This window comes from Sphaeramia orbicularis, chromosome 11 (genome assembly GCF_902148855.1).
Source record: "Sphaeramia orbicularis chromosome 11, fSphaOr1.1, whole genome shotgun sequence".
NCBI lineage: Eukaryota > Metazoa > Chordata > Actinopteri > Kurtiformes > Apogonidae > Sphaeramia > Sphaeramia orbicularis.
Window position 1 is genome coordinate 49,095,705 of NC_043967.1, and position 276,918 is coordinate 49,372,622.

Below are 276,918 nucleotides of genomic sequence, written 5' to 3' on the forward strand. Positions count from 1 at the left end.
GAAAATATTCCAAGAACAGAACATTAACAGGTCAAGTCAAAGGCTTTTATATTGGATTTCTGCAGAAATCACAAACAGACTAATTATTTCCAAAGCTGTAAATATCAATAACCATTCTGTAAAAGAAAGAAACAAAGCTCATTAGTTGGTTCGTTAAAGTTTCAAGACAAAGCAGGAAAACAACAGAGAAATTAAACACAATTAACAGCAGAGTTTAGAGCAGGGATGTCAAACATACAAAGGGTTCAATCCAGCCCATGGCAGGAATATGTGAAAACCTGTTAATGCTTCTCAAGTTTTGTTTTGTTTTCATTTTTGTGCATGTTTTCTTTTGTTTTTGGTTATTTTATTTGTCACACTGTTCATTTTGTTCAAATCTAGAATGAAAAAAAAAAATTAACAAAACAGTAAAAAAGAAGTTAAAGGAGTAAATAATTTAAAACAGAAACAAAAAACAAGTAAACAAAGTGAAGCAAGAAATTAAAGTGAAAAAAATTAATAAGGAAAATGAACAAAATTTTAACAGAAAAAAAATAACAGACTTTAAAAGAAAATAAACAAAAAAGGAACATAATTAATCCATTTATGATTCAAGGTGAAAAAAAAAAATCAAGAAAATGAACAAAACAATCACAAAAGGAACTGGAATGAATGATTTAAAAAAAGAAAGGAAATTAACAAAAAGAAAATAAACATTTTTTAAAAATTCACAAAAATGAGCACAACTAACCCAGGTATGACTACTGAAATGTGCGACCCAAAATCAAGGTTCTGTGACCCCTTCAGGGCCGCGACCCTACGTTTGGAAAACTGGAATAAACCTTAGCTCATTAGATTTCTGTGGATTTCGTCACAGAGTGAGACATCCTCTCTATACAGGATCTCTGCTCAGGGCCGGTGCCGGCGGTCGGAGCCGGAGCCGGAGCTCGATCTGCGGCTGCTGCCTCCGGTTCGACCCCGCTCTCTGCTGGAGCGTCACGCGCGTCTGTGGAGACGCGTCACGACCGTGGGTGACGGGACAAGCCTCCACTCAACACCCCCACGGATGAAGGTGTTTCATCTGTTCTATTATTATTATTATTATTATTATTATTATTATTATTATTATTATTATTATTATTATTATTACTAGCAGTAGTAGTAGTAGTTGTATAAAGTGAACAAGAAAGAACAAAATAATCAAAAAAATAAAAAAACAACAACAATATTTTCAAGAAACTTAACAAAAAGGAGAACAAATAAATAACCCATACATGAATGAATAAATAAATAAATAAATAAATAAAGAGAAGAAAGAACTTAAAGGAACAAACTAGGTTTTTCATCTGTTGTATTATTATTATTATTATTATTATTATTATTATTATTATTATTATTATTATTATTATTATTATTATTATTATTATTATTGCCCTGCGATGAACTGGCGACTTGTCCAGGGTGTACCTTGCCTTCACCCCTATGTAGCTAGGATAGGCTCCAAGCGACCCCCGTGACCCTAGTGAGGATAAAGCGGGTTCAGATAATGAATGAATGAATGAATTATTCTTATTCTTATTCTTATTCTTATTCTTATTCTTATTCTTATTCTTATTCTTATTCTTATTCTTATTCTTACTACTACTGGTAGTTGTATTAAGTGAACAAGAAAGAACAAAATAATCAAGAAAAGAAAAAAAATTTTTCAAGAAACTTAACAAAAAGGAGAATAAATAACCCATACATGACAAAAAAAAAAAGAAAAGAAAAAAAAACTTAAAGGAACAAACTAGGTTTTTCATCTGCATTATTATTATTATTATTATTATTATTATTATTATTATTATTACTACTACTACTACTACTACTACTACTACTACAAGCAGTAGTAGTAGTAGTAGTAGTAGTTGTATTCAGTGAACAAGAAAGAACAAAATAATCAAGAAAATTAAAAAAAAACAACAAAAAAAAACCAACAACAATATTTTCAAGAAACTTAAGAAAAAGGAGAATAAATAACCCATACATTGTATAAAAAAATAAAATAAAAAATAAAAAATGAACTTAAAGGAACAAACTAATAATAAAATTGAGAAAATGAACAAAATGGAGCAAAACAAAACTGAACAAAACAATCAAGAAAATGAGCAAAAAGCAAGTAGATCACCAAGAAAATGAACAAAACTGAAAAAAATCGAACAAAAAGAAACAAAATAATCAAGAAACTGAACAAAACAGCCACATAAAAGAAACTAATAAAAAAAATTTAATAAAAATGAGAAAATGAACAAAACTCTAAATTGTAAAAATCTGAGATTTACATGAGCTGTGGACTGTAGACCATCAGCATTATGGGTAAACCACACACACACACACACACACACACACACACACACACACACACACACACACACACACACACACACACACAGGCTTTTCTCTTTCCTCCCACAGCCTTCCTTTCTTTCTTTTCTTTCTTTCTTCCTCTTTAATGAAGGGTCCTTCAGCTCTTACATCAGCTCCGAGGAGGCAGAGACGGAGGTGAAAGAAAGGAGCAGTAATTACTCAAGAGTCTGAATGGAGCAGCGAACGGACCGAGGTGCAGATGAAGTGCAGACAGAACCCACCCGGCGTGGATCTTCCACTCCGTTCCCTTCCGTCCAATCAGTCATGGCTGCGTTTCTTCCTCCATCCTCCTCCATCCACCGTCCTCCTCTGCTCTGCTCATTTACTCTGAGTGGCACCGAGTGGGAAGTGAAGGCCAGTCTGTGGGTGAAGCATTTCATACAACTGTCACACTGTCACCACACACACACGCACACACACACACACACACACACACACACACACACACACACACACACACACACACACACACACACACACAAAGAAACAATAACAACACAACAGAAAACATCTGGTCTCTGCTGTCACACGAGTCCTTCGCCTGTCACTTCGCCTCCTCCTGAGCTGACTGTTGTTTTACTTTTCAGACGTCTTCTGATGATCCTCAGCTTCCTCTTGTTCTGTCTCAGATGCTTCTTTACACTTCCACCACAAAACTTGTGCAATCCAAAATTAGAAGGAAAAAAAAGTTGAAACTGTTCAGAAAATGTGAATAAAAACAGAAAGCAGAAGACGACGAGGTAGAAAATAAAGAAAACTGAGCCACATATGCAAGGAAATTAACAAAGAGGATGAAAACTCAGCGAGAAAATGATTAAAACTGAACAAAATGATCAAGAAAATAAAAAAAAAACAGCAAAATGATCAAGAAAATAAATAAAGCTTAAGTAAATGAATAAAAAAGGAACAAAAATCACTCAGAAAATGTTTAAACTCAACAAAACAATAAAAAAACTGAACAAAATGAATAAATGATCAAGAAATATTCAAGAAAATGAAGGAAAGGGAGCAAAATTATCAAGAAAATGAAGAAAATGGAGCAAAATATTCAAGAAAATACACAAAAAAGAAGAAAATATCAAAAAATTAGTCAAAAGGAGAAAAAATAACCCAGAAAATGATTAAAACTTAACAAAATGATCAAGAAAATGAACAAACAAACAACAAAAATGATCAAGAAAATAAATAAAACTTAACCAAATATTTAAGTATATGAATAAAAAAGGAACAAAAATCACCCAAAAAATGATTGAACTCAACAAAACAACAAAAAAACTGACCAAAAAGAATAAATAATCAAGAAATATTCAAGAAAATGAAGGAAAGGGAGCGAAATCATCGAGAAAATTAAGAAAAAGGAGCAAAATATTCAAGAAAATACACAAAAAAGAAGAAAATGATCCAGAAAATTAACAAAAAGGAGCAAAAATAACCCAGAACATGATTAAAACTGAACAAAATGATCAGGAAAATGAACAAACAACAAAATGATCAAGAAAATAAATAAAACTTAACCAAATATTCAAGTATATGAATAAAAAGGGAGCAAAAATAACCCAGAAAATGATTAAAACTGAACAAAATGATCAAGAAGATTAACAAAAAAACAGCAAAAAGATCAAGAAAATAAATAAAACTTAACCAAATATTTAAGTATATGAATAAGAAAGGAACAAAAATCACCTAGAAAATGATTGAACTCAACAAAACAACAAAAAACTGACCAAAAAAAAACCAACAAAAAAACAATCAAGATGTATTAAAAAAAAAAAGAAGGAAAAGGAGCAAAATCATCAAGAAAACGAAGAAAAAGGAGCAAAACATTCAAGAAAACACACAAAAAAGAAGAAAATTATCAAACAAATTAACAAAAGGAGCAAAAATAACCCAGAAAATGATTAAAACTGAACAAAATGTACAAAAAAGAGTAAAGCTATTATAAAATGTTGAACCGAAAAAAAAAAAACCCAATACTGACCGAAAAGGCACCAAAATAATTGTGAAAACAGGAAAAAAAAAAAAAAAATCAAGAAAATGAACTACAACATGCAGAATAATCAAGAAAATAAACAAAAAAAGAACAAAATTATCAAGAAAATTCACAAAAAAAGAACAAAATGATCAAGAAAATTAACAAAAAGGAGCAAAAACAACCCAGAAAAGGATTAAAACTGAACAAAATGATCAAGAAAATCAAGAAAAAAAGGACTTAAGGAATTATAAAATGAATGAAGTTGAACCAAAAAAAGAAAACTGACCAAAAAAGACTGAAATAGTTGTAAAAATGAACAAAAACAATCAAGAATTTGAACAATAACAACCAAAAAAAAAAAATAAAAAATCGAGAAAATAAACAAAAAACCCCCACAAAATCATCAAGAAAATGAACCAAACTGAGCCAAATATTTCAGAAAATGAGCAAAACATAAATAAGAAATGAACTGAAATGAGTAAATAATCTGGAAGAATGAATGAATGGATGAAAAACCAGTTCAGATCCAACATAAAAACCCACTGTTGACCGAGTTAAACTTAAAAACCCCCTTCAGTGAACATCATGTGACTGCAGACCTGGACTGGTTCCAGTATAGACCAGGGTGTCAAACATAAGGCTTGTGGACCAAAACTGGCCCGCCAAAAGGTCCAATCTGGACCGAGGGATGAATTTGTAAAATGCAAAAATTACATTGAAAATATTAACAGTAAGGATGTTAAAATCATTTCAGTTCAGGTTCCAAACACAGAATATGATCACAAGTGATCAGTAAAATACAACCTGTAAATATGGAAAACTCCACATTTTCCTCTTTGTTTCAGTGTAAAATGTAAATATGTACAAACTGTCCTTCCACAAAAAATGTGAAGAACTTGAACAAATATGAACAACATGAAACGTGTTAAAGTAACTGCAAATTTAAAATTATTAGATACATTATGAATATTAACAATTGTATTAAAAAATAGATTTAACACATTTTTTAACCTGTTTAAAACCAGGTGTTTTTTATTTATATATTTATTTTTATTTTAATTAAAAACATTTTTTATGATGTCCTGGTACGTAAAACCATAAAATTGACATGACTGTATGATATAGGACAAAATTATCTTTAATAATAATAATAATAATAATAATAATAATAATAATAATAATAATAATAATAATAATAATAATAATAACTTGTTTATTAGTTCCTTTTATTTGACTGTTTCATTCAGTTTCTTGATTATTTTGTTTCTTTTTGTTACATTTTTTTCAGTTTTGTTAATTTTCTTGGTGATCTACTTGCTTTTTGTTCATTTTCTTGTTTTGTTCAGTTTTGTTTTGCTCCATTTTATACATTCTCTCAATTTTTCATTAGTTTGTTCCTTTAAGTTCATTTATATATATATATATATATATATATATACACACACACACACACACACACACACACACATACACACACACACACACACACACATATATATATATATACACACATATAGTTTTGTTATAGTAATAATAATAATAATAATAATAATAATAATAATAATAATAATAATAATAATAATAATAATAATAATACAGATGAAAAAAAACTAGTTTGTTCCTTTAAGTTCTTTTTTTTTGTCATGAATGGGTTATTTATTCTCTTTTTTGTTAAGTTTGTTGAAAAAATTGTTTTTTTTTTTTTTTTTAATTTTCTTGATTATTTTGCTCTTTCTTGTTCACTTAACACAACAACTACTACCACTACTACTTGTAATAATAATAATAATAATAATAATAATAATAATAATAATAATAATAATAAAAATCTGTATTTTCACATTATGTTACTGTTGTTTCTGCTGAAGGTGACGCTACTTTAAATATTTTATGTCTTGTTTTATGAACAGACGTCACATAATTCAGAATTCTCCATTTCATTACCACGTTCTACAATAAACCTTTTGTCAATACAGACATGATACCTGTTAGAAAGCCTGGATAATCTTATTTTATTTTACAACATCCCTGAGCACAAAAACATAATTGTAAGAATAAGAATCAACAGGATAGTGATTAGAACTAATGGGACTTCATACCTGTTCAGTGTAATGAGGTCACATGACCGGTCCAGTCCATCAATAGTTCTATACTTGTTCAAAGAAAAAATAGTTTCAGCTAAATTTAACCTGATGTAATTCGGGATGTATTTTAGTCACATAATAATAATTAAAAAAAGACATTAACTAGAGGTTATTATCTTACAAATGAGGGTCAATGATTCTTTTTATCCTCATGGTTCTTCAATTATAAGCTCTGGAACTTGATAAGTGAAAATTAACACAAATTAGTTGAGGATTTTTATTTTCATGTCTAATTTCGATGAGATGCTTAATTTCACCATTTATCAAAATAAAACAAGCAGTTCAGATGGAAAAACTGCTCTTAGTCGGTTCTGTTGAAACATGAAACCATCGAATCACTGCTTTGTGTAAGACGTCAGAGGATAAAAACACTGAAAATTACCGGTTTAACATTAACACATTAAACACATCTGTTTTATTCTGTGTAAAATTAAACTTAAAGCATATGGAGTTCAGTTAAAGTGCAGTATTCTGTCTTTTTTTTTTGTTGTTGTTTAATTATTCATGCCTGATGAGTGTCATACCCACTAATATCATTGCCGATACAGTTTTATTTATTTATTTATTATTTATTTATTTATTTATTTATTTATTTATTTATTTATTTATTCTATCTTAGATGAGGATGCATTGCCTGGGACTCTGTAGGGTGGGGGGAGGGATGGGGTGGGTATTGTGTATTTTGTTATGTAGAAAATCTAAAAGTGTTGTCTTTTTTTCTTGTATGATTGCCACTTTGGTACGCCTTGACTTCAATAAAAAAGAATGTTGAAAAAAAAAAGTGCAGTATTTAGCTCTGAAGTGTAATGGAATAGATGAATAAAACAGTATTAAATGGAAGGTAACAGTAGCTCATGTTTACGTCCAGTAGTAAAAGTGCTTGAGTCCTCGGCCTGACCCCTGCAGGGGGGTGAAGGGGGTGAGGGGGTGAGGGGGGTGAGGGGGGTGAGGCATGTGTGGAGGGGTGTGGGGGGTGTTACCTCTGCATGTGAAAACCTCTGCAACAAAAGCCCAGCAGGACCAGTGAGGGCCGCATACGTGTGAACTGGACTAATTGCTGACCAGAGTCAGAGTCACCATCAGTTCATTACTGAGGTGGTAATGACCCCCGACAGGTAAACAGAAGCAGCCAATCAGAGCGCAGGAAAGAGCCAGGAGATCTGGAATCAGAAGTTGAATCTGCACTGTAAAAAATGACTGTAGAATTAACACCAAAAAGTTGTAAAATTACAACATAAAAAAACTGTCAGTGACAATACAATGCAAAGTTGTTTATTTGAAAAGATTTTTGCGTTAACGGTTAAATCAAATATAGCTGTAGTTTTTACAGGAAGAGTATGTGAACAAAACCAGATTTGTATGTAGAAATTATGTATTTCGATTGTTTTTAGAAAATAAAACTGTAAATTGAAAAACAACAGGGTGCCATTTAAATTGCAAAGACCATAGTGTTGAAATCATGGTGTATTTGCTTTTTTTTTTTTTCAATGAAAAAGTGATAAAAAAGTAAACATTTACAATTTAACATTTTAAACTTGTACATTAATGGGTTGGTAGAGTTGGTAGAGCGGCTCGTCCAATAACCAAGGGGTTGGTGGTTTGAATCCTGGCTCTGACTGTCCATATGTCCATGGAAGACACTGAACCCTAAATTGCTCCCAGTAGGGCCTGGTGGATTTGGAAAGAGCTTTGGGCACCATGAGGGTGTAGAAAATGCACTAAATAAATGCAGTCCATTTACCAGTTAAATCCAATGTTAATTCCACATGTTACTCTGTAAATATGTTTACAGTTGGATGTATTTTTTACAGTATTGCTCTGGTAACCACAGCTGCTAGTTTTTTTCCATAAAAACAACAGGATTTTTTTTTTACAGCGTGTTATTAATCCCAGGTGTTACAGTTGCTCCATTCTAATGTAATGAAAAGTAGCAGTAAAGAAATTATCAATACAACGGAAAAAGGAAAAATATAAATATCTATATCATAATACTGGAAGGTCTAAGAGCATCTGTGTGTGTGTGTGTGTGTGTGTGTGTATCTGTGTAGTTCTGAGAAATGTAGATGTTTTTTACTGGGTAACTTGGTACCTATAGCTGAGAAATAGTCTCATCTCCACATTAAATATATTTTTTCTTTAAAATTCCCTCTTTTAAAGTCAGGAGGGACTGATTTAATTCACATTGCATCATGTCTCTGCCAACGCATTTGGGTCAGTTTGTCCAAGTAGAGTTAGCGTCCTGCTTGCACAAATACACAGGTGATCCAGTAGTGACAGGCAGCAGAACCAGCCCATAAAGACGGAAGACACTAAACAGCATGTTAGACCTCTGGATGGGAAAATGAGGACAAAAAACCCCCTAGATCACAGGTGTCAAGCATGTGGCCCGGGGGCAAAATCTGGCCCGCCAACGGTTCTAATCCGGCCCGCGGCATGATTTTACGGACTGCAAAAACTACAGGGTGGGGAAGCAAAATTTACAATGAACATTTAGTTGTTTTTTCTCAGCAGGCACTACGTCAATTGTTTTGAAACCAAACATATATTGATGTCATAATCATACCTAACACTATTATCCATACCTTTTCAGACACTTTTGCTCATATGAGTAATCAGGAAAGCAAACGTCAAAGAGTGTGTGATTTGTTGAATGCACTCGTCACACCAAAGGAGATTTCAAAAATAGTTGGAGTGTCCATAAAGACTGTTTATAATGGAAAGAAGAGAATGACTATGAGCAAAACTATTACGAGAAAGTCTGGAAGATACTATTAAAGAAGAATGGGAGAAGTTATCACCCCAGTATTTGAGGAACACTTGCGGAAGTTTCAGGAAGCGTGTGAAGGCAGTTATTGAGAAAGAAGGAGGACACATAGAATAAAAACATTTTCTATTATGTACATTTTCTTGTGGCAAATAAATTCTCATGATTTTCAATAAACTAATTGGTCATACACTGTCTTTCAATCCCTGCCTCAAAATATTGTAAATTTTGCTTCCCCACCCTGTACACTGAAGATATTAACAGTCAAAGGTGTTGAACTGGTTTTAGCCCAATGTGATCTGAAGTAAAATAACAGTCTAATAACCCTTACAATAAAATGTGAACAACCTGAAAATTAAGAACAATTTTAACAATATTCTGTCTGTTACTAAATGTTTTGTGGATTTGTAGATCCGATTTGTAAGTTGTTTTTATTGAGTTGACACATAATATTGTAGACATTCTTATTTTAGTTACACATTCCAAACTTCAAAATTTCAACAATATTATGTTTGTGTAACATTGTGTGTAATGCACATGTACACGTGATAAGTTGAGGCATAATATTGTTAAAATTTAGCTTATTTTTCTTAAGAAATTACTTTTTTTTTCTGGTTATTCACATCTTTTTGTGAAAAGATAGTGTGTGAATGTAAATATTTTCATAATTTAATGTTTTTTATTGCACTAAAATGAAGAGTTGTCATTATTTATAGGTTTTTATGCTATAATTTTAATGGTTTTGTCCTCTTGAAATCAAATTGGGCTGAATGTGGCCCCTGAACTAAAATGAGTTTGACACGCCTGCCCTAGACAGAACAGTCACCCAACATCAAGTATTAAACACACTCTGCAGGAAGGAGTTTTGTTTACATCAAAGCACTTCCATCTTAAAATACTACATTAACACTAAGCTTTTTATTTATTTTATGAAATTATATTGTTTTATTGCACCCATTTTATGTACTGCACTTTGGGATTTTTATCTGTGAACAAGCACTTCATAAACAAACTTTACTATCTTACTTACTTACATACGTTAGTCTGGGATTCTGCTGGTTTACTATAATACTGGAAGGTCTCAGAGCATCTGTCTGTGGGTGTATCTGTGTGGTTCTGACAAATTGAGTCATTTTTAACTGGCCATTGAATAAAATCTCCAAATCTACTGCATTTTGTTCCAATTAGGGAAAAGTCTTCTGGGATAAATTTGGGGGAAGATTAATAATTCAGGATATTTTTCAGATCTTAGTGTATTCAAGTTTCTATAGGGAAATGTTTCCAAAGCAAGATGGATATATAGAATAGAACAGAATAGAATAGAATAGACTTTATTTGCCATTTGCACAGATACATCGCAGTATAGGTACAATGGAATTCTTGTGCGTTTCCCTGAGTCACGGAGTTAGAAAAAGACATGAATAAAAACAGAAACAAAACATAAACACGGTGAAAACATATAAAACAGTTATTGCACAAAGACAAATACAGTACACATTTGTAAAATAGAGTACTGATCAGAAAAAAAAACTAATAATAATAATAATCCTACTATAATGGATGTTCTGTGTCCGACGTGTGTCCGATCGATGTGATGAAGGTGTTGCAGCGCGGGAGGGTGTACGGGTGCAATGCCGCATCACAGGAAGGTGCTATCGTACAATGGCACCACAGGTAAAATACTGTTAGTATAATTATAATAATAAGAGTACTGGAAGGTAAAAACAAGTTATTGCACATTTGAATTAAAAGTACTGGGAGGTAGAGCAGGTTATTGCACATTCAGTTAAGAGCACAGTATTAAGTATCTGTGAGAGTGTGTATATGTACCAAGATGAAAGTAGGTGTTTTAGTAGGTGATTTTTGAACCAGATTTAGTTGTTATTTACGATAAAACATCCATCTTGACATATATTTGACCACAGTACACAAACAAGCTAACACAACCAGAGACAATGACACAAATGCGAACCTGTTGTCAGTCAAATATCGCTGATACTTACCCACTGAATCTGAGAGATAGTTTCTTGGTAGCGTTGCCAGCTCTTTTTCACACGCTTCAGACAGGTTGATCGGTTGATTTATTGCTTAGAGTTGCTGAACGGTGACGTGATGTCTGTCGATGCTTGTGTCGGAGTCGTTTGTCTGCGTCCGTGACAACATGTTGTAAATGTGACTTATACGTACAGTTGGTTCTGATGCTTCATCCTGATTCGACCATCTGTTAACTGTCATCAGTGAGTACCTGTCCTGTTGGATTACAAAACAATGGCATTTATCGTATCATAAGAAACATGCGTTAGTAAAGTTTGACGTTAAATGGCTTTCACTAACACACAGGTGTCAAACATGCGGCCCGGGGGCCAAAACCAGCCCGGCAAAGATTCCAATCCGGCCCGCGAGATGATGTTACAAAGTGCAAGTTAGGGCATCAAACTCAAAATAATATCATAATAACCTATAAAGGATGACAACGCCAATTTTTTCTCTTTGATTTAGTGCAAAAAACATTAAATTAAGAAAATGTTGACATTAACAAACTATCCTTTAACAGTAAAATGTGAATAACCTGAACAAATATGAACAACCTGAGATGTCTAAAGAAAATTAAGTGCAATTTTGACAATATTCTGCCTGTTAATAAAGTGTCTGCAGATCTGATCTGTAATGCATATGTGTAAATGATAAGTTGAGGCATAATATTGATAAAATTGTACCTATATTTCTTTACAAATTTAATTTTTTTCAGGTTATTCACATCTTTTTTGTTTGGATAGTTTGTAAATGTAAAAATTCAATGGCTTTTACAATTCAAAATCTGATGACACAGATTTACTTCCATACATTTATTCGCAGTTGCTTTCAATGATCTTGTATTTGTGCACTGATTTATTTATGTTTGTAACATTGCACTTTGGATGTGGGCTGATATCTGTGGTAAGCTGCAAATTAACTGTCAGTATGGGATAAATAAAGTTTCCTGAATCCAAATGTGAATCTTTTCAGGGGTGTTTTTTATGCAGCTAGGCTATTTTGACCAAGTAGTTCCCCTTGTGGATCTATAAAGTTTGTCAAAGTCTAAGAATCGTTGCTTGACTAAAACACAGGTGTCAAACATGCGGCCCTGGGGCCACAACTGGCCCACCAAAGGGTCCAATCCGGCCCCTGGGATGAATTTGTGAAATGCAAAAGTTACACTGAAATTACACTGAAGATATTAAAAATCAAGGAAATTTAAATAATTGCAGGTCAGTTCAATCTAAAGTGGGTCAGACCAGTAAAATATGATCATAACAGCCTGTAAATAAAGAAAACTGCAAATTTTTCTCTTTGTTTTAGTTTTTAAAAAATCAGCCCTTTCATGCATAAATTGTGAGAACCTTAGCCAAGATTTTGTTGTTGAGTGTTGTTATTCCTCATTAGGCATGAAAAAAACAATGCGATCAAGTTTTTTTTTTTTCTGTGGAGTTACAAAAATATCCACGCATTTAATTTTTGAAGTAAAGAAACTTGTTTAAAACCCAATATCCGAAAGTGATATGAAAACAATGAAATAAAAACATTTTTAATGCTGCCATGCTTCTCACATTTATCATATTCAAATGCTAGTAATTACTCACTTCATGGAGATAACATGCAAAAAAAAGCCTTCTTGTCTAACAAATAACAATTGATTTACACTAAAACATGTTACTGCAGATCAGGTTTATCAAGAACAGCAAAGTTAAAGTAATGGTATGAATGTGAGGGTATGAGATGGTGCGTAAGTGTCCGCTGTGTTGGCTGATATGGAACTAAAACAACAAAACCCAATAATATACAAGAGAACAGCTGGAGAATAAGTGTCCTCTGTAGTGACCACTATACATGAAAGGGTTAAAATTACACAAAAATATTTACATTTACAGACTAGCCTTTAAAAAAAATAGTGAACAACCTGAAATGTCTTAACAGTACTCTAATTTTACCAATATTCTGCCTCTTAATGTTTTGTGCATTTGTAGATCCACTGTGATCTGTAAGTTAGGATGCACATGTAAAAATTATAAACTAAGTCGTAATATTGTTGAAATTGCACTTATTTTTCTTAAGAATTTTCAGGTTCATATTTGATCATGTTATGTCGAAGTACTGTTCATAGATGTACACACTTTCATTATGGAATTTGACTTTTTTTCACTCAAAAACATAGAAAAAACTTTGGAGTTGACATTATTCATAAGTTGTTGTCTTATTATTTATATTATTTTACTGGTCCGGTCCACTTTATAAAATATTAAGCTGTATGAGGGCCCTGAACTGAAATGAGTTTGACAGCCCTGGACTAAAGTGTCTTTCCTTCTTGTGGCTTTGGGCTGATTTTAAATATTTTAGTGGACTTTTAGGTACTTGTTTTGGTCACTCTGAACTCTGGGTGATTCAGGACCGGTTGCCTGGACGTCGGGGAGGCGATGACGACGGCGTCCAGACGGTGCAGACAGACCCAATGTGGCTCCTGAAGAGTTCAAGCGCCAAGAAAATAAACAAGCCTTTTGATCACAAAGAGGCCATTCACTGCCTCTTACTCTCCCTCACTCTTTCTGTCTGTCTGTCTTTCTTTCTGTCTTTCACCCCCCCCCTCCCCCTTCTGCTTATCCCTCTCCTCTCCCGACCTCTGTCTTTTCGGTCTTTTTCACCTCCTTGTCTCGTCCGTCCATTTCCAACCCGTCTCACATCCGCGATTTTTGTTCTGTTTTGGCTGAAAGACACAGGCCGTGCAGACAAACAGCCGTCATGTGACCAGCCAGAGGGCAGACAGACAGACACACAGACAGACAGAAACATAGACAAGGGCCTCCTTATTCCACAAACATACGGTCATGGTGCGACACGACATGGAAAATGTCTTCCTCAGAAAACACGAGCAGAGACGGAGGCGAACTTTCCCCCCTCAGCCGCTCAAATGTTCACAGTAAAACAGTCAGGAGCGTCGGCCGCTTTCCACCGCGTGTCTGTGTTTTCTTATGCATACAGATGGGCCGGTGTGAAAAGGGCCTCTCCCGTTACAGTTTTGTTGTGGAGTGGAGTGTGAGGGCTGCTCATTCTGGGTGTGGCTCGGTTACCATTTGCCCCCTCAGGCCTAGTTTCCATTTTAACAACACGCCAGGTTTCCTCAGATAGAAAACACTTTGTAAAAATAACAAACAGAGTCGGCTCACAGCTCACTTTGGAGGGATACGCTGATGAGGCAAGACTTTAAATAGAACAGAAAGTACCCTCGTTTTTTTTGTTTTGTTTTTTTTTAGGCTGTACATTAAAGTTTTCCAGCTGGATTTTCATTATACGAGTCATTGTATTAAAACTCCTTAAAGCGGGGTTAAATGAGCTCTCCTGTTGGTTTTGTTGGACAAACTTGTCCCATTTCCACACTGACAAAAGCATGATGATCCTGTTTACCAGGCTTTTAAGGAATAAAATGTGTCCCTGTCTTCAGTGGCATGAACAGAAACTCAATGAATCATGAATCAAACTGTTCACTTGTCTAGTAACCCCCCCCCCTTTTACCCCCGGGGAGGCAAGGGGTCTTGTTTTTGGTTCTGTTTGTTTGTTTCTTTGTTTGTTAACAGTCTAGCAGCATAACTACTGGTTGAATTCATACCAAAGTTGGTTTACAGATTACCAGTGACCCAGAATAGATTTGATTAAATTTTGGTAACAGTAGATAAAAGTTCAAATTTTTTATGAATTTTTAAAATCTTTTTTTTTTTCCCATTTACTTATAATGGGCGAAATTTCAAATGTCTGTAGCAGCAAAACTATTGGTTGAATTCATATCAAATTTGGTTTATAGATTGCCATTTACCCAGAATAGATGTGATTACATTTTGGGAACAGTAGGTCAAAGTTCAAATGTTTTATGAATTTCACATATCTATAAAAAGATCCTTTTTAAAAAAAAAAAAAAAAAAATTATATTATTATAACCTTTATTTAACAAGGAAAAAAGGTCATTGAGATTAAAATTCTGTTTTTCAAGAGTTTCCTGGACAAAACAGCAGCAGCGGAAGTTACACAAAATGGAAATCACAGCCATACATCCACACTAATATAAACACAATGAGAGTCAGTACTAAAAACAAACTTAAAACTGATACAAACATACATATAGAACATCATCATTATTTAAAGAAAAAATAGTTTCAACTTACTTCAAACTTGGCACATATATAGAGGTTAGATCCATATGTTAGATATGCTGACATCAGCACATGCATAGACATGATGACATCAGCTGGATCAATGTCAGAATAAGCTACAATACATGCAAGGGGCGGGGTTTGTTGTGTCTGGAACCACTTGTTATTGATTTGTTTCATTTTATATTCCTTTATTTAACCAGGAAGTCCCATTGAGATTAGAAATCTGTTTTGCAAGGGAGACCTGGCCGAGGTGGTAACCATACCAAGTCAAAACTATATAAAACACATACATGAAACACAATGAACAATAAAACAGAATAACAATTATTCAACCATGATGGCGTCAAGAAAAACATCTTCACTGCATTTTCCATCTTCTTGATTCCCTGTGCACCAGACTTTTACAACCGAACTGACAACGGCTGATCCTTGCACACTGAATATCAGCTTTGTTTGCTTTTTTTGTGATAATTTAACAATATTGGCTCCACATCTAATCATGCAATACCCTGAAAAACCCACTACTCAGCTATTGTCATATACTGTTAACAATAGTTCTATTAGATCTGTCATATTAACTCTACTATCACATCCATTTGAACTGTGATCGTAATATTTTAGATCCTGTGCTTGCATTTTATATACATATACACTGCTTTGGACGGAACACATTATAGGATCTATATACAGTATTTCTACTTTCAAATATTAAAAATTATCCTCTAATTTTTTTTTTCCAGTATTGTAGTGTTTGTCTTTATAAATAAAGTGCTGTGAAGTTCAGCCAAAGATGCAAATGTATTGGATTGTACAGAAATGAATTAAATCTATGTCCAGCGACAGGCCAGGGGATTTATGGGATGTTATTATCACTGCAAAGTTGCCGTTTGTTTAATCCACAGTTCAGGCTAAACTGTGACAGTTCTGTGCTTGTTTTTTGGATTCAAACAGATCTTTAGTTCAGCTACTGACGACACAAACCGAACAGAAAACAGAGATTAGTGGTTTTACTGTGGCTGTTTTCAGTCTAAAAACAGAGCTAAGCTAACAGAGCTAAGCTAACAGAGCTAAGCTAACAGAGCTAAGATAACAGAGCTAGGCTAACAGAGCTAAGCTAACAGAGCTAAGATAACAGAGCTAGGTTAACAGAGCTAAGCTAACAGAGCTAAGATAACAGAGCTAGGCTAACAGAGCTAACCTAACAGAGCTAAGCTAACAGAGCTATAATGTAAACTATCAGCTGATGCAGCACCTGAAGATTATAAGACACAGTGTTATTTTGACTTAAAATAAATATTTGAGTTATAGTTTGAAGAAGAAAACTTAATACCATAATACAGATGTGTGTAAACAATGAGCTTTATATTTTATTCAGTGACTGGTACAGTCTGTGGATACATAGAGTTGAGTCATTGGTGGTTTTGATCCTAAGTGTGTTCTTGTACCAGACTGCCCCCTGCTGAGAGTTTGGAATATTAATATGACACAGAACTACTTTAATTTAACTAGAGGCTCTAAATCAGATGTGAGAAGTGACAAATGAATGATGTTCTACTATTAAATAATGTTTAATCACACTATATTAGAGTACTTCTTAAATAAACAGGTGCAGATATACCCAATTAAAGAATTTATTGATAATATAAAGATAGACAACATTACTATTAATCTGTGGTAGTTTGTGGTGATAAAAATGCTCAGATGTATATGATAATAATCAGATGAAAGAGGTGTTACATGAAATCAAGCTTTAATTTTAACCAAACTGTATTAAAGTACTTATTGCATACCTGTAAAGAGTCGCAAACATACATATTCAAACTAAAATACAATTTATTTCAGTATCTATTCATTGAAATTCGCTTCAGACAGTGTGTTTGACTCAGCGTCTGGAAAATCTGAAAGAACACTAAACTGACGTAAATACAGAGGCACTAAAATCCTATGTAAAAGGTGTGAAATGAATGAATTCTACTTTTAAATGAGTTTTAATGGCACTGTATCAGATCATGTCTTGAATAAGCAGGTGTAAACAGGAATACTTTTCCTCCTTTTTTTTTCTTTTTTTTTCTCCAGTTCTGCATCCTGTCGACATCATACATCCACACCCACACACCTACATCACCATCACATACATGTTTTCATACAACATACCATTATTCTATAATATACCGCCCTCTGTACGGTGTTAGACTTGTTGTAATACTCCATACTTTGCTCTTCAACCCTTTCATGCACAGTGGTCACTACAGTGGACAGTTATTCTACAGCTGTTCTCTTGTATATTCATGGATTTAAAAAACAAAACAAAACAAAAAAAACATTTCTTTATTAAAGTTTTAACACATTCCATATCTTCTCTGACATAAATTAGTAACATTGTGTAGCTCTCGCCTGAGCATAAACCCCCAGAATCACAACCCACCCCATAGTTTTGACACAATTTATCAGTAAATACATGTTTCTTTGCCTCAAAAATTAAAAGCATGGTGTCCATCTGAGTGGACATTTTTGCAACTTCATGAAAAAAAGGTTAATAAGAACATTATTATTATTATTATTATTATTATTATTATTATTATTATTATTATTATTAAAATTATCATTATTATTAGTATTATGTTTTGTTCTGTTTAACTTTATATATATTTGTTTTTAATTTTTAAAAAAATATTAATTGTTTATTATTCATTTTTTCATTATAAAATTTTCAATCCCATTGTTTTTTCATGCCTAAAGAGGAATAAAAACACTCAGGAAAAAAATCTTGATTAAGGTTCTCATAATTCATGCATGAAAGGGTTAACGTATATTTTCCGTATTTATTTATTATTACCGCTTCTACTGGGTCCTACTTTATATAGTCTCATGATATTTTATTTAACACTGATAAGTCAAAGATGATGTTGTTTGACACAAATAGTTACAATGTAAAAACTGAACTTGAGTTGAATAACCTTCCATTAGAATACGTCAAAACCTACAAGTACCTTGGACGTGTTGTATCTGATAATCTTAGTGATGATAATGACATTCAAACTAAGGTTAGGAGTCTTTATGGCAGGAGTAATTTTATCTCTCACAGGTTTTAATTTTGTTCCACTACTGTTAAGAATAAACTGTTCATATCCTTTTGCTTGAATATTTATCTCTGTTAGTTATGGGTTAATTTTAAACGTTGTGCTGCTCACTCAGTCAGAGTTGCTTTTAACAGTGCATTCCGTATTATACACGTTTTTTATCGTAGCTGTAGTGCTAGTGGTATGTTCTGTTTTAATAATGTTCGCTCTTATTATGAGCAATTTTGAATTTTATACTGCGTTGAAGTCATTCTAGAAATGTTGTGATTTTTACAATTGTTAACTCGGACTTTTATACTGATTCTACACTTGTTAAATACTGGCACCGGCATCTTTATACTTGTTATTGAAGATAGGGTGTGTGCACGCGTGCCGTTTTTACATTTATAACCCTTTATTAGGGACCGAGCCGAAAGGTAAGGCCCTCTCACACAGTGAGAGGCCTTGCCTGCAAGCAAGGCCCTATTGTTATTCGTTCGTTTTTATATTATTATTATTCACACACCACTTTGACCTGGATTTTGACCCCCTGAACATGCACGAAAACTCACCAAATTTGGCACACATGTCAGGCCTGGCGAAAAATTTGATAAAATGTAAAAATTAACCCCATAGGTGCCCAAATGGCCTCTCTAGCGCCACCTATGTGAAAAAACACCATAAAAGCCGTAGTGGCCAGTAGGAATGTCGTAGAGACATGAAACATACACCAAAATGTTGGTTGGAACATGCTCTAAAAATGTTACGCTGACACTTATGACCTATCTGCAACAGGAAGTTCGCAATGTGCCTTTCAAAATAAAATTTTTAAAACTAACTCCGATGACACCGTTTGTCGTATTGACTTCTAAATAGCGCCAAAAGATAGAGTCAACCCTCCCCAAAAAAGTGATCTCATACTTTTTCCAGAACTGTCTTAGTTTTTTTTTTACAAGCCCGCAAAGTTGCGATGTTTGGAACTAATTTTTCACTTTGGAGTTTTCCCTCCACATGTGACATATCTACGCGTTCACGGGACTCAGCACAACGCTCCCATGCAAAAAATTTTTGAGATACGATCTACGATTATTGATTTATAACAATTTGTTTATTTTCATACTTATTTTATTTTAGACTGCCGTTTGACCCCCTTAACATGCTCCAAAACTCACCAAATTTGCCATGTATGTCATGGCTGGTGAACACTTTGAGTCAATATCAAAATTAACCCCTTGGGTGCCAAAATGGACTCTGTAGCGCCACCTATGTACTAAAAAACACACAAAATCTGCCCTAGCGGCCAGTAGGAATGTCACAGAAACATGAAACAAATGCCAAAATGTTGGTCTGATTGAGCCCGACAAATCATACACTGACACTCATGAGCTAACTCCAACAGGAAGTTGGCAATCTGCCTTTGAAAGTTATTCTACGTTTGTGCAATTACTGCTTATTCATTTCAGACTTTTGGCCAAAAAGTTATATCTCATTAAATTCCCACAAGTCTGCAGAATCCAAAAGTGAAAGAATTTTTCAGATATGACCTACGGTTATGGAATTATGGCGATTTTTTGAAGACTGTTTACTTTCACTTTTCATAATGACAAAGTCCCTATAAAAGTCTTCCTGGTGCACACTGATAAATGTCTGTCTGTAGTGCAGTGGTTCATGTAGCTACCTATGGAACAAGAGGACCTGGGTTCAAACCCTAGGCAATCCAGACTTTTTTTTTTTTTTCTTTCTCCATTTTAAAACAGATTTTACTGCATTGTATTTTGGATATTGGAAATTTTGCACACATTCAAAAGTACACGGAGTACATTTTTTCTAAATAAAACCCCAATTACCAATAATACAAAATTTCTATTACATAACTTCTTTTCATTTTTATGATCAAACGCTCAACTGTTTGTACAATGTTTCTTCATTCAAAAGTACTCTTTCTCACAGACACACATGCTCACACAATAGGGTTTTTCCAAAATAAAAGCCTTAAATGTGGTAAATCATCACTTTAATGCTCAATTATTCATACAATTTCAATTCATGTTTCTAACTGATTCTTTCTCTCACATACAAAACAAATGCACATACACACAGTAGGGTTTCCAAAATAAAAGTCTCATTTTAAAGGTGATGGTGGTTTCAGCAGAGGGTCGCTGGTGTTCTGTACAGATGTAAGGAGGACAGACACTAAAGGGTGGGAACTGGTATGGGGACGGAGAGGTGTGAGTGGAGCTGAGGTGTGGACGGTCACGGGAGGCGGATCGCGGGGGAGGCGGATCGCCCGGTGCGAGGTCCCGCCCAATGCTGCTTGCAGCTTTAGTTATTATTATTATTATTATTTATTTTAATGCTCATTATACTCTATGGACTGTAAATACTCATGTCTGATACAAATAAATAAATCAAATAAATAAATAATTAAAAAAAAAAAAAAGATTATTTACTTTTATGTTTCTCACAATCACTATGCTTCGTAACACTGCAAATATTCCTGTTGTGGGATTAAGAAAACATTATCTTATCTTGTATTGTCATTTTGTCTTGAATGTATGATTAAAAATTATTATTATTATTATTATTATTATTATTATTGTTATTATTATTATTATTATTATTTATTTATTTATTTTAATGCTCATTATACTGTATGGACTGTAAATACTCATGTCTGATACAAATAAATAAATCAAATAAATAAATAATTTTTTTTAAAAATATAGATTTTTTTACTTTTATGTTTCTCACAATCACTATGCTTCGTAACACTGCAAATATTCCTGTTGTGGGATTAAGAAAGCATTATCTTATCTTATCTTGTCTTGTAATTTTGTCTTGAATTTATGATTAAAAATTATTATTATTATTATTATTATTATTATTATTATTATTATTGTTATTATTATTATTATTATTATTATTATTATTATTTATTTATTTATTTATTTTAATGCTCATTATACTCTATGGACTGTAACTACTCATGTCTGATACAAATAAATAAATAAATAAATAAAATTTTTAATGTATATTTTTCTACTTTTTATGTTTCTCACAATCACTATGCTTCCTAACACTGCAAATATTCCTGTTGTGGGATTAAGAAAGCATTATCTTATCTTATCTTATCTTGTCATTTTGTCTTGAATTTATGATTGGAAATTATTATCATTATTATTATTATTATTATTATTATTATTATTATTACTATTAATGCACATTATATTCTATGGACTGTAACTACTCACGTCTGATACAAATAAATAAATAAATAAAATTTTTAATGTATATTTTTCTACTTTTTATGTTTCTCACAATCACTATGCTTCGTAACACTGCAAATATTCCTGTTGTGGGATTAAGAAAACATTATCTTATCTTGTATTGTCATTTTGTCTTGAATTTATGATTAAAATTATTATTATTATTATTATTATTATTATTATTATTATTATTGTTATTATTATTATTATTATTATTATTATTATTATTATTATTATTATTATTATTTATTTATTTATTTATTTTAATGCTCATTATACTGTATGGACTGTAAATACTCATGTCTGATACAAATAAATAAATCAAATAAATAAATAATTTTTTTTAAAATATAGATTTTTTTACTTTTATGTTTCTCACAATCACTATGCTTCGTAACACTGCAAATATTCCTGTTGTGGGATTAAGAAAGCATTATCTTATCTTATCTTGTCTTGTAATTTTGTCTTGAATTTATGATTAAAAATTATTATTATTATTATTATTATTATTATTATTATTATTATTATTATTTATTTATTTATTTATTTATTTATTTATTTATTTTAATGCTCATTATACTCTATGGACTGTAACTACTCATGTCTGATACAAATAAATAAATAAATAAAATTTTTAATGTATACTTTTCTACTTTTTATGTTTCTCACAATCACTATGCTTCCTAACACTGCAAATATTCCTGTTGTGGGATTAAGAAAGCATTATCTTATCTTATCATTTTGTCTTGAATTTATGATTGGAAATTATTATTATTATTATTATTATTATTATTATTATTATTATTATTATTATTATTATTATTATTATTATTACTATTAATGCACATTATATTCTATGGACTGTAACTACTCACGTCTGATACAAATAAATAAATCAATAAATAAATAGATAAATAAATAAATAATTTTTTAAAAATATATATTTTTCTACTTCTTATGTTTCTCACAATCACTATGCTTCGTAACACTGCAAATATTCCTGTTGTGGGATTAATAAAAAGCATTATCTTATCTTATTTTATCTTGTCATTTTGTCTTGAATTTATGATTAAAAATTCTGAAATGGGCTCCATTTTTTATCTGTTATGATAAATTCTTCTGTGTTTCACAGAAGTTGTCAACTGGAAACTCCTTTGCATGACAACATGTTAGTAGACTTTACATTTTTTAATCAGCATCTGGAAAATCTCACGGTGAAGGAAGCAGAAATAATGCACTAAAATCAGACGTGAAAGGTGTTAAGTAAGTAATTATCTACTTTTTAATTAAGTCTAACTGCGCTGTATTACGGTACAACTTCATTATAAGTGGGGAGGTGTTAAAAAAAAAGCTTCCCATCTGTCTAAAAAACACTTGACTTGAGTGAAAACATAACTTTGTCAGCGTTCTGCAGGTTTGTGAACGTCCTCGTCTGCGTCACAGTCACTGGAAACTGAGAACTCCTCCATAACACCACGTTAAGACTCAGATGAAGTGCATTACATGAGGGGATTTTACATGAGGCAGTTGTAAAGCATGTAGTCACTCACACTTTGGACACAAACCCTCTCTGTTCCCGTTCCCCCCCTGTCCCCCGGCCTTGGCGTGTCACCCCCCACCTCCCCCTCGGCCTCCCTCTCTCCTCCAGCTGGTATTCACACATGTGTAATGGGATTAACACGCTGCCTCGCCGGGGGAGAAGAGGACCGAAATGGAGGAAAGAGGAGGATGATGAGGCCATGGAAGAAATGGGGGAGGAGAGAGGGGGCTAAAAGGGGAAGGTTGAGGGTTGAGGGGGAGGAGAGAGTCGGGTCCCTGAAAAGGAAAACAAATGTATAGAGGAAAGAAAAAGGGGTGGCGGAGCTCTTTCCATTAGCTTGTTATGAGGCTACAGGAGGTCAGGGGGGACATTTGAGCTCATTTACATATGGGAGACGACACCCCCCCCCCCAACCCCCACCCCCCTCGGAGATCAATCTGCATACAGTCAGACCGAGAGGAGGATGAGGAGTAACGCTCAAATCTCACATCATGAAGAAGAACAAAAACACCAAAACTTAACCCTTTATCGGGCAAGTGACTATTTTTGATCATTTCCACAAACATTAAAGACAGTGACATCATCATTTACAGTGAGGTCCGACTCAGGTCCAATTAGGTCTACAGGGTCTGTAAGGTCCAATGTGGTCTTCTGGATCTGTAAGGTCCAATGTGTTCTACAGGGTCTGTAAGGTCCAATGTGGTCTCCAGGGTATGGAAGGTCCAATGTGGTCTACAGGGTATGGAAGGTCCAATGTGGTCTACAGGGTCTGTAAGGTCCAATGTGGTCTAGAGGGTTTGTAAGGTTCAATGTGGTCTACTGGATCTGTAAGGTCCAATGTGTTCTACAGGGTCTGTAAGGTCCAATGTGGTCTCCAGGGTATGGAAGGTCCAATGTGGTCTACAGGGTCTGTAAGGTCCAACGTGGTTTACAGGGTTTTCATGGTCTTCAGTTGGGACCTGTTTGAAAGTTCAGAGGTTCTGTAGCTACCGTGGAAACACCGTCATCTTCTACAACATTAATTCCCCAGTCAAACCAGTGCAGTTGGATGAATGACAGTGGATGGACACACTGGGTTTATGTTCAGTTAATGATAGATTTTACTGAAAAAGTCACTTTCTCTTCACTTTTCACTGTTTCTGATAGAATATCCCTGAACTTTAATCTGAGCTTTTATCTACATCTACATGATCAGTGAATTAAAATGAGGAAAATGCCTGATTTACACTGGAAAAACAGAGAATACAGAAGATAATTTTACAATAAATGGTGCTAAATCACTTAAGGAAGGTTAAATATAGAGGAAAATGTATTTGGAAAGTGCCAGAAAAGAAACACCGGGTCCTTATGGGTTAAGCAAAAAAAATCTGCCAATGGAACAAGTGAAAAGTATCTTTTTTTTCTCCAAGATTTATTGTCTGAAAATCAGTTCTTATATCTCACTGAAAAGTTACTCTTTAGGTGATTATGTCTTATGTTTTGTGTGATGAGATATTTTGACTAGAAATGAGAAAAATACACTTGGTTAGATTTAGATTTTTTTTTATTGTAGAGTTAAAAAGTTGGTGGAAAAGGGCTAATTTATAGAGCTAAGGCTGGTGGAATCAGTGTCATCTTCTAAGTCACTTCTTAAAACACATTTTTATAGACTTGCCTTCATGTGATGTTGTCTCTTTTGAATGGTTTTAATGTTGAATATTTAATTTTACCCTGTTCTGGTTATTCATTGATATTGACATACATGATGCTGTTTCATTCCACTCCTTCATTTTGCATTTGACAGCATCATGTTCTGTTATTTCTGCCCTCTCCACTATGATACATTCATTTCGTGTTTGCTGGACTTATCTCTTTTATTGTGTTGTTTGCTATGTTTTTTTTCTGCTGTTATGCACTTTTGCTTTGTCTGTCCAAGCACTTTGTAAACTCAGTGTTTAACCCTCTGGTATCCTGTCCAGCAAGGCCCTTACTAAGCACCAAGTGTGCCATTTTGGCACACTTGTGGAATAATGTAAAAAAAAAAAAAAAAAGTTCATACAGTTTATTTTTAATTCTTTTACACTTTTTTCTATTTCATCAACTTGAGCCATAAATAAAAATACCAAATACTCAGTACTTGTCACATTTTTTAACCCTGTTTGTAATGTAAACAAACCATTTTTTTTAATGCAAAAAACACACAAAATATTTTTTTTTCAATATACTACATAAAAAGTGGATCACATATTATTTGATTTTTTCATCCTGGCATATGTCAATGATTAACTCCAACATTGGTTAATTTGTATTATTATTTTTGGTGCTAGGTCAAATGTTCGAAAATACTAGCGTCTGTCACTAAGTGTGCGTAAAATGCACAGCTATAAATCAAACTATTGAATATTATATATTGATTTATTTTTCTGCTCTAATTTGATTTTATTTTTGTAAATCCAGGTCAGCTCTAATCATACAGATCAAATGGAAGACATAGTGTGGTTTAGGCACACTTGGGAGACAGATGCTAGTCTGGTAATTTTCTTTTGTTTACAATGTGCACATTTTAGTTGGTGGCCAGAATTTTAAAGATCATGCAAAAATGAACAACTTCTGAATTCTAACCGCATTTAAATTGTGAAAAATAATATGAAGTTTTTTAAACGAAGTGCAAAGTGTGCCTAAAAGGCACACCTGGATACCGGAGGGTTAAAGGTGCCATATAAATAAAGTTATTATTATTATTTTAGAATTTTCTGTGATATATTTAATAAAAGCATGTGATAACACACACACACACACACACACACACACACACACAGGCCACTGCAGAGGAGCAGGAATGTGCCAGTTCTATTTGACCTATTTGCAGCTCTGTGCCAAGTCTGTAAAGCAGAGAGAGGAGAAGAACATGAGTAAGGGAAACCTGAGCGGCGGCAGAGCAGACGAGGGGAAGAAGCGACTGAAGGGGAGAAGTGTGAGTTGGCAGCAGACGCAGAGCTGAGGGGTTGAGGGTGAAGAGCCCAGTCACAGGCAGAGGCATGTGTGGAACTGTGTCAGTCTATATAGAGCTGAGTGTGGATGTGTGAACAGTCCTCTGTCTATCTGTGGAGGAACTCCCTCTTCCTATTCCTATTGGCACCGCGCTCTGCTTCCTCCAATAATACACTCCCAAAATACCCAGACTACTCCGTCAACTCTGCCAATATAGAAACACACCGGCCGGATCTTAAAGGAGAAACGGCAAACTTGTGTACGATCGAAGGATGCACGTAATCAGTCCCAGTCCTGCTGTGTGCTGTGGACAGATCTGAGCAGGGTTCCACTACAGGGAACATGGGGAAAGCATGGAAACGCTCAACTGGTTTGTTTTATCAGATCATTTAGGGCACAGGTGTCAAACATGTGGCCCGGGGGCCAAAAGCGGCCCACCACAGGGTCCAAACTGGCCTGTGGGATGAATTTGTGAAATGCAAAAATTACACTCAAGATATTAACAGTCAATCCTTTAACTTTAGGGCCCACATAAAGCCTTAGGACCATACCATACTGTAATGTAGCAAGTCCATTACAGAATAAGAAGACACGCACATTGTTTTAAAGTGTTTATTGTTTGTTGTGTCACTCTTGGTGGCGGTATGTTCTGTAAATGGAGGAAAAAAGAGTTGGTAAATTTGCAGATGGATGGAGTAATTGTGTAAACTGACTTACCTGTGTCTTTTGTGTCTGGTCCAAGGTGTTCCAGCAAAAAGAGTCCCCAGGGAGCCGGAACACCTTTAAGGGTCCGGGAGGGACCATTGGTTCTGGATTTGCAGGGGTGTTTAAATTGAAGGATTTCTTAAAACTATCTTATAGATATTTTAAAAGTGTTCATTGTTGATTTAATAAAGTATATATTTATATGTTGTTAGTGTTGTAAATGGGGGAACTGTTGGGGAATTTTTAATTCTCAAATAATTAATTGGGGGATGAGAAACCTACCTGTAGTGTTAGGATAGGATAGGCTAGGGCAGGGGTGTCAAACTCATTTTAGTTCAGGGGCCACATTCAGCTAAATTTGATCTGAAGTGGTCTGGACCAGTGAAATAATAATATACAAATAATGTCAACTCCAAACTTTTCTCCATGTTTTACAGTGAAAAAAGTAAAATTACATCATGAAAATGTTTACATCCACAAACTATCCTTTCAAACAATATGAATAACATGAACAAACTGAAAAAAAAAAAAATGTAATTCTAACACTATTGTGCTTTAGTTTATCATTTCCACATGTACATTATAACTTACAGATCACAGTGGATCTACAGATAAACAAAATATTTAGTAATCGGTGGAATGTTATTAAAATTGCACTGCTCTAAAGACTTTTCAGGTTGTTCATATTTGTTCTGGTTATTCAGATTTTTGGCGAAATTATGCTTTGTTATAGTGTAAATACATGAAAAACATTTACATTTACGAAGAGAAAAACTTGGAGCTGTGAGTATTTATAGGTTATTATGAGACTGAATTGGTTTGAATGTGGAACATGAACTAAAAGGATTGTTAATATCTTAGTGTATTTCACACAGTCATCCCAGGGGCCACACTAGACCCTTTGATGGGCCGGATTTGGCCCCCGGGCCGCATGTTTGACACCTGTGGGCTAGGGGATAGGGCAGCCCATAAAAGGCTGCTCTTTTTCATTGTGTGGGGAATGCTGCCTGGACTGGACGTGGAGGACGCTGTACACTGAGAGCATATTTGAACTTTTTACCAGTGTCTTTTTTTGTAAATGTTTTTTCCCTGCATGTTGGGTGAAAAACAAATAAAAGAAACTTTGGTTTGCACCTGGACATGTTGCCTCAGCTCTGCTCTGTCCCTCCGTGCCACTAGCCAATAGGCCTACTGACAACACATACCATACCAACTTTATTTCTAATGCATTTTAAGAACTTTACAGCTGGCCAAAGTGCCGTACACCAAACATAAAACAAGGGATTGAATAAGTAAATAAGTGAGTAAAACTAGTGATAACACAGGGTGTAAAGTGGGCTAAGAACAACAAAATACAACCATCATAAAAACAAAGACAAATTAAAATCTGATAAAAACAGCATAAAAAAAACAGACATGTCATTCACTGATTAAAGGCCAATGAGAAAAAGTGTGTTTTTAGACGTGATTTAAAGACAGGTAAAGACTGAGCCTGTCGAACAACTAAGGGCAACTGGTTCCACAACTTTGGGGCGACAACAGAAAAGGCAGGCCCCGCCCCCTTCAGGTTGTTGGCTGTGCTGCTCTGTCCCGTTCAGCCAACAACTGAACATTTAAGATAACACTGGGTTACAAAAAATTTTTTTTGCAAGTCGTCTAGGTTTTTTCAACTGAAGTAGGACCATTTTGCACCGCTAAATCCAAAAATGACATCTGTTTTTCTCAATCAGGTCAGGTTTTTTTGCTAATTTGATTTTGAAAAATTTGATCTTCTCACGAAATTTATTACATTTTTGTGACTTTATCAGTTGACTTTTTATACAGTTCTCACCCAAAATAGGTTTATGAAACTTTATGAAACTTGTGACTTGATTCCTGTTAGGTACAATGGTGTATTCATCGCAGATGTAGCAGAATACGTCAGGCTTATTTTTGCAAGATCTTCTAGTGGAAGCCATTTCATTCACCTGTAATATTAAAAAAAACATTAATCATAAATTGGGAAAAGTAAAATCTTCAGAACTCGTTTATTGCAAGAAATATGAAAGAATTTTGTATCATGATGTGAAAATGCCCATAAATGTAAGCAAAAATGTTCAAAAGCCAATATGTAGCATAGTTCAGAAAGTTGACCTGATTGAGCAAAATGAATGTGATTTTTGGATTCAGCACACCAAAATTATCCTAAATCAGCTCAAAAAACTTAAACAATAAATTTGTTGTTGACCAGTGTAATCGACTCCAAGTTTGGACATATTTTCAGTTTTTACTACAACCGCTGCTACTGATAAACAACTATGTCGTACTCGGAGAAATGTTTGTCGACTGCTTGACCTTATATGTGCAAATGTTGTGACATAACTAGTTATAGACGTAACAAATTAAGCAGGAATTAAAACCGTTTTTTTTAGAAATCCACTCGATTTTTGCCGGAATGAATACAAAGATAGCTTTGCAGCACCTGGAGGGTTCAAATTCAAACTGGATGAACTATTAGGGTCCAAATACACAAATAAATGAACCAAAGACTAATAAAAGTGGGTTTAGTTCAGACCAAGGTGAGAATAAAATGAAGTAAATTGAGGTGTTCCATGTTGGTAAGAGTATCAAATCAGTGAATTGCCGTGGGTGAACTGTCTTGTGGTCATGCATTAGTGGTAACTCATGGCTATGCATTTTTTTTTGTCCTCACATGTCACCAAAGGGGCTCCGTATAAACATGTTAGTGTGACTGAAATAGAAGTTTTACTCGTCGGACAAGCCCACCCAGATAATACAATTGAAAGAACCGGAACAGGACCAGGTGTTCTGATCCAAATCCTGACCTTCGTGCATCTCATCTGCACAAAAAGTAGAGCAGACCGAAAGGATGTTATGTACACATTTGCAAAATTGTCATAATTTGTCACAAATTGACATAAAACAATAGACACACAATGTAACAAGAAAAAAATAATGTAACAAAATCAAAATTATGTAAAAGACCAAAGATGAAAATGGCTCAAATGATGCAACAACAGTAAAATGACCAAACAAAAACTAAAAGGATACAAGGATATAAGAAGATGCAACAAGATAAAACATGAAAATGACAATAAAAAAAGAAAATCCACCGAACTTGAAATGGAATAAAAGCTGCAACTAAAAGATTAAAACAATGTGAATGATGAAGTAAAATGAAAACAACATCAAAAATGTAACAAAAATGTAACAATAACAGCGGACAGAAAGAATGTTATGCACAAATTGACTAAATTGTCCGATATTTTTCCAGTTGACCTCTGGGTTTAGGACTTAGTAAATTGCTGTGGTCTGTGACGGTGTAGGTTAATGGGCTAAAGGGTGAACATATCGTAGTGGAGGAGACATGACGTCAATAGTAAATCGGTTACACTCCTGTGCATGTAGACTGGGACAAAGACCACAGTCCAGTTCAGTGGTTTAGTCGTACCTCAGCAGTAACTGTGAATGTAAACGTACTGAATGACACAGACTGACTCCTTACATAATGTGAGTTTTATATGCAAATAAAAGCATATGGACTGGATAAAACACTGAACTGTTCAGTCGTATACCACAGAAATACATAGACAAAAATCTTTAAGAAAGCATCACATGGCATAAACCCTGTACCACTTGGATTTTCATGGAAAATTTGACCCTAACTCTCAGAATGTTGTAGACAGGAAATGGAAGACCGGGGTCTATTTTTACCCCGACCCCTGAAAGGGAGGCAAGGGGGATTGTTTTTGGTTTGGTTTGTTCCTTTCTTTGTTTGTTAATACTTTAGCAGCAAAACTATCGGTTCAATTCAGACCAAATTGGGTTTATAGATTGCCAGTGACCCAGAATAGATGTCTTTACATTTTGGGAAAAGTAGGTCAAAGTTCATGATTTTAATGATTTTTTTTCAAATCTTCTCATTTACTTATAATGGGTAAAATACATGCAAGGGGTGGGGTTTGTTGTGCCTGGCACTACTTTTTTTTTTTTGACATTTGACCTTTTTAGAAAAACAAAACAATAATACATACAAGGATTCTGTCCATTTCTCTGTATTCTAGTCTTATCTGTCATATAATCTACCCTTTTGTGTTCACTTTCTGTTCCCATCTCGTATGTTAACGGGTCAGTTTTGACCCATGTCTTAAATCAGCTGTAAAATACACTAAAAACAATTATCGATCATCCAATTTGTGTCTTATCTCTTGGTTACCTTGTTAGTCTTCCTTATCCATGAATATATTGGTTTTAATATTTCTAATGTGAGCCTCTGGGCCCTTTTTTGTCAGTAAACCCCTCCATGTACACTCTGTGAGTCACCACCTGTAAACTGAACTGACCTCATGTGTGGACATGCCTGTTTTTGCTTGTTTTGTTTTTGTGCAGGTATACTGGATAACAAGACAAAATGAGAATCCCCAAAAGCTCAGATGATTGTTAGAGGAGCTGTCTGTCAGTGTGTTGGCTGACAGTGCACTTACGGTTTCAGTTTCAGCTCTAAGTATTACTTTATAATCATATTTTTATAACTGGGTCAAAACTGACCCTAAAAACACAAAGGCCATGATTTCAACCAGAGCATTTTATAATTCAGTGGAAAAAAAACTTTTGAATTATTTTGTTGAAATCGAGGTTCCTGACAAATTCAAAAAGCCTTGATGCAATAAACAAATTTTATGTGGTTCATTTATGCATTTAAAACCTAAAATGGGTCGGTGCCGACCCTACCACAACAGGCAAGGCAGGTTTATTTACAAAGCACATTTCATGTACAAGACCAGTCAAAGTGCTTTACATAAAATATTAAAAGCATTACACACTGTAAAAAACAAACGTAAAAAAACCGGTAATAATCCGGCAGCAGGGGTGCTGAACAAATACTGTTAAATAACAGAAAATAACCATCTCATAAAAATACGGTAATTTTCCATAATTTAAATACAGTTTTTTGCCCTAACTTTACATGAGATTTTGCTTTTTTTTTTTTTTTTGACTTTTTAATGTTTAATAAAGAATATTTTCATTTATTAAAACAATCAAATTACATATATATATATATATATATATATATAAATATATATGAAATTTCCAATGAGACTAAGTTGTATAATCCACTGATAAAAACTGTATTTGGACAGTTTATCAGTGCTTATACATGTTATACATTCACAAAAATACATTTATTCAACATTTTTGTTGTGAAACCTCCTGTAATTACACAAGATATTTGTCAATCAACAAACAAGTCTTGTTAAACTTACAGAACAAATACTTCTTTTATGGTTAATTGTCAGTAATTTTATCTTGTTTTATTATTATTTTTACAGTATTAAACTTTAAATTTAAGTTTAATCTCATAAATAAAAAAGAAATATTTGTGAAATTATGACACATTTGCAAATGCATTTTAACTGTATTTTTCTGTGAAAAAAGAAAAAAATTCTTTAAAAAAAATTCTAATTTTTTTGGTTATTCAGTTAGTTTTTTCATGTTATTTTACATTTGACATGTAAAATCACAGCCTATTTTTGTCATTTCATTGATATTTCCCTGTATCTTAAAAATATAGGAAAAATCTGTAAAATAAACAGTGAAAATTCTGTTAAATTACAGATTTTTTTTTTTTTACAGTGCAGCAGGGAAGCAATAAAAAGTATAGACATGAGAAAACAAAAAACAAAAAAAAACAGATAAACAGATAAAAACTTTAAGCTTAAAAGAAACAGCGCAGATCTGACGTGATGAATAAACAGAGGAAGGCTAATGTAATCAGAGGTGTTTTCAGACAGGAAGGGGTTAAATATGATGGACAGATTCAGTCAGATGTGACTCGACTCCATGTGGAAGTTTGGAAAAGTGTCTTATCTTTTCTGCAGAAATGTAAAATAAAATCAAGGTCATCACCAACATAAAACCCTATAATCTGGACCAAGAGGAGACAGCTGCAGAATGAAGGGGAGGATTTTCATTTTCTGATTTTCTGACCCTTGCTTTCGGCTCCTGCAGCTTTAATTTTACTGAACGTTTAATCAATGGGTCTATTATTCTACTGTTGTTGTGCCGCTGTAAATGCCAGTCCAGTGTGAAGCTCTAAAACAGTCGTCTTCTTTTTGTTGTACTTTAATAAACAGTTCCCAGAATGGCCTGCAGCAGTTCAGAGGGAACACTTCACGGCTCTTAGCGCTGACTAAGAAAAGCACTGGTGAACTCTTTGTACAAGTGAATGTTTTTTGACGGATCTGCTCCTTGAGGATGTATGATGATTTAACGCTGATAGTGACGCTGATGATAGGCTCTTTTCTGCTCAGATCCTCACAGAGCTTCATTCATAGGCTTTTAATGTCTGTTGAAAGCAGAGGCAGAGGTATGTAGAAGTGGACGGCGTGAACATGTTGACAGGCCAATGAAAATACTAACTAGGTGCTCGGATTCGGCTTCAGTGTTGATCTAAACGTCTGTGGCTTGGACGTGAAGCTGCAGGAGTTTGGAACTAATGGACGGTTTTCTGTATCAAACCTTTCTATTTTAGTTTTTTAACTTTCTATTTAAGGAGAGTTTACTCTTTTCCAGCACAAATCAAATTTACAAGCATTTATTCCTCATAGCGTCTGTCTGTAGTGGCTTTTCCATTGGACATCTGCGCAAAACTTTACCAATATTTGCTAAAATGTTGAAAAAACAGAAGCGCGTAATGTCGTTTTTTCCATTAAATCACAAATGCGATGATTTGTTTATTTATTATCGCGAGATGTCATTCGATAAACATGACGACGAACATAAATATCTGTTATTTTGAATCAGAATGCTCGTTACCCCTCTGTTCCGTATTCATTCAAAAATCATTTGGTTTCCTCATGTGTCCACCAATACCATACCCTGTTTCCTTTAAAACTCTTCTTCTTCTTCGCTTGTTGTAATGTCCGTCAACATCCATTTTTTTAAATTCAAGTGACTCTAGTTGCGCAAAAAGGGCTTTCTATTGCTGTTTTGCATGATATACCAATTTTGTTACCCCCGAAATACCACCTCATGCAATCGGAAAAACTTTTAATTGAAAAATGAGAGTTCTGTAACTTTGTAACATGTTCTAAAAAGTGCTATATTAAAATTATAATTAAACAGTTTCAAAGTTGTTCCATACAGCAGAAAAAGTTGCAGCTTGGTACCAGTCATGTGTACAGGGTGGGGAAGCAAAATTTACAATGAACATTTAGTTGTTTTTTCTCAGCAGGCACTACGTCAATTGTTTTGAAACCAAACACATATTGATGTCATAATCATACCTAACACTATTATCCATACCTTTTCAGAAACTTTTGCCCATATGAGTAATCAGGAAAGCAAACGTCAAAGAGTGTGTGATTTGCTGAATGCACTCGTCACACCAAAGGAGATTTCAAAAATAGTTGGAGTGTCCATAAAGACTGTTTAGAATGGAAAGAAGAGAATGACTATGAGCAAAACTATTACCAGAAAGTCTGGAAGATACTATTAAAGAAGAATGGGAGAAGTTGTCACCCCAGTATTTGAGGAACACTTGCGGAAGTTTCAGGAAGCGTGTGAAGGCAGTTATTGAGAAAGAAGGAGGACACATAGAATAAAAACATTTTCTATTATGTACATTTTCTTGTGGCAAATAAATTCTCATGACTTTCAATAAACTAATTGGTCATACACTGTCTTTCAATCCCTGCCTCAAAATATTGTAAATTTTGCTTCCCCACCCTGTATGTCAAATTATATTAAATTCCAATCAATATTTGTTGAGTTATACTGAAAAATGTGTGGTAAATGGGATTTTCAATGTTAAATGTAAATGTCCACAGAGTCCACATTCCACAGTGGATGTGGACAATTTAGTGCCACATACAAGATATTGTTCTAAGCTACAGGTGGGTCAAATTGGAGGCTAATTGGAGTCGTTTTGAATTTTTTATGAATTTTCCAAAATTGCTCAATGATGAGATATAGGAAAATTGTAGATGTTGTGACCTTGCTGTGACCTTGAACTTTGGCCTACTTGGCCCAAAATGTAATGGGTTGGTCCCAGGGCCGAGGCCTACACTGGTCTACAAGGAAAATGCTTCCAGAATAAAAGTAATGAAATTTTACCACATGAGAGTCACTGATAAAGAAAAATCAAGTAAAAAATGCTGGTTGGCTGAATTTTCCAAGACACAGCCTTGGGTCAAAATGTGAAATTCAAGAATTAACGAGAGAATGGGTTTGACTCAAAAGGAATATTTGTCTCAGAGCTACAAGATCTACTACAAAACACTGTCTGCACATTAGAATACATTCACTTTACAGGTTCTATTTAGTGGAAGATTTATAAAACTATTATATAAATGTACATAAACTAATATATATATGTGTAACTAGAAGCACTCGGAGAGCGCAGACCTCCGCCAAGGCTGATCAGTGGCCCCCACCCCCGATCACCACCAAAATTTAATCATTTCTTCCTTATCCCATTTCCAACAAACCCTGAAAATTTCATCCAAATCTGTCCATAACTTTTTGAGTTATGTTGCACACTAACGGACAGACAAACAGACAGACAGACAGACAAACAAACAAACAAACCCTGGCAAAACATAACCTCCTTGGCGGAGGTAATAACACTTAATCATATACCTTGAAAACATCAGCAAACCGGCACTTTTGTCATTTATTTTCCAATTAATCTTATTAAAATACATAACATTTAGCACATTTAATCTCTGAAGCAAATCATTTCTAAAAAATTGTAGACCAGTGTTACCTGTGGGTACAATTTGGTAAAGATGGTTGGAATAGTTTTCCTGTAAAGTTGCAAACAAACAAACAAACAAACAAACAAACAAACAAACAAACAAAGTAAAGCGATCACAATACCTCCTGGCAAAGGGAAACATCTGAATTTTTCAAAACTGTGGACAAATTTGTAGACACTGTCTTCAGGAAGCAACATATAAAGTTTGAAATGAATCAAATCAGTAGTTTCATTGGAGAAGATGTAAAAGAAGAAACGATGTAAAAGACGCAGCAACATGAAAATGACACAAAACAATAAAAGACGTAACAAGACGAAAAACCAACATGTGTTTTCCTTCCTTTTCTCTTTTTGTTATCTCCTATTCTTCTTCTGCTGTTTTTCTCTCTTTCATTTCCTTTCTGACAGTGATGCTGATCCTCTGCAGCAGCCTTCATTCCTTCCCATTTTCCTCTTTTTCCATCCATTCTTCTGTCTCCACTGTTTGTGTAGAATGTATATATACGGTGACATGTATAGTCTGCTGTCCACAGTTTCAGGCCTGGAGCATCTGTGGAACTTCAACACCCGTCTGTACCTGTTCCTCAGTCTGACGTTAAGTAGCCATTCCTTTATTTTTTCACCTTCTTTTGTGGTGGAATAAAAATCGTTGCACACACACACACACACACACACACACACACACACACACACACACACATATATATATATATATATATATATATATATATATATATATATATATATATATATATATATACACGATCATATGGATTAAAAATGTAGCGATAAAGTTTGGCCGACAAACGTACACAGATGTAGTTGAGGTGATGTAAAAGGAGCAGAGTTGTGTTGATAATACTGAAGGTTGTGTTTTAGATCCACTCTGACGGAGGTTAATGACGGTGTGTTTTATTTGCATCCTCACTCATGCATCTTGGACTTAGATTTACTCTGTTACATCATTATTTTTTAGCTTGATATACCCTGACTGAAAAGAAAAAAGGTGATTTTAAAGGAGTAAAAGTAAATTAAAAACAGTTAAAACGCCTGTAGTTTCAATTTTGTTTTGTATAAATACTGTAAATGAGAGGGTGTGTTTGGTCCCCATTACAATCTATTATTATAAAAGGGAAGTGGACTCAGTGTGTGTGTCTCGGGTATCACACAAAATCTGGAAATAGCTGACCACTGCAGTTTGGCATAGTTACGTATTTTTGGTTAAGGAACAGACTAACAAAAATGGTAAGTTGATAGGACCAACATTTTGGGAGATATTAGTAATTTTGAATACAATAGCCTTACAATCATGTTGCTATGCCCAGAATCACATGAACGCTTTGGCTTTGGCGGTGACTGCTGGACAAATGTGGTATAGCATACATGAATACACAACAAATATCCATGCTGGGGGGCCGGGATGCTGCCCTTCAGGGTCGGGATGTGGATTTTAAAAACAGCCCCACTTTTTCACATCCCACCCTCAGTATCGACAATACTGAAGTCCAGGATCTAGAACCCGAGGTCCCCCAAGGGTCAACGCGCTAGTTAACGCATAATATTCCAGAATCGGCTAAATTTGCCACAAACATTCACTTGGACGTAAGAACTGTGATGATTTTTGGTGGACAAAAGGTCAAAGGTCAAAGGTCAGGGTGATCTCCGTCCATTCTTCTGTCAGGAGGACCTTGAGGAAATTTGTTGTAATTTGTTGTAATAAACTTTCATTTGAAGATAAACTGGTTAAATTTTCGCAGTCAAAGGTCAAAGGTCAAGGTTATTGTGACCCCACAATGTGGCTGTGGATACAAATGTAGTTTACCAACAACAACTGCACATGGGAAAGTACAGTAGAAACATGTGGAAAAGTACTACTACTAACAACAACAATAATGATAATAAGTAGCTCATTATGTTATATATAGTATATATAACATGTATATGTATATCTAAATATCATACATTGGACCTTTAGTGGGATTTTCTTCACACTGACACTTAATGGAACTAAATCCCTCCGTTCATCTCCAAAGTCAGCACATCTGGAAGTAGTTTTTCACAAGACGAGAAAAGGTTAAGGATCTGTGATGTCAAAACTAAAGCTATGAGTCAAATGTACTCGGTAAAAATACTCCATTACATTCCACTAGTGAATAATTACAGTGTGTACATCTACATTCATGGGTATATTTATAATTCATGGGTTTGGCACTTTGTTGGCGCCTTCATTTGATGGAACTAACACTGAGCGGTTTGTGGTTTGGTGTGCGGCTACAGCGCTCTGACAGCCGACTGACAGACAAATTGGTTTTCGATATGATCAAGTCTCCGACCCTTCAGTCTCAGACCCTCCCTCTACCCACGGGCCCATCCTGCCACTTCCACTTAGGCAGACTTCTTCCACTGTTTGCACATGTTGCGAGTGGCTGTGGAGCAGAGCGTTGGCCAAATGCAGTCCAAGGTATAAAATATCTCATGTTGGGTTGGAGCAGGGTGGGGTGCGGTGGGCTTGGCTGCACACAGTTGCGCTTGGATGGCTTTGGAATGGGCCGTGTTTGTCTGAGTCGGGTTGAGATTGGCTGGGGCTGTGTTTGTGTAGGTTTGGCTGGGTCGGAGGGTTTGGCCTATAGGTCCGACAGTTTCGCTCCAAGATGGCAGCAGACATCACACCGAGGCCGCGGCGACGGGCCAGATCCACGACGCGCCGACCGACCGCGAGCAGGCGGCCACCCTGAACGCACAGTTTGGTTTCTATAGCAACCGTGCGTCTGTGTACATCACCGCGGTTACCAGGGGGACGTCGCGTCTGGAGGATGGAACCTCGGCGAGACAGTCAAACGTCAGAAGCAGATGCGGAGGCGTGTGTTTACGTTTGAGGCGTGCAGTCATGTGACGTGACGAATTCATCCACGCCGACAGTCAGGAGGGAAAACTAGGCCACACAGACGACAAAACACCAGACGTTCTGACGTTTTAACCACACACACTGCTCACAGCGGTGGTTCCAGAGGTTTAAGGGTGTACGGTGACGAAAACCACACATCTGAGGAATCAGAAAATACAGCTGGACCAAGAATTTCACCTGTGGGGACATGTGTAGACCCAGACTGAGAAGGAAATACACCTGAACCCTTTATCGGGCAAGTGACTATATTTGGTAATTTCTATATATATTAGAAGACAGTGACAGCAACAGTTACAGTGAGTCAGCAATCTCAGGTCCAATGTGGTCTACAGGGTCTGTCAGGTCCAATGTGGGCTACAGGGTTGGTAAGGTCCAATGTGGTCTCCAGGGTCTGAAAGGTCCAATGTGGGCTACAGGGTCTGTCAGGCCCAATGTGGTCTACAGGGTCTGTAAGGTCCAATGTGGTCTACAGGGTCTGTAAGGTCCAATGTGGTCTCCAGGGTCTGTAAGGTCCAATGTGGTCTACAGGGTCTGTCAGGTCCAATGTGGTCTGAAAGGTCTGAAAGGTCCAATGTGGTCTGAAAGGTCTGAAAGGTCCAATGTGGGCTACAGGGTCTGTAAGGTCCAATGTGGGCTACAGGGTCTGTCAGGTCCAATGTGGTCTACAGGGTCTGTAAGGTCCAATGTGGTCTTCAGGGTCTGAAAGGTCCAATGTGGGCTACAGGGTCTGTAAGGTCCAATGTGGGCTACAGGGTCTGTCAGGTCCAATGTGGTCTACAGGGTCTGTAAGGTCCAATGTGGGCTACAGGGTCTGAAAGGTCCAATGTGGGCTACAGGGTCTGTCAGGTCCAATGTTGTCTACAGGGTCTGTCAGGTCCAATGTGGTCTACAGGGTCTGTCAGGTCCAATGTGGTCTCCAGGGTCTGTCAGGTCCAATGTTGTCTACAGGGTCTGTAAGGTCCAATGTGGTCTACAGGGTCTGTAAGGTCCAATGTGGTCTCCAGGGTCTGAAAGGTCCAATGTGGTCTACAGGGCCTATCAGGTCCAATGTGGGCTACATGGTCAGTAAGGTCCAATGTGGGGTACAGGGTCTGTAAGGTCCAATGTGGTCTACAGGGTCTGTAAGGTCCAATGTGGTCTACAGGGTCTATAACATCCAATGTGGTCTCCAGGGTCTGTAAGGTCCAATGTGGTCTCCAGGGTCTGTAAGGTCCAATGTGGTCTACAGGGTCTGTAAGGTCCAATGTGGTCTACAGGGTCTATAACATCCAATGTGGTCTCCAGGGTCTGTAAGGTCCAATGTGGTCTACAGGGTCTGTAAGGTCCAATGTGGTCTACAGGGTCAATAACATCCAATGTGGTCTCCAGGGTCTGTAAGGTCCAATGTGGTCTCCAGGGTCTGTAAGGTCCAATGTGGTCTACAGGGTCAATAACATCCAATGTGGTCTCCAGGGTCTGTAAGGTCCAATGTGGTCTCCAGGGTCTGTAAGGTCCAATGTAGTCTACAGGGTCTGTAAGGTCCAATGTAGACTACAGGGTCTGTAAGGTCCAATGTGGTCTCCAGGGTCTGTCAGGTCCACCTCTGCATGAACAGTGAGTGGACCTGCTTGGTTCGGTACCATGCAGTAATGGTACTAATGTCAGGAATGATGTTCAAAGGGGTCATGTGGATGTGGTCAGGGGTCTGGATCAGCGCTGATGTGGGTCTAATGTTCTAAAGTACATGCTCTTATGACCTTACATGAGTTGTTGTTGTATTTTATGCTGGGGCACCGCTACCAGTTGTGGATCCCATGGAAGGTAAATGTTATGGGCCCTTCAGAAAATAAATGATCTATAAATGTATTGTTGGTGTGTGTGTGTGTGTGTGTGTGTGTGTGGGGGGGGGGGGGGGGGGGGGGGGGTGTACGTTGTGTAGGGACTGGGGGTACAGGGGTGTGTTTCATAAGTGCTGTAACAACTGCAACTGGTGTGAAACCGAAACTAACTTTAGACGTCTGACCCCTGGCTTCTCCGCCTCTCTTTTAACCCTTTCATGCACAGTGGTCACTCCAGTGGACAGTTATTCTACAGCTGTTCGTTTGTATATTTATGGATTTTGTTGTTTTAGTTCCATATCAGTTAACACAGTGGACACTTATGCATCATCCCAAACACTGTAATTCAGACCATTACTGTAAATTTGCTGTTCTCGATAAACCTGATCTGCACTAACATGTTTGAGTGTAAAAAAAAAAGGTGAATTGTTAGACATTTTTTTTTTTTTTTTTTTGCATATTATATCCATGCAGGTATGTTAAAATTTGAGAAAACATCAGATTATCAGCATTTATTTCGTAGTTTTCTCACAGTATATCAGTAAATATGTTTCTTTACTTCTAACATTAAATGCATGGTGTTCAGCTGAGTGGACATTTTGGTAACTCCATGAAAAATAGGATCATAAAAAATCAATCGCATAGTTTTTTGTTTTGTTTTTTTTCATGCCTAAAAAAAAAAAAAAACAGAAAAAAAAGAAAAGCAAACTGTTATTAAATTGTCATTAACAGTTTTGTTTTTTTTTGTTTGCATATAATCTCCATGCAGGTATTGTTGAAATGTGAGAAAACAAATTAGCAGCATTAAAAATATTTTTATCTCCTAGTTTTCAAACAGTATATTGTAAAGCGTCTTTGAGTACTTAGAAAAGTGCTATATAAAACCAATGTATTATTATTATTATTATTATTATTATTATTATTATTATTATTATTATATCAGTAGATACATGTTTCTTTGCTTCCAAAATTAAATGCATGATTTTGTAACTCCATGTAAAATCGGCTCATAAAAAAAAAAAAAAAAAAAAAAAAAAAAAAAAAAATTCAATCACATTGGGGTTTTTTTCATGCCTAAAGAGGAATAAAAACACTTTGGAAAAAAAATGTTCTCATAATTCATGCATGAAAGGGTTCATCTGGAGTTTACACAAAATTTTCACGACTTCTAACCTATATCCACTGGGCCCCCTGGAAATGCTGGACCCCATAAATGTGTCATGTTTACCCCCCTTTATGGCGCCCCAGATTTTATACATATATATATATATATATATATATATATATATATATATATATATATATATATATATATATATATATGTTTAAAATAAACATATTTTCATCAAATATGGCAACTTCATTGACCTTGACTTTCTACATGACAGTACAAATTTTGAAAAATTTCACAAAAGTAATAAAGTCTTATGTCCTCCAATAACACATTAAGGTTGAAAGTTTGAATTTCAGAGTATATCTATGAGTGCCCTATAAAGGGTTAACTTTTATTATCAAGTTTAAATTATTTTCATTCAAACATTGAACACACAGTGTTATCTTTGGTTGAATATGTCACTAAAACTGATACTGGCCAGTTTATTAGGTACACCTGTTCTGCTGCAGATATCTAATAAACCAATTAAATGGGAGTAACCCAGTGCATTTACACATGGAAATATGGTCAAGATGATCTGCTGAAGATACAATTAAGCATCAGACCGAGGCTGTACGCTGAGTTAAAAACACTCATCTGAGGAATCCGAAAATGCAGCTGGATGCAGAATTTCACCTGTGAGAACATGTGTGACTCAGACTGAGAAGGAAATATACTTTAACTTTTACTTTCAACTTTTTTTATTCAAACATCAAATACAATGTTATCTTTGGTTGAATATGTCACTAAACTGATACTGGCCAGTTTATTAGGTACACCTGTTCAACTGCATGTTCTATCAGACATCTCAAAACTCACCTTTTCAGAATAGCCCACCCCCCATAAGCTCTACTCTCCATTCTACAACTTCATTTCTATATATAGTAATGATTTGTTTTAATCTGTTTATTTCTTTGTATTTTATGGATTGTTTGTTTTATCTTGTTGTACAGTGTCCTTGGGTGTCTATAAATAAAATGTATTATTATTATTATTATATCTAAAAAATCATAAATATGGGAGTAAGTCAGTGCATTTAGACGTGTAAGTATGGTCAGTGTGATCTGTTGAAGATAAAATTAAGCATCAGGATGAGGAAGAAAAGGGATTTAAGTGACTGTGGTCTGAGTTTTCCACAAACTGCTGATTTACCAGGATTTTTATACACAACCAACCACAAGAAAATATCCAGTGAGTGTCTGTTCTCGGGGTGAAAATGCCTGTCAGAGGTGACAGGAGACTGGGCAGACTGGTTAGAACTGATGGAAAGACAACAGTAACTCAGACACACACTGGTGGTATGAAGGGGAGCATCTCTGAACACATGTCGAGCCTTGAAGCTGATTGGTTACAGCAGCAACAAATACACTCACCGGCCACTTTATTAGGTACACTGGGTACAAGCAAGGTGTACCTAATAAAGTGGCCATGGCATATGATACATTTTATGTCAGTGAATGTGTTAAACTATTATCATACTTACTAGATAGTAATATTAACTGTAGTTATTTGACAATTAATCATCAACTCTATTGTAGAATTCTCATTCTATTACTTATACATTATGATGGATCCAGACGTGTTTACCGTACGTATTTAACATTCCCAAGATTAAAACAAAGCAGCTTTTGGTTTCTAAGCTTCACACCTGTAGAAGAAGCTTCATGAACACCTGAAGCTGGATAAAACTCTTTTAATTCATGGCTGGATTGTTTACTATATTGTTTACTGCAGCAACTCCAAAAAAAATTGATGTGTCTTGAAATATTTACCTACTTTCTGATGTTTTCATTATTCTTACATTTGTTGTTCATTTGCTTTTATTATTTTCAAATGCAATTTTAATGTTTTTCTTAATTCACTATGTTTTATTGTTATCTTGTTTATGCATTTTGGATTTACTTTATTATGATGAATTTCAGTTAGTGTTGGACTGATATTGATTGACAAACGGTGATATTAACCTCTGATTTTATTACACTAATATTTTATGTATTTAACATTCTACCTTTGTCAGTTTTGCGATGTTAAATTTTATCTTTTTATTCTACATTGTCAGGTGCTAATTCTTTTTGTCTTACATCTCATATTGCTGGTTTGATCCTTATTATACGACTTTTATCTACTTTCAGTGCTGTTTAATAATTTAGCTTGATATAATTTCATCATTTAATGACTAATTCAATATTTGGCCGAGAGACAACACTTAAAAACACAAGTAAATGTATAGTTATGCTGATTAATGTGCTTTGTCGATGGAGAAAAAAACAAATAAAATAATTAAATAATAAAAGATGATACATATCTGCATTTATCAGAAGTCTGAGGAACAAACCCATCCTTCAGGCAGGTCCTCAGGAGACCATAAAATAATTGGATCAGGTATAAGTGCTCACACATCAGATGAAGCAGAAATAATTTGAGGGTTACCTTGAATAAACATCATTAAATAAACAAATATAAAACCAGCGGTTCAGTTATGAGTGCACGCACTGATCTGTTTGCCCAGTGATTTTAATATTTATTCAAAATAACTCAAACCAGCGTGACATGTTTACGCCAGTTTGGCCGCTCAGACGGTTTAACTGTTGGGAAAGAATTTACATGAAAAATGAAGGAAAACATGCTTTAGAATCGCGCTACAATTCCTGTATTGTTGACGGTGGAAGTAGACGAGAAACACCGTGCTTTGACTTTATCTGTTACATTTGAAGAGAAAACTGGACCGACAGTGAAATAAAAACAAAATGGAGGTTTTATGCAGGATTTACCTGATGCTTTTAATTGGAGAAAATGAAGGAAATTAAGATTTATTTCCCTGAAACTAAATAAACCATCAGAAAGAAGGTTAAATGTTGGCACTTCTGACTATATTTATTGAAAGGTGCGGGAGACTTTCATGACCAGTTTTTCATCAGATCTGTCAAACCTCAGTCATATCCTCAGTATCATGAATCTGTCAGTGTGTCTGTCATTACTCACCTGAATCTCTTGCATTACGCTGAACAGTTTCTTAGTGCCATCCACCAGAAACAAAACCATTTGTTTACAAACAGAGCCGGGAGGTCACTCGGGCATCTTCGGAATGTTGTCACGACGTGCATTGTGGGAAGTGAAGGCTTACACAGCCGCGACGCAGAAACGGCAGGAGCTCTCTTCCCTCTATGCATACTCCTCCAGCCATTTCTGCGTTTCAGCCGTGTCTGCGTTTGTTTCATCCACATACCATATGGTTGTGCTGTGGCTGCGTGAACCTCCCTTTCCCGCAATGCACGTTGTGACAAAATTCTGAAGATGCCCAAGTGACCTCCCGGCTCAGTTTGTAAACACATGGTTTGTTTCTGGTGGATGGTACTTTGAAATTGTTCACTGTAATGCAAGAGATTCAGGTGAGTAATCACAGACAGACTTACAGATTCATGATACTGAGGATATGACTGAGGTTTGACAGATCTGATGAAAAATTGGTTATGAAAGTCCCCAGCACCTTTAAGAAGGACATGATTTAGATGAACTCAATGTGTTTTTAAGGTAAAAATGGTTCATTTGCATGGCTAACAATAAAAGAGATACCGTTAGCCTCATAGCATTCCTGCCTAAGTCATATTTTTGACCAAACTGAGATATCTGTGTAACTCTATTCTCTTAACACTGCTGCTTCATTTTGCATCACTGGCTCTGAACTGAAAAAAAAAGAAGACTTTTTCCAATTATGCTATGAGGCTAACGATATGTAAGGTGAAATAAAGAAGAAACTACTGACTATATACAGGGTGTCCCATAAGTCTCCATACATAGGAAAAATAAACGTTTCTTGACATAAACCATTTTTATTTATATAATATGCTCTATGTGACTGCCATTTTGTCGGGAATACATTTCAATGTGTGTCCTCCACTGCTGAAGAACTATAAAGAAGAAATATAAAGAAATACACGTTAGAACCATATGTCTTATGTCTCCTATGTATGGAGACTTATGGGACACCCTGTTTAATTAATTGTCTTGAAGTCATTAGTTTGTGATTTGGCTGTTGCCATATTGGCTTTTTGGAGCCCGAGGTGACCATATTTGGACAAAAAGGGTGGAGTTACAGAAGCCTGATAGGTCAGAGGTGAGCTAATGCTAACTGCTAGTTTGTGACTTGGTAAAATAGTCAACGTCATCAGGCATTGTGTAACAGTTACAACATTTACAGTCTTAATGGTGGAATCCATGAACCAAAACAATGGCGAGAAAATGTAGTTAACTAAGTTAAATTAAATTAAACTGTCAGACAGACCTGTCAATCAAAGTTTGACAGAACAGATATCACAGTTTCTATGGAGACCCAAAGTCCCGCCCCCTCTGCTCTGTTTCCTTTTCCTACTCTTTGGTTTTGGATTCAGTTCAGTGGTTTCAGTATACCAACTCTAAATAACATGGCGAGAGATGGCTTGTATGTACATGCCTTTATTTATTTATTTATTCATTCATTCATTCATCCTTTATTTAGCCAGGTAAGTTAGCTGACAATTTATTCTCAGTTTCATTTTAGTGTCAATATTCTACTTCTATGTGATACTGATATAAAGTTTGTGATGATACCACCTGTATCTGACCTACTGGGAAACAGTTGATTGAAAATTTAATAACGAGATTCTGAAATTAAACAAACTGCTATAATTCAGAATAACCTGTTACTACAGTATCAGCAGAGTACTGTGATTTAGATCAATAGATATCGGTATCTTTCTCCAGAATATTAAAGGATATTAATGAAGCTGTAGCACCACGAGAAATACAGTCACTACAAGAGAATAAAGATTTAGGTGGTTTAAATAAATAAATAAATAAACACTGTAAAAAGAAAACGTTTGGAGCAACTAAGAACCTACTGAGACACATGACTGATCTGAAATGAACTTCAGTCCTGGTAGTTTTATAGTTAAGGGCTGCCATCTTGTGGTGATTAAGAGAACTGCAACTGGAGGCAAAAGCAAAGTTAAACTGGGGAAATTCAGGCAAACAATAGAAGGCCTTAAAAATCAAATGTATGTGACAGATTTTGACAACATATAATTAAAATAATCCAAAAGAACTGCATAAAAAACAGACGTAATAGAGGTTTCAGAGGGGAAAAGCTCCATATGTTTTAAAGTATATAACATTTTATGGGTGATTTAAGCATAGGATTCAGTTTTAGGAGAAAAGATGAAGAAGATGGGAATGAAAAAGCACGTAGGAAATTTTAAATTGGATATTCAATAGCGCCATCATGTGGAGTAAGATAATAATAATAAAACTTGTCATCTGCGACTGGAGGAAAAACATCTGATATTGATCAAATCAGGCTGATAATCTGACACCAGAACGTATCCAGCATGTTGGTATTTTGAGAAATGTGAACATGTTATCAGTATTTGAACATTCTTACACCAACGCCTTTTACTGTGCATTTACTGAAGATAATCTGTGCAAAAATAATTACATTTACTTAAAGATTTGAACATGAGGCTCAATAAAGAATAAACCTAAGTAAAATAAATAAATAAACCTAAGTGTTAAGTGGATCTAAATTGTTCCAAAATGAATAACCTAATGTCTTTTGTTCCTGTGGTTGTTCCGTTTCCTGCTGTTGAACCAACATTAGTCACCATCATGTTTGGGTTGAAGTCTCTTGGACCCCAGTTTACATTTCAGGAATATCTGGATGAAATCATTCACCATGTTCATCATTTACATCCCCCTAACCTGAGGATAAAAAACCACCAGGTGTAAATGGAGGAAATTAACTCTGACATTCTGCCGTCCATCTGTTCATCTACTTTTATTATGTCCTCAGCTAGTTGATCCTAGTTTGTTTCTCTGTGGTTGAACAGGAAATGTTGCACAAATAAATCCTCTGGTCTGAGTTGAATACAGGATCATCTATAAGTTTGATAATCTGGGTCAAATGTAAACTCTAGATCTCAGTTTTGCATCATTTTAGACTGAACCACATTTTTCTTTCAGATATAGAAAGCATCTGATTTTTGATCCTTTCAAAAGAACTAAATCTGTGTGTCCATAAAGTTGGACTAAAATACTTCTACGTCTTCTCATGAAATGATTATGATCATGTGATTTGTTCTTGATAGATAAAGTGTATCTGAAACTCAGGATGTAATTATTGTACCTGGTCAAAGCTGATTATTTAGGAATAAAAAGAAGGATTAAATTGTGGTACAACAGGTGACCATACACACGTATTTTGGGACTGTCCGAGCTTGTTTATATACTGGAAAAACATCAAAGAAGAAATTGAAAGAATTGTAAAAAGAGAAGTCCCTTCAAATGTTTGGTTCTATTTACTTGGAGTCATACCGGTCAATGATTTTAATGCAGAGCAGAGATATATTTTACATATTTTACGATTGATTGCTAAAAAACAATAGTAACAGTAAATTGGAAGAGTGTCAAATCACCAACAGTAATAGAATGGAAACAAAGACTGAAACAAGTGTACGCTATGGAGAGAACGACCACATCATTACAAATGAAAATGGATCTTTTTAAGCGGAGATTAATGGTCGAAGATTATTTGTATAATTAAACTTTTTGGGTTGTTGACGAGAATTGCTCTTATAAGCCCTGACATGAGGTGTTTTGTATTTATATAGATGTGTGCATATGTACACAAATATATGAATATTTCGATATTTGGCAATGTATCTATAGATGTAGTATAATATTTGTAACAATAATAATACTATGTGGCGTAATTTTTTTTTTTTTTATTTATGTCTTGTCTCAGATGTTTTGTTCTGTTTTATATTGTGCAAAAATCTAAATAAAAAGTTCAAAAAAAAAAAAAAAAAAAAAAAGAAGGATTGTATCTGGAAAGGAAATTATTCCAGTACATATTGACTTATACAAAACTCAAAATGCTGGAGAACTTTGGATTTCAGATTTGGAATCAGCGTACCTGATTTATATAGAAGCATAAAATATTACACAGTAGAAAGACACTTCCTCCTCTGATTTATGTCAAATTAGGTATTTTTCTTCTAAAAGCAAAGTTATTGTTGACCAGCGCTATCATAGCAACATAGAAAATCTAAAAAAATTACAAACATTTCACACTCTTTAAATCTGGTTTCTGGTCCTTTGGGCAGAGCCCTCAGGAAACTGAGGTTCCAAAAACAGCACAACATCGAATATACGCACAAGAAATACCACAAGAATAAAGCAAAACGATAGCTGCAAAAACAATAGTGAAAACATGCAAATGCACCTAGGAAAGTACTAAAAACAAGTGGCAAAGTAGTAATAATGATAAGTGTCTTATTATGTTACAGTATTATATTATCATAGTATGCACATTATGTATAGTATTAGCGCTGTTAAAGGATACAATTTTTTTAACCAGATTAATCACAGGGTTGCTGTGGATTAATTTCAATTAAATATCATTCATTTTTAATCTATATTAAGCGCGTTTCATTTTGCATGAGCAAACACACTTAAGAAGAAGGGGCTACAGGGTGGGGAAGCAAAATTTACAATATTTTGAGGCAGGGATTGAAAGACAGTGTATGACCAATTAGTTTATTGAAAGTCATGAGAATTTATTTGCCACAAGAAAATGTACATAATAGAAAATGTTTTTATTCTATGTGTCCTCCTTCTTTCTCAATAACTGCCTTCACACGCTTCCTGAAACTTGTGCAAGTGTTCCTCAAATATTTGGGTGACAACTTCTCCCATTCTTCTTTAATAGTATCTTCCAGACTTTCTCGTAATAGTTTTGCTCATAGTCATTCTCTTCTTTCCATTATAAACAGTCTTTATGGACACTCCAACTATTTTTGAAATCTCCTTTGGTGTGACGAGTGCATTCAGCAAATCACACACTTTTTGACGTTTGCTTTCCTGATTACTCATATGGGCAAAAGTTTCTGAAAAGGTATGGATAATAGTGTTAGGTATGATTATGACATCAATATATGTTTGGTTTCAAAACAATTGACGTAGTGCCTGCTGAGAAAAAACAACTAAATGTTCATTGTAAATTTTGCTTCCCCACCCTGTATATCTGCACTTAATGTGTTTATTAAACACCTTCAACAGTTTCAACAAAACGACTGTAAACAACTGTTCCATCTTGGTTTTTTTGTCCTCATATTTCCATCCAGAGGGCCAACGTACTGTTTAGTGTCTTCCATCTTTAGGGGTTGGTTCTGCTGCCTGTCACTACCAGATCAACTGCCCATTTGTTCATGTGTGTCGCTAACCCTACTTGAACAAACTGACCCAAATACATTGGCAGAGATGTTCAGAGTCATTCTGCTGCAGATGGGTTAAAATTTTTAATCAGATTAATCATGATGATGGATTAATCTGCATTAACGTGTTAATTTTGACAGCCCTAACATATTTTATATATATATATATATATATATATATATATATATATATATATATATAGTTTAATAATCACAGAATAAAAGTACTAGTAGAAACAAATGGCAAAGTAGTAAATAACAACTAGAACACCCTGATCCCCCACCCCCCCATCACCACCAAAATGTAAACAATTTCATCATTTGCTTCTTGTGCCAGTATCCACATTTCCTGAAATTTCATCAAAGTCCGTCCATAACTTTTTGACTTGAGGACAGGTTTCCTCCTTATTCACTATAAAATATTCAGTTTTTTTCTCTCCTATTAAAAGAAGATAAGAATTGACATACTGTGTTCAACTGCAATGAAAAAAAAAAAAAACAGCTGTAAACATTGATGCAGAAATGTTTCTCTGCAGCCATGATATGATAACACTGGGTTACAAAAAAATATTTTTTGCAAGTTGTCTAGGTTTTTTCAACTGAATTAGGACCATTTTGCACCGCTAAATCCAAAAATGACATCTGTTTTTCTCAATCAGGTCAGGTTTTTTTGCTAATTTGATTTTGAAAAATTTGATCTTCTCACAAAATATAATAATTAATACCAAAATAAGATTGGTAAGCACACTTTATGGAAGCACACTTCCTGTTAGGTACAATGGTGTATTCACCGCAGATGTAGCAGAATACGTCAGGCTTATTTTTGCAAGATCTTCTAGTCGAAGCCATTTCATTCACCTGTAATATTAAAAAAAACATTAATCATAAATTGGCAAAAGTAAAATCTTCAGAACTCGTTTATTGCAAGAAATATGAAAGAATTTTGTATCATATGATGTGAAAATGCCCATAAATATAAGCAAAAATGTTAAAAAGCCAATATGTAGTATAGTTCAGAAAGTTGACCTGATTGAGCAAAATGAATGTGATTTTTGGACTCAGCACACCAAAATTATCCTAAATCAGCTCCAAAAACTTCAACAATAAATTTGTTGTTGACCAGTGTTATTGAAGGGTTTGGTATTAAAATGGTTTATAAGTTATAAGTGTTTCTATTCTCAGAAAACAAAAATGACGTGTTATGTAAAGATCAGAGCACAGATTTGGACGTTTCCTCCACAGTCGGTGCAGTGTACGGCATCGGTCAGAGCGACGCTGTGGATTTCACGGCTGCTTCACACCTGGTATTTCATCTCGGTTTCTAAATATTTGGCCCGTTCACATCTGGCCTGCAGAGAGTGTGAAGGTGCAGACACAGAGGTCCATTCATGGTTCCAGAGCAAAGGCCCCGTTAACAGTACGAGTGTGTTAAAGACAGGAAAACACAGACAGAACTATGTTGTCTTTCTTACGGTGAAGTGGCTCCTTGGGGATCTGTGGGTTACAACATGTTAGTTCCCCGAAGGCGGACTGAGACTGACTGGAAACACACACGGTGGGCCACCCAGATCCGAACCACCCAGGACCCAGAGCGGCATCATTACTGCAGCAGAAGGCTTCATCAGGGAGGCGGCCGTATGTCACAACTCCACATAATCAGTTTCACACAGAAGCCTCGCATCGGCCTTTTATTTCACCGCATAGGGCTGGCAGCAGACGGCACAAAAGGTTTCATAAGACTGAGACTAAAAAGTCAAATGAAATCCAGAAACACGTCTGAGGTTTAAGGTCTCCTGCAGAAACTCCTCATCTAACCGAGACTCGCAGTTTTATATCTGAGGCCGTATTGATTTTATTTGAAGAATAATATACAATGCAAGAGCAGACAGTGGAAAAGCTGCTCTTACAGAACACACACATCAAGATAAACTAGTGTTTGAGGACAGATTGTTTCTATTAGGACTGAGTTTAGCTGCGAAAACCAAGTAAGAACTCAGGATATAAGTCACTTTGGTATTCCAGATAATGTTAATTTTTCAACATTAACACATTTACTTTCTAAGAATTAACAAATAAGGTTAAGCTTAACTTGCTTTATTATCCCTGTTGGAAAATTCACTCATTGCGTGTGTGCATTTAACTCATTCCAATACGCACACAGTACCTAGTGTTAGCATTAGCATCATTAGCATTACACTGGTCAACAACAAATTTATTGTTTAAGTTTTTGGAACTGATTTAGGATAATTTTGGTGTGCTGAATCCAAAAATCACATTCATTTTGCTCAATCAGGTCAACTTTCTGAACTATGCTACATATTGGCTTTTGAACATTTTTGCTTACATTTATGGGCATTTTCACATCATATGATACAAAATTCTATCATATTTCTTGCAATAAACGAGTTCTGAAGATTTTACTTTTGCCAATTTATGATTAATGGTTTTTTGAATATTACAGATGAATGAAATGGCTTCGACTAGAAGATCTTGCAAAAATAAGCCTGACGTATTCTGCTACATCTGCGGTGAATACATAATAAATAATAAATACATCCTGTTAGAAAATGATTTTTTTTCTCTTAAAACCTATTTTGGGTGAGAACTATATAAAAAAATCAACTGATAAAGTCACAAAAATGTAATCAATTTTGTGAGAAGATCAAATTTTTCAAAATCAAATTAGCAAAAAAACCTGACCTGATTGAGAAAAACAGATGTCATTTTTGGATTTAGCGGTGCAAAATGGTCCTAATTCAGTTGAAAAAACCTACAGTAGACAACTTGCAAAAAACATTTTTTTTGTAACCCAGTGTTATCCCTGTAGGAAAATTCACTCATTGCGCATGTGCATTTAACTCATTCCAATACACACACTACCTAGTATTAGCATTAGCATCATTAGCATTAGCACATGAAGGTCAAGTTTATTTATATAGCACATTTAAAATAATGCAAAGTGCTCAAACTGGTGTACAAAGCTGCAGATATACAACATGATATCATGAATTGCGTACAGATAAAACGCCATTTTTAATTTGCGTGTTATCGGTACGCATTATAAGCTTTCTGCATGTATGTTCACGCCAAGGTTATTATCGTTAACGAAATGACAAAAACTAGAATTGTAAAAACATTTTCATCAACTGAATTAAATAAAAACTATAATTGAAAGAAAAAAACGATAACTGAAACTGCATTGTGTGCTTACAAAACTAAAACCTATAAAAAATATGGATAAAATTCCCTTTGTTTTCATCTTTGTCAATGTCAGATTGATATGAAATTGATTTATTTCTCTCAAGCAATTTTAGCTGCTGACACCATATGATATTTAACGGTCCGTCACTTGTCGTCACTTGTCGTTTAGTCGTCTTCTGGTCCCCACTCTACCTGGAAACATGGAGACTAAAGTTGGGAGAAAGCCGCAGAGTCCTGTCTGGGATTTATGTGAATATGACGGTGAAGAAGATAAAAGACATAAAAAAAGAAACCTAAAACTGAACAAAAACTAAGCATTTAAAAAATAACAAAAACTAATCAAAACTAGCAAACCTGCTCTAAAAACGAATTAAAACTAACTGAATTAGAGAAAAAAAAGTCAAAACTAAATAAAACTAAACTGTAATGAAAAATCCAAAACTATTAGAACCTTGGTTCATGCTGTGTAAAATACCACATGATTAGCAGTTAGGTTTAGGGTTAGGGGTTACAGATGCGAAAGGATGAAAATGTGTACATATAGCACGCCAAATGCCATAAGAACTGGTGTGACATACAACGCGATTTCATGAGATCAGTCTGAGATGTAAGTACAATGCATGTGTATAAGTGACAAGTCAAGGGATAATGTTGATAAGATTGTACTTATATTTCTTTCATCTTTATTCACTGGCTCAGAGACGTCCTATATTTTCTCAAATTAGAAAAAATTAGAATGACAGTTTATGCCTCTGCTGATAAATTTTCACAAATCTGGAATCCTTTGTTTCAACTCGTCAGGAAAACACATTTCCCCTTTGTTCCAGAATGACCTTTATGGGGATTTTTCCACCTGGTCCTCTTTTTTGTTTTTTCTATTCAGTAACGCACCTTGTGTAACACATATCGCGTCGATATTCTAAATATGAACCTTTCAAGACCATTTTTAAAAAATTTATTTTATTTTTTAATTTATTTTAATTAATTTATTTTTTGTTTGTTGTTTTTGTTTTGTGTGTTTTTGTTAATGGAGAAGGTTAGTGTACTTGTGTACTTGTCCTTGTTCTTGGGTTTGTTTGCATGTGAAAAAAAAAGGAAATTGTGCAACAGTTTATTTTCAGCTGATGTCACATATGATACAATGTTTGTATTGCCCAATTTCTATAAAACTCCAAATAAACAAAGGTTGGAAAAAAAAAAAAGACTGTACTTATATTTCTTAACAAATTTAATTTTTTTCAGGTTATTCACATCCTCTCTGTTTGGATAGTTTCTAAACGTAAATAATGGCATGACTGAATGTCATTTTGTGGCACTAAAACAATTTGGAGTTGTCATTATTTATCGGCTATCATGCTATTATTGTACTGGTCCGGCCCACTTCAGATTAAATTGGGCTGAATGTGGCCCCCAGAAGAAACTGACTTTGACCCCCCAGATCTAATTCTTTGCATATCTCACTTTTGTAAATAAAAAGGATGCAAAACTTCCATCCCAGCTCAGATAGAAACAGTGGATCTGAGCCCACAATCCCAGATCTTAGTCATTTGCATAAGTGTTTAAAGCAGAAAATGTGGTTGTGATGTTTCGCTGCAGCTGTTTGTATTCAGGGCTGATGTGATGCTGTGATTTACTGGTGATGGGCGGAGCTGTGTGGGTCCTGCTTTGGCTCATCTGTGACATTAGAAAACTGTGTACAACTCCACCGATACACAAAGACACAAACAGAAGCTGGCTCCAGAATCCAGGTTTTTGGAAAGAAAACAAGTTCGATTTTCTGCCCTTAAACAACAGCGCACTTTTAAGCATCAGCTGCAGCCAGTGGAGGCTGGACGGTGCTGGGACCGCTGGGCAGAGAAGATGTGAATGTACTGGGACGCAGCTGCGAGTCTCAGCCCCTCACACCTCCGACGCACCACCAACACATTAAATATCTATAGTAGCTGGGAGGCTGCGGGGCCGGGGTCCTGCTCGGGGCCCACTGAATGATTCAGGGGCCTCCCTGGCTCACAGCACAGCCAACATGTGGACCACAACAAGGAACCGCTAAATGTGAGCACGAGCGCTAGAAAAACCTCCTGTGTCAGCAGCTGCAAACAAACTCAAACAGCATCTGAGAGGAGATGCAAACCCTGCACCGGACCAAAGACCGGACCCAGCGTGGTCAGAGCCACATGAGCCCACATGAACCCAGTCTGTAAAGCTCCAGGTTGTTCTAACGGATTTAACCAATAAAAGCAGTTATTGGTCCGAGCAGGGCTGTCAAAGTCATTTTAGTTCAACATGATCTCAAATGGACCAGTAAAATAATAACAGTGAAAATATAGTAAAAGTACATGATGAAAATGTCAATAACATGAACAACCTCAAATCTGTGAAGAAAAATACGTGCAATTTTAACAATTTTATACCTCAGCTTCTCATTTACATTAACTCACAGACCACAGTGGATCTACAAATACACCAAACATTTAACAACAGGTATGATACTGTTAAAATTACACTTACTTCTCTAAAGACGTTTAATGTTCATATTTGTTCATGTTATTTGTATTTTTTGTGAAAGGATAGTTTGTAAATGTAAACATTTTCATGTAATTTTACTTTTTTACTCTAAAACAGGGGTTCCCAAAGTGGGGTAGGCGTACCCCCAGAGATACTTGGAAGAAGCCCAGGGGGTAATTAAAAAAAAAAAAACAACATTAAATAAGTCATCATGTACCAAATACCAAATAAATAATGAAAATTAATACTGAAATATAAAACACAATAAATACATTCCTATAATAGTTTTATTGTCAATTGTCTTGTTTAAGCTTTGGTAACATTTGAAGAACATTTCTACTTATATTATTCAAAATGAGTTTATTTGAGTAGCTAAATAATTATTTTTTGTTGATGACAGGAAATGAAATTAATTTTTTTTCTTATCAATGAAAGAGGGCACTTTACAGTTTATGTTTTGCACACAAAATTTACTTTAAGAAATGTGCTATTTTTTATATATTACAGTTAAATATATGTTGTTTGTTTATAAAGTTCTGAAAATATAAACAGACACCTTTAGCACAGGAAAAAATCTTGCCAAATTTTTTACAATCAAAAACGCTGAAGCGAGAGTTGGGGGTACTTGGCTAAAAAAGTATATTTCTGGGGATACTCCACTGTAAAAAGTTTGAGAACCACTGCTTTAAAACAAAGAAAAATCTGTAGTTATCACTATTTATAGGCACAGTACAAATATCTGGAATGCCTGCACAAAGGTACAATAATTTGTAAACATTTTAATTTAAAAAAAGAAGCACAATAATTCAAAGCTTTCATGTATTTTATTGACAACAGAGTCCGTCCATAGTCTGGGCTACTCAAGGTTTTCCTGTAAATTCTGCCTCATTTTGCACCTGTTCTATTCAATCCAATATTTTAGGTTTGATCCTTATTATTATTTATTTCCAGCGCTATATTGAATGTTCCGTAGCGGTTTATCATCTTAGATCCTAACCTGACTGTTTGGGGTGAACATGTACCTAACACAGCCATCACAGTGGTTCATTAGATGGGACACACTCCAGATGTTTACTCTTCTGTCTCGGTCATTTTGGCCAAAGACGACAAAGCGGTGAAGAAGTTGGCTGGTTCTTCAGACTGGTCCAGTGCAGACCTGGCGCATATGAACGGAGGGATGAAGCTCATGGGGTCGGTGGTTCCAAGAACCCAGTTGAAGGTGCTGAAACAGAAACAGAAAGGCCCATGTTGGAGAAAATGAACAGACTGGAAGTGGATACATGGAAATATGGACAAAAGTATGTGGACACGTTGAATTCAGGTGTTTCTTTTCTGACAGGGGTCTGAGATATGAAACAATAATGAAAAATTTAATCTAGTTTTATATTGGGATAAATATCATTTCATTGCATTGGTTAGTTTGGTTTAAATTGTTGTGTTTGTTTCCAAAATGCCTCAGAGATGGTTTTTACTTAATTTCTTTCAACACTGATTTTTTTTTTATTTTTTTTTATCCATGACTATGATTTTAAATGTTCTACCTCTAAATTTCATCAATATTTTTCATGCTTTGACTGCAAATAATTTTCTACCACAACTAACCATCTACTTGAAGAAAAATCTACCAATAAACTTCAAGAAAATATTGATGTTTTTATCTCAAATTAGCCAAATGTAGCCATAATATGTCCCAATATTTTTGTCCATATAGTTTATAAACATCAATATTTCCTTAAAGTTCAATGTTAAAGACAAAATAATCAACGTTGAAAGAAATTAAGTAAAAACCATCTCATTTACAGTCAGGGCATGAAAATTATTTTTGAAATTTACAAGTAAAACATTTAAAATCATAGTCATGGAAAAAAGAACAAAATCAATGTTGAGAGAATGAAGTAAAAACTATCTCTGAGGCATTCTGGAAGCAAAGATAACAATTTAAACCAAACTAACCAATGAAAAGAAATGAAATTTATCCCAATATTAAACTATATTGTTTTGTATCTCAGACACCTGTTAGAAAAGAAACGCCTGAAGTCAGCGTGTCCCAATACCTTTGTCCATACAGGTAATTAAAACAGCAGTTATCAGGGATGTAAATCAGAGGAAAAAACACCCTCATTTCCTTCTGCTTTCTCCTCTCTGTCCTATGAATAAACTGATACAGATGAAGTAAAATGCAGTTCAGTCGTGTGATGAAGCATGTGCGTCCACGTTTGTACCTGATGAAGTTGAACCCTGATGGGCCGTAGCCCATGTACGTCATAGGGATGCATCCGACCTCCGTGAACACAGCGTTGTAGTAACCTGAAAACACGTCCACACTGTGATGAGAAACAACAACTCCATCCTGACGCCAACACCAGAAGGCCAGGTTTCACCTGTTATTATGTTTTCTTTTAAAATTTTTTTTTTTTCTTTTTAATAATTATCCCACCCTCTGAAGGGGAGGTAAGGGGTATTGCTTTCGGTTCGGTTTGTTTGTTTCTTTGTTAACACTTTAGCAGCAAAACTACTGGTTAAATTCATATCTAATTTGGTTTATATATTGCAAGTGACCCAGAATAGATCTCATTAAATTTTTGGTAAAGTAAGTCAAAGTTCAAATTTTTTATGAATTTTTAACTCTTTAAAACCTGTCGTGTCATCGCTGACACACCCTGTGCATATGCAGTTTGGATGGACGTAACTTTTTCACTGTTTGTGCAATTGGAACAATTCCAATGGTTTCTGAAACCTGAGATGTTGTGCTTTATAAGTTTTACTGGATCATTACGGTAACTTCCATCATGCCTGTACTAGAAGCTGGAGAAGAAGCCATTTTAGCAGAAATATAACATGCAGTAAATTGTAAATGACTGTTGGATTTTGAAAGATCTGGGGAAAAAATGTGTTCTGGAAAAATGGGCAAATGCACGGCAAAAATCTAAATCTTACCAAGTGTATTTTCACTTGTTCCAGTGGCAGATGTTTTTGCTTAATTCAAGAATTTTTTGCTTAATCCAAGCAAAAATATCTGCCAAAGGAACAAGTGAAAATTACCCTTTTAAGATTTCTTGAAATAAGATTTTCAACATCCTATTGTCCAAAAATCAGTTCTTATATCTCACTGAAAAGTTACTCTTTAGGTGATTATGTCTTATTTTAAGTGTGATGAAATATTTAGACTACAAATGAGAAAGATACACTTGGTAAGATTTAGATTTGTTCCAGTGCTCACAGCATATTTTCTAACCTTTTAGTTAGTCAAAGATATAAATAAGAATAGATAAAAGAGATAAAAATAAGAGAAGAAGTCCAGGCAGATTATTCTAGGCTCAGGGTTTAAAGGGTTAAAATCTTTTTTCCCCTCATTTACTTATAATGGGTGAAATTTTACAAGTCTATAAAAACATCAATTTTGTTTCAATTTACTTCAGACTTGGCACATATATAGCGGTAATTGATATGCTGACATCAGCACATGCATAGACATGATGACATCAGCTGGATCGATGCCAAAATAAGATACAATATGTGCAAGGGGTGGGGTTTGTTGTGCCTGGAACCACTTGTTATTTATTTATTACTTTTTATAATTTCTCACTGACATGTACATCTTAGGCACATACAGACATGCACATACACACTGTATATTCATTTATATTTACATGTGTACCGTAGGCTCATTTTGTCAAGTCTGTATCTGTAACAATTCAACAGTCAGTGGAAGAAACAATTAAAATAAAGTAATAGAGTTACTGAAAAAACATAATAAATAAATTAATTAATTAATACACAGATCTTGAACAATAAACATTTGGGATTGACAGTGTAGCTGTGATTGTTCATTTATATATGTTTTTTTTTTTTTTTATCTTAACCTGTTGAACCCTGGTCCATTTGTTTCCAGTCGGAATCATTTCAGTGTAACACAAAACAATGGATTAGTCGATAGCAGAAGAAGTTTCATTCCTACAAAACCAAGCTATGATCAGAAAACAGCGAAGGTTTTTTTTCTGTCTAAACTCATCCCATCCTTCGGACACTTTCACAGCTTGGATGTGAATGAATCCTACTCTTTTCTGCTGCTCTTCTGTGTCTCCTTCCTTCATGCATGTACAGTTTGTCAGTGCTGCTGTTCATTTTCCTGCTTTTCCCTCTTTTCTTACCGTTTTGTGGCAGAGTTCCGACCCAGTTGTTGATGAGGACACCCATTCCCCAGCTGGAGGAGGAGCCCATGACCACCTGACCCATCAGCTTGGCGTCAGCGGGGACGTGCATGGGGATGAAGTCGGCGTTCAGGCGCTTCTTCTTGCAGGTCACCTTGGTCCAGTCGATCTCATAGTAGACTTTCTGAAAGGATGAAAACACGACGGGGAAGCTTGAACTTGGCCTGTGTCAGGTGTTTGTCTCCTCCTGTGTGTTGGGTTGTGTGTTGTATTCGGACAGACTTTACCTGTTGGTGTAACAGTAAGTTCTAATCAAGGAAGTGGTCGGAATATAACGCATGTCTTGTGAGGTTATTATCATTAACGAAAACTAACAAAATGACAAAAACTAGAATTGAAAAAACATTTTTGTTTACTGAAATAAATAAAAAGTATAATTAAAAGAAAAAAACGATAACTAACTGAAACTGTATTTTGTGCTTACAAAACTAACTAAAACATATAAAAATTATGGACAAAGTTCCCTTAGTTTTTGTCTTTGTCAATGTTGGATTGATATGAAATCGGTTTATTTCATTTGAGCAATTTTAGCTGGCGGCACCACACGACACTTCACAGTCCGTCACTTCTTGTCGTTTACAGTCGTCTTTTCGTCCCCACTCTACCTGGAAACATGGAGACTAAAGTTGGGAGCAAGCAGCAGAGTCCTGACTGGGATTTATTTAAATACGACGTAGAAGAAGAGAAAAGAAATGAAAAAACTAAAACTAAACTAAAACTAAGCATTTAGAAAATAACGAAAACTAATAAAAACTAGCAAACCTGCTCTAAAAACTAATTAAAACTAACTGAATTAGAGAAAAAAAAAGTCAAAACTAAATAAAATTAAACTATAATGAAAAATCCAAAACTATTACAGGGGGGGAAGCAAAATTTACAATATTTTGAGGCAGGGATTGAAAGACAGTGTATGACCAATTAGTTTATTGAAAGTCATGAGAATTTATTTGCCACAAGAAAATGTACATAATAGAAAATGTTTTTATTCTATGTGTCCTCCTTCTTTCTCAATAACTGCCTTCACACGCTTCCTGAAACTTGCGCAAGTGTTCCTCAAATATTGGGGTGACAACTTCTCCCATTCTTCTTTAATAGTATCTTCCAGACTTTGTCGTAATAGTTTTGCTCATAGTCATTCTCTTCTTTCCATTATAAACAGTCTTTATGGACACTCCAGCTATTTTTGAAATCTCCTTTGGTGTGACGAGTGCATTCAGCAAATCACACACTCTTTGACGTTTGCTTTCCTGATTACTCATATGGGCAAAAGTTTCTGAAAAGGTATGGATAATAGTGTTAGGTATGATTATGACATCAATATATGTTTGGTTTCAAAACAATTGACGTAGTGCCTGCTGAGAAAAAACAACTAAATGTTCATTGTAAATTTTGCTTCCCCACCCTGTAGTAATTACTTCACAAAAAAATAAATACATAAAAGGGATTGAAAGAAAATAAGTGTGAATTCCTGACCACTAAAACACCCTTCAGCTGTTTGATAATCTGTAGTAAAAATGTCAGGATTCACTTTAAAGGGAAGGTAGAGAAAAATTAATTTAATCCCATTGACAGAGCATCTTAAAAACAAATAATAAAATGTATTAAATACCTCTTTGAAAAGCATCAGGAGGTCGATAGCAACAGACCCGTTGGCAGAGATTCCATAGTTTGTGGCACGCACCCTCTGGCCGAAGTTATCAAAGGAAATAGTTCCTGTGCTCATCATTTTTCCATTGTCAGCCATCTGAAAAACAGACAGGAAGAGGGAGAGGTTTACATTTCATACAGTTCTGTCCAAAAGACTGAAGCCTCCATAAGGTTTGTAGTTTTCGCAAGACTATGAACACACATGTGTAGAAATATATGTACAAGTGGAATATACAGCAGATATGTAAACAGGATTAAAGACAAAATACATTAAAAAAAAAAAAAACCATGAAAATGATAGAAGAGGTATGGGGTCATGTGGACGGAGGAAAGGATAAAAGACCATGAAGGCTCTGGGACGTGATGAATGTGTGGAATATAACACAAGTTATTTAAGAAAACATCCAAAAGAGATGAAGTTTAACTGGATCCAAACAGAGCTCACACTGAACATAGACTTCACCTGCAGACGATGTTTGGTTTGATTTATGTGTTTCCTGCATATTCCTTCTTGTACATAAATATCACAACCCTGCAAAAACTAAAACTAAAATGAAAAATGAATAATAAAAAAATGAATGAATAAATAGATGAATGAATGAATAATATAATATAATATAATATAATATAATATAATATAATATAATATAATATAATATAAGTTGTGCGTTGACCTGTGGAGTTCCACAGGTTCTAGATGTGGTAGTTTTTATGCTGTTGTGTATTCGTGCATGCTGTACCGCATTTGTCCAGCAGTCACCGCCAAAGTGTTCTGGCCATAGCAACATGATTGTAAGGCTACTGTATTACAAAATGACTAATATCTCCCAAAATATTAGTCCTATCAACTTGCTGTTTTCACTAGTCTCTTCCTTGACCAAAAATACATAAGTATAACAAACTGCAACAGTCAGCTTTGTACGGCTTTTCTGTGAATCCCTGGACACACACATGCACACACACACGCACACACACACACACACAAAGGCCACTTGGCTTTTATAGACAAGTTTTTTCGGTTGAACCCCAGAGACCACCATGTTTGTTTGTTTATGCATTGTATTTCTGGTTAGCACAGTCAGCACCACATCAGACCACGGATACTGGAAGAGCTCCAAAAATCTCTGATACAACGCTGGATGTTAGAAAACCCAAAAAAGGTTCTGGGACACATTATGCTGTGTACTGTTGCACCAGACACACAAGAGTTTCTCACCCCATGGGCTTGCAGATACAAAAAATAAGCATAGATCAAGGAGCCCAAAATAAATAGCAATATCAACAGCAATATTAAAATAATATAATATAATATAATATAATATATAATATAATATAGACTTACCACAGTCATGCCTCCACTCATCAGTGGTGGAGAATCTGTGAATAGAGTAGAATTTACAAATTACTTTAGTCTTTAAACATATTTCACTGTTTGTTAAATTGTTCATTTAAGTAGAATCCAGAGCTCTGTGTAGACGCCTCAGAATGAAAGAGGCATAAATGACATTTGACTAACTTTAAACAGAAAACAGACACACACAGAGGGGATGTGCCTAAAAAGTCTGAAAAATTACCTCCTATCTACAGTAAGTGAGCAAAAGTTTTTGTTCAACCCATGTGTTTGTGATTTATTACATTAAGAATCACTCTGAAGTCGTTGAACTCTGACCAGTATACTGTAGTTCCATTCTCCAAACCCACATGATCCCTTCTGCACATGCTCAGTTCCATCCAGGTTTCAGCAGATAATGAAACACATCCAGGACATGTCATGTTGAAACTGTCAAGAATTTAGTTAGATTTTTTCTTCAATCAGTCAATCAATGTGTTTGTGACTGGCTTTAGATGCAAATGTATGACTTTATTACATTTTTTATTATTATACTTTTGTGTTGTTAGTATATCTTATCTTCCATATTCATATATTTTATTAGTTTTACTATATTTTTTATTTTTACCTGTATCCTTGTACAGCACTTTGCACATTGTTATAAATGTGCTATGGAAATAAATTTGATATTGACCTTGATGCAGCCACACTTTTTAAATACAAAAACAATTTTTTGAGATTGTGTAAAATTAACACTTTTCCTTGACTTTTATGGAAAACGTCACAGGGTTGAAGAAAAATTAAAAGGAGGGCTGATAAGGACTTAGAAAAAAACAAAACATTGCAGTGCACATTTATTTTTCTTCAAAAGCAATACTGACTTTTCAGACACCCAGGTGACGGTCTGGCCAGTCTAAAATGGACACTACTGTGGACAAATATGTACTACAATAAATCACATGACTTTACATCACAGTTTGTTATAGATACTACAGTATAATTTAGTTTTGTGTGTAAACAATTTCATCTAATGTGATACATGTAATAAAAAAAGTGTCATAATTCAGCTCAAATGCATTAAAACCCTTGTAATGAGGAATGTGTTTTTAGGATGTAAGTAGTAAAAAGTGCTGATATTTGTGCCAAAATGTAGGACGACAAAGGTTTGCAGTAAAAGAAGTTAGACTGGACTAAGGATTTTATCTGTTTACCAGTGACTGTCCTCTGCCCCTCTTTCTTTACGTAAGGTCTGTCTAGTTAATTAATTCATTAATTAGTTGTTACACACATCTGAACACATCTGAAAATATATTAAAAAAAATTTGCTGTAAAATAAACACTGAAGTAAAGCACAAATACATGAAAACACTATTTAAGCACAAGAATATAGTGTTCGTGTACTTTACTTAGTTTACTAAAACCCCCAAATTCACTGAAAAATCACAAAATCTTATTTATTTATTTCGAATATGCAAAGAAACAAAATAAAAACAAAACAAAATCCAGTGACTGTCCTCTGCCCCTCTTTCTTTCTTTAAGTAAGGTCTGGCTAGTTACCTCCGCCAAGGAGGTTATGTTTTTGCCAGGGTTTGTTTGTTTGTTTGTCTGTTTGTTTGTTTGTCCGTTAGTGTGCAACATAACTCAAGAAGTTATGGACAGATTTGGATGAAATTTTCAGGGTTTGTTGGAAATGGGATAAGGAAGAAATTATTAAATTTTGGTGGTGATCGGGGGTGGGGGGGCCAACGGGGGGGCCACTGATCAGCCTTGGCGGAGGTCTGCGCTCTCCGAGTGCTTCTAGTTAGTTAATTAACTAGAAGCACTCGGAGAGCGCAGTTAGTTAATTAATTAACTAGAAGCACTCGGAGAGCGCAGACCTCCACCAAGGCTGATCAGTGGCCCCCCCCGTGGGCCCCCCCCCACGCCAAGGAGGTTATGTTTTTGCCAGGGTTTGTTTGTTTGTCTGTCTGTCTGTTTGTCTGTCTGTTAGTGTGCAACATAACTCAAAAAGTTATGGAGATTTTGATCAAATTTTCAGGGTTTGTTGGAAATGGGGCCCCCCGTGGGCCCCCCCACCCCGATCACCACCAAAATTTAATCATTTCTTCCTTATTCCATTTCCAACAAACCCTGAAAATTTCATCAAAATCTGTCCATAACTTTTTGAGTTATGTTGCACACTAACGGACAGACAAACAAACAGACAGACAGACAGACAGACAAACAAACAAACCCTGGCAAAAACATAACCTCCTTGGCGGAGGTAATTAATTATTTAATTAATTAATTAATTCATTGTTAAACATATCTTAGCCTTTGTTTTTGTGTTTTATCAAAACTGAAAACTGCAAAATAAAATATATAAAAAAAAGTCTGCAGTAAAATAAACAGTGAAGTAAAGCAAAGATACATGAAAACACGATTTAAGTACAAGAGTATAGTGTTTTTGTTCTTTACTTAATTTACTAAAACCCCCAAATTCACTAAAAAACCCCAAAATCTTATTTATTTCGAACATGCAAAGAAACAAAATAAAGACAAAACAAAAGAAAAATAAACATTTAAATGGGCAGAATCTATCTTCAAGTACTTACAAGTCTGAATTTTGCACAGTCGAAAAGGAGTAGGAAGAAGTCTAAACTTATTTAATCCTACCCCTCAGTGTTTTTACACCTTTATCACAAACTTAATACAAAAATCAAACAATACTATTTTTCTCATGTTAGCATCGAACCACAACAAATACATAATGCAGTAACTGAATTATACACAACACAATGTTCATGACAGTACAGTCATACAAACAGACTCAACAATTCAACCATTTTCTTCCATAATTCCAGCAGATTTATCAGTACAACATCATCCATAAACAAACAGGCCTCATTGTCATTGCAAGTCTTGCAGAGGTGTGGACACTTACAGCAGGGTTTGGGGTCCTGGGCAGAAACAGTCGTCAGCAGCAGCAAAGCGAAGAGGGAGACCATTGTGAAGACATTCATGATGAAGTGATTCAGGAGCCAGAGGACGAGAACCTGGGCGCTGGTGTCAGGGGTCCACACACCTGCTTTTATACCTCTGCAACCCGCCCCCCCCCCGGTCCAACCCCCAACCCCAACCCCAACCCCTGGGCCCCCATGGAGGAAAATGTGACCAAATATGAACACAATGCATCACATGGTTGTTCTTATGTTCAGGCTCTGACCTCAAACATGAACATAAAGTCATATCATTAATAATAAAGTTATAGAATTAAACCCTTATTATAGGTGGATGTGCAGGTATTTACTGTGTCTTTATACCTTTTCCAATTCTAGGAGCTTTAATGTAAAATTAAGGTGAAAAATCTGAATATTCTGTTTAACACTGATCTCTCAAAATTGCACTTTTTGGTTTAAGTGTTAAGGAGTTTTCTGTCATTTCCTTAATGTTTGTCCTTAAACACTGCAAAAATAAAAATCTTACATGTGTATTTCTCTCATTTCTAGTCCAAATATCTCATCACACTTAAAATCAGACAATCACCTACAGAGTAACTTTTCTGAGATATAAGAACTTATTTTTAGACAATAGATCTGGAAAATCTAATTTCAAGAAATATTACCAAGATAATTTTCATTTGTTCCATTGGCAGATTTTTTGCTTGAATTAAGCAAAAAAAAAAAAAAAAAAAAAAAATCTGGTGTTGACGTCAGGATGGAGTTGTTGGTTCTCATATTTTTTTTAAACAATATCTTTACTGAACTTCATGTTACAAAATTAACAATATACTCAACATAAAGCAAACAATAAGCAACATATTCCCCCCAAATAAATAAATGAAAGCAAAATAAATGAATAAATAAATTTAAAAAATAATAAAATAAGCTTAAATAAACAGCATACAGCTCCATAAATCAGCACCATTGTCAAAATTAATTGGTCTCAAAAGATCTGAGGAACTCAGTTAAAGTGACCATATTTTCATTACATTTTTTTTTTTTTTTGCTTAATTCAAGATTTTTTTTTTGCCTATTTGCTTATTTGAAGTGTGATGAGATATTTTGAAAAGAAATGAGAAAAATACACTTGGTAAGATTTAGATTTTTTCCAGTGAATCACTAATGACGCTGCAAAAGTTGTGAATTTGAAGTTTTTGGAGGTTTCTTTCTTTTTCCATATGCAGTGCAGCTCCAGTCGTTTATCTGCAGGTGTAAATAATCCTGTCCTACACAGAATAAAGTCAGCTGTCCTTTTCTCAGCCTGTTGGACTGTGGTTATCTGAGGCACCACATGTACATAACGACATCAGAGGACAGGTTTAGTTTCACTGTTTGGGTTATTTTCTGCTTCATTCTCTCAACTTACAGTACATTCTTCATTATCATCATCTTATTATTTTTACTATCGAACGCATGAATTCACTACTTTCTGAAAAAAGTATGATCTGTCGCATTAAAATTGGCAGCGAGGTCCTGTTTACGTCAAGGTTATTATCGTTAAAAAAAACTAACGAAATGATGAAAACTAGAATTGGAAAAACATTTTCGTTAACTGAAATAAATAAAAACTATAATTAAAAGAAAAAAATGATAACTAACTGAAACTGTATTGTGTGCTTAAAAAACTAACTAAAACGTATAAAAATTATGGATAAAATTCCCTTCGTTTTTGCCTTTGTCAATGTCGGATTGATACGAAAGTGATTTATTTCGCTCTAGCAATTTTAGCTAGCGGCACCATACGGTACTTCACTTTCCGCCACTTATCGTTTAGTCGTCTTCTGGTCCCCACTCTACCTGGAAACATGGAGACTAAAGTTGGGAGAAAGCAGCAGAGTCCTGTCTGGGATTTATTTGAAAACGACGGAGAAGAAGAGAAAAGATACGACAAAACTAAAATTAATACTAAAACTAAACTAAAACTAAGCATTTAGGGAAAAAAAATGAAAACTAATAAAAACTAGCAAACCTGCTCTAAAATCTATTTAAAACTAACTGAATTAGAAAAAAAAAAAAAAAAAAACGTCAAAACTAAATAAAACTAAACTATAATGAAAAATCCAAAACTATTATAACCTTGGTTTACGTGCTATTAAATAAAATGACATGATGTGAGGTGGTGCATCATTATCTACAGAGCAGGCCTGGACAGCCATCCATCTGTCTCAATGAGAAAATCTGTCTGGAGTCGCAGGGCTTGAATCCAAATATGAAGGCGGGACTAACATGCGCTGATTAAACCAATCGCCAATTATTCTTGTATTTTTTTAAATTTATTTTTATTCTTTTTTTTTTTTTTTTTTCAATTGTACAGCTGCTTTGTCTTTATTCTTGTATTTGTTTATTTTTATTATTTTTTAATTGTACAGCTGTTCTTATGTCTTCTTGAATCTATTCTTGTATTTTTAGTCTATAATTTTGACTTTTTAATCTCCTGTATGACACTGTTTTTAATTGTACAGCTGCTTTATGTCTTTATTCTTGTATTTGTCTATTTATTTTTATTTAATTTAATTTAATTTATTTATTTATTTGTGGTTTTCCCCTGTACATCACTTTGGAAAAAAGCATCTGCCAAATGCATAAATGTAAATGTAAATTTAGTGTATCACATGCTTTATAAGTGGAAGGCTGTCATTTCCAAATATGGTAAATAGGCACTGAATCTAAAATCGCTCTGTTATTAAAGCTCATTCACAACTTTACAACACTGAAAACGTTGACTTCACAGTTAAAGTAAAAGAAAGAAAAAAAATCCACTTGAAAAGCAAGAAAAGGCACTTTTCTCTAAACCAGTATTTGACCAAAGAAGAAACTCTTTTTCTTCTGGTCAAAGAAAAAAAAAAGTCAGAAGAAAATCAGACAGAAGAAGACGGTCGAACCTGTAAGTGAGTCCGACATCATGCTTCAAACACAGATCAGGTAGAAAACTCAGCTCACTCCCTGGACTTTTATAAAGCCTGTCTCAAACTGCCTCAAGGTGGATTCATTTTTCACTTTCTTGGCTTCTTCTTCTGCATTCTTTTGCATTAAAGTTGAATTTTAGTAAATAAAATATAAGGTGCTATATTTGTTATATATTTGGGTTGAGTTGAATACTGACACTTTTATCCTCAAAACTTCTTAATGTTGAAAGAAAAGTAGAAATTATTCCTGGTCCGTAGTTTCATGGGCTGTTGAAGTTCGACTCATTCCGTCGTTCATTTGTTGAGTGAATGAATCGGTGAATAAAAGAATACAGACTGCAGTCCCCCTAAATATCAAACAGGAACTAAATCAGACGATTTGGTGAAGAGTAATTGCATTGACGCTGTTGTCAAAAGCCAAATTTCAAGTGTCAACCTTGGTTTGACCTTGAAAATCAAAGTCAAGGTTGATGTCCAAAGAAGTTCCCCAAAAGTTTTCCAAGTTGTATCGAAATATCAAAATGAAGATCACATCAGATGATTTGGTAAAGAGTAACTGCATTGACACTGTTGCCAAAAGTCAAAATTCTGGCATCGATCCCAATTTGACCTTGAAAATGGAGGTCAAGGCCATTGTCTGAAGTTGTCCAAAAACTCCCCAAGGTATAGTTAAATACCAAATAATGGAGATTGGATGATTTCGTGAGGAATAATTGTGCTGACACTGTTGCCGAATGCCAAATTCAATACATCGACCCTGATTTGACCTTGAAAATAAAGGTCAAGGTCGTTGTCTGAAGGAGTTGCCCAAAAAGCTTGCAGAATGGCACATAGATATCAAACGTTAAAGAGATTGGGCAATGTAGTGAAGAGTAATCACATTACTTACTATTCCACTGACCCCTAAACTGCGCGAAAATAACTTGCGCATAAAAATTTACTTGGTGGAAAAACAACAATTTCGCCAAAACTCTCAATTTTCAATTAAAAGTTTATGCGCTGGCAAGAGGTGGTTTTTCCGATGTAGCGCAAATGGTATACCACGCAAAACTGCAATGGAAAGACCTTCCCCCCAATTAGAGTCACATGAATAAAAAAAACAGATGTTGACAGACGTTACAACAAGTGAAGAAGAAGAGTTTTAAAAGAAACGTGGTGCAGTATGTGTGGACACACCAGTAAACTGAATTTTTTTTTTTTTAAATTTTGTACAGGATAGAGGGGTCATATATGATAATAATGAATATATCTGTAAATCAACACGATATGTACATTCGTCACCATGTTTACCGCGTTTCGCATTTGTGATTTAATGAAAAAACCAACATTACGCACTTCTGTTTTTTGACATTTAGGAAATATCTGTAAAGTTCTGCGCATATGTCCAATGGAAAAGCTTCTATTGACGCTGACTCCAAACACCAAATTGACCCCAATTTGACCTTAAAAATGAAGGTCAAGGTCGGCACCAAAAGAAGTTGTCTAAAAGCTTCTTACGTTGCACTTAGATATAAAATATGACGGAGATCGGACTGGGTAATTTGTAGTAGTAGTAGTAGTAGTAGTAGTAGTAGTTTATTCAGTCATCAAACAACACCAAATATTGTACACAGTATTGACATTTCACGCAAAAGAAAGAAAAGAATCACAGAATCACAAAATCAAGAATCATGTGTTGAATAATGTGTTGAATAATGACTGATAAGGTATAAGCAGAAGCAGACTGCTTATCAAGGCCTATCCTATATTACAACTTTTTAAGCTACCAACCTCCAAAGAAACAACAACAGATAATTAATCGCATTTATAAGCTTCAAAAATAGCTTTACAAACCATTTTCTTAAAAACCAAAAAAGAATTACATGTTTTTAAATTTATGTTGGCATCATTCCAAAATTTAACTCCAATAATGGACACACATCTCCTTTTCATACCTTTTTTAGCTTTTTGTACAGTAAATTTGCAAACACCTCTGAGATTATATGGAATGTCCTGAATTGAAAAGAACCTCTGTATTGGGTCAGGGAGCATTTTTGATTTTGCTCTGAACATAATTTGCATTATTTTATAATAAAAGAGATCATAAAATTTCATCACATAAGAATTTAGAAAAAGTGGCTCCGTGTGAGCATAACAATCAACCTTATTGATAATACGTATAGCTCGTTTTTGCAGTTTTATTATTGAATTTATGGTGGTTTTGAAGGTGGATCCCCACAATTCCACACAGTAAGTTATATAGGGAACAATCAATGAGTAATAGATTAAATGCAAGGCCTTGGAATTCAATACATTTCTAGATTTATACAGAATTGCAAGTGATTTTGAGATTTTCCCTTTAATGTATTCAATGTGTTGTTTCCATGTTAGCTTTTGATCAACGACAACTCCAAGGAATTTAGTCTCATTTGGTGAAGTGTAGTTGTGTTGACGCCATTGCCAAAGGCCAAATTTGAAGCTCTGACCCTGATTTGACCTTGAAGATGAAGGTCAAAGTTGACATCCAAAGAACTCATTCAAGAGCTTCACGAGTTGCACCTAAAAACCAAACATGATGGAGTTTAGGTGATTTGGTGAGGAATACTCACATTGATGGCCAAATTTGACATTTTGACCCTGATTTGACCTTGAAAATGTCAATAAATGTCAACGTCAGCACCAACTGCGCTTGCAAAGTTGCATCTAAATGCCATATATGAACACCAATCATGCAAACCGTTACATTCTGCTATTTATCTGATTTTTATGCCGGTTTTAGGACATAACAAAACAAACAAATGACAATAAAAAAAATGACACAGGAGGTGACTTTGGTCTAAATTCGCACTTTATTCCTAACACTTACAGGTTTGTTTTGTCCCCGTTTCCCTGGCCCCCAAAACAACAGGCACACAGATAGCGATGAGTTAAGGGACAGCAGAGAACAGTTTCAAACCCAAACGTTTCCAACAGAACCAGGTTATAGAGAGAGCCTCGAGGTCAAAAAACAGCATATCGTAAGCATATCCAAAACAGAAAAGGGTCCAAAAAACAGATACTAAAGCTTACAGAGCGGTGTTTGTTTCATCTTTTTATGTTCATCATCACCATCATCATCATCATCATCATTAGGCTATATTAAAGGATACATTTGGAGTCTTCATAAAAACGTGGGATGCGGAGAAAAACAAAAAAAAAAATCAAACGTGAGAAGATACAGTGGAGCTCTTTGGTTTTCACTATTGAGGTTTTTTTTTTTCTTTAGCAGTAAAATCTATCTTTGCTGTTCTCTTATCAACCTTTGGATTTAAGCTGCATCGTAGAAAAAATAGAAAGGAACGTGTATCTTTTAAATTTCTCCTAAAATAAAATAAAAGAAAATATGGGGCAAAACAATATCGACTTATTTTATTTTTTTTAACTCTATTGTCAGATATTATATTTCGTTTGTGTTCTCAAGGCCAAAAAAAGAGTCTTTTTCTATTTCACGGTGACTTTGGAAAGTTGAGCAGAGTAGTAAAATTAACATTCACAGCCACAGAAGAACTACAGTAGAAAACTGTCAAGGCCTGAAGTGCTCTTATTTCGACAGTGTTTTTATATTGACGACAGGCGCTGGATACCTTTTATTTTAGCAGTTACAGTCCCTAACAAGAATCCTGATGGTTTATATACACATGAAATGACTGTGTGAGTGTGTGTTTGTAGTGTAGTGTCTCCCTGTGGTAGTTTTAACTTTGGTATCATTCTCTGTCCACCACAGTCGAGTCAGACTACACAGGCACACATACAGACCTACACTGCTGTCAGAGCGCCAAACTTTACCTGTTAAAACGGGAATATCTGACGGTTTTTTTTTGCCTTCTGCAAGGGTTTTTTTTTTTAATGCTCAGCAGTGGATTTTTATTGACCCGAGCGTCAGGAAAAACACTAAAAACACTCATTATCCTCATCTCTGACAGCAGTGAGTGAACGCACGCACCTTCCTCTCTACAAAAACACGGCTACATCTTCTGTCTGAGCTCCAGACGGTGGACAGAAGAGGACACGGTGGTGATTCTGTAGGTTAAAGCCATAAGAACAACATCTGCTTTATGAAAATCTTTGTTTTTTTTTTTTCCCTTCACCAAACTAAACTTGCTAGGGCCAGTTTCACATCCCTCACTCCTGAGTTCAGACAAGTCACGTCTTTTTTTTTTTTGTTTTTTTTTTTAGTATTTTTTTTTTGTCATTAAAGCTTGAAAGTCTATTTGGTTTTTTCCATCAGAGTATCGGAGGTATGAGTTTAAAGCCCCTCGACCCCGGAGCGGGACAGAGGAAATCACAAAGCTTTTTAAAGAGTAGAAGAAGAAACGTGAACGGAGGAAAATTCACTCGGATGAGCTGGATAAAAAAACAAGTACAAGAAAAAAAGGTGAAAATTCAGGGTGAAATATCCGATATAGAAAAGTCAGTGTTGTTTACTTTCCGGTTACTGTCAGAATAACAGACAAAGTTTTACACCAACCATATGTTAATCCATCTAAATCATATAAGGACATCTGTGCTGGTAAAGACTTATGTTTGGACAACGATCCCGAACCAGCGACTTGTACATGTGGATTAATAAAAATACAGGATAAAAATCACATACTCACTAAGGAGAAAAAAATCCCTAATTACCACCATTAAAAAATAATGTCAGTAAATGTACCAAACTAATAAACTCATGGTCAACCTGGTTTGTTTACATTAAACATTTTGAGATAAATGGACTGTTGAAATAGTGACAAATCCTAAATAAAAATGACATTTAGCTAAAGGAGCAAATGAGTGAAAACTGAAACTGAAGGCTAAAGGGTAAAGGAGCTAAGGTCAGGCAAGATTAGCTGAACTTGCTAGCATAATGTATAATTCAAGGTCAAAAGACTTAAAGTTATGTTAATTAACAGCAAGAGTAGCTGAACTTGCTAGCATAATGTAATGTATAATTCAAGGTCAAAAGACTTAAAGTCATGCTAGTTAGCAGCAAGATTAGCTCAATTTGCTAGCATAATGTAATGTATAATTCAAGGTCAAAAGACTTAAAGTCATGCTAGTTAGCAGCAAGATTAGCTCAACTTGCTAGCATAATGTAATGTATAATTCAAAGCCAAAAGACTTAAAATCATGCTAGTTAGCAGTAAGATTAGCTCAACTTGCTAGCATAATGTAATGTATAATTCAAGGTCAAAATGCTTAAAATCTTGCTAGTTAGCAGCAAGATTAGCTCAATTTGCTAGCACAATGTAATGTATAATTCAAGGTCAAAATACTCAAACTCTTGCTAGTTAGCAGCAAGATTAGCTCAACTTGCTAGCATAATGTAATGTATAATTCAAGGTCAAAATACTTAAAGTCTTGCTAGTTAGCAGATAGGTTTAAAGAGATAACTAGCTAAAAGTACTGTTAAGTCCTTTGTATGTCAGTAGCTTGTTAAAAGCAGTAAATAGCTCCAAAAAATTGTGGTTTGTTGAAATAGTAGCTAATCTAAGTTAATGCTAGTTTAAATAATTTAGTTAGCCACAGGTATGAATACAGAGCTGAAAGGTAGTTAGCTAAATGGTGACTAAACTGTTAAAATAACAAAAAGTCAGGGATAAAAGGTCAAAAGAGTTAAAGCAATGGATCAATAGTTAAAACATTCAGCTAAATGTATGCTTTAGCGGTTGAAACAGAATAAAAGGTCAAAACACCTGAAGTCGGATCAGTTATCAAATAAACTCAGGTCACATCGTTTATATAAATGTGAATTTAAGTCCTTAGAATCATCAGTAGGTGGTGAAAACAGTAAATAAATCCTGAACACTGAATGAACTGTTGAGACAGTGGTTTAAGTAAAAAAAAGTAATAATTTGGTTTAAGAGTAAGGAAAGTAAATGATAGAACAGACAGGTAGGTGGTGATGAAATGGATAAAAGTCGTGGATAAATGATGAAAAAAATTAAAATCATGGATTAACAACTGAATGAGTGATTGACAGAGTTAAAGAGTTAAATTACTGTACGTTTGGTGTTACTGATCCTATGGCAAAATGAAATACATCAGTTATTGTATATATGGCAGCACAGCATTAAACATCATTAAACACCTGCAGATTCCTTGTAAATGCAGGTATGACACTTAATATTTGATCAGTTTATCACTTTTCAAATGTATCATATACATCTGACACATTTCGTATTAATTAATCTCTATGTTAATATCATTTAAATGATTTTGACCAAATTCCACATTTATATGCTGCACACTCTAACTATTCTTAGTCTGAATTTACAAATTTGTTGGTGCCTGGTCTTTGTATTGATAATGAAAATCTTAGTGAAGGAAAGTAAACATCACTGATCATTCTAAAACAGGTAAAAACACAAAATTAATGTTCTGTGGATTATTAGAACTACGAAACGAATCTCCCCAAGAATAGGATTTTCCTCCGTCACAGTTTCCCTGCTACTTTTTTCTCTCAGTGTCAGGTTACAACAGTCTTTAGGTTTGGTTTTGCTTTAAAACATTCGTTTGGCATCTTCTCTTCTTGTCTTGATCTCAAGAACACCTCTCTGCAGATACAAGCCTCACGACAACCCCTGAAAAACTATTACAAAGATCCGAAAAAGACTTAAATAGATAAATACATAAATAAATCAATAAATAACCAAAGTGAGAGACAAAGAAGTTCATAAAATACAAATGGACCATTTTTCCCCATCCCCCCGAAAAAGCACACACCTCCCTCATACAATAAATACAAATATTTTTACCCAACAAAGAGCCCATGAGAGATAAAGAGTTTTAAAGCTTTTGGTTTTTACATCAAGTTATCGTCTTCGGTCGTCTTCAGCGGTCCCAGCTTTTTTTTTTTTTTTTATACATGAGCAACAAGTAAGAGCAGTTAGATTTGTTTCCCCCTACAAAACCTATCGAAGAGCTAACGGATACATTCCCTCTAAAAGTGGACGTTAACAGCCATCGATCCGTCCCCCCCCCACCCCCACCTTTATCACCTTTATCATTGGTTGCCTTCAGTAGCTGTGTCTGTTTCCATAAAAAACTTAACTCTTGGTTTTCAACCTGGGCCCTGTTTCCCTCAACGCAGTGTTTTTTCATGTTCAGTTATTAAAAAAAAAAGTACTGGTTATCAAAGTAAACAGGTTTTTAGATGTATTCTGAATCATCCAACCAGCCACTGGTTTGCTTTGGAAACAGACGATGGGGTTTTTGTGCTGAATTACCAAGTTTTAAGTGCACAAATGTGACTGAATTAAATCAATAGCTGCTTAAAAAGGAAATAGACACATATAATATTGTGTTACGTTAAAGGTTTTGCTTGAAATAACACCACAGTTATGTATTTTTGCTTGGTTTTAAAGTGAGCACATGAGAATTCATTCGTCAAAGCTCTTGAAACTGACAACTCACTTGCTTTTCCTACAGTTTTTAATTTTTCTGTCATCAATAATTGGTTTTAACCCCTGTTGTGTCTCTTTAAAGAAAAAAATATCATAAAAGACATTCTTGTTCTATTATATTTAGAGAAACTAAACAGGGTCCAGGTTGAAAATGACCACAGTTCTAAGATCAGCAATGACTAATATTATTTTTCTTATGTGATAAAAAAGTTTGTGTGATGGTTTGGTTTGTATGCAAGAGAATCATCTTTATACCGACACATGCTCATCCAAGCGCACACACTCACACATGCACAGACACACACACAGACACACACACACACACAGACACACACAAACTCCAGCCGCTTGAGCCATTCGTTCGACTTGTGCATTGGTTTGGTTGTTCTATTTGGTATGGTTGTACGTCTAAAAAGTTTGCTTTTGGTATTCAGTTTTGGCTTTTTCAAAACATTCTGGATCAACTAAAAACGTTTTTTTTTTTTTTTTACCCCTCTTGGAAGCAACATTTTCACAGTTATTTCCAACCATGTAACGGAAATAAAAAAAAACCCAGAGCACAACCAAAGAGACAACAAGATATGAAAGTAGGCAACACGTCGCCAACGCCTTCCCAAATAGCCCCGCCCCCTTATCGCCCATCCCGCCCACCCCGCCCACCGCCGCCGCATAAAAAGTAGAAAGCAATGAGACAAATCCATACATCATTAACAGACACACTATGGAAAGCAAAAACAAAAATATATATATTCTTAAAGTCAGTTTCTTGAGGTTATTCCATATTTTATCCATCCAGGAAAAGAAACAAAGCCGAGGTCGCCGACAGAGGGAGGGAGGGAGGGAACGACTTCTGTCTGTCGATAGAACAAGAACAGCAATCACAGTTAAAGACGAACAGACAGACAGGGCCTAACTCCCCCCTTTGCTCCCCTCGTCCTCCTCCTCTTTGTTCGTATTTGGTTTCGTTTACGGATCAGTCACTCATACATAAGTAGTAGCAGTAGTAGTAGCTTTTGGTTTGGGTTACTTTTTGGTTTTTTGGTCCGCTGCTTTGAGCGCACCTCCTCCTGCTCCTTCTCCTCCTCTTCTTGCTTTTTCCCCCTGCAGCTTTTTCATACCTCCACTCCTTCCTGACCACTTCTTCTTCTCCTCCTCTTCTTCTTCTTCCTCTTCTTCTTCTTCTTTTGGCCCTTTGATCTGATCTTTGGAGACAAAGGAGAGGGGCAGATGGGAGGGAGGGATGGAGGGCAGGGGTTTGGGGGCAGTAAGGAGAACGCCGGCGCTTCACCGCTTTCTTTTGTTCTTTTTTTGTGGGGTTTTTTTTTGTAGGTTTTTTTTTTTTTTGGTTTGGACTTTCTTAACGCTTGTAGTGTGTGTCTGTGTGTGAAGTTTTTCCCTTTGACACTGCTGAGGTTTTGTCTGGACACTTGTCTCCCGGGCGAATACAGAGACAATGCTGCCAGAGGCGATGCTTTGGTATCCAAGAGTGACTGTCTGGTGTTTAGATGAGCGGTCTGCCACATGACATGGAGATGATATGAGTGTGTATGGGGTGATAATAAATAAAACAAGCCAAATAATGCTGTGAAAACCCCAAGACTGTGTGTGTGTGTCTGCTGTGTAGGCAGTTTTTATACAACTGAGTAAAGCAACAACAGCATCCATACTAATAATGGTGATGACAGCATCCTGATAGCATTTGCTTCTTCCTAAAATGCGACAAAAATGTAAATAATCCCCAAAATTTACCGTGGTTCTCTACCATAAAAGCTAAATACACAAAAACTAGACTTCACCTAAAGGCAAACCTGCTAAAATGGGGTTTTTTCCACCAACTATGTGGACTTTTACAGTGGCAGACAGGTGGATTCTGCCACATTTAGGTATTTAATGAACACAAGAAAAGCATTTGGCATTAGTTTGTATTAATGTCTGTATGACGGAGCATCTTTTAAGGCAGTGCCTCTACAAACTGGATCAAATGAAAACTGCCTGTTATTACAAGTTGTTTGATCACTGTTACGATGTGAATAGAGGTAGTAGATAGCCTGCATTTGGGGTTACCTGTAAAACATTAAACTGTATGTATTTGGCAAGGAACGTCAAAGTACGACACAAAGTAATGTAGAAAAATAGATGATTTAGAGATTACAACTGAAAATGAGTGGAACTGAAATCCTGAGCGAAATGGAAAATGTTTGGCATGAATGGAGCTCTGAACTGATCCTGGACTGATCAGGATGTCAAAGTCTTTTTGAACTAAAGCTTTTCTCTCCGTTTGTTGTTTTTTTGTCTCTTTTTTTGGTTTTCAGTTTTTGGTATTTGGAGATTTTGGTTTTCATCTTTGTAAGTGTGTGTTTCTCTTCTAGCATCTTTAATTTTGGTCGCCACCACTTGATCCTCCGAGCTTGTTAGACAAGTCTCTTCTTTTTGCCTCCCATCGCACACACAGTTTCATTTCTTTTCCCTGCCCTCGTTGAATTCAGATTTTTTTTCTCTCCAGCCGATATAAAGCATGGTGTTTCCGATGCCATGCCAGAACATTCCTCAGTGCCACCTCTCCAGCTGTAGATCATTATTTGGTTTCAAATGTCCCCCCTCCGTTCTGCAGTTCTCTCTATCCTCTCCATCCGGACTCTCTCTTTGCTGCCTCCCCTCGTCGGTCTGTGTATATTTTTGGCTTCAGAAGACTTCAGCGGGGATCGACAGAAAGAAAGAGACAGAATCAGAGATGGATCAGACAGAGAGATGGCTTTGGTTGAAAGGCGAGGTTGTAATTTAATTTTTAAAGCTCCTTTAACGCTCTTCCTTTTCCTCCTCCTCGTCCTCCTCTGATAGGATACTTTGGCTGTCAGTCAGGGATCACTCGGCCATAGCCCCTCCCAGGGGCGGCGGCGAAGCTTCGCTGAAGGAACAGAAAGAGGCGGGACTCGAACAAGGAGACTCCTCAGGGCACGAAGTCGGGCTCATAAGGTCACCGGCGCCAGGGAGCGGCGACTGGGAGAAGGAGGGCCTCAGGACGCCGCCGCCGCCGCTCACCATGCCCATGGCGGGCGTCGACGCCGTGACCATTGAGCCAGTCACCATGGGCAGGAGCGTGGGCCGGTTAAGGAAGAGGGAGGGGCGGAGGGAGGGAGGGACAGCCGGACCCCCAGGTCCACCCAGAAGCATATGACCAGGTCCTGCCTCGAGACTGGAGAGAGGGAGCTGACCGCTGCTGGCCGCCAGCGCTGGTCGCATCAAGACAGGGATGAAGAAAGAGGAAGGAGGAGACATGGAAGGATAGTTAGGAAAGGAAACAACATAAAAGGGGAGGGTCGACAGAAGAAAGAAATAGAAAAAGAGATGAAAAACAAAGGAGGCAAACAGGGAGGCAGAGAAGAGAAACAGTGAACAAGTTGAATTTATCAGTAAAACAGGAGTCATTTAACACGTGGATGTGAGGATGGAACGAGTATGAATCTGATTATGAATGATGACCATGAAAGACCAAAGAGCTAAGCACAAAAAGTGACCACATAAATATTAAAATTACTCACATTAACACAGACCTGATGGTAAAATTACTCCTGAACGTCCATGTCAAAATGGTAAAATCATTACTGCATTAATATTATCTAGTGTGTCAGTACATTACAATTACAGCTATCTTTACATTTTTAAATTTGTGATGTAAGGTATAGGGATTAAAATCTGTTTTTTTTGTTATTATTATTATTTTTTATAGTATATACATTTTTGCTAACATTCCATAAATGGAAGAAAAACAGGTGATTCAGGTTCCAAAATCTGATTCTGCATCACAACTGTCCAATAAATCTGTTCAAGATGATATCTGACACTTTAAAGATGCAACTGACTAGATTCTTCAGATTTGGTTTGGTGGTTGAAAACACTCATTTTTCCAGGTCCAACTCTGAACATGTATTTATCACTGTGTTAATTAGACTTTAATGAACAGCCTGTAAGTGAGGAGATGATAGACCATAGATCAGAACTGAGATGTGGTTATTTGCAACACAACACAAACCTGCAAGCACAAAAACACACAAAGCAGCACAATGAACTGGGATGTGTCGGATGTGATGAAGAGTATGCGCTCAGGACACTAAAACCACTGACTATGTCACAGGTGTCAAACATGCGGCCCGGGGGCCAAATCTGGTCCGCCAAAGGGTCCAGTCTGGCCCTTGGGATGAATTTGTGAAATGCAAAAATTACACTAAGATATTAACAATCCTTTTAGTTCAGGTTCCACATTCAGACCAATTCAAACTCAAGTGGGTCAAACCAGTCAAATACTATTATAATAACATATAAATAATGACAACTCCAAATTTTTCTCTTTGTAAATGTAAATATTTTTGTGTACTTACACTAAAACAAAGTATAATTTTGTGTGAATAACCTAAACAAATATGCACAATCTGAAATGTCATAAGAGAAGTAAGTACAATTTTACCTATATTCTGCCTGTTATTAAATGTTTTGTGTGGTTGTAGATCCACTGTGATCTATAAGTTTTAATGTACATGTGTAAATGATAAACTGAGGCAGAATATTGTTAAAATTACACTTATTTTTTCAGTTTGTCCATGTTATTCACATCTTTTGAAAGGATAGTTTGTAGATGTAAACCTTTTCATAATGCAAATTTACTTTTTTCACTCTAAAATAGAGAAAAGTTTAGAGTTGACATTATTTCTATTTTATTATGTTATTATTTTACTGGTTCGGCCCACTGCAGATCAAATTTAGCTGAATGTGGCCCCTGAACTAAAATGAGTTTGACACTCCTGGACTACGTTAAAACTGTTGGTGTCTTAAAGACTCTATGGACATGTTTGAGTTTTAACAATAAAACAGACGTGCACTGTCATTTTAGCGCTGACATGAGAAACAGCCCCCAAAAAGTTGTATTTTTCTGTCTTACAGCAACAAACTCTGCAGAACAGCCTGTGTGTGAGTTGTCTATTATAGCAGCTTCAGTGTAAACACTCACGGTGTTCGCTGCCCCACAGGGAATCAGACCTGAAATCCTTTTGCGTCAACACTTCACTCCAAACTCCCTCTTTCTTCTCTGCGGAACTCTATCAGTGTTTGTGTTGCCAGAGCTGCAGTTTCCATAACAGACTGTATCCTTCTCATCAACACATGGCCCCGAGGAGGCGGGCTCTGAATGGCGCTGAAAGGGGGCGGGGGGGTGAAGGGAATCCATCGTATAGGGAGATGGAGCACAGAACGGATTCAAAGCTGAGCTGGACAAACCTTATTTGTGATGCTTAATTGATTTTCAGCAGAGCTTCCCTTTCAGAACGGGGGGGAATTTTGAGAGGAAACTAGTTATTTAGCCATCAGGCCTTTTCTTATATTGAGAGGGAGGGGATTGTGCCGGTTCATCTGTTTACTGTAAGCTGACCTGGCCTCCTAAGCTTCGCCATAAGGGGCTCTTGTCACTGTGTGATAATAGCGGGCCATTGTACGCGAATTGAATTGAATCTTTCACCAAAGTGAGCGATTCAGGAAGTTTGAGAGAGCGCGGGCCTCGCTGTCGGCTACTGTCATCTGAGGCTCTGCACGGAAATTCATTTTGGAGAGAATGGGTGAAGGGTGAAATGGGAAATGCTCTTTAGAAATGGAGACTGGTGAAGACTCAGTGGGCCGGAGGGGAGGGTCTGCATGCGCCCCGACCCCATCCCTTGCCGCAGACCCTCATGCACACACACACACACACACACACACACACACACACACACACACACACACACACACACACACACACACACACACACACACACACACACACACACACACACACACACACACACCTTGCATGGTAGCCAGGGGATTGCTGCCAATGAGGGCCTGGTTCATCCCTGTGCTTACTCCCATCATTGTGTTCCTGAAACGTGGATGTGCCGCAAATTCACACACACGCACCGGCATTCGCACATGTAGAGAAACACAGAGCAGGACGGTTAAGAGGTAGAAACCCACAGGTCCAAGCAGAGGAGTCTGTCCGATAGCATGCACTTCACACTTCAAATTAGAGACTTTTAAAAAGCAACTGAAGACCTTCTTGTTTGGACAGATTATAACAGATTCTAACTTTTATGTTTTCATGCCCGTGTCTGTAGCTGTGTTTTGTTTGTTTTTTTGCCTATGTATTTTACTTCTGATTTTATTGTAAAGCACTTTGTGAAATCTTTCTGCAAAAAGTGGTATATAAATAAACTTTATTATTATTATTATTATTATTATTATGATGTGTGGTTGATGGAATTCACAAATTTATATTATAGTTATTCTTGTTGCAAAGTAGATTTTTCATGTTTGTGGTTTTTTTTTTTTTTTGTTTTTTTCACTTTGCTACAACTGAAATGAATACTAGATGATTCTGCTGGTGTCTGTACATTGGCTTTTTGTTAAAATTGATAGACTTCTTTTGCATTTTAATGTCAGTCATTGTCCGTAAGATGTGTATTTTACAGTACAAGGTTCAAAGTTAACATTTTTCATTTGCTTGGTTGAACAATTTCACTGCCCCTATAGAAATTGTTTAATTTATTTGGAACTTAAATAAGAATAAACACTAATTGTCATGCTTTATCTGCATGTGCAAATCTCAGAGATGAGAAGGAAACAAATACGTCACTCCTCAGATCTGGAAAAAAATGATGCAATCATTACTTTTTTTTTTTTTTTACAATTTACTTGGTCAGAAACATTTACTTGTCAAACATGGCGTTTACTTCCCTACAGGCTTTACTGTTGAATCCAGTTATACTTCAAATAAAGCCCCACACCTCAATATATACTCTGAGTTAAAATAAAAGTCTGAATGAATTAATCAGTGGCTCTTCAATATTACAGAATGTTTCTCCAATCTGTTGTATTTTTTATTTTATACTGAAAAAAGAAGCCTTTTCTCCCATTTCTGGACCAAACTCACTCTTCTTTAGATTAACCCTTTCATGTATGAATTGTTGAGAAACAATCGGACATGTCCAGTTGGATTCAGCTCTTATTTTGAGTGTGATGATCAACTGCATATGAATGGTTTGAATGGAGTTTATTGGTAAATGTCATATTTTCAATTCAATTCAATACTTTATTGTCATTGTATAAAAAACGAGATGGTGATTCAAGCATCTTTCAAGAGGGCAAAGCAAAGAAAATACAGTTTTTTTTTCTAAATAATTTTTTTTTCAATTCAATTCAATACTTTTCATTGTCATTATTTTGTATAAACATGTTCATAAACATAGTGGATTCATGCCTCATTAGGCTTGTCAGTAGCAAACATTAATGACTTGATTAAAATTGAATTAAAATGAGAGAGTCATTCATTTTCATGTAAGGTACTGCAGTCCTATACTACCGTTAACACTATTAATTTGGACTAATTATTGCGAACAATGCACAGATTGGATGGCACTTTTAATTTTGTTGTACTTGTTACAATGATAGTAAAGATATCTGATTCTATTCTAAATATTGTGGTTTTAGTTGAAGCTTGAATAACTGTCCAACATGCATGAAAGGGTTTACTGAACGGTAGAACAACTATTGACACTCACCCAGTGTTGAGCCCATGGGCCCCCAAGCTGGGAGGGGCGGGGCTGGCTGTGCTATGAGGGGGCGGAGTCACAGAAGAGGAGGTGGAGCCGACTCCGGCCGAGCTGACAGGAGTCATGGGGCAGGATGCTGAGGGTGATGAGCTGGCGGCTGAGAGCGAAAACACATGAGGGATGTAGCGGCCACAGATGAGTGATCACTAAATAAACATTTTGGTGACAAAGCTCTTCATTAATTGTCAGGATTCAGACCGGACTGAGGAGCCTGCGCCGGGTCGGAGGATGAAGTATAAGCCCAAGACTCGACGGACCAATAAATTTCCCAGCGTGTTTGTTACCTGTCAGGTCATCTGTCATATCTGAGAAGGCTGGGATAACTCAGACTGTAGTCACGTCTATAAATCATGAGGACGAGTCATGAGTCATGGAGGTAAACAACTCAAAATGGGACTAGTGCCTCCATTTTGTTGTCAACAAAACATCATTGTTTTCTATTTCGGGTTTTCTCTCACAGAACTCATTCTTTTCCAAATGACGGCTCCAAACCAGCGAAAGCCTCTGACAACACAGGAGCTTTACATTATTTTCCAAATAGTGTCAGGGCCACTTTAATCCATCTGCAGTTGACCTTTGGGCTCCAAAACCTCAGCCTGAGCCCTTCTCTAACCTTTAATAATTGATTGACACGACTCGACACAAACTATAATTACAGCTCACCTGTTGTGCTGAGGCTGGTGGTGACCTGGGACAGACCCTGACTCGATATCTGAGGAAGGAAACGGACATGAAATCAGGAAACACATTTCTAAAGTGAGAGTCAGAGAGGTCGTTAGTGCATCGGTGGTGAACTAGGAATGGGAACTGATAAGAAGTTCGTGATTCCGGTTCCATTATTGATATCACTCATTGATTAGATTCCTATTGATTCTCGTTGAATTAGGAAATAAACTATAGTACAAATGGCTTTGTTTGCATTGACTCTTTTTATGTCAAATATGCACTAACATTTTGCATTAATTCAAACAAAGCTGCTGAAGGGTTCTAATGGTGTAGTTAAAGGAACATTAGATCTACCTGCTGAGCCTCGTCGTCATGGAGATTATTCATAAACAATAGTAAAGCAGGTTGACACAGTGAAACGACGGTAACATTAACAGTATCAATAGAACCCGGAGGAGTTTAACACTTTCAGTGCCATGGGCCGATTAAATCGGCTTTACGAAAACAACCTGTAAAGTGCCATGGGCCGATCAGATCGGCTTTGGAGAACACGCCATATTTGTGTACAAACAAACCATCCACCCCCATTTCTTTCTCACATTTCGATGACGTTCTTTCTGTGTCCCCCTTTTGAGACCAAGCAGACGGGAATTTGAGGTCACGCGACCGAATAATATTTTTATATCTTTTTAATGTTTCTTATTCTCCGGTGTTTCATCAGAGGGAGCCCTCCATGCCGGGGGGCGGCTGTGGACTCCGGGGGCTGTGGCGCCTTCTCTCACTGGGGTCCGCTCCTTTCTGGTGGGTGGGGGTCCCAGTTGGCCCTCTCCCACTAGTTGGGATGCGGGGCTGTGTTGCTGGTGCCTGGTCGCCGGGGTCGGCGGCTGCCTCCTGGTGCGGATGGCTCCCTGAGACAGCGCCTCCTATATTGATGTTTTACTTTTACTTGTACATTTTTGTTCTGGTCTACCCGTGCTCAGTCAGTCTTCTTAAGTATGTGTGAGCTTGTGGGTTTGCATGTATATGTGTGTGTGTGTGTGTGCGGGTGAGTGGGTGGGTGTGGGTGGGGGGCGGTACTGATTTTTAAACTGATATGTAAAGCACTTTGTGCTACAGTTTGTAATGTATGAAAAGTGCTATATAAATAAAGATTATTATTATTATTATTATAAATTATGCAAATTACGATCAATAATGAATCGGCTGCGTCCGGTGCATTTTGAATCTAATTAGCAATCGGTCGGATGTTACCGAGCGGTTTCCTGCAGGATTCTTCAAATATTATAAAAACGACGCGAAATACTGAAAAACGGCCAAATTCTGTGGCACTTTTAAGGCTTATTAGCCCCTTAACTGTCTGGCACTTAAAGAGTTAATGTTACACTGCAAAAATTTAAATCTTACCAAGTGTATTTTTTTTTCATTTCTAGTCAAAATATCTCATCACACTTAAATACGACATAATCACCTAAAGAGTAACTAACTAAAGAGTAACCAAGATCATTTTCACTTGTTCCATTGGCAGATTTTTTTTTTCCATAATTCAAGATTTTTTTTGGCTTAATTCAATCAAAAAATCTGCCAATAGAACAAGTGAAAATTTTCTTGGTAAGATGTCTTGAAATAAGATTTTCAAGATCTATTGTCTAAAAATAAGCTCTTATATCTCACTGAAAAGTTACTCTATAGGTGATTATGTCTTATTTCAAGTATGATGAGATATTTTGACTAGAAGTGAAAAAAATACACTTGGTAAGATTTTGATTTTTGCAGTGTAGCGGCTGCGATAGAGGATGCCTTACTGTAGGCTCCGCCTCCAGAGTCACCGCCCCCTTTCGCTAAGCAGCCAATCAGCGACGTTCCATTGGTGCAGTTGAATTGGATGCTGTAGTTAAATGTTTGTGCATGTTGGACGTATTTAATCCTTTGTCATAATGGAGGCTCTGCAGCTGTTGTAAATGGACCTAGTGTCGTCTTTTACTGGTGAAATACAACCAGACTTTAGAGGCAACCGAAACAAAATACAGACATGACCTGATGATGCATCTGATGCGATGACATCATGGAACCAATAATTGGAATTGTTAATCAAGCGGACTAACAATTTCAAAGAACTGAGCTACTGAGAACCGGTTCAATACAACAGCCGCTTGTCGATTCCCATCCCTACAGTGGACTGTACCATGTGGGGGCTGTAGCAGGGGGCTTTGTGCGTCACAACAGGGGAGGTCTGGGTGGGCAGGGGAGGGGTGGTGCTGCTCGAGGGGTTGATGCGTTTCTCTTTCTGCCGGCGGTTGCAGAACCAAACACGAATCACCTCCTTCTCCATGTTGAGCTGCTCTGCCATGAGCAGGATCTCCTCCGAGGTAGGCTTCTGGTTCTGAAGAGCAAAAGCAAGAGCATAAATAAATAAGCAGACACCTGATGAAACACCAGAACAATGGAGGCTTCTGTCAGGAAAAGACTTTCACTAGCTGCTTAAAAATATAACAGAGGTTATCTAAAATAGAGCAGACCGTGTTGAAGTTGCGCTCTAGGACTACTCGGACGTTGGTCTCGATGCTGGTGCGTTTCTTTCTGCGTCGGCCCGGTAGACCCTCCATGCCCAACATGGGGGACGAGATGGAGGAGGGACTGGGCAGCATGCTGTCCACAGCCATGGTCTCTGTCACAGAAAAACAGATGAACAGATACATGAACACATGGACGACCAGTGTTGGGGAAAAACATTCATTCATTTACTGTTACCTAGCTACCTACCTACAAATGATGAACAAGATGTAACAAGATGGAACTGTAAAGGATGCAACATGATAAAAAAAAACAAATAAAATGCAAAAAAAAGGCAGAAAGCTCCAAAAACAGAACAGAAAAAACAACAAAAAGAAGATGATGCAATAAGACTAAGTCTAAAAGATGTAAAAAGGCAAGAAGATGCAACAAGACACAATTATAAAAGAAACAAAAGGAAATCTATCTATCTGTCTATCTATCTATCTATCTAGTTGTTTTGTACAGGAATGTTTTCTCATAGACAGCAAGAAAAACAAACGTGGTAGTTGTGGTAGTGTGCAGTGTAACAAATTGAACAAACATAAGCCAAATGAGCCACAAATTGAAAAAAAAAAAAAAAAAAAAAAATCAACGTTAAGCAAAACTTAATAGAAAAACAAACAAGAAAATCAACAAAATAAGCAAAAAAATAAACAAAATGAACAATTAATCATGCAATGAATAAAATAATCAACAGCGAAACAAATAAACCAATTGAACAAAAATGATCAGAATAATCAGGTTTCATTGACCAGCTTCTATAAACTAAAATGGTTGTATTTAGTGTGACCTCCCTTTGCACTGAACATGCCTTTAACCCTTTTGTTCAGACAATATTAGATTTATTGCAGTCATTTTCTGATGTTTTATACTAGGTTTAATTCAACGCGTCAGATTGTTTGTGCTGCTTCTTGTCATGGGGTCAGAGGTCAAACAAAACACTGACTTTAACCTTTACAAACACAGTTCAGTTTAGTTCAGTTTTTTGTGTGTCTTTTAAGGCTGTGCACATATTTCCTGTATTTTATAGCTGTATGTGAAGGAAAGAGACTGAGAAATAAATATGTATGATCATTTAAACCTTGCAGAGATGAAGATAAAGGTGGACTCAGACTTTTACCCGGTACTCTGAGGTTTACAGATACTCTTTAGTGTTCGTTCTCACCTGCATCACTCAGCCACTTCTCGAGCAGAGGTTTGAGTTTGCACATGTTCTTAAAACTCAGGTTGAGAGCTTCGAACCGTGAGATGGTGGTCTGGCTGAAGTCGTTACCGTACAGTTTACCCATCGCCACGCCGACATCTCCCTGCACACACACACATACACAGGTCATTAGTATTCCTTCATACGTGAAATACCATCCAAACAGACATACAACACACACACTGTGTTTACCTGGGTGAAGCCCAGCTTGATGCGTCGCTGTTTGAAGGTGCGGGCGAACTGCTCCAGCTCCTCCAGGTCGCTGGGCTCCTCCCCCATGTGTCCCCCGCTGGTCAAACCGGAGGTCAGTGAGGACGCCATGGAGCTGCTGGGGGCCGAGGAGGCTCCGACCGATGTCACCACACCAACGCTGCTGCCGCCGGAGCCGACTACGGAGCCGCCGCCGCCACCACTGCTGCCGCCGACCACATCGCTCTTCTCCCTCTGGACGGTAAAGAAGGATATGCATGTGTTTGACAGAATATTATAGACTACAGGTTAAGAGTAGGGGTGTGTATTGGCAAGAATCTGGCGATACGATACAAGTCACAATACTAGGATCACGATACAATATATCATGATATATCGCGATACTGTTAAAAAAGCAATTTTTTGTTTGTGTCTTTTTTTTTTAATAATAATTATTTCCCTGAAGAATTAAATTATACCAAAAATAGGCACAAATACTAAACACATTTTTATTTGATCAGAACAGGAGCTAATGCTATATCACAAAATCCTGTGTTAAAACAAATTATGTTTTACAGACATTACAGTTTAAGATCCTGTTCTAATGTTCATATTCTATTAGTTCAGAACTAACATCATAACATTGTTTTTTGTGTAATCCCAACAAAGGAACTAATATTATTTAATAAAAGAGTGTTAAATAATAATAATTAAAATATAAACAAAAGAGAAAAACCAAAAAAACCAAAAATGAACTTCCACAATACCTACATTTGAAAAAATACCTAAAAATATCGATACAGTATTGTGAAATGAAATATCACGATATATTGCAGAACCGATATTTTCTTACACCCCGAGTTAAGAATAATAACACAGTGGATCTGAGATTATGTTCTATCATCAACCCTGGAAAGCTTTCAGAAAAAATAAGCTTTTATCGTTTAGGGAATTAAATCTTCTATTTGATTAAATGATTTCTCAAGTATAAATGAAGGTGTATGATTGATAATTCTCACATTCAAATCACATTTCACTTCTACTCTTGGTTTAAAAGGTTAATGGTTAACTCGCTTTATTATGTCCAGAGGGAACTTTGGTCTCTGAAATTTATCACATCTGAATACATACACAACACCTAGCATTAGCACATATTAGCAGCAGTGATTGATTCATTTGATTTTAAAAGAATTTTATTTTCATCACAGTTGTGCATTTTACTGTTTTTTTCGTATGTTAAACTAAAAATGTCTGACTTTCATCTGAATATATTTGATGAATATGACATAAAGTTTGAATAAAGAATGAATCCTCCAAGGTTTCATAAGCTTTACTTTTATCAATTTTTTTTTCTTATTTACCTAATTAGCTACTAATTTTCTATCAGTCTGCATCAGTTTTCTGATTTAGAAGAACCAGAAGTTTCATCTGGTTCTTTTCAAGCCCAGATTTTACATTTTCTTTATCTGAGAAATTGAAATTAGAACTAAAAATGATGAAAAATGAAATAAAGTCATTATTTTCACCTTTTTTTTCCCCCTTCTACATCTAATTTTTACTAAGTTAAGGCCCATGTTTAATATTGTTGTGAGTGTTTTTTATGGTATTTATGTTTAATTAAATGACCACATATATACATCTAAAAAGAAATACATTACCAGCTAATCTAATGCAAACAATCAAACATGTCTGTAATAAAATCTATGGAGCCGCTGAATGTCCAAAAAAGACAAAAAGCAGAGAAACTCCAGTTATTTTACAGCGACAGATATGTTCAGTCTCGATTTTTGAGGGTTAAACAAAATATATATGTTTCTTTATTTTCCAGTACTAAACTGTTTTGCTTTTCCACCTGAGCCTTTATTTGGTTTATTGGAAGTTTTAGTGTCTGACATGTCATTTGAATAAAAGACATCAAACATAAAGACCGTGAATACAGATGAGGCGATCAGTGTGAAAACGTGCATAAAAAGCAGTGACCTGACCCTGACGCCTTAATGTACGGCACAAAGAACCAGTAAAGAACACTTTAGATTGTATTTTAACCTCAGGAAGCCTCTGAAGGCTCACATCGTGTATCAAAGCTGGAATTTGACCCTGGAGAATCAACTAATTGACCAAACTGCATGCATGATGTCCCATAATTTACATTCGCCGTCTCTGTGCATAAAAGACGTGAACGAAGAGGGTGAAGCCGCTGTTGTGTTTGACATGAGTTGATCAGAGCTTTAACAGAAAATCTATAATGGCCCTCAGGTGTGTGAGGATGCATTCATGCATTACGTTACACCAGATGAAGGCTGGGAACTGAAGGTGAGTTGGTTGTCTTTGCGGTGAGTTTAACGTTAACAGAAACCTGCATCTGTTATGAAAAATACCTGCTATGGAATATATTCACGATTTAGCAGGTGCTGTGAATTTCTTCCTTTATGAAATGGGCAAATCGATGGTTTCAGCAGCAATGGGTAATAGTTTAAGAATGTTTTAGAGCTGCAACCGATTAATCGACTAGGTGCTTGAAGTCAATGCAAAAAGTCCCGATTCGACTAATCGACTCCAATTGATTGAACAGAGATATTCTATTTAGGGCTGAAAGATATATCGTTATCGTATCTATATCTAGATATGAACATTCAAGATATTAATATCGAAAAAGCAACGATATAAATGATATTGATATCCCCCACGCTCGCCCTGCATGTACAGCTCTGGAAGTCACAACAAATTTCATTTTTACAATTGCCCTTGAATGCACCGCTAAGGCCAGCCAACCACAAACCTTATGATGATGACTGGCAGTGAGTTCTTATAAATAAAACTGCACTTTCCCCATTCTTTTGTATTATGATGTTTGTATTTTTCTGAAAAATGCTTGGTTTTCACCGAACCCGTAGTCATATCGTATTGTATCGATATCGAGATATCTGGCATGAATATTGAGATATGAAATTTTGTCCATATCGTTCAGCCCTAATTCTATTGCAGTTTTCCTGAATTGAAGCTTCTTTGTGCATCACAATAAGTGTCCGTGTGAAACAACAGCGGAACCAATGTTTAACAGCAGAGAAATGAAAGAAAACAAAGCTTTCATTCAGGAGAATTGTGGTTGAAGGATTTTTTTGGATCACTTTGAGACGATTAATCGGTTGCAGCTCTATAATTTTTTAACTGATTTAACTTTTAGATATTTTATTTCAGATTTTATTCATTTATCTTTCTCATGCTACAAACACTGAGACCTGAGTAACTACATTTCGTTCTATCATGTACCATTGATCGAATGACATCAAAGTGGAGTCTGAGTCTGACTTTGGAGCCAGCATCTAGTGGTCATTTGTGGTATTACACACTGGTTTCCATTTTTGGTCATGTTTGCCCCATGAGGAAAAGAGACTCTGTTCTCTCTGTCAAAGGTAAAAATAAACATAACGTGTCCACACTTGAAAACCTTTTTTGAACCAAGCCCCACTAATGGCATCATCAGCCCACTGGCACCCCCCCAATGCCTGAAAAAAAAAAAAAATTGTGTGACGGGGAGTGGGGGGGTGTACCTCTACAAGTAACGTGACAGACCTGTATGTAGAGGACGTGGTGGGTTGTATAGTATATACTGAGAAAGTGAACTCCCCTCACCTTATCATTCATCATCGCGCTACACCCCCAAAAACAAATTTGTGAGGGGGGGGGGGGGGGGGGGGGGGATGTGCTGGACACGCACCCACCTGCACTCGGACCTCAATCCGTCCTCAATCCGAATCTCAATACATAATTCTACAAGTTACGCAACAGACCTGTATGTTCCATCGTATGTTCTGTAAAGCTCTGAGAAAGTGAAAGTGAGCTCCCCTCACCTTATCATTGATTATCTGCTGCCCCCCCCCGGTTGAGAACCACTCGTCCACGCCAAAGTTTTTGCACATACGGACAGATGAACAAAGAACTGATGACAACACCCTGCTTCGAGGGCCGAGGGTAAAAACTAAAACCCATTTCTAACCTGTGCTTGAAGTCCCAGACGGGGAGGGGTTGTCAACAGCCCCCCTGGGCTTTGCTGAGGTAGCTGGATCAGATTTGGCGTCGAGAGCAAACCTGTGACACAGAGCAGTTATAGACCAGTGTGAGAACAGTAACCAGAGCTGTGTTTGGTTCATGATTGTTGGATGGCGGTGGGTGGAGCTGAGCTCACCCTGCTGAGGCTGCTGGGCCTGTGCTGGCTGAGACAGGAGGAACTGGGCCGGAGACTGGAGAGGGTGACCGGGCATCAACACCAGCTGCTGGAGCTGCAACAGCTGCTGGATGTCCTGCAAAAACACAACACAAACAGGAATAAATGTACAGAACCAAGCTTAAGAGTCAATGGATCACCTAAAATAAGGAGCTCCTGTTCTGGATTATGGTTATGACTACATTATATCAGTATTACTGCGATAAACGGTTTTAGAATATGAGATTATGTTGTCAATTTTGTCAGGACAGGATAGAGGGAAAAGATAAAAACACGATTAAATTAAAGACAGAGGCACTAAAGAGCTGGAAAAGTAAAGATGTGAAGCCAGGACCTTTACACTATGCATTCACTGTGTTCTGATTTGGTGTGAAAAAAACAAGAGAAGGAAGTGAAACATGTAAGAATTAAAGTATCTGATGGGGCATAAATGTCAACGTTCCCTCTTAATATCAATCATATTACACTGACAATGTGTAATGCAAACATAACTACACACAAGTTCAACAAGTGCACATACAATGGCAATAAATGTTAATATTTATTAACATTTTTAAGCACATTTAATATCACGGAAGACTGATATTGCTTGGTGTTGAGATCATTATTTGCGATGAGTAAATTACTGCAATCTCGCTGCTGTGTTTTTATTTGATGGAATGTTGCCTGATGTACAGTGATGCCAAATGTCACAGCGAGAGGAACTGCTAAAATTTATCTGTTTAATACATCATATGGACAAAAGTATTGGGACATTAAATCCAGGTGTTTTTATAATGACGATGACACTAATGACAGAGACTGTGATCAGTATCGTTGCAAAAAAAACGAAACAAAAGTTTTGTCAGTAGATTTCTGAAATATTTATCATGTTCTGATAAATAATAATAATGATAACAATAATAATAATAATATAATTTTATACCGCATGTAACTGTTCACTCAGGTTCGAAAAATCAGCCTTTAAACTGAAAATAAATTTTGATTTGATGCTTATTGTGACAATTATCGATGACAACCTTTTATTCATGATAATACACAGTTTCAAATATAGTTGTTATCCTTTTTGTTTTCAGACACATTGTTCGTTTTATTTCTGTTTATTCACATCAGTAAACACCTTTGGCCAGGTACAGTGATTACATGCTCAGTCCCAGTTGCACTTTTTCTGTCAAGAATAATTAATTTAATCATTTCATGAGAAGAAATAAACATGTTTTATTCCAACTTCATGTGCAACGGCATATTTCAGAAGTGTTTTATAAAAGTGATAAATGACATGATGTGATTGTAGATCAGCTGAGGGATGTTGAAGCAGAGTGAACGCCCTCATTGGTTTAATAAAAGAAACTTTAAAGACAGTAACTCCAGATGTGAAGCCCTGATGCTGATTGGCTGATCGTACCTGGGCTGTGAGCTGGATCGGCTGTGAAAGGGCGAGCTGAGGCGGCGGGGGCGGAGCTTGGACCGTGGGCTCCTGTTTGTTTGGCTGCTGCTGCTGCTGGGGTTGTGATTGGCTCTGCTGCTGTTGCTGCTGTTGCTGGTTGGCTTGTTGCTGCGCGGCGGCGGCGTGCGCTGCCTGGGCCGCCTGGGCAGCGTGAGCGGCGTGGGCGGCGTTGGACTGCTGGACCGCCGCCGCCAGAAGCTGGGCCTGAGCCTGTTGGAGGAGGAGCTGCTGCTGGGCGGGGAGGAGAGCGGCGAGCTGGGGTAGGGGGGGCGGTAGTAAGAGAGGATAGTGAGGGGAGGGAAAAAGAAAATATGAAAGAATGACAGGATGCAGGAAAATAGAATAAAACAGTAAAGACGTGAAGAAACAAAGCAGAGAATTTCAGGAACAAAAGTGTGGACAAATGTGTTCGCAGACAGTAAAAGCATGCCAGAGCAAGATGAGCATGGGGGGGCCAACCCCTTCACTTTACCCTAAAGAAACTGCAGGTATTTGACTGCAAATCCTGCTGTCTAGAACATTTAACTACAGGTTGTGCAAGTGGTTTCTTGTCTGTCAGAGCAGCTACGCATGTTCACTGAATATTTTCTTGTGCATTCATGCGTGAGCGTTGTCACATTAATAGCCCCAGTGAATAAAAGCTCATTCACTCCCACATGTCTGGAGATATGTGTTCAATAACAAAATATGGAGAGTGAATAGAGACCAGAATCTAAACACTTTTATATTTCGGTTAATTTTTCTCATGTGTTGATAGTTTTCATTTCTGCTTTTAAAGCGCATTTTCTTATTTAGTTTGATTTTTCTTGAAAATGCGGAGTTTTAATAGTCTTTATTAGCCTCAGTGTTACTTTAAGTCTTTTTTTTAAATAATATTTGGGAATTTGTCAAGGGCAAGATTTGTAAAGCACAGAAATATTGAGCCATAAAAACTCAACAAAAGATGGAATATGTGTCAATGAGCCTGTTCACATGACCATAACAGTAATAGGTAATAGTCTTATTGACTTATTTATTGGTGCTGTGCACAGTCCCATGCTTCAGGATGTCATATAAGCGTATGGTTAGTGTTATTTATTATTGTCATGTGTCTGTACTGTGATGTCTTTTTGTTTTGGACGGTATTTTTTGCTCTGTTGCCCACAATGAATTTCCCCCTGGGGACAATAGAGTATATATATATATATATATATATATATATATATATATATATGGGTTTTTTTTGTTTTTTGACAGTTTTTATTAGTTATTTATCATTTTGTCATACAGAACATAAACAACAATCGGCAACAGATAATAGTCACAATCTAATAGTAATGATAATTTAGGTTACAGTTATGAAATAGCAATCAAGTTACCTAATTAATTACATTTTGGACTACGATACAAACCACCTATTAATTGTATTTAAAGAAACTAATCCGTTTGCCCCATCTTATTATGTAAAGTTCAGTTTGCAGCCTCAGCATAAATGTTAATCTCTCCATTTTGTGAATTTTATCAACAATTTTCAACCAGTCCTCCAGCAACGGTGAAATAAGTTGAAGCCATTTATGAGTGATTGATTTTTTTGCTGCAGCACCGAGGATTTTTAGAAAGTATTTATCATTTATTGTCAAATCATCAGGAAGATCTCCTAACAAAAGTAACAAAGTGGGTTGCTGTAATTTAAAGCCCAGAATCTGTTCTATAATAAAGTATATTTTATCTTATATTATAAAAATCCAATAACAGGGAGTAATCAGATAATTGGAATAATCTGAGCTGATGACAAATCTGATAATTGAAAAACCCTGGATGTTTTAGTCCATTATCAGATTTCTATACATGTACATAGTGATGGTAGACTCAAACTTCCTATTATTGTCTTCTGTTCACATTTTAATACATCAGTTCTGTTTTCTATGATTTCTTTCTTTCTCCCTCTTTTTTTTTTTTTACTCCTGTGCAGATGTAAAAGAATGAAATAAATCAGATTAACAGGTATAAAAGCATGAAGACATCGGAGTATTGATTAGAAATCTAGGTGTCTTAATCTGATTTCTCATAATCAGATTACTGCTGTTATCTGATTTACATGATCATTAGAATAATCTGATAACTCCAGAAATCAGACAATGATTGGAATATAAGTGTGAATGTAAACAGGCTCAGTATTTACAAACAATTCAATCACACAAACCCTGGTTCTAGGGTTTTATGTAAAATAAAATGACAAATATGAAAACTGTAGACATTTAGTCCATAATTTTACTGCAGAGTTCAAGTTAGTTATTGTTTTAGGTTTGATTTAGGTAATTCTGACCCCTGTTTTTTTTTTTATTTATTTTTTCATGTGGAAAGATACTTTACAACAGAAAACTAAGCATATTTGTGTATCATGTCTGAAAAACAATGGTAAAGTGTGAAATTTAACATACACATGTTCTGTATAAGTTCTCTGTTTCAAAAAAAACAAACAACAAAAAAAAAAACAAAAAAACAAAGACAACTGTTCTTAAAGTTAGTTTTCCCTTTTGTTGTCATATTTTGTTAAACACACCTTAGAACAAAAAGATGCACCATTTTCCCCACTTATTTTCATTATTCTTATTCCAAAACCCACAGACGTTTCCGCTCCAGTACATTCAACCACTGACCCCTGTGTTATGGTGTTGTGTTCTTACCCCTGCCAGCTGACTGCCAGCCAGCATCAGCTGAGTGTGGTGATGTTGGGTCTGTTGTTGTTGCTGCTGCTGCTGAGATGGAGGAGCAGGAGCGATGCTACGAGTCTCAGAACTCTCCTCAGTCTTTACCTGAAACACATCACAGACACGTACCTTCTATTAATATAATCCACATACAACCTGAAGAAATCTGTCAAACATCCTGCCCTCCTGGAGACCATGCTATTTTCACAGTCTCCCCAAGAAAACACTCAGTAACACTTGTGTTACTCTGTGACACACAAAGTGATGCAAAAACATCATGCAGGTGCAAAAAAAAAAGTGCTTTTATGTCCCCAGAATGATGCATCTCACATGATGAGTAGTGGCGCAAAATCACAAACTACTGATTAATTCAGGTTCAGGGGCCACATTCAGTCCAATTTGATCTCAACCAGGCTGGACCAGTAAAATAATATCATAATAACCTGTAAATAATGTTTGTTTTAGTGCAAAGGCAGTAAAATTACAAAAACTTTAAAAAATGTGAATAACCTGAACAAACATGATCAACCTGAAATTTCTTATTAAGAAAATAAGTGTAATATCAACAATATTACGGCTCAGCTTATCATTTACACATGTACATTATAAATTGTCTTTTTTTTTTTTTTAACTTTTATTTATTTATTTATTTTTTATTCTTTACTGTTTTTAATAATTGATGTGCATATTTTACCTTCAGCACCTTACAGAATATAAAACCAACTTTTGTCGCACTGTACCATGGTATTGGACAATAAAGCTTATTCTATGCTATTCTACTGCAATTATTTGCTGCACAGATATAATGTGCAGTGGAAACAAATGACAAATGACAAACAAAGCTGATTGGATGATGTTTTTGACATGTATGATAAAGTGTTGAACAGATTAATGTCACTTTATGTAATAGTTTTATTAATAGTCTAAATCTTACAGTAGAAAGAACCTGAAAAGTGAATGTATTTTAATATGCATACTCTAATTTAGCTCAGAGACAAACTTTCTTTTTGACTCAATACTGTATGTATGATAGCTACAGGAACTACAGTTATAGACTTTAGAAATTTGGTAAAAATTAACTTTTAGTCTGAAAACATTTTGCTCGTAGATTACAGTAATTTGTCCGTTTCACTACTTTAGTCTAAGTCTGATAATATTCTGAAAATACACGTACAGCTCATGAAGATGAACATGTATTAGCATCAAACACTGGATGTTCATGAGAATAGATGGTCATTGAAACTGAATATTACATATTAAAAGCTTCCAGATAAACAGTTGGGAATGACATGCACATAGTGATCAAAATAAGAGTTTCATCCAGCTGTTTTTTTTTTTTTTTTTTAATAACAGGTGAACGGAGGTGATTCTAAGGATTATGTAACGTTCACAGCCACCTCAAATAATAAACAAACCAGTTCATTACGTAATAAACATGACAAACCAAGTCAGCTGAACATGATGCAACTCAGAGGAAAAGTCAGAAATCTGAGCAACTATAATCTATTTAATCGGAGTAAAATGACCATAATAATAAACACTTTTATCTAATCTATATTATAAAAGCCATGTGGCCTCTGTGTGTATGTGTGTGTGTGTTTGTGTGTCCGGGGATTCACATCAAATCCATACAGAGCTGACTGCTGCAGTTTGGCATACTTATGTATTTTTGGTCAAGGAAGACAGTAGTGAAAACAGGAAGTTGATAGGACCAATATTTTGGGAGATATCAGTAATTTTGGAATACAATAGCCTTACAATCACACTGCTATGGCCAGAATGCTTTGGCGGTGACTGCTGGACAAATGCGGTACAACATGCATGAATACACAACAGCAGAAAAACGACTACATCTAGAACCTGTGGATCCCCACGGGTCAACGTGCTGGTTATCCTAGCCGTGGCCTAGATGTCTGGATAGTCTGGAGAGTTATCTTGTGACTGATGGGTCGCCGGTTCAATTCCCTGGACTGGCGGAGAGTTGTTGTCTGATGTGCCCTTGAGCAAGGCACTTAACCCCCCCAATTTGCTCCCTGGGTTCCTGACACAGCGAGCCCACCACATACTAGGAGTAGGCAGTGTGTCATGATCTAGTGATGGGTTAAAGGCGGTGTGGTGCATGTTTATGTGTGAACCGACTGACAAAATAAAGATTCACCTTCTCTTCTTCTTCTTCTTAACCCTTTCATGCCTAGTGGTCACTACAGTGGACAGTTATTCTCCAGCTGTTCTCTTGTATATTCATGAGTTTTGTTGTTTTAGTTCTATATCAGTCAACACAATGGACGCTTATGTAACATCTCATACACTGCAATTCACACAATCGCTGTAACTTTGCTGTTCTTGATAAACCTGATCTGCAGTAACATGTTTGAATGTAAATGAATTGCTAATTGTTATTAGACTGTAATTAATAGTTTTCTTAAACAAAAAGATTTTTTTTTTGCACATTATCTCCATGAAGTGAGTAATAACTAGTATAAGTGTATGAGAAAATATGAGAAAACATCAGACTAGCTGCATTAAAAATGTTTGTATTCCACAGTTTTCACACAGTATATCACTTGTGTATTGCATTTTATATATATGTTTCTTTGCTTCAAAAATTAAACACATGGGGTCCAGATGAGTGGACATTTTTAAACTCCGTGAAAAAAACGGTTCATTAAAAAAAACATTCGCTTTTTTTTTCATGCCTAAAGAGGAATAAAAAAAATCTTGACTAAGGTTCTTATAACTCATGCATGAAAGGGTTAAAAGGGCATATCATTTCTTCAAAAACAATTCAATAAACTAAAAATTAAGACTCAGTTTTAAGCTGCATTTCCTCCATCCATTCATAACCATTCTGAGGTTAAAGCACTGACAAAGTGGTGCATATTTTATATACATACACATTCTTTTACTTGTCCAGTAGTTTTTATTACTGATCATGGTTTTTGATTTTATCACTGAGCCATAGATTTTTATACTTGATACAGTTTTTATATGCATATTTATTTTATCTTGTCTATTTTATTTACTGCTGCTGCCTCCTGTGCCAACTACAACTAAATTTCATTTTTAGATGTAAATCCGGAATTGACAAATAAAGTCAGTCTTTCTACGTTTAACAAATATTTAACAGATTCCAAAACATGAAGACAAAGATGCAGGTGAAGCAAGAAGGAAAAAACACTCAAGTCTTATCGGTGCATATTTCCACGATGACGACAAACACAATCTGCAGATCCAAATTACTGCGAACGGACTGAAAGTTCTTTTTTTTTTCTGTTTGTTTCTGCGAATTTGAGCTTCTTACCCCTGATTCACGAGTCCCGGTGTGTGTTGGACATCCGTCTAAGAGGAAAAGTCAATCCTGCCGGTGTTCAAGGTGTCAGAAACATTCCATCGCCGTTTGCCCTCTGACCTCTTGCTATCTTTACCTGCTCGTGGCCCTGTCATTACCCATCCATCACTGCTGCATCTTCACGTCTATCACTCACTGTCATCACACATCCACTTCACACATTTTCCCCCCTCTATCTTCTACATTTAGTTTTTTTTTGGAAGCGTACGAGATCGGCTGGTTTGCATATTGGACGCCGTCTATAAGAGTTTTCCCCCCGCAGACATAAAACACAGGTGGATACACACACCCCGCGTTATCCTGCTTAAGCACACACACACACACAGGTGTTTTTTTCAGCCGGCGTTCATGAGAGCAAAGCGGTTGAACTGCCTCGAAAGTGCACGCATCTGCCAGAGCACGAACAGGTTCTAATGTGGGACAAACAGAGCACGTCTCAACTGGCTCACCTTACTGCCAGCCAGTGTGGGAGAGAGGCTGAAGGGGCTGCTTTTCATCGGTTGAACCTGAAGGAAAAAAACAACACACATCACACGCCGTCATGCCACATAACATAACCGACCAGATCCGCACGGCGTTGGATCTCAGTAATGTACGCAGGGCGGGCGTGGGGGTGAGGGGGTTCACATGACCTGACAATCAGGTTATTCAAAACAGAAAGAAATGTTCAAACACGCTCGAAATGTTTAACGGATTCTCCCGGGGCTAATGACAAAAAAAGATTTTAATTAGAGATTATGTAAATACAGGGCGGTGGAATCTAAAAAAGGGAAGGATATTAGATTTGGAAGTAATTCACGTCTTAATCTTAACCCCTTACTGCCTGAATTCATTTATAATTATATGAAACAAAAATGTATTATTTGTGTTGTTGCTGTGATGCAGATGCTAAACTAGAAGCACTCGGAGAGCGCAGACCTCCGCCAAGGCTGATCGGTGGCCCCCCCCCGTGGGCCCCCCCACCCCCGATCACCACCAAAATTTAATCATTTCTTCCTTATCCCATTTCCAACAAACCCTGAAAATTTCATCCAAATCTGTCCATAACTTTTTTGAGTTATGTTGCACACTAACGGACAGACAAACAAACAAACAAACAAACAAACAAACAAACAAACAAACCCTGGCAAAAACATAACCTCCTTGGCGGAGGTAATTAAGTGGAGATTGTTCATTTGAATATAACACCTGCAATAACTATGCAAATTAGTGACATTCAGCATAAATGTCATCGTAGTAATTACATTTTCCTCATGTGTCTCAGGTACATTATATGGACAAAAGTATTGGGACACGTTGAATTCAGGTGTTTCTTCATCTGAATGATCACAAGGAATTTGGATTCATCTGTGAACCAACATGACTGTGTGACATCGACAGTGAAATGCAGTCATACGGAAAAAATTATTAGACCATCAAAAACAATCAAACGCACAAACGCTGCAGTGAGATTATATTAGAACAGACAAATGATCCGATCTGTGGGAAAGTATTCGGACACATTGAATTCACGTGTGTCTTTTTTAAGGAAATGTTAAACATTTTTATTGGGTTTTCTAATAATTACGTAAATTTTGTTTGCAACATACATTGCAGTTGAGCACATATAGTCATGGAAAAAATTATTAGACCATCAAAAGTCATCACAAACAATGGTTGTGCAATCAAGTACTAACTCCTGTGTGTATCAGGTGACTAAAACAGACAGAAAAGAAAACATGGGATGCCTAAAAGCACTTTTTTGTCATTACAATGCCATAGATATTGATGTAAGCGTATGTATGATGTGTGATTTTGGTTATTATCAAGAAAACCGTGGAAAATGGATGGATATCAGCTCTGAAATTAAACTCTTATGAGCTATTTTGTCGTTATCATTATATTTGTCCAAACAAATGTACCTTTAGTTGTACCAGGCATTAAAATGAAGCAGAAATTAATGCAAACAAGGGGTGGTCTAATAATTTTTTTCCCTGACTGCTCCTTTCAGTTGTTTTTAGTTATTTTTATGGTACACATTGTCATAAATGACAAATGTGCATTTAGAAAATAATTTTTTCTTTTTTAATGCCTCATAAAGGAGAAAATTTTGTCATTTAGTTACTACAGCAGTACTACATTTGATATATCTAAATGTATGTAGAGATACTATTACTCTTTTTTTGTCTTTACATTTTTATAACATGGATCTTCTTTTAATGCTGTTAAATTCAACTTGTATCTTATAATAGCTTCATGCATCTGTCATCATCAGTTCAAGAGCAATGAATTACTGAACTCAGTGACTTTCTCTGGACTCGTATTTGCAGTAAAATCACACCTCAGTATCTGAAAAACTAACGAGGCTGTTGAATGGTGTTTACAAGGATAATAATGTTATTTTCTGAAAGTATGACTGACTCTTATTCACTATGATCATCATTAGTGTCAAAGCTGAGAAGAAAAATAAAACCAACCTGGTCATCAGGACTGTTTCTGTCAGAATCTGAAACGAAAAAGGAGAAACATGAAACACTGAGACATTATTTACGACAACACATTTGAATCATGTTAATATTTCAGTCCTACAACCTGCAGCTGTGACTCTCCATAGAGTGTACAGAGTGTAAAGAATAAAAATGTGCAGATAAAATGTGATTTTTTTTTTTTTTTTTTTTATGGAGGTGTATGTGTGAATGTGTACCTGAACTGTCCCCTGGATAATCAGCCCCAGGCTTCTCCTCCTCTGCTGCTTTAGACATCCTGATATCTGCAGGAAACACAACCAGACACATCAGACACATGTAGAAAACACACCATGCACCAATTACATCCACCACCATCGCACAAGGTCAGAGAAAATCACAACAGAAATACCACTGACATCCTGCTTCGCTCACAGTTTTATGTTCTGATTAGAAAATGTGCAGCGTCATTTGATCACACGACAAAAGACGAGTTCGTATTTATTTATCATGTTGAAGATCAGGTCACATTAATACACTTTAGTACTAGAATGGTTATGATTTATGGTTAGAACACTGGAAATGAAATAATTTTTTTTTTCGCTGACAAAAACCCAAGATAAAAATCAGAAACTCATTTCTGTCAAGATAAAACCAAAAATCTTATTCTTCAACCTGAAATGAAAAGGTTTTCCTGCAGTAAATTAAGCCAAATAAATGCTGTAAAAAGCCCAGTTTGGTAATTTTACCGTTTTCATTATATTTCTCCAACAATATTTGTCACATTTTGATCATAAACATTAATTTTATACAAGTAACTGGTCACTCAGCAAGAAAAACAGTATTTAAGCTCAAAATAAACATTGATTTGACATTTTTTGTGACAATTATTTATTTATCAAGCTGAAGCTCAAGTCACATTAATGCACTTTAGTACTAGAACTGTTATGATTTATGGTTAGAATTGTGGAAATGCAATAATATTCTGTCTTGTGCTTTTTTTTTCCGGTGACAAAAATCAAAAATGAATCAGAAATGATGAGTTTTTATTGCTGTAAAAGACATACAACTGCTATAAACGATAATATCACAGTGCTTTGATTGTATTTGTCACGTTCCGATAAAAAAAAAAAAATTTCATATAAGTAATGTGTCACTCAACAACATAAACCAGCATTTAAGCTAAAAATAAACATTGATTTGACATTTTTTTGGTGATAATTATTTATTTATAAAGCCGAAACTCAAATCACATTATTACAATTCAGTACTAGAATGTTTATAATTTATAAATATGAGTAAGATCGTGGTTGGAGCATTGGAAATGAAATAATATTCTGTCTTGTGTTTGTTTGTTTTTTTCACAGACAAAAACCAAAGATAAAAATCAGTAACTCATTAGTCAAGATAAAACCAAAAACGTTATTCTTCGACCTGAAATGATGAGGTTTTATTCCTGTAAAAGTCAAACAACTGCTCTAAAAAGTCCTGTTTAATAATTTCACGCTGTTTTGATTATATTTATCCCATTCTGATCATAAGTAATTATTTTATACCACAGGTAACTGGTCACTCAGCAACAAAAATCAGCATTTCACATAAAAATAAACATTGATTAGCAATTTTTTGTATTAATTATTGACATCTGTTGCAATAATTTATGTATCATGTTGACGATCAGGTCACTTGAGTACTAGAGTGTTAATGATTTATGGTTACAACAATGGAAATGCAATAATATTCAGTCTTTTTTGCTGCTGACAAAAACCTAAGATAACAAGACGAGATAAAACCAAAAATGTTATTCTTTGACCTAAAATGATGACGTTTTATTACTGTAAAAGTCAGATAATTATCATAAAAGGCTATGTTTGATTACTCCACACTGTTTTCATTATATTTATCACATTCTGATCATAAATAATCATTTCATTCCATAGGCAACTGGTCACTCAGCAACAAAAATCAGCATTTCACATAAAAATAAACACTGATTTGGCATTTTTTGAGATAATTATTGACATCTGTTGCCATAATTTATCTATCGTGTTGACGATCGGGTCACTTGAGTACTAGAATGTTAATGATTTATGGTTACAACGATGGCAATGAAATAATATTCTGTCTTTTTTGCTGCTGACAAAAACCTAAGATAAAAATCAGTACTCATCTCTCACAAGATAAAACCAAAAATGTTATCATTTGACCTAAAATGATGACGTTTTATTACCGTAAAAGTCAGATAATTATCATAAAAGGCTATGTTTGATTACTCCACACTGTTTTCATTATATTTATCACATTCTGATCATAAATAATCATTTCATTCCATAGGCAACTGGTCACTCAGCAACAAAAATCAGCATTTCACATAAAAATAAACATTGATTTGCCATTTTTCGTGATAATTATTGACATCTGTTGCAATAATTTATCTATCATGTTGAGGATCAGGTCACTTTAGTACTAGAATGTTAATGATTTATGGTTAGAACGATGGAAATGAAATAATATTCTGTCTTTTTTTTCTGCTGATAAAAACCCAAGATAAAAATCAGAAACTGATCTTTGTCAAGATAAAACCAAAAATGTTATTCTTTGACCTGAAATGATGGGGTTTTATTCCTGTAAAAATCAAACTGCTTCAAAAAGGTCCCATTTGGTAATCCCACCCTGTTTTTATGATATTTCTCCCACAAAAACATCCCACGAAACAACCAACCAACAAAACTGATGATCCCGTGCTCTAATTTAGCTCTTTAAATGTAAACTGTATTGACCCAGTGCGAGGGACTGGGATTACGAATCAGCTTTTCGTGGCAGATATCAACTGCCCCGGCTGCGTGCTGCGTTCGCGGTCACTTCTGGGATTGCACAAGTAATTGGTCGAGGAGGAACAATGCCAGAGGAACTGCTTACTCGAGCACCAGACATTACTCAGCACAACCGCCGCCATCTTGGAAAAAAAAAGCCTCTTTTGCCCCTGGTGCTCGGCCCTCGGCTGCATTTTTCCAACTGATTCTTCTGTTTTTTTTTTTTTGTTTTTTTTTTGGACAAATCTGTTCTCAAAGGGCTCGGCAGAGACACAAAATAGAGTTCTGGATTTATCGGAAGTAAGAAGACACTGAAAATTAAAGGTTATTTGGTGAGATGTTCATAAATCTGACAGGAAGCAGTGACAACAATAATAATAATAATAATAATAATAATAATAATAATAATAATATTAAAGTACACATTTCTTCTGGCTGCAGATTTGACTGTACACCAGCCTTTTATATCCAACAGAGAAAACACTAGACATACAGAACATCTACACTGATTTTTTGAAGTAAAACGTGGAGAGTATATATATTTTTTTTATAGTTCTGGAAAGTATTTGACTTCCAGACGTGGGTCAAAACATCTGGGATGTGATGAAAAGGAAGATAGACTGGATGATAAAATGAAATGAAAAGGTAACAACAACATGAAAGATTCAACAAAACCAGTTTTTTTTTCTGCTAAAGCTCTGCAGGCACAAAAAGGGGAAAACTAAAACTAAATGAATGAAAATAACATAATTCTGGGATAAATTATTACATCAGCAATTTTGCAATCACTCAGTATCAGCCACATTATTTTCTTATTTTATGTTACATTAATCCTAAAAAGTATTATTTTTTAACATGTTTGAGGTCAAGGACGCAACATCATTTTCATATTATATTGTGAATATCTATGATCATTACTTTAATAACTGTGTGTTAATGAGTTTATGGTTTATTTTTGCTTACACTATTGAATAACGCACACAATGTCTTAATGTTTTGCATTTTTACATTCATTTTACATTTTTTGACCGTTTCTTCTCATTTCTGAAACATTCTGACCATAAAAAAAGCTTAAAACCATAAATAAACATCTGGTTTCTTATTTTTAAGCCTGTATGAACATTTTTATCATGATTGGCATGTGTGGTTAGTGAATAAGACTTCATATTTCAATCACTGCTATTAACATGATCTGCTTTTTAATAATAACCATCTTATTTTCTATGTTTTATCCAAAATGTCTCCATACATGTAATGTTTGTTTTATGTTATATGACTTTGTTACATCCTGTATTCACTGTGTATGCTTATTTTCTATATTTGCAGCAGAAAATCCACATTGTTGTTGCTGTTAACATGAATGTAAGTATCTGTATTTAAAGACAGAAGACGAGAAGTGGCATAAAATACACAACAGTGACGTGAAAGACGACGTTAAGACATATGAACGCTGTTATTTCACCAAATATTGATCATTTAAACTCCTCCTAAGTGAAAAAATTACTATTACATGCTGTGGAAATGAATACGAACTTGTTTCATTTCTATTATCTAATATTTCACAACACTTTATTTTGTCCTAATGTCATTCTCTGCAAGTATGAGCTATAGATGACAAGAGAAATTCACATAGAATACATATAAATGTTAATTTCACTCAAATAAATGCATGTAAATAGTAAAATCAGTGGTGTCTTTATGTTTTCCAGACTTGTAGGGTATGTTGAGGTGTGTATTTACTTGTGTGATAAGCTTTAAAGTCAATAAAGTAATTTAAAAATAAAAGAAGAAAAAGATAAATGTGTAGAAAAGGAAAAAAAAAACAGACAGTTTAATAAAAAATGGTTGAAACGCTCCTGAGCTGCCTGTTCGTGTAATGATGCTGCAGTTACAAAAAGCAGCCAGATGGTGGCAGCACCTTCCACAAAATACTCTGTAAATGTGTGTGTAATGAACTAAATACAGGACACAGCAATCAGTCATATGAACACCTTCTGTGGAAAAACATATGTGTATTTAGAATGATACAGTTTTAGTTCATAGTTTTCAGTAAATCATAAATTGGGAAAATGCAAGATTTAGTTGATTTACATTAAAATAGATGAATTTATGATAAAACAGCTACAGCAGAAAATTAACATCTATAGATTTAATTTCAGCCAAAATAATACAAAAGAATCTAAGACAATTTATATATTTTGCAGTTATTGTCCCAGATTGAAGGACATTTGGATGAAGCTTCATTCACGTTGAATCTACAGCAAAGAAACAGGAAAAAAAAAAGCAAAAACAAAATAATGAAACTAAACAATGAAATAATGATGAAATAAAAGCACTGTTAAAAAACAAAAGATGCTACTATATTATTGCTGTTATTTTTTGAATTAATGATGATTTAACTGAACCAATCTATATCATTGCTTTGCCAAAATTACCGATAAAATAAAATCACTAGAAAAAGACGCCATTTCGAATTATTTTCCTACTTGTAACATAAAACCTTACACTGTTCAGACAGACTTTGACCGTGTGAACACGTTTAACAGATTTTTTTTATGCTCATGAGTGAAAATATAATATAAGGGTTAAAACCTAGTGACATGTGCATCTTATTTTACCTGAAATGTTCTTCTAAAAATGACAAAAGCACAAACACCTGCTCCTGAAACTCTCTGAATAATAAATAAATAGTTTAAGGTTAAGCCTCCACGGTCTATGATCCCATGATGTAGCAAAAAATTTTAGTAATCTGAAGTGCTTCAGTCAACTTAACCCAAAAGTACGACAGTAAGTGAAACTCTGTTTTTGTTTGACATTGACAGACCATGTAAAACCCAAGATATGACAATTTTAATTTGGTAGTACGTAAAAATTCAGTTTTATCTTTATTTGTTCTTATTTACAACTAATGTTTTACCTTTTCACATTGCAGAATAGTTCACTGGTGTTTTTTTTATTGAAATAAGTTGTGTATTTTTGAACTTGGATTTGATGATTTTGATGATTTTTGTGTATCTTTAGGCCCAAAATGTTAATAAAGTTAAAGTAAATAGTATACAGAGCTTTCTTGATTCGTCTTTATTTTGATTTTTGCTTTATTTTGATGTTGCACGTTCTTTTGCTCTTATGTGCTTTTGTGCTTTGTTGCTGTACATCTGGAATTCCCCCTTGTGGGACTAAAAAAGGTATATCTTATCTGATCTTATCTTATCTTAAAAAACATACAGAAATATAACAGATCATGTCGGTGAAGTTGTGCTTGCGAACATCCCAAACACAGGTATGTTCAATATTTTTTTATGTGGTATATGAAGGTGAAATTAGAAGTATGAAAAAACAGCTGAAATAAGCTCAGAGCCTCAGTGTTAAAACCCCCCAATAAGGAAGAACAAACTGAACTGGGTTCCACACACATGGAACACACACAGCTGTTATTATTCCAGTCCTCCTTCATCCTCTATATAAAGGGGGACCCCATAAAATCATTTTATCATCCCACCGACCCCCCTCCTCCTCCTCCTGTTCCTTCCATAATGCCTCAACTGCCCCTAACCCCTCTGGCCATGGGGCCTTCTAACCCCCCACCCACTTACCCACCCATCCATGCACGACCACTATATATAGATATATAGATATATATATATGTACATACAAATCAAACACAACCTCTGCTGCACAACTTTTATTCCTGCGTCTGTAAAATTACCTGCTTCTTTTTTCTTTTTTGGTCAATTTTTCTGATTCCTATTCCTTAACAGATGCATTTTGGTGCAAAATTTCTCATCCAAATCAAACACAATCTCTGCTGTACAAGTTTCTGTAAAATTACCCACTTATCTCGGCTTCTTTTTTCCTGATTTTTCCCGATTTCTTTCCCTTAACAGTTTCATTTCGCTGTAAAAATTTCTCTGCAAGGTTACAGTGACCACAGCCTCAAAAGCAGCCGGCCTCATTTCTGTTGCCCCCCTCCGACCCCGGGGCAGTTTGACAGAAGCTGCTGGGATGCAAGGCAGAAGACCCCCCCACACCACCTCCTTTACCCATCCTATCAGTGCTAATAGCATGGAGAAAGAAGAGGGAGAGCGGGGCCGGGGAGGGGAGGTGAGGTGAGGGGAGGGGGCCACTGGGTAGATGATGGATCTGTCTTCTGGGGGTGACATGGCCAGCCTGCCTGCGAGTGTGTTGTAAGTGAGAGAGGGTGGGGGGGGGGGGGGGTGCAGGGTCACTGTCAGGGAATTAGAAAGGGCCGAATAAGTGGGGGACAGAGGGGGGAGGAAAGGATGGCTGCAGGGGTCCTAAACTTGCCCCCCTTGCCCCCCCCCCCCCTTGTTGCCCACCCACCCCGCCTCGGTCACGCCTGTCAGGGGCCGGTGACAGACGGCGCGTGGGTTTATGTGTGTGTATGTATGTTCGGGGGGTGGGGGGGGGGGGGTCGCGGCTCTGTTTGGCGTGTGGATGTCAGAGGTCAGGCACATGGTCTGGGCCACCTCGCGTCTCTCGTACACGCCGCCGCTGCCGCCGCCCGGGTTTTCCACCTGTCCTCTGTCACATCCACCGCCAACAAACACTCGTGACACACAAGTGCACATGCAAACGCACAAACACTGCACTGAGAATGTATTAGAACAGACAAATGATCCCATCTGTGGAAAAGTATTTAGATACGCTGAATTCAGGTCTGTCTTTATCAAGGAAATTTTTGGTTTGTTTGTTTGTTTTAACCATTTTTATTAGGTTTTTATGTACATTTTGTTTGTGAGTCTATACAGTCGCAGAGAAAATTATTAGACCATCAAAAGTCATCAAAAACAATAATTATGCAATCAAGTACTAACTCCTGTGTGTATCATGTGACTAAAAAAGACAGTAAAAAAAACATGGAATGCCTAAAAACACTGTTTTTGTCAGTACAATGCCATAGCTATTGATGTAAGAACTGAAATGATTTTGGTTATTATCAAGAAAACATGGAAAATGGACAGACATCAGCTCTGAAATTACAGTCATATGAGCAGTTTTTGTTGTTATCATTAAATTAGTCCAAACAAATGTACCTTTAGTTGTACCAGGCATTAAAATGAACAAGAAATTAAAGAAAACAAGGAGTGGTCTAAGAATTTTTTCCATGACTGTACAAAGTACAGAAGTTCTTCAAAATTTTTGTTAATAAAGGTTTCCATTCCATTCTCTCCCCATGCCCAGTCCTCAAATCCAGATCTTACATGTGTGGTTGTACAGTGTATGTAGTCGAAATTCAAAAATATTTTGAGGAAATATTAATGTTTATATCTGAAATCAGCATGAACCGGACATCTTACAGCTGTAGACATGATGTGTCCCAATATTTATGTCCATATAGTTTATAAACACCAATATTTCCTTAAGGTTTAAAGGGAGATTTTTCTTCCTAAGTGAGTAGATGGACAGTTGTGGTAGAAAATTATTATTTACAGTCAGAGCGTGAAAAGTAGTTTAGAAATTTAGAGACAGAACATTTAAAATGATAGTCATGGATAAAAAAAAACCCAAAAAACAACAAAATCAATGTTGAGAGAAACTGAGTAAAAACCATCTCTGAGGCATTTTGGAAGCAAAGATAATTTAAACAAAACTAACTGATACAATGCTACTTATTCCAATATAAAACTATATTATATTTGTCATTATTGTTTTGTATCTCAGACCCCTGTTAGAAAAGAAACACCTGAATATTTTGAGGAAATATTAATGTTTATATCTGAAATCAGCATGAACCGGACATCTTACAGCTGTAGACATGATGTGTCCCAATATTTATGTCCATATAGTTTATAAACACCAATATTTCCTTAAGGTTTAATGGGAGATTTTTCTTCCGAAGTAAGTAGATGGACGGTTGTGGTAGAAAATTATTATTTACAGTCAGAGCGTGAAAAATAGTTTAGAAATTTAGAGACAGAACATTTAAAATGATAGTCATGGATAAAAAAAAAAAACCCAACAAAATCAATGTTGAGAGAAACTGAGTAAAAACCATCTCTGAGGCATTTTGGAAGCAAAGATAATTTAAACAAAACTAACCGATACAATGATACTTATTCCAATATAAAACTATATTATGACATTTGTCATTATTGTTTTGTATCTCAGACCCCTATTAGAAAAGAAACACCTGAATTCAACGTGTCTACATACTTTTGTCCATATAGTGTATTATCAATAGGCTATTTTTACCTATACTTGAACTATGACAGAAACATGTCAGTATTTACAATGTCTTCTGATATTGTTGGTTTATGTTTATTTTCTAGGGATGCACCAATATATCGGCTAATATCGGTATCGGATATTCACTGATGGTAGCGGACGATATTTATCTGTTGTCTTCTATTAAAGGTTTATTTAATCTGATACAAATATAAGGCTGAAAGATGTCAAATGGGTAAGTTACAAACAGGATAAATATGAAATGAAAAAATCGGAAGATAATATGCTGAACTGTCGTATAATATCAACATAAAAGAAGAGCAGAAACAATGTCAAAGATGAAAAGAGGAAAATGTAAAAGAAGAAATGTGAGGACAATGATCAAAAAGGAGTGAAATGGGGAAAACAATGTGAGACGCAAAAAAGACGTGAACATAAAATAAAGATGCAACAAAACCTCTTTTTTTTTTTCAATAAAGATTTCCTGAGTACTTTTCTTAATAATCAGTCAAATGCAAGTTCGCAAGATCATTTTTATATTTGAGTTTTGAATTTTCTTTGGAAATAAATGTCTGTGATTATCACTATAATTATTGTACTCTTATAATTTTAGGGTTTTGGTTTTTTTTTTTACATTATTGAAAAATTACTTCACCATTTTGTCATTTTAATGGGTTTAAATGTACCACCTCTTCATTACTGAAACACTCGGACCATAAAAAAGTCCAAAACCATAAAAAACGTCTGGATTCTTACTGTTAAACTTGTTTGAACATTTTATCACGATGATGGCATGTGTAGTTAGTGCAGTGTTTTTCAACCTTGGAATTTTTAGTAATTGATTACAACTACAATTTTTTTTTTAAATGATTCAATATACAGGGTGTCCCATAAGTCTCCATACATAGGAGACATAATACATATGGTTCTAACATGCATTTCTTTATATTTCTTCTTTATAGTTCTTCAGCAGTGGAGGACACGCATTGAAATGTGTTCCCGACAAAATGGCAGTCATATAGCGCATATTATATAAATAAAAATGGTTTATGTCAAGAAACGTTTATTTTTCCTATGTATGGAGACTTATGGGACACCCTGTATATTTCATTATAATTAAAACACCATACAGTTTTCCTAATAAAAATCAAGTTCAAATAAAATGCGGGATATAATGACTGAGAGGGCATATCTTGATAGACCTGATCATGTGGTACTATGCTTCAAACTGCCTGGACACAATCGCAGTCAGAAAACTGGACCGAACAGAGAATGGAAAGATTTCTTCACCTGCCTGGCCCCACGAAGACATCTCCAACAGAAGCTGAGGAGGACTCACTAAAAAAGTGCATTATATACATTATAGTAGGGCTGCACGATATTGGAAAAAAACTGACACTGCAATTTTTTTAACTCTGCGATATATATTGCGATATGAAAAAAAACTCAGGAGGATATAATAGCTGTGTGGCCGACGTACATGGTCAAAAAAATTAGTTGCGTTTCCTCTCGATGTGTCGACAGGTGCATTAAGGCACTGTCGACACAGAACACGTGTTTCAGTATCATCCTTCTTGTAGCTGAAATAATTCCAGATAACTCATGTTGCTTTTCTTTTTGGCAACAAGTCTTCATTTACAGTCATTTTCTCTTGTTCGTTGTTCATTTTTCCATGTTGATTCACTCCAAACTGATTAAGAACAATTGTGATTGTTGGATCGCTGCGTGCAGTGTGTGTCAGGTACCCTTGAAATTAGATGAGAACACATGAGTTGCTTTTCCATTGACCCTCAAATTGCGCAAATATAAGTTGCGCATAAAAATTTACCTAATGGAAAAATGACAATTTCGCCAAAACTCTCATTTTTCAATTAAAAGTTTTTGCGCTGACAAGAGGTGGTTTTTCGGGCAAAGTGCAAATGGTATATCACACAACATTGCAATGGAAAGACCTTTATTCGTAACTTGAGTCAGGTGAATTAAAAAAACAGATGTTGATGTACGTTACAACAGGTGAAGAAGAAGAAGAAGCATGTGGTGGTATGTGTGGACACACCAGGAAACCCAATCATTTTTTAATTTAGTACGAGATAAAGGGGTAATATATAATAATAATGAATATACCTGTTAATCAACACCATATTTACCTTTGTCGCCATGTTTATGGAATGACTTCTCATGATAATAAATAAAAAAATCATCGCATTTGTAATTTAATGGAAAAACCAACATTACGCACTTCTGTTTTTTTGACATTTAGTAAATATTGGTAAAGTTTTGCGCAGACGTCCAATGGAAAAGCAATTACTGAGTTCATTTGCCTCCGACGTTGCGGGACCTGTGATGTAACTATTGCGCAAATATCCATCGTGATGTCGATGCTCAAATGATATATTGTGCAGCTATACATTACATAGCCTAAATGTCGTCTAAAATTAATGCTCGTTTGCAACATTGTAGAGCACACTATTACATGATCAAAAACAAAATTAATTTTAGCAAAAACATTTCTCTGTTTTGAATGTCTGGGGTCACCAGAAATTTGTGATGTTAAAATGGGGTCACGAGTCAAAAAATGTTGGGAACCACTGAGTTAGTGGGTAAAACTTTACTACTAATAATAATTATTGCCTAATGCTTTCATATCTTCATCCTTTTCACTGTAAAACCATCTTATTTTCTATGTTTTTATCCTGTGTGTCTTTATATGTGTGATATCTGCTTTATATTGTATATGATTTGTCATGTTCTGTATTTGTTGTGCATCTATACTTTATATTTGTCACGTCTTGGCTCTGATCACGAACATAAGTATCTGTATTTAAAGACAGAAACTAGAACCAAACTATATTGATTTCTCTTTTCTTTCCAAAGCAAAAAAACAATTTAATTCCTAACCTTCAGCTCTTCCAGACTGAGCAGGTATCATAAAGAGCCGGCGTTGGCTATTACTCCCCTGCTTATGCATGGACACATTTCTTTTTGAGCTGGTTTAAATTCAACATCTGCCTCCCTACAACACATCTAAAAGAAGAGGACAATGTGAGTTTCATTTTAATGACCATCACACCTGCTGAACACAAGCAGAGAACAGAGATGTGTGTCTTTGGCTGCTTTTAATGAGAATGTTCAGCTTTAAACAAGCAGAGAAACGGCCGTAGCGCACTGTATATATCCTACAGCGACACATTAACGCACCTGTGTTATCCATATTGAAACTGAGAAATCACACTCCCACATCACGAGGACACTTTAATGTTTTACATTCCGTTGGAAGAGTTTGCAGTGTGAGCAGATAAATCTACGAATCAGTATTTTCCACATCAGGATGGGCATCGTTACCAAAAAGTAAAACTAGCAGTGAAATAGATCATTTCAGTGACTGGAATTACAATGATAGTAGAAAACTAAGGAAAAGCTGTTACTTGAACTAAAATGTAGTGGAAATGGAGCAGAAATCAGCTGAATTTTTGACTTGATTTGCTTTAATGCTTTGTCTGAATGGAAAGGATAAAATAATGAAGGTGAGACAGTAACAGATGATTACCAGAGGGGGCAGCAGAGCAAACTAGTGGATATAGGCTAACGTAAAACCCAAAAGATGATGATGATGAAGAAAATAAAAAAAGATGAAAAGGAAGATGATGAAAAAGATAATAAGGACAAAGAAGATGAAAAAAATGACAAAGGCACAAATGAAGATGAAAATGATGAAGATGAAATTTAAGATGAAGAGTATGAAGAAAAAGATGAAGACAAAGAAGAAAACGACAGACAAAATGAAGGAGAGGAAGATGAAGATTAAGACAAAAATAAAAAAAAAACACTAAAAAGAAAACATGATACATGATGACAACCGATGAAGAAAATGAAAATGACAACAACCAAACTAAATAACATGAAGAAAAATGGAGAAAAAGAAGAGGAAGAAGACAACAAAGATGAAAATGAAGGAGATGAAAAAGACAAATGAGGGAGAAGATGAAAATGATAAAGATTAAATTATGTAAACGACGCAAAACAAGGCAAAAACACTGTAAAAGATGCAACAAGACGAAGTTACGCAAATTACGGAAAACAAGGCAAAAACACTGTAAAAGATACAATAAGATGAAATCGTAAAGGAAGAAAAACAAGACAAAAACACCATAAAAGATGCAATAAGATGAAATCGTAAAGGAAGAAAAACAAGACAAAAACACTGTAAAAGATGCAATAAATGAAATCGTAAAGGAAGAAAAACAAGGCAAAAACACTGTAAAAGATGCAACAAGACGAAACTGATGTAAATGACGCAAAACAAGAAAAACACTGCAAAAGATGCAATAAGATGAAATCGTACAGGAAGAAAAAAAAGACAAAAACACTGTAAAAGATGCAATAAGATGAAATCGTAAAGGAAGCAAAATGAGACAAAAAAACTGTAAAAGATGCAATAAGACAAAAATGACAAACGACAAAAACACTAAAAGATCCAACAAGATGAAAATGACACAAAGCAAGCCAAAAACACTGTAAAAGATGCATCAGGACTAAAATGACATAGATGATGCAAAACAAGACAAAATGCTGTAAAAAATGCAACAAGAAAAAATGATGTAAACGATGCAAAACAAAACAATAACAGTGTAACAGATGCACCATCACAAAAATAATGTAAATGGCGCAGAACAAGAAAACACTGTAAAAGATGCAACAAGGTGAAAGCGTAAAGGAAGCAACAAATGTAAAAGATGTAAAAAGTATGTAAACAACGCAAAAGAGGACAAACACACTGTAAGAGATGCACCATCACAAAAATGACATAAATGGCGCAAAACAAGACCAAACACTGTAAAAGATGCAACAAGATGAAAGCGTAAAGGAAGCAACAAATGTAAAAGCTGTAAAAAGTCAAAATGATATAGAAGATGTAGCAAGATGAAAATGTAAAGGATAAAGGATGTAAAAAGATAAAAAACATAAATAAAAGACAAAAAAAGGCAGAAAGCAAAATAAAAAGGATGTAAAAGATGTAACGAGATGAAAACAGGAATAAAGCGACAAAGAAAATGATGTGGAGGATGTAAAAGGGTAAGAAAACTGAAAGACGACAATATAAAAGACTAAGACTAAAGGCTGTAAAAGGTGTCGGTCCTGGTCCGGTCCAGTTCGGTCCGGTCCGGTCCGTCCCTCACCTCCCACCTCCCACCTCTCTTTGTCCTCCTTTCAGCTCAGCCCTGATTTATTCCCATCTCTCTCATTTCCTCTCCTCTAATATGAACATCTCACTTGAACTCCTCTCTAACCTTCAACTCCTCCACCCGTTTCCTCCTTCCTTCATTCCTTCCTCTCCCTCTGTCAAACCCCGTCTTTAACATTCAGCTCGTCTTTGTTGACCTCACCTTTCGTCCTCTTCCTTCTCTATGATACGTTGTGGTTTTTTCGCACAAACATTTGCCGATCTGCTCCGACAACAGAAATAAATAAAACGGTGAAGAAGTCAAACCCTGATGCCCAAACAGGTCGGCAGAGGTCAGCGGACGGGCTAATTTTCTTATATCGGGGGGGGGTCAAACATGCGGCCTGTGGGCCAAAACGGGCCCCGCAAAGGTTCCAATCTGGCCTGTGGGATGATATGAACAGTCTGGGGTGTTGAACTGGTTTTAGTTCAGGGGCCACAGACAGACCAGTATGAACTCATATGAAAAAACAAGAGCATAAGAACCTAGAAATAATGACAACTATGAATGTTCCTGTTGGTCTAATGTGAAAAAATAGAATAGAATAGAATAGAATAGAATAGAACAGAATAGAATAGATTAGAACAGAACAGAATAGAATAGAACAGAATGGAATAGAACAGAAGAGAAGAGAACAGAACAGAAGAGAAGAGAACAGAACAGAAGAGAACAGAACAGAACAGAATAGAATAGAACAGAACAGAAAATAATGGAATAGAACAGAATAGAAAAGAATGGAATAGAACAGAATAGAATAGAACAGAACAGAACGGAATAGAACAGAATAGAAGCGAACAGAATAGAACAGAACAGAAGCGAATGGAATAGAACAGAGCAGAATAGAACACAATAGAACAGAGCAGAATAGAATAGAAGCGAACAGAATAGATAGAATAAAGACAGTGTTAAATTTGTCGATCCTAGTGGTTTTTCTAATCCAGACATGAGGGTTTTTCATGAATCTTAGTCTCATTCCAGGTTTCATGTGTAACCCATCGTGTCCACTCGCGTTACATACAGAACCTGCCCATTTAAACACAAATAAACCTCGAGTGATTTTGCAACAGCGGTTACTTTTGTGAAACACTCTGCCTTTCATAATTTGTTTGATTCCCAAAATGTACCTGTGAGAGAATAAAGAGATATTCGAAAAAACAGTTGTACATAATTTTTGTGTCTTTTTTAACGTGTTACATGCAGATTTTTGAATAAAAAAATATAAAAATGTGTTTTATCTGAAAAATAGTTTCTTTTATCTCAGTATTTATTTATAAAATAGACCCAAAGTGCTTCCAAACTATCTTCATAATATTAGTCTACATCTGGTTTGAATTTTTAGCCCCTCTGTCCTGTTTTTAGGACCAGTTTCATAGAAGCACCCATGTACTGTATATGCAGGTATTTTTAAGAAAAACCTCACTCTGGTCTTGACTTAACATCCATCACACTGCCTCCACATTAAGGAAAGATGTTTATTTGATCTGTGGAAAGTTTCAACCCTACTCCACATTCAGGTTTTTCATCTACACATATTCACAATTACTTTGCAAACATTAAATGCCACATAATGCATTTATTAGTCATTATACTACACTTTTAATACCTCATTCTGCAACTACAAGGTCATTTAGTAACAGTTTTCATTTAAAATCCTCTTAATTCCCTCTTTTTATACCTGAACAAGACCTCACTTCAGAACATGAACACATTCTGAGCTTGAAAGACTTAATTTAGAGTAATTCAGATACTATTAACACTTCTGGTTTTATGTTTTGCCACATAAGAATAAACCAAACGTGCATTAAGTGCTACTCAGTGAGAATGAAGGCTTGCAATGAATGTAATTCATGTACAAAAACTCCTTTAACATGATTCCATCCAATATTCCAAAGGTTACTGAGGGAGAACTCACAGCTGCAGAATAAGACATAAATGCATGTTCTATAAAGGCTAATAAAGTGTGGATATAAAGCTAATATGTATAAATGATGGTGAATGTGTTCATGTTAAATGTGTATCGGTTTAATTCAGGCTCCTATGCTTCCATGGTTTTCAGTATTAGTGAAGCTTAACCCATAAAGACCCAGTGCTACTTTTGTGGCAGTTCCTAAATGATTTTTTCTCTATTTTTAACTTTTCTTAAGTGATTTATCACTATTTACTCTAAAATTATGTTCAGTATTTTTGTATTCTTAAGTGAAAATCAGGTATTTTCCTATATTTAATCTACTGATTATGATTGATGTCCATAAAAATTCAAATTAAAGTTAAGAGTTATATCAAAAACAGAGAAAATGTAAGAAAATGCGACTTTTTCAGTAAAATATATGATTAACTGAACAGAAAAACAAGCGTCTTCATCCACTGGGTTTTACTGGTGAATCAATGTTGTAGAAGAGGACTGTGTTTCCATGGTAACTACGGAGCCTCTGAATGTCCAACTGGGTCAAATCTGATGACCATGAAAAGATGACAAACTATATTTCACACCAATTATTTACATGTATTGATAGGATTAATAACTCAATAGTTCTTTAACTTTCTTTTTCATTAAATGATTTCGGTCTCCAGTGTACGTTTGGGTTTTTATGGGTTAAACATAAACACATACAAGATAAAACCCATTTATTCAGTGGGATAATGTAATAGACATGCATTAACAAAATCCTATTAAATAAAATGTACATGTATGTATTGAAACAACTCCCTCTTTTTTCACTGTTGCAGTCAAATATTCATTTTACCAGTTGTGATTCTGCAGTTCCTCTTTAACCCCTTGTACACTACTGTCATGGATTCACCTCAGTATTCCACTGTTTTTGTAATGAGGTGCTGTTCAACACTGTTTGTGAATGTACATATGTTACGTGGTTACTTGTGGTCCCTGAGTGTAATAGTTCGGTTTCAACATCCTGGTTTGGTAACGGGTTTTATCAATTTAATGATATTCTGCAGATTTTTGGATCATTTTTGTGTTGTTTGGATTGCTGACTGAAGCATCAATACAATAATCTACATATCTGAGACTGGAATATTTGTTTAATTACTGTTATATCAGTTACGCCTAATGCCACTAATTTGCGTCATATCTATTGTTTGTGCTATATTTAAATTAATCTGACTTAACTTAGCATTTAGGGGACAGCAAGAACACAAATTATGTATTGTTTTTTAATATAATTGGGACTAAATTTGGGCAGTAAGGGGTTAAACTCCTTCTTCTGACATTTGTTTAAGTCCAACTCCAATCTGCCTCCTCCTCTGTCCTGCTCATGTCTCCATCCCTGCCTCCGTCTCCTTCAGTAGTGGTCAGCTGCAGCGGTCATGGCACCACTGGACAGCACTCTGCTAGCACAGGACACACAGACCGGTTGCCAGGCAACAGCAATGAAAGATCACTGTGTGTGTGTATGTGTGTGTGTCCACATGTGTGCGCACGTATATGTATGTGCACGTCTGCTGCTCATATGTTGGTGTGTGCACCTGTGAGGGTGTTAATCATTAAGAATAAACATGTTTGCCCGCTGTAGCTGAGGCGTCGGTGTGGGGCAAACAAAGTGCTGCATGCTAATGTCTGCACTCGCATTTACACTTTCACTGACTGAATTAAGAGGTTGTAACGGCGTGTTTCAGGTCACATTTAGATGACAGTTGTCTGATGAGAGAACTGTGAACCCCGGATCATTTGTAGATACAGATACAGATCCCTGCCCTGGAAACAGACGTGTTATGGCAGGAGTTTGGTCCTTTCTGCCACAGCATCACTAAACAAAACATCCTGCTAGTTATGCCAGAATACATACGCATAAATGTGTATATGTGCCATGTTTGCATGGTGTATTCATGTCAGACAGTGGCAACACATCTCCTTGAAAAAGGCCTATAATGAAGACATGTTGTTTCATGTTAGTAGGAAAGATATAGTCAGTGTTTTTATAGACAAACAACAAGTAATTTGAGTTGAACAAAAGGCCTAATATGTATACGACATGAACCACATATTGGAAAATGATAAAATTCAGAAAATCCACATATGCTGATAAGGATTTAAAGTCACAGTATAGAGGGAGATATGTCTCCTCTGCATCGTTAAAGAAAAACTATGTATGTATGTATGTATCTATCTGTCTACCTACCTACAAATGAAGATGATGCAACAACTGATGAAACTGTAAAGCATGCAACACAATAAAAAACACAAATAAAATAAAAAAAAAAAAGCAGAAAGCTCCAAAAACAGAACAGAAAAAACCAACAAAAAGAAGATGATGCAATAAAACTAAGACTAAAAGATGTAAAAAGGCAAGAAGAAGATGCAACAAGATGAAAATATAAAAGAAACAAAAGGAAAACTATCTATATATAAAACCTCCCCTGAATAAATAAAGCATATATTTATCTGGTACAATTATAGAGAAGCAGAAGAGAACATTTCAGACCTAGAGCTATTTTTCTGGCCACATCTCACATAAGGACTCATCACACAAACACAAAAGCTGTGTTTGATCATGTACAGCTTAAAAAAACCCAAATATTAGTGTAAAAAAGCCATAATATCTCTATGAAGCATCATGAAACAAAGCCAGGTAGGTGAGTACAATGTGTTGAAAGTACATTGAATTTCACTTAAAGAATTCCTGTTTGTAAGTCATTGTAAAATAACCGATTTCAGGAAACACACCTGACAGAACAGAAGAGAACAGAATAGAAGCGAACGGAATAGAACAGAATAGAATAGAACAGAACAGAATAGAAGCAAACAGAATAGATAGAATAAAGACACTGTGTTAAATTTGTCGATCCAAGTGGTTTTTCTAATCCAGACATGAGGGTTTTTCATGAATCTTAGTCTCATTCCAGGTTTCATGTGTAACCCATCGTGTCCACTCGCGTTACATACAGAACCTGCCCATTTAAACACAAATAAACCTCGAGTGATTTTGCAAATGAATGACCTACAAATGAAGATGATGCAACAACTGATGAAACTGTAAAGCATGCAACACAATTAAAAAAACGAATAAAACACAAAAAAAAGCAGAAAGCTCCAAAAACAGAACAGAAAAAACCAACAAAAAGAAGATGATGCAATAAAACTAAGACTAAAAGATGTAAAAAGGCAAGAAGAAGATGCAACAAGATGAAAATATAAAAGAAACAAAAGGAAAACTATCTATATATAAAACCTCCCCTAAATAAATAAAGCATATATTTATCTGGTACAATTATAGTGAAGCAGAACAGAACATTTCAGACCTAGAACTATTTTTCTGGCCACATCTCACATAAGGACTCATCACACAAACACAAAAACTGTGTTTGATCATGTACAGTTTAAAAAAACAAATATTAGTGTAAAAAAGCCATAATGTCTCTATGACACATCATGAAACAAAGCCAGGTAGGTGAGTATAATGTGTTGAAAGTACATTGAATTTCACTTAAAGAATTCCTGTTTACACACCTGCTTCGATGACGCTCGTGCTTAAGAGTCAATACTTTTCATAAGTGACTTGTTTGGTGCTGTTGGATCCTGAGGAGGCTGCATCACAAACGCCTCTTAGCGGTGAATGACTGAGGCTTGTGCGTAACTCTATGATTTATGTAAGTGTGTCCGTATCAGTTTATGCACAGCTGAAGTACTGTTGTGTCTCTGTGCACCTTATGTGTGTTTAAGTGCTACTCAGTGAGAATGAATGCATGTAATGAATGTAATTCATGTACAAAAACATCTTTATTTACAATGATTCCACACAATAACCCTGAGGTCACCGAGGGGAAATGGGTAGCTGCAGAATAAGACATTAATGCATGTTTTGTAATGGCTATTGAAATGTGAATATGATGCTAACATGCACAAATAGTGGCGTATGTGTCCATGTTAAATGTGTTTTATTATATTGTGTATTGGTTTATGTCGGACTCTTGTGCTTCTATGCTTTTAAGTATGACTGAAGGTTAAACATAGATGTATACTAGATAAAACACATTTATTCAGTGGGATAATGTGATAGATATGTGTTCACAAAATCCTATTTAATAAAAAAGGGAAAACTAGTAGCCGCAGAATAAGACATGAATGCGTGTGTTAAAATGGCTAATAAAGTGCGAATGTGATGAGAACATATACAAATAACAGTGTATGTGGACATTTTTATATTAAGTGTTAAATGTGGTTAAGTATAATGTGTATTGGTTTAATTCACACTTGTGCTTCTATGGTTTTAAGTATCACTGAAGCTTACACATAGAGGTAAACTAGATAAAACATATAATGTAATAGGATTTTCTATTTAATAAAAAAAGGGCAAACTAGCTGCTGCAGAATAGGACATTAATGCATGTTGTATAATGGCGAATAAAGTGTGAATGTGATGACAAAATGTACGAATAATGGTGTATGGGTACATTTCATTAGTAAGTGTTAAATGTGTTATAACCATGAAGGCACAGGAGCCTGAATTAAACCTATGTACATTAGACTTAAAGTATTACTGAAGATTAAACATAAATATAATGTAATAGACAAGTGTTAGCATAATCTTATTTAATAAAAAAAGGGAAAACTAGTCACGACAATTAATGCATGTTTTATAATGGCTAATATAGTGTGGATGTGATGACAATATGTACAAGTAATGGTGTATGTGTACATGTTTAATAATAACTGTTAAACGTGTTTAAGTTTAATGCGCATAGGTTTAATTCAGGCTCCTGTGCCTTTATGGTTATAAGTATTACTGAAGCTTACACAAACATATAAAGTAATAGGTAAGTGTTACCATAATCCTATTTAATAAAAAAAAATGGCAAAATAAGACATAAATGCATGTTTTATAATGGCTAATGAAGTGTGAATGTGATGACAATATGCATAAATAACGGTGTATGTGTACATGTTTAATAATAAGTGTTAAATGTGTTTAAGTATAATGTGCATAGGTTTAATTCAGACTCCTGTGCTTTTATGGTTTTAAGTATTACTGATGCTTAAACGTAGATGCAAACTAGATAAAACATATAATGTAATAGACAAGTGTTACCATAATCCTATTTAATAAAAAAGGGCAAACTAGTAGCTGCAGAATAAGACATTAATGCATGTTTTATAATGGCTAATAAAGTGTGAATATGATGACAATATGCATAAATAACGGTGAATGTGTCCATGTTAAATGTGTTTAAGTATAGTGTGAATCGGTTTAATTCAGGCTCTTGTGCGTCTGTGGTTTTAATTATTGCTGAAGCTTAAACACATATGCATATTAGATAAAACATATAATGTAATAACATGTTTCCATAAACTTATTTAATTTAATGCATGTTTTTTAGTGGCTAATAAAGTGTGAAAGCGCTTCTATGGTTTAAAGTATTACTGAAGCTTACACATACATGCAAACTAGATGAAAAACATAATATAATAGACAAGTGTTACCATAATCCTATTTAATAAAAAAGGGTAAACTAGTAGCTGCAGAATAAGACATTAATGCATGTTTTATAATGGCTAATAAAGTGCGGATATGATGAGAATATGCATAAATAATAGTGAATGTGTCCATGTTAAATGTGTTTAAGTATAGTGTGAATCGGTTTAATTCAGGCTCTTGTGCTTCTACGGTTTTAATTATTGCTGAAGCTTAAACACATATGCATATTAGATAAAACATATAATGTAATAACATGTTTCCATAAACTTATTTAATTTAATGCATGTTTTTTAGTGGCTAATAAAGTGTGAAGCGCTTCTATGGTTTAAAGTATTACTGAAGCTTACACATAGATGCAAACTAGATGAAAAACATAATGTAATAGACAAGTGTTACCATAATCCTATTTAATAAAAAAGGGTAAACTAGTAGCTGCAGAATAAGACATTAATGCATGTTTTATAATGGCTAATAAAGTGCGGATATGATGAGAATATGCATAAATAATAGTGAATGTGTCCATGTTAAATGTGTTTAAGTATAGTGTGAATCGGTTTAATTCAGGCTCTTGTGCGTCTGTGGTTTTAATTATTGCTGAAGCTTAAACACATATGCATATTAGATAAAACATATAATGTAATAACATGTTTCCATAAACTTATTTAATTTAATGCATGTTTTTTAGTGGCTAATAAAGTGTGAAAGCGCTTCTATGGTTTAAAGTATTACTGAAGCTTACACATACATGCAAACTAGATGAAAAACATAATGTAATAGACAAGTGTTACCATAATCCTATTTAATAAAAAAGGGTAAACTAGTAGCTGCAGAATAAGACATTAATGCATGTTTTATAATGGCTAATAAAGTGCGGATATGATGAGAATATGCATAAATAATAGTGAATGTGTCCATGTTAAATGTGTTTAAGTATAGTGTGAATCGGTTTAATTCAGGCTCTTGTGCTTCTACGGTTTTAATTATTGCTGAAGCTTAAACATATATGCATATTAGATAAAACATATAATGTAATAACGTGTTTCCATAAACTTATTTAATTTAATGCATGTTTTTTAGTGGCTAATAAAGTGTGAAGCGCTTCTATGGTTTAAAGTATTACTGAAGCTTACACATAGATGCAAACTAGATGAAAAACATAATGTAATAGACAAGTGTTACCATAATCCTATTTAATAAAAAAGGGCAAACTAGTAGCTGCAGAATAAGACATTAATGCATGTTTTATAATAGCTAATAAAGTGTGAATATGATGACAATATGCATAAATAACGGTGAATGTGTCCATGTTAAATGTGTTTAAGTATAGTGTGAATCAGTTTAACTCAGGCTCTTGTGCTTCTACGGTTTTAATTATTGCTGAAGCTTAAACATATATGCATATTAGATAAAACACATAATGTAATAACATGTTCCCATAAACTTGTTTAATTTAATGCACGTTTTTTAGTGGCTAATAAAGTGTGAAAGCGCTTCTATGGTTTAAAGTATTACTGAAGCTTACACATAGATGCAAACTAGTGAAAACATATTTATTCAGTGTCATAATGTAATAGAAAAGCCATTAAACACAGCAATGTTTGGAAGTATACTGTGTTGAGGATACATTACATATGACTGAAAGAATTTGCACTGTAAAAAAAAACAGCCTTGTAAGTCGTTGTAAAATAACCGATTTCAGGAAACACACTTACTCTGATGACGCTCGTGCTAAAGAGTCAATACTTTTCATAAGTGACTTGTTTGGTGCTGTTGGATCCTGAGGAGGCTGCATCATAAACGCCTCTTAGCGGTGAATGACTGAGGCTTGTGCGTAACTTGTGTATTTGTGTAGGTGTGTCCGTATGAGTTTATGCACAACTGAAGTAGTGTTGCGTCTCTGCGTGCACCTTATGTATGTGTTTATGCGCCTCAGACACATAAGACGGAGAGTGATTACATGAGTGTGTTGCGTTGGTGTGTGTGTGTGTGTGTGCACGTATGCGAACGTGCACGGGCGCAAACGCTTTCCGAATATGTCTCTAGAGTGTTTATTATATCCGATACAGTACCTCTTTCTCGCACCACATATTTCTGTGCCGATCGATTCCTCTGACTCCCGACAAGACAATAATCGCACCACCCTCCTGCTCTCCTTCTCTCCACCATTATTACTGCCCTCCCCAAGGAGCACAACCAAGGGATGGAGGGATGGAAACAGAGAAATAAAGGGAGGGAGGACAAAGGGAAGGAGGAAATGGCCACTGTGTGTTACTTCCTTTTCCAGAATCCCAGTGTTGGGGCGTAAAAGGTGAACACAAAGATGAAACGAATGGGGAGATGGAAGGAAACAAATGTGCAACAAACATGAAAATTTGGGGAATTTGGGGGGGGGGGGGGGGGGGGGGGGGGTAATAGTGGAGGCTGAGAGACATTTCAAAGGAAGAAAACAGAAGCAGAAAATGGCAGCAAGAATGATGGAGAGAATAGGATAGCGATTGGACAGAAGGGAATACACATAATAAAACAAATGAGAAAAGATGATGAAAAAATGGAAACATTAAATTTAAGAACCAGGGGATAATGGCTGAAGGTAGAGAGGGAAAAAAATAACAAGGTGTGGCGAAAAGAGAATTAAAGGCGAAGAAAAAAAAAAAAAAAAAAAAATCGGACCTAAAAATGACAACTGCACATCGAAAGAGCAGGAGTGGGTGAATAGATGAGTGGAGGGATGCTGGGACAGTTAGTGAGGAACAGAGCAGAGCTGGGAAGAAAATAAATGAGCAAAGATAAGAACAAAAAAAAAAAAACAAAAAAAAACAATGAGAAACTTCAAGTCACAATATTTAGAGCGTAGATGATAATGGTGATGAGAGGAAGGGGAGAAAAGAGCTACCTGACAGAGGAAAACAAGAGGAAAAAATACATTTAAAAAAAAGGCGTCTATGGAGCTGAGTGAACTGCAGTGTGACCGAGCGTCCTCACAGGAAATAGCAGGAAGGAAAAGATGGTGACAATTGGACTAACAAAGACACACAGCCTCGCCTTGATGGGGAGTGTGTGAGGGATCGGACGAGGAGAGAAGGGGGCGAAATATGTGCAGCCGAGTCGATGACAAACCCAACAGACAGGTGGACGTGAAGCTGGGGTGGGGTGGGGGGGTGTCGTAGAGGACGGGATGGTCGGATGGAAGGGGGCTTTGAGACACAAAATGTGCATCAGGAAATCCAAAATTTACAAAGTGGACATAAAAATGTGCAGAATATGCTCTTTTTTATTGTATTTTTGCTATTTATAGAATGAAGTTTGATTCCAACGCCTCCCTGATCAGCTTAGTTCACTCTAAGAACAACAATAAAAGATATAATAACTGCTCATTTCATGCCACTTTTAAGCCTAATGAAGAAGAAGGAGACGAAGAAGAAGAGTAATTTATTGGTACTCAGTATTAAAATGATGGAATGTGCATCAGAAAGTGGATGGAACACAACTGACAGAAACATGTGCAGCCTATGCTCGGTTTTCAATTTTTTGTAATATATATAGAATTCATTTAGACTCACCTGCCTCATTGATAACCTTAGTTCACTCTATGAATAATAATAAAACACAATTATTTAATAACTGCTCATGATGGAGGAGGAGGAGGAGGAGGAGAAGGAGAACAAGAAGGAGGAGCAAAGGCAGAAGAAGAAGGAGAAGAAGGAGGAGCAGAAGAAGAAGGACAAGAAAAAGGAGAAGAAGAAGAAGGAGAAGAAGAAGAAGAAGGAGCAGAAGAAGGAGAAGAAGAAGGAGGAGGAGCAAAAGAAGAAGAAGAAAAAGGAGAAGGAGCAGAAGAAGGAGAAAAAGAAGAAGGAGAAGAAGAAGAAGAAAAAGGAGAAAGAGAAGAAGAAGAACAAAAGGAGAAGGAGAAGAAGAAGGAGAAGAAGGAGAAGAAAAAGAAGGAGAAAAAGAAAAAGGAGACGGAGAAGAAGAAGGAGAAGAAGAAGACGGAGAAGGAGAAGAAAAAGGAGAGGAAGGAGAAGAAGAAAAAGGAGGAGAAGAAGGAGGAGAAGAAGAAAAAGGAGAGGAAGGAGAAGGAGAAGAAGAAAAAGAAGGAGAAGGAGGTGAAGAAGATGAAAGAAGGAGAAGAAAGAGAAGGAGAAGAAGGGGAAGGGGAAGGAGAAGAAGGAGGAGAGGAAGAAATAGAAGAATTATCTATTGGTAGTCCAAACTAAAATAATAGAATTTTGCCTCCAATAACCTTAGTTCATGTAAAAACTGCTCATTTGATGCCATTTTTAAACCTAGAAGATGAGCAATCCATTAGTACTACATTAAAAAAAGAATTTCTTCTAAGCTTCATACAACAACAAAAAAAACCCCTGCATATAAAAAAAACTGCACAAGGCAGATTTGACGTCAATAACACAAACATTACTCTTACTGAAATTAGTAGGTAGGTAGGTAAAGAGGTTAAGCACCATGAGATGACATTATATCTTCAATTTTGATGAAATAAGACAATTCTGTACAACTTTATAAGTAAACATTATTCATTCATTGACCCTAGTTTTGGGTTATATGCACTTTGCAGAGTAGAAATAGTCGATTAGTCATAACTTCTTTATAAATACGTGCCTTGAGTATACAATTTAATATCTTAACCCTCAAAGACCTGAACAGAATCATCTGTGACTTTAGATCCACTAATCCTATCAATGGATGTAAATAATTCAGGTAAGATACAGTGTCTCAGCTTTTCACTGACCTCACATATAACGTATTTGGATGTTTAGAGGCTCTGTCATGAAGGTGGAAACACCGTCATCTTCTGCAACACTGATTCACCAGTAAAACCCATAGAGTTTGACAAATGACAGTGGTTGCAGATGCATGTTTTTATGTTCAGTTAATGACATATTTTGCAGAAAACATCAGTTATTCTGCAGTTTTCTCTGTTTTGATGTAATAACCTTTGAATTCACTCTGAGCTTTAATGAACATGTACACGGTCAGTGAATTAAATACAGGAAAATAACAGATTTTTACTGAAAAAGGCAAAATGCAGATGAGAATATTACAATAAATGGTGATAAATAACTTAGTGAAAGTTAGATGTTGAGAAAAAGTCATTTGGAAGTTGCCAGAAAGAATAATTTGAGATTATTTTGCTTACTTCTTATAGACATTTTCACATAAAAACACAAAATAATGCTATACTTCTATATCCATCTGATCAAAGATGCAAAACTTAGCACCACAGACATTAATTCTGTGTCTGTATGAAATAAAACGCAGAAAATGAGTCGATGTTGACTATATTTACTATTTTGACTAATGGATTATTCCTTTTTATTGTTTTATGATCATTTATCTGTTTGTCTTGGACCTGTGTTGACACAAACTACACACAAAGACTCCTCTGGTTTTCTTCTAATTTACAGTTTAAAAAAAAAAAAAAAAAAAAAAAAAAAAAAAAGAAAATCCTGAATCTGAGTCAAAATCCTCTCATCTTGACCACCACGTTTATCCCGTGGAGGCTGAAAGGATCTGATAAGTCCAAAGATGGCAGAATTTTCTCCACCCATAGAAAATCATATTATCCTTCAATTTAGAGTTATGAGGTTGTCATGTGACCGCGGGGATATTTATGTTCAGGCTGTCTGGTTTCAGGGTGAAAATCCTAGTTGTAGTACTAGTCAAGTAGAAAATATAATAACATGAAGACAGGGAATCTGGAAGTATGAAATGAAAGGAAAAGCTGACAGTTTTTTTTAAAAGTTTTAGCCTCATTTTTATTTTTCTCTTCGCTGCATCTATGTAACGACAATGTTAAATCACTCGTTATATGTTTGTTTTGGTTCAATATCAAGGGAAATGCAGCACTAGTCAAGCACTACTAGGAAATGAAAGGATGAAATAAAAAATGCTGTCAGTTTTTTTGCTTTTCTTCCATCTGTTCGCTGTAGTATCGTACGCGCCTTAAAATCACTCATTATGTTTGTTTTTCTTCACTAATGACACAAAAAGAAGAAGATGATCATCCTTGGATGCACGTGTTGGCGATTTCAGATTCCGGACTTGATCTTGAAGGTTTTATTTCCTCCTTTTACAAACCAATGAATGAGTGAGTGAGTGAATGAATGAGGCGTGCCCCTCCGTCCTCCAGCCGTGGTGATCTATGGTTGGCGCTGTGAGCTGTTGGATGTGCAGGTTTACAGGTTGTCTGGTTTCAGGGTGAAAATCCTAGTTGTAGGACTAGTCAAGTAGAAAAGATAACATGAAGACGGTGAATCTGGAAGTATGAAATGAAAGGAAAAGCTGACAGTTTTTTTTAAGTTTTAGCCTCATTTTTATTTTTCTCTTCGCTGCATCTATGTAACTGCAATGTTAAATCACTCATTATATGTTTGTTTTGGTTCAATATCAAGGGAAATGCAGCACTAGTCAAGTGCTACTAGGAAATGAAAGGATGAAATAAAAGAAGCTGTCAGTTTTTTTGCTTTCTTCCGTCCGTTTGCATGCGTACACTCCCTAAAATCACTCATTATGTTTGTTTTTCTTCACCAATGACAAAAAAAAGAAGATTCTCGGAGGCACGTATCGGCGATTCAGATTCAGGACTTGATCTTGAAGGTTTTATTTCCTCCTTTTACAAACCAATGAATGAGTGAGTGAGTGAGTGAGTGAATGAATGAGGCGTGCCCCTCCGTCCTCCAGCCGTGGTGATCTATGGTTGGCGCTGTGAGCTGTTGGATGTGTAGGTTTACAGGTTGTCTGGTTTCAGGGTGAAAATCCTAGTTGTAGGACTAGTCAAGTAGAAAAGATAGAAACATGAAGACGGGGAATCTGGAAGTATGAAATGAAAGGAAAGGCTGACAGTTTTTTTTAAGTTTTAGCCTCATTTTTATTTTTCTCTTCGCTGCATCTATGTAACTGCAATGTTAAATCACTTGTTATATGTTTGTTTTGGTTCAATATCAAGGGAAATGCAGCACTAGTCAAGTACTACTAGGAAATGAGAGGATGAAATAAAAAACACTGTCAGTTTTTTGGTTTTCTTCCATCTGTTCGCATGCGTACACTCCTTCAAATCAGTCATGTTTGTTTTTCTGCACTAATGACAGAAAAAAGAAGATTCTCGGAGGCACGTGTCGGTGATTCAGATTCAGGACTTGATCTTGAAGGTTTTATTTCCTCCTTTTACAAACCAATGAATGAGTGAGTGAGTGAGTGAATGAATGAGGCGTGCCCCTCTGTCCTCCAGCCGTGGTGATCTATGGTTGGCGCTGTGAGCTGTTGGATGTGTAGGTTTACAGGTTGTCTGGTTTCAGGGTGAAAATCCTAGTTGTAGGACTAGTCAAGTAGAAAAGATAGAAACATGAAGACGGGGAATCTGGAAGTATGAAATGAAAGGAAAGGCTGACAGTTTTTTTTAAGTTTTAGCCTCATTTTTATTTTTCTCTTCGCTGCATCTATGTAACTGCAATGTTAAATCACTTGTTATATGTTTGTTTTGGTTCAATATCAAGGGAAATGCAGCACTAGTCAAGTACTACTAGGAAATGAGAGGATGAAATAAAAAACACTGTCAGTTTTTGGTTTTCTTCCATCTGTTCGCATGCGTACACTCCTTCAAATCAGTCATGTTTGTTTTTCTGCACTAATGACAGAAAAAAGAAGATTCTCGGAGGCACGTGTCGGCGATTCAGATTCAGGACTTGATCTTGAAGGTTTTACTTCCTCCTTTTACAAACCAATGAATGAGTGAGTGAGTGAGTGAATGAATGAGGCGTGCCCCTCCGTCCTCCAGCCGTGGTGATCTATGGTTGGCGCTGCGAGCCGTTGGATGTGTAGGTTTACAGGTTTATCGATTGGACCCGACTCAAATTGGCTCCCAATTAAACAGAGCGCTTATTTGACCTCTTTACCCCTTCCTGTCCTCTCTTTTCCTGTCCCGTTAAATACCACCCCCTCTCCCCCCCTTTTTTTTTTTCTTCATGTCCCCTACTATCACCTCTGCATCCCCCCCACCTCCACCTCCACCTCCGCCACCTTTCCATCGATACATCCATCTCCCTCTCGGTGTAATACCTCCACTCCCTTCCCCCCTCTCCATCTAGAGCCATCACCCCATCCCCTAAACCCCCCCACCTCCTCTATTGAAACCCCTTCTCTCTATCATCACACGGCACCGCACTCACTTCCTCTCTCCATCTCCATCACCTTTTTTCTCTCCACATCTGATCTTTGCTCCGTTTTTCTCTCTCTCACACTTTCTCTCGGTCAATCCATCAATCTCTCCTTAAATAACCGCCATGAATTATTAAGCGTATTTATTCAAACAGCATTAATTATAAAATACGGCGGCGGCTTGTCAGGCTGTTCGTATCATCTGAGGCCAAAGAAGAAGAGGAGGAAGAAGAAGGAAGGAGGAAGGAGCTGAAACAGAAAAAAAAGAAAGGTGGTTTGTGGTTGGAAAAGTAGAAGAGAGGAGGTGAAAAAGAGGGAGGTGGGGGGTTAGGAAATTGGTGTGGCTAGCGGAACAGCTCCCCTCCCTCCACAACCACCCCATTCCTCCCCAACACCACCACCACTACCTCCCCAAACCCACCCTCCCCCCTTCACTTCCCCGCTCTGCTTTGTATTCTGCGGAGATGACAGGGGGAAAGCTTTATTGCTCTGAGTTTGTATCGATCGGGGCCCCGTAGAGGGGGTAGCCAAACCCCCGCACACTGGAGGCTCTTTCGCAGAGACCGGTGACTCCTACAGCCCCCCCCCCCCCCACCACCACCACCACCACCACCACCATCCTCCCGATCCCTCCACCTCCACCTGCCAAACACACCCTCCTCTTCTTTTATTCCTCACTTTTAAAATTGCATCTCCGTTTCGAGCAGGTCAAGAGACTGCAGTTTTTTTTTGTTTACCTGCGTGCAACGTCAACGCACCTGAACACAGAAAAAGCCCAGTATTAACGAGCCCGAATGAAAACACCGTCTTCTCCTTTCTCTCGTTCCTCCCTGCTTCGCCGACAGACAGACTTTCCAAACCCCGAACACATAAAATACGCTCATGTGTAACCCACATGAAGAAGCGCACAAACTCACAATCCCAGGCTGCAGGCTGAGCTGCTGTCCTGACCGGAGTTGCATCAGAAATCCCTAATCTAGGAGCGTGACCGTCCTCAGTTCCAGCAGGCGGGGATCAGGACGCTCCGGGCAGATTCCAAATTTAAGGATAAGACGGGATGGGGATGCAGGTTCTGAAATCAGCCCGAGGGACGGAGGGATGGGATGAAGGGAAGGAGGAGGGGTGGGTGAGTGAGTGGGTGAATGAGTGGTGGTGATGGTGGTGGTGGGGTGGTTTAGGCCTGATTCGCCCCAAAGTGCCTGAATACACACTGTGTCTGCACCGAGAGCGAGGCAACTTCCCAGCAAACCTTGGGGCAGACGACATGAGGAGTCCTGATAGTGCTGCTGCTGCTTTTATTCCTAATCACACAGAGGAAAATACCGCTTTCATTTGAAGGTACAGGTCACGTATTTTGTCTCAGTTCTTCCTTCGCTTTCCTGGCGTAGATTTAACACCGTCATGCATTTGGAAAATAAAATATAGGCAACAGTGTTTAGTTATAATCCCATATGTTGTGATGAGTTTGTTTTGGTTCAATATTAAGGGAAATGCAGCACTAGGTGAGAAATATTACAAAATGAGAGGATGAAATAAAAAAAAATCTGTCAGTTTTTTGTTTTTTTTTCCTTCTGTCTGTTCACTGTAGTATTGCATGTGTACGCTCATTAACATCTCTCATTATGTCTTCACTTTCCTCACAAAGAAAATAAAATGTAGTCAGTAATGTTTAGTTATAATGCCATATGTTGTGATCAGTTTGTTTTGGTTCAATATTAAGGGAAATGCAGCACTAGGTGAGAAATATTACAAAATGAGAGGATGAAATAAAAAAAAAATCTGTTTTTTTGTTTTTTTTTTCTGTCTGTTCACTGTAGTATCGCATGTTTACGCTCCTTAAAATCCCTCATTATGTCTTCACTTTCCCCACAAAGAAAATAAAATATGGACAACAGTGTTTAGTTATAATCCCATATGTGGTAATCTGAATTATATGTTTGTTTTGGTTCAATATTAAGGGAAATGCAGCACTTGTCAAGTAATATTACAAAATGAGAGGATAAAATAAAAAAAAAATCTGTCAGTTTTTGTTTTTTTCTGTCTGTTCACTATAGTACTGCATGTGTACGCCCCTTAAAATCCCTCATTATGTCTTCACTTTCCTCACATGGATTTAACACTGTCCTGCATTTAGAAAAACAAAATATGGACAACTGTGTTTATTTATAATCCTATAAATGATAACCTGAATTATATGTTTGTTTTGGTTCAAGATCAAGGTGAACGAGGCACTAGTCAAGTAAAATTACAAAATGAGAGGATGAAATTAAAAAAATCTGTCAGTTTGTTTTTTTTTTTCTGTCTGTTCACTGTAGTACTGCATGTGTAGACTCCTTAAAATCCCTCATTATGTCTTCGCTTTCCTCACATAGATTTAAAACCGTCATGAACTTAGAAAATAAAATACAGGCAACAGTGTTTAGTTATAATCCCATATGTGGTAATCTGAATTATATGTTTGTTTTGGTTCAAGATCAAGGGGAATGAGGCACTAGTCAAGTAAAATTACAAAATGAGAGGATGAAATTAAAAAATCTGTCAGTTTGTTTTTTTTTTTCTGTCTGTTCACTGTAGTACTGCATGTGTAGACTCCTTAAAATCCCTCATTATGTCTTCGCTTTCCTCACATAGATTTAAAACCGTCATGAACTTAGAAAATAAAATACAGGCAACAGTGTTTAGTTATAATCCCATATGTGGTAATCTGAATTATATGTTTGTTTTGGTTCAATATTAAGGGAAATGCAGCACTTGTCAAGTAATATTACAAAATGAGAGGATAAAATAAAAACAAAATCAGTCAGTTTTTTGTTTTTTTCTGTCTGTTCACTATAGTACTGCATGTGTACGCTCCTTAAAATCCCTCATTATGTCTTCACTTTCCTCACATGGATTTAACACTGTCCTGCATTTAGAAAAACAAAATATGGACAACTGTGTTTATTTATAATCCTATAAAAGATAACCTGAATTATATGTTTGTTTTGGTTCAAGATCAAGGGGAATGAGGCACTAGTCAAGTAAAATTACAAAATGAGAGGATGAAATAAAAAAAAAAACTGTTTTTTTTTTTCTGTCTATTCACTGTAGTACTGCATGTGTAGACTCCTTAAAATCCCTCATTACGTCTTCGCTTTCCTCACATAGATTTAAAACTGTCATGCATTCAGAAAATAAAATATAGGCAACAGTGTTTAGTTATAATCCCATATGTGGTAATCTGAATTATATGTTTGTTTTGGTTCAATATTAAGGGAAATGCAGCACTATTTAAGTAATATTATCAAATAAATAATCAATATAACTTCACTTTATTTGTACTTAATCTTAACAGGCGTCGCTAATTTTGTAGATCTGCGCCATGGTTCACTCTTCACATTGAGGTAATTCAACATGTTCCATTCCACAGTAAACATCCTTTTCACTCATTTCACGCTGTGTGAAACATAGAGGGTAAAAAACAACCTTTCCTGGTGGATCGAGGTTAAACCTTTGACCACGAGACTGTAAATTCACACATATTCATCCTTGTTTACCATGTTCTTATTGGAAAATATGGTGGAAAAATAAAGTAAGTCTGGTTTTCGTCCTTTGTCGGACAAAACACGTGGACGCTTTGTGTTTTTCATGTGGTTCTAGCTCTCATCAGTAGACTCATTCAGAGCATCTCCTGGGTTCAGACCACTTTAGGTCACAGTATTATGTGAATTCATTCACCTTGTTCCATGCAGGAAAATGTAAGACAGCTTCAAGTAATGCAAAGAATCACAAAGGGCACGACCTCTAATCGAACACTCTACGACTTAATTTAACTAAATTCTCTTTAAGACTCCAAACTATGGTGATGTTTTTTGCTTTTCTAGGCTGCATTTGTTTCACGTTTTAGTACTTTTATGAACTTTTCTCAGTTTTTTTTTTTATTTCATGTTTTAGTACCTTAAGTCTATTTGGTCTCGTGTGCACATTTTGCAACATTTACAGACCATGTTGTACATTCTTCTATTAATTATAACCTATTGAATCAAAGAAGAGTGGAGGATATGCTGTTTTTTTCCTTTTTTTTCCAATTTCTCTATATTGTAAAATTTGACAAAAGAGAAAACTGTGATATGTGGTTGAAAATCTCAAGAAAAGGTTATAACCTTTGCAATATAATGAAATATACTGCAAAAATGAGGATGTATTTTTGATTTAGAGATGTGGCTTGTCATGTCTGGTTTACCGTATGGATACATATGGTACATAATGAGGTGCTAGTATCTATTTTTAAAGTTTCATTGCTTTTGTTTTTGGGTAAAGTTACATATTGTTAGCTTCATAGCGTAATTTCCTAAGTCATATTTTGGGCCAAATTGTGATATCTTGTTTTATTTATTTGATTTTACTGTTTTATTATTTCTTAATGCTTTGACTTTTTTTTTTTTTACTGTGCTTTTAGTCTTCTGTACAGCACTTTGGTCCACTGTGGTTGTTTTAAAGTGCATTATAAATAAAGTTGGATTGGATATCTGCAGAAAATGAAGCAGTAGTGTTAGATGAATAAAGTTACGCCGATATCACAATTTGGCTAAAAATATGACATAGGTAATTATGCAATGAGACTAATGATATGTTAAGCGTCCAAAAACACCATACAAGATGAACGGCTGCGAGCGAGAGTCTTCTAAATATCCTACGACTATGACTTGTGACTCAAGTCTCCGAACTTTCTCCTGAATCTGTAACCTCTCTGCCACCGCCACCGCCACCACCTTCCACTTAACAAACTCCATTTTGTTGAGGCGGGTTGAACGAATCGGCGAGCCAGCCATGAAGGCAAAGAGAGAGAGAGATATACAGGGGAGTTTATATAGAGAGAGGAAGATGGACGAATGGACGGCTGGAGGGAAGAATGGGCGCTCAAGGCCACCCTGCTCCGACCCCCCCCCCCCCCCCCCCCCCCCCCTCAACTCTTTTCGCTCCAGAGTGGCTGTTATCTCTCTATTTTTACACTCCTTCCATCAACAGACCGCCCCAGACCCACTTATGTTCACTCACCAAATGACACATGGACAGACACACACGTAGAGAAACACGCACAATTACAGATGTAGACAATGACCGCGGCGCTGCTAAGCCACTGTGAGTCATCAACCGAGTGGATTTTTTTTATGTTTTCGCATGTAACCTTTTACAGACACTGCAAATCACCTGCTGCCCCGCTGTTTGACCACAAGTGTGATCAGTTTGAGTGTTTTTCTCCAGCATTAGGATGGTTTAGAAATGTTTGGTCTGAAACGCTTTGCTCCACTTTGTTTTATTCTTTAAGGATGGTTTATACCAGAGTGGGTTTTAGATTTGATTTTTTGCTCGTATTCCTTGAGGAAAAACCACACAAAAACAGAACGGGGATAAAGTCCGGAGAGTGTATCAAGGTTAACTTTTAGAGGATTTTTATCTTTGCATTTCATTCTTTTATAACCAAAAGCATTTTAACTCTTTTATGCATGCATTATTATACATCTGAGTGGGATCATTAGTCCTAAACAGTATTGTTCTTTTTTTTTTTTTTTTTTTAAATGAGTGTCCAAAAGCCTCCCTCCATAAAGATAACATGATTTATTCAGAAAACTTCATCTAAAATGTACCTGTAATGGATGTTACACATAAGTGGTAACAACAATTATCTGATAATGTAGAAAAAAATACTAATTAATCAAACAATCCATGTAGTCACTTTGGTTTTGCAGCTACATTGGAGTAATTATTGCAAACATAGTTTCAACTGAAGCTTGGATGAAAGGGTTAAACAGAAATGTGATCATTTATTTAGATTTGATTTTTGTTTATATTCCTTGAGGAAAAAACACACAAAAATAGAACGAGGATAAAGTCTGGAAAGTGTATCAAGGTCGACTTTTAGAGGATTCTTTCATTCTTTTATAACCAAAAGCATTTTAACTCTTTCATGCATGAATTATTATAAATCTGAGTGAGATCATCACTTCCAAACATTATTATTTGAGTGAGATACATTTATTGTAGTCACAAAAAATACATGTTTTTACCATAGTGCCCAAAAGCCTCCCTCCAAAACATAACAGGATTTATTTAGGAAAACTTCATCTAAAATTTAACTGTAATGGATGTTACACATAAGTGGTAATACAAATGGTCTGTTAATGTAGAAAAAAACATTAATTAATCAAACAATCCATGTAGTCACTTTGGTTTTGCAGCTACAGTGGAGTAATTATTGCAAACATAGTTTCAACTGAAGCTTGGATGAAAGGGTTAAACACAAATGTGACCATTTATTTAGATTTGATTTTTGCTCGTATTCCTTGAGGAAAAAACACACAAAAATTGAACAAGGATAAACTCCAGAGAGTGTAACAAGGTCGACTTTTAGAGGATTCTTTCATAACCAAAAGCATTTTAACTCTTTCACGCATGAATTATTATAAATCTGAGTGGGATCATTAGTCCCAAACATTATTGTTTGAGTGAGATACATTTATTATAGTCACAAAAAACACATTTTTACCATAGTGTCCAAAAGCCTCCCTCCATAAAGATAACAGGATTTATTTAGGAAAACTTCATCTAAAATTTAACTGTAATGGATGTTACACATACAGTAAGTGGTAATACAAATGGTCTGATAATGTAGAAAAAAACATTAATTAATCAAACAATCCATGTAGTCATTTTGGTTTTGCAGCTACATTGGAGTAATTATTGCAAATATTACAGTTTCAACTGAAGCTTGGATGAAAGGGTTAAACACAAATGTGACCATTTATTTAGAGTTGATTTTTGCTCGTATTCCTTGAGGAAAAAACACACAAAAATTGAACGAGGATAAACTCCAGAGAGTGTAACAAGGTCGACTTTTAGAGGATTCTTTCATAACCAAAAGCATTTGAACTCTTTCACGCATGAATTATTATAAATCTGAGTGGGATCATTAGTCCCAAACATTATTGTTTGAGTGAGATACATTTATTATAGTCACAAAAAACACATTTTTACCATAGTGTCCAAAAGCCTCCCTCCACAAAGATAACAGGATTTATTTAGGAAAACTTCATCTAAAATTTAACTGTAATGGATGTTACACATACAGTAAGTGGTAATACAAATGGTCTGATAATGTAGAAAAAAACATTAATTAATCAAACAATCCATGTAGTCATTTTGGTTCTGCCGCTACATTGGAGTAATTATTGCAAATATTACAGTTTCAACTGAAGCTTGGATGAAAGGGTTAAACACAAATGTGACCATTTATTTAGAGTTGATTTTTGCTCGTATTCCTTGAGGAAAAAACACACAAAAATTGAACGAGGATAAACTCCAGAGAGTGTAACAAGGTCGACTTTTAGAGGATTCTTTCATTCTTTCATAACCAAAAGCATTTGAACTCTTTCACGCATGAATTATTATAAATCTGAGTGGGATCATTAGTCCCAAACATTATTGTTTGAGTGAGATACATTTATTATAGTCACAAAAAACACATTTTTACCATAGTGTCCAAAAGCCTCCCTCCATAAAGATAACATGATTTATTTAGGAAAACTTCATCTAAAATTTAACTGTAATGGATGTTACACATACAGTAAGTGGTAATACAAATGGTCTGATAATGTAGAAAAAAACATTAATCAATCAAACAATCCATGCAGTCATTTTGGTTTTGCAGCCACATAGGAGTAATTATTGCAAACAGTATAGTTTTAACTGAAGCTTGGATGAAAGGGTTAAACAGAAATGTGATCATTTGAAATCTAAATAGAACAGAAAAAGCAGTTTATTATTCCATAATGCCGCTGATGATTTTTCTAAAAAAGAAAAAAAAAAATCAAGATAAGGAGGGAGACAAAAAAAAAAAAAAAACGTGCTGTAAAATAATCACATCAGTAGGGTTAAGGTAACAGAAGTCCATTTCACACACAGACACACACACGAATACAAGCACAATTACAGGCTTCCACAGCAGAGATAATTGTAACAACCATAGAGAGAATAGGTATGTGTGTGTGTCATTGTATGGATCAGATCCATAGGGGGTAGACTATACAATAACGACCAATTTAATGGAAAACTCTATCTTTTTTTTTTTTCGTGGGTGGAGTGTGTGTCGACTGTAACACACAACAGGGATACCAGCAGGATGCCATTATACTTTTCACTATAATATTATGCTTTACACCATGTGTCATTATTATTTGTACTATAATCATGTCGACGTGTGTGTGTTTCTGTGTGTTGGTCTGTATTCACTGTAGATAAAAGCACACTGGCAGATGCTGGACCACCACAGTGTTATGTGCAACTAAGACCACTCTGTCTTTAACGCGCACACACACAAAATACAGACGAACGGACGCACACGGACACACACATCGCCGCCTGACTGGGCTGACTGACCTACCGCCATTTCACACTACTGACCAGTACAAATTGGATAAGGGTGCATTCTCTCTGCACCAGCACACTTTCACACGCACACACAACGGCCCCGTGTACATGTACACACAAACACGCACCGCACAACAAGCTCAAAATGGCCGAAATGCCGCGATTAGAGTCAGACTGTCAGCGGCGAGTAAAGTTACAAAGCAGGAAGAGGAGATAAGGAAGGTAAGCCGCTTCTTCTTCTTCTCCGTCGTCGTCTTGGTGTTATACCGTGATTTGGATACGAGTCCTATCAATTCAGCTTATTCACAAAACCATCAACTGATCCGATAACCTGTTTGGATACTTATCTAGTGAAGAAATGCATAAATTAACAGATATTTAGGACTAAAAGAAGCTAAACTGCTATTATATATTGCAGTTTATTTAACATGGATAGATGCGAAATACATAGATAAACTGATGAGGTGTTTATAACAGAGCAAGAGTGGAAAAAGTAAGATGACATTGTACAACACAAAGATGTAGAAAAAGAAAAACTGCAGAGAAATTCCACTTATGAGCCCGAATAGAGCATTGTTTCTGCTTTGTTTTTTTCTGGAAGTAAGGGTTTTATTATCAGCACAGACTGAGCTGTGTACTGTCATCATCAATAAAAAGATTAGTTGTTACTGTTGAGTTTTTATGATAGAATGTTTTGGAAAATTACGTAAAAATGCACAGTGTTTGACATTTGGGGGAAACCCTGACAGTGAGTAGAGTAAAATATTATAAGACTACAGGTAGCAAAATGTGAAGACTTTATATATAAAAGCTCAAAATGTAGGTTTGTTTTACCTGGTCTTAATGTTAGCATTGGATCTGGGTGATCTTGTGATTGATCTTAATTTGTCACATGATCTACTCATGATGATGGAGTGTACAAATCACGCCATCAAAAAGATAAATAACAACAGTCAAACTTTTCCTACTAAGATTAATGTTAAATGGCCGGTTTATGAGTGCAACTATGATATTTTACACAGTGTGTTTGACTAACCTGTGGGGTTTTAGCATTAAGGTTGCTAATGCTAATGGATTTATTTAAGTCTGTTCATACTGATATTATAGCATGTGTTTTCACTACAGTGTTCGGTTTTACTTGCACAAATAACATGTCGTTTTCAAGCACAGGAAGAAATGATGAAGAATTATAAAAAGTCCATCTACAGATCTGTCTGCTGAACTCTGACGTGCATTGAGTCGAAATCAGACTCAATAGGACGCAGATGCAAAAGAAGTGCTAAGGTAGTGAGAGGATGTTTTTGATTGATTAGAAAACTCTGATGTGGTAAATAATGAAACAATCTGGTTCTGTCAACCCGTCAAATCTAGAAATAATCCATAAATAAAGCCTGAAAAACAACAGAGCACAAAATGATGATGAAATAAAATAATATCTAATAAAACCATAAGGATTTTTGTTCAGTTTGTGTTGAAACTGAAAGTAAAAACTGAAACTGCTCCTGGACGATTCTGTTGGGTCTCTGTAAATTGGCTTGAGAGTTTGGTTCTATATGTAAAGTGTCATGAGATAATTTTAGTTATGATTCGACACTATATAAATTAAATTTGATTGGTTGATTGATAAATAATGGAAACGCTCCAGCTGTATGGATGGGTTGTAGATATTGTCAAGATATTTTAATAAATTAATGCATCACATTCATCTAGAAAAAATTAGATATACCATTAGGGGTTCCACTAGAAAATTCTACACCACTTGGCAGCCATTTACCAGCTTTGTAGACAGTATGGTAGCTACCAACATATCTGTGTAACTAATATTTGTGTACCTTTTGGCTTTATTTATTTAATTTTTCAGTTCATTTATTTTTCATCTCCTTTCCCCTTATTTATTTAAGTGTGAACTTACAGATATGCAAGTGTGTATATGTGTAATTATGTGTCTGTACATGTACTTTGTTTGAAGGGGATTTGTGTATTTTTGTATGTAGGTATGTTATGTTTGGCTGTATATGGATTTGGCGAGGGTCCAGCACCTGGGGTGGGTGGGATAGGTGGGAGGGCAGGTGGATAGGAACTGGACACAACTGTTTCATGTTCAAGTTGTATGTTTCTTGTTGTACATTTGAAAACTGAAAATAAAAAAAGACCTTGATCAAAAGATATTGTAACAAATCTGGTCCAAAATGATGCAAAAATACAGAGTTTCAAGTCAAATTCAACAAAAAAGCCCATTACCCACAGCCTAGATCTTCAAGAGACCAGAGAAAAGAAAGGAAAACTTTTATAAAAGGTGAGTAAATTGTTCAGATTTTACCTTAAATTATTGTTATATGCTCTTTTATTCAATCAGCTTCGTCTAATGAAAACTGTTCACTAGAATTTTATTTTTGAACAAAAACAGGAAAAATACTGTACTGTAGTGGAAACATTGGAGGGATAAAAAGAAAAGATGGTCAGTATTTGTTGTTCTGTCATAAAAGCCCTTCTGTGTTGATTCTATACATTATTGTCATTGCTTTACTGACTGCGTTTCATTCTGTCGTGGCCTTGGGTTTTTCTATACCTTCTTTTCCATCTGCATCCCACTTTGTCTTCACTTCTGTTTGAGCCTGAACCTCTGACACAAATTAGTTAGTCATATGTGTGAAGTGTTTATATGTTTTGTTTATCAGTGCTGTGACCTTCTGTACTTCATAAAGTCTTCAAGATACACTTATGCATCTTCTCATTTCTCCATTCACTCGGGTTAAAGTACTATCGATTGTGAGGCAGGTTTTCAATGCGGTGGCTCAGGTCACAATGCAGTGAACGCTACCGTCTGCTTCTGCGTCCCCCTTCCCATCTTACCTTCATACAGAGCCATGTAATTACAGTGTGGCCTTGCTGTACCCCCCTATAGCGTCTAATTGTGTGGATGCCAGGACTGCATGCTGTTAGGGAGCGGCTGCATTGTGTACATCTCAGATGTTTGCCTTCGTGCGCAAGACTTGTGTACAAGTATGAGCAGACGAGTCGAAGGGACAAAGATTCATGTGTCAAGTTGAGATTTTAGGGGAAAATTGTCATGATTTATTGTTCCATACCATAAAATACAGCAACACCAGCACGAGTCAGGCCATTTTTGCAGTATTTTACGTGTTTTCTGAGGTAATGAATGTCTAAAATAAACACTGACCACTCACTTCATTTCTATTCTACTTTGTTTTACACAACATTTAACCTTAATGTATTTCATTCATTTTATTCACTTAACCTTGATCAACACATGCATGACCTTTGTTTTTAATGGTGAGGAGGTAAATAATGTAAAACTACAATTAAATAGCAAAAAGAAGAAGACACAGCCTATATATTTTTTAACATAGGTTAACAATGCAATGAATAATGTATTAAACTGAACATTTTAATTTCTCAGTCTAACACAGATGAATGACGTTACAGGGCCAGAGTCAACTTTGTATTCATGTACAGTATTTAGTCCCTCCTGAGTGTATAAAAGGTGAATTTAATCAATTTAATCAAGGAATGAAAATTATTCTACAAGTTTTAAAAGATGTACTGCTAATATAATGTAAAATACATGTAATATGCCTTAGAACATTGTTGATTTTTGCATAAATAATGCTGTTTAATACACTCTAACACACTGTATTGTCCATTATCTGTAAGTATTTTAACAGCAGTATGTGTATATAACTAGCAAAGAATGAAAACCAAAATTCCCTGTGTTAGGAATGAAAAGAATAATACTTACAGCAGTCTTTTTTTAATGGACCATTTTTCTCTTGCTTCTTGCATGAAAGAGTGGAAAACAGATTATCTACAGAGTGTTTTTGAGGATTCATCTACAGGCAGGATTTCCCAAACCATTATTAGACTAAAGCCCTATTCGCAAGGGATTAGTACAACCTGTAGACCTCCAGCGGGATAGAAATTAACTCCCTATGTCTGTGTTTCAAGCAGCGCATTCGCAGGATGAGTAAATCTGTTTTTACTTGAATATACTGACATGATTTCCTTGTTCGGCTGTCAAGGTTAACAGGAAAATACTCTTCATTGTGTCCTGTCATGAGTCTCGTCTTCTGAGACTTTTTCTGTTCAGAAGTTTGTTCTGTTTTTATTTATGTGGTTGTTTTGTAGAGGGACAAGCATGTAGCATAGATTATAGCCACAGACCAAAGCATTTATAGTTAGTTAATTTGCAATAAGAGTCCCTATGTTGGAATTTGAATCACATAAAACACAACAAAGACTATGCAAACTACATATGCAATCACAACAATACAAAGTAAGCTAAATACTGTTTTACTTTCAGGTTAAAATGATTCCAGACAGAATCCTGTTTGAATTCTGAAGGTAAAGTGAATATTCATGTTATATCGCGATATGAGTTTCTTCAATTTCTACCCAAATAAACTTTGATTTATAATCGCAGACACAGTCTACATGGTTCTTAACCAAGAAATAGGTGGAATAAATGCTTGATGTAAAGAAATAATGTTGTATATCCTGTCGAATCAAAGATGTGGATTCAGTCAGGACCACTGTGTTTGCTGAAATTGGTCATTTGTGGTGGAATGTTTTACTTTACAAATTACAGACATGACAGATTCACAGACATGACAGATTCACATGGGATTAAGATCACGGACGACCTCAGTGATTATTGCACATTAACAGACATCACCAGGTAACACTAGCCCTGCACAAATGGGGCTGAATGAAAGTGAAATGAATGTGTAGAGAAACAAACTAAAAAAAACCCCTCTTTTCTTCCTCAATCTATTTCAGCAAGATTGTTTTGTAACATCGTATTATTACATAACTATTTGCTGCAGGTTTATGACAGTTTTGCATGTCCAAACTGTTCAAATAGTTGGTCAAACCACCTGATAATATTTAGTTTTTGTGGAAAAAATGTAACATTTTCTTCCATGAGGACAGAAAAAACCTTCCAGTATATCTAAGTCTTCCACAAACTATTCAAAAACATCCCAATGAGACCACCTAAACCTTAGGAAAAACCTTGTTTACAGTGAAAGAGAAACAGCTGGATTATTGAGTCTCCTTGTCAACTGTGCGTAGGTGGAATAAATAAAGCGTCGCCAACTATTTAAATGAGGTGCCGCTGTAGAAACACTTTAATGATGCAAACTACATGCAGCACATCAGACACAGGAGAGAATAAAGGCCACATGTGGCTCTAATGTTGTATCTGGTCCCTCCCTCCTGACCTGAGCAGTGTGTTGTTGGAGTACATTTGTGAATCTGAATATTTGTACACTGCCGTGCATTTGTACTCACAGCCGAGCCACGTGGCCCTCTGTGTTTACATTTGTTGACGGGGCCATGCGGGGCGATATCTCACGGTAATCGATGAACAAGGGAACGAAAGAGGGGAGGGATTGGAGGGGAGGAAGGGGGAGGAAAAAAAAAAATCGGTAAGGAAAGCAGGTTATCTCCTGTCATTAACGGGAGGGATTCCCGAGCGGAGGGGAGGAAGGAGGGGCAGGCAGGTTGCGTAGGGGAAAGACCTGGATTCATTGAGAAAAAACACAGCGTGTTTGGCATGAAGAGAAAGCAGACAATTATCTATATTGATTAAAGCCAGCCAGCCAGCACAGGGAAGACAGAAAACTATGGCTGGATCAATAGAGAGGGAGGGAGGAAGGGTGAGAGGGATGTAGGGCAGAGGAAAGAGGGATGGCTGCAGATAGACGAGACAGAGCAGACTTGAGGAGAGACCAGAGTCGACAGATGAAAAAGTGAGTGGAGAGATGAAGGATAAAAATATCAAATGAATTAAAACAAGATGAGGGATGAGGGAGAGGCAGCAAAGAAGAGATGACTGGCAAGAAATCTCACCGCCAGGAAGAAGGAGGAGGTCGATGAACGTAACCGATGATAGTAAAAGTGTTAATGAAAATGACGAGTGAGTATTTGATGACTTAGCAGGTAATATACTCGAAGAGGAGAGTGAGGAGTTCGATAAAAAGACAGAGTCCCCGTATGGACACAGCGGAGACACTGAAGGAGAGGAGGATTAGGAGAAGATGAAGAAGACGAGAAAGAAAAAAAAGAGACAGAGAGCGATGAGCGCCGACATGAAACAAAGACAGGTGTTGGGTTGTTCACCGTAACATCGTGGTCTCTGGGGACGGGAAAGCATCGCTGGGGGAAACAACGCTCCTCGGGGACCGGTGTGTTTATGAATTGCGTGCATGGTGAATTGTTGAACAAGGAAAAATACGTCTGAATGAAAGAGACGCGCAAACACCTGCCTCATACAGGAGTTAGTGTCCATATCAGTGTTAACGGGTGATATACTGTATGTTTGGGACGAATCCAAATGAAGCATCAAGTTCAGCATTTCAACAAGTTAAATTCCAGACTCAAGGATGTTTTAAAGATAATTATGCATGTGATGTATTGACGAAATCTGAAAACAGCACAATGGAAGAGTGATGGAAGGAAGTCTTGTCCTTGCAATACTTGAAGGTTTTAGAAGTCTGCACCATGAGACACAGGTTTAAACACCTAAAAATGTTTCTATTACACATCCAAAAGCAAGACTGAGTAAAAGCAGCTTTCTAAGAGTAACTTCAAGGAACCAGAAATCATACTTAAGTCCTACAATTCCTGGGTTTTAGCTTTTTAACCCTTAAAGACCTAGAACTATTTAGTGGCGACTTCTGCATTTAACTTTCCAAAAGTGATTTATCACCATTTATTATCATATTATCCTCCACATTTATTATTCGTTTATTTGGCAGGGACCATGTACAGAAAAAAGGAAAACACAGAGTGTATATGCTCTGTACCAGATTATAACGTTCTTGTGAATTTCCATCTGTAGTCCCACTTGCAGACAAGAAGGAAATTATAAAGTAATTTCTTATATTTACTTCTCCATCCACTGTCATTTATTAAACTACATGGGTTTACTAGTGAATTAATGTTGTAGAAGAGGACTTCGTTCCCATGTTCACTATGAACGTCCAAATGGGTCATATCTGATGACCATGACAAGATAACAAACTGCATTTTACCCCAATTATTAACGTGTATTGATAGGATTAGTAGTTAAAAAGTTGTATATTTTAGATCAGTAGCTTTTGTCTTTGAGTGTTAAGCACCTGCAAAACCCTCTCTGATTTGGTTAATGTACTATAAATGGAATATTTGTTATATAATAGCTTTAATAATAATAATAATAATAATAATAATAATAATAATAATAATAATAATAATAATAAAAATGATACATTTTATTTGTATAGTGCTTTTCATAGAACTCAAAGACACTTTACATACAGCAGATAAAAACAGAAACCAAACATATTAAAAACAGATAAAAAGCAAACAGATAAAAAGCAATATTATTCTGCATATTATTCTGCTTGTGTTGTCATACAAAGGCCTGCACAACCTTGTTCTTTCTTTCTAACCTTGATCAAACATTTATCCCTTTTTGTCATTTTAAACCCAAGGCTTTAAAACCTGATATTAAAGTCCTAATATTTTTACAAAGAGCTGTTTCACACCTCAAAGTCAGATCTCAGGGTTAGGTCTTTTGTTAACTATAACAGATTTACTTTTGGTTAGTTTTGGTTACACATGAACTCAAAGAATAGCTAATGTTTATGTATGCGAGTTGCTGTTGGTGGATGAGTTCACAATCAAATACCATGACCTCAAAAAGAGGAAATCAGTATTTATTTATGATAGAAATGGATGTTTGTGATGACAATTAGGATGAGCGTATGAGATGATTCAGAGGCAAGATGGTTGAGAACAATTACGGGTGTGAGGTATTTACAGATATATGACAGGAAGGGAAGTGTTTGAGGTGTGGTCCTGCTCCTGAAAGTCATTTAAGAATATCTCCAAAAAGTGGAACCACCAATGTTAAGTTAAGGTCCATTCATGCTCTACGTTAAAGATGCATACATACGGTTATTAGACCATCAAAAGCCATCAAAAACAATGGTTATGCAATCAAGTACTAACTCCTGTGTGTATCGTGACTAAAACAGACAGAAAAGAAAACATGGAATGCCTAAAAGCACTGTTAAATAATTTGGGTACAATCAAGAAAACATGGAAAATGGATAGGTATCAGCTCTGAAATTAAACTCTTATGAGCTATTTTTGTTGTTACCATTATATTTGTCCAAACAAATATACCTTTAGTTGTACCGGGCATTAAAATGAACAAGAAATTGAAGAAAACAAGGATGTCTAATAATTTTTTTTTCTTTTTGCGAGTGTATATGGACGTTCTCTACGTTCAATATGTGTAATTTTTTCCATTCTCTGGGAGGTTGTATATGTGAACCCAAATGGAGAATATGGAGCAGTACTACCAGGAACCATTAGGGGGGGAGGGGGGGGTTGAAGACAATAATTTCCAGAAATGGCAGAACTTTTCAAAGAGCTACTGTGTGAGTTAATGAAAAACTACCAAAGTATTTACGAAAACTACCTTTCTCAATATCAACATGAGTAAAACCTCCTTTGTCGTTGCTGTTTGTTATTTCTTCTCTAAAAACTTTACTCTTCTTCATGGTATTCGTCCAGTATGACAATTAAGAGTGGCGCCCTCTGGGGGATTGATTGTCAAACACTCATTCAAATACAATGGACACATCTAAGTATAAAGGCAGTGACACTTGACACCGTTTGAAATGGACCTATTTACATACATAATGCGAGCATAAATGGGCTTTTAGTCCGAATTTGCTAAATGAATGTTCTTGATGTTTGAGAATTACATTTTTCTCCCAGTTTCCTCCCTTCCTCATGTGCTACTGTAGCTAATTTTCCTCCTTCTTGTGTCCTCCTCATCATTCCTTCACTATTTTCTACCTGTATCTAACTTTGCCCCTCTTTCCTTCAATCCCTATACATCTTCACTCTGCTGCTTTCATTCATAATTTCTCCAATCAGTGTCTCTCGGTGGTGCTGCCTCTCCTCTCATTCCTTCTCTGCCTCTTCACTTCTCCCTGCCTCTATCTCTGCCTTCACAGGGTCATCCTGATGGTCACTGAGGTGCTGTAGTGAGCAGTATGGAGGATTGTAGGTCTGGGGCGAAATGGCCCTTAAATGGCTCTCAAACTCACACCGGCTTTATTGATGCTCTGGCCTTACGCCAGCGGACCTCAACACTGCGTGGGGGGGGTGTCAGGGGGGAGCGGTGCTGATTGCTATGTTGATTATACAGAATAGTCCTACACCTCTGAAAGCTTAACACAGACAGCGTGGAGAGACGAGGCACAAGCAGGTGGAGAGGTTTTACACACTGAGCTGTGATTGGTCAAAACTACAATAACACATAAATAAGAATAATGGGTTATTACCGTTTAAAGCAGGGGTGTCAAACAAACTGGCCTGCAAATGGGTTGTATTTGTGAAATGCAGAAATTACACTGAAGATATTAACAATCAACGATGTCAAAATCATCTTAGTTCAGGAGCCAAATACAGCCAATTCTATTTCAAGTGGGTCGGACTAGTAAAATACTATCATAACAACCTCTAAATAATGGGAGCTCCAAAATGTTCTCTTTGTTTTAGCGTAAAAAAGGAAAATTACATGAAAATATTTATATTCACAAACTATCCTTTTACAAAAATGTGAATAACCTGAACAAATATGAAGAAGATGAAAAGTCTTAAGAGGATTAAGTGCATTAACAATATTCTGCCTGTCACTAAATGTCTTTTTTGCATTTGCAGATCATCTGTGATCTGTAAGTTCTTATGCACATGTGTAAATGATAAGCTGAGGTATAATACTATTAAAATCACATTTACTTTTCTTAAGAAATTCCAGGTTGTTCATGGTGATTGATGTTATTCACATTTTATTTATGGGATAGTAGGTAGATTTAATGTAGATACAATATTTTTTATAATACAATAGGGAAAAGACAAAAATCCAGGCAGTCACTTGGTTGGAAAAATTAGAAATCGTAAGAAGCCTTTATTTCATGAGGGCCTGTAGATTAATTCATTGGGGCTGGAGCTAAAACAAACCAATGTGTGTTCCTTCCTGAAGAAGGCGGATGCCGACACATATTGGTTTGTTTTTTAACTCCAGCCCCAATTAATTAATTTACAGGCCCTCATAAAGTAAAGGCTTCTTACAATTTCTTATTTTTCCAACCAAGTGAGTGCCTGGATTTGTGTCTTTTTCCTATTGTTCATGCCCTCTCCATGAGTTTGTCTAATGCCAGTAGCTCCCTGTGAATTTTTTTTTTATCATGTTCATAATGCAATTTTACTCTTTTCTGTCTAAAACACAGAGAAAAGTTTGGAGTCACATCATTTGTAGGTTATTATTTTATTATTTTACTGGACCGGCCCATTTCAGATCATACTGGACTGTATGTGGCCCCTAAACTAAAATGAGTTGAACATCCCTGATTTAAAGATTCTGATACTAAGATGGACCAGGAAAGGCAGGAGGGGGAGGGTTGAGGGGTTGCGGGGGGGGTCCAGGTTGAACCGAGGCATTAAAGCCTTAATACATGAGCTGCTGTGGTGCACTGATAAGTTAAGACTTATCCGTTACCACTGCCCCCATATGATCCACTGGAAATGTGCTTGTATTGATTCAATATTTGCCTCCTATGGTCACTTAAGTGTGAACTAAATTGGGAACGTTGCACCAGTTGTACCAGATGAAGTTCCCATGTGAATTATGTCAAACCTGATGTAACAGTAATAGTCGGTTCAGATGACGAAAGATGATGTTTCTGTCTGTTGTGGTGGTCACTGTATCAGAGAAGGAGATTATAGAGGCATGAATCCTTTACCAAGACATATGACAGATACTGTGGTCTTTTATGGTGCGCATAATATGACCAGGAAGGAGGTGCCAAAAACTGACTTATGTGAACGAGGACGGTAAAACTACGGGGAAAATTAAAGAAAATGAACTGTGATCCATTGCAGGGATGGCACACAGAGGACAGTATCAGTTCAAAAAGAGAACAGGAGGTAAAAATAAACACAGATTGCAGAAACAGATTGCTCTTTGCTTCTACCAACAACCAATGAGTGATTTCCTGTTTCAGTGTCACATGGTTTCTCCATTGCCCCGCCCACAGCTGCAGACCCGTCCCATTCATTCTGATGGGAGACATGAACGCGATTTACAGATTTTGACTAATTTTTCTGCCCCAAAGTAACTCGAAAAAATACTCAAAACATTCTCCACATTCCACATTCAGTCACAGAAAAAATTATTCCAGCATCAAAAGTCATCAAAAACAATGGTTATGCAATCAAGTACCAACTCCTGCGTGTATCATGTGACTAAAACAGACAGAAAAGAAAACATGGAATGCCTAAAAGCACTGTTTTTGTCAGTACAATGCCATAGCTGTTGATGGAAGCAATTAAGTGATTTTGGTTATTATCAAGAAAACATGGAAAATGGATAAATATCAGCTCTGAAATTTAACTAATATGAGCTATTTTTTTGTCATCATTATATTTGTCCAAACAAATGCACCTTTAGTTGAACCAGGAATTACAATGAACAAAAAACTGAACAAAACAAGGGTGGTCTAATAATTTTTTCTGTGACTGTACCTCCTGAACATCCTAAACACATTAAAACATTTTTAAGTTGCATAACTGAGGAGAAATTGGAGTTTGTTTGAGGCCTGACTTTGTCTCAGCAACAAACTCTCGTGAGATCTCACAACATAAATCTCATCTGGAGGAAGTAAAACTGAGCTGGAAGGATATTATGAAAAAATATTGTTACTTGCTAGTAAATGAACATAATTATGCATTATCATTTCATTTAGACCTTAATAATCTACTTTCATATAACTACACAATGATCCCAACTACTTAGGAGACAGGAAGTTGTAGCAGTTGTATTTTACTGGCAAATCACATTTTTATCATTATATATGAACATGTGCTGCAAACACAGTTACATGTAGGTTCATTTTCCAGACCACAGTGCTGATAAAGGCTGATAAAGATCTGGAGTTGGACCCCCAGCGCCTTTAATGGCGGCTCAGTGCTCCTAATGTGTGCTAAAGACTAATGCTAATGCTAGGTACTGTGTGTGTGTGTATTATTCTGGTAAAATGCAGACTGACTTTCACTACAGGGATAATAAAATGCGTTAAAGGAAAAAAAAACACATGCAGTACTACACAAATTGCAATGAACAGAATTTTTTTTTTTTTTTTTAATTTGTATGCGTAATACAATCACAAACATCAGACGCAGTGTTAGTTAGCATTAGCTCCCTTCTTAATAACTGGAATTAATTTGGCGGTGAGTGCTGTATTAGCTGATTTATTGCAGGTCTAATGACTGTTATTGCAAATAAAATGAACTTTATGGCTCTGGTCAAATTCAAGACTGAACACATAAAGTACAAGGCAAGAAATAACCTCCTTCTGGACAATATCCAAAAAAATGTTTACAGAAAAACAACTGGGGTAGAACTTAAGAGGAGAACTTAATTTAAACAAGTGTTCAAAGAATGCAAACCTCCGCCAAGCACCCCGAACGGTGTGCATGTGTGGATCGACTATTTCTTTTTAAATTAAACAGTTTCAAGGCTGTTCCATCCTGCAGAAAAAGTTGAAGCTTGGTACCAGTCGTGTATGTCCAATTATATTAAATTCCAATCAATATTTGTTGAGTTATAATGAAAAATGTGTTGTAAATGGGATTTTCAGTATTAAATTGAAATGTCCACAGAGTCCACATTCCACAGTGGATGTGGACAATTTTGTGCCACATACAAGATATTGTTATAAGCTATGGGTGTATCAAATTGGAGGCTAATCGGAGTTGTTTTGAATTTTTTATGAATTTTCAAAAATTGCTCAATGATGAGAGATAGGAAAATTGTAGATTTTGTGACCTTGCTGTGACCTTGAACTTTGGCCTACTGGGCCCAAAATTTAATGGGTTCGTCCCTGGGCCTAGGCCTACCTGTAACATTTGGTAAAGATGGTTGGAATAGTTTTCCCGTAAAGTTGCTAACAAACAAACAAAATAAACAAACAAACAAAGCAAAGTGATCACAATACCTCCTGGCGGAGGTAAAAATACTAAAAAGGTACAAACCACAATGAAACAGATCTGCATAGCAATATATGTGGTTGAGTTTGAGGAATGATGTGTGGAACGTGCAAGTGGCTTTTGATGAACAGATATAGGGAAGAGAACTACTAAAATGTTATGTTTGTTTATTATTTACATTTTTTATGTTTATTTTCATCTTTTTTGTTTATTTTTTTTCTATCTAAAGTGATTAGCTGTTAGGTTAAGGTTTTAAAAAATGAGAAATTAAAGAATTGTTAGATTTTTTTTTTTATATAAATGATGAATTGCAGCAGTAAGTGATGACAGATGTATTGAGGTTGATTTCACAATTGTCTTTGAAATTAATACTGTCAATGCACATGTGTTTTGTTAAAGTGGGGCAGAAAATATAAGGTTGCTGTTCTTTCTGCTCCTTTTCATTCATAATTTGGTGAATTTGCTGTTAAGTAAAAGCAGATTTTCTTTTTGTGCATTTCTTTTATCTTATTAAATAAATAAAATTAAATAATGCAGATTTCCCTCACATCGTGCCTATGTCTGCTGGATTAGACTGATATTGCGTAGTCATAATAGGCTTTCAATGAATAACTGTTACAATTACAACATCCTCTATAGTATTTCCAACCAGGATTGGATCAGATATCAGTACACTGGTATGAAAACCTCCTCAGTCCTACTGTGTCTGCCTTATTCCTCTTCCTGGCTTTACTTTCCTCACACACAAACACTCACATCCACATGCTGAGGCTACATATGAGTGGCCTCGGTGAGTCATATACAGTTAGGGGTTTCATCCACATTCTGGCTGAATGTCTGGCTTCTTTTCCTCCAGCTGACGTTGGCATGTTACTGTGGACGTGGATGTTCACACACACTTATACATATACATCGATGCACGTACATGACCCCGGTCCGCTTCTGACTCGTAAACAGAGGTGAGATGTGACGAAAGGGGTCGAAACTAGACTCAGAGAATAAATACTAATATTCATCGCGGTTTATCAATCGGACAAACTTTAAATAAGTGTGGCTTTTTAATACCCCTCCAATATCAACACTATGTAGATGTTATTACCACCTGATATTTTCATTCCTCTGAGCTAAGAGATGAAATATTTTGATATATCATAGTGAGGATGCCTCGGTAAATAGTCTCACTTTCATATTGCACCTGACATGCGTTTGATGAATGACTGGATTTAATAAAATACAATCTACTCTGACAGACTTGATGAAATTTGGAATGCAAACGTATGTTAAAGTATGTTTTCGTTATGGGGAGGGGTGCGTGGGGGTGTATATTTACCCGAGTTATAAGTAGCAGAGGGTTTGTGGGTGATTGGGGCTGGGATGGGGGGGGGGGGTGGGGGTGGGGTCGGGATCACGCTTATGAAAAATAAATTTCAAAAAGCCAGCATTACCTCTGCTCAGGCCCAAGCTCCAGCCTTTGCATTTCAATGTGAGGTGCAGCCTCCATTATTTATGATGCTTTACACCTCAAAACCACGGCCTGCCTCTCTCTACCTCACATACTCTCTCTCCCCTTATCCCCATAGTAACCACTAGCCCTGGGTCTCCAGAAACCCTGTGTTTGTGTCTGTACTGAGGGAAACTGGCGGCGGCCTGCGGGATGAGTGACGACACGCAGGAAGTTCAAAACCAACTCAGATGAATGATATTTGGGTAACGCTTAATAATTAAACATCGGGGATTTCAACGCTCAGATCTGACAGAAACATGCAGCAACGGTAGATACAGATGTTTTCTCGGCATCAGACCTGAATCTATTCCACATCTAAATGTTGACTTTTTATGTGTGCTTTCTGTCTTCCTGACTGTCTGTTCGGCTCATGTGAAACAGAGATTTAAGGTGACGTTCCACATGCAAGTCTACAAGTATATGAGATATTAAAGTATCTCAAATAGACGCCATTACTGAGAAGAACAGGTGAAATAAAGTCAATAAAAAGTGGAATGTCAAGCATTAGAGCTGAGTGGGATGTAATTATACAACATATCATGTTATAACTTTATATTATACAGTAATAATTACATTTTTGAGATATAGTTATATCCTGAAATGTTACTGTGATGCAACTCTTTTTGTATTTCCCGTTTTTTACATTTACATTAATAAACAAACAAAATATTTTGCTGTTTTGCTGAATTTACTCATGCATATTTTGATGTAGATGAATTCTTGTCATTACTTGTAGATTTCTGTCATGTTCTAAGGGCTTTGTCCAGAAAGAACCACCACAGATAACCATCTTTTATGCTGTTTTCATCTCAGAACTCGGATAGCCTTCAGTTTACTTAAATTTAATAAAAGGAAAGGAAAGGAAAATATGACTAAAAGAGTGAACTTAATAAGAACTACACCAGACTTCAGATGTGGTTTTGTGTTGTTTTTCATCTTGTTCAATTTCTTTTACCAATAATTTAATACCAAAAATAACTAAATGGCATCCTCGACTTCCATTGAAGACCATAATTTGACATTTATTCTGATAATAATTGATATGAACATTTATGTACAAATCCTGAACGGAAGTCATTTTTGTTTGACATTTATTTGTAGCTGTTGTTTGGTATGTTCATGTTCAGTATTTTGTTGCACATATCTGTGAAATCCATGTTTCTTGGAGGCAAAAAACTTTGAATAAGAGAATAAAACGTAGAGCAGGGGCGTCAAACTCATTTTAGTTCAGGGGCCACGTTCAGCTAAATTTGATCTGCAGTGGGCCGAACCAGTAAAATAACAACATAATAATATATAAATAATGTCAACTCCAAACTTTTCTCTGTTTTAGAGCAAAAAAAGTTAATTTACATTATGAAAAGGTTTACATCTACAAACTATCCTTTCAAAAGATGTGAATAACATGAACAAACTAAAAAAATAAGTACAATTTTAACAATATTCTGCCTCAGTTTATCATTTACACATGTACATTATAACTTACAGATCATAGTGGATCTACAAACACACAAAACATTATAATAACAGACAGAATACTGTTAAAATTGTACTTACTTCTCTTAATATATTCCCGGTTATTCACATTTTTTGCAAAATTATACTTTGTTTTAGTGTAAATACATGAAAATGTTTATATTTACAAAGAGAAACATTTGAAGTTGTCATTATTTGTATGTTATTGTGGTAGTATTTCACTGGTTTGATCCACTTGAGATTGAATTAGTCTGAATGTGGAACCTGAACTAAAAGGCTGGTTAATATTTTAGTGTAATTTTTGCGTTTTACAAATTCATCCCACGGGCCGGATTGGACCCTTTGGTGGGCCAGATTTGGTCCCTGGGCCACATGTTTGACACCTGTGACGTAGAGGTTTTTGACTGTGGAAGTAAAATACATCGTCTAAAAACAAGTAGACAAGTGAAAATTTTCTATTAGAAGCTCAGATGGATTTTTTTGATGAAAATATGAAGCTTGAGGGAACTTTAATAAATCGCCAAAAGCTTTTATTTGCATGAAATAGCTGATCATCGAATTGTTTTAAATGCTTGAAGATATCACGGCTCTGTATCATTATCTCATCCCTATATTAACTGTTGTTCAGGTTCTTCACCAGCAAACTCTAGCTTCAAATTCACCCCCCGCCAACGTCACCGTCAAACCACAAGACATCAATATTTCCACGAAAAAGGATCACGAATGCGTGTACTTTAACCAGAAACTCAAAAATACCACCTGAGCCAAATAAATCACCTCAGTCACTCTCTGCTTGGACTCTTTTCAGATGGTAAAAGACAGTTTCAGAGACACCAGAGTCTGCTGCATCAGCAACAGTCAGAATTTCCAGCAACTTTTCTGACACTGACTGGATGGTGACAGGTCGGACTTTGAAAACCAAAAACTGCACCAAAACTGGACTGACGAGGAACTGGATGTTTTTATACCGAGCCTTAACGTTTGACGTGTTGAAAAGTTGATTTACTGTGACCTTGGACACATTGAAATACTTTAAATATGGAGCTACTTGCCAGAAATATCAGTAAAAAGAATGTCAAGGCTCCTATTTGATGGAAAAGAAAAGACAGCCGTGGATGTTACTCTACTCTAATACACTGTGTGCATCGTACAACATGCATCATAAAGTCTGAGGTTTATCTTTACTGTGTTTACGGCCGTTTTGGCGCTAAGCTGCTCCACAAACATAACCAAGGATAAAACAGAACATAAAACCTGAATGTATTTGGATAGTCTTAAACATTCACACTCTGGTTCAACTCCAGCTGAACACTGACATGACACCTTCTCCAAAATAATCATCACAATAGGAACTGAGTTGGAATAAAAATACATTATGTAACGATGACTTGAGCGACCAACCTGACCTGACAGAGAGAAATGTTCTTTCAAACAAGTCATGATTACGACCAGAGTGAATTGAATTCAAAACCAAGACTAAAACTTTGGAGGGTCAAGATCAAGTCCTCAAACATTATAGACTGATATGGTTTAAGAGACGAGATGATTATTCTCAGTTGAGCAACTTTGCACCGAATAAATCTTAAAGTGCCAATGAAATTTAGTGATAATCCTGCAGCTGTGGTCAAGAACGTTCATGAAAAAACCAGCGTCTTTTTTATCCAACACCAGGAAAGATTAAGGATTTGAGAGTTCAGAGTTTACTTCTACATGTTGTGATGTTTATTCTTCTTGGAATACCAAACACATTCTAAGTCTGCAAATGGAAATACCATGAGAAATACCTAAAGTGGTCTTCATACCAGGCGGAAGACCAATGTTCTGTCCACACTCACAAGAATATTCCACAAAACAAATATTTTATTCATCTGTCTCTGTCCACACAACAATGCAAAATTGCTGCTAAACTGGTCCACATGCTTAAACACACCATAGTTTTTGTTGTCCAACCTGTGGACAATAGTGGACGTAGAAGAGGCAGAGGCTTTAACCTGTCATGAAGGTGAAGTTCAGCTGTAAATTTGTGTTTCCTTAAGTGTTGGTTGTGGAAGTCTATTCTTTACATGATGTAGATTTGTCCATAACACCTGTCTGGTCTGTCTCCCAAAGGTATCGGTGCTGACCTGGATCTACTGCCGGTCCTACACTGATTTATACACCTGGACTTGATGTTTCAGATGCAGCTTCACTATACAAAGTGGTAATAGACATGAGTAAAATGGGGTGCGACGCGAAAGTTTAACAATCTCTACATTTTCCCTCAACACGTGGACACAGAAACCAGAGTTTAGGACATCTACACTTTGGAAAAGGCTTAAAAAAAATACCTAATTTTGTGACTGAAAACACTGTTAACATGAGGACGAGAGGCCAAAATGAGGAGAAAAATGTGAGTTTTACAAAATATCCGCATCAGTGCAGTCAATCCCAACAGCTCTCTCATTAATTTCAGAGTGGTGTTGCTTTAATATTAACCATGGAAACACTTCATCCAGTAGTCACAGAATAAAACTGTTTTTCTGTACATGTTTGTTACACAGTAGTAACATCAGCTGACATGAGTTTCCAGGAGAGACGGAAACATGGTGACAAAACAAAACAGCCTTCATTGTAGAATGGCAGTGAATAATCAATTAATCCATTAGATGTCAACAGTAATTATCTTGATAACTGTTTAATTGGCCTGGAGCTAAAAGTCCTGCTTCAAAAGTTTGAATATTTCCTGGTCTTTTTCTATGACAATGGCCAAAAAAACAAAACCTCCTATCTGAAAAAAAATCACTTTTTCAGGAAACAAAAAAAAAAAGTTAAGTTTTATTATAGTAAGGTCTGTGTTGTTGTCAGGTGACCTTCATGTCATAAGAAAGGGCGGGATTATCTTGCAGATAGACTGAAAATGTGGAGTCATCCTTGTTCTCACCATTTAATGTGAAAACTCAAAATCTAAAAATTTGCAGATAGGAGGTTTTGTTTTTTGGCCATCGATGAGAGTCTATGAACATATTTGGGTTATAGATCAAACAAAATATTTGTCGATGTTATGATTGACTTTGGGAACAATAGCCGACATTTGCAACAATATTGTGACCAAACAAGTGATTGGTTGAGAAAATAATCATCAGATTAATCAGCAGTGAAAATAATCAGAAGCTGCAGCTTTAGTCAAAATGCTCCACAAAATAAATTGATGGAAAAAAAGTATTAGAAAAGATTTAAAAAAGGTAGAAATCTGTACAAACATCAACAAACATCATCTTTTTAATGGACTGGAATCATCTGTTTTGGTCACTTACAAGCGCTACACATTTATCAATGGCTGCGGTAGTTTTAAACAATATCAAATAAATGGCAGCTCTTATTTCTTGTTTTTACCCCAGTTTCACATTCTTTCCGTTAAAAATCACTAAAATCCAACTGTTTCTTGCTGGAGAGTGTTTACCCACCAGAATAACTGAATATATGGTAGAGTTAGGGTGCACATAGAGGACAGAACAGTAAAAATACACTATATTCAGGGGGGTTTAAGTGATAACTGAAAGCAGACAGAGGAACCAATCTCAGAATCATGGAAAAAAACAAACAAAAAAAAAACATGTTTGTGAATGAGCTCAATGTGTTCCTCTAGTTATTGATGTGTTCATTATGCTGTTAAAAATGGTTGAAAAACACAAACAAGGATTAAAAAAACCTGAATCAGAAAGCCCAGTATGCTAGTTTAAAGTATAAGAATTCGATTAAGTATTCACAAACAGTTCTACAAAATGGTCTTATTTATAAGAAAGTGAAAGAAAGCTTCTTCTGGTACTGTCTATTTCCTGGAGATCAGACACTTAGCATGTGTGTAAACAGTGGAGCTTGAATTTCTAATCACAATGATTTCAATCGGCTTGAAGAAATATCGTCTGTGTAACCGCGGCTAATGTTCAGACTGACATTAGAGTCTCGGTGGCCCAGTGCGCAGCTAAAGTGTAAAATGAAACTAATGTAATAACCGCGGAGTCTTTTCACGACTGAAGATTTATGGTTTTTGAGCAGCAGAAGAATCTCCATTTCCTGAATTAGATGTGAACTGACCCCAGCCCCTGCAACAATAGTTGGCGTGTAGCGTTAGAACATCTGCCAGACATTAGTCAAACACACCATCGGCTAAATGATGAAGCTTCTGAGGGGGTTGTAAATTACAATGGGAAAAGAGGGGGTAATATCCATCAGTCCATCCATCTGTGTGTATATGTGTGTGTATGTGTGTGTGTGTGTCCGGACCCTCGGACAAAAGGCCTGCTGCCGCTATGTAGGAAAGGCTCTGCTGCTGGTCAGACTTAATGAACCTTACCCTACCCCCCGCTCTATCACACAGACACACACAGACACACACTGACACACACTCGCGCTCATCCCCTCCCCCTGGCTCTCTCTCTCTAACTCTACCTTGGCCTGCAGAGGCTGTGTCACTGCTAATATTGACGACACCCCTCTCTCTCTCTCTCTCTCTCTCTCCCCCCTCCCTCCCCTCTGCTTTGGCCGGCAACTGCTGTTGTCCACATCTCACCTCATCCATAGTAGACAGTATTGATTTTCAGCACGGAAAATAAAAAAGGCCATGAATTTTAATGCCTCACTGTCTGTCTGTCTGTCCGTCTGTCTGTCTGTCGCTCGCCCACCCGCCCTCTTTTCTTTCCCTCACTCTCTTAGCTAGTACTCATCTTCGCCTCCTCCCCTTTTATTCTTAGATCCATCTCTCTCTCTCCCTCTCTCTGATGTATCTGTCCATCCTTACCCCCCCCCCACCACCACCACCACCTTCAATTCTCTCTTTCTCTACTTTCTGTTTTTTACCACCAGCATTCTCTCTCCCTCTCACACAATCCACTTTTTCCTCCCCATCTCTCATGTTTTTTCCTGAGGGGAGGATAGATGAGAGGAAAAGGTGGCTGTGGTGGGTGGGTGGGTGGTTAGGTGGGTATTTGGTCATCTGCCATTTCCAAGCTTATACACTACCAACCTTGTTAACTAATCTGTGCATGAGGGGAGGGAGGAGAGTGAAGCAAAAGCTGGGATTTTCAAAGATTTTTTTTTTTTTTTTTGCTACTAGCAGACCTTTCAGTTCTAAAAAGACTCACCACGTCTTTGAAAAACTGCATTAAATCCTCTGAAAACACCTTGTCCCTCTACTATAATACCGTCAATGCTGATTCCTTTTTCTACAAATGTCTATATTATTTACTCTTTGTTCGACATATTCGTAAAATCTTGCCCTTTTTGTCCTCACACATCTTGCTGCATCTTTCTCATCATATCTTGATTCTCTCTGATCCTTTGTATGCAATGTTGCACTTCCCTACAGCAAAAAAAAAAAAAAAAAAAAAAATACAGTATATGATAAAACAAACATGGACAATATGAAAGGGTCAATCTAAACAGTTCTGCTATTAATTGGAGAGTGGAGTTACCAGTTACCACCAGGAAAATATTGTCACTGTCAGGCATAAACCTCATATGCAAAACAGTTATTTTTCAGGAAACTGGAAGAACAATAAATATTCCAAATAAATGGATGGAGTTAAGAGATGTAGTTTCAACACTTTTCATTAGTTAAATATTTCTAAAAATGACAGGTCAACATGAAAACTGACCAATAGAATCATTTTATGAAAAAAAAAAGGACTTACAAGTTTTGCCCCCCAGCAACGATAAACCTTAATAATAACCATGGAAAGACTTAATCCAGTAGTCACAGAATAAAAGTATTTTTAAAGTCAGCTGACATGAGTTTTCGAGAGGCATGCAAACATAGTGATAATACTAAAGTCGGAGGCCTCGAAGCTTCTTGAATTTGAGTATTTCCTGGATTCTTTCCACTTTTATGACAGTGAAATTAACATCTTTGGGTTATGAATGAAACAACACATTTTTGTGGCGATCTTTAAGAACAATCCACATTTTCAACCTTTTCTTAACCAAACAATTGCTTGATTAAAGACTAGAAAGACCAGCACAATTTTGAAAAACTGCATTACATCCTCTGAAAACACCCGGTACCTTTACTATAAAAGCTTCAACGCTGATTCCTCTTTCTACAAATGTCTATATTACTACTTTTTGACCGGCATATTTGTTCATTCTTTCCCTTTCTTCATCCTAACAAATCTTAAAGATGCACATTTTGTTCCTTCTTTCTTGTCATATCTTGAGTCTTTTCCTTTGTATGCAGTTTTGCACTTCATACTGCACTAAATATACATATGATGTGATAAAAAAGCCTAATAACACCTAATACAGTGTCAGATCATGACTGAATCAATGTGAGGAGAAGAACACACTTTCTGTAATACATCCAAGAGGTATTTTTTTCATTTCACGCATATTCAAGAAAATCATGTTTGCAGCGTATGTAATTTTATCATTGTCGGGGTAAGAACACAGCGGCCAATGGTGAAACTGACAGCACTTTAACAAGTTGAAGCATAGTGATTTTACCACTCAAGAGCAGAGGAAAAAAAAGCAGCAATTGGTATCAATGACAGGTTGCATCCACCTGTCAGCGCCAACTGCATATGATAGTTGTCATACAGAAACTGTTTTTGCAAAAAGCACCATTTTCAAGAATCCGTGTCGAGCGTTTCTGAAATTATAATGCATGGGTTCAGCTTTTATCGTTCACGTAACTTAGAACTTAAATAACAAGCTTTCAGCGAGAAGAGGGGAAGAAATTACAAAATTACAAGTTACATGGATTTTCCAGGACAGCAAGGCTATTTTACCAATACAGCAGCTGGATCCTCTGTAACCCCCCTCAGCTTAAAACACAAATGAACGTGAGCTGCATCCATTTTTGATACTGATAATCTACAAACTGACCAAATCTTTGATGCACCAAGTAAGATACTGCAAATTCATACTGTTTCTGGTTGATGAGATGCAAATTTCAGCTTCTGTTACAGCAAATAACTGAATGGATACAGGATTTCAGATGACATTATTAACCCATAAAGACCCAGTGTTACTTTTCCGTCAGTTCCCAAATGATTTTTTCTCTCTATTTAACCTTTCTTAAGCAATTTATCACCAGTTATTATAATATTACCCTTAGTATTTTGTGTTTCTTCAATAAAAATCTGGTATTTTCCCAAATTTAATTGACTGATCATGTAGGTGTTCATAAAAGCTCAGATTAAGGTGAATTGTCATAAAATTAGAAACAGAGAAAAAATGAAGAAAATGTGACTTTTTCAATAAAATAAATCATTAACTGAACATAAACCCTATGTGTCCATCCACCGTCATTGATCCAACTCCATGGGTTTTACTGGTGAAACAATGTTGTAGAAGATGACGGTGTTTCCACGGTAACTACGAAGCCTCTGAACATCCAAATGGGTCATATCTGATGACCATGAAAAGATGACAAATTGTATTTTACACCAATTATTTACATGTATTATCAGGATTAGTGGATCACAAGTTATTAAACATTTTATATTGGTAGATGATTTTGGTCATCAGTGGTTGTTTGGGTCCAATCTAAGACCTATCTGTATAAAAAAAACAACAACTATATGATCCAACCATGACTTGGAACCTTATATCCAGTCATAAAGCACCACAGATGTCACAAATGCACCACACAAGAGCTTTTTGTCCAACATTGTTTTAAGGATATGTATTTCTTGGTTAGAGTTACAAGCACATGAAATTAAATTACAGTCGAAGATGCTGCAGAGCCGGTAAAACCTATATGCTGTGTTATAAAGTAGCACCACTCTCGTCAGACACAATTGTTTTGTGTGTGTGAAGTTGCACTCACATTAATTTCGTAGCCCGAGCAAACAGTAAAAGCTCGTCTTTAAAAACCATTGGAGTGGTAGGAGCAGGACTACATCCATCTCTTCACACCCATTACCACCTGGCTAGTTTAGGCTCTTAGAGGGCAGAAGTCATCCTCCATTTGCTGGATAACCTTCAGGCCAGCTCAATCAACACTCAATTGAGATGCTTTCAAAACTAACTCCAGCCCATTATCAGCAAGAATGCCACAAACACAAACGCTGGGTTAAATGTCAGATGCCTGAAAAAATTGGTTTCCTACGTAACGTATCCTTGGACTCTGCGCCTCCTTGAGGAATGTTAGCTTTTGCTGTTTTGCGAGGCGGGAAAAACAGAAACAAACCAAAAAAAGACAAGATAATTGTGTGTTTTCTGTGGATAATGTGTGTGGAATGTGCGGTGTGCAGATTTTGTTTTTATTATTTTGCAGTGAGTGGGTGTTTGTTCATTTCAGAGTGTCCTCTGCAGGCTCATAGTGAAGCAGTGGGACAATGGAGGTGTTTTTTGGTTTAATGAAAGTGCAGTTATTGTCAGTGGATGCTTCATTCATTGTGTACTGTATATTTACTGCTACGAACTGAAGCAGAGAGTACGTGCAGGGAATGGCGTGTGCGCTCTCCAACACACTTCATTTGTTAATGGATGTATTATAAGAGGTATCTGGCTTCCAATAAAAGCAGAAAATTAGTCTGCTGATGAATAAGAGGCAGGAGAGCATTAACTTTGTGCTCCAAGCTAACAATAGATCTGTTCACCTCCTGCACCCTGAATAAAACTGGATAAGAGTCATAATTAATTTCTAGTGCCCTCAGAACGCACACGAATACGAGGCTTGAACCAGAGGCACCCAAATTCTCAATCTGACGCAACCATCGCCCGCCAAAAAAACCCATCACTTTCAGCCAGTGACAATACGCCCCAACACAAGGCGGATCCTGAATTCTGTTCATCCGCTCGTCCACTCAATGTCAAGTCCACCGTCTGTGCGTCCGTCTGGCTAACTGACCCCGGCCCCTCCTACCTTGACCCTGACCCCGGGACCCTGGGACCACGGCACCAGCCCCCACAGCAGACAGTGAAGGCTGCAGCCGAGACCCGGGAAAACGGACGCTTTCAGACGTTAAAGTCAAATCCTGGTTTTATTGAGTGTTACTGTCCTGTAGAATTAAACCAAGAGAAAAATATATGAATTCAGTGTTTTGCTGTCGTCTTAAAATGTTAAGTGAAGATTGTTTTTGGTCTTGAAATACTTTACTTTAAAAACAATCTTGACATTTTCATTTACATGCCCTAATACTGTGATCATTATCTGATTTCTGGAGTTATCTGATCGTTCAACTGATCATATAAACAGCAAAATGTGATAAAATTTATTAGATAACAGCAGTAGTAATCTGATTATGTGAAATCGGATTAAAACACCTGGATATCTCCCCAATATTCTCATGTCTTCATGCATGTATACAAGTTAATCTTATTTCATTAACATGAGCATGTGTAAAAAAAGAAAAAAAAAAGAAACTAATCATAGAAAACAGAAGTGATGTACTGAGCAAAAAAAACAATAACAGGAAGTCTGATTCTACCGTCACTATGAAAGAAATCCGATGATGCACTGAAACATCTAAACTAGGGTTTTCCGATTATCGTATTTCTGAAATGCATGTAAACGCAACAGATCCAATTATAACAATGATCTGATTATTCCCAGTTATCGGATTTTTATGGTCATGTAAACAGTCTCATTGATCCTATTTGTTATAAGAAGCCTCACTAACATAGCATTTTTTTTATGAATAATGCAATGACAATGTTCCTCCTTTGCAAAAATGTATATGTTATAGGTACATTGTGTGAAATGATACAAATCCTAATCGTTAAACATGATCAAAACTTGTTGGGATATTCTGTGAAATAACATGTATTTATTAAACATGTTATATGAATACTTGGGTTAAAACCAACTACGTTGAAGTGAAACCACCAGTTTTAATCAGTGGATAAGTTTCACTTGTTCTCCAACTAACACGATTTCCAGAATTAATAGCAGATTAAATCACCACTAACAACAGACGAGCTTGTCGGAGCGGGTCTGACCCCAGCGACCCACCCCGGCCCATCCCCGAAACACCGGCCCCACCGTCCCGCCCTGACCCCGTATAAAAAATGAGCAGCCAAACACCGGCCAAGGGCCCACCCCCTTCCCCTCCCCCTCCTGTCCTCACTGCTGGTCTGTTGTGGCCCGGCCTGGCCCCGGACCCCCGGCTCGTCCCGGGACTTGAACTTGAGACATGACACAACAGCCTGGCCAGGCGTGGACAGATGAAAGAGAAGAATAGGAGGTGACGGGTCACTTGCATATGAATTGCCAGGCCAACGGAGAGAGGAGGGGCGGGGTTGGGGGTTAAGGGTAAAGGTCAACCCCCCGCATCCCTGGGTCCCTCGCAGGCCGCTCCCTAACTGACGAGCAGACAAAGGAGATGAGGAGGGGGTTTGGGATGACACGGGGCTCTGGGCGCTCGGACTCCTGCCCCCCCACCGGGAGGAAGGAGGGACGGGAGGGGGCTGGGACGTGAACGCACATAAACACACACACACGCGTGAACACAGCCACACGTGTACACACGGGCAGATGCACTATGCAAACACACTTAAGCTCACATGTGCCACAGCTGAAGGACAAAAACACTGTGACACGCGCACAGACAGACACACACACAATGCATTTCATCTGAAAACACACACATCAATGAGCACCTTCACCACATTCAATATTTTATCAAGTCTAAATTCCATTTCTGACAATGTACAGATCCATTTACCCGATGGTGATATTTAATGGACAATATCATATGGATCAATAATAGACTGTATGTGTTAAAGGTTAAATGTATGCACTCACAGTATTAAAAGAAAGGCTACAAAAAAAAACTGTTTCATTATCAAAGTCCAGTTAGTTTCACTCATAGACAAACCTGTTTCATCTGTCTGTAAAGTCTGCACAGTTCAGGTCTTCATTTATAGATGCATTCACATATTTCTAAATGGTTTGTCTGTTGGTCTGTTCGTATTATGTCTCAGCTATTTCATGAAACTATGCAGGTCAGATGCTATAATTAAGAAGGTGCTGATGCAAAGAGAGAGGATGCATCATTTAATGTACAGTCCAGTAATTTAATTGCATAGACACCATGAACTTTAACCCTGTTTACATTATACTGTTGGAGAATAGAGTCAATAGGCTGAACTGTACCGTATTCATGATACACAAAACAAAACGAACCACAGTCTACAGGCTGGCAATCTTTGTGAAGTATTAAGCAGAAAATCTAAAATGACTGAGAATCTGAAAGAAAACGTATTACTGTGATTTCTTTGACCTCTACAATCTATAGACCCTTTGTTCAACTGAGAAAAAACTGAAATGGACAAAACAAAATCCAAACCTGAGAAGAACTGTAGCATGATGGAGCCCCAGTTTTATTTACCAGATTAATGTGAGTGTGTTTTGGTTCATACATTATCAAAAAATCCCTACACAAATTACTGTCTGAAGATACTTTACTTCAGCCAAATCGCAGGCAAAGACTTAAAAATTACCACAAACTTCACCAAACAAACTAATCTGATCCTTCACTTTAGTTTCTGTTCTGTTTTCCTACAGTGCGTTCACAAACCGTCCTTCCACTGGGTGTTGTGGGATTGATTCCTTCTCTAGGTCAAAGTGCCTTTGGGCAGGATACCAATTCTCTTCATCACCCTGACCCCAATAAATGTTTAATTTTACAGGTGATTAACATTTACACAGGCGTGATATTCCAAGAAAGGACAAAGGACAAATATATCAGTTTAATGGAGATATCATGATGTAATGACTTTTTATTGTCTGCAATTAAGGTTTCAGTGTCGATACACGGCAGACACTACAACTTCAGCTTCTTTGTTAAATCACAGTTTGGCTGTTGTTCTTCAGTGCATTTGTGGATTTGATCCTAACTTCCTTTGGACAGTCCAGCTGCCTGAAAATTTACAGAAACCATAAATATGTATAATCAGGAGGTCTATTGTCACTGAAAGACGTCCTGCTTTTTTGGGTTTTCTCAGTGGACAGGTTGGCCTAAGCACAAAATGCAGGATTTTATTTAGCAATTTATTTAGTTTTTGGCAGTAAAAGCACTTGGGACAGGGTTAAGAAAAGATTGTGGTTTGTTTTAAACATTAATAAATGCATTGCAAGGCAGTTTTGTCAAAGCTTTGCAGATCTTTTCTGTGTTAAATCAACCTAAACAAAGAGCCTAAATCTATCCATGAAATATTTAATAACTGCCAGTGGAAAGCAAATTACATTTTCTAATTGTATTGATGCAAAGCCTTATAATGTATAATGTACACAACAAAAGCTATTTGCAATTTATTTATGAACATGATTTCTGAGGATTATCGTTGTTGTATGTTGAAAACACAGTGATGCATACATGTTCATATCTTTATCAAAGAATATTTATGGTTCTGAAACATCCAGAGTTTGCAGAAATGTATAAAGGAAACATTTTATCGTGGAAATGGGTTGGCAAAGTACATTGTTTTTGTGTACATAGTCCTGCTCTACTACTGTGTCCAACACGGTGCAAATAAACTGTATGCTTTGTCTTTTCCAGTAATGGATGACTGACAGACTGTCTGAGTGAGCTGCCATCCAACCATGTTCTCTGACCTCAACAAGAGCTGGTAACACAAAACAACCGTGTGTGTGTGTGTGTGTGTGTGTGTGTGTGCGTAACAGAACATGACAATGGTCATCGGTGGTCCCTCACTGCCTCAGGCGAACACTAGCTAAATGTACCTCACTCAGTAAGGTAGACACTGACATGGATAGAAGCTCTGCATGTATGTGTATGTGTGTGTACGTGTGCGTAAAAGCCATGCATCCATTCAGATAGCGATAGCCGTGTAGCTGCAGCCACCATGTTTAGGCTGAGCTGCTGTGTTGTGTGCTATCACTGCTGCTGCTGTGGTGCTGAGATAGATAGGAGGATTGGAGCAGGCCGGGGCCCTTTCAAACCCCCAGAGAGCACAGAGGGAGTGAGTACTGGGCCTAAATGCAGAATCTCCTTAGCTTATACCCCCGAGGGACGCAGACACAGGGCCATTTTCCGGGAGAGAATCATGCCGCCAAGCGGACAGCGGATTTACCATATTCATACCACTCTTTAGAGAGGAGGAGGAGGAGGGAGGGAATCTTCACCTGTCCCATTTCGCTGCTACGACTATATGTGGCTGCACCAGCTCGCATGGCCACTAAAACCCCTTGGGGGAACCATTAAGGAGAACCTCACTCACTCCCCTTATTTCTCTCCCTCCCCCTCCCACATCTCCCTGCCTCCCTTTTTCATATGAAGTATGAAGCCTCTCTCAATTATTCGATATCCCCACTAATAAGGCAAGGCGGTTCAGCCAAGGCCAAAGCTAAAATCCCGCAATATCGCCTGTCTCTATGTAGAAGTGGCGGGAATAAAAAGGGGGGTGAAGGCGGCTGTAAACAGCTATTTTCCAGGAACAGGCCCTGATGAAAGATGTGTAGCTGCTAAAAAGTACAGCTGCTATATTGCTGCTGCTGCTGCCAGCGTGCTGAAAACAGCCCAGATTCATATCAATGGCTTTGATTGAAGCACCGGGAGAAACCCGCTGGAGGACGGTTTGTCAGAGATGTCAACATGTGTGTGTGAGTGTGTGTTTGGGCGGATTGTCAAAAGATTTGTTTAGATACCTGTGTGAAATGGAGTGTGTTTGAGTCCAGTGTCTGTGCATGCTTATGATCATCGGTGTGTGCATGTGTGCGTAAATAAGTCTGCCTTTGTGTGTGTGTGTTTGTGTACATGTACTTCCCTGTGTGTGTGTGTGTGTGTGTGTGTGTGTCTGTATGTGTGTGTGAACTATGTGGATTGAGGTGGGGAGTGTCAGGGAGAGGGGCAGGCGGGCTAACAGATTCATATCCAATATGAAGAGGTTAAAGTGACGAGTCCAATCCTCCCCACAGAGCAAAGAGAGAATGAGATTGAGATGCGGGAGAAGAAGGAGGAGGAGGAGGAAGGGAGGAAGAAGGAGAAGAGGAGGAGGAGGATGGAGGAAGGAGGGGTGTAGTACAACAGATTAATTTCATTTCTGGACTGAGCACTCCTCTGTTGAAGGGAGAAAAAAAGCAGAGGATAATAAAAGAGGATAAAAAGAAAAGAGAGGAGGAGGGCAGTGATAAGAAGGAGAGCAGGGTGAAGAGAAAAAAGGCTAAAGAAAAAAACAGTTTTCTCCCTCCTTTATCTGATGGAGTAAATGTGTGTGTACTGTATATGTGGGAGAGATTGGAGCCGTGGGGTGTGAAGACGATTATGTGTTCAAAACTGCTTGTGAGAACGTCTGGCCTCTGTGCATTTAGGGAGAGATGCAACTTCACAAGCCGACTCAAGTACTTTACATCATGTAGAGCGACTGGAAAAAAAAAAAAAAAAAAAAGAACCCAAAAAACCCACTACGGTTCTATTTTAGCAGCAGTACAGTGAACGTTTTGCAGCATCACATTATCTCATTCACTTCTGATTTTTTTTAGTCCTTAAATTTCAACTTCAATTTAAATCAAAGACATACCGAGTCGTGTAGTTTACGAGCTCTGACAGAAGCAGTTTAACGTAAGTCTAATGTCAGCAGCTTACGTTTGACTGGTAACCTTTTGGTTGCTAGGTAACCTTTGTAACCGACCAACCGAAACATCCCTGTTATGCTCTCCATATAATGAAAGTTTAATGATGTTTTGGTGTAAACGTGTGAAAATGTGTTAAATATCAGTGAGCCTGAAATATCAGTGTTTTATGTGAATATTTTCCTGAATCTGCATCTTCTTCCTGTGTTTTTAGAAAGAATTATGTCCACGTGACTTTGCAAAATATCTCTAACGACTATAAATAAGTTCAAAAATATCTGCTCGCTAGTGTTTTGGTAGTTTATTCTTTATATTGTACATGTTTTACCACATCAGTCCACGTCTGGTCGGATCTATCTCTAAATATCCTGGTGCAGATCTCTGTCTTCAGTCCTTCAGCTCATACTACATAAACGTCTGATTTTTCATGTGAGTTCATTATGTAATGCAGCCACAGACATGCACGGATTTGAGTGTGATACCATTATTTTCTAATCTAAACTTCCCACATGGACACACACTAATCAGAGTATTAAAGATCTTTACTGTGGAAGCTAAAATGCTGTTTACGTGTGGATTTCAGACTAGAGTAAAATGTCAGTTTTGCTAAATATCCATATTAGTGTGGATGGGGCATTAGTTTTTAGAGTTACTGCACACAAATATTCCTATTATGAAACTATGTAATGTATTAACTTGCACATACAGACTAATACTAATCCTATTTTTAACTCTGAATGCTATATCGTGTACTTGTCATTTTGTATTATACAGTCACAGAACAACCTATTAGACCACCAAAAGTCATCAGAAACAATGGTTGTGCAATCAAGCACTAACTCCTGTGTGTATCATGTGACTAAAACAGACAGAAAAGAAAACATAGAATGCCTAAAAGCACTGTTTTTGTCAGCACAATGCCATAGATATTGATGTAAGAACCGAAGTGATTTTGTTTATTATCAAGAAAACCATGGAAAATGGATAGATATCAGCTCTGAAATTAAACTACTATGAGCTATTTTTGTTGTTATCATTATATTTGTCCAAACAAATGTACCTTTAGTTGTACCAGGCATTAAAATGAACAAGAAGAAACCAAGGGTGGTCTGATAATTTTTTCCGTGACTGCATATGTTTGACTGCATTTTGTCACTTGTAATCTAAGAATAACAGACATAACCAAGTAATTTTGGTTGTTTCTGTTTTTATTTCTTGCAGATGTTCATCATTTTGCTGTGTCCCTAAAACACATCCAAATTGTTATTAAAAGAATCCCTGTTGGTCAAAATGGAGCTACTAGAAAAGTGGACAGTGTTGAAATGACCAGGTTTCTATATTAAAACCTGTTGTTTGCCATCATTATCAGCTGCTACAGTAATGAATGTATCCAAATCCTGAGGACAGAATCATCTTCTTAAATACATGGTATCAGATGAGCAGGGGAATCCAATCTTCAAATACAGGAAATGACTGTAATTTAATTTACAGATCATTGTTTAGATGAAGTTCTGTTGACATCATGAATAGTGCTTGTTAAAAAGATCCAACTGCATCTTCTTTTGTGCTATGACTAGAGATGCCAGATTAGACTTTTTTGCACCATTATTTCTGAAGATATTCACATTTTCAGACTTATTTGTGAAGAATTTGGGGTATATTTAAGGCTGGGCGATAAAACAATAACAATATATATATATATATATATACAACTTTTCCTCAATAGAAATATGAGACATGCTCGATACAATTTTGATTCATTCGTCCACGTTTTGACAGAAATAAGAACGGCCAATCAAAATTAAGTAGCGCCGCACCGAACCAATCACGTTAGAGTCACGTCAAGTTAGGCCGACGCCCACAGCACAGGTGTAAGAGCAGCTGCAGCACATACACTAATGTTTGGGCTACAGTGGGAGGTAATGAGTGTTCCCCCAGGAGAAAATATGACCGAGAACTTGGGCGACCAGTTTACTGAAAAGTAGGGTGCGAACCATTTTGGTTTCGGCGTACAACAGAGGAATAGAAGCCGGGAATCGGATGGTCATAGCATGTTGTTTCACTTTCGGTTCACGCCAGTTATGGCACAGAGGTACACACGGCTCAACAGACTGGGCGAGTAAAGCGGGGGGAATAATACATAACAGCAAAGGGTGGGATAATTCTGAGAGTGGAGAGAGGGATTTCTCCATAAATACCGCAACATATGTATTTCTTTCTCTATCTCTGATGTCTTCAAAACTAACTTATTAGTAGGGATGTGTATTGGCAAGAATCTGGGGATACGATACAAATCACAATACTAGGATCATGATACGCTATATCATGATACTGTTAAAAAGGCAATTTTTTGTTTGTTTCTTTTTTTAAAATGATTATTTCCTTGAACAATTGAATTACACTAGAAATCTACACAAATACTAAACACATTTTTATTCGATCACAACAGGATCTAATGCTATATCACAAAGTTTTCCTGTGTTCAAACTTAAATTATGTTTTTACAGAAATTACAGTTTAAGATCCTGCTCAAATGTTCACATTCTATTAGTTCATAACATCATAACATTATTTTTGTGCAATCCCAACAAAGGAACTAACATTATTCAATAGAATAGTGTTAAATAAGAATAAACACAATATAAACCAAAAAGAAAAACAAAAATGAACCTCCACAACGTCTGCATTTGAATAAATACCTAAAAATATCGATACAGTACTTTTTAATATCAATACAGTATTGTGAAATTAAATATCCGATATATTGCAGAACTGATATTTTTTTACACCCCTACTTAATAGTAACGGAAAATTTAATCTTGACAAAAAACAGTGATTTGATTTGTATCGTGATACATATCGATATCGTCTGATATGGAAAAAAAATACAAAATTATCGTTATATGATTTTTTTTCCATAGGTATATTCTACAAAAACTCCATTTGGAGAGCATCTCAATACCAAAAATAAACACACCCAACCCTTTGAGGGGGGTGTGAAAGACAAAGAGGAGTAGATGCATTTCTGCCTACATATCCCAGAATTCCACTGACAGCCTCTTCAACTTGCTGGCTGCCCTTTCAGTTTACTGTGAGCTGAAAGAGCCACAAAGCGATACATACAGTGACAGCAAAGTGAGTGTTCTCTGTCAGAACAGCACAACTTATGCAAAAACACCCATACCTTGCCTTGTGACAGGACAAAATGGTGTGTCTTTCCAACTGAGTGGTTCAGATCAAACCCTCATGTTTTACCGTCGACGCTTCAGACAGGTGAGGAATCTTGTGCCATTAGACTCCGGTGCTGCCGCTCGAAATGTCTTAAAGTGACATCGTGCCATTTATATTTGGCCAGTTATCTATGACGAATACGAAAATTACACCTTCAAACAAAATACACCCAGAAATACAGGGTACATAGCCAGCAGCTGTTTTTAGAGCGCTAGTCTAGATGTTTTTTTATTTTTATTTTTTGCTATAACTCACCCATGCACTCAAAAAGCATCCAAACTGGATTCATTGCGAGTATTAGATGCCGCACAGCCCACAGAAGTACTTGTGGGAAATAACTCAGTGTCTAGAATTGCTCTTGGTCTGTTTTTATGCCTGTTGAAATGGCGTTTCTTCTTCTTTTTTTTCCTTTCTGCACTGTGTGTTGACAGTCAACAAGCCCAGAAAAATAAGCTTAAATTAATATCAAAAGACCAAATACTGAAAACTGACCAAACTGAAAAACCATTTGCCAGAAAAACATGTTTCTAGTGTATGCTTATGCAAATAACTCTTTGGATTCTGAACCTATAATATGTTTTATATCAACATTTCTAGCGTCATTGTGTCTTAACCAATCATCGTGTTTTTGGTGTGAAAGAAAATACAAATTGTTCATAGTACTAGACCAAATGTAAACTTTTTAATGGAAAAATCAAAAAATACAGATTCAATCAATGACCATTTGCTTCAATACTTTGACAATAGTAGCCCTAGTACTACGTGATATCATGAAATCGCGTAAATATACACACCACTTTTCATTAGTATGTTATCTGTATGCATTACAAGCTTTCCGTGTGTATGTTCATGCCATGTCAAATACCACGTACTGAGGGTTAGGGTTATATGAACTGGAGAGCTTAGCATAAACTGACACGTGAGCAAATGACGTCAAATAATACGTGAAAGGACAAAAATGCGAACGTATAGCGCTCCAAATGCCATAAGAACTGCTGTGACATACAATGCGATTTCATGATATCATTCTCCCTAGTCAACGCCAAACAAAATTTCAGTCTTAACTTATGTCTTCATTAGTTTTCAGATATCTGCACTTTGAAATTGGGCCGAGATGCTAATTTTACTGTAAAAACAAGCCTAGAAAGAGATGTTAAGTTCAAGAAATCATTACTTTTGAACTATTAATGGCAGACGCATGAAATTTTCAGCAGTTGTGCTAATGTACAAGATGTCTTTAACCTCTGTAAAAGAAGTTCCACAGTTGCATATATGCCAAATTAAAGCTTGGTGAAAACTGTAAAAACTAAGGGTATTTCAGAGCCGTTTTAGCTCAATGTACATCCACATCAAAACACACCAGATCTTCTACATGCTGGTGTTTATTCCTCATTATTGCAGTGGATCAACTTGTTACAACACTAATTATGGATGCAATTATTGTTGAAATCAAACAACCATGAATCAGACTCTAGGTGGAATATCTGCAACCTTGCTGTATCTAATGGGGTTCCTAACAAATTTAACTCAACTAAACCAAGGAGTAAACATTACTTTTTCCTTTTTCATTAGTATGCTTTGCGTCTTCATATATGGAAGGAAACCGTTCCTTTGCTTGTGTTTTTGCTTTACTGCATCATATTTAAGCCATTTGCAGAAGCCATTGCCATATATGTCATACATCATCGGCCTTAAAATATAAAACAGAATTTTTGGTCAATAATTACATGCACTAGTTCCAAGAAAACATTTTTGTTTCCCCCTAAAAAAAAAAAAAAAAAAAAACCAACCCAATTTTCAGTATGTTTCTTAATGGCTGTCTTTAGGCTCTTGTTGCACTTGTTTACAGTGATGGATACTTAACAGGGCTTGGTTTAATACAGAAAAAGAAAAAAAAAAGTCTTAAACCAAAACAAAAATCACCTTGCTTATAATGCTTGTTGCGATGCTCAGTGCATTTTCCCATTTCCCCTGCCAACTAAAGAACAGGAAAAACATACTTAAATGAGAAATTTCACTGAGAATAGACATGTACAGAGGTTGTAGAAACACACAATGGTGAGGTTTATTGTGGCGTATTTTTCATATTTTTGTGCCCAGATTTGGGGGATAGTTCAATTAGGAGCAGCATCAGCTGTACAGTCCACCAAAAACACCTTCTAAAAGCCCTTGAGCTTGTAACATATGTGGGTGAAAATGAGTCACAGAGTAAGTGCATGTATGTATTTGAAAGTGTGTGTCTGTGTGTGTGTGTAATGTGGGTAGGGGGTTAGTTGAGTACAGAAGATTGAAGCACTAACCAGAGCACTCAGATTTATTAAAAAAGGGCCGGACCCAGCGCCTGTCCATCCCCCACCTATTTCTTTTTCCTCTCCCCATCCTCTATTGTTGTCACTTTACTTCTGTTTCTGTGAATACATAAGCAACCCCCCCCCCCCCACACACACACACACACACACACACACAGCCTCCATCCACTCACCCCCCACCCCCTACATCCTGCATGATATTACGTTTTTAGCTAAAAACCCTTAGCAGTCACCAGTGGACCCTTAATAAGACAGGCTGAAGGTAAGCATGGGTGGGGGGAGGAAGCAGAGGAAGGACGTGGCGTTCTGGAGGTAAAATGGGGACCCCTGCCCCTCCTCCCCATCCATCCTTCCTTTTCTTCACACGCCCCCTTCGCTCTCCCAAGTTCATTACCATAACTCCTGTCCGCTAAATTAAATTGGGGGGTCTAAATCTCCCCTGTTCCCCCCCAAAACACCACTGACCACCAGCCGAAGGGGACGGACGGTTGCAGAGAGGAGACAAAAGAGGTGGAATCCAATCAAACTAACCCCACTTTTGTCATCTGACTTTATTAGCTAAATGTATCAGTGGCAGGAAGAGATGCATTGTTGGCTGCAGGGATTCATATTGCTTAGGAACACACACACACATACAGCTTCAGGCATGCAAAAAGGCTGCACAAAAAGGACACAGGACGCTTCTGTGTGCGTGGTTTATTCGATACAAACTACATTGGCGAGCATAAAACGTCCCCATGGCGCTGCAAACAGGAGATTACATTACAGAGGCGCACATAAACATGCAAACACTCGAAGAGGAAATGTACTTGAACAAATACACAGGGACACACACACACACAAGCACGCTGTTCGGCTTTTCAACGGCCCATACAAAGTCACACTTCCATGAAAAGGTTTTGCGTAACATTACACTCCGGCGTCATTATGTCACGCTCATGAGCCTTTCCTAAGCTCTTTTTTTCCCTCTTTATTCAGTCAAGATCACTGCCTTCAGGTTGGCATAAAAGACCAACACTTACGCACTGAAGGAAAATGGCAACTAATCCAGCAGCACACACACCTGCTATAGATCACATGAGCTCAGCTACACCGCAGCCTTCTGTACACCCATGAGTCTGCACACACGGCTCGTTTTGTAGAGCAATATTTGGCCTATATTTTACACATGCAAGAGGAAAATGCTTCTGTTCTTTCATGTTCTGTAAAAACATGATGTTGGAAAATAACTCAAAAGAAGGTCTCCCATCTTGACACCTTCAGTACAAAAGAAATAAAACTAAGCCATGAATATATTTCCTGTTCACTCCCTCCAATAATGTATTTTCTCAGTGTTAAGTTTTTCTATCTCCCTGAGAGTAGAATGCTAAAAGAAAACTTGCACAAAAGATTTGAAGCTAGCAAACAGACATGTCTCGGGTCAAAGATATACAGATTACACAGTGGTGTTGATCTTAATCTGGGATTAACAGCAAAAACATTTCACTTTTTTTTTTAACCCGGAGCGACTGTGAAATTTAGAGGGTTAAATCTGGGATCCTAATCCTGAGGGTATGGAGGTCGAGAAAGCAATTTAGTAGGAAGTTCTAAGATGAGCTGGCTTCAATTTGCCTTTAGTTTCACAGACAGTAAGTGCTCGTGTTGGGATGGATGGTGGATAAAGTTGAAAAATTGATCCTGATGAAATCCGTTTTCAGTTGACATCAATAATTACTGATAAACTTTAGTAAAAATAAACCAGTAGAAAAGAGGCTGAACGTTAACAACCTACTGATTATGAGACAGGAAGGGAACATACTTCAGGTTTGTTCATGCAATAAAACTTTTCATGATGTTTTCAATTTGCAGTGAAGATGCGCTAAGTTATAGGTGTGTTGCTTTTGTTCTGAATTTGACACAGACGAAAATAGGGACTTTATGGTGCATTCAGGTGCACCTTAAACTCAAATCTATACATAAATGGCCACCAAGGTTGACAAAACTGTGTATAGCTATGTATTTTATCTTCCCTTATTTAAATTTGAGAATGAAATATCATGTCAGCCCATAATAATATTTAGAAGTTTAGCTAATAACCACTTTACTCAAAGCTAAGGGTCAAGGCGCCAATATGAAACCAAAGTGTTGGTATCTTAAAGTTGTTATATCACTGCAAGGCCACTAGGCAACTTTCCAAATGAGCTAAAAAGGCAGCCTCTAATATACAATAAATTTCTTTGTAAAAATATTAAGGTTTTTTTTTTTCTCCATGATTTCACCTATGTTTACATTTTTCCTCCATTAACCAGATCTCATGGTAAATAGCAGCTTCAATGTCCACCATGCCAGGTTTTGATTGACAGGTCAATATGACTGCTCACAGATCTGCAGAGTCAGACTTTTATAGTTTCAGTTCATTAAATAAAACACATTTTTCCTGATACACAGTTTCAAATGTAGTTGTGTTAACAGACTACACAAACAAGACCCTAAAATGACTTTGTTTACCGTTTTACCATCAGTATGCTAGTGGTTAGCATTATCTCAACACTAAACCCTCAGCCCTTCTGTAACCCCACCCCTTTTGTCCAAATACAGTCACTTCCGTTTCCACTCCAAACTACTGGCTTCAAAATTGCATTCCGGAAACCTATGGGTGATGTCTGCGCCCACTGATCATAGACAGTCAAAGGATTAGGATTAAGTTAGTATGAGGATATTCTTTAAAAAATCACAACTTTAAAAAAATTATACACTGCGATTCTGACAAATGTGGAAAAAATACTGTGATCATACTTATACCATGTTTATCGTCCAGGCTTATGTTCATATAAAGTAAAAAAAAAAAAAAAAAAAAGAGTATGGGGAAAAAAAAAAATTGCTACACACAAACCCGTTCTCACACACACTATCCCTGTACAGTGTGAAACCTAATTATTCTAGTTAATTGGAAGTGGACCAGCAGCCCTGACCTCATGCCAACCGCTAATCAGCTGAACAGCTTCAAGCCTTTCTTACTTGCTCTCCCCCTTCTGTTCTCTTTCCTTTCCACCTATCCTTCTTCCAGCTGAACACCCCCGGTGGCACGCCAGGCCAAGGCAGGGGAATTAGAGTGATGGAGGGAGAGCAAAGCAGGGATGAGAGGAGTGTGAAGAGAAGGAATGTGAGCTATGAGACGAATGAATAGGCACAAGGTTCTTTATGGCATTTATGTGGGCTGAGGAGAAAGCCTATCGACAGACACCTTGTTGGACAAAGGGCCAGCACATGCTGAGTGCATTCGATTAGGGGTGTGCACTGGTGTTAAACCAGAAAAGGTCCCCCGCTGCGGCCCCGATTCATTATTTAGCGGGGGTGTAAAATGGACATTGGCCTGTATATGAACACATCCGACCAAACACTGAGACCAGCCATCAAGGAAACACCGATTTTAGCGCACACACATCAGAAATAAGTACTCTGAGTACACAGTTAGTCATGTTTACAAGGACAGACAATGTGGAAATGTACTCACAAATGACTGCAAATACACACTTCCATATGATTGGCGATTACGTACCCAAAGAGAGACACACACAGGGCAGTCAAATATAGCCTGAGTACAGCCAATTTAGCCCTTAATGGTCTTTGTGACCATCAAGTGCAAGAAGACTAAGATGACTGTCCAATGGAGGCAGCTTATGTGTGTGTGTGTGTTTGTATTTATGTGTGTGTGTATGGAGGAGGAAAGTCTTTACCTTGATTCCTGTCTTCCTATATGTGTGTCTAATGGCCTATGAATGTTTCCACGGTAACACTGATAGTTTGAGCTGCTTGGATGGACTGACATACGGAGGGGAAGCAGAGTTCAGGTGACCATATTTGGTTCTAAGGGGAGATATTTTTTATCTTCACAGCAGGAAGTGTCCGTGGAATGAAATGAGCTGTTCGTCTCCAAAGACAAAAGGTGCTGGTGTGTGTATTTCATGTTATATACATTGGGTTTGAGATTGTGCTGCTAATTCACAGTACATTTGTGTGAAGGCTGTGTGGAGGACATTTCTGATACATTTACAGTCATGTGTTGTCAAATGAAATACATATAAAGATCTGAAATAAAAATTACGGTTTGATGTGCAAGATGTGATATGCTTTATGTGGGAAAAATAAACAAAATGCAAGACAGATCCAAATGTGACACTATGAAAAAGCAGACTGTTAAACTTCATGATGGTCAAATGGTTTAAATCATCTATTGCAATACTCTCTGGGTGTTTCTTTGCAAAAAAAATATATCAAATATGATTTTCTTATGAGATGTGATTCATCCCCGTTTCTTAAACTTCTATCAGTTTTTGATGTGAATGTTTACAGACTCGTGTCTTCATGTATAACTCATGACCTTCCCACAGCCTTTCAGAATTACTATGAGGTTTCTTCAGACATTCACAATTATTCCATGAAAAGTAATATAAGAACGTTCATCCACCACATTCAACAAAATACTGAGGATCATCTCTTTGGAACACACAATTACCCTTATTTAAACCACTTACTGATTGTGTTGTACTAACTTTTAAGTGTAAGATGTTAACCGTGTAAGATGCACTGTTTTTCCCTTTTTACGCCTTATATCGATGCCAGTCTTCTGATGAGGTTTTCTTTTTTTGTTGTTGAAGTTTAATTTATTTCAAATATGCAACAAGACAAAGTAATCTTACTTAGTCCTTAGAAATGAAACAGGTAATAAGAAGACATGGAAGAAAACAAAAAACACAAAAAGTATACATTTATATGACTTCATTTGCACATTCGAGTTTGACTGTTTGATTTTTTTATATGGGATGTACTTGCAATGTCCGTGTATATAATGCACAAATAACTAACATAAATGTGTTGCTCAAAAGCCAAACAAAACCAGAATCCACCAGACCATAAAATAAACTTCGTCTTCTGTTATACTGTTCAGTAGATTAAGCTCTTTGCAGCAGGGAAAACCAATTTCAACTCATAAAGCCATATAAATGCTCATTTTCTGAGTGTACCATGACTATTCTCTATTAAAGTGTCCCATTTTGGACTTATACGTAATGTCATATGAGTAGAAGATCATATATGAGGGCACACATATACTGCGGTTTAATGTGTAGATGTATTTCTTTCAGATAGTATCTACAGAGCAGATACATCCTCTGATAGTTTGTGTGTCTGTGTGTGTGTGTTCAGAGCTCAGGGTGGGGGTGAGGCAGCTTAACGCAATAAAGCATGTTGTATTGACATCTGTGTTGTGTCTATTGATTCCCCATTATGGAGCTAACAAACCCGCCTGGACGCTTTGTCATTCGCAATCACGTTAGCACCGGGACTCACCAACAGTGCTGCCCCTTTTAAAAATCTGATCCATACACGCACACACACACACACACCAGTGCACAGGTGTCCTCGCCAGCCACATACCTACACATCCACGTCACAACGCACTCCCACACAACTGCAAATTCGCATGCATACGGTCAAACACACGCACAAATGGGTCGGTGGGAGACGAGTCCGTGCTGGCTAATCAATAGCAGTGGAAGGTTAAAACCACTCTCACAATGGGCCGCTATGAGATGCTTGTGGTTTCTAGATTTACCACACATGCCGGACAGATCCATAACTGACCTCAACGTGCAATTATTAAATCATCTGCCTTGCCTACCTGCTGGGGCTGCACAGTATTGGAAAAAATTAGCATTGCACTATATTTTTTCTCTTCTTCTTCTTCGGTTTATGATGTGATGTTAGAAAATAAAGGACTTCTCAGCAGAGGAGTCTATTCATTTATTATTCCATTTATTAACCTTTATTTAAATGGGAGAAAAAAATCGACTTGTTGAGATGAAGCAGTAGCAGGAGTTACTGAAAGTAGGAATTTCAGCCATACATCCACAGTAAAAACCTACAAAAAACACATAGTAAACCTCAGGGCTAAAACCATACATAAAACACCAGACTAAAAACATACACACATAATGTAAAAGGCACTAAAAGGATACATCAATGTTCCTTAAAAGCATCTCAAAGCAGAAGCCGATTCAATCAGTTACAAAAACATCTACATCCACATTGATCCTTCAACTAAAATGACTTTGAATGTATTTAAAGAGACCGGTTCCTTCATTTTTTATCTCCTTCTGTAGGTTGTTTCAGGTAGTAAGAAATCAACTTTTAACACTTTTCTTTCCAAGTTCTGTTCTAACTTTTGGAAACATGTAGATATAACAGATCCCAGAACCAGAGACTATAATTATTGAAGTCATTCCAGTGGAGGTAGACCAATAACTATGAAGGAGGTAGACCTAAAATACATAAATAAGTATATACATGTAAAGAATTCACCAATCTAGAACGATATTGATGACGATTTCTTAAACTTGCTGCACAATTGGCATTGCACACAAAAGCAGGAGAGTGACCTGAAGTATTTTTCAGGCAAATTAGGTCATTTTGTAGCTGAAATAACACAGCTTTAATTTTGGCAACCAAACTCCATTTTTTTCCTCCTATTCCTCGTTGCTCATTTTCGGGTTGTGGTTGTTGCCTTAGTTGACACCATATGCCACCGCGATGTAACCACAGCACATGCACACATTGCAGTGATGATGCCGAAACGATATATTGTGCAGCCGTCGACACACATGTACGGATACACATTAGTCTCACACGGTGTTTCAGACATAAGCTCGCACACATTCAAAAACGCTGCCTCATATATAGCACCTCTACGTATACACACACACACACACAGACACACACACAACGCCACACTGCTCCAGCCCCGACTACATTTCCCTCACACACTCTCGCACTCCAGCTCTTTTCCTCACATACACACAAAGATGCACACAAACGCGCACGCAGCCAATTAATCTAGGCACAGGGGCCTTTGCTCAGGCCCAGTTTGCTGTGGCCCAGACAACACAACCCCCTCCTGGGCACTGCGAGGTTGAGATCCTGGGTGTGAGAGGAGGTAGTTATCGAGCAGCATGGAGCACTTTTATGTGTGTGTATGTGTGGACAAAAGATTTATGCTTTAAACTCTGCACAAGAAAAAAAAAAGTTTCTCTGCAACAATAGAAGAAATAGAATAGAGAATACACTGCTACATGGCCTCATTGTTCACAAAGTTGTTGCTGTGCTAATTAAGATTTAACAAACTGTAGATTTTTCTTTTTTGCTTTCCTTCCTTGCATTTTTAATAAATTATTCACGCATTTTTCTGTTTGATCACGTAGCTTTTCATGCCCTTCACTAGCACGATTTACTTCTGTGTAAAGACTCAACTTGCTTGTTCTTTTCCGACTGCGAGATAACATGAAGACTGAGGTGAATAATTACAAGTCGGATGAGAGGCCTTTCAGAGCAGCCGACATAAATAAACCATCCCTCTCAATCCGGACGCGTGCCTTCTCTGTGTGAATCTGACAGCTCTCAGTATTATATGGGCCACAGCGGCCCTGGAGGATTTTACAGCAGTGTATATAAAATAAAAGAGCATTTAGATAGCCTTTGTTGTGGTGCAGAGCGGCAACAGCAGCCACAGGTCCCTCTCCACCTGGTCTGCCCTCTGAAAACCACCAAACACAAAGACTGTGTGGACAGATCTCCACGCCTCACAAAGAGGAGCTTTTGAGTCCTTGTGGCAAAGATTTGATGCAGAAAAACACAAAAAAAATCAGCCTTAGATTTCTTTTCTATTTGTTGGTTTCTGTCTATAGAGATTTACCCTTAAAGCACCAAAGTCACAATATAATGACAAGCAACATAACTGAATGAAACAGACCAAAGCTCCAGATAGAGTTGACAAATCTTGTTACCACCTCCCACCAACAGATGGCAGACATGTGGCCGTTCAATCGTAACACCATTTCAGGGCATGTTTCTATTCACAGTGAAGAAGAAAATCCAGTTTGAAAGGCGTGGTCCTGAGCTGGTTTAATAATACCACTTTTCCACCAAACTGGACCCAGGGTTGGTTTGGAGTTGGTGCCTGAGTTAGCACCAGTTCTTTGCATTTCCACCGCCCAAGCACAGGCCAAACCGGTTCCAAAGTGGTTCCAAAAAGGTTCCAGACAAGCACCAACTTCTACCCCTTTTCCACCAAAAAGAACCTGGTGCTAGAGCAAGCGCTTAACTGGTTCCAACCTGGTGCCTTCAAAGAACCAGTTTGCTTTTCCATAGGCCAAGAGCTAAGTGGAACCAAGTTAGAGCCACGTCATGATGTCATCGTAAAGCATGATCACATGACTGGGTCTGGTGCAGGAGACGTTCAAGTAAGTTCAGTTTATTAAGTTTTAGTTTGGATGGATAAGGACAGATTTGACTACTCTGCTGCTCAAATAAAAAGCAATTAAAACTTACTGAATTTCAGTTTCTACTATTGTTTAAGTTCATGTATTTTAAGGATAAGATGAAAAAAAAAAAAAAAAAAAAAAAACACAAAGAAAAATTCCATGTAAACAAAAATTCAATTTTACTAAAAGTTACACAAACCAATATGGCCGCTGCTTTGTGACATCACTATATGCAAATTAGATGAGTAAATTTACTCCCATCATAAGCTTTGGGTCATAGCCAACATTTCATAGCCAACATTTTTGTCATTTACAGTATGACTTTATCTCTGACCACTTCCAAGTTACAGCCTTTTGAAATCTTGATATCAAAATGGAATATTATTTGAAAAAAACTCTGGCGCCTAAAGGGTTAAATGACAGGGGACACATTACAGACTGGACTGAAATCAAAGCTTCATATTCACTCACATGATTTGTTCTACTCATATGTGAGTCAGATTTGGGGTTTATTCCAATACCAGTGTGAACAGCACAAATCACATAAACTCTTGTCAATTCTAGTTTGGTCCACTGCTATATCTGGTCCTAAATCAGATTCAGATCCTCAAGATTCAAGTCCTCCGTCTAAATCAGACTTTTACGTCACTTCGGATCAACAAGCATCACCGTTCTGGGCTGGTGGGAGTTGCCGAGTGAATACAAACACAGGAAACAGCTACAATGGAGAGGTCTGGCTCAGGTTCTCCACAGCCTTGTCTCCATTATCATCTGCTCATGGATTCTCTGGTTTCTGCTGCACATCAACTCATAAACCAAGCTGTAAACTTTAGGGTTTCCATGTCTGATTCTGTACAGGAGTTGCTGTTACTTGTCTTTTGTGCCTGCGGATCAGTTCAGAACCATGACCCGTTAAAAAATACTGCGAACAGTTAAAAAAAATCAAAACTGAGCAATAAATCTAAGGCGCCAGTGTGCACTTAGCCTTAGTTAATACAAACAAAAAATCCAGTACTTAACATATGTCTAGCAAAATCACAGAGTGTAAAGTGTTGTGTTAACCCATAAAGACCCAGACAGCCACTGGCAAAATACTGATCTAAAATATTTAATGACTTCTGAACCACTAAACCTATCAATACGCTGAAATAACTGGTATAAAATACAGCTTGTCATCTTTTCATGGTCATCACATATGACCCATTTGGACATTCAGAGGCTCCGTAGTGAACGTGGAAACACTGTCATCTACAACATTGATTCACCAGTAAAACTCATTGAGTTGGATCAATGACAGTGGATGGACACACTTGTTTTATGTTCAGTTATTGATATCTTCCCTGAAAAAGACACTTTCTTCAGTTTTCTCTGTTTCTGATATAATGACCCTCACCTATAATCTGAGCTTTTATGAGTAGCTACACGATCAGCCAATGAAATACAGGAAAATACCTGATTTTCACTGAAAAAACAAACAAACAACAAAACAACGCAAAATATAGAGGATGATATAATAATAAATGGCGATAAATCACATAAGAAAAGTTAAATATAGAGAAAAAAATATTTCGGACCTGCCACAAAAGTAGCACTGGGTCCTTATGAGTTAAAGTTGCTGCTTCCTCTATTAAAACATTATGCTACAACAACTTAAAATGTACAAAATTGTATGTATTTCTTGCTACCATTTAAGTTGTGACTTTAATGGGATCAGATATAAAGATTAAGTAATTATGTGTGTATTCATGCATGTGTTTCACAGTGAAGAGGGTAATACTATGTTGACATGAAGCTGCAGATATTTATTTTAATAGCAGTGGATTCTACATAAAAATATATATGGAGATCCGTAATCCCACCGAATGGAAAAAATGTATTATAAGTAAGTAAAGTAAGTAAATTTTATTTCTAGAGCACTTTTCACAGACAGAGTCACAAAGTGCTTTATCAATTCAAATCAGAATCAAATCAAGTTTACAGAAAACCCAAGAGAATCCTCCAGGAGCAAACACTTGTGATTGGTGACAGTGGTGAGGAAAAACTTCCCTTTAACAGGCAGAAACCTCAAGTATAGTCGATGGCAAGACACTAGTTATGTGAATTATGCATCATTTACACATATGTTTATAGTCAGTTTTGAAGTCTCACATTGTGAAAACGCATAAGGCTACACATGTGAAAGTCATCGTAACTGTGTCTGTCTGTCTGTTCAGAGTCTGAAAGCGTCTCTACAGCTTCAACATGACCAGACTGGAGGGATTTTCACCTCTTTTTATACTTTTTCACTTCTTTCTTGAAATGTGCAAAGGCAGCGGCCATTTTGTTGTTGGTGACATGTATCATGTGTGACTACAGATGCAGTCATTCAGCTGTTAATCACAAAACTAGACGTTTCCTTACCACACATTGACTTTTTTGGGCTCATAAAACGATCTTTTAACTTCACAAACATCACATTTGTAAATTGTGACACAGTTTGAATGGGATAAAAACATTATTTGTCTCTATTCATTAACCACCATTCATATTTTTCCAAAGACTTTCCCATGATGCACAACAGAAGGGGCGGGACTTCAGCTCTATTGGGTTTTGACATTTATTTATTATTATCTGTTTATTATTGATTGAGGATCCCCATTAGCCAGCACACAAACACCAGGCTAGTCTTCCTGGAGTCCTCTTTAAAAAAAAAAAAGTTGACCCCAGGAAGATTAGCCTGGCATTTGTGCGTCGGCTAATGGGGATCCTCAATAAATAATAAACAAATAATAACAAACAAATGTCAAAACCCAGTTGACAATAAACAGAGAGACTGATTGAAGACCAACTGGATACTCAACAAACTAAGTTGGTTAATATCGGTTTTCAAGACCAGACTGACTTTAGAGGAAAATAATGCTCACATATTTATTAAATACTTTGAGTTTGCTGGTCAGTGACACATATTCATTCGTTTAGGAATTTCTAACTTGATGCATGTACAATTAATTTCTAGTCAGAACCTTTTGTGGAAGGGGACAGTTAATCCGTTATCGTCCACTTCCTGTTCCAAAGCCATTGTCCGTCAAAAACCACAATCACCTTCTACTTCAAACCACTACAACTACTGGATTTAATCAATAAAGTGACTTATTTCCTCCACAGAAAACAGGTAAAATGTGCAAATAAAACATCTTCGGATTCTGACCACATTAAACCCAGTGAGTTTTTCGAAGGCGTACGCCACAGTGATGTGTCTTAGGCCCAGCTGAGCTGAGGCCAGCGCTCTCAACGCTGTAGTGTTAAAGAGTCGAGCTGACAAAAAACCCATAAGCCCTCAGTTTAGATCCACAGTAGAGCCGCTGTCTGCTAGCGTATGCTGTTTAGGACGTCTCTTTCCCCCCTCCTCCGCTGAACCTCACTCACCTCATCTTAGACTTCTGACACCCCATCTTTGCTCACACAACACACAACGCTAACACACACACACATATATACACAGGTGCAGGAAATGGCACAAACGCACACCTCGGTCACAAGCACAGATCAGACAGAGAAAGAGAATTGTGGGTAACAGACTTAGCTAAAGTGGCTTATGGGGCCCAGCCATACCACACCGGGCAAATCCAATTCAACAAGCTCTCTGTCCACTGGGAACGAGACAGAGGCAGAAAGAGAGGAGAGTTTGCATTTTACTGAAAAGGCTTCTGAGTCAAGTGAATACTTCATAGAAACGAGAGAAACAGAGGATTCTCGGTCTCTTTCTCTCCAGAGATTAAGAATGAAAGACGAAGGAACGAGGAGGAAAAACAGACGGGGAAGGAGGGATGAGTGTCTGGCCTTTGCTCTCACACACAGTTTATTTCTCTCATGTGTATTGGCTGCTTATCACACCAACATGCTTAAATAAAACCCACACACTTTGACCCTTTATTTCCTCACATGAGGAAACACAGAGACATGAGGCCTGTTAATGAAGCCCTTTCATACTAGGGGTGTAACGGTACAGAAAGATTTTGGTTCGGTACGTTTTTGGTACAGGGGTCTTTGGTTCAATACTTTTTCAAAGACCAATTTCATTAAAAAAAAAAAAAACTTTATTGAAGTAAAAAAAGCTGTTTAAACCTTGCTGGTATCTGTAGTCGGGTTACAGTTTTTCTCTTGGTAGCGGTAATATTAACGGTTGGATGGTGTCCTTTTAAATGTGATATGAAATTTGACGTGTAGCCAGAAATATAACCGATCTTCAAAAACATTACCAGCACACCACTCTTGTTTTGTCGACTTGTCTCTCTCCATTGACGTAACTGACAGGGAATCCGAAATGCTCCCAAATCTGAGACCTTAAAGCAGACGGAGGATCTTCTAACTCTGGCTTTGTACCTGTGACGCTGCTCTGAGATGTCATGCCGGTTCACGTTCAGCGCTTAGGTGTCCCTTTAGGACAGTGTTTTTCAACCTTGGGTCGGGACCCCACCTGGGGTCGCCTGGAATTCAAATGGGGTCACCTGAAATTTTGAGTAATTGATTAAAAAAACCCAACAACTTAATAATAAAAAATATATGGTGAGTTGACAGAGACAATCCCAATCCATAAAAGACAAACTGTGAAGCTGAAACTGAAGCACTGTGGTTCTGTTTATCTGTCAAATGTTCATTGTGGTTGGTTTCAGATGCTGCAGCTCTTTCATAATTCATAGTTTGAGTTCTTGTTTGTTCAGTATTAATTGTCAGCCTTGTAAATCCAAGCTGGACTGACTGTACATATCCTGACCAAGGAAAATCCAATTCTCACTTTGTGCAGTAATCTACACCTGGCTTTTCTGCCTCTGTCCATAATAATATACATTATATAGACTAAATATTGTATAAAATTAACGTTTATTTGCAACATAGTATAACAAACTATTACACAATCAAAAACAAATTAATTTTAGCAACAAAAAAAAAAGTCTCTGTTTTGAATGTCTGGGGTCGCCAGAAATTTGTGATGTTAAAATGGGGTCACGAGCCAAAAAAGGTTGGGAACTATTGGTCTAGGATATCAAATATTACACATGGGGTCTGCATGCGACCACTCTGCTCATACTGCACGCGTTCCGCTTCAAGGTTCATGTGGAAACTTAAGCCGAGTGTTTGCATTCTTCACATAGGCTACATGTGTCGGTTCAGTACACATTCGTATTGTATTGAAGGCCCTGAACCGAAACCGTTCGGTACAAACAAGTGCACCATTACACCCCTATTTCATATACTTAATCAACATTTACTTCGCTGCTATAGCACTCACTCTTTCATTCACTCATTCATTCAATCACATGTTGTGGCATTTATTCAGTTTATTTCACTATACAATAAAAGGTGGTGACCTGTGTGAACTAAATGCTAATCCTCATTTACTGTTTTCAATGCAGTTCTCCATTAACACCTTCACCTGATATTTATTATTAATATATCACTATTATTTACCTACTATCAGTGTTCTGTAATACTCCAAAAGTTTAATTTCTTGTGAAAACTTAATGGATTGATCTGTTAATATGTGACGGTAATATGTTTTACACTTTACAACCAGGCTTCTTCTTGCACATCCTCTGGATGTTCATACAATATAAACAATACTTGCACATTCTGAATATCTTACCATTGTAACAGTATTAATGTAATTTTACATTATTGACTGCACTCTACCATTTTATACATAGTACTAGGTTTATTTTATTTAATTTCTGTGCTCAGAGTTAAATTTGTGCCTTTATTTTAGTCTAGTTTAGCTGTTATTTCAGTTGTGTGAAGGGAAATCGTAAAGTAAGAATTTCATTTCTCAGTGTCACCGTTGTGTTTCTGTTGTGTATATGACAATACACTTCTTGAATCTTGAATATGCTTTTTGACTGTAATAAATGTGTTCAATCCATTAGAAAACGATGCACTGACTGATAAATTGGCACGATAACTTTCTCTAAATTAAAGAAAATCGCTACAGCTTCTTTGTAGCTGTTTATTAGTGACTTAAAAAGTTTTTGCAGCCTCATAGGTTAAATATTAGTGTCATTTATTTATTAATTTATTCAACCACGAAGTCCTATGAGAATAAATCTCCAAGTAAAAAGAATAAATTCATGCATGAACAAGATGTGCAGAATATAACAGATAAGAACAACAGGTAAAAGCAAGAACAAGAGACCTGAAGGAAACATAGGAGACAAAATCCTGCTAAAGAAAGCAATTACACTCTAAAATTCACTCAAAGAGACAAAATCATTTAGTCGTAGAATATTCTGAAGGTTTTTCCACAACCAGAGAATAAAAATAAGACAACGCTGTTCTGCCAAGGTGTGGGTTAATCTAAAAAACTTTACACAGAACCAATCTACATGAAGAAAAGTTATGGATAAGGGACAGAAAATTGTATAAATAAGATGGCATTTCACCCTGTAATGCCTGTAAACTAAAAAAAATAATAATTTTGCTGTAAAATGACAGCAATTAGTCTTTAAAAAAACCAACTATGTGTCAACTGATACTGGAATTTTTAAGGACGATACGATAAAAAGCTGATATCGATCAATCGTCCCTGAAAACCGTGACTTCATTAGATCTCAGTTCGACAGTTTTCCACCTAAACTTAACAACAAACTGGAGCAAATTTTTATTCTTCAAGCCTGATCTGATCGGAAATGACATGATACGATGACCTGTTAAACCTCTTTTCCATCTGTCCCATTATACACGTTTAGATTTTTACACGCTCATTCAGACTCTTTAGCCTTCATTAATTTTGCAGCCATTCACCCCGTTGGTTTACAGCACTTTTATTCATCCATTATTTGTTTTGTCACTGTTTTATTAATTAAGCTCGCCGCCTGTGTGACCAGTTCATTTGTTAACTGACAGGTTCATCTTCTCATTCACTTACTTATTATTCATTTATGCACCGGCTCATACAGTTATTCATTCATTCAATCATCCATTCACGGCCGCACACACCCAGCCTCCGCCTCCCTCTTTTCTTCTCCTCTCATCATGTCTTTTAGTTTAATTTCTTAAAGGACCAACAGGGGTTGACCCCACCCCCAAACAGAAGCCAGCGGTGGTTATATGTCGCCTGTCAAAGCCACCAGAAGCAGCTCTCATTAAAACCTCAACCGTTTTTCTCCTCCTGACACCTACTTAAGGTGATAGCCTGAATTACCCCGGCACGGCTCGGCATACACACTTTACCCCCATCTGTCATCTGGAATTTCCGCCTGGATGGATTAAGGCGGTGAGGACGGGTGGTGGTGGTGGTGTTGGTGGTGGTGGGGGGTGCAGCCGGTGCCATCACCCTCCAAACATCTCCTCTACACACACTTCAACACTGGAAAAGTGACCGGGAGAGTCTGAAATCTCCCACAGGTGGTGAGAATAAAAAGATATCACCCTGCACTTCCAGGTGTTTTAGTCTTTTTTTGCTCACTTTTTGTGTGGAATATGACTTTTTTTGGCTGAGTTTATTCATAAATTCCCTATAATAAAGCACAAATATGACAGTTAAGTAATAAACCCACAGTAGCTGAAGTACAAAAAGGCTCCTATTATTGATCAAGTCACATCAACAATATTATAGTCGTCACGGATTATCAAAACCCATTGTAACAGGATGATACCGTTGCCATAGTAACTACTGATTGACAGGCACCTTCTGATAAATGAGATATTTTGTGTTTTTGAGTAATTACGTCTATTTTTGTTCCTAGAAAGGCGACTCTAATGTAATTTCCCCCTTTTTGGATTCCTCTCCTTTCTAGCCAAACTTTCTCCCTCAGCCAACTTGACTCTTCTCCAGCCCTCCCACCGCGGCCCCCCGGTCAGAGATCAATACCTCCTGATCAATACATGACCATGAATATTCTCCCTAACCTGACCGAGAAAGACCGGAGGAAAGGAGAGGTGATGAGGCGAATGGGATAGAGGCTTAGATGGAGGAGGAAAAGATGATGAGGGATAGGAGTGACGCCTTTGAGAGACCTGATGCTAATGAGACAAAATGTGTTTTGTTTTTTTTGTGGATTCACTGTACATGGAGGTAAGTATTTTAATGAGTTGAGGTTATCATTTCATAGCATTTGAGAGGGAATTTGTGAATGAAAATATGCAGCTACAGGATTAAATATTTAATCTTGAATTTTCTTTGATAATTTCACTTTTTAGGATTTTTTTTTCCCCCCACAGAGAAACAAATAAGAAGGTCACACTTGAGTCGCTGTAATTGAAATGTGAAGTTGAATGAAAACTCTGATGGGATTTTTAGTTAAAGGCTTAAAACACACATGTAAATATAAGACACAAACGGACATGAAATAACTTGAATAATGTTTGCTGAAGTGTATGTTTGTGTCATTACGCACATGGACTTAAATGTATTTTTTTGGAGGTGAAACTCAGTCTGGGTTTTGTGCATAATTGTGTTTTAAATGTAAAGTGGAATTAAGAACTAAAGCTGAGGGGGGAAATAAGGGGCTTGAACTCCTGGTGTGTGTGTGTGTGTGCACAGGGATGAGGCTGGGATCGGCGGTAGGAGAAGGCGTCTTACCGGGGCTGGACCGCGGAGCCAGCGAGGACTTGAGTCTCCAGGCGCTGAAGTCGGACGCTGTTCTCTGAAAGACGAAGGGGACCGGCAGGGGGACAAACATGGTCCTCTGTCGACCTGGTGGCCGTCGTTTATTTTAGTCTCACTTTCTTTTTCTCTTATCCGTCGTCCTTCCTTCGTTCTTTGGCCTTTCTTCGGATTCTTTCCAGGTTTGACCGCCGTTTCCAAAAGACGCTTGGATGGTTTTTTTTTTGGATGGGGGAATGAGACTCAATATTTGGCTTTTTTTTCTTCTGCGGATCGAGCCAATGCCTCAGTTTATTCACATGTCTTGTTTTTTTTTTTTCCTAAATATTTGTGTTGCTTTGGGATGCGGATGGATGTTACTTGTGTCTTCTCGGAGTCAACTGGTCCGGCACACACACACACACGCGTTTCCACACACAGATGTAGATGTGCTGGGCGCGCAGAGAGGAAAAAAGGCAAAAGCTACCAGCGGAAATCCATCCAGACTAAAACAGGCTGCAGGTCTTTGGATAGTGGATTACATGTGTTCTCATGGCATCCATATGAAACTAGTGCTGCTCCTCTTTCAGCTCCTCTCCACTGGATGGAACGCAGACACAATTAGACTCCATTTATTGTGTCCAGACAGCTGTGCGTAAAAGATTGCAGAGGCTCCCTTCTCTCCTCCACGACCGACTTTGCTTTGGTTTAAGATAAAAAATATTTAGATATTTCACCTCCTGCGCTGTCATGAAAAGTCTCAAACACACTGTCCACCGGTGAATCCTCGATATGTGTGTATGTGTGTGTGTGTGTGTGTGTGTGTGTTGAGGGGGGGGTGGGGGTGGGAATGGGAAAGAAAACTGTCCGTATAAGCCTGGAGTTGCTTCTTCTTCTTTTATTTTTTGGTTTTCGTTAAGATTTGGTTAATAGCTGGGCTGGGCTGGAGAAGAATGCGCGCACACAAAGCGTAACAGTAACGGAACGCAAAAGCATTATTTGGTAAAAGACAGAAAATAATCAAATAATAAAGAAAGTATAAGGCTACGCAGGCACCTCCGGTTTGACTTTCGCTCCTCCCTCTCCTCCCCTTCGCTGCTTCTCTCCTCTTTTCTCTTACCGTGGGTCACTAATTAAAGCCAAATCAATGGATAAATAAATGAAGAAATCCATATCAGTCAGTGCACCTGTCCGCTGGTTTCCTCCTGCACCGACGCGCAAGTGAAAACAAGGAAAAAGAGGAAGGCAAAGCGATGCGCCTTTTTCTTTTAGGCTGTAGGATCTTTTCTTTGCTCCGCCATCCGCCGGTGTGTATCAGTCCTTCAGTCCTTGTCTCTGTGTGTGTTATCCGCTCCTTGTATGTATGTGTGTGTGTGCGTGCGTGTGCGTCCCCTCAGTTTATTGTGGGAACCCCAGCCCGGTGCTTTCGGTCCGACACCGCGCAGTCTGAACGCACTCTGGAACGGCGAAGCTCTCCGGCCGGGAGCCAGACAGAACAGATACCCAGCCCCCTTTTTTTGACCCCCCCTCCTCCCCCTTTCTCTTCCCCACTCTCCCGCTATCCCCCCTTTTTCCTCTCTTCCCCCTCACCCCAACACACACACACACACACACGCACACACACACATTCTCCATTCATACGCTCCACTTTCTCCATCCTTTCATTTCCTTTGGTCACTTTTACATTCAACTTTACATTTACACTTATTTTATTTCATATTAAAAAAACACATTGTGGCGGATTAATACCATCATCATAAATAAATCATCAATAATTACTATTTATTCTTAGTTAATTACTAATAGTTCACATTCCATCCTCTGCACCCTGGCTCTCTCCGGCCACCCTGATCCAGAGGACCAGCGCCCATCCAACCAATTGATCTTCTGATTACTTCATTATAATGAAGCCAATAATCACATCATCGGCGGCCTCTGAGAAAATCGATTGGCTCTTCACAATGTGCAGACATGAATTCAAAGGGGGGAAGCTTTGATGTATATTTCAGCAGTTGGATCTCTCTCTCCCTCTCTCTCTCTCTCTCTCCTATAGATTTACGTGGGTCTGGCCTACGCAAGGTCACCTGCAGCACTCAACTAATGTTTTTTTTTTTTTTTTTTTTCCACATAGAGGTGAATAATCAAAGGCTCACAGCCACGGGTGTTAAATTAGTAATTATTTTGTGCTCGGGAAAGAAATGCCTGTGTGCGTAAAATGCGCGTAAAATGTCAGTGGAGCTGAATCTAAATTGCAGGTTTTTTGGTATTAACGCTCACCCAGAGTGTTTTAGTTGCATTATGTGTGTGTCCACCTCTGACAAAAGGCGCCTCCGGGCCATCAACACCTCTCCTCTCCTCTCTACAGTCCACGCACCAACCCGCTGTCGGACGCGCCGCACCCAATCTGCGCTGCGCATTTACACTCAAGATTATCGCCAACATAGATTTTTTTAAATAGAAAAATCCATACGCTAAATATCGCAGTCAATAAAATAAAATCGACCACAACCACACACCTCTTTCTCCCTCTCTGTATACACTCCGAGGTAAGACTGAGCTGTTAATAAGTTATCGATCAATTATGGCCCTCATATGGAAAGGCCTCAGGCTCTTTGCCAATGCTAATGTCTATGCAGGGAGGGATAGAAAATGTTGAATACACACTGCGAGCTCTGATAAATCATCATCACAGGCGACCTGACCCACTGACTTTGCAGCAGCAGCAGCAGCAGCAGAACTAGAATTGTGGTACTATAGGCTGATGCCAGTTTAGTCCAATTACACACACAAATTCATCCAAATATCTACCAGTGCTACAGTACCAACAGCTCTGTAGACACCACTGGTAACCAGAGCAGACCACAGACACACTTACCTGCATATACTGCAAATCAGAGACAGATTAGTCCTATGAACCTCAGTAAAATACCACTAAATCTGGTGTCATTGCAAAGTAACAACACTATGACTGGGCAATATAACTGTCCCATCCATCACTACTATTATGACTCTTAAAGCACAGCCACTGCACCTCTACTGACACACCACTACATCTATTTAGGCTTCAAACACTTAGATTAAAAAGGTGCACAGTAGGTTATTTACATAGAAATTAGCATGTTAGCTCCAAATTAACCAGTAATTAACAGTTGTTCCATCAATAACCTTGTATTCACTGTTCATTAGAGCTGACTGGTATGTACGGAAAGTCAGATTTTCCACAAATGGAGATATTCAGTGGATTACATTTTCTCTGTAAACCAGAAACAAAAAAATAAGACCAATGGCCCTGCAGTCCAACGGCATATTTAAAGACATTAATTGACATTTGTTTGACCTTTCAATGTCACACAAGGTCAAAGGTCATGGAACCAAATGAAAGCCCATATGTGACTTCCTATCTATTGCCAATAATATCTTCAACTGTTTTGAAGTTGTAACACTTTGAAATTTTTCTCATCATAAACCAAAAGGGGTTTTCAAAATTTCAAAAATTCATAAATCAGTGTGTCTCAATTTTTTTGAACAAACTTTGTAGACCTTGCTCCGAGGAACCACTGCTATGAATTTCAATTGATTGTGGCTGAGAGTTTTGGAGAAGAAGTTTCTAGAAATCTGGACATAGATGACCTTTGGTTTAACTTTTCAAGGTCAAAGGTCATGCCACCAAATGAAAGCCCATATGTGACTTCCTATCTATTGCCAGTAGTTATTATATCACTGTCATCAACTGTTTTCAAGTTACAGCACTTTGAAAGGTGTCCCTTTATAAACCAGTGGGGATTTTTTACATTTCAAACATTTATAAAAAATTCAAAAATCAACATTTCCAAATTCTTTGAGCAAACTTGGTAGACCTTACTCCCAAGATGTTCCACAACAAACATCACGTCATTCTGACTCAGAGAAAAAGATTCTTGAAAAATAGTTTACAGATGACAGACAGACGACAACTGATACCAATAGTCCAGGGGTCACAAACCCTGGTCCTCGAGGGCTACTATCCTGCATGTTTTAGATGTATCCCTCTTCCAACACATCTGATTCAAATGATAAGCCAATCATCAAGCTCTGCAGAAGCCTGATAACGACCGTCAGGTGTGCTGGAAGAGGGAAACATCTAAAACATGCAGGATAGTAGCCCTCAAGGACCAGGGTTGGTGACCCCTGCAATAGTCCATCAGACCCTTCCGGGCCGTTGGACTAAAAACTACCTTCCGAATGTCATGTCAACCAAACTCCTGCAGGTTAACGTGGACTAAAAAAAGACCTTTAGTGCTAACAGACTCTAAATAATGGCTACAAACTAGCTAGCCCAGCAATGTTAGTACCACAAATGATCCATGATGCGACTCTCTTTGTGAAATACCACATTTACTCTGGTACTCCATTTAAAATTAATGTGCATTTGTGAAACGGAGAGAGGGAAGTGAAGCAGTAAAAGCCACCAGCTTTAATCAAATTACAACATAATTTACATTTACTGCATCCAATGTAGAACATATTACAGGGCATCATCGAGTATATATGTTATATCAGCCCCAATGTTTTATTCATTGGCATTTACTTCTATTGAATTAGTTATCAGAAAGACTTTGAGCACATTCTGAGTTAGAAAGACACTATTAACCCTCAAAGACCTGAAAAGCTGCCAGCGACCAAAAGCATCTACTGATCTGAAAGGTTTAGGGGTCGATAAGATTGATCCATTAATCCTATCAATACTTGTAAATAACTGGTATAAAATACAGTTTGTCGTCTTTTTATGGTCATCAGATATGACCCATTCGGATGTTCAGAGGCTCTGTAGTGAACAGGGAAACACAGTCATCCTCTACTACAATGATTCACCAGTAAAACCCATGGAGTTGGATCAATGACAGTGGATGGACACACTTATTTTTATGTCCAGTTAATGGTATATTTCACAGCAAAAGTCCCTTTTTCTTCAGTTTTCTCTGTTTTGATTTAATAACCTTTGAATTTACTTCTACATAATCAGTGAATTAAATATTGAAACTACGTGATTTTCAGTGGAAAATGCAAAATGAAGATGATATCAGTATAATAAATGGTGATAAATCACTTAGAAAAGATCAAATGTAGAGAAAAATTAATGATAACCTGATAGTGTTCACACCTGTAGTTTTGGTACAAAGAATAAACTGCAAGTGTTGTAAAAAAAAAAAACAAAACAAAAAAAAAAACATCAATAAGAAGTAATTTGGAGGTTATTGCACTAGCAGGTGTAGAATACAGTCATGCAGGATAATGCATGAATGAGTGCTGTCATAATAACTAATGCATATAAGCAGCTTGTTAACGGTGAATATGTGCTCCTTAATGTAAATCAATACAGCCGACACCACTAACAGTACCACAGCTGTTGCCACTGATGTTGTCAAACCTATTAAAAGCACTTTAACGGCAGTACCGGTCCTTCTTATTTTGCTTTTGTTTCAAAGTATTATCCGTTACCCGATTCCGTTTTTGATGTCATCTATGCATAAACCCACGTCACACCACAAAGGACCCCCTCCCTGCACATAAAAAAGCCCATTCTCCATTGACAGATGACATCCGTGTGTCCGACGACTACGAGAGCGAGGAGAAGAAAAAGCGGGAGGAGGAGGAAGAGGCGAAGGCGGGGGAGAAGCCATATAAAGAAGTGACCGGGTTGTCCCTCAAGAGCCCCCCTCTTCAGATAAGGCCAAGCAGAGAGGAGCCCCGATCCAAACTCCTTCCAGACAAAAGCAATTATTTCTTGTAGAATATAGTGTGTTTTGTGCGTCCATCGCAGGAGGGGAGGGAGGTGTGTGTGGATTTGAAGGAGAGGTGAAGAATATGGTGCACAGCGGGCCTCATCAATAGCAATATGTTCTTTTTACCTTCAGTAATATCTATCCTTTTATAACTACTCCACAACCTGCTGCCGTGGTGGGTTTATAGAATGTACTGGACGCCGATAATTCACACACATCGTTCTTTTAAAACACTATTTCTAACATTAGTCAAATTGATAATGGAAAACCTGCAGAAGTGCACAGTCAAAACAACACCATATAGTCATATACTGAACAATCGCGGAAAAAATTATTAGCCCACCCCTTTTGTTTTCTTCTATTTCTTGTTCATTTTAATGCATGGTACAACTAAAGGTACATTTGTTTGGACACATATAATGATAACAACAAAAATAGCTCATAGTAGTTTAATTTCAGAGCCATTTTCCATGTTTTCTCGATAATAACCAAAATCACTTCTTACATCAATATCTATGGCATTGTACTGACAAAAACAGTGCATTTAAGCATTCTGTTTTCTTTTCTGTCTGTTTTTGTCACATGATACACCCAGGAGTTAGTACTTGATTGCATAACCATTGTTTTTGATTACTTTTAATGGTCTGATATTTTTTTCTGCAGCTGTACAGTATGCCCTTCCCTTGCATGTAAAAGTTCAGATCCGACTTGGCTTCAGACCTTATTGTGCGTTTGCTTCGTCTGCTCTCGTTCGCCTTCGTTCTGCGTTTGTCATTTTCAGTCCCTCCTGGTTTTACCTTGTCATCTTTGTCATGTACCAAGATTTATGCTTTAACTGTCTGCGCTTTCTGTTCACTAGTGTCACAACAATTGCTCGCATCATTTCTTTTTCAAATGAAATGCTACTCTTTTTCATTCCTTCCAGGTTTCATTCCTGTTTTTTGCCTGCTTCCCAAAATGCTGTTGATTTATTGTCATTTTAATGGTTTATTACATCAAAAATTTGTCATTTAACCCTGTCACTACACAATCCTGGCATTAGTACGTTGATGCAATTTCCTATCTTGTGGAATTTAAAGCTGCAGAAGTAAAATCCACACCTTCCACCTGCAGCTGTCTCCTCTCTGTCCAAATGAAACACTAATTATAATGATAGATGATCTGATGTCGTCATTGATCATGTGGTGAGACTCAAAGTAGAACAGTAGGGTCATGTCTGATGGAATCTTACCTGTCTGGAGTCACCTCTGATGAGTCAAAATCCTGATGTGGGTGTTTTACAGCCAGTAAACAGTGTCCAGAGGTGAAGGCATATTATTTTACATAGCTACATATTGTCATTGTCAAGTGGCAGTTGTGGAATTTTTACTCAGTGATGTCAGAAATCTACTGTACATGTTAGATTTCCCAGTCGTTTTTCTGTTTTTCCGCAAATAAAACCTGGGACTCAATTACAAGCCAGATCTCTAATGACGGTTGGTGTTCTGGAAGGTTGACATGAATAAATAAACAAATAAATGCCAGTCCACAATTACAAGCCAGGGAAAATAAATATGGATAAATGACTTGAGTCTGTCATAAGATGTGCTGAAAGCTACATCTACAAGTTTAAATTAAAACATTCAATAATATTACCCAGCTGGTTTCAACACATTGTCACTCTAGATCACTCATCTGGAGTCTTACTGTGTGGTTTTGGCCACTGCAGGTGTGTGTCTTCCTTTTCAGTTAAACAGTTATTTGTTAAAAAAAAAAAAATTGCAATTGTGACGGGATAAATAAAAGAAGAAGCTCTATGAAATAATGAATGGTTCTATTCATTGAAACACTAAATATGACTACCTCTAATACAAACCTCCCATAAATAAAGGCCTGGCACCTTAAAATAAAGGCCTGGGAAGTATAATATGCTATCTTTGGTTTTGACAGTTATGAAGCAGAAGATCAGTGATTTCACTTATTGAGCTACAGACATGTTTTTTTTTAAATTTGTCTGATTTTAATGCAACAAAGGCCTCATTTATGATCAAGCACAGTCGAATCAGGTCACATTACAATAGAATAGCATAGCATGGCATAGCATAGAATAGCATAGCATAGCATAGCATAGCATAGCACAGAATAGAATAGAATAGAATAGAATAGAATAGAATAGAATAGAATGATGTCATTGCAAACCACTAGTACAGTGCAACAAGATTTGGTTTTCAGCTCTATAAAAAAAACAGCTAAACAATATATGGTAATAAATGTACAGTATGGATAGAAATCTGAACTATAAATACAAGTATGAACCTCTCATTAGCTACTGAGCCCACATTAGCTCAGGCCCGATAATAAAATGGGTAAATCGGAATAGGTGGTGGCTTGTTGGTGGCTCATGTTAGCTTCCTTTCTGAGTTTAAGGGAAATGTATTGATCTATTTGCTTCATAAAATGACAATAACATCTTTAAGGGCATTATATTCTATTGTATAACTAGTACAACCAAAGATGATACTATTTCATGTGAATATTGCGTGTTTAGGCAAAAGTGTCAAACAAATGTGGTTTCTGGATGGGGTTAGCGGTGACAGGTCCACTTACTGTGATTCTGACGAGTGTCCATTATATAAAAATGTAAAAATAAACATGGTAGGAGCACAAAATCATGACATTTTCCTGTTGTATTTTTCTCCTCTTTTCCATTTTGTGTAAATGAATATATATATATATATATATATATATATATATATATATATATATGTTTATTTTTCTGGTCTCTATTAACCATTCCAACCCCAGTATCACAGTGAACACATGTCATCACATTCCAGCTCTTCACCGTTCATCTGTTAAATTCGGCGTCGATACTCTCCACTGTTCTGCTAATTCCAAGCGCAGACATAAACCGATAATCTGAACAAATGAACGCGCTGCGGCAGAATTAGATGTTATTGCTTGGTCCTTCCGCCGTTGCGTGTGAGGAAGAGAGAGAGTTCATTGTTAAATGGCAGTGTCATGTTGACAAACGAGTTGGTTGAATTAAATTCTCCCTCATCAATAACAAGGGGAGCCAATCAATACTAGCTTACAATTATATCACCGCCTACCGCTCCGCTTGTGCTGTAACCGCACACACATTATCACGCGTGTACCGACAGATAGCGGGAGAGGAGGGGTAGAATCATTACCAAGATGTAACACGAGGCTTAATGAACCCTATAAAAATATTCACGGACACACTCACACAGAATAAGAGGGAATTATTACTCATAGAAACACACGTAGAAGCAGAATCATTCATGTTCCTCTGACCTGATCAAACACATCCAGATGCTCTACACACTGTCTGACATTATATCTATTTTTCAGTATCCCTCTCTCTTCTCCCCTCTCATTCTGCGTATATGTCTCTCTGCCTTTGCTCGCGCAGCCTGACTAAGTAATCAATGCTGACAGATTGTCAATAGGCCAGTCCGGCCCTGCCAATACTTCTCCTACATATCCATTATTCCTCTTAAGGCCACAGAGGACAAACAGAAAAGAGTAAAACACGATGCTGTCGATACGCCACCTTGATACGATCACTGGAGTCGATCGATGCTATTGCTTACAGCTCATGAGCGAGCCGCGAACCTGGAGTACGCTGGAAATCACAGTTAGCGTGAAAATCGCTTCGTGAATACATATCGTCATAGGCCGGGGATTTGTTTCATGTATATTCTCTTTTATTTCACGCGTAATTTTATTTCGACTTTGAAGATATTTTTCATCCCCTATGTTCTTAGTGTTCATATTTCACACATGTTCTGCATCCCATTTCATCCTGGATTGGTTGTAATGGATTTAAGATGTAAAACGCAGTGTGTTGAAGTGGGAGGGAGGACTGAAGAGGGCTGGGGTGTGTGTGTGTGCACGTGTGTGTATGGGGGGGGGGTTAATATTGACTTTATACATTTTTGCTATCAGGTTCACACACAATCCTATATTCCACATGTACACACTGTGGTTATGTACAAACATGGATTCAATCTCAATATGGGAGCACAAAACAACATGCAACACAAATACACACACTATCCAAAATGCAAACACAACATAAGAAGCGTGAAAACATGTAAAACACATACACACACACATACACACACAGGCTGTAGATCTACTGCTCAGAGAGGCCCAAACAGCTTAGCTTAGCACAAATGCCGCATCAAGGCTCGAGGTAATGCCAATGACATGGATGGAGCTTTTCCAGCCCATGAAGCCTGGAGTGTGTGTGTGTGCATGTGTGTGCATGTGTGTGTGTTCATATGTGTCCATTGCAGATGCAGGGGAGATGAGAGCCCTAAACACTGAGAGGATCAGACCCGGCTCTCGTGGACACCATGGAATACGATCAAACGTATGTCTGAGTGTGTGTGTGTGTGTGTGTGTGTGTGTGTGTGTGAATATGCACATACAAAAGCAAAAACGACAACAAAGAAAGGCAAAAAAAAACGGCACAAGGAGGAACTGAAGTGTTTCAAGTGTTAACATCAGCCATTGTATCTGATTCTTAAAAGTACAGCATCTAAATACTCTGGTACGTAAAAAAAGAAAAAGAAAAGAAAAGAAAAAGAAATACAGAAGCATCAAATTACGCTTTTTAGTCCTGATGTGAAACCAGGGTTTAGTAACAGATTGTCTCATGTTAAACATATAAACGCATATATTTCAATTACACAGTGGAGTTAAATAATTGATTGTGATTGGTCAGTCTCTATGATGTATTACAGTGGTCTGCCAGGAAAGACCCTCCAGAATAAAAGTAGTGAAAATTTACCAAGTTTGATTCAAAAATAAAGAAAAATTAAGTCAAAATGCTGATTGGCTGTAGCTTCCTGGGTCAGAAGGTGACAATTCTGAAAATTAATGAGAGAATGTGGAGAGTTTGTGTCAGAGTTACAGATCTACTCCAAAACACTGTCTGCACATTAGAATATACTCACTTTACAGGTTCTTTATACTGGAACATTTATAAAACTACCCTATAAATGCACATAAACTAAAATATATATTGTCGCTGTCGGGTAGAAACCTCCAAAGTTTATTTTTGGTCTTTTTTTTTTTTTTGTCATAAAATGATTCCATTGGTCAGTCTTTTCATTGGCCTGATGGGTTTTAGAAATATTTAACCAATGAAAAGTGTTGAAAATGCCCTGTGACTACATCTCTGAACTCCATTCATTTATTTAGAATATACATTGCTTTTTCATTCATTCATTCATTTTCTGAACCCGCTTTATCCTCACTACGGTCACGGGGGTTGCTTGGAGCCTATCCTAGCTATTTACGGGCGAAGGTGATTGCTTTTCCAGTTTTCTGGAAAAAAAACCTTTTGGACATAGGAGGTTTCCGCCCAATAGCGACAATACTGTATGTATAAAAACACTTTATTATATACATTGAAAACATCAGCTAAGCAGCACTTTTGTCACCAGTTTTCTAATTTACCTTATTGAAGTATATAAGCTTTAGTGCATTTAATGTCTGAGGAAGACAATTTATTAAAAAAATAATAAAAAATGTAGACCAGTGTTATTTCTGCATAACAAACTGTTATAACATATGCATTTCCAACTGTAGAATCTAAAGGACTTACTTATTACCAGAAAAAGCAACTTGTTAAGTTCGAAAAACGCATAACAATACTTGTGTTGGTATAAAAGTTGGTATGCACATGTATAGCTGCAGACAATTCCACTTTTTAGTCTTGATGTGATACCAGGGTTTAGTTCATTAGTCGAAATATATATTAGTCAAAGTATATTTAACAGTTTTTATTTGGGTTTAGAGGACATAGAGCACAATGAAAACATATCAAATAATACTATTAGTAATTTAAAATGGTGTCAACTGGTGTCAATATTCTCAAAAAAACAATATAGAACATCATAGAAATGAAAGCATTAAATTAAGTTTTGTTAGGTATAAAAACATAAATATGCTCAAAGTTGGAATGTGCATGTATAAGAGATTAGTCCAATAGTCAAAATAATAAGTATATTTAATGTTTTTTCAACAGTTGACTGATTTCTATTTGGATTGAGACATTTATGCCTTTTTATTAGACTTATTGCACTATTTCTGCTCAAGTATAGTCTGGCAAAGTGTTAAATTACTGTTCTACTTATGGATCATCCAGTCGTTGGTTGGTCATTGTTTTATTATCATTTCACTTTGACTGGAGGTCATTTGTTAATATCGACTAATTGACTAATGGACTTAAATTTACTTGATTATTCAACCACAAAAAGCCCCGATTTAGCATCACTTGAGGTTTATTTCATGAAAATTACTGGCTCGCTGTAAATAATCCTTTATTGAAATAATAAACAACTGAGTGCAGCAATTTTATTAAAAACCTAGTTGGTGTAAAAATGTGTAAAATACCTCCAAACTGCTGAGCACGAACATAAGAGGAGATTTATTCTGTAGAACAAGGGAATTTAATTAGTGAATGAGTTACTTATTTTACTTATTGGCTGTCATTATATTTTATGATTTGGAATTTTTTTTTGTTTTTAGATTAGGGAACTAGTAAGTGCACCATTCAGTGACAAAGCTGTAACTGCAGAAACAAGAAATATATATATATGTATGTGCATGTAGACGAATATATAGAATATGACAGAATCTATGATTACACCGTGAAGAAAGCGACTGGTGCCACTATGCACTGATTGGAACCCAACTTTACTTTAACCGGCACAAAAATTACTCACATTGTTGGAATTTTATCATCAAAGAAATGAATGAAGGCTTTTTAACTCCATTGATTTTTTTCCCCTTCCTCTTTGGATGTTTTGCATTCCAAACCAAAGAGCATCTTCAACACACCAGGTTGAATCTCGGAGCTCTCATTTTTCTTTTCATATGACACAGACTTGAGTTGAATAAATCGTCCATATTGTCCGGTTCTTAAAGTGTACCAGCGTCAGAGCGGTGCAGCTTTAGTGGAACCTACTGTGTTGTGTTAGGAAACAGATGTTTGGATGTGGAAGATGGAATCCACCAAATATTCTTTTTTTTCTTTATCTGCCTTCTTTCAAGAACAGGGATTTAACGTGTGAGAAAAGAAAATGGTCTTGAGATCAAGCTGAGTAACACTGTATAAAGATAGACCACACATATTCCAATACAACTAGTCTGCAGCTACTAAGACCAAACATGAAGGAAGAAATAGAACGAAAAGAAAACATATGAAATAATTCTGCAAACCAATTCCACTTTTTATTCTTGACGTGATACTGAATCAAAATAGTACGTATATTTGACACTTTATTTCAACAGTTGCGTGATTTATATTTGGGTTCCGAGGAAACAGAACAAAAAGAAGTTATAGTAAATGAAACTATTAACCCATAAAGACCCAGTGCTACTTTTGTACAATTTCCCATATGAATTTTTCTCTCTATTTAACCTTTCTTAAGCGATGTATCACCATTTATTATAATATTATCCTCCGTATTCTGCATTTCTTCAATAAAAATCAGGTATTTTCCCATATTTCATTTACCGATTATGTAGATGTTTATTAAATCTCACGTTAAAGGTAATTGTCATAATATCAGAAACATTAAAAATTAAAAAAAACTGGACTTTTTCAACAATATTTTTCATTAACTGGACATAAACCAAGTATCTCCATGCACTTTCATTGATCCAACTCCATGGGTTTTACTGGTGAATCAATGTTGTAGAAGATGACTGTGTTTCTACATTCACTAAGGAGCCTCTAAATGTCCAAACGGGTCATATCTGATGACCATAAAAAGATGACAAACTGTATTTCATACGAGTTATTTACATGGATTGATAGGATTAATGGATCAGAAGTTATTAAACATTTTATATTGGTAGATGATTTTGGTCACCAGTGGTTGTTTGGGTCTATTATGGGTTAATTAAAATACTAAAGGTGCAGGAGTTCTAACCGATTAGGTCAGTAACCAGTGTCCATATTCTGAAAAAAAAAAAAAACAACTGGGTAGGTCATGTGTTCCATCATACTTTAATTTCTGCATCCACTGACCAATCATGACTTCATTTAGTTAACACTGATCAATCTTCTTGCAATCATCAACAGAACATTCAATATTGCACTACTAAACAGGTGATGGGGACAGATATCTCATGAATATTCTTTTTCTGTCTGATATACACTATATGGACAAAAGTATTGGGACACACTGAATTCAGATGTTTCTTTTCTAACAGGGGTCTGGGATGCAAAATAATAATGACTAATGTCGGAATATAGTTTTGTATTGGGATAAATATAAAACAACTGCATTGGTTAGTTTTAATTGTTATCTTTGCTTTAAAAATGCCTCAGAGATGTTTTTTTACTTCATTTCTCTCCACATTGATTTTGTTTTTTCATCCATGACTATGATTTTAAATGTTCTTCCTCCGAATTTCTAAAATATTTCTCATGTTCTGACTGTAAATAATAATTTTCTACCACAACTAACCATCTACTTTCTTCAAATCTCACTCGGGAAGAAAAATCTCCCATTAAACTTTAAGGAAATATTGATGTTTTTATCTTAAATCATCATGAACAGGACATCTTACAGCTGTAGACATGATGTGTCCCAATTCTTTTGTCCATATAGTTTATAAACATCCGTATTTCCTTAAAGTTTAACAGGAGATTTTTCTTCCCGAGTGAGATGTGAAGAAAGTAGATGGTTAGTTGTGGTAGAAAATTATTATTTACAGTCAGAGCATGAAAAATATTTTAGAAATTTAGAGGAAGAACAGTTAAAAATCATAGTTTTGGATTTAAAAAAAAAAAAAAATCAATGTTGAGAGAAATTAAGTAAAAAACATCTCTGAGGCATTTTGAAATCAAAGATAACTATTTAAACCAAACTAACCAATGTAATGATATTTACCCCAATATAAAACTATATTATGACATTTCTCATTGTTTTGTATTCCAGACCCCTGTTAGAAAAGAAACGCCTGAATGTCCCAATACTTTTGTCCATATAACGTATCTTAAGAGTATTCTCTTTCTGTCTGACATGCGTCTTTATTATGATGTTGCTCTAAATCACCCAAACCCTATGATTCCTTTTCTTGTCGTACATAAACATCATCGACTCGGCTCTCGTCTCTCCCTCCCTGGTGTCTTTACATCCATATTTACTTTTTACGTGTCTCGCTCTCGGTCCGTCTTCCGCAAACGCACACAGACACACGTGTTCATGCTCGACCTACATGGTGTTCGCCGAGAGAAAGAGAGAGACAGACACAGAGTATGTGTGTGGGTAGATTTAGAAGCGAGGATCAATGAGAAATGTAGAAATCAATGCACTTAGCAGTGGGAAATCAATGGGGCCTAATCGGGATGCCAATGGCACAAGTCAAAACAATTAAGAAGGAAGAAAAATGTTTAACAACCCCCCTCCGCCGCCCACTGCCCCCTCCCCTCCCCACCCCCTCACCCCCCATGCTTACACAGAGACCGAGGAGACATGGAGGAAGCAGAGAGGAAAAGGAGGAGAGAGGAATGAAAGAATAAAAGAGATGCTCGGAACGTCCAGAACAAGATCATATTTAGAGACGAACAAAACTGCATGAATCTACATAAAAACTGCTTTCAAGATCAGTGCTGTCAGTGCAAATCCCTTTGTCTAGAGCTGTTTTTGTGTCCGTTTTCTCTACATTTCACCTTTTTACCGCCGCCAAGGAGGTTATGTTTTTGTCGGCGTTGGCTTGTCTGTCTGCCTGTGTGCAAGATAACTCAAAAAGTTATGGACGGATTTGGATGAAAATTTCAGGAAATGTTGATACTGGCACAAGGAACAAATGATTAAAATTTTGGTGGTGATCGGGGTGGGAGGGCCCACGGGGAGGCCCACTGATCGGCCTTGGTGGAGGTCTGCACTCTCCGAGTGCTTCTAGTCTTATCACTATTCATCACACTTTATCCTCTGCATTTTTCAGCAAAAATCAGGTATTTTTCCCTATTTGTTTTCCTGATCATATAAATGTTCATAGCAGTTCAAAGTAAATTTAAAGGTTATTATATCAAAAAGAGAGAAAAATAAAGAAAAAGTGACTTAATTAAATAATTACACTACAGTGCAAGAGTAGCTTTCTTGTTTCTTTAGGGTTGAAATGATCACACATATTTAATTTTCATTCCCTTTTCTTCAGATACAAGAAAATACAAGAAACATATATGCACAGCAAAATTGAATCAAACATGTTATAAAGGTTTAAGTCACTATTTGATGTGACCTCTGACCCCATGACAAGAAGCAGCACAAACAACTAGAAACATCTGACATGCGTTGAATGAAACCTGGTGTAAAACGTCAGAAAATTGATGTAATAAATCTCATATTGTCTGAACAAAAGGGTTAAAGACAGGTTAAATTCAAAGGGAGGTCACAGTAAATACACTTTGGTTTATCGTGCTGTACATACTTCATATATAAACAGATTGGATCTGAATATACAGGGTTTCTGCAGGTATCAGCAAATCTAATTTAATGTTTTTAATGCCCTTTTTAATGCCACTTTAAACAAATTTAATGCCCATGTCCAACTGCAGATACAGTTTTCTCTCACTCTCTCTCTCGTAAACAATAGCCAATTAAAGGGTTCCGCCTGTCAATCATCATACTATACTTCCAATCAAAATTATTAAATGTTTCTATGATCAAAATAAATTGTGATTAAGAAGACTTTTTCTCCCATCGAGTGTATTTCATTTTTTAATGCCTCTGGACATCAAATTAAATGCATTTTAATGCCATTTAAGGCCGTAAATTTTCACAAAATCTATTTAATGACTTTTAATGCTTTTTAATGACCCTTGGAATCCCTCATATAGAGGCTGACAAATGGATATGAGTGATCATTAGAACTTTACTAAACCAACAAACATAATGTTGTAACAGGACTTTTGTGCAGAACTGAACATCATTAACCGAACATAAAACACGTGTCTTAAAAACATTGTCAATTATTAAACTCCATGGGTTTTACTGGTGAATTAATGTTGTAATAATTGACAGGGTTTCCATGTTCACTACGAAGCGTCTGAACGTCCAAATGGGTCATATCTGATGATCATGAAAAAATGACAAACTGCATATTGTGCCAGTTACTTACATGTATTGATACATATATATATAAGTTATTAGACATTTTAGATCAGTAGATGCTTGTGGTTGCTGTTTAGGTCTTTGAAGGTTAAATTTATTGTATGTTTGATGGTTTATTTGGGTAGACACTTAACCAGATTAAGATTAAATAACCAGATTATCTACTAATTCCAAACACAAACATAATAGAACTGTCATCCATCCATCCTTCCTTCCATCCAGAAAGTGTAGAAAAATACTAAAATAATGAATACTTTGTATGAAATATTCATTGAGACGTCCTCTGATGAAAATGTCTTCAAATGTGAAAACTATTCCTTTGTTCCGCTGTTGTTTCGTCTACACACAATGAAGCCATAGCTCCAAATATCTGAGGTGGCATATCACTTTACACCGACAGATGAAAAGATATGTAATGGCATCTATGAAAAGACTGAGGAAAGTATTTCCAGCAGATTCCTGTGTCAATAAAAATATTTCTCTAAGCTGTAAACATACAACATAACAGCTAATGGCACGCAGTGAGAGCGAGGCGGAGGCAGAGGCAGAGGCGATTGTGTGAAGGTATGGCGAGGCTGCGTGCCGTTGGGCCGTCTGTGGCTGGGTTTGGTGTGAGTGTCTGTGTGCGATGGGGAGGTGGTGCTGAGGTTGATCCGGGGCCAATCAATAGCAGCAGCCTCTCTTACGACCCCTGGGTTCCTCCTGGCTTGGCTGGCAGGCTGGAAATCAATGGCCCAGGCCAATAACTCAGGATGGTGTGTGGATTAGTGAACTGTCAACTAATCAGAGAGTTACTGAATCTGACACCACGGCTATTAACCTATCGATATGACACTTGGCACTGACATACACTCACAAGCATATATATATATATATATATATATATATATATATATATATATATATAAATAAAAGTGTGCGGGTATTGATGAAAGAGACATGGAAATGCGAATGCCTAAAGGTAGCACATGATCTCACATTTACGCAATCATTACACAATCACACTTAACGTGCACATACACACTCTGGTGGATATACTTGTTTTTAATTTTACCTTGGATGTATCCTATATTACCTGAATTTATCCTTTATATGTTGTATATATTTTGTCTATCTGTAGTATACAGTTGGCTTTTTGTATGTTAGTATTTCTTTGTATTTTTGTTTATTTTCAGTACAATGTTTTGTGATATTTTTAGTCTTTCTTGTTGCTCCTAAACAGAAATTGAGCTGCCCAACTGATTTTCATTGCTCCTGTAACAGTAACAATAAAAACCTATTCTATTCTACTCTACAGTATGCATCTGTGTAAAGAAAGACACAAAAACATTGACCAGTTATAGGAAAAAAAAAAAAAAAAAAAAAAAAAAAAAATATATATATATATATATATATATATATATATATATATATATATATATGTATGTGTGTGTGCAAATAAGAGAAATGCATTCTTAGCTGAATGAACTGAAGTTATCCATGTATGTTTCTACAAACCATGAACACATATAATAATAGATACGTACGTCATGACATAAGGATCAATACAGTATTTTAACCAACGCAGTAGGAGAACTCTACTGCCTTTCCTCAATAAAGAGATAGAGGTCAGAAATCCAGGACAGAATTGACATTTTTTAGGTTTTTTTTTTTTTTTTTTTTTTTATTACTTCTATATTTTGGTTAAGGTTAGGAAAAGAATGTGGTTAAATCTTAATGAAAACACTGAGTTAGTCTTTAATCGCATCTGCAGGATTTTTCTGTATTAAACCAAGCCGTGTTGTGTTTCAAAAACCCCAAAATAGCTGTCAGTGTCAAAATTTTACCAAATCTAACAATTATTATTGTCATTATTATTATGACTATGAACCAATCAAGTTGCTGTTTACACTCATGTCCGGGCTCATATAATATATTATTCAGTGATGAGTGGAATGGATTTAATAAAAGGCATTAAGTGTGTTTTTCTAAATGAATGTGATCAGCTTCAACAAATTCTTTAACCCTTTAACTGATGCAGTGAGCAGCTTCTCATTTCTGAAATAATCAGGATCAGATTGTGAAAGACTGGTTCAGGATCATGAGATGACATTTAACACAAGGACTGGACACACAGAGTCCAGACCTGAACAACACTGAGGATCTTTGGGATGTGATGGAGACTACATCAACAATAAAAGATCTGGGACGAATAATAATGCAACTATGGACAGAAATTAATGTTGTGACATTTGCTGTGACACTGCATAAGTGTTATGTCACTGTGAATGTGTTCTGTAATCAGAGCTAAAGGCTTTCCAACAAAGTACTGCACATTGGACTGTTTTTGGCCAGACTGTTTATATTAAGGTAATTCCAGACTGTTCACCATGTTAGTGGTTCTACACTCATCTCACTTTTGAACCCACATTTTTACATTATCAGTGTCATTACATCAAGACCCACTTCCACAGATTTTAATCCAACAAATTCTATACTATATGGACAAAAGTATTGGGACACATTAAATTCAGGTGTTTCTTTGTTAACAGGGTTAGAGATTTACGTTGTTGCATTGGTTAGTTTGCTTTAAATTGTGATCTTTACTTCCGAAACGCCTCAGAGATGGTTTTTACTTAATTTCTCTCAACATTGATTTTGACATTTTTTTTTATCCATGACTATGATTTTAAATGTTCTACCTTTCAATTTCAAAAAATATTTTTCATGCTCTGACTGTAAATAATGATTTTCTACAACAACTTAACATCAACTACATCTCACTTAGGAAGACAAATTTTCTGCTAGACTTTAAGGAAATGTTGACATTTATAAACTATATGGACAAATATATTGGGACACATCATGTCTATAGCTGTAAGATGTCCTGTTTATGCTGATTTAAGACTTAAACATCAATATTTCCCTAAAATTTAGTTGGGGATTTTTCTTATAGTGTATTTTTCCAAAAAGTCTGGTTAGCACATTTATATTGTCATAATGAGATTTTTGTAGAAGGTACATAGTTTGATGCCTTTAGTTTCTCTTGCGTTTCAATCCCCTTTTACCGTTACCATTCTTAACCCACTCAGTCATAAATGTCCATCAGCATCACATACAAAGGTCAACATAAACTTTCATGGTCACCTTTAATGGTCATCAAACACTGCCATTTCTATGACTACACAACGTACTATATATTTTTCACACATTTCAGTCTAAAGATCAGATACATTAGGTTATGAGGCTATTAAAGTCAATTTTTTCAACCTCAGTCTGTGACCCCTTCAGAAAAAGGCCTTCACGTTAGCATTAGATCATTGATATACAGTAAATGTATCTAGAAAAGTTGAAATGAAATGCATTTTTGTTGCAGATGATGAGATGAGACATAATGTGCTTTACAGAAATGCACAAATTTAACTAGTGTCTATCAGATTGTAACATTCCTGGCCAAATAAAGTGACAATATTTAAAATGATATTTTGCTCAAAAGTGAATGTTGATGTGGGTTTCCTTTTCTTTGTTTTGATTTCGTGATTTATCCCCCAATTAAAAATAAATCTTCAGTATAAATATAAAAATAGTCAGTATTTTAAAGTCTTTCAACCCTTTTTCGCTGTCTTCGAATGAACACAGATACAATTATATACATTCAAGAAGAAACTTTAATTAGATGAACACTAAAGATCTGCCACTGCCGTGTGTGAAAAGACAATTTATATGTCTATACCGATATTGGCCGATATCAGCAATCATAAGCTGAAATCGATGTTGCTTCGATATATCAGTGTATGAAAAACTGATGACAGTAACTGATATTTCCTCTGGGGTCACTACATTATGGTTTGGATCCAGAGAGTTCAGAAGGCCTGGTGGGGTCGCCCTTATCGGATGGGTGAAAGGGGAGAAATCAGACAAAGATGCCTCACACAGAAACTTCAGCAAATGTAACTTTGAAAAAAGAAGTAGCCTTGAACCAACCAACATCCACCAATACGACCAAATCTGATCCTTAAAGGGTACCTGTAGGGAATTTTCGTTGCCAGTCATTTCAAAAAATCACATATAATACTAGCAATTTCTTCAGGTAACTTATTTTATAGGCCATTGTCAAGTCTGCACAAGTGATAAGTCACCGCTCTGACAGTCAGGCATGGTCAGCGACCTGTTGCCTCCTTCACGGGATATTCCAGCATCGGCAGTGCTGCAGACTCGCTGTATTGTCTGATGACCTGGGCTGCGACGGACTGGTCACTGACCCTGTGCAGCAGACACCAGTCTAAGATGACACATTATCGCCCAGTGCTGGGTCGCGTCTCTAGGACAACGGTGGAGTGCTAAGCTTACGGCTGCACAAACAACAAGCGCAAACACGTGCTTTCCACTCAATCTTGCTCACTGACTGCTGCTTGTTTACTTGCACTTGATCACCTGGAATCAACGATGGTACGTCACTGGCAATGGCTGCTCCCCATAGGTTCTGCCCCCGCCAGTAATGCATGAAATAAAAAGGTCCAGTGTTGCGCATTTATGGTGATTTTTTACTGAATTTGCGCCTCTCGTGGTTATAAGTTACACACAAAGCACAGTTAAGGTCGTAAGCATGACCGGTATAGATAGGCATTAAAGAGGAAGGCAGGTATTTGTCTGCTGGAGCCAAAACCCAGGATCAACATAAGGATATAGAACAGGGTTGGCCAACCCTGGTCCTGTAGAGCCACTATCCTGCATGTTTTAAATGTTTCCCTCTTCCAGAACACCTGACTGTCATTATCAGGCTTCTACAGAGCTTGATGATAGGCTTATAATTTGAATCAGGTGAGTTGGAAGAGGGATACATCTAAAACATGCAGGATAGTGGCTCTCCAGGACCAGGGTTGGCCATATAGAACATCCTCAAAACGAGACATCAAAATTCACAGATGTCATTAATGAGATGAAAAATCCAGATTTGACAACTTGGGAGTGAGTGTTGATTAACTGGTTCACATCTGGTCGTCCTCTTAGCATGAAGCAAAATCATATTCCTACAGTTGAAATAATGGAAAATGAGGAAACAAGAACATCCAATGTCAACCCACACATGTTAACTCGCTTTATTATCCCTGCAGGGAAATTTGGTTTCTGCATTTTACCCATCCTACTGCACACTACTAAAACCCCCTTTTACACTGGGTGGTGATCGTTGAGAGATTGTTGAGCGATGAAAAAGTGGCCAGATCTCTCAATGATCTTTCAACGATCTTCCAGTGATCTTCCAGTGATCTCCACGGTCGCCATGGTCTCCTCAAGGTTTTGACTGGGTCCAAAACAATCTCTCAACAATCGCCAAGCAACGCGATCTCTCAGTGAATGCTCAACTCGCGCTCAAGGAGCCCTCAGCGATCTCAACAATCTCCCAATATTCTCTCAGCAATCTTCCATTGAACACCAAATTTTTCCACTCCGAAGGTAGAGATGGTTGAGAGATCAATGAGGGAATGGGTACGACTATCTCGATGACCCCCCCGCCTGATCTGACTGTCCAGACAGTTTAAAGTAGGGGGCCGAAGGCACAACGAGCGCACAAGGATCTCCCAAACATTTACACAGAAACAACTTTTTTTGAGGGTGAGGAGATTGTTGAGAGATCAGGCCAATTTTTGATCGCTCAATGGTCACCCAACAATCTCCTGGCTGTGTAAAGGGGCTCTTAGCATTAGCATTAGCAGACAGCATTTGCACATAGCCCATAAGGAAGGCACTTGGGAACTTCAGGGACATCAACAGGAGAATCAGCCTATATGTACTTGTTTGTAATGGTGGAGGAAACCAGAGAAGCTGAACATCACGTAAATAATAAGTAAAGTCGACGCAGAAAGGCTCTGACTGAAAATCAAACCGGGAGCTAGAGGTGGAAATGCTAACACTACGCAACCGCACCACAACTTTGCTGTATTCAAAGTTGTTTTCTGTTTTATCCGATGAAATCTTTCAAATAGTGCACTTATTTTCCATACGTGTGAAGAAACAGGCACAGAAATACATTATTTGGCTATAGAAATTAGAAAACAGAAGTGCAAATTATTACATTCATATCTCATAATCACACTAAAATGCTGTATAAAAACGCTGTAAGAGCTGAAACCCTTCATTTTCATTTACAATATTGTACTATTGAGCATAAACTGATCCACATTTGAGTGTGTGTTTAAAGCGATATAAGCCTTGACATTGCAACTGCTAAAGAAATATTGAATTAACATCTTTTATGAAAAGACTCAAAGGAATCAACTGCAGCAGAGGTGAATGAATTGATGAGAGAGAAGGGGACGATTCTTTTATAGATATAATCATATAACTTTTAGGGTTTGTTCTGCAGAATAACACAACCCACCTGCTACTCAGACAAAAGATAAATAAACATAGGTCTTTGATTCAGAACACACATTAACCTCTCTTTGGTCGTCACTGTGTTTAAGGATGGTGTAAAGTGAAAACTCTGGCCTACATTTATGGTTTGACCTCCAGTTAAACAGAATGTTCGGGCATACAACTGAAGGTTCATTAATACTGAAATCCACTTAAATGGACTTAAAAAGAAACAACCCATGCTGTGACTGAATACTCAATTCTGTGTATTGCCATAGAAGACTTTATTGATGTAACCAATTGATGTTCTGTTATATTAAACTGTACTATTTATGTGAGAGGAATGGAGTGAATAAACTCTATTTTCCGGATAAAAAGCAGAGGGAGCGGAGCATGGGTGGGTTTACTTTCCAGTGTACATGCGGGTGTTATGCATTAAGATAACACTTTTATCCACAATTCACATCCAGATTCCATGGTGCTTTTTAAAATATGTAGACTCTGATCTTTTGATATTCTCGTGTTCCTCTAGTGCGGAACAGGCTTATTCTATGTCAAGGGTGCTGTTTCATTTTACATTATTCTGTTCTATTCTTCTATCCTTTTCTACTTTTTTTTTTTTTTGGAGCAAAAGGAGATTATTTTGGGAGGTAATTCCATTGAAACCGCTCTGAAATAACTTGACTTGGCATGTGCCTATACAAGGCTCCACAAAAGGCTCCAGGAATACTATTCAGTAATGGGGTAAAGCAAGAGGAGAAGCAGGACAAAAAGCCTGTGTGGGTGTGTGTGTTACAAGAGCAGCCGAAATGAAGGAGAGGAGAGAGAACAAAATCACCTGAGAGAAAATAAGACAGCGAGCAGGAGAAAAAGGATGAATGAGGAGCAGCAAAAACTACAGGAAAATAATCAAGGTATTGAAAAAAGAAGACTGTTTGAGTCCAACATTTTTCTTACAAAAGTCTGTGTGTTATTTATTTCTAATTTACTTTCTTTCTTTCGCTTAAAATTAAGGCTGTGCGCTATTGACGAAAAAGTGAGATTTATACCGCGATATGGAACGTTTTCTGGATCCGTTTGTGAATTTGTCGAAAATAGCTGCGAGGGGTGGTTTCTGTGTATCCAACATCCCTTAAATCAGAGGAAATTGTTCTATCATTCTTCAGATTAGTCTGAAAAAATGAGAACTGTGTGAGTTTTCCTGCAAACTGATGGAGAAAGACGTGAGTTAATTTGCCTTGTTTCACATGATACAGCTACGGAAAAAAAAATAACAGACCACTGCAAAATTATCACTTTCTCTGATTTTATCATTTATAGGTATGTGTTTGAGTAAAAATGACCATTTTTGTTTTATTCTCTAAACGACCAACAACTTTTCTCCCAAATAAAAAATATTGTTATTTAAAGCATGTATTTGCAGAACACGACCCATGGTCAAAATGACAAAAAGATGCAGGTGTTTTCAGACCTCAATTAATTCAAATAAAATCAGTTTACAGTCATTTCTAAACAACACAATTCTATTATTGTTACTTGGGAAAAGTTAAAAAAAAAAAAAAAAAAAAAACATTTGGTGGAATAACCCTGATTTCCACGTGTCTTGGCTTTAAACCGTTGCTGTTGGATGACTTTACGCAGCTCCTGGCGGAGAAATTCAAGAAGCTCAACAATGTTCGATGGTTTGTGACCATCTGTCTTCCTCCAGAAGTTTTCAAAGTGGGTTCAGGTCTGGAGATTGGGCTGATCATGACAGGGTCTTCATCTGGTGGTCCGTCATCCACACCTTTATTGACCTAGCGGAGGCCCGGAGCATTGTCCTGATAGAGGAACCAGTCCTCAGAGTTTGGGAACATTGTCAGTGCAGAAGTCCAGTAGTTTTCAATAGTTATTTTTGGATTCCCATTACTTTTGTGGTACTAATAGCACCGTTTTTGCCTATTGTAAGAAGACAATGATGACCACAGTAGAGGTGTTTATACTTCTCCTTCCTAAATAAGACATGGATCAGGTATTTATTCAGTAGAATAAGGTGTTCTTGTTTTGGAATTCAGCAGACATAGGAATGGAATGGCTGTCATACATGCAGACAGGCTGACTTTAGAGAAAATTGCAGTGGTCTCTTCATTTTTCTAGAGCTGTAAAAAGGAATGCACAATAGGCTAGTATATAACAGCAGGTATAAATTGTTAACCCCATCCACAGTACCTAAGTAATTCTGTCCACATGACCTTCGTTTTACAAAGTATCTCAACACAAAAGCGACTCCAAACTGATCCAAACACTCAAACCATAGTCATTGTCCAACCTGTGGACACCATGGACAATACTGGATGTAGCAAACACTAAGGCTTTAATTTATCATGAAGGTGAAGCAGCAACAAGTTCAGTTATAAAGTTACAATTAGTGTTGGTGGTTGTGGAAGTGTATTCTTTACATGATGTGGATTTGTCTGGTCTGTAAGGTATGCTGCAGGTCATGAGTAAAATAGGGTGTGAGGCCATTGTTTTCCCATCTCTATGATTTCCCGGAACACATGGATACACAGAAACTGGAGTTTTTAAACAATCTTCACTCTGGAAAGCCTTCTTAAAAATAAAAATGAAGCCAAAGTGAGGGCAATAGGGACGTGTGATGTCATGTGTTACCCTCACCAGCCAGTGATTGGTCATTAGAGCTGTCAATCACCCACTTTTACAACATCGACTAACTTATTAAAACAAACTGGTCAGGACACTGATCATCTGAACACAAATCAGTTTCATGAAATCAATCAATCTAAGAAGTCCAACATCACCTTTTGGAAAAAAATTACTGGATGTGGACCTTTTTTAATGTTGCCAAAGTCCCACAGATTAACATAGAGGAAGTGGGACCTCTACCACAGTCAGCCACCAGGGGTAGACAGAGATGCATGTTCTCACTGAGTCCATCTTTATATACAGTCGATTAAGATCTTCAAGACTAAAAAATATTGCAACGTACATGTGACATATGATATGAAACTGTGTGCTTCCTGTCTCCTGACTGGGATATATTGAAGTAGATGAATAAGACATAAATATGTTTATAATGTAATAATATCTACATTTTCTTGTGGTAATCATCATTTTATCATAATTTTCACTCAGTTTTTTCCTGGTCATTTTCACTTCTTCCAGATGAAATGTGTGAAGCAAAATCTCACCAGGGTTATTACTGAGACAGAGTCGAGCTTTAAGTGAAGTTCATTTTCTAAGGTATGTGGCTTGTGGAAAATGGGTGCAATATTTACTGAAAGGGCAAAAGAAATGGTTGGAATCTGTATCATTTTAGACGCATGACACTGAAACGGCATTTATTCTTCACTGAACCGTCTTGCACTTATGGGTCTTTGAAAGAAAGAATTAACTCAGCACTTCAATACCATAGTTCAGTTTTACACACATCTTGAGTCCTAACATGTGCACGTTGCAATGTATAGATACAAGTAATGTTACATGTTAAGTCGGTAAATTATATGACGCAGCTGATGTTTGATATAATGTAAAACACAAGCCCAGACAATATACAAGGGGCTGCACAAAGTTCGTGGAAAAAACATAGCTTTGACATGATTTAAATGGCATGGACCTCAGTTTTACACAGATGGGCTTAAAGGCTGGTATTGACCTACACGGAGCATAAGATGAAAAATAAACATCATAACTCAAACTGATTTTTCCAACTGTCCTTTTTCTGTGAACTTTTTGAAGCCCCTTCGTATAACAGCTGTTACATTAACCAATAAAGATGAAGTGCTACTTTTATGTCACTTCCCAAATGAATTTTTCTCTCTATTCAACCATTCTCAAGTGATTTATCATCTCTATCATTGTAACATTATTATATTAGTATTATTATTATATTATTATTATTATAACATTATCTTCTGTATTTTGCATTTTTTCAGTGAAATTCAGGTATTTTCTTGGATTTCATTTACTCATCATATAGATGTTCATAAAAGCTCAGATTAAAGTTGAGGGTTATTATATTAGAAACTAGAAGCACTGGGACAGCGCAGACCTCTGCCAAGGCAGATTAGTGCCCTGGATTTAGATGAAAATTTCAGGAAATGTTGATACTGGCGGAGGTCTGCGCTGTCTTTTCTAGAAAAGCACTCGTAGAGCACAGACCTCCACCAAGGCAGATCAGTGGGCTCCAAAGGCCCCCCCATCCCCGATCACCACCAAAATTTAATTATTTGTTCCTTGTGCCAGTATCAACATTTCCTGAAATTTTCATCCAAATCCGTCCATAACTTTTTGAGTTGCCTTGCACACAGACAGACAGACAAACAAACCAACGCCGACAAAAACATAACCTCCTTGGCGGAGGTAAAAAAAGAAAACTGCAGAAAAAGTGATTTTTTCAGAAAATATATCAATAACTTAATGTAAAAACAAGTGTCTCCATCCAATGTCATTTGTCAAACTCTATTGGTTTCACTGGTGAATCAATGCTGTAGAAGACGATGTTGTTTCCATGGCAACTATTGAGCCTCTGAACGTCCAAATGGGTCATATCTGATGACAATGAAAAGATGAAAAACTGTATTTTACACCAATTATTTACATGGATTGACAGAATTAGTGGTTCAGAAGTTATTAGATATTTTAGATCAGTAGATCAATGGCTGTTTGAGTCTTTATGGGTTAATGTGGAAATGCTGAATACTCTGGGTTTCAGATTTGTCTCAAACTGCACAAAATCCTGATTTTGGTCTTAACCCTTGATAGGGCACACAAGACTTTAAAACTTTTGTGAAATTTTTCAAAATTTTCTATTGTCATGATGAAAATCAAGGGCAATGAAGTTACTGTATTTGGTTTCCTATCCATGTGTGGCAAAAAAAAATGAAATCCAAGAAGTAAATGTAAAAAAATACAAAAAAAAAAGTGTAATGTGAAAGAAACACAAGTTTTAGAACATTAGAACATCACTTTTAGAACATTAGACCCACATCAGTGCTGATCCAGACCCTTGTCCACATCCACATGATCCCTTCGAACATCATTCCTTACATTAGTACCATTACTTCATGATACCGAACAAAGCAGGTACACTCACTGTTCATGCAGAGGTGGACTTTCCAGACCCTGTAGACCACATTGGACCTTCCAGACCCTGTAGACTACACTGGACCTTCCAGACCCTGTAGACCACATTGGACCTTGTCACTTGCCTGATAAAGGGTTAAAGAAACTGTAATGAGCGTCTAAAATGTTTGTTTTTTTATGCCATTATTTGTGTAAAATGGCTGAAAAAGGAAAGTAAATTCCAGCACAGAGATCTGATCTTACTGTGTGAAATGTACTGAACATAGATATTATATTTTTCAGAAGATTTCTAATGTTTTAATAAGTCAACTTCTTTTCGTGTCACAACATATGTTGACCATCGTGTTGCAGTGTTACAGACCCTGTAGACCACATTGGACCTTACAGACCTTGTAGACCACAATTGGACCTGAAATTGTTGCCTCACTGTCTTCAATGTAACTGGTGCTGTCACTGTCTTCTAATGTGTGTGGAAATTACCAAAAATAGTCTCTTGCCTGTTAAAAGGTTACTAAATGGATGCACAAAACTCACACAGTTAAAGTTCCATCACACTTGTTCTACCATTCAACTTTAACTACAGCCTTTAAATAGAAATACTGTGTGGAAACTTGCTTAAAGCTCCTCAAAGGCTCCAGAAATCAGAGAAGCCATCGAGAAGGGGAGGGGAGGGGAGGGGAGGGGGGTGTAGGAGGGGGGGCAGCCCAGTCCACACAGAGAATGTCGTCTCATGATAAGAGCTTTGGGAAAAAAGAGAAAGGGAAAGAGCAGGGTGAAAAGAAAGAAGAACGGAGGTAGGTTGGAGCATTACAGCCACTGAGAGAAAGGCGAGAGCAGGGCTCATGAGTGGGGGGAGAAAGGAGGGGGGCTTTCAGGGCCTCCCACACACTCCGGATTAGGAAACATATGCAGTGGAGTAGCGAGGGATTAGGGGTGAATGAGAGCTCCAAGAGGGGAAAGAATGTTTTTTGGGGAGGAGAGGAGGGGGCGAAGGGGAGGGATGGAAACACTACAAGCGCTCGACCAGGCGTATTTCCACCCTGCTTTCATCCTCCATCTCCTCCTCTGCCTTCATCCTCCTCCTCCTCCTCCTCCTCTCACTCACCTTAATGTCTGAACCTCCAGGATGACGAGATGTGGGAGAGGCTGAGGCCGAATTGTGGCGCCATCCTTTGATTGTAGTTCATCGCTGTAATCACAGAAACGCATTTAAGGAAACATTCTTTTTAGTTTTTATACATTATCAGCATTATACATTACCCATTATCTACTTCAATTTTCTCAAATAAATACTATTTGTCCGTTGGTCTATCAAAAACACACCGACAGATATGGTCAAAATATGCAAATTCATGCTATAATTATGTTGCATCCATATTATTTCCGGTCAAAGGTGAGTTTCTTTGTCTTGCTCTGTATCAGAAGGTATTGAGCCTAAAATAAAACAATAAAAACAGATTTAATACAGCTATAGGAGTTTTAATCAGACAGTGATTTATGGGATAATATTGTCAGTGAAAAGCTTCATGCCATTTAATTCTGTTATGGTGAAAATTCACAAAATGTAGTTGTTGCTTACATGTAAATTCCACGCTTGCATCCCATCATTGTCCAAATGACATAAATGCACTTTAAATTTATGATTTAACAAAAGAACAAATGAAGATACACTGTAGATGTTTTACCATTATTTGCACAATATATGTTTGAGATTCCACTATCATCTTACAAATAAATCCTAAAATACAACTGTTCATTACAGTTAAAATGATCCCCTGAAGCATTTTCTCTTGTACGAGACAATATAATCATGCACACAGATCCTAAAATAATCTGAAAATAAAGTCGGTAAAATTTCTGCACTTTGTTTTATTTGAATCCGACAGTAAAAATCTTCATTACAGTTAAAATTATGCCCTAAAGTAAGTAAAATTTGAGCATTTTCTTTTGTATGAAATGATATAATCCTGCAGATAAATCCTAAAATACAAGTATTCTTGCATCTTAACAAACATATATAGTGCAATGATGGAAAAAACATGTACAGTATAACTTCATATGCTCTTTTTATTGAGCCACAAATTCATTTAAAGCATATTTATAATCATCTGGATGACAACAGGATGGTAGGAAATAAATAATAAATAAAAGCAACACATTGTCACAGGTCAGTCAGATCTACCTTTTATATATCCTATAATACCTGTATATATCCATTATATGTCTTCCATCTACAGTATAAAATTGGATTTTTATATATTTCAGTATTTCTACGTAGTTTAATATATTATCAATATTTTTCGGGTAGTTTTGTTGTTCTGGAAAAAAAAAAAAAATTCACAATCCAGTTCTCACTGTGAAATAAACGACACCAGTTTAATCAGATTTGTCATTCCCTTCAACAATATATTGATAACTCAACCTGAATATAATTAGAATTTATGTGGCCTCCCTTGGTGTGATACGTCATAAGTCCTGGGATGGGGGGTGGGGGGGTGGATGGATGAGGGTTGTTAAAATGTGTGTTTGTTATGTTTGCTTTCCTCTGTTGTACTTTTGGTTTGTTCACTGTGTGTTTACTGTAATAACGGATGTTTTTGTGATTAACTCTTGAATAAAAAAGACTGACAAGAATATTTTTCGGGTATAATTAATGTGATATTTCTATATAGTCTTTTGACACGGTGATAATTTAATACAGGTTTTTTTGTACTTTAAGTGTTTGGTGCTAAAAAGAAACACAGCTGCAAAACTGATTTTCATTGTTCCTATAACAGTGACAATAAAGCTCTATTCTATTCTAAAAGGCAGGAATGTTTTTACCATCTACACAAGAAACAGTGCAGTCGAGTGGTTAAAACAAATCCCAGAATGAGACGATGCACGTTTTACAGATTTTTCCATTTACTTTATTATGTTTTTACCCCGAATTATTTCATATGTGTTGCTTGAAAAAGAAAGGAAAGGATCTGAACAGTCAAACATGAGTAAATGTCCAATATTTGTCGAGTATCGAATGTGAAATGTAGTACTTTCCGGATATTTTGTGACATTTTGGTGGTATCTCTCACGGCTCGTCCAACAGCTGCACACGTGTGAATGTCCACTTAAATGTAGGACTAAGAGTCGACAAGGCAGCGCGAGTGTGTATAAGCTCGTCCTTGTGTGCGTTGTATCCCTGGATGTGTATTTGTTGGGTGTTACAGCAGGTCACGAGTCAAGGTCAGGTGATAATTCGCTGGAGAGCTGCAGAGAGATGAAGGGATGGAGGGACAGTGGAGCAGGAGGAGGAGGGGTGGGGGGTCTGGGGGGGCAGAAGACAAGGATGAAATGATGGCGGAGAAGTGATACCAATAAAGGACGAGAGGCCAATCACTGCCCAGGAAGAAAACCTGCAACTAACTGCAACTATCGCCCCAATCTGTCATTGTTCTTTCAGCCACTTTTCTCTGCCTTGTCTTTTGTTTTGTCTCTGTAATTTTTCTCCCTTTCTTATTTCATTCACTTTTTTTTTTTTTTTTATCTCTGTTTCCCACCTTTACGTTTTTGAAAGCCGTAAGATTAATGGGGCAGGGAACTAATAAAGAGTGTCTTTTTATTTGAAAATACAACCACTTACATTTCAGTTATTTAATTAACTGCCATGAAGATATTCAGTAAATCTGTTAGTATTTCTCTTATGATTAAAGTCAACATTCTCATATTATAGCCGGTTAGAGTAGTATTCTTATGGTTTATTTACGTCTCTGGGTGACCATCTTTGCATTGTGGACCAAACTAGACATTTTAGGGCATGATTTTGTGCTTTAGAAAAACAATGATCAGCTTTTTTCACCATTTTCTGACATTTTCTAGATCAAACAAAAACATCAGGAAAATAGCCATTAGCAAAAACAACACACACACACACACAATAAAACTGTGTGAAAACATACACTATAAAACAACCATTTTTACCTCAGTATTGATTATTTTGTTGAGAAATATTTTAATAATCTATTTTAATAATTCAATGATTTCAGTCACATCTAAATTTGCATAAGGTGTGATTTTATGCTTTAGGAAAAGCAATGATCGGTATTTTTTTCACCATTTTCTGTTGTTTTATACATCAGCCTGAATAATCAGGAAAATAGTCGTTAGTCTTTTCTAAAAACAACACACATACAATATAACATGTGAGACTAAAGCCAAAATTCCTGGATTACAGTTTGTTAAATTAGTATTTTTGTGATTTATTTACTCCTCCAAGTGAATATCTTTGCGTTTTGGACAAAAATAGATATTTTAGGGACATCAAAATGTGCTTTAGAATCACAATAATCAGTATTTTCAGTATTTTCTGAAAGAAACATCAGGAAAAAAGTCAGTCATTTGTAAAAACAACACACACAAAAAACTGTATGAAAAAATACACTATAAAACAAGCATTTTTACTTCTGCATTCATTTTGTTTGTGTTGAAACATTTTAATAATTTGTCATAATTCAATGATTCCAGCCGCATCTACATTTGCATAGGATGTAATTTTAGGCTTTAGGAAAAACATTTTTTCCCCTTTTATACTCAAACACACCAACCCAGCATTCTTTCTGTTGAAATAATAAAATCCTTCCTACTATAGTTGACTTTCTCACCTAATCGTCCACAAAATGTCTCCTTAAACACCTTCCACCTCCTCAGCCTTCGCACACACAAACACAAACACCCGGTCGTGGCCCTCAGAGGTCAATCTTTGGTGGATTAGGTCAGGCGTCTGGGATGAAGTTGACCTCTGACCCTTCGGTCGCGAGTGCCTGCTTGCATCCTAACCAGCTGGACAACGAGTCGTCCGTCTGACCGAAGCCTCTGAAAGCAAAATAAAGACTGTTTACATGTGTAGATGTGTGGGTTAAGGCTATTTTCCTGGTGTTTTTTTGTTAGGTGTGTGTGATTTCAGGTTTGTTGTGATGTATTTTTGTGCGTCCTCTTTGTTTCACACAGACGGGGTCGTGTTGCTTGTTACCGCCGTAGAATAACAGAACAATATTGATCAGACCGGGTCACTCATTGACAAATCCTGTCATTAGTATTTGCTGCTGCACTTATCACTTCCCACCTTCTTCTCCACTCGAGGTTAATATCTCATTAACTGCTATTATCGCCACAACAGTCGCCACAGCAACAGTCATCGGGACATGAAGTGACAACTCCCCTTTGCCTGCGTCGTGAGGATCAGACGGGCAACGACCAGATTATTGGAAATCAATCCAGAGGAGTTACTGTTTCTCTGACCTCCTCGGATTCATTTCCACTATTTATCGAGAAGCTGTGATCAGACGTCGACTATTGTGAGGTTTACACAGATATCAATACTCACAATGATGGGAATCAATATGCAATGAGGATTATGACTGTGGTTTATCATTTTTGGCTCATAAATCTGACATTAGCTGCAAACCATTTGATCTCACATATTATAGATATATTATTTATCTCCTAGGATTGTTGCCTCTTTTTTTTTTCATTTTTGCTCATGGCACTATTTTTAATACAGTAAAGGGTGAGGTAGAAATTAAAAACATACACAGAGAGATGCTATCAGTTAATTTGGAATTAATTCATTGGAGACGACTGAGTTTCACAGACATGACAGTGAACCACAGGGGGTCGAGTAGGTTTATAGTTAAGGGGCTTTTCTTTCTTATCTGCCACTGGACAGTCCTGATCCTTATTTTCCACGGACCGGTACGGAGAAATACAGTATGAACACTGCCCACAGTCTGAGCTCACATTCACACCCAGCAACTTTTCTGTCTGTGTGTTTTCATCTATATACAATTCTTTTACAATTGTCAATTGGACTCTGGACTAAACACCTGCATGAAAAGGCTTTATTTACATTTTCAGGTGAAAATGTTCTTTTCACACAGGCCTAGAGGGTGAACTAAAAACCTTATTTCTTCCAGGTTTAACATTTACACACATAAGAGGACTTGGATTTATATAAGGATGTTTTATTCTTCTCTATATACTATGAATTTATTAACTTTTAGTCAGATCTCTATTCAAATTAGTTTACATTAGAAACAAGTACAGAGCATTAGGCAGGACCAAAATCACAATTCTTAATATTAAAGTAGGAGCCTATTTATTGTATTTTTAATAATCTAGGCCTGGTTTTATCCTTATAGAGCAAAGGAAATAACATTTATAAAACATATATAACTTCCGTTTCTGATTTCCTGAAGGATTGTGGACATTTTAAACCGGAAGTTAACACAAATATGAAGCCAGTATCACTTTTTTAGTCTTTTTTGTTTATAATATCTGCAAATACATGACAGTCCTGGCAGTTTAGCAGCAAAATTAGAAGATTAAACTGTAAAATTCTAACAATAATGCATTTACTGAAACTTTTTCTATGCCCACTTTTACGCATTTGGATAACTATATTTCCTAGCGGAGGGATACTACACAATAGACACGACGTGCTTTTTATTATTAATATTTGTGTTTTAACGCGGTGCCAGTGTGTTCCATTTGTCAAAAGTCAGTTTATTTTTGTGGTCTACAGTGATTTCAGAGGGGAAAAGGAGCTGTTGTTGTGCCCACAGGCTACTCACGCGTAATTAAAATCGAGTCGCGTCCCCCTCGTGTTTTGCGCCAGGCTGATGAGGTGATGGCGGAGTGGCCGGCTGACCTTTGACCCTGTGACCTCGGGGTCAGGGGTCAGGGTGGCGGGGTCTGGCGCGCGGGGCCGCAATGACAGACGCTCCTGACAAATTGATGAAAAAGGCAATAGAGTCCGTAATAAAAGCAAATAATCCCATAACGGCCCTAGTGACAAAAGGAGAACTGCTTTTTTTTTTTTTCATCATTATTATTATTATTATTATTTTTTTTTTTTTTTTTTTACACATTTCCATGAAGTAACATTTTCAGTAGAATATCATAAACATTTTGCACCAGAAACAAGTTTAGGATTTTTCTAACAAAGATGATAATTCTGTTCTTTACAGCTGTTATATTAAATTTACGTTTTGTTTTGTCTTTTAATTTATCATGTTATTTTCCATGTTGCATTCAGGGACCAGCCATAAACATCAAAAATATAAATTATATCAGAGAATCGATAATGATGCACATAAACTACAACTGCAACAACACAATAGGATCCGCCGTTAAACAGCTGTAAAACAGTTGTGAAAGTGACAGATCACATGGATGCTCAGACGTAAGAAAAAAAAAAAAATAGAGGTTATTATTCATCAATTCAAATGAAAGTCTGAGCGTCGGGTTTTGGACAGAAAATCGATCGGTGACAAATGGGCGATTGAAAACCTCGGCGATTTTTAGTCACAATTAGGAAGCGTTTCTTTTGCAGAGGTCACACCGTGGACGTGGAAATTATTCTGCAGATCAGAGTAAAAATTACACCTGGGTTCTGATGTTTCATTTTAAACCAGAATTCCATTTAGATTAAAAAGCAAACTGAAATAAATACTAAACCACTAAGAAAGTGCCTTTTAAGCAGTATTCTAATTAAGATAAATTATGCACAAATGTAATTTCGTTTGCGCTAAATTACGCTGTTTTAATAAAATATTTTCTATTCTTTTATAAATATCTGTTGGCTTTTAACAGAACATTTCTATTCACTGGCGCATCAGTGACAGGCCATTTACATGCAATGCATAAATACAAATTCCACTAAAATAACACCAAAACAACCCAGAATCTACAGATTCTTTTCGTAGTATTGTTATTTAGTATTTATTAGCTCCATTTATAGCAAAATCACCCTTTTTCACTCACTGCGTCCTATTTGCATATAAGCAAAAATATTAAAATTAAGCCTAAAAACGAACTGAAACGTCTCGTTTTAAATTTAGGCAAAACAATGTTTATAATTTTAATATTTAAAACGAATATTAATGAGCGCGATTTACATTTGCACCATTCTATTAAAAAAAATCTAAAGAAAAAGCAGCACAGTGGTTTATTTAAAGGGCAAAGCTGCTGCTGTGATATTTCATAAATGAATAAAAAGAACCAAAAAATACGTATAACATACAGTGTTTGATTTTTTATTTATTTATTTATTCATTAGGGAAACAAGAAAATATATTGAAAACTTGTTGCATGTGTGTGATTTTTAACTGATTTCCTTTCGATTACGCACAGAAAATGTAATAATCCTACTGAAACTACGATGATAAATTAAATATGTGGTATGGAAACGTTTCATTTTTATTTTATTTAAGGTGTTTTTAATAATACTGAAGGGTTTTTTGGCAGCATTTGGGAAAAGCAAAAGGCCTGAAGCGAATAAAAACCTGATTTAAAAATAATAATAATAAAAATAAAGAAAGAAAAGGTTGAAATTAATGGAAATATTCTGTCTTTTGCTGGATTTAGAAGCTGAATCTAATGTTTCCATCTAAAAACAGAGTCCAGAATGCATTGCAATGAGCCGATCGCAGCCTGTGTCGTTTATTGATTGTGAATTATAAGTGTATTAGTGGGATCAGTGGTCCACGCTCCGTGCTGTGGTGCAGATATGGAGCAGGTTTCAGTCCCAGTGTTTAACCCTGTGAATCCCCTCTGACCTGCGTGTGTTTATGCGTGTGTTCACTTCACTGACCGGTAGGATTTCCATGGATTTCCCTGCAGCTTTTGGAGTTTTGAGGAGTGAAGTGAACACGTGTCAGGTTCAGGTGTGTGTCTGCCGCAGTAAAAGAGGAAAGATGAGTGTTTAAAAGAGATAGAGAGGAGGAGGGAATGAGGGATATAAAACATAACAGAGATATGACGCAAAAAAAAAAAAAAAAAAAAAAAAAAAAAAAAAGGGAGGAAGAGGAGACGGAGGATGAAGAGGATGAAGAGGCCAGTGCATCCCCTCGTCTCCAGGGTTGAGCTTTTAATTGATTTCTCATAATTAACTCAGTGTGTTCATCGATTTGTGCGCCACTGCCCATAACACTGCCTCCAGATCGGCAACCTCATTATTTCCACATTAACCCGAATAAATACTGTCCACATTCAATAACAATTAGAGTCAAGCAGCACTAAATAACCCGGTTTCCTCCAGAAAGAGTCCAATAACCCTTTCATGCACAGTGGTCACTACAGTGGACTGCTATTCAAAGCTATTCTCTTATATATTTATTGATTTGGTTGTTTTAGTTCCATATCAGCCAACACAGTGGACACTTAAATGCATTATCCCATACACTGACATTCATACCAGTACTGTAACTTGCTGCTTGTTATTAGACCGAATTTAACAATTTTCTTAAACAAAAAGGTTTTTCTTTTTTTTCTTTCTTTTTTTTTTTGCATATTATCTCCATGAAGTGAGTAATAACTAGTATTAGAGTATGTTTATTTGTCTTTTACTTGTATTTGTCTTTTACTTGTCTTTTACTTGTTATTTGTCTTTTACTTATTTGTCTTTTCCTTGCTATTCGTCTTTTACTTGTTATTTTTCTTTTACTTATTTTTCTTTTACTTGTTATTTGTCCTTTACTTATTTGTCTTTTCCTTGCTATTCGTCTTTTACTTGTTATTTTTCTTTTACTTATTTTTCTTTTACTTGTTATTTGTCCTTTACTTATTTGTCTTTTACTTATTTGTCTTTTACTTATTTGTCTTTTCCTTGCTATTCGTCTTTTACTTATTTGTCTTTTACTTGTTATTTGTCTTTTACTTATTTGTCTTTTCCTTGCTATTTGTCTTTTACTTGTCTCACTGTTATTGTTGTAATGTATTCATTTATTAACTGTTTGTTTCTGTAATTGTCTAACCTTGTTTTTACTTTTAGCCCCCTCACCCCCTACCCCTCCAGGAGTCATTGCTCTTTGATCAGGCTGCATTTGTAAAGAAGAATCTGTTCTTAATTGCTTGCCTGAGTAAATAAAGGTTAAATAAAAATAAATAATAAAATAAAAATGTTAAAATATGAGAAAACATCAGATTAGCTGCATTAAAAATCTTTTTATTTCATAGTTTTCCACACGGCGTATCACTTACTGATATTGCGTTTTAAATGCATGTTCTTTGCCTCAGAAATTAAAAACATAGTGTCCAGCTGAGTTGACATTTTTGTAACGCCATTAAAAAATAAGTTAATTTAAAAAAAAATTCTATTAAATTGTTTTTTTTTCATGTCTAAAGAGGAATAAAAACATTTAGGAAAAAAAAATTTGACTAAGGTTCTCATAATTCATGCATTAAAGGGTTACATTTAAAGATGAAGATAAACCCAGTGTTTGGAGCAAAAATAAATAAATAAATAAAACAGAGAATATGCGTAGAAAAAAAAAAAAAAGGAAAAAAAAGGAAAATAAGTGAGTCCACCTGAGGAAACACTAGGATTGTGCTGCTCATTATGTGCCAGCGTTGGTCACTTTTCCTCTGATTTCCTCCTGATCCGCAGCAGGTCAGCCAATTAAAAGGCCCGCTGTGCGCATGAGTCACTGTGACCGTGGGCAGTGGGTGAAACGTGGATCTGCGGCATCTCTCAGTCAGGTTCAGTGGCTTTTGGAAAGAGGGGAGGATGAGGTCAAACAAAGCCTGCAGGCACCAGCTCAACCGGCACTGAGCTCCCACTTCAGATTTCCTCCACCTCCACGTCCTCTTTTCTGCAGAAATAATGACCAAAGGCATCCGCAAACACGTCCTCTGAACTTCTTCAAAAAAAAAAAAAAACGGCCTGGAAACTCACACTGGTGTTCCCTCTGATTTTCTTACAAATAAAAATGAGCTGCAGTGAGTGAGCTGTATGGACAGAATCATAAGGTGCATGAGTCAGGTTAGTGTGCAACACAAGACAGAAAAAAAAGCAGAATTACATAGAAATACAAACACTGATGCATGAGAAACCTGCAAATGGAACAGAATTTTTACTTATCACAAATAACGTTGAGGGAAAACATACGGCATCACAAAAAAGAAAACACAAAACACATCTTTTGCAAAATTTAACCCTGACTTTCAACTGATATCACCATGGCTCTATCCATCACAGTACTTTTCAGTTTATTTGTTTTCATTTCATGTCTTGTTAACAGTGATGCTCCCACACACAGACATCCTCTGATACGTGAAAATATCAGTTTAAAGTCATAATTAAATTTGCAAAAGACGTGTTTTGTGTTTCTTTTTTGTGATGCCATATGTTTTCCCTCTAGGTTATTTGTCATATATAGAAATTCTATGTTGCATTTGCAGGTTTCTTATGCATCAGTGTTTGTACTTCTTCTCTAATTCTGCTTTTTTTCTGTCTTGTGTTGCACACTAACCTGACTCGTGCACCTTATGATTCTGTCCACACAGCTCACTCACTGCAGCTCATTTTATTTGTAAGAAAATCAGAGTGAAAACATAATTCAGAGTGAAAAGTCATAGTTAAATTTGCAAAAGATGTGTTTTGTGTTTCTTTTTTGTGATGCCATATGTTTTCACTCTGATTTTCTTACAAATAAAATGAGCTCTGTGGACAGAATCATAAGGTGCATGAGTCAGGTTAGTGTGCAACACAAGACAGAAAAAAAGCAGAATTACATAGAAATACAAACACTGATGCATGAGAAACCTGCAAATGTAACAGAAGTTTTACTTATGACTTGTCCTCTATATGATGAACTGAGAGCCTCTTTGTTTGATGACATGTGTATCTGAAATCCTGATCTGTTCTGGAGCACTGATGACGACGAGATGAAATGGTTGTTTAGTTCTAATGTATATAAATTAGCATTATTTGTTTGTAAAGCCTGGAAAAAGCGGCAGATGTGTTTGTTTAAATAGGTCACTATCTTGTTTTGTTCATATCTATTGTGCTTGTTGTCTGGTGTTTGATTTCTGGTTTGTATTTTTGGTGTCTTATAAACCCATGTAAGGGCTGGGCATGTTCTTTATACAAGACACAATAATAAAAACATTCATTCGTTCATATGACAAATGAGGGAAAACATATGGAACCACAAAAAAGAAACACAAACACATCTTTTGCAAATTTAACTATGGCTTTAAACTGATATTTTCACAAATCAGAGGACGTAAGTGAATGTAGGAACTTCACTTTTAACAAGACAAAGTGTAAACAAATAAAATGAGCTGCAGTGAGTGAGCTGTGTGGACAGAATCATAAGATGCATGACTCAGGTTAGTGTGCAACACAAGACAGAAAAAAAAGCAGAATTACATAGAAATACAAACACTGATGCATGAAAAACCTGCAAATGTAACAGAAGTTTTACTTATGACTTGTCCTCTATATGATGAACTGAGAGCCCCTTTGTTTGATGACATGTGTATCTGAAATCCTGATCTGTTCTGGAGCACTGATGATGACGAGATGAAATGGTTGTTTAGTTCTAATGTATATAAATTAGCATTATTTGTTTGTAAAGCCTGGAAAAAGCGGCAGATGTGTTTGTTTAAATAGGTCACTATCTTGTTTTGTTCATATCTATTGTGCTTGTTGTCTGGTGTTTGATTTCTGGTTTGTATTTTTGGTGTCTTATAAACCCATGTAAGGGCTGGGCATGTTCTTTATACAAGACACAATAATAAAAACATTCATTCGTTCATATGACAAATGAGGGAAAACATATGGAACCACAAAAAAGAAACACAAACACATCTTTTGCAAATTTAACTATGGCTTTAAACTGATATTTTCACAAATCAGAGGACGTAAGTGAGTGTAGGAACTTCACTTTTAACAAGACAAAGTATAAACAAATAAAATGAGCTGCAGTGAGTGAGCTGTGTGGACAGAATCATAAGATGCATGACTCAGGTTAGTGTGCAACACAAGACAGAAAAAAAAGCAGAATTAGAGAAGAAATACAAACACTGATGCATGAGAAATCTGCAAATGCAACATCGAATGTCTATATATGACAAATAACCTTGAGGGAAAACATATGGCATCACAAAAAAGAAACACAAAACACATCTGTTGCTAATTTAACTATGGTTTCAAACTGATATTTTCACAAATCAGAGGATGTAAGGGAGTCAAATCAGTGTACATCACAAAGTACTGTATGCATAGAGCCATGGTGGTATGGAATGATCTGCCGGGACGAATCATTCAAGAAAATAACAATTAAAATACAGATTTACAGAATTACTGAAAGAGGATTTACTTGCAAAACAATGCTCGGTGTCTGCTAATGTTTAGTTGATTGACGTTACATTGATATAAAACTGTTAAATATATCTGACCATTTACAAATTATGCAAAAAAACTACTTTTTTTGGGAAGGTACTGTTAATTGAACTAGGTCCTGTATTATATGTATGTTGTTTTTGTTTTGTAATTGTGATGAATGGTTTTTATTTGTTGTTTGTGTTGTTTGGTCTTGTGTGTTTTTTGGTCATTTGTGTATTGCAGTGTAAACACAATTATGTTGGGTGTGGACTCCAGGAAGAACAGCGATGGTCTAACCCAAATAAATGAAATGAAATATAGGTAATAAATGTTTTACATTCTCAATTTTTATGCTTTTTTTAAATCTCCATATTTATATATAGTTAACTGCACTGTTTTGTAAGACTTTATTTTGCACCTTATATTTGATCTTTTTACCTGTTTGCACTGAAAAAGGAGAAGCTCTCCAATCTCATACATCCAGTTTAATGACAATAAAGGGCTTTCTATTCTATTCTATTCTATTCTATTCTATTCTATTCTATTCTATTCTATTCTATTCTATTCTATTCTATTCTATTCTATTCTAGGCTGTGGGAAAAAGTGACTGTAGAGAAGAAAATAAGACAGAAATTGGCCAAAATGAACTTGTTTAACTATAATGACAATAAACAGCATTCTATTCTATTCTATTCTATTCTATTCTATTCTATTCTATTCTAGGCTGTGGGGAAAAAGTGATTATAGAGAAGAAAATAAGACAGAAATTGACCAAAAATGAACTTGTTTGACTATAATGACAACAAAGGGTATTCTATTCTATTCTATTCTATTCTATTCTATTCTATTCTATTCTATTCTATTCTATTCTATTCTAGGCTGTGGGAAAAGTGACTATAGAGAAGAAAATAAGACAGAAATTGACCAAAAATGAACTTGTTTGACTATAATGATAATAAAGGCTATTCTATTCTATTCTATTCTATTCTATTCTATTCTATTCTATTCTATTCTAGGCTGTGGGAAAAAATGACTGTAGAGAAGAAAATAAGACAGAAATTGGCCAAAAATGAACTTGTTTAACTATAATGACAATAAACAGCATTCTATTCTATTCTATTCTATTCTATTCTATTCTATTCTATTCTATTCTATTCTATTCTATTCTATTCTATTCTATTCTATTCTAGGCTGTGGGAAAAAGTGACTATAGAGAAGAAAATAAGACAGAAATTGACCAAAAATGAACTTGTTTGACTATAATGATAATAAAGGCTATTCTATTCTATTCTATTCTATTCTATTCTATTCTATTCTATTCTATTCTAGGCTGTGGGGAAAAAGTGACTATAGAGAAGAAAATAAGACAGAAATTGGCCAAAAATGAGCATGTTTAACTGTATGTGAGTGTTTTATGTGACTGTTGGGATGGTCTCGTCACATGACCTCCTAAATTTCAGAAGTTATGTTCATTTCAGATGTGGATGTTTTGTTTTTATGTTTACACCTGCACTGGGACAAGCTGAAGCAAAATCTAATGCCACACAAATTCTCTCCATAAGATTCATGCTTTTGTACATAGTCCCTGTTCAAATGCATGTGACAAAAGTAGTTATTTTACAGTTATGTACATGTACTATTGTATATTAACAGAGAATACTGAGAAGTCGGCGGTCTTTGTGATAGGTCTGCCTTTTCTGTATGTTTTTCTTTTCTGTTTTGATGTCGATGTGTGTGTTTGTGAGATAATTCTATGTACAGTCATGTGGAAACAGAGCTCTCTTCTGGGACGAATAAAGTCTAAGTCTAAATAAATTAAACTAAAGTAAAAACAGCATAAGAAAAGCCCGTATGTAAATGTAATACATATGTAGATGTACTGAACATAGTTAAACCTCACTGGTTCTAAAACACTTCCATTATCTGCAGACTGAATATATAACAGCTCCTCTTGTGTAATACAGTTGTCAGCCTTACTCTTGTACAAGGGCATGTGTTTTATAGACGCTTCTATATGTGGAGAAAAAAACAAACGGAGGAAAAGAACGAGGAACGACCGGTAGGAAAATAGGACTGAACAGAACGTGAAACAAAGAAATGAGCATGATATCGACTCAGGAAAGACAATGTGCAAATAGAAAACATGCAGATACTTTGAATATCAAAATGCAAAATATATAAACATGAAATTTAAATATGTACATAAACAACTTTTATGAGTATTTCAAATATTTCCCAAACCTTCCTTTATCTGCAGACTAAACATGTGATAACTGTTCATATATAATGCATATACACCAGCATTACTCTAATATAGAGGCATATATGTTCTATCTGTGTGTCCATATGTGGAGAAAAGGACCAGAAGAAGAACAAGACGATAAGAAGAGTGGAAAAATAAGATTTCAACTCATTTGCAATTCAAATAAAAGCAATATGTAAATGTATTATAAGCAGAATTTCTATGTATAAACTGTACGAGCGGCCCTGAGAAAACACATTTTTAATATAAACATTAGCAAGTTTTACTGTCACTAACCTCATAATAGCTGTTCAACTGCTATATACATGTCTCTTATATAGACGCACTTATGTTATACATAAATGTTTACATAAGTAGAGAAAAAGACCAGAAAAACAACAAGAAAGAAGAAAAATCATTGGGAAAATATGAGCTTAAATAGAAACTGATGAAAATAAAAACAGAATGAGTGACTGAAGAAAAAAATCCAATATGTAAATGTTATATAGGTAGTTATTTTATATATTTTACATGTGAAATATACGACTAACCCTCATAAATTAAACATTTTAACAGGCATATCTACACATTTTATTTGGTTTTTAATTTATGTACAAATTTGAATCTACATAAAGTGTATAATGTATATGTCAGCATTACATTTATATAGGGGCATATGTGTTATATATATGTTTCTGTATGTTGGTGAAAAAGACCAGAAGAACAAGAATGAGGAAAAATCAATGTGAAAATAAAAGACAACAAAAAACAACATAACAGAGGAAAAACCTATATATAAATGAAATATAATTAGATATTTAAAATTTACATATGTAAAATAAACAACTAATCCCTACAATTCTATATATTTTTTATGTACATCTACAAATTCTACAGGGTATTTCATTTATGTAAAAAAAAAAACCCAACTATCTACAGTAAATGACACTTCTTAAAATATAACATATATCATCATTACTGTTATATAGGATCACATGTGTTATATATATGTGTTACATGTTGTGTGGTGAAAAACACCAGAAGAACAAGAATGAGGAAAAATCAGATTGAAAATAAAGATTAAGACACTAAACAAAACCTGACAAAAAGAGAAAAGCAGAACATATAAAAAAAATACTGCAAATGTAAAATATGAAATATATGAGTAACCCTCAGAAAATATATATAATCATATGTGGATTTCCAAATTTTATTGAGTATTTCATTTATGTAAAAACCGTCACATCTACAAACTGTAAATGTGATAATTTTACATGTCAGCTTTACTTCTACTCATAAACAAGAGCATATATGTTTTATTTATGATTCTATATGTGAAGAAAAAGATTTTTTAAAAAAAGAACAAGAATGAGGAAACATAAGAGATTTAACAAAATACAAAAAACAACATGGAAACATATGTCGATATATTCCATTTTCCTGTGTGAAATATGTATAGTTTCTAAAAAAAAAAAAGCATTTTAACACGTAAATCTATACATTTTATCCTATTTCGTATATAGTGTATATGGAGAAGACGAACAGGAACCAGGAAAAGAAGAGACTAAACAGAACTTGACAAAAAGAACAAAGCAGGACAGAATAAACCCCAAGTGAAGAGGGGATAATAGAGTCGAGTAGAATGGAGGGGGCCAGGACGGATGGAAAACACAAGAGGATGTGTGTGTGTGTGTGTGTGTGTGTGTGTGTGTGTGTGTGTGGTGGGGGGGGGGGGGTGTTGGAGTTGGTCACGGGGGGTTAAAAGAAGGAGGCGTCGAAAGCTTGTGAATTAAACGCTGTCAGGCCCTGTGTCCTCGGCACGTGCACCGGGTCTGGAGAATAAAAGCAGCCTCGGCCCATCTGGCTTTTTAGATACAAGGAAGAAAGGGGCGAGCGAGGGGCCGGGAGACATAAAGAGAAAGCAGGTGAGAGAGACAGAGAGAGAGAGAGAGAGAGGGAAAGAGAGAGAGAGCGAGAGAGAGAGAGTGCTGTTCAATCAATGGCTGGACTGTGGCATTAACACAGCCGGGCGTTTAGGGCTCTCGATTCTCTCTGGGGGTCACTGATGGTAAGAATACGGGCTCTCATTGTGACGCTGGGTGCTCGTCGGTGAATAGTTCCGTCCTAAAAGGGTCCGGGGTCGGTGTCAGAATGAGCAGGTGAGGTGAAAAAAAAAAAAAAAAAAAAAAAGGAGGATATTGAATGTAAGAAGTGTGTAGGAAGAGTCTTAGAAGTGGGGGCTTTTTGTCCGCGAGTGAATAAGAAAACGGTAAATGAACCATATGTTGCAGAAAAAAAAAAAATACAATTGTGTGTGTGTGTGAACGTATTCAGGAATAATGTCGATAAAACACTCACCTTTAATCTATACGTGTCCTTCAGGTTTTTTCTATACCTTCTCCCTCGCACACACACCCTTTACCTCTCCCGCACACGGCATCTTGGCTGTTTCCATGGCGACCGAGTTGAGGCTGCAGCCAGAGGAGGAGGAGGAGGAGGAGGAGGAGGCCCGTGTGTGTGTGTAAGTGTGTGTAAGTGTGTGTAAGTGTGGACAACAGCAGCAGCAGCAGGTGATGAGGCTCAGCTCATGGCAGACAGAGTTTCAGCATCTGGGAAAGTGATTTCTCTCCCGTCTAATAAAAGTTATATTAAGGTCATAGAAAAAAAAAAAAGAGAAGAAGAAGAAGCAGATACTGTAACTGTCATTAAAGGAGAAAACAGACCAGAACAGAAAAAAATAAAAACAGGAAACAAAAGATAAGAGAACAGAAGTGAAACAGGATAGGACACGTAAACTTTTTAGTTCCATTTATGTGTCATTCAGATCAATAATTCTGGACTTTATCACCTGTTTACTGCAGCATGAGAAGCTAAACCTACCTGAAAACAAATATTTGACTTTATTTTAATTAACATGAGCAAAAACTCTTGTGATATTTATGTCTAATTATTCAGAAAGCGATTAAGCAGTGGTGTAAGTAATGTAAAAGTACTGACATGAAAGTCAACTAAAAACTACCTTCATTCAGTCATTTCATATTACAGCTAAAATGTGCTTAGAGGTCTTACTTCTGTCTTTGTGCATAAGAAATCGATATAAGTGAATCCCCAAAGGAACTCTGTGTTGGTAAATGCAAGTTATGCGAATGTACAGGATTTCAGTTCTGTTCAACATGTTGATGCTCATATGAACTATGTTTTCAGCTCAAAAATGTCCAGTTTCATCACAATTAATGCTATGTTTTCATGTCACAAATGGCCAAGTTATATTTGAACTGAATTTACCTGAAAAACAAATATTCTATTCTTTTAGATTCCCCAATTTTTCTTACCAGATTCTATCCTACATATCACGTTTTATTTTTACAGGTTCAATCTGGAGTATGGTGCTGATCCATCCTGCTTATGTTACACCAATACATATGTTGAGGCCCAAAACGGAATCTGGCCCAATTCAGAATCAGGCCGGCCCAGAATGGAATTCTATTCTAGGCCGGCCTAGAATGGAATCCTGCTGCTATAATGTTATTTTTATACCATGTTTAATGCAAATGATCCATAATTCCATAATTTGTCATAATTTTACATTTTCAGTCTTACATACCTTGAGTAACTATTGTCAATTTCAGTCGATTTCACTGTACCATGTATTGGTGGGGAGTACCACTAGGTTCTATTTGTAAATAAAGTGTATTATAGTTTACAATTAAAATGTTGTTTGTTTCATTTTTTTTCACATATTTGCAAATTCCATGTTTTGATTTTTGTAATAATTTAGATCATTTGCATTAAACATGGTATAAAAATAACATTATAGCAGCAGGATTCCATTCTAGGCCGGCCTAGAATAGAATTCCATTCTGGGCCGGCCCGATTCTGAATCGGGCCAGATTCTGTTTTGGGCCTCGACACATATATGAAGAATGTCACATGTCACTTTTTAAATCAACAGTTTTCTAATAATAAGAATTTTTATAAAGAAATAACAATTCTATATTGTTATTTCCTCTTTAGTCTGATGATAAATTATACAATAAATAATTCTGATCCTAGTTTTTGCACAGGGATCATTAGTGTAAACGGTGACATGGCTGCAGAGCATCAGTATGATGGGATCCACAACAACCATGTCACATCCGTCCACTGACACATTTAGTGTTTTTGTGTCAGCTGTTATTGTTTTAGATCCACAATACTAACATTTATGAATAAGAGGAGAATTAGCAATAGTAAGTCTATAAGTTTATTACTAATAAAGTACTGGTACTGACCAGAGCATCATGGGTAATGTCACCTCCGTCCACCAGCAAAAGTTTTCACATACACGTGCTATTCCAAATCCAATATTTCTGAAAATAGAGCTTCCACTGTCAAATAATATCAGTAGTCTGTGCACACATGGATTAGCATTATTTCAACACAGTTCTATGCATTTATGACAACTTTTTTTTTTTTTGACAAAAACGGCCACTCATTTGACCCCCTAAGTAAATTTTAGCTGATTCATATACTGATGCATTAGTGTGTTCATCTTTAACACACTACTCACTCTGCCTTTTTTACTGCAGCATGGGGACCTAAATCTACCTTGTAAATAAACATTTCACTTCATTTTTTATTAATTTGAACCAAAACTGCGGTGATATGCATCTGTAATTATTCAGGGACTGTAAGGAAGTATTGGGATGTATTATTTAAACCATAACGACCCAAACCTCCATCAGCGACCAAAACCATCATCTGATCTAAACTGTTTAATACCTGTTCATCCACTAATCCTATCAATACATGTAAATAAATGGTGTAAAATACAGTTATTCATCTTTTCATGGTCATCAGATATGACCCATTTGGACGTTCAGAGGCTTCGTAGTTACCGTGGAAACGCTGTCATCTTCTACAACATTGATTCACCAGTAAAACCCATGGAGTTGGATCAATGACAGTGGATGGACACACTTGTTTTTATGTTCACTAACAATATCTTTGCTGAAAAAGTAACTTTTTCTTAATTTTTTCTCTGTTTTGATATAATTCACTTGAAATTTAGTCTGAGTTTTCATGAACGTCAACATGATCTGTGAATTAAATATAGGAAAAAACATTATTTACACTAAAAGAATACAAAATAGAGGATAATATTATTTTAAAAAATGGTGTTAAGTCAGTTAAGAAAGGTAGAAATGGAGAAAATTTTATTTGGGAACTGCTACAAAAGTAGTACTGGGTCTTTACGGGTTACATGAAAACAACAGTACAACAGTGTAAAAGCATAAGTAGAGGTCCTGCAGTCGAACCAACATTTGTAAATATGAAAAATAAACTGAAAAGTAACTCAACTCAGTCATTTCATAAGTTGATTCATTCAAAATACACATTTCACTTTGTTTCTGATTGATTTGAGCCAAAACTAATGTTTGGCTCAAATGATTCCAGGATTGTTAGGAAGTACTGGGATGTTTTATTTAACCCATAAAGACCCAGTGCTACTTTTATGGCTGTTCCTAAATGATTTTTTGTCTCTATTTAACCTTTGCTAAATGATTTATCACCATTTTTTAGAATATTACCCTCTGTATTTTGCATTTTTAACTGTAAATCATGTATTTCCCTATATTTAATTTCCTATATTTAACTTAGATGTTCATGAAAACTCACACTGTGAGTGACTTTTTCAGCAAAATATATCATTAACTGAACATAAACCCAGTGTGTCCATCCACTGTCACTGATCCAAATCCATGGGTTTTACTGGTGAATCAATGTTGTAGAAGATGACGGTGTTTCCACGGTAACTACAGAGCCTCTGAACGTCCAAATGGGTCATGTCTGACGACCACGACCATTTGATTTATTATTTTATTTGTTTTTGTTAATTTTGTTGCTCATTTTCTCATATTAAATATTAATTTGTAGACCTTATCATTCATTTTTGTTTATTTTGATAACTTTGGCTGTTACTGTTGATTCTGTTGCTTATTTTATTTTATTTTTTTACTTCATTTTAGTTTACTTCATTTTGAACATTTTTTCACGTTATTTTATATTTTGTAAATTTTCGTATTTGTTTTTGTTTATCAAAGTGACTTTTCTGTTAACTACGGAGCCTCTGAACGTCCAAATGGGTCATATCTGATGACCATGAAAAGATGAAAAACGGTATTTTACACCAATTATTTACATGTATTGATAGAATTAATGGATCAACAGGTATTAAACAGTTTAGCTCAGTAGCTGTTTTGATTGTCGGTGGATGTTTGGGTCTTTATGGGTTAAATAAAAGTGTTTAAATACTCTGGTAGACGTAGAGATCCTGCAGTTGAACCAAGCACCAAAGTATTAACATGCAAATAAACTAAAACGCGACTTAATTCAGTCATTTATTGATAATATATTAATGTAGTGATGTTTATTGTTGCAGCGGGAGATGGTGAGGCTCTTTTAAAATGAGGATATCAACACTAAAATAATACATCATGATGCATTCATTGATATTTATTGAATATTACTTATAAAAATCTACAATCTACTTACTTTGAATTATTTAGAAAAAACACAGTAATGTTAACAGTGTCCAAGCCTTTATTTCTCTCTGCATTATTCACTATTTATACCTTTATTGATTAATTTCTCAGTTTAATGACTAGAAAATGATCTTATTTATTCCTAAACCTCATTTTGATCCATTCACATTTACATTAGAAGTACTAAAACCATGTACATACTTAATGTCAATGAGGATCAGTGTTTTTATAATTAATTATTATTAGAAGTTGTGGTAAATACAGTAGTTTCCAGTTCCTAAAACCTGCATGTTAATTATTGACAGTGTAAAACATGTGAATTTGGTCATTTGTGAAGCTGAGAGGAATAAATAGAAAGAACAATGAACAGATAAATGTAACAGAAGCCGTTTTTAATCTTAGGTTTAAACTAGTTTTAATGTATGATCTTAAGAACGGGAAACAAATTGGGTTTTAGATGATAATAATGTACATAAAGATTCTAAAATGCACTGTTTACTTTATGCTGTGAATCAACTTAATTAATTTACGTTGACATTTTATTAGATTTTCATTTTTCCGGCTGCATAAACTCATACGTATAAAAATTTAATAGAAAACACATCAACGTGAACATGAGGCTTTAGATTTTTAGGTAATTAGGGGAAGTTACATCTGGCTTGAATCACTTGTGTAGATCCCTTTCTTACATGTGTTTTAGAGTTTGTTTTTTTAAGCATTATTATGCTATTAGTGTGAGTATCTCAAAGTAACCAGTTATTGAAACTTTTCATCCAAATGGAGTAAAAAGTTAAATATTTAAAGGATGTAGTAGAGTTTTAGAAAAAATACAGGTATTGACTGTGATTATTAACTATAAGCTGAAGTTATTTTTTATTAACCCTTTCATGCATGAGTTATGAGAGCCTTAGTTGAGATTTTTGTCTTGAGTGTTTTTATTCCTCTTTAGGCATGAAAAAATCAAACAATTTTAATGAACCGATTTTTCATGGAGTTTCAAAAATGTCCACTCAGCCGGACACCATGTGTTTAATATTTAAAGCAAACAAACATGTATTTAAAACCATCATCAGAAAGTGATATACTGTGTGAAAACTATGAAATAAAACATTTTTAATGCAGCTAATCCGATGTTTTCTCACATTTTTATCACACTCTAATACTAGTTACTATTCTTTTCATGGTGATTATATGGAGAAAAAAAAACCTTTTTGTTTAAGAAAACTGTTAATTACAGTCTTATAACAATTAGCAACTGATTTCCACTCAAACATGTTAGTGCAGATCAGGTTTAACAAGAACAGTACAGTTACAGTGATGGTATAAATTGACACCCATGAATATACATGAGAACAGCTGTATAAAAACTGTCCACTGTAGTGACCACTATGCATGAAAGGGTTCAGTTTTATTTAGTCTTCTTCAGAATCAGAGTGAACTTGGATTTGACATGACGTCTTTGAACGCATCACCTCTTCCTGCGTTAGTTCACCAGTTATTTTGCGCCACCTACATTCTTTTTCTTTTTTTTTTAATAGTTGTCTTCCTCTTTATCTCCTCCCACCAGGAACTTCCAGTAAAACCGACAAATTTCAAAACCAGGAAGAAAAACAGCAGCAGGCGGACGTGATGAAGGCCCACACGGTCTGAGAGGAGGTTCAGGTACAAACACCTGGAGCAGGAGGGACTCTGGACAACAGGGATGAAGAGGGAGGAGGAGGAGAAGAAGAAGGAGAAGGAGGAGGAGGAGGAGGAGGTGGTGGTCAGTGTGGATGAACAGGACGCATGTGTGACTGACAGCCAACAGGATGACCTCAGGTATGTATGAGGATGAGGATCTGAACCTCCTGTCAGATCCGGATCCAAGTGGACTCTAATGCCGCCTTTCCACTAGTAGAACCAGCTGGACTGGGCTCGGGTACCAGGTCCTGTTCCTGTAGACCGTTTCCATGACAGGATACTACAGACTGTACAGTATCTGACGTCATAGTGATGCGGGCCGGTACTTCCGTGTCTTCTGCTCAGAGTTGTTGATAAACTCACTCGTTTCGTGTTGTCTCGTCAAACTCATGCTGAATGTTTACGTCTGAACCTCCTGGGACTAACCCACCGACATGTTTACGTCCACTTCCGCATCTGTTCTTCGGAAAAGGGCGGGTCACAGAGAGAGAGAGAGAGACACGACTATCTGACCAATCAGAGGTCTGCAGTTTGTACACGTCATGTTCTAGTATCTGCTTTTTTTTTTTTTTTTTTTTGGTTACTATCTGCTCCTCAGTCCTGGAACCAAAAAACTAGTACCGGGTACCAGATTCCAGGCCCTTTTTCGGAATGGAAAGGCAAAAAGGCCGAGTCGAGCCGAGCCGGGCCGGTACCATGTAGTGGAAAGGCGGCATTAGTCCGTCTGAACCCTGTGGTCCATCTGTGTACTTCAGGTAAAGTCCGGTCAAATGACTCCCCACGCAGGTCCGTGTCGGTCCGGCAGCAGGACAGGGGTCTCCACCTGGTGGTCAGACATGTGCAGTGCAGCTGCTGTGCCCAGGCTGTCCTGAACCTGCAGCACAACACCTTCATCCAGCTCCTGCACACCTGCTTCAGCATCTGCCTCATCCTGACTGTGATCAGGTACAGCCTTTACAGTTCAGATAAACACACTACTCATAATAGACCATTTATGGATTGAATTCAGTGTTTCTCAAACTGTGGGGCGGGCCCTCCGGGGGGGTCATAGGATCTCTCCTGGGTGTTTTTTTTTTTTCTTTTTTCTTCAGGTTAGAACATGTAGCAGGTGGAACTAATGTTTTAGCACTGGAGCACCATGGACTCATTTTAGGGATGCACAACAAACAAATCTACTGCCACTAGACCAAAGAGTTTAGGTGTGGAGAATGGACAAGGACTGGACTGGAAAAGAAAAATGTGACATGTTTCTTTTTTGCACAGTTTGGACTTTAATGTTCTGAGATGTGCAATGGAAACGGGCTCATTGCAGCCACTGATAGTTTTCAAATGTTCATCATTATTACCAAAATGAGTTTGTTCTGAAAAAGTAACTTGATTGTCATAGTTGTAAGATAATTAAATATACTATTTTCTTTTGTTCAGTCAAGGAATAGTTTTTAGATGTTATCTGCTCGACAGTTTCGACTGTGACTCCAGTCTTCCTCAGAAGTGTCATCCGACGTGCTGCTGACGGGTCATTTATCAGCTGGACTGGAGTCACAGTCGAAACTGTCAAGCAGGTAACATCTAACAACTATTCCTTGACTCAACAAAAGAAAACAGTATATTTACATAAACAGAAGACAAAATGAACGTCCTTAGCCTTGTAAGATAATTGCTCATTTCCTATTTTTATTTGGAAAAACATTGTCTCAGGGAGCAGTCTGGGTGAGTTTATTTGTACTGTTCAAGCCAAAATCTAAGTTATTTTTAATTTTGCACAACAAATTATTCAAGGAAAACTAAAAAGTATTGTTATGATATTGATGTCTCTTTCAATAAAAGTTATAATTGCACCGTTGTTACAATGTTGTTGGGGCTGAGGGAGGCCTGGAGATTTTTTGTCCTCCAAAGGGGGGTCAGACAGAAAAAGACTGAGAACCACTAATTTAATTCCATTTCATATTTCCACTTGGAGTTTTAACATAAACTGGGGTTCAAGGTTCCTTTACTTGTACCCGTGGGTAGATTTGTTTTGCAGATGAGGTGATTGCTTTTGGCATTACAGCAAGACATGCACTGGACCTGTGAGGCAGGTACTTGATGGAACTTCCAGACAGGACAAAAAGTGCTCGGTGTTCCTCCATGCATCACTATAGCAGCATGGACAAGTAAAAGAATAAAATAAATAAATAAGATTAAATAAATAAAAACAAGATGCAATAAAACACAATAAAAACCCAGAGAAGATAAAAACAGTCTGGGATAAAAACCAGGATAAGAACATAAAAATTAAAAATTTGAAGTCACAGTAATAACAAGAAAAGCACTCGGAGAGCGCAGACCTCCACCAAGACAGATCTGACCCCCCCTTCCCGATTACCACCAAAATTTAACAATTTCTTCCTTGTGCCAGTATCAACATTTCCTGAAAATTTCCTGAAAATCTGTCCATAACTTTTTCAGTTATCTTGCTAACAAACAAACAAACAACAAACAAACACGCACGCAAACACACAAAGCAACGTGATCACAAAACCTCCTGGTGGAGGTAATAAAAATAAATAGAGCAAACAAATATAATAAATAACTAAAATAAGTTAATAAAGTGTAATGTCACTATTTCTTATTGAGCTCACTGATGGCGACAGGAACAAAGCTGTTTTTTATAAACGCTGTGTCCTGCACCTGGGACTAAAAACCTCCGTCCAGAGGAAAGGAGCTGGAATTCACCTGGTAAAGGATGAGAGTCATTATTAAGAACTGATGAAGCCATCCTCTGTCTAGTGTACAGGGAGGCGGGACAAGACTGGGACTCACCAATCAGGTGACTGGACCATCTGACTAATAAACTTAAAGTGATGCACTTTTACCAGAATCTCTGTTCATTCATTCTTTAATTGTATAAGAATGAAAGAGAATAATAGAATAAAACCAATCACATTAAAAAGCAGAAAAAACACCATTAGGTTCTTAAAATGTAGCAAGACTGGTTTGAATAATGATAAATATGTTCATAAAAACTCAAAAATGTCATTTTTACTTGCTTTATTAACAAATATAAGCCACATTATTATTCCATATATTATTCTATATTAAAACTATGTAAATTAAAAAGACTAAATGTGATTAAATTCATTTGATTCACGTAAACATAAATGAAGCTAAAATCCAAAGCAGATCAGCTAATAGTTCTGTTAGACTTGTTCATAAAATATAAATATCATGTTTCTTCTTTTTCTACAGACTCACCTATGAATTTTTTACATGTAAGTATTGGATGTAGATGTGAGTTACAGATTTAGTCCAGACTAAATAAACTCCTCTTCAGTGCTTTGTGTTCTTTTCCAGCGTCCCACGACCTCCAGTTTGGCAGGGATACAGTCTTTAACCTTGCTTGGAATGCTAACTTTGCTTGGATGCTGTTGTTCGCCGTATGGGGTGAGTTCCTGTTCCACACACTCAGGTGAAATGTGAAAATGCAATGTGGCCGCCCAGGCTGCACGGCAGCGTTTGATAACCCCGCCGAAGTAATGCAGGATATTGGAGGGGAAGGGGCTGGGGGGGGGGGGTCGTCTGAGAGATTGGCTTTGCACGGACGCCTTGTGACTTTAAGATCCTATTTGGTCCAGTGGCTTAAAATCTAAAAAAAGGAATCCTTGGTACTAAGGTGCTTTTGACCAGATAAGTGGAGCTGGTTTTGAATTTGTATTCAGGACCAGATACTGGCAACATTTTCCACTTTTCTAAACACTGAAGTGTCTTCTGTTACACTAAACAGAAATGATCACGAAAACACTGTATCATATCATCCAATCCAATTCAGCCGCCGTGCACGGACACTTTACATTTTAAAGCTGTTCAAGTTAAATATCCTCCTCAGACCCAGCAGCAGTCCTCTGTAGGGACAAGAGTTTCACAGATTTACTTAAAAAACGAAACAAACCAAATGTCCACTGTAAAAGATATTCCTTTAACCCAAGTTTTCTTCTTCCCACTCCTTTTTGAATCATACATATTGAATTTATTTTGTTATTACTAATGTACATGGCAACTGCTATATTGTCTTGATCACCTTTATTACCTCCGCCAAGGAGGTTATGTTTTTGTCGGCGTTGGTTTGTCCATTTGTCTGTCTGTCTGTGTTTGTGCAAGGTAACTCCAAAAGTTACAGACGGATTTGGATGAAAATTTAAGGAAATGTTGATACTGGCACAAGGAACACATGATTAAATTTTGGTGGTGATCGGGGGTGGGGGGGCACTGATCTGCCTTGGCGGAGGTCTGCGCTCTACGAGTACTTTTCTAGAAAAGACAGCACAGACCTTTGCCAAAGCAGATCAGTGCCCCCCCCCACCTTCCCCACCCCCGATCACCACCAAAATTTAATAATTGTTTCCTTGTACCAGTATCAACATTTCCTGAAATTTTCATCCAAATCCAGGACACTGATCTGCCTTGGCGGAGGTCTGCGCTCTCTGAGTGCTTCTAGTTTATTAATGTATTTGCTCTCATATTAGTTCCTTGTGCAGAGAAAAATGTTTTGTTTTTTCTTCTGCTCAAAACAAATAAATGACGAATGAATGAATGAACCAATAAAGACCCAAACATCTACTATCGACCAGAACCATCTACTGATCTAAACTATTTAATACCTGTTGATCCACTAAACCTATCAATCCATGTAAATAATTGGTATAAAATACAGTTTGTCATCTTTTCATGGTCATCAGATATGACCCATTTGGACGTTCAGAGGCTACGTAGTTACCATGGAAACACCGTCATCTTCTACAACATGTATTCACCAGTAAAACCCATGGAGTTGGACCAATGACAGTGGATGGAGATGCTTATTTTAATGTTCAGTTAATGATATCTTTACTGAAAAAGTCACTTTTTCTTCAGTTTTCTCTGTTTCGAATATGATAACCCTAAACTTTAATCCGAGCTTTTATGAACATCTACATGATCGGTAAATTAAATAAAAGAAAATACTTGATTTTGATTGAAAATTTACAAAATACCATTTATTACAAAAAATAATCATAAATCACTTTAGAAATTTTAAATGGAGAAAATTGGGATCTACCACAGAAGTCACACTGGGTCTTTATGGGTTAAACAAAGAAAAATGGATCTGAAAATACTGTTGCATCATGCTGTTTCCAATCAAGGCAATTATTAAATAAAAAAAAAAAAAAAAAAAAAAAAAGCCTAAACCTCTACTTTCCTTGGTCTCAGGAGGATATAGAAGGCAGGCTTCTATATGTGAGGTCTGGTGAACGTGGAGGGTATTCAACAAAACCCCTCCGTCCAATCCACCTATTTTGGCAAGTTCACCAGACACCACTAGACTTTTTTTATGGGGATACCTAAAAGACAAAGTCTACGCTGTTATGGAAAAATAATACTCTACTAATTCGTCTTCAAAAAAGAAGGGTCAGTTCAAGCGTTCAGTGTCAAAGAAATCACTTTATTTGGAGCTCCATAGAAAGAGATATCACTCAGACAAAAGACTGAGACGGTCTGAACCCGAAAACACAAATCACAATGTAGTCTTCTGCCTCCCATGAGAAAATTATGATGTGTGGAAAGTGTTTTGGTTAGTGTCAGGAACTTAGAGCTAAGACCCCTGTGACAAATGTTGGTTTGACCTTCTACTGTGGACACAACACAAAAGAGGTCAAAACTGCTCTATAACACACAGTGACATGAAAATATCTGAAATAGAGTTAGAAGCCTATATCATATATGAAATATATGAAAATATATATGAATATATATATGGATATAAGTAATTTTGCCATTACAAAGCGATGAGACCTGCAACAGTTGCTGAATTGAGAGCAGCCATTGAACGTGACTGCACACAAATACCAAGGGAATTGTTTGGTGATGTGTGCGATTCCATTGGTTGGTGTTGTCAGCAGTGTCTGGACCAGAACAGACGTCTGTTTGAGAACAGACGGTGACAAAACAATAAAGTGATGTTTGTAAATTCTATTACATTTTGAAAATTAAATGCATTTTAATAAACACCTACTTTACAATTATTTAAAGAGTGTATACATTTTTTTTTGGGACACCCTGTATAAGTGTGTCCATCCACTGTCATTGATCCAACTCCATGGGTTTTACTGGTGAATCAATGTTGTAGAAGATGACGGTGTTTCCATGGTAACTACGGAGCCTCTGAACGTCCATATGGGTCATATCTGACGACCACGAAAAGATGACAAACTGTATTTTACACCAATTATTTACATGGATTGATAGGTTTAGTGGATGAACAGGTATTAAACAGTTTAGATCAGTAGATGGTTTTGGTCACCAGTGGAGGTTTGGGTCTTTCAGGGTTAACTGAACTTTAAACAGATGTTTTACATGAGTGTAAAGGCTGAAGGTGTTTAACCAGACCACACACGGACAGGGTCAGACAACCTCACCTGTTTTTTCATCTTTCCTATAGTTGCCGTCTACGCCTTCATGGTGAAGGTGGAGGTGAAGAGTACAAGGAAGGATGTAATCCCAACAGTCTCAGCCACCGTCCAACAGGTTTAATCGAACACACTGTTACGGTAAAAACAACAGGAAGGAGACGACCGCACCGTGAAAAGCACCAGGGATCAGATTTATCTCATTGTCATTTAACTTTGTATTTTGATTTTTTACGTCCATTTGTGCTGTTAAATGTGAACACTGACCCTAAAACACCATAATGTGAATAACAACAGTGTGTTTTGAATACACTGCATTCACTGCTTTACAAAATAAACCAGTGGTAAAGAAATAAGAGCATGAAAAGATCAAAGTTCATTTAAGTCTACTGCCATGTGACCCTTTAATTAACCCTTTATACAGTCATGGAAAAAATTATTAGACCACCCTTGTTTTCTTCAATTTGTTCTTAATTTTAATGCCTGGTACAACTAAAGGTACATTTGTTTGGACAAATATAATGAGAACAACAAAAATAGCTCATAGTAGTTTAATTTCAGAGCTGATATCTATCCATTTTCCATGTTTTCTTGATAATAACCAAAATCACTTCAGTTCTTCCATCAATATTTATGACATTGTACTGACAAAAACAGTGTTTTTAGGCATTCCATGTTTTCTTTTCTGTCTGTTTTAGTCACATGATACACACAGGAGCTAGGACTTGATTGCATAACCATTGTTTCTGATGACTCTTGATGGTCTAATAATTTTTTCCGCGATCAGTCATGTAGAAATATTGTGAAATTCAAAATTTCAACCTTAGTGTGTTATTGGAGGACCGAACAAGACTTTATTACTTTTGTGACATTTTTCTAAATTTTCTATTGTTATGTTGAAAATCAAGGTCAATGAAGTTACCATATGTATTTCCTTACCCACAAGTGGCAAAAAAACAAAAAAACAAAAAAATCCAAGAAGTATATATAAAAAAACAAGAAAAACACATGAGGTGAAAGGAACATGTATTTTAGAACAATAGAACATCACTTTTAGAACATTAGACCAACATAAGTGTTGATCCAGACCTAGTGCTGCACGATTAATCGATTTTAAATCGAAATTTTTTAAATTAGGACAGTTTTTAAGAAAAGGGAAATCATCAAATCAATTTCATCTTTCTCGTGCCTCTGGGCTGCGAGCCTGCGGACTACCATACCAGCTCCGGGGATAGAATCCCTCCAGCGTGTCCTGGGTCGGTCTCTTCCACGCACGGATCCCTCAGTTTAAATAGAACGGTATGGGGATCACTCATATTCCGTGGTCCACGCACGCACGGCTGATGCCTGTCACTGACTTACATTGGTATCACTTCTGTGGACCCAGATACCCCAAAAAGAAAAAAAAAAAACTTTTTTTTAAAAAAAATAATTAATTTAGTTCTCTTACTTGCTAAATTTTTCATTCACAAATGTAAGTTCTGTAACACAAAACCAAATATTATTTATTTGTTTAAAGATGTTGAACTTTATTTAAAGCTGTTAGATAAATCTGGAAACAAAAAGGCTGTAAAAACCACCAGTATTTGCTCTGATTTGGACATTGTATTGTTGTGTATTCCCCCTGGTAAACGTATGTTATTTTCTTTTTGTATACATTGTTTGTATACTCTACTTAATTCAATAAAGATTTAATGAAGAAAAAAAAAAACCTCTGTGGGTTCATCATGTGATACCATCACAGATTTGAGGTCAGAGCAGTGCCTTGCATTGCAGGATCCTCACAAAAACGACATGCTGACTTCTGTTGTCTTTTGTAGTTTTACCCAAAAATCGAAATCAAAAATCGAGTTTTTAGAGGAACAAATCGGGATTTTATTTTTTGCCAAAATCGTGCAGCCCTATCCAGACCCCTGTCCACATCCACATGACCCCTTTGAATATCATCCCTTACATTAGTACCATTACTGCATGGTACCGAACAGAGCAGGTACACTCACTGTTCATGCAGAGGTGGACCTTCCAGACCCTGGAGACCACACTGGACCTTACAGACTCTGCAGACCACGTTGGACCTGACAGACCCTGCAGACCACATTGGACCTTACAGACCCTGTAGACCACACTGGACCTTACAGACTCTGCAGACCACGTTGGACCTGACAGACCCTGTAGACCACATTGGACCTTACAGACCCTGTAGACCACATTGGACCTTACAGACCCTGGAGACCACACTGGACCTTACAGACTCTGCAGACCACGTTGGACCTGACAGACCCTGCAGACCACATTGGACCTGACAGACCCTGGAGACCACATTGGACCTTACAGACCCTGCGGACCATGTTGGACCTGAGATTGTTCCCTCACTGTAACTGTTGCTGTCACTGTCTTGTAATGTGTGCGGAAATGACCAAAAATAGTCACTTGCCTGATAAAGGGTTACAGAATCTGTAATGAGCGTCTACATTTAAAAAAAAATTTTTTTTACAACATTATTTGTGCAAAATAGCTGAAAAAGGAAAGTCAATTCCAGCAGAGTTCTGATCTTAGTGTGTGAAATTATCTGGACATAGATATTGTATTTTTTAGAAGATTTCTAATGTTTTAATTCATCAGCTTCTTTTCTAGTCACAACATCAGTTGACGACAGTGATGCACAAACTATAAGCGGACGAATAATAATGTGAAATAGATTAACTCAAACATTTATCACATTTAAAATAAAGCATACCCAACATTTAAAGTGTATAAGTGAAGGAAATAAAGTAAAAACGTGACTCACATTATTTTCTGCTTTACATCCAGTATTTGGTTTCATCTGCTCGGTTATTCCATCTCTGAAACACGTCACTTAATGCACCTTATTAAAAAAATACATTTGCATATAGATGAAAATTATTATGTAAAACAATATTATTCCTAAACTATCTATGCAGCTAATCTAAATAAAATATCACTGGTGATAAGATTTGCAACGATATTATTGTTTCCACAACTTTTTGTCTAAGAACTGGCTCAGAAACTGTTACGGTTTTGTTGTATTATGGGAAATGGTATCGCACGGTGATTATTATTATCATTTACAATAAAAGGAATGAAAACAGAAGGGTCCACTGTGATTGGACGAACACTGTTAAAAATGAAATGATTCTGACGATGTGATTTATTCCTGATAAATGAAGTGTACCTGGAACTCAATATGTAATCATTACTGATGTGAATAAATAATAACAAAAAGAGGAATGTGTCTGAAAACTAAATTATTCCAACTTTGTATGTAAAAAAAAAAAGTCATTCCTTTAAAAAGAAATATGAAAAATAAGAAAACTACACAAGCTCTGTTCGGATCAAATAGATTCAGAGAAGAAAATGCACAGCTGAGATTCTCCTAGTTGTTTTTTTTTTTTTTTTTTTTCCCAGATCCACAAATAAAAAAATTATTTATACGTGTCCCACTGTTCTGTAAATTAGAGCTCAGATAGGATTCTTCTCTTTATTTCTTAAAAAATAAATTATTTGAATACAGTATGAAGTCCAGTAAAAACTCCCTACTTTTGCAAATTAATACAATAAACCAGAATAATATGAAATCTATACATTTACTATTTGAACAACATAAATCTTGAGACTCTTGAGTATGTATAGATGAGATTCTCTGTCCTTCTGGTTCTATATTTTTTCTCTTCACAAAAAGAAAAAGTATTGGAACCAGTTTTCATACAATGGTTTACCCTGAAATTATACCACTGGTAATAAACAGACATGAATATAAAACATGTTCCTCTTTTCAATGCGTCTTTCAAAGCACTTTCAAGAAGGTCAAGATGTTCACCTGAGACTCTCCACGCCGGCTGCGTTTTTTTCAATGCTACAAATAAGGAAATACGGTATGAAAAGTGTCAATATTTCTTCCATATACAGCGATAAATATAAAATATGCCTCGATTTACATGTCTCCAACTCTTCAGTGCATCTAAAAATAAAAATAAATGGGATGGATATATGCTTTAAGAAATCTATCTGTAAAAAGTCTCCCTGTTTCAACTAAATTAAATAAATAAGAATGGCGTGAAATCTTTGCATTCACCGTTTGAGCGAAAGAAAGCTCGAGAAGGTCGAAGGTCGAGAATGCATCATCTGGTTCAGTTTTTACACAATAAACTAATGTAAATCGTATTGGAACCCGTTTTTTTTTTTTTTATTCTACGGTTTCCCTTGACATGCACTGGAAATCTAATATATACACACACACAAATCTATAACGTCCTCCTTTTCAGCGTGTCTTTAAAAGCTCTTCTTAATGTAAAGAGCTTTGGAGAAGGTCAAGATGTGCAGCTGACATTCTCTGTCTTTATGCGTTTTTTTTTTTTTTTCCCCGTGCTGTACAATTACCGCCACTTTTCCCACCTTTAAACAAAAGGTAACCCTGTTAGGCAGCTACAAATTCATTTAGAACTGCTCTGAATAGACTCTTTAATGTGTCTTTAAAAGTAAATTAAGTGGATGTGTAGTCCAGTGGAAAAGTCTTCAGCCTCCATAAGGTTTATGTGCATTTATCAGTCTTTGTATTAATACACGCACGACTGGAAAATACGGCAAATATATAAAAACTATTAAAAACTAAAATGCATTTAACTGGCTCAAAACTGATGCACTCCGTGAAGATCTGTGACTGCACTGTAAAAAAAAATCCTGTTGTGTTTTACAGAAAAAAAACTGGCAGTTGTGGTTACCAGAACATTACTGTAAAAAACACATCCAACTGTAAACATATTTACAGAGTAACATGTACACTGTAAAAAAAAAAAAAAAAAAAAAACCCCTGAAAAAAAAAACAAAACGATATTATTCCAGCAGCAGGGGTGCCGAAAAAATACTGTAAAACAATGGAAAATAACCATCTCATAAAAATACGGTAATTTTCCATAATTAAAATACAGTTTTTTGCCCTAACTTTCATGAGATTTTGCATAGTTTTTTGACTTTTTAATGTTAAATAAAGAATATTTACATGTATTAAAACAATCAAATTACTTATAAATATATATATATAAATAATTTTCAGTGAGACTCAGTTGTCCAATCCACTGATAAAAACTGTATTTGGACAGTTTATCAGTGCTTATACATGTTATACATTCACAAAAATACATTTATTCAACATTCCTGTTGTGAAATCTCCTGTAATTACACAAGATATTTGTCAATTAACAAACAAGTCTGGTTAAACTTACAGAACAAATACTTCTTTAACGGTTGACTGTCAGTAATTTTATCTCATTTTTTTTTTTTTTTTTACAGTATCAAACTTTAAATTAACAGTTTAATCTCATAAATAGAAAAGAAATATTTGTGAAACTATGATATATTTGCAAATGTATTTTAACTGTATTTTTCTGTGAAAAAAAATCTTTTAAAAAATGGAAATTTTATGGTTATTCACAGTTACAGTTTTTTCGTGTTATTTTACATTTGACGTGTAAAATCACAGTCTATTTTTGTCATTTCATTGATATTTTTCCTGTATCTTAAAAATAGAGGAAAAATCTGTAAAATAAACAGTGAAAATTCTGTTAAATTACAGATTTTTTTTTTTACAGTGTAGATTTAACATTTTAAACATGCATATTTAAAATTGGATTTAAATGGTAAATGGACTGAACTTATTTAGTGCATTTTCTACACCTTCATGGTGCTCAAAGCGCTTTCCAAAACCACCAGGCCCTACTGGGAGCAATTTAGGGTTCAGTGTCTTCCATGGACATATGGACAGTCGAAGCCAGGATTCAAACCACCAACCCTTTGGTTATTGGACGAGCCGCTCTACCAACTCTACTTTGTGATGTTAAAATGGGGTCAGGAGCCAAAAAAGGCTGGTAACCACTGGTTTATCATAAACCTTGAAAATGACAGCAAAACAGCAATTTTGTCATTTGTTTTCCAGTTAATCTTATTAAAATACGTAACATTTAGCACATTTAATCTCTGTTAATAATAAAAAAAATATTGTAGACCAGTGGTATTGTAGAAATATGGGCTCATCTGGGACGTTGTGAATGTGTGTAATATAACACAAGATTATTAACAAAAACACCCAAAAGTGATGAAGGTTTACTGACTGCAAACTGAGCTCACACTGAATAAGGACTTTATTCGCAGAAAATGTTTAGTTGTGATTTTCCGTGCATGTATTTCCTGCATATTTCTTGTCAGGCTTAAAGACACCCTGCAAAAACAATCCAATCCAACTTTATGTGTAAAGCACTTTAAAACAACCGCAGTGGACCTAAGTGCTTTACAGGAAAATAAATAAAAACCAAAATAAAATAATAAAATACAAGAATAGATTAAAAGACATAGAAAAATTGGACAAAAAAAACAGTGCTGTGCAGAAGAATAAATAAAAAACAAAATAAAAGAACAAAATATAAGAACAGATTAAAAAACATAGAAAAACTTTACAAAAAAAGCCCAGTGCTGTACAGAAGAATAAATAAAAACCATAACGCAAGAATAAAATACAAGAATAGTTTAAAAAACATATAAAAACTGTTTTAAAAACCCCCCAGTGCTGTACAGAAGAATAAATAAAAATCATAATACAAGAATAAAATATAAGAATAGATTAAAAAACATAGAAAAACTTTACAAAAAAACCCAGTGCTGTATAGAAGAATAAATAAAAACCATAATGCAAGAATAAAATACAAGAATAGTTTAAAAAACATATAAAAACTGTTTAAAAAAAAACCCCAGTGCTGTACAGAAGAATAAATAAAAATCATAATACAAGAATAAAATACAAGAATAGATTAAAAAACATAGAAAAACTTTACAACCCCCCCCCCCAGTGCTGTATAGAAGAATAAATAAAAACCACAATACAAGAATAAAATACAAGAATAGATTAAAAAACATAAAAAAAAACTTTACAAAAAACCCCCCAGTGCTGTACAGAAGAATAAATAAAAACCACAATACAAGAATAAAATACAAGAATAGATTAAAAGACATAGAACTGTACCAAAAAAAATGTACAGAAGAATAAATTAAAATTAAAATTAACAACTAAACTACAGGCTGCCTAAAGAGTTTTACTCAGAGCTGTAGCTGTTTTTCTAGTGTACGTATAAAGAAATAATAAAAATAAGAGGTCAGGAAATGAGATTCTGTAAGTGCTGGTGGATTTTTTTTTAATGCATGGAAGGAGCGCCATCACTTTTCCACGGTTTACCTTGAAAACGACCGGTAAACGCTTGCGGCCCCTCCAGCTCCGAACACACAGCGCGTCTGGATTTATGCCTTGTAAAACCGGCCCGACGAGATTCTCCTCTTTAACGCCTGCTTAAAAATAAATTCTGCGGCTGTCGGCCTGCTTCGTTTATAGCTGTGATACATATATATAAACACAGAGACGCAGATGGAGAGGGAGAAAGGAGGAGAGACCGCCACCACACACACCATTCATTATTAACACACCCAATATAGCAGGACTGGACACCTCACCCCCCCACCACCCCCTCATCAAACCATCCACCCCCCCCCGCCTCCTCCCTTCCCATTAACCCACACACACACACACACACACATACAGGCAGAGAACCAGAGCCCTCCAGGACCCTCCCCCTGACCCTGCGACCTAGGCGCCATGGCAACCCTCTGACCCATCCTGCTGTTGCTGTGGTAACAACCTTGGAGCATGTCTGACCACTGCCCCCCCCCCCTCCACCAACACACACACACACACACACACACACACACACACACACACACACACACACACACACACACACTCCCTATAGCCCTACAGCCGGCCCCCTCCTCCTGCTCCACGCCAAGCCGAGGCAAACCGATCGATATTCTATCACACAGAACAGTGGAGCGAGAGAGAGGAGGCCACGGGCCAGCCAGATTACTGGGAGGAGGTGGTGGTGGTGGTGAAAGGGGGGGGTGAGGGGTAGAGGTGGAGGTGGTGGGCTGGGGGGGGGGGTTTGACAAAAAGAGAGAGAGCCAGTGTGTGTGTGTTTGTGTGTGTGTGAAGCAGAGGAAACGAAAAGGGTTTTAGGGAAGGTAGGAGATGGAGAAGTTGTGTGTGTGTGTGTGTGTGTGTGTGTGTGTGTGTGTGTGTGTGTGTGTGGGTGTGTGTGTGGTGATGGGGGGGGCAAAAAGGGGGTTTTAGCGTGCGGGTGTAATCAGGTAGGAGATTGAGAGAAGATGTGTATGTGTGTGATTTGGGAGGGGGCTAAGAGATTGAGAGGAGGTGTGTGTGTGTGTGTGTGTGTGTGTGTGTGTGTGTGTGCTGGAGGAAAGGTGTATTAGTGTGGCTGTTAAGGTGGAGGAGGAAGACGTGTGTGTTGGCGTTTGTACGGCATCATCTGTCTCCTTTTTATTCTATTTATTCTGTATGTTGTGTTTATGATGCAGGCTTGTGTTATATAGACCTGTGTCTGCAATAAAGTTGATTATTATTATTATTATTATTAGTAGTATTAGTAGTATTAGTAGTAGTAGTAGTAGTATTTATTTTAACCCTTTCATGCATGAATTATGAGACCCTTAACCCTCCGGTATCCGGGTGCGCCTTTTAGGCACACTTTGCACTTCGTGTTAAAAAACTTCATATTATTTTTTACAATTTAAATAAGGTTAGAATTCAAAAGTTGTTCATTTTTGCCTGATCTTTTAAATTCTGGCCACCAACTAAAATGTGCACATTGTAAACAACAGAAAACTACAAGACTAGCATCTGTCTCCCAAGTGTGCCTAAAACGCACTTTTTCTTCCATTTGATCTGTATGATTAGGGCTGACCTGGATTTACTAAAATAAAATCAGATTAGAGCAGAAAAATAAATCAATATATAATATTTAATAGTTGGATTTATAGCTGTGCATTTTACGCACACTTGGTGACAGATGTTAGTATTTTTGAACATTTGACCTAGCGCCAAAAATAATAATGAAAATTACCCAATGTTGGAGTTAATCATTGACACATGCCAGGATGAAAAAATCAAATAATATGTGATCCACTTTTTATGTAATATATTGAAAAAAAAATATTTTTTGTGTTTTTTTCCATCTAAAAAAATGGTTTGTTTACATTACAAACACGGCATTTAAAGGGTTAAAAAATGTGACAATTATTGAGTATTTGGTATTTTTATTTATGGCTCAAGTTGATGAAATAGAAAAAAGTGTAAAAGAATTAAAAGCAAACTGCATAAAAAATTTTTTGACATTATTCCGCAAGTGTGCCAAAAAGGCACACTTGGTGCATAGTAAGGGCCATGGTGGACGGGATACCGGAGGGTTAATCAAGATTTTTTTCCTGAGTGTTTTTATTCCTCTCAAGGCATGAAAAAAACATGCCTAAAGAAAATTTTCCTATAAACTTATTTTTCAGGGAGTTACAAAAATGTCCACTCAGCTGGACACCATGTGTTTAATTTTTGGAGCAAAGAAACATATATTTATTGATATATTGTGTGAAAACTATGAAATTAAAAACATTTTTAATGCTTATTTTAGGTCATTCATTTATCAGACAGGGGTAGTTGTTTGTTTACTTGTTTTACTAGTTTGTCTGATAAATGAATTATCTACAAAAATTATATGTGGAAGACAGTATGAACCTTTACCAGACATTTTTAATGCTGCTAATCTAATGTTTTCTCACATTTTAACACTCTAATACCAGTCATTACTCAATTCATGGAGATAGAATGCAAAAAGACCAACAACTTTTGTTTAAAAAAAACTATTAATTACAGACTAATAACAATAACAAGCACTTGATTTACACTTAAACATGTTACTCTAGATCAGGTTTATCAAGAACAGTAAAGTTACAATAATGGTATAAAGGGCAGTGTATGAGCTGATGCGTAAGCTGTGTGTAACTGTGTTGGCGGATATGGAACTAAAACAACAATATCCATAAATATATAAGAGAACAGCTATAGAATATCTGTCCACTGCAGCGACCACTATGCATGAAAGGGTTAAAGGAGTGATATTTTGCTTTTTAGATTTCATATTATTAACCCTTTCGTGCATACTGGTCACTACAGTGGACAGTTCTTCTCCAGCTCTTCTCTTGTATATTCATGTGTTTTGTTGTTTTAGTTCCATATCAGCCAACACAGTGGACGCTTATGCACCATCCCATAATATACACTGCAATTCATACCATCACTGTAACTTTGCAGTTCTAGATAAACCTGATCTGCACTAACATGATTGAGTGTGAATCAATTGCTAGTTGTTATTAGACTGTAATTAGCAGTTTTCGTAAACAAAAAGGTTTTTACAGTATTAGAGGATTTATTTATTTATTATCTATTTATTTATTTATTTCAAACATGCAAAGAAACAAAATAAAACAAAATGAAGCAAATAAAGACAAAAACAAAATAACATTTAACCCTTTCATGCACGAATTATGAGAACCTCAGTCAAGATTTTTTTCTTGAGTGTTTTTATTCCTCTATAGGCATGAAAAAAAAACAAAAAACAATGTGATTGAATTTTTTTAATGAACCTTTTTTTCATGGAATTACAAAAATGTCCACTCAGCTGGACATCATGCATTTAATTTTAGAAGCAAAGAAACATGTATTTACTGATATACTATGAGGTAAAAACATTTTTAATGCTGCTAATTTGATGTTTTCTCACATTTTAACAATACCTGCATACAGATAATATGGAAAACAAAACAAAACAAAACAAAACTGTGAATTACAGTTTAACAACAATTAGCTTTTCTTTTTTTTCTTTTTTTTACAGTCAAACATGTTAGTGCAGATCAGATTTATCTAGAACAGCAAATTTACAGTAATGGTATGAATTACAGTGTATGGGATGATACATAAGCGTCCACTGTGTTGGCTGATATGGAACTAAAACAATAAAACCCTTGAATATATAAGAGAACCCCTTTAAACAGCTGTCCACTGTAGTGACCACTATGCATGAAAGGGTTAAATAAACAGAATCTATCTTCAAGTACGTGCAAGTCTGAATTTTGAACGGTCGAAAAGGAGTAGGAAGAAATATGAACTTATTTAATCCTAAATTCATTTTATGCTAAAATGTGAGAAAACATCAGATTAGCTGCATTAAAAATGTTTTTATTTCATAGTTTTCACACAGTATATCACTTTCTGATGTTGCCTTTTAAAATACATGTTTCGTTGCTTCAAAAAATTAGACGCATGGTGTCCAGCTGAGTGGATATTTTTATAGCGCCATAAAAAAAATTCAATCGCATCATTTTTTTTCATGGCTGCAGAGGAATAAAAACACTCAGGAAAAAAATCTTGACCAAGGTTCTCATAATTCGTGCATCAAAGGATTAAATACAGTGGTGTCAAAAGTAAATCATTTTTGTCATGTAAATGTATGTTCATGGCTCGTATTTATGCCAAATATCAGCATGTTATTTATCTAAATTTATAATTAATTCCACTTTTTATGCTGCTAACCTTGTGTAAGATTCAGATCTAATTGCAGAAATATGGATGTAATATTGAGAGTTGTTTTTTACAGCGTTTCCATTACTTTATGTTGCACTGCTGTGGTTCTCAACAGACCTTCTCTTCTTATTTTCTCAGTTTTACAGCGGCTGGCACCAGCATTAAAGGAGTGATATTTAGCTTTTTTTTTTAAAAATGGAATTATGCATTTTCAAACATTTCCCTGTGGTCTACATAAACTGTAAATGCTCTGCTTGGGTCTGAATTCTTCATTAATTCAACTCCACAGGTCCATCTTCAACCCTATTTCTGAGTAACGACACCAGGAAGGTGGTTTTGAGCGCTGGCCCTTTAAATGCACACGAGCCACTTCAGGCCCCGCCCCCTCCAGGTTGTTGGCTGTGCTGCTCTGTCCCGTTCAACCAACAACTGAACATTTTAGGTAATCGACTCCAAGTTTGGACATATTTTCAGTTTTTACTACAACCGCTGCTGCTGACAAACAATTATGTCGTACTCGGAGAAAAGTTTGTCGGAAGCCTTGACCTTATAATGTGCAAATGTTGTGACGTAACTAGTTATAAAACATAACAAATTAAGCAGGAATTAAAACAGGTTGTAGAAATCCACTCGATTTTTGCCGGAATGAATATAAAGATAGCTTTGCAGCACCTGGAGGGTTCAAATTCAAACTGTATGAACTATTAGGGTCCAAATACACAAATAAAGGAACCAAAGACTAATAAAAGTGGGTTTAGATAAACATGAGCCCTTTAACAGATATTTGTCAGTGGATTCATGTGTCATTAAAGGGCCTGTATGTAAGATTTCTACATTCAAATATTTAAAAATGACCAAAAATTACACTGGTCAACAACAAATTTATTGTTTAAGTTTTTTGAGCTGATTTAGGATAATTTTGGTGTGCTGAATCCAAAAATCACATTCATTTTGCTCAATCAGGTCAACTTTCTGAACTACGCTACATATTGGCTTTTGAACATTTTTGCTTACATTTATGGGCATTTTCACATCATATGATACAATTTTTTTTCATATTTCTTGCAATAAATGAGTTCTGAAGATTTTACTTTTGCCAATTTATGATTAATGATTTTTTTTAGTATTACAGGTGAATGAAATGGCTTCGACTAGAAGATCTTGCAAAAATAAGCCTGACGCATTCTGCTACATCTGCAGTGAATATACCATTGTACTTAACAGGAATCAAGTCACAAGTTTCATAAAGTTTCATAAACCTATTTTGGGTGAGAACTGTATAAAAAAATCAACTGATAAAGCCACAAAAATGTAATGAATTTTGTGAGAAGATCAAATTTTTCAAAATCAAATTAGCAAAAAAACCTGACCTAACTGAGAAAAACAGATGTCATTTTTGGATTTAGCGGTGCAAAATGGTCCTAATTCAGTTGAAAAAACCTTGACAACTTGCAAAAAACGTTTTTTTTGTAACCCAGTGTAATCATCAGTGTTTCGAATAAAGAGCTGTGATGCATGTACTGGATTATAGAGAAATGAAGTGAATTTATTTATGATGGGCTAGGGGATTTATGTGACCACTAGAGGGAGTAGTGAGTCACTCTGCTGGTCTCCACATCACCACAGGGCCTTTGACCAAAGAAAGTGACCAGATGTGATGAGAACCATTAAGAAACAACTTTTAGAGTCAAAGAAAAGAAGTGATAGAAGTAGAAGCTGGACTGGACTGTAAATGAACAGAATGGCGTTTGATCGTAAATGTCAGCGTTTCTTCTACACGGGAGAGTTTGATTCTGAGGTTTATGAAGGTGTGAAGTTATTATGGGATGTTCCTCTCTTTGCTACGTTGTCGTTTGTTGATCCACGGTTCAGACTAAACTGTGACAGTTCTGACCTTGTTTGTTGGATTCAAACGGATCTTTAGTTCGGCTACTGATGACACGCAGAGGTGATTAGTGGTTTTCCTGTGGCTGTTTTCAGTCTAAAAACAGAGCTAAGCTAACAGAGCTAAGCTAACAGAGCTATAATGTAAACTATCAGCTGATGTTAAGATTATAAGAAAGTGTTGTTTTGAGCAACTGTTATAGTAAGAGTCTACATAATTCAGATGTGTGTAAACAATTAACTTTATACTTTATTCAGTAACTGATACAGTCTGTGGATACATAGGGTTGATTCGTTGGTGGTTTTGGTACGTGACTCCCCCTGCTGGTGACAATGTGGAATATTAATACTACATAAAAACACCCTAATATCAACAGAATATCAACAGAATATCAGGAATGACAGCGAATATACAATATGACGGTGTATCTTTGTGTCAGAATCAGTATTTGGAGGGAAACTTTCATGTGATTTGCAAAAAAGTGAGTGAAGTGGACTATATGGACAAAAATAACGGGACACGTCTCATCTCATACTAAGCCAAGGCCCAACCTAAAACTGACAGAAAACACACAGAACTCATATTTTCAAGAGTCGCCCTAAAAACCCATGTGTATACTTGGCATTTTTACAAGTTTAGTTGCATTTTAAATAGGTATTTTCTAATGATTTCACAATGTTAATGAAACTCCAAAAAAAAAGCTATTAGAGTCATAAACAAAGCTGGTTATCTCCAATCAAGTAATCCACTTTTTGTAGAATCTGGTTTACTAAAATTTTTTGATATTGTATATTTAAAAACAATGGAATTTATGTTTCGCGTTAAAAGTAAAAACCTTCCTTTTTGTATTCAGAAAATTTTTAAGTTAAGAGAAGGACATTATAATTTAAGAGGGATGTTTGTGTTTGAAAAATGTAAAGTAAGAACAAACGTTAAATATCACAGTGTTTCAGTTATTGGTGTCAAGCTATGGAACGAATTGAAGGATGAAGTGAAATTGTGTAGCTCACTGTTGAGTTTCAAAAAGAATTTAATTTGTCAAATTATGAAGGGCTATGAAAGTAATATGATTACAAAATGACTCATTAACTCATCACTGAATGTAGTATAATTTATGTTTAAGTATTTATCTGCTGCAACTTAAGGTGTGGACTTGGACTAAGGATGTGAATAGGAGAAGCAGAAATAAGCCTCCGGCTTCAGCTTCTTCCTTTTTCAGTTACAAAATGTGTTAATTTTATGTTTGTTTGTTTTTTAATATGTAGGTGTTTTGTTTTGTTGTTTTTTTTTAATATGTATGTGTTTTGTATTTTGTATTTAACTGAAATAAACATTCATTCATTCATTCATTCATGTTTTATACACTGACATTGGATTTTATGCTGTATTGATATATGATGTTTTGAATTTTACAGCTAAGTCTTATTTATTCCATGCCACATGCAACAATTATTTCTCTCTTTTGAAACACCAATGTAGACAATTTGAAAACTATAAAAGAAATAAGGAGTAAGTCTCTTATGCTAAAGTATTTGACAGGTTCATCCATTGTAGTAACAGCAGATACAATCAATAAATGTGAGATAAAGTCTATATAAGCGCAAAATTTGACTGTTTTGCAGCAGAACTTGATGACTGACTGAGATGTGATTGGAAAAAGCTGGTGGAATTTAGTGAGTTTGAGTTAAAAGGTTCAGTGTGTGATATTTAGTGACACATGATGGTGAAAGTGCAGACCATTAGAATCTGAACAGCCTTCAAATTCACCCATACGACGACTGCAAAAAGTCCTGTCAATCAGTGTTTATTTTGTCCGATATGTTTTGGTTTTTTTTTCAGTTAAGGGGGTATTAACTCTGCAGGTGCTGGGTGTCAATCACTGTAAAACTGACAAAATAAGAAGAGAAGGTCTGTTGAGAACCACAGCAGTGCAACATAAAGTAATGGAAACACTGTAAAAAAACAAGCCTCAATATTACATTCATATTTCTGAAATTAGATCTGAATCTTACAGTTACCAGCATTAACCCATAAACACCCAGTGTTATTTATCTGGCAGTCCCAAAATATATATTTTTTCTCTATATTTACCTTTTCTTAAGTGCTTTATCACCATTTATAGTAAAATTATCCTCTGTATTTTGTATTTTTCAGTGAAAATCAGCTGTTTTCCTACATTTAATTTACTGATCATGTAGACATTCACAAAAGCTCAGAATAAAAGGTGAAGGTCATTATATCAGAAAGAGAGAAAACTGATGAAAAAGTGAATTTTTCAGCGAAGATATCAATAACTGATAATAATAAACCCAGTGTGTCCATCCACTGTCATTGACCTAAGTCAATGGGTTTTACTAGTGAATCAATGTTGTAGAAGTTGACAGTGTTTCCACGGTAACTATGAAGCCTCTGAACCTCCAAATGGGTCATATGTGATGACCATGAAAAGATGACAAACTGTATTTTACACCAATTATTTACATGTATTGATAGGATTAGTGGATCAGTGGGTATTAAACAGTTTAGATCAGTAGGTGCTTTTGGTCACCGGTGGCCGTTTGGGTCTTTATGGGTTAAAAATGGAATGAATTATAAATATGGAAAAATAACGTGTTGATATTTAGCACAAATATGAGCCATGGACATATGTTAACGCAACAAAAATGATTAACTTTTGAAACGACTGTGTTTAATAATATGAAATAAAAATGATTTCTTTGCTGTGTGTATTATCGTTTTCATTTCACGGTCATTTAAGGCATGTTTGGGCTGAATGTTGTGAATCTGTGAGGCTTGTAAACACAAACATTTGTCTTATTTGAGTCCGACATCATCAGTGGGAGAGTTTACAGTATCTTCATTCATAAGGTCTCGTTTTATGTCATAATTTCCTGGTTACTGTATTGTACACCAATTATTTACATGTATTGATAGGATTAGTGGATCAGTGGGTATTAAACAGTTTAGATCAGTAGGTGCTTTTGGTCACCGGTGGCCGTTTGGGTCTTTATGGGTTAAAAATGGAATGAATTATAAATATGGAAAAATAACGTGTTGATATTTAGCACAAATATGAGCCATGGACATTTGTTAACGCAACAAAAATGATTAACTTTTGAAACGACTGTGTTTAATAATATGAAATAAAAATGATTTCTTTGCTGTGTGTATTATCGTTTTCATTTCACGGTCATTTAAGGCACGTTTGGGCTGAATGTTGTGAATCTGTGAGGCTTGTAAACACAAACATTTGTCTTATTTGAGTCCGACATCATCAGTGGGAGAGTTTACAGTATCTTCATTCATAAGGTCTCGTTTTATGTCATAATTTCCTGGTTAAACCTGATTCCAATGAAAGAGGAAATAACATGTGGCTGCACAAAACTCATGTGAGAAGGAAACAGAAGAAAACAATGCACTCCCAAAGAGGTGACCTATATCCCAGGGTGAGGCCGGTCTGTGTGAGTGTCAAGTGAACAGGGCTCTCATTTGCTCTGTGAGCCTTGTAATAGTATTCATGATACTTGGACTGCACTCGTGTGTGTGTTTGTGTTTGTGTGTGTGTGTGTGTGTGTGTGTGTGCGCGGACACACAAAGACTCATCTGTTCTGAGTAGACGGGCTGGACTATCCAACCCAGAGCCATGTGTTCTCTGAGCTTTACACCACATTTATAGGTAACAACGTGCATGGATTTGTCAAAGGTGTGATGCAGCTTTTAGCTTTTAGTTTAGTGGGTTTTGCAGGTGTGTGTGAAGAGTGTGTGTCTGTATGCCTGATAAGAAATATGCAGGAAATATATGCACTAATGAAGACTTTGTGCAGGTAAAGTCAGTATTCAGTGTGAACTCCATTTGGATTCAGTAAATCTTCATCTTTCTTGGACGTTTCCTTAAATAATCTTGTGTTTTATTACACACATTCATCACGTCCCAGGGATTACATGGTCTTTCATTCTTTTCTCCGTCCACATGAACCCATACCGCTTCTGTAAGATTCATTTTATTCCTTGAAATGTATTTTTGTTTTTAACCCATGACGACCAAGTGCTTCTTTTGTGTCTGTTCCCAAATGAATTTCTTTCTCTACTTAACCGTTCCTAAGCGATTTATCACCATTTATTATAATATTATCCTCTGTATTTTGGGTATTTTTCTATATCTAATTAACTGACCGTGTACGTGTTCATAAAAGCTCAGGTTAAACTTGAGGGTTATTATATCAGAAGCAGAGAAAACTGAAGAAAAAGTGACTTTTTCAGCAAAGATATTAATAACTGAACATAACTGTTTCAAGTCAGCATAAATGATGATACTATTCATGTTACTTTTAAACTTTTAAACTTTTTAAGTTTTTAACTGTTATGCCTAAATATTTATTTTATTTATTTTAATATTTTTATTATCTCTATATTCTTAAGCCTTATTTATATACTATTGTGTTTTTATCTTGTTTATGCTGGATTGCACTGGGGGGGGGGGGCTGCATAATTTCATTGTAACATGAGTACAATGACAATAAAGTTTATTTTATTCTATTGTATTCATCCACTGACATGCATTAACCCATAAAGACCCAGTGCTACTACAGCACTACCACTACAGTGCTGTCAGTTTGCAAAGGAACTTCTCTCTCCATTTAACCTTACTTAAGTGATTTATCACCATTTAATCTAATAATATCCTCTGTATTTTGCATTTTTCACTGAAATTCATGTATTTTCCTAGTTTTAATTTCCTATATTTAATTTAGATGTTCTTGAAAACTTACAGTAAATTCAAAGGTTATTGAATCAAAACAGAGAAAACTGAAGAAAAAGTGACTTTTTCAGTAAAATCTATCATTAACTGAACATAAACCCAGTGTGTCCATCCACTGTCATTGATGCAACGCCATGGGTTTTACTGGTGAATCGATGTAGAAGATGACAGTGTTTCCACGGTAACTATGGTGCCTCTGAATGTCCAAATGGGTCACATCTGATGACCACGAAAAGATGACAAACTGTATTTTACACCAATTATTTACATGTATTGATACGATTAATGGATCAGCAAGTATTCAACATTTAGATCAGTAGATGGTTTTGGTTGACGGTGGATGTTTGGTTCTGTATGGGTTAATATCGTTCATGTTTACTGTAAATATTCCAGTTGAATGTATATTATCGCAGAGTCTGAGAAATGCACGTATGCTCATAGTCTTACTCAAACAATAAACCTCATGGGAGCTTAAGACTTTTACACAGAACTCTACATATAAACACTGTCAGTAATAATATGATGTGATTCTAAACAGTTCATAGGTATTTGTACGAAGCTGAAATTTACTTTGTGATAAGTATTATTTTGGCCTTTAAATACAGGTTTATCCATTTATTACATTTATTATTTTAAGTACGAACATAATACAGTCTGAAGATTGTTATTTAATGTTTTTTTTATTTTGGTTATTGCTTATTTTATGGGGACAACAGTAAGGTTTTAGGTTTTAAGTCAGCATAAATGATACTATTCATGTTACTTTGGTCTTATTTTCAGTCATTTAACCCTTTCATGCACGAATTATGAGAACCTTAATGAAGATTTTTTTCCTGAGTGTTTTTATTTCTCTTTAGGCATGAAAAAAACAATGCGATTGAAAATTTTCTTATGACAAAAAAAAAAAAAAAAAAACAACATTTAAAAAAATAGTATTAATAATAAAAATTCTTAGGAACCTATTTTTCATGAAGTTGCAAAAATGTCCACTCAGCTGGACACCAATGCATTTAATTTTTGAAGCGAAGAAACATGCCTTTACTGATAATTGCGTGAAAACTATAATTATTACACTAAGGGGAGATCTACACAATGTTACCAATTCATGTCAGAAACAACATGTAATGTCTTAAAACTTTAATAAAGATATGTGTAAAAAAAACAAAACAAAACAACAAAATCCATGAATATACAAGAGAACAGCTGTAGAATAAGTGTCCACTGTAGTGACCAGTATACATGAAAGGGTTAAGCTTCTTGGCAGAGAAGATTCTGTTCATGTTGTGAGCTATTTACAGATTTTCTATCCAATCTAATCCATAATAAGTTCTTTTTGATGCTTAATGGTGACTTTACTGCAAATTAAAATGGATTTCATATAAGTGCCATGTTTTCATATTATTTAAATCAAAGTTAATTCTATAAATGGAGTTTTTTTTGGGGGGGTAAAAGCACTAATTCATCCATGTCTGAATATGCAATTTTTCTGCATTTCCCTCTGTTTATCTTTTCTAATTATGTCAAATTATTAAAAACAGAAGCTGCTCTCTCTCGGATCATCCACATAAAGGTTCATGTAGTGTCCTTTCACCAGTATTTAATGGTAATAAAAGATGGGGCAGCTTTACCTTAACTGTTAATATGTTACCAGTGTCGTCCAGGTTCTTCTGTTCTGTTTTCATCTCCAGCGGCTTCAGGGTTCAGTTTTACCTGAGACGTCACTGGATAAACTGGTACATGATGAATGTACGTGTCTGGAAGAGGCAGCATCATCAAACCAATGACAAAAAAGGATATAAAATCTGATTTTAACAGAGAAGAGAAAACAGGAGAGACTTAGTGGGGCAAAAATAAGTTACAACTCAGATGGAGGAAACGTTTCTGTACTTGGACGAAAAATAACAATGAAATGTTTTTATACCAGAGTTAAACAGCAACACAAGACTGCCTAAAAACATTTCTTTGTTTGACATGTTCCAGTTTCCATTTCATATTTCTACACTTTTCCAACTCTTTGCTTTCGATCAGGGGTGTCAAACTCATTTTCATTCAGTTCAATTTGATCTCAAGTGGGTCGGACCAGTAAAACAACAGCATAATAACCTATCAATAATGACTACACCACATTTTTCTCTTTGCAAAAGTGCAAAACAAACAAACAAAACAATAAATTATGAAAATATTTCCATTTACAAATGATCCAAACAAAAAGGATGTGACTAACCTGAAAAAAAATGAAATTTCTTAAGAAAAATGAGCGAAATTTTAACAATACTATGCGTCAATTTATCATGTATACGTGTTCATTACAAATCGGATCTATGAACGCACAAAACATTTAGTAACAGGCAGAGTATTGTTAAAATTGCACTTCATTTTCTTTAGATATTTCAGGTTGTTCATATTTGTTCAGGTTATTCACAGTTTATTGTTAAAGGCAAGTTTGTTAATGTAGATACTTTCATCATTTAATGTTTTTTTTTGCACTAAAGCACAGAAAAATTTAGAGATGTCATTATTTCTAGGCAAAATTTAACATTATTTTTTTCATATTAAACCAAGGAGAAAATCAGGAGTCATTATTTATAGGTTATTATCTTATAATGCGGCCCCTGAACTAAAACAAGTTAGACTTCCTTGACTGTTAAAGTCTTCTGTGTAATTTTTGCACTTTGTAAATTCATCCCACAGGCCAGATTGAACCCTTTGGGGGGCCGGTTTTGGCCCGCAGGCCGCATGTTTGACAGTCCCACTCTAGATTCTGTTGGGTTTCTGTAAATTGGCTTAGAGTCTGGTTTTGACCAACTCTATATATAAAGTGTCATGAGATAACTTTTTTGTTGCGATCTGGCGCTATATAAATAAAATCTGATTGATTGAGTGATTTAATTGGTTTTCCCCTGTAAGTCGCTTTGGAAAAAAGCGTCTGCCAAATGCATAAACATAAACATAGATATTTACCTCCGCCAAGGAGGTTATGTTTTTGCCAGGGTTTGTTTGTTTGTCTGTTTGTTTGTCTGTCCGTTAGTGTGCAACATAACTCAAAAAGTTATGGACAGATTTTGATGAAATTTTCAGGGTTTGTTGGAAATGGGATAAGGAAGAAATGATTAACTTTTGGGGGTGATCCGGAAGAAATCCTGGATTCTGGATCACTTTGAAATTTTCGTTAACATTGTGGTAAATGGGGCCAAAATTTTTGTTTCCCAATATCTCGCTTAATTATTGACCAAAACTCATGAAATTGAACTCAGGAATTGACAATGGGGTCCTCTATCACATTTCAAAGGCTGATCCGGATCTGATCCAGAAGGCAGATTTTATCTCAATTTATATAAAAAATGGGGGTGCCCTTACTTTTTGGCCTACTGTGCCTTTAATATTAAAGGTAGAAATTTCTGACAAGCGCCATCGTGTAGCTCAGTCAGTTCCGCATCGGGAGTATGCCACCGGATTTCATGTAGCTTTAATACTTAAGGAGCTAGATCCAGAAGAAAACCGCCATTACGAGAAATGTGATTTTCGTGAATAACTACTGAACTAATAAGGATATAATTATGAATCCAGTTGCTAATGGTATGTTTTCATGGTCAAGGAATCTTAAAATCTAGGTAAAATAAATATGGGACTAATATTTATGGTGGAAATCACAATATGGGGGAATTGTGCAAATCTCATGCAATTTGACTCAGGGATTTACAATGGGGTGTTCTATCAAATGGCAAAGACTGATCCGGATCTGTCAAAAAGTTATGGACCGATTTGGATGAAAATTTCAGGAAATATTGATACTGGCACAAGGAACAAATGATTAAATTTTGGTGGTGAGCGGGGGGGGGGGGGGGGGGGGGGGCACTGATCTGCCTTGGCGGAGGTCTGCGCTCTCAGAGTGCTTTTCTAGTTGAGATTGCATTTTCAAGTAAAATTTCTAAAGGTTATTTGTGGAAATTGTTTTAAAATCCAGTCTGTACATAATGGAAAGTATGTACAGACTATCCATGTTTTAGTTGCCAAATGCAAAAACACTCACACACTCTAATAAACTGTTACACATTGTGCATCTTTTCCTTCATGTCCTTGGTCTGTCCCCAATAATAGGGACAGACCACACTGATTACAGATGCATTTGTGCTGATGATCTTGTATTGATGATGCAGAGTTGGATACAGTCTACCCCTTTACATCCCATAGATCCTCTGTGTGGTTCAGGTCTGGACTCTGGTGTCCAGTCCATGTGTTAAATGACATCTCCTGATCCTGAAACACTGCAATAATCTGATCCTGGTGATGTCATCTTGGAATGGGTCTGTCATCGGCAAAGAAAAACTCCCACTGATCTGGACTCATCTGACCTTTTTCCATTGAAAGCACCTTTGCTTTGTTTATTTCTTTTCCTTATTCTAGAAAGTTGAAGCCTTTATTTCTGGTTTTCCTCAATGAGAACTGGTTTTTACGGCTATGCAGCTGTTTAGTCCCAAGCCCTTCACTTCTCTTATTAAAAATTGCTGTTTTTTTGTTCCAAAGATGTCATTTCACCAAATGTTTTTGAGTTTTTAAATTTGAGTAGTTTCACCATCTCCTTAACTTTAGTCTTTTTTTGTGCCAATTAATAATTTGATATTAATAATCAGTATCTTTCTCACCTTTTTAAGAAATTACACACTACTCATTGTGTCAGAACTTGTTTCCAGCTGATCCATATAAATCCCTGCCGTTCTGATCCAGTGGGTGGTTCTTCCTACAGTAGGTAAGGGTTAAAAACAGGAGGTGACTTTTCTTTTGTGTACTTGTCAGATGGCTTTAGCTGTGGGGCGCTGGCTGTTTCCTCTGACATCAGTTTATTTCAGACATTTTAGGATGTTTTAGAAAACAGAAATGCAGTAGTCTGTAAACCAAGGTTCTAATAGTTTTGGATTTTTCATTATAGTTTAGTTTTATTTAATTTTGACTTTTTTTTTTCTCTAATTCAGTCAGTTTTATTAGTTTTTAGAGCAGGTTTGCTAGTTTTTATTAGTTTTCGTTCTTTTCTAAATGCTTAGTTTTAGTTTAATTTTAGGTTTTTTACATCTTTTCTCTTCTTCTCTGTTGTATTCAAATAAATCCCAGACAGGACTCTGCTGCTTTCTCCCAACTTTAGTCTCCATGTTTCCAGGTAGAGTGGGGATGAGAAGAAGACTCTAAACCACAAGTGACGAGAAGTGACGGACCGTTAAATATCATATGGTGCCACCAGCTAAGATTGCTTGAGGGAAATAAATCTATCTCATATCAATCCGACATTGACAAAGACGAAAACTAAGGGAATTTTAGCCATAATTTTTATACGTTTTAGTTAGTTTTGTAAACGCACAATACAGTTTCAGTTAGTTATCATTTTTTTCTTTTACTTATAGCTTTTATTTATTTCAGTTATCGAAACTGTTTTTACAATTCTAGTTTTCGTCATTTCGTCTTGTCGTTTTCGTTAATGATAATAACCTTGCTGTAAACACAACAATTTTTCTTTTTTCATTTTATCCAGACTTAAACTCCAAGTGCTAACGCTGGTGGGGCTGCACAAAGATGACTACTGCTTCAGGTTGGGATGTGAATGAATGATCAATGAGTCGATTAATCTAATCTAACCTAAGGATAGGTGACTACTTTAAGAGATTTTATTTATTTGGGAGGCCAGTTATGTTTTATTTCATAGCGGTGTAGGATTAACGTTCAGGACACTGTTTCTGCTGCATATGTTTAACCCTTTAACCCCTGACGTGTCTGTGGTGAGCGTTCTGAATATGATTTATTTTAAATATTCATAAAAATGCAACCGTTTGTTCAATAGAATAGAATATAATAGAATAGACCTTGTGGTTTCCACAATATCTGAGCATGCTCAGTGCACCCACCTGTGTAATGGGAGTCAAAAGCAGTGAGTGAGACTTGCTATAAAGAGACGGGTTTTTTTATACCGTTTTCCTTGTCGTTTTTGGTTTTAATGTTGTTTACAGTGTTGTGGTGACTTTCCTTTTTTAACTGTTTTCATCACATTTTGACTGTGTAACTGCTTTTTGGAGTTCAACCAGGAGTCAAAAAGCAGCTGGACTGATTTAGAAAAAAAGAGCCCCAAAACAAAATTTCAAATCTTTCTTGTTGTTCAGTCTGTTCTAGTTCTCAGTTCATGTTTAACATCCTAAATCTGTTTTTTCACACTGGAAGAAAAATCCAAGGCACTCTCTTTAAACATTAACATGCCTTTATTACCATTGCATGGTCATATCTACAGTAGACCTAAAAAACACTTCAACGTGTTTCAGCTTCAAGCCTTCGTCAGGAAGTCAAACTGACTTAAGGAAGTCAACTAACTGACTTCCTGAAGTCAGTTTGACTTCCTGACGAAGGCTTGAAGCCAAAATGCGTTGAAGTGTTTTTTAGGTCTAGATATGACCATGCCATGGTAATAAAGGCATGTTAATGTTTAAAGAGAGTGCCTTGGATTTTTCTTCCAGTGTGAAAAATACTTTTTGAATCCCTTTTTCCAAAGAGCACCTTGAACAAACTCTTTTTTGGTTCGAGAAGCATTCCTTCCCAAACATTTGTTGAACATCCTAAATCTCTTATTGATGTACATTCTGAGTGCCTTATTTAGTAAAAACCTGTCAAACTTCAATTCCTCTCTTTGTCTTTTTCTGTTTTTCCACCTTTTTTGACCCGAAAACACACAGTGAAACAAAACCACTGAAGAAAAGGAACACAAGCACATACTCACAGCAGCTTTTATGAACCTGAAACAAGACGCAAATTCACAGCAGAAATAATGTCTCAGGAGTTAAAGGGTTA

The 276,918-nt window shown here is 36.4% G+C and overlaps 2 protein-coding genes and 1 long non-coding RNA gene across 3 annotated transcripts; 1 reads left to right on the forward strand and 2 right to left on the reverse strand.

Moving 5' to 3' along the window:
* Positions 1–56,640: 56,640 nt before the first annotated feature.
* LOC115428176 (ependymin-like) lies at positions 56,641–65,744 on the reverse strand. Its single transcript, XM_030147023.1, has 6 exons — positions 65,681–65,744; positions 62,770–62,804; positions 61,390–61,524; positions 59,721–59,904; positions 57,792–57,876; positions 56,641–56,791 (listed from the first exon to the last, which is right to left on the reverse strand). Exons 1-6 carry the CDS (start codon positions 65,742–65,744, stop codon positions 56,641–56,643), a joined length of 654 nt encoding a protein of 217 aa, XP_030002883.1.
* A 12,929-nt stretch (positions 65,745–78,673) lies between these two features.
* Positions 78,674–193,728, reverse strand: pou2f2a (POU class 2 homeobox 2a). The gene is made up of 16 exons (XM_030146661.1): positions 193,629–193,728; positions 102,685–102,750; positions 102,458–102,486; positions 100,451–100,507; positions 96,629–96,757; positions 93,921–94,217; positions 92,477–92,591; positions 92,288–92,379; positions 88,294–88,545; positions 88,063–88,204; positions 86,861–87,009; positions 86,527–86,724; positions 84,342–84,390; positions 83,628–83,775; positions 81,876–81,949; positions 78,674–79,277 (listed from the first exon to the last, which is right to left on the reverse strand). Exons 1-16 carry the CDS (start codon positions 193,726–193,728, stop codon positions 78,910–78,912), a joined length of 2,265 nt encoding a protein of 754 aa, XP_030002521.1. The 3' UTR covers positions 78,674–78,909.
* A 21,948-nt stretch (positions 193,729–215,676) lies between these two features.
* LOC115428568 (uncharacterized) lies at positions 215,677–222,589 on the forward strand. Its single transcript, XR_003936647.1, has 3 exons — positions 215,677–215,771; positions 217,888–217,890; positions 222,577–222,589. It is a non-coding gene; the product is annotated as an uncharacterized LOC115428568 (long non-coding RNA).
* Positions 222,590–276,918: the final 54,329 nt, after the last annotated feature.

Coding starts and splice junctions, on each gene's coding strand:
- LOC115428176 (XM_030147023.1), bottom strand. CDS start 65,744: ATGGTCTCCCTCTTCGCTTTGCTGCTGCTGACGACTGTTTCTGCCCAG. Junction 57,877..59,720: donor CGGAACTCTGCCACAAAACG/GTAAGAAAAGAG, acceptor ACGTGTTTTCAG/GTTACTACAACGCTGTGTTC. Junction 56,792..57,791: donor TCAGGGTTCAACTTCATCAG/GTACAAACGTGG, acceptor TTTCTGTTTCAG/CACCTTCAACTGGGTTCTTG.
- pou2f2a (XM_030146661.1), bottom strand. CDS start 193,728: ATGTTTGTCCCCCTGCCGGTCCCCTTCGTCTTTCAGAGAACAGCGTCC. Junction 88,205..88,293: donor TCAAGCTGGGCTTCACCCAG/GTAAACACAGTG, acceptor GTGTGTGTGCAG/GGAGATGTCGGCGTGGCGAT. Junction 86,725..86,860: donor TAGAGCGCAACTTCAACACG/GTCTGCTCTATT, acceptor TTTGCTCTTCAG/AACCAGAAGCCTACCTCGGA.